The 288,358-nt window shown below is 36.4% G+C and overlaps 4 protein-coding genes across 12 annotated transcripts; 2 read left to right on the forward strand and 2 right to left on the reverse strand.

The window, feature by feature from the left end:
- Positions 1-940: 940 nt before the first annotated feature.
- Positions 941-48,562, forward strand: LOC128988428 (14-3-3 protein zeta). 5 transcript variants are annotated; one of them, XM_054409698.1, is made up of 5 exons: positions 941-1,079; positions 29,690-30,017; positions 42,387-42,510; positions 43,747-43,910; positions 46,644-48,562. In XM_054409698.1, the coding sequence occupies exons 2-5, from the start codon at positions 29,718-29,720 to the stop codon at positions 46,797-46,799; spliced, it is 744 nt and encodes a 247-aa protein (XP_054265673.1). In that variant the 5' UTR covers positions 941-1,079; positions 29,690-29,717; the 3' UTR covers positions 46,800-48,562. The 5 variants fall into 5 exon arrangements, with proteins under 5 accessions (XP_054265673.1, XP_054265671.1, XP_054265672.1 ...); XM_054409696.1 differs by lacking the exon at positions 941-1,079 and adding an exon at positions 1,086-1,243; XM_054409697.1 differs by lacking the exons at positions 941-1,079; positions 43,747-43,910 and adding exons at positions 1,086-1,243; positions 44,155-44,318.
- Positions 48,563-61,965: 13,403 nt separating this feature from the next.
- Positions 61,966-71,896, forward strand: LOC128990299 (facilitated trehalose transporter Tret1-2 homolog). 4 transcript variants are annotated; one of them, XM_054412627.1, is made up of 4 exons: positions 61,966-62,192; positions 67,316-67,440; positions 68,524-68,638; positions 70,121-71,896. In XM_054412627.1, the coding sequence occupies exons 2-4, from the start codon at positions 67,345-67,347 to the stop codon at positions 71,377-71,379; spliced, it is 1,470 nt and encodes a 489-aa protein (XP_054268602.1). In that variant the 5' UTR covers positions 61,966-62,192; positions 67,316-67,344; the 3' UTR covers positions 71,380-71,896. The 4 variants fall into 4 exon arrangements, with proteins under 4 accessions (XP_054268602.1, XP_054268599.1, XP_054268600.1 ...); XM_054412624.1 differs by lacking the exon at positions 68,524-68,638 and adding an exon at positions 68,676-68,790 and having other exon boundaries at positions 61,968-62,192; XM_054412625.1 differs by lacking the exons at positions 61,966-62,192; positions 68,524-68,638 and adding exons at positions 63,514-63,577; positions 68,676-68,790.
- A 5,960-nt stretch (positions 71,897-77,856) lies between these two features.
- Positions 77,857-207,692, reverse strand: LOC128988756 (zinc finger protein castor homolog 1-like). 2 transcript variants are annotated; one of them, XM_054410362.1, is made up of 24 exons: positions 207,338-207,692; positions 148,962-149,665; positions 121,427-121,665; positions 117,248-117,380; positions 100,394-100,535; positions 98,784-98,982; positions 98,115-98,331; positions 96,456-96,730; positions 94,762-95,084; positions 94,446-94,578; positions 93,144-93,284; positions 92,552-92,566; positions 91,741-91,917; positions 91,223-91,449; positions 89,233-89,381; positions 88,280-88,474; positions 86,293-86,364; positions 85,362-85,519; positions 84,495-84,618; positions 83,585-83,912; positions 82,592-82,702; positions 80,648-80,782; positions 80,451-80,539; positions 77,857-79,705 (listed from the first exon to the last, which is right to left on the reverse strand). In XM_054410362.1, the coding sequence occupies exons 2-24, from the start codon at positions 149,656-149,658 to the stop codon at positions 79,431-79,433; spliced, it is 4,554 nt and encodes a 1,517-aa protein (XP_054266337.1). In that variant the 5' UTR covers positions 149,659-149,665; positions 207,338-207,692; the 3' UTR covers positions 77,857-79,430. The 2 variants fall into 2 exon arrangements, with proteins under 2 accessions (XP_054266337.1, XP_054266338.1); XM_054410363.1 differs by lacking the exon at positions 86,293-86,364.
- Positions 189,594-193,075, reverse strand: LOC128989039 (golgin subfamily A member 6-like protein 1). The gene is made up of 4 exons (XM_054410896.1): positions 192,969-193,075; positions 191,731-192,274; positions 190,077-190,500; positions 189,594-189,838 (listed from the first exon to the last, which is right to left on the reverse strand). The coding sequence occupies exons 1-4, from the start codon at positions 193,073-193,075 to the stop codon at positions 189,594-189,596; spliced, it is 1,320 nt and encodes a 439-aa protein (XP_054266871.1).
- Positions 207,693-288,358: the final 80,666 nt, after the last annotated feature.

Here is a 288,358-nt window from a genome sequence, read left to right on the forward strand (position 1 = left end):
CGGCATTGAAATCAGTGTAAAAATGTAGTTTGTGTATGATGTGTCACAACACTATAATTACATTGAAAAAATTATCTATTTAAAATGAAAAATTTTTGAGTGTCCCCCCAAAAGGGGGATTCGGGGGACAACTAAAAATGTTTCAATAGAAACCCCTATCAAGTGACACCTCATTTTGAAGTGTTTAAAAAAACTTAAAGAATGGTGAAAACCAGAGCTCGCTATCTCTTCTCTATCCAAAATGGCAGCCATTGATTTCCACAACATTTGACGGGCTACCATTTTGGATAGAGAAGAGATAGCGGCCTCCAGTTTTCACCATTCTTTAAGTTTTTGTAAACACTTCAAAATGAGGTGTCACTTGAAGGGGGTTTACATTTAAAATATTTGAGTTGCCCCCAAAAACCCCCCTTTTGGGGGGACACTCAAAAATTTTAAAATGATAAAATGAAACTTTCTGCTAAGATTGCTCGACCACTAAAAGAATATCTCTGTATATTTACTTGGAAAAATATTAGAGGGGGGGGGGTCTTGACTTTTTATTCACCCTGTATTTTTTAAAAATCTATGACAACATCTAATTTGCAACCAAAAGGTGAGTGAGCGTAGCGAACATACTTCAACGGAGGCGAGTTAGCGTAGCGAACGAGCTAACCTGAATCTGAATGCAAGTGAGCGAACGAGCTCCGACTTAAAGGTAAATGAGCGTAGCGAACGAACTTCAACCAGGAGTTGAGACATGCGAATGAGCTCATCTTGACTTGAAAATGAACGAGCATTTGACATAAAACCACATTAGGACAGGACAACGTCTGTCGGGCCAGCTAGTTGATAATAAAATCCTGATTCATTCCATACTTTTAAATTTTAGTCATACAGTACCTATACCGTTTGAGATACATTCAGTACAAAATCTGATATATTTTTCTTTAGGTCTGTACAAACCTATAGTTCCACTCATGTGAGCCCCTTTCCGTGCTTAGTGTCTAACTCAGAAACTGAATTTGATAAAAATTATTTGAAGTGCGAGTGGATTCGCGTACATAAGTTCGCAGAACCTTGGGATACCCTTATAACGTGTAAGCATTACTAGTGTCATTAAAATAAATCTAATATTCTTTTAAGATTTTTAACCATCAGTTGGAATTTGCTTGTTTCCTAACGTGTGACGCATTAAGGAGTGTCCTTGTGGGTTCCATCGCCATTTTGGGTTTGCTAGTGTAGTGACCGGCTAGCTTTTGAGGTAGGATTTGTTTTAATTTGAATATTTCTTTTGAATATATCTAAGACACCAAACTCGACTTATGCCACAATGTTACGTATTTCAGGTTTACCCTACACAATAGTGTTATCAATTAATTGTAATCGGTGACCTGTGGTGAAAAGCAAAATGTTCCGATATCTTAGTCCGAGATTTTCACTGCCTAGAGCCATTCTGTCATTTTGTAATAGGCCTACCTTTATTTACTGTGTTAAGTTATCCGTAGTTCTTAGATTCGTCGATATAATTTCGCATAGCGTATGTTAGCCTTGGTTTATTTAAAAGAGCAATAAGTTTTAAAGAAAAGTTAGGCCCAATCGAAGTTAAGTTTTAAGTTAGGCCTAATTTCCAACAGGCCAAAAATCTTCTGGAATGGGCTTTTGGCTATCATGTGCCACAGGCCCTCAATACATTTCTATTGCTAAATAAAATAACTTATAGATGTTTACAATATTGTAATTGTATAACTAAGTTACGTACAGATTCTTTACTCAATCAGTTCACCTACAATTGCCTTCTGCACGTCAAAGGAAATTTGAACTCTCATGAAACGAGGGGTGACATGCACGACCATAATGTCAGAAGTGCCCATAAATTAAATAGCCTACAGATCGCTACAGACTAACTATATGACGAGAGACAGTTTCCCTGCCATAGCTGTCAGGATGTAACTTACAATGCTCTGCCTGGTAAAATAACAGAACTTGACACAAAAGTGTTCACAAACAAAATCAAACAATTTTTATTGGAGAACCCTTTCAACTCGACTACGGAGTTCTTCAAGTAAGTTATGCTGGCGCGATGAACTAACTTAGCTGTCCACCGCCACCACACAGTTTTAAATGTACGATATAGGCATCTAAATTAGTTTTTATCTTTTTCTTTTACGCTATCTATCCAGCCTAGGCTGGTCATCGATGAAGAGGAGGTACTGTAAGTTAATTCAGGTATAGGCCTACTTACCGGTATTAAGTTATGGCCTAGCATCGTTTTTAAACTGCATGATCACTTCTAGGCTAGGCCAAGCTTAAGTTATGGCTAGACCTATGTCGAGAGCTATTAAACTTGGCATGTAAAGCTTTTACCTAAGCCTGCGTGTAAACGACCATTTGTCCATTTAAGTTTAACCCTCCAACTGGCAGCGCAACTGTGATAACTTAGCCCCGTTTAGTAACTTAGGCCTAAACTTAGGGTGGTTTTAGTGGCAGTGACAATTAATATTCGCGTTAAATACAAGATTTTGGTTGAATCCAAATAACTTAAATGGTTAGGTAAGTTTAACAATAATTGTAAAATAAACAAATTTTTAATTTTGATATCTTACTTTAAAGTTTTTTACCTGCTGAATCCAAATGTACTTACCATTATTTTTCACCGCTGATGAATATTTCTCAAGATATTGCCGTAAAAATATACAACATTGCAATAAACAAGGTGAGATGGATAACATTTACAAGTGGAATGAATTGTGGGTTAACTAAGCCCACAGCTGTTTGTTTTCAACCTCAAGACAAGCAACTGGAAGTAACAACTTTTGAGCTTTATTAACTCACTCTGATTCTGTCATCGGCATTATGCCTGGTGACGTCATTTTACTTCACTACAACTAGAACTCAAAACAAAAATTGCTGCGTAGTGCTAGTCTGCTATGCCGTCACAAGTTCAAGTAAGCGAAGAGAGTAATATGGTTGATGAGAAGAATAACATCGTTGATTAAACATGATAACATCGTTGTAGAAGCATTTCAAGTGATTCAGTAGTCAATAATGATTTCTAGGAATTTCGTCACATTATGGAGATGGACTGCTGGACTAATTACATGTAAACTTAGTTCTTTTTTATGCATGTCAAGGTGGTAGGTTGTGCTTTATGCGAATTGGTGGCTATTTGGTGCTTGCATTTTTGAAATAGTAATTTAAAGTGTTTTTATCTGGATTTTAATTTTACAAAAACAGTGCAGGCGATATAAACTAACAACTCGATACATTATAAGTTAACCTAAACTTTAACTTACCTAATCTAACCTACCTTCAAAGGACTTAATGCAGTCACCGGTTCACATAAAGCATGACCCACAACCCTGACATTCCTTTTCTGACATCAAAAGGAGTTTGCTTAAACATTCTAGAGGTTTGGTTAGGTTAGGTTATGTTAGAATAGCACCATATAATTATGTAATTTCTAAACGGAGAAATATACATCAATAAGTCATTAATAAAAATAAAATACTGGTAGGCCTAACAATAATAGGCTACATTTTATTAAATGTGTTTAACTTATTGGCCTTAGAAAGTGAAAAGTGTAACTTAATCAGGTGATTTTCATATGCAGAATCAGAGTTAGAGCTAGGCCTTAATAAAGTTGTCACAATCAGCTGTTTGCTTTCTTAAACCGTAGTTCATTCCACTTGTAATGTCATACATCCTACCTTGTTTATTGTATTAGGCTATGGCGATATCTTGAGAAATATTCATCAGCTGTAAAAAATAATGGTAGGGTATATTTGGATTCAGGAGGTAAAAAACTATGAAGTGAGAAAATTAAAAATTTGTTTGGAGGCACCTATACAGAATGATTACCGTAGCTAAATTTGTATAAGTTACCTTTAAGATTCTAAACTTGCACTTTGTTACATAACTTGGACGAACTTTATCTCTCAGTTAGATCACTGTGTAATTAGGCAAAGTTAAGTGAACGAAAATTTCAGTTGCAACGTCAGATGCACCACATATTTAAACTTACGCATCAAAAAACTGCCAAACATGGTTAGCCTATTTTCAAAAAAGTTATAAGAAAGGATATTTTTTGCCTACAAAGAAACGAGTGGTGGCAACTTACCCCTTATAAGGAAAACCTTCCTATATTATTGGAGCTAAAATCATTTCGATACAATTATGGTCTCACAACAACAAAAACAAATCAAGCATTTTTAAGTTACGTGTTTGTGAAATGGCAGAGCGACTATAATAGTCGCAGTTGTAAAACATGTTTTATTTATACTAAAATATATTGCTATCCATATAATAAACTAGGTAGGCTGTGCGGCTTCATGTCTGCCAATTGAGCGGAGTGAGCTTTGATATACAGTAAACAAATAACCTTATTTAAAAATACATTTTTTTATAAAAAATATTAACTTAGCCTATAGATTACAACATAAAAACATGAGTAAATGTTATTGGTAAAAAACCTCATGATTTTAACCCATCGTTAAGTTATTAACTAAACAATTTTCATAGCCTAAGTCTAGCCATCTTTTTTTTTCTTTACAATTTGCTTCACTTATTTAATATAATATGCTTTTGACTCTCTCCATAGAAAATGGCTCAATAAGCAAGCTCTCGAATGTTCTAACTCTTGACAATGCTAAGTTACGTAAGAAAAAAATAAAATTTTGACTTTCCTAAGTCCACTACAGGATCTACAGTACACTCTTGACCTGCAATGTACGGTACCAACATCGATAGAAAAGATTTATTGGATACTCTGAGAACATTCTACACCATACTGGGGGATAGGCAACAAACAACCCGTTGTACAATGTGGGTCCAATTAAATTTTCAAGAAATTAAGGTGTGGGTCAGATTGTACTCAAATGCAAATTTGGAAATCTTCTAAGTACCTAATCATAATCTGTTTTGTTAAATTTGTATGAAGCTACCGTACTTATGCTACGATTAAGGCCCGATTTCACAAAATTCTCGCTAACGTTGGTTTAGTTAATCTTCGGTTAAAGCTAACCGATGATTTAAACCATACTTAAGGGAATCTGGTTTCACTAAGAAAACGCGTAAAAAATAACGCTGGTTTTATAAACGAGAGTTTGGAGCAAAATCCAGGTGGCGGTGACAGTGAACTGTCATAATACCAAGCTGTTATGGGAGCAATGTAAACATAGGCTAAACTAGAAAATAAATCAGTGTTTATGAAGTAGTGAAAACAAAACTGGAGGCAGCAAGCTTATATGAATACAATAGATTCTGAGCACAAAGATTAAAATAACAACAGAAAGCATGAATAAATACCAAAACAAGTGACAGTGGCATAACAGAAGGGCCCGCTATGCGGTGGGGGGAGGGGGGGCGGAAGACGAGGGGGCCCGCAAAGCGAACCGGTGAGCGGGAAACGGAGAGCGGAAACCGGCGAGCAGAGAGGCCCGCGAGACGAGTGGAGCCGAAACATTGGAGTTTATTCTTATTGAAATTGATTATGAATAATTTAATAATTGTAGCCTATTAAACAAGTAATAACATTAATCTTATTAATATGTTGTCATCGTTTAATTGTGTTAGGCCTATTCAGTGAAAATGAACTAAGGTAACAAATTTAACATTTAAAAAAGGTTAACAACATTTTAAAACAGTTTGTTGGACTAGCAGAGGACGGCCGCCTATCGCTATCGGATCCTAACCTTTATTTCAAAACAGTTGTGTATCGTAGAACTTTAGATACTGTAATAAATCAAATCACTTAAATAGTTGAGGGATGAACGATGTAAGTAGTATCGTAGACTAAGCAACTATGTTTTGTCTATGGTAGTATGTTCTCACTCTGTTTTCACCCCGGAGTTTTTATCGTTGTCTACATACAAACAGTTAGGCCTAAATGTTAAAACATCTGCTGAATATAACGAGGATTTCACTTTAGATTTTCCTCGCAGAATGCTCACTTTTAAAAAGAATTTGAAAGCAGAAATCTTAACAAAGATATCAGTAAAAGGAATTTGTGAACTTTTAAGTTGACTACTATCTTTTACTATTCTACTATTCTGTCCCTTGCAGCGTTCCAGATGGTAGGACTATGCACTGCACAGCATACACTTTGTTTTTTTTTTACACTGCCCGTAAATGTTGCATCAGCTGAAAGGTCGTTTTCGAGGTTAAAGTTGATTAAACACTATCTTCGAAGTACCGGTACCACGTCTCAAGAAAGGCTTAGTGGGCTAAGTATACTAAGTAGGGTATAGAGAGTGAAGCAGCAAGATCGATTGATTTTAAAGAGGTCATAAAAGCACTCGCTTCACAAAATTCAGTTAGAATGAGCAAATTCAAGTGAAGAAGAACATTTTGAATTTAGGCCTAGTCATTATTTGTAAATTGCACGAATACTAGAATAAAACCTTTTCAACTATTCATGGTAAATTGTAAGTTAAGCTAATTAGGAAATCTATAAGAAGTTATTTAATCGTTTATAAAAGTGTGTAAAAAATTAAGTTTCAAACCTCTATATAAAAAATTATGATAGGCTACGGATAAAAAAAAAGGTATTTTTATTTTATTTTAAAACTATTTATTTGGGCCTACAACCACTGATTGATGTAGTGTAACTTTTTCTCATCAAACCCTGACTGAAATACTTAACACATCCTTTTATGAACCATTCCCCATAATTTATTTACTACTCTCAATTTATGATAAAACAACTGTTTGTTTATTGTATTAAATAACTTCTTGATCAGCATTGTACGTGTTATTAAATTTACGGATAGTACCGTAAATAAAAGAGACGTCTTATAACATTAAAAACATATATTTACGCTTACACTGTTACTCACAAGACAGTAAATATAGAAAAGAGATGGTAAGTGGTGATCGGTTTCGATTGGACACTCCAATAATTTTTTGTAAATTTCACTCAATTTCATAAATTGTTTTTTGTACCATTGAACTGATGTACTGTATTGAAATAATAAAAAATTCATTTGTTCATTCACTCATTCATTCATTTATTCATTCAATCATCATCCGGGTCTGATGATGATTGGAGTGTCCAATCGAAATCGATTACCACTTACCATCTTTTTTGTATATTTACCGTCTTGTGAGTAACAATGTAAGCGTAAATATATGTTTTAAGTGTTATAAGACGTATCTTTTATTTACTTTCCGTTTATTGTATTATATCGGTGGTAAAAAAAAAAACTAATTGGTGAGGGGGGAGGGTGTTTGAGTATGTTGTATCGGTGGTCTAAAATAACTCATGAGAGGGGGCCCGAAAAATAAGTTTGCAGGGGGGCCCGGAAAAATCTGTTACGCCACTGACAATTAACATTTAAGTAAATAAAGGCAAAGCAATGTTGATCAAACATATTCAATTGAGGAACAAATTGATTGAGTTTTGCAGTAGAGTCAAGACTCAAAATCTAACTTTTTACAGGGATGTTCAATATTCTGTTTGTTAACTAACCAGTTTGGTACATTTGAAGTAGTGAAAAAACTGGAGTCAAAAGAATTACATGAACGAGACACAATAAAGATAACACCAAAATAATGATTTTCTATCAAATACTAGCAGAATAATAATGACAATTTAGGTTTAGATATTGTCCTTAATTACGTCTGACCGAACGCAAAACAATTGTTTGAACGATGGGTTAGGGTTACCCAAAGCCGGGAAAGGGAAAAGGAAGCCTATTTTTTTGAACAATGAAAAAATAAATTTGATAACGTTAGTAGAAAACACTCGTCTTAGCCGGGATAAAAGAGTACGGCTCTTGATCGCCAATCAGTTCAACGTGGTCGCTGATCACAGATATACCTACGCCTTAACTAAAAACCTTGTGGGATAACCTAAAGTAATGCACTATTGTGGGATAGCCTAAACACAAACCACTAAAGTGTAGTATTCATTGCCTAAAAAAAAAGACTAAACGTTTTGATAGTTGATATCTAATAATAAAATCAATTTCATCTTTGTTATTAAAATCATTAACCTTTCTCTTATCCACCCAGTTCGGCGAACAACATAGGCTACTCTTCATCACCATAATTACTTTCAAAAGCTAATTCGTATCGTATTCTATTCTACCATTTGGCCTTTCCATATAAACTTTAAACTGAAGTCAACTGATATTTACTTAACAAAGGATTAAAGAAGTTAACCGGTCAAAATTGGGCAGTTAATTATCTAACTTAAGAGTTAACTGCAGTTAGAACATGGTTTAACGGCGGTTTAATTGTTTGGTGAAATCGGACCTAAGTTACATATGCCTGTAGTAGTCTAAAGATTACCTACTTTGAAGTATCACACGACAACCTTTTGAAATGAAGATATGTGTTTGTTCAGGCCTTGGCATAAATTACAGCTTGAATAAATCAAATACGTTACTAATAAGCTACAACAAAATTATTAAAAACCAATATTAAATATGTTTCTGTATTAGGCTACGCCATTTAATTTGAGTTGTTGAGCCTGCACTGTGTTAGTGTAGATCTAAAACCTATTTATTAGATTGGATTGTAGTAAATTACTAACCTGACATAAAAATGTCAACATGCGGTTCTGTTGGCTGTAACAATTCTTCTAATAACGTGAAAGTAGAAGGAATGTCATATCAGAGAGGTAAGCTTAGTTAGCCTATGACTGGACTTCAGTATGTAAAGCACAAGCACTCAAGTCTATGTCCAATATACCTACGTATAGTTATCGTAACTTTACTTCTGTACAGGCCTAGGCAATCACTGTATTTATAAAGGATAGGCGACTGTTTTCAATACAGTATTTTAAATTACGGAATTGCTGCTTTAATGTAGGTTCTATTTTCAATAACAAAGATTTTCTTTTACTGTATTTAAACCAATTTTTGATACAAAACTAGAGCAATTAAGGAAAATTAAAAGAAACAACCTGCTTGGAATAATTCAGTCGACTTACAGTACTTAATAATTAGGTATGCGAATGCGATGCTACAACAGCCGCGGGTGGCTAGCACCCGCCAAACCATTCAAATGAGGATTTTCCGCTCTGTTCAACCCAAAATTTTGACAAAACTAAGCGCAATAGAAAAAAAGTTGAATACAAACAGTAAAATATAGGCTACCTATCTAATTATCTACAACTTTACCACAGATAAAACTTCTCTGACCATAAAAAGACAATGTTAGTAGTTGACTAACTTTTTCATATCTCGTTTCCAGTTTTTATTCAAAATGAACTTTATAAATATTATAAGCAATATAATATATGAATATGTAAGCATAACCAACCAAATATTAATTTTAAAACTCTTTGTATGAAGGGATTATTTTCAAGCACTCTACCTATTTTCAAAATTTCATCTTAATATTGTAAGGTTGTTTGTCAAAATAAAGATTAAATTTATAATGTCTACACAACTGATTTTTGCCAATTCCGAGGCGTTACAAACCTTTGCTTCTATGACAAACCAAAGGTTAGCACAACATTTTGTATCGCTTGTTTAATTTTTATGCCCGTTCTATAATATTGAATTAAGTTATTATTCTGTGTTCGCTGGTTAAAGTAGCTGATTAAAATTGTTTTTTTAATTCCTATTTGCATCCGGATCAATATTATTTGTTATGTTCATAAAAAACATTTAGTCGACATCAGCGCACTCTAACATTTTTAACATGAATCATTCTGAAAATCCAGACAGTAAATATTTTCCGCCAATGGTAAAACAACATTTAAACATTTACATTTGGCCTATATATAGGCCTACCATTATTCAGTGTATTACAACCTAAGAGTAGTAATTAATGATCAATTGTATTAATCTGACTGTTCTCTTTTGTACTGTATTTTGTAATTTGCTAGCTTAACTTAAGATGGTTTGTCATAACCAAATGTCATTAGTCTTTTTTTATTTACATTTACGTTGTTTTGTTAATTGGTAACCATCATAGCAACCCTAAAAGGCCAATGTTTAAAGGCATGTTTAGGTGACACACTATCGATCTTTTCCCCGAACAAGACCCCGAACCGAGCAGGGAGAAGGGAGGTGAAAATCTGCATATTTTCAATCCGAACATTTCCCCGAACAAGACCAATACCAGACAAGTTCTACCGAGCGCGACAAAGGGAGTTTAGAGAGAGATGGAGAGCGTGTGTGAGTGAGAGCGCAGAGGCAGTAATACTAAAATACCCCCGCCGCAGCAAACCTGCAGACTTAGCGAATTTCCATTTGCCTGATTGGATTTAAACTAAATTGTCTCCTTAAAAATATCACATTTATTCCCTATTTAAACAGAATTAGTTTAATGAGTACTTAGGTTTGCTGCAACAGGGAGGGTAAAAGTTTTTTTTATGTAAAATGTTAAAAGGTGCTGTGGTTTAGTAAGAAATTATTGTATTTTCCAAATTTGATCAAAATATGTTCATAAACAAGCAAACTTCAACAGTTGACTTACTCTCCATAAGAATAACATGGGAATTTTAAAATTACAATTTTTTTGAATTTTCTCCGTAACAATTAGGCGCATAATAACGCTTCAATATACTAAATTATTTGTTTTTTTAAGCTCTACAAAATGGTTTAACAAAAAAATTGAGAAATTTTGTGTTTTTAGGGTCAAAAATGGGAAAAACCTATTTTTACCCCATAAAACCCCCCATAAACCCCCGTTCCCATAGTCCGATCATGCTGGTTCGCGAACTCATTCAAGTTTATCCCGCCTTACACCTTCAAACCAAATTTTATCAAAATCCGACAAAAATTACTCAAGTTATCGTGCGGATGGACACATATATATATATATATATCTCTATATATAGATATATAAAAATTTAAACGAATGGTGTTTTTGGCCTCTGGGGACATCAAAATGAAAAAGTAAATCGGTCCCGGGCTTAGGTCTTACCATGAGACCTACGGTAATAGCTACTTCCCTATAGGGAAATTCGCTAACAGTAATAAAACATGAAATAACATGTTACAGAATAATAATTTTGATTGCCTTTAATATCATTTATGTTTATATTAATTTTGAACTAATTAAAGTATGACATCAATTACTAAATTCAAGTTAAACATCATTGGTATCATTGATTTAACGGTTTCAACTTGTAAAATACATTTTCAACCTTGACCAAACAAACATCAAAATTACAACATAAATGCCCATAATATATAACGGCAAAATATTACCCAACATTTATTTATTTTAGCAATTAAAGAGTTTAAATTCCATATTAAATTAGAACTATCAACGCTAGCGCAGGCGGCCGCTCGGTGCGGCGCTCGCGACGATGTACGGGGCAAAAATATACCGTGACACACTATCGTACATCACTCCGTACATCGGACCGATCTTTTCTTTGATCTTTCGCCAAAAAACCGCCTCCAGAGCGCTCGTCTCCCTGCTCGGCCTGATGTCTGGATCGGTGTATGGACCCGTGACACACTATCGAACATGCTCCCTTCGACCTCCCTTCTCCCTTCTCCCTGCTCGGTTCGGGGTCTTGTTCGGGGAAAAGATCGGTAGTGTGTCACCGTCTTAAAATTTATAGGCTACAGAAATTTTTAAATTGAAATTTGTTTTTGTGCTCACTGCTTGTCAATTTAACCCTGGAAAGTTTGGCTTTAATATGTTCAGCCGTTATTGAGTTATCTGATTACATAGTTTGCATAAACCGATCTCAAAGAGCTTCGCTCAATTATCTCATTTGAATGTCCATGAGATTCTGTGTATTGTGGTACCAATTTATTTGTTTTTACTTTCTCCCCCTATATGCCTACCATAGGATATGGAGAAAGTATTGTTTTCGTCAAAATTTTCGAGTTTGAGTTTTGAGTGGATATATTCGTTTTGGGCCCCCCTAGACCCAAAAAAGTGGTTTTCGAAGTGATGTCTGTGTGTGTGTCTGGATGTGTACTGAGCTAGAGACTACACATGTGGTCCGACTTCGATGAAATTTGGTATGTAGGTTTTAATCCATAGTATCTCCAGGCGTTTTTTTAATTTTTTTGAAGTTTTGATGTTTAATGGGGATTTTCCCATAAATAACCGGAATAATTGAATTTTCTCAAAAATGGCCCGAACGGTTTTGATAAAAATTTAGTATTTTCCCTTTAAATTCTGAACAAAATGGTACAAATCCCATTTCTCTAAAAATTACGGTTCAAAAGTTATGGTAAATTATGTTATTTTCCCATAAAACCCCATAAAATAACAAAAAATAGGATTTTAGAAAAAATTCGGTTTTTATTTAACATAGTAGGCTATGTTGTAGTCCTTACAATTTTGATAGTTTTTTCAATTTTTTAGAAATTTTGATTTTTAATGGGGATTTTCCCATAAAACCCCATAAATGAACGGAAAAATAGGATTTTCTTAAAAACGGCCCAAACGATTTTGATAAAAATGTAGTATGTTATAGTCCTTTATATTCTGAACAAAATGGTACAAATCCCATTTCTGTAAAAATTACGGTTCAAAAGTTATTGTAAATTATGTTATTTTCCCATAAAAACCCCATAAAATAACGGAAAAATCGGATTTTCACAAAAATGGCCCGAACGTTTTTGATAAAAATTTAGTATGTTATAGTCCTTTGCTTAAACAAAACAGTGCGGTATTCTAATACAAATGGCTATAAAATCTAACTAATAATTGCTTATAAACTCACTATCAATTTCTTTTCACGTACACAAAGTACATTTTTTGGGAGGTCGAGTTGGTTACGAAATTTTTAGTTTGTTTGACCTAGTTATAGCAATAAGGATAATGTTACCATTTAAAAGTCCTGAAGTGTTCTTTCAAGATTCAGAGCATAAGCATTCTCGTTTTTATGTGTATACACAGTGTTTGAAAATTACCTTGAATATCTGTCTTAGTATTTCGCACACGATGTTCATTTTTAAGTTCACAAAACCAATCTAGCAATATTCATTATAGGAGTAGTATTTTAACAAAAGTTAAAAAAGGAAAAAGATTTTCCATTGGAAGTGAAATAACCCGAATAAAATGTTTTACCACAGAGTATAAAAATCTACTCACTTATTTAACATTTACGTAAACCAAAAATAAAAATTCTAAACTTCAAATAATTCTTAACATTTTGCCTTAAAATCCCGAAATAAATAATAATTTGTTATTAATATTCAGTCAGCTACATTTTCAGTTGCCGCTAAAAGAAAATAATAACTCCGCATTGGAGGTATTATTCCGTTTGGATGATATCATAGCCGTCTCTAGTTGATATCCCGTGAAAGCATATAACCTCGTCATATTAGCTTTTAAAATTGCATAGTTTGTGCTGAATTCTGTTGTCAATCATCTGAACTTTTTCAAGTTATCAATGAAATTTTGTTTACATCCATACGAAAATTGGGCTATCTGTGATGTCGGTGATGTTTAAAGTTAAATCAAGAAATTGTTGTATTATTTTGTATGATAAAATGTAAAGAAGAAAATGGTTTACGTTATATTTTGTGTTTTCATAGTATGTGTCATTAGTATTATTAATCTTTCTAAGTTGCCTTGAAGAAATCGCGCAAGCAATGAAAATATTCTTATCCCAAAAATCCTTTCGGGCTCTGCCTCAATGGCTCCATAGTTTCCCATGTTAACCTTATAGGTATTCATATTTAAAATTAATTAAAAAATGTTGTCAGCTTTTTCAATTACACAAGTTGGTTCTACGATATTCAATAGCATTAAAGAGACCACCTCTGTATCTGGTAAGATTAGAAAACGTTGACAAACAGTTTACTTGAATAGACTAGCTCCTCCCCCACACACATCACTGCTGTAAGCTCCTCCCCCATTTTTCCCCTGCTCATTAGGACCTTTGGTCAATCTGTATGTTAGAAAAGACCCTCGATCCATTGGCCAATCTGTACGTGCGCGATTTTTAGTCGACCGTATGCGCGGACTGATAACAATCTGTACGTTACAGATTTTCAAACGACAATCGCCTCGCCTACGAATCTGTAGCAACACAGATTTTAAAATCGGCGCAATTCTCGATCGCCTGTGTGCATGATGCACAGATCGGCCGATGAAATAGTCGCCTCAAAATAATCGCTCGTGTGCGCCTAGCCTTAATTTCGTGCTGTGGTATGCTTTCATTTCCAAACGAATCATTCAACTAGTGATTCCCTACTCACTTCTCAACTTTTGGATTTAAAAAGTACCAAATCCTGTTGTTGGTTTAGTTGAGTGTTGACGATTGACTTAACTGTCGACCATTACAAAAATAGGGCCCTTGGTGTGATGTCGACGATCGGCAGGAGGCAGGAGGTCCAATATCGGCGACCTCTTGAATCAGCTGTTTGAGAGTCCAGTCCTCGTTGCAAGGCTAGTTCGTAGATTAACCAATAACGCGAGTGTTGCACCGGTGCGCCCGCGTTGTGAAAGCATTCTATTGTCTGAATTGACTCAGGTTCCACAACGGTAGCGCGTGAATCAGCCGTGTGGTGAATCATTGCGTTCCTAGCCGTAGCCTCGCGCCGGTCCCACAGTCGTACGTAGCCACTAGCCAGAGAAGCAGACAGTAGGCACTGAGGCACTTCTCGTGTCATGTCACCAGCGCAATCTTGACAGTGTGCGGTGCGAGTTTGTGAGTGATAAGTGCAATCGAAGTGCGCAGTGATAGACTTTCGACGCTCACATTGGTTGGGGTTGATTGAAATAGTTGGAATACATTATCCAGTCAGGTACGTGTTTTCGACATTCCACAAACGTAGCCTAAGTTAAAATGTCGTTAATTTTTTAGCTACCATCACGCTTATTGATAGTTAATTGGGGCCATGAAAACGTTTAAAACTCTAAATTTGATCGATTTATTGTAATGTTAACCTTTTCTTTAGTTGAAAAACTTTTTGCTGACATTAATTTAATTTGATTTACAATGTAACGTGCGAAATGAGCCATGAAACCCAGAATTGGACACTAGAAACAGTCTCAGAATGGTATTCAGTTCTGTTTGTATATATATGTGGTTCAAGATTGTTTGAATCTGTTTTACTGGAGTTAATAAAAACGTATAAGATCTTTGTAGTTAAAATATAGCCTACTATTTTACTATCTGTAAATGGGAAAGGTTAGTACAGAATACTGCCCACCGTTTTAATATAGCCAAGACTTCAACGATAGAGAAAGTACAGTATATGAATGGAAAACGCGAGAGGTGGGTAGGAAGGCCAGGTCAGTTCAAGGTATGCGAGCCTAGTATGTATGGGCGTGTGGTGTGTTAGTGACAGGGCCCTTATAAAGGAGAACGGCCTGCGTAAACTACAGAGTACTGCGTCTTGGTTTTACCATCCAGTGGAAACCAGCAATCGGCATGTAGGCCTAAAGATAAATCAATGATTTTATTAATGCCTTATCTAGCAATAAAACGAATAACCAAACCAGTGAGTTTAAATAACTGGTGTTTAATCAATTTTAATAGGCTAATTATTAAATATTGAACTTCAGTTTAGTTCCTAAAATCACTATTCTAATTCTGTACTATCAGTTTTGTCCACCGACCGGGTAAACCGGAAATTATGCTTGAATTTCGTATATTACCGGGAATTTTCAATTTGCCACGACCGCGCATGAAGATGACGTTTCCGTGACCGCGGGAGACGACGATGATGTCCAAACGGCCGTGGGATTTGTTAGTGATTTTGCCGCGATCGCGCATGACGACGATGACGTATCCGTGACCTCGGGAGACGATGATGACGTTTCCGTGACCGCGGGAGCAGACGATGACGTTTCCGTAACCCACGGGAGACGACGATGACGTTTCCGTGGCCGCGGGAGACGACGATGACGTTTCCGTGGCCGCGGGAGCAGACGATGACGTTCCGTGACCGCGGGTGACGACGATGACGTTTTCCTGACCGTGGGTAACGACGATGACGTTTCCGTGACCGCGGGAGACGACGATGGCGTTTCTGTGGCCGCGGGAGCAGACGATGACGTTTCCGTGACCGCGGGAGCAGACGATGACGTTTCCGTGACCGCGGGAGCAGACGATGACGTTTCCGTGGCCGCGGAAGAGGATTACTGTATAATGTTTCCGGAGTTACCTCTGAAACATAAGAATTTTGTCACGACCACGAAAGACAGTGATGATGTTTCTGTTACTGAGTGAGATATTCAGGATTTTTCAGTTATCGCAGAAAACGATGATGGTGTCTCTACGACAGTGTTAGATGATCACAATGTAACCTTGAGTTTGGCTTGACTAAAAATTTAAAAATGGCACAATTCTAGAAAGTTTTTTTTTAAATATTTTGTAATATCTTCACCTTTTACGTGGTATTAATTTAATGTGTTTAGAAGGGTTTAAAATTTAAATTGGCTACGTGAAATTTTTGTAATTTCTGCTTTAATTATTTCTGTAGGTCACTTGAGAAACAACCTATAACTCCAAAATTGCATACTATATGAAAGTACATAAAGACAGGGGTTGGTGTAGTACTGTAATCATTACAGAAAATTTTTTTTACTCATGAATTTTTTCGGGTTGGCCTGGTGGACACCCTATTTTAGTGGGAGGGTTACAGTTTGCAACTCAGTGTTAAAAGGAGCTTTAGTAAATGCGGTCATTGAAATAGGATTTCTTTTTGGTGCGTTATTAATTTCTCGGTAGTGAGCGAGAAATGCATCATAAAACGACTCTTAATGTGGTCTACAATTTTTTTCTGTTTTGATGGTCGATTCTTCGGAATGTATACTTCTCATCTATATTTTGCTACTTCGCCAGACTTGGTAAGGCCTGGGCCACACTTGTATTTTTTGACCAGCGAGATAGTTGTTTTTTCGTTTCCACGAAACGTGGAACAGTTTGACCGTGGCCTCACTCGTGAGATAGGGTTAGGGGCTAACCAACGAGACTGGTATAAGAGCATGCCACACTAGAAATAAAAATCTCCGTGTACGTCATCCGAACCCCCCCCCCCCCACAGGCCACTATCGGTACACAGTAAATCAGTCAGTTTAACAAAACTAGAACGTCCGTGGAATGTTATTAGAGAATACACGTGCAATTCCGTTTGTAAACGTGTTTACAGACGTTTTTACACTAGTGTGGCCTGCTCCTTATACCATAATGTATCGCTCAAACCCACGTGTAACGCCCGTGGAAAAAAATCAGCGAGGTAGGCCTAATAGGCCGGGGCCACTAGGTTTGTATTAAGAAATGAGGATGCAAGACCACTTAATAAATGAGCGAGGCTTTGTGTAGTATGTTGTAATGTGCTTGTGATTGGTGATAGTGACAAGTATCCGGCGCTTGCAGCCCAATAGACGATTGTTTGATACATACTGCTGAATGTCGATGAGACCCGGCGATATTGAGAAGGGTGCGACAGGGGTAGAGGTGGGCCTTAAGACTGATTTACCGAGGTTCTGCCTTTAAGATTAAACTATCTCACCTTCATCGACTCGGGTGCCATCATTACTCGGTTTATCTAACAAGCCCACACAGTGTGTGTTCTCTCATAAATTATGTTCTAGTTATACAATTATTATGTTCTCTTCCTGAGGGTGCGTGTTGTACAATGGTTATAAGTAGTCGGCAGTTGGAGTTTTTTAATGAACTAGTGGCCTCGGTGATCACGTTTTAAGCATTTTTTTAAATTTCCCTATAGGTTGTTATTTCCGAAGGTGGCACGGTAAGACATAGGCCCAGAACCTTTTTACTTCTTCATTTTAATGTATCCAGATGCCAAAAACACTACATTCGTTAAATTTGTTTATTAAGTTGTGTATAAATACAGTTTTTAATTTTGTTAGCAAGTAATTGAATGTTTAGTTGTCATTAGTTTTTTCCAATTCTTATAATTTTGTTACTTATATGATTTGTAAATATATATGTCCGTAAATGATATTGCATGAGCTCGCGAACCAGCATGATCGAACCATGGGAACAACGGGGTGTTTATGGGTTAAAAGTTGGTTAATAATCTATGTTTGACTCTCAAAACATAAAATTTTCTAATTTCTCTCTAAAATGTTTTAAAACGTTTAAAAGCCAGTAATTAAGTATATTGAAGTCTTTAGTTACACGGTTATTGGTTGCAAAGAAAATTCAAAAAAATATGGTACATTTAAAATTCCAATGCTATTCTTATTGAGTATAAGTAAACTGACGTAGTTTGCTTGTTTATGGATATATTTTAATCAAACTTGGCAAACTTATTTTATAGCCTACGAAGCTATTAATATTTTCCTAAAACACACTTAATTACCCTACCTGTAGCAGCAGACCTAGGCACTGTACTTGTTAAACCTAATGTTATTTAACTATAGATTTAATTGAAAATCCAATCAGGTAATTGGAAATTCGCTTAAGCTGTATGTTTGCTGTGGCTGGGGTATTTTTTACATACTGGAATACCTTAATTTTATTCAAATTATTAATTAATTTTATTAATTTCATTTTATTATGAGATAAATCACACTAATAAATATTGCACTATAGGGCCTACTGTAATTGTCGAATTTTACTAAGAAGTCTAGTGTAAAATATTTATATAATGTCACCTTGTCAAAATACGTTATGTATGTTGTTTCTTCCAAGTTTTTATTCATGAAGGGTTTGAAAGAAAAATCAGCAACTTCGGCTGCCCACGGAAGAGGCCGAGGTCAATTAATTTAATCGATCTAGCCTTTTGTGTGTGTTGCTCTTAACTAACCTTCCTAACTGAAAAGTTTGCTGTTAGCGATTTTTAGCGTGCCTTCTAAAATATCCCGTTAATACGTCAGTGGTTATTAATACTAACTTTAATGCTCGTCATTGTTTTAATATTAAATACATTTTAAATGTGTACGTACGACTTAAAACTTGAGCGAGCTTAAAATTCCAGCTTACTGGCTTAGTTACACTGTTAAGAGATTCTAGTTTCTTGTTCGTATTTCTAATATTTTTTATAAGAATGCTTTATTAAAATTTCTAAAATCTAAGTTTAGTTTTAGCAATATTGTGTCTTATTATCATTAGTGAAGACATTGGAGCACAAGTTATAAACCGTAACCTAGAATAAACATTTTTGATTTGCAATATTTATTTTATGCTCGCATTGGTTTTTTATACTCCTCCATCTTTGATCAGTCACTGGTCGCACGTTTCGAGTTTAACTAATGAATCATATCGGCTCCTTTTAGACGTTTAAATCACTTCAGACAAATAAATGTAGTATGCAATTACAACGAGAGTCAAGTGATAATCCGAGAATTAGAAGTGAAAAGTAAATCCCCGCCAACCCATTTGTGGCCAACTATTCGTCACTGACCGACAGCACTTCTTATATTTATAAAAAAATTAGGTATTCATGAAAAACTTACTTTATGAAGTGTCGTCGTTAATCTATCGAATCTACTGCTGACTATATCCTATAATCTGAAACAAGCGTGTACGGAGAAACTTTTATTTTCCTCCGAGGATTTTTATTTTTTTGTTCATTATGGGGTATTTGGCAACGAGAAATCGATTGGATTTGGTTACAAGGCTGGGAAAATCCAGTTTTCGCCCTACAGCCATTTTAAATTGACCATGTTATCGTCAATACCTTTTTGTAGCCGTAGTTAATAAAACAGCTACAGGTTATTTTTATAGCAATCTATGTATTTATAAAGGTGTATCAAAATGTTTTCTATGTATCATCTTCAATTTGTTCACATTGATTTCCGTACAGAATAAATATCTTTAATTTAGCTAAATATCTTATCTAATAAATTTAATGCTTAGTTCAAGCTCGGTCTCCTGGTACTTATACATATAAATATTTTCGGTCAACATACTTGTTATTAGTATCCTACCGAACTAAGTAGATTTAAAATCAGCAAAGTTTTAAAAGCCTCATTAATGAAACCTGGAATAATTGGTCTTGTTCACGGCGAAGGGCTTCTCGTATTACAAAACTAATTAAAACGGGAGATAAAGTAATGAGCACCTCTCTATACTCTGATCCCAGTCTCCAGTGAACGAACGGACATTGACTTTCAGTGACAAGTCTTTACTTTTCTTTGATTTGTAACTAATGGAATGGTTTTACCGTGCCTCTATCCTAAGATAGCTTCTGAGTTTAGCGGTTCTATAGGCCTATGTAAGTCTGTCGGTTGACTTACCGACTGTTCGGGTCGACTTTTAGACGTGTCTTCGTGGAGGTGGTGTATAAATGTCAGCTGAAGGTGGCGCTAACCCTCAGTCCTTTCCTGTTAAGTGGATGATCGAAAATAGTGGGGTTTCTTATTACTTGAGTAACCAGTTAAAACTTTCGTTGTAATAGGATGTTGGAAATGATTAAAATTCCCTGAATTCTGGAGAAATTTGACTTTGGGTTTCCTTTGATGCCACTTGTTTGAACTTATCTTATAGATAACAAAATTAAAACCAAGTTCCGGGTCTTGTCCTCCCGCGAATATCCTTTAGCCATGTCTGTATTTTACGATTTCTGCTTTCTTTTCAAAGTCTTAATTTGGTGTGACTTGTGTGTTATGTTGCAATGTTGAGGTAGACACAGTAGTCAGGCGGCCGCTGGCTGGCGCTGTTAATGATCGTGTGCCGGTGTGGTGGGTTGGCGGGTGTCAGTGTAGGGGTGGGCGGTTGCCAAGCGATGGTTCCACAGATCGATGTGTCCAATGCGTCGCGCGCACTCGCCCCACAGCCCCAGCCCAGTGTCCCAGCCAGCTCAGTCTGTCTAGTCGATGTAAAATGTCTTAGAACCGTTCGTTCTTCTTTTCTTGTGTAGTTTTCAGATTGTCCAGTAGTTTCTGTCACTTCCTCTCGGTACGTACAATACAGTTAGTGAACCGTATTGTTAGCTCTAGGTAGTGTAGAAGGATCTCCGTAGTTCCGCCCAAAACTATCGATTCTCCTAAGATCTTATCTCAATTCCTGTGTCGATTTGTTCATTATACTTGTCCAACAAGATAAATCATTTGTGAAAATTCCATTCGGGTGGTCGTTAAGTGTATGTTAAGTAGCAATCCTCACAGGTTGGTTCTTAATAAAGGCTCGTGCACAATGAGGTTAGCACAATCACATGTTTACATTTGGTGGAACCTGGTCTAACAATTCCCCAATAATTGCACACATCCAAATGATCCTTACAACGTGTAGTTGATGTGTGAATTAATAGTACCACAACTAACAGTAAAGGCCTACAGCAAGGCAAAGTTGGTGCCGCGATTAGTGTCACGATTCTACGACGAAACGAAAGTAAATCATTCAACGGATTAAACCTACGTATAACATTTTCAATTCCTTCTTCATTTGTCTTATTTACCTGTGAAAAAGTTTTGAACTGGTTTGTTTCTAAACCTTGCATTTTTTTTACAAGAACTGCATTTCCAAGAATTGTGTAACATTGTATGCAAATAATTGTTTTGTATGTATTACATGTATTTCTTTAATCAGTTATTGTCCCCCGTGGTCGTATATTGACCACGTGACGTATTGAGTGGTGTTGTAATGTTTCTAATGTTGGTGTTAACCCGTTAGCCGGTTAGTGGTCCTCTAGACCTCAAGTACTGCTCATCCCCACCCTCTACAACAGATCTGTCAACATCTCCCTCCACCTTCACCCCCTCAGCTCTCTGTGCCACTTGTCACCTCTCTGGTGTGATTAATTTAATACGCCACACTTTGTGACTAAATATCTCGTCGTTTTAATGGCCTCTTTTAAAACTTAGGCGTTCTTAATGTTTGCGTGTTACGTGTTTGCTTAAGGGGGTGCGCTGTAGTATTATTTTATTCAAAGTTGGTTTTATGAGGGGTTATGTCCAAATATAAAAGGCGATGTCTGGCCAGGGGGTAAAATTCCAGGGGTAAAAATCCGCGCCGTACACTCTAGATGTTTATAATTTGATGTGTTTTGATTAAATTAACAACCGTGAAAATAAACGTTTTCGTCATACTGCAGCAAAAACAGTCGTTTTTAATGCATGCGTTGTGGGTCTAAAGTAGCATTTTTACTCTCTGGGGAGTAAACATGAGCAGTTGTAAACAGTTGTAAATTGCGATTGTGGCAATCGTATCGATCGAAATTATTCATCGATTGATTTATTAGGTAAGGTTTTAGCCTATTGTTGTCGATTGCTCGACATATCGATGGTACTGTAACACAATCGTAGTAGACGAAACGAATGAATCCTTACCAAACCGCTGTTATTTGTATTAGCAGAATTGAAAACAAGCTGGAAGTCGTTTTGAGAGGTTATCTCTACATACAAATTATTTCGTTTTCTAGCTTCGTTTGTTAATTAATGATGCAATATGACGGAAAATATAGTTCACCACACGGGCAAAAAGTGACTTGTTAACCCTCGCACATTTTCCGACCTCGGTTCAAAAAGAATCACTTTAGGAGTGATGGGATATATTATTATTTCCACCTTTAATCCATTGAACTGATGTTGTGCAACTCAAAAGTGCGCGGCCGGAATTTTACCCCCTGGAATGTAACGTCAGTTTTGCCCAGGGGGTAAAATTCCGGGGGGATAAATATCCGCTACCCCATCCTGGAATGTATCTTCGAGCAAAATAAATAATTGACCGGTCATTAATAATGACCAGATAATTGACTTTAACTCCCTTTTAACGGCATCATCAACGAAACTCATAGAATAGGTATAAGATTTTACAATAGGGCGATGTTAACACACTATTCAAAGTCAAATGTTGCAGTCCGAGAGTTTTTGTACCTAAGAGTCATTATTTATATTCACATAGAATGTGTAAACCTAATTAGATTGGTTTGTAGAGATACGACGACTGATGGTGCTGATATTTCTTATCCTATACAGTACATACAACAACCACGTGTTTACTAGGCTGTTGACTCACTACCTTAATTGATGACGATGTCCACTTCCGTCGTGGAGTGTTGAACTTCCGTCCACCAGTAGTACCAACCTCATTAACAACCTGTTAGTGTTTCCCACCCATTTAACATGCATTTGTCGTATACACTTTGCTCATTCATATGAAGATAAAATTTAAAACTTCTTTCATTAAACCTTGTTTTTTTAGAAAACTTTACTACATCTAATTTAAAACCCCGCTTTACTATTTCTGTCTTTATGAACATTTGAGCTTTGCTATATCTAAACTCATACTTGAAGCTGTATTTTCTAAGTTATTTTCCCGAAGTACATTCCTTCAACACCTACGCAGTTTTTAGTAGCATCTTGTAGTAGATTTGGTCGAATGGAGTTACCGTAGGGATGATTGACGAGTGGGCGTGAATACAGCGGTTTAACTACACAGCGGGGTGCGTGAGGGAGGATCGATAGAGGGGAAAGAGAGAGAGCGAAGTGGTGCATGGAAGTAGTCGACTTGGAGGTGGGTTAACTTAGCCGATTTCTTGGGATCATAAAAGAAGCAACGATACATTCATTTGACCGTAGGATCAAAATTGTTTGATTTTTGGAGTCTAGTTCGGAGGGAATTTAAGCTACGGACTTAGGCTTGGATCATTGTGCAATATATTATGCAGATTAATATTGTGTCAGTTCCCCACAGTAAGACAGAAATGTGACAATGTATCGGAAGATACAGAATAAGACATGTCCGAAGAACAAAATGAAACTTTACGTTGTCCTATCCTGTTTGTAAGTCGATTTATAAAAACTTTGGTGTTATAAAAGTTCAAAACTCCAACGCGACTAAAGTGTGTATCTGACATGTGACGAGCCGTTCTATTATAAGGGAGGATAATAGCGCATTCGGAATTACCTTATTATAAGTTTGCGGGAGCAACGTGTGCACAAATTCTCGGTAAGGTGCAATACAAATATTTGAGTATTTCTCAGTTTAATTATCCTAACTTAAGACGTGCTATGAAGTTAGCAAGTGCACGGTAGGATGCAAGCATGTATATCATGTATCTACCATGTTACAGCTGTATCATTGAAAGTGCCGCTAGGTCGTATAGTCCAATTATCCTAACGTTGAGCTTGACTCGTGTTGTAGTTGGTTGGTAAGACAGCCAAGTGACAATAATTGCACGGTAGGATGCAATGGTGTATTATTAGCCGTGCCGTCACCTCATCTACATGCTACTGCTACTGTCTCAGTCACGCAGGCAGTCTATTTCCAGGAATAACAACCACTTGGACACTCCGGCCACCACGTTCACCGCTGTCACTGTCCGATACGTGTACACGTACAGCAACATAGGACGTCCCCTAGCTACTACTATATAGTTGTCTGTTCATTACGACAGCTATGGGAAAGTCTAAGACATCTTGTTAGCATACGATGAATTTAACCTAATTTTACTTTTGGCCTACACCCGATGGATCCGATTTCATGTTTTCTTCAGGATTCTCTTATGGTAGCCTCTTAAGGTACCTAAATAACAACAAACCTTGGTTTAACACACATATTGATTGGAACTCTCTACCAATATTTGAACTTGGCAAGAAACATATTTAAATACAATATTTAAATTGTCCGGAAATCCTTAGTAGTGAGTTTTAAAGGTATATTTTTTGTACGTTTTTGAACACCCTGTAAGTAGGGATGAAGATAATTTCAATGTTTTCCACTATAAAATACTCGGAACTCAAAGATCTTTAAAATGAGGTACAACACGACCCCCATTTACATATGAAAATTTCCCAAAAACCACCCTCACCCACAAAATCTGCCCTTTGGAGTGCTTTTTGGGGTTTAAAAATAATTTAGCTGTATTCTTTGGGGGTCAAAATAGGGGGTTCCAGTTGCAATTAGGTTTCTATTTTCTTTCATATTGAAGCTATAGAAGCCGGCTGGGTGGTCTGGGATACTGTGACACACTGTACAGTGTGAGTTCTAACTATGTTTGTATACATTTTATTACTTCGCCCTTGGTAAATAGAACGTAGTACTGTATACAGTGAGTACTGAGTAGTCAGTAGTTATTGATAGTGCCCGGAGTAAGAAGGATACAACGTAACATAACACACGTCATCAACTTGTTATCACGTTATCCTCGCCACTACATGCATCAACATGTACGGATATATTTTATCTAAACTTGTCATTGACCTCATGTTTTTTTTTGTTTATGAAACTTTGTTTTTCAACCATTGATGTTCTCCTTAGTTATATAGCCTATTTTAGGAGAATTTTGACAACTGTTCTTAGATGGCGACCTTCAATTAAATTCAGAGAAAGTTTTTGGAACAATGCAAACTTAAAATTCCACAGTTGTTTTTTTTCATACAATGTTAATAATTTGACTTCGATTGTAACGTAATATAAAAATCTAAAAGTACAAATACTGTGGGTTTAAAATTGATTATCAACCATGATAGATTTTCCGAGTTTTTGTTGTAGTAACGTTCAACCCGTTCAACAGTCGATATGTTCAAATAACAAAGACTGCACTTTTACTCGAAAAATTGCATGTTAAATATGAAAGTAGCTGTACAGTACGTATCGACCCGGCTGTATTATACGCTACGGCTGGTCTTGCCGTTTGGTTATGCCAAGTTATGATTATTGCTTGCGCTCCTGATGGCAGTGTTCATTTCCATTTCCTTCGTTTGTTTCAAGGATATCGATTTAGGTTTATTTTCTACAATGATATTTCATGTTGAGATTTTATTAGATTCAGAAAAGTAGGCTACTGCTCTTTGTCGTATCTTTGGGAAACACACATTATATTTTTATTATCTTGGATGATTTATTATTATTAAAAACCCGTTATAATGAGTACCTATCTAATGTTTATTTATAGACTCTCGTCGACAGTTGCTACTTACAAGCTTGGTACAATTTATACTATTACACTCGTTTTTTTATATCACAAGGAAATAACGTAAAGTTTTCCGTATTTTTTACAAAATCTGTAACCATAACAGTAAACCTACCTCAATTGTTAGTTGTGTGGATTGATTATGTAGGCTACTCCGAAAAAAACTAGGCTTGCCTTGAACACTAATTTTTAATTCACTTGGTAGGTAGTTACCGGTTATTCTTACAAGGCTACTTAGAGTCCTCATCGTTCAATATTCTGTACGCCAGCAACAATATTGTTAGTGCATTTCGTCAGTAGTTTTTGCTTAGTTAATAATGTGTGTAAGCTTTGATTGAGAGGTAAACATTGGATGAAGTGATTTATTTGATTACGCTTAGTTTTTTTTTACTGAAATAAGCCACTGTATTGATGCAGTGCTAAGTTTTAACTCTAAAACTTGCCTTGAATCACCGCTCGTGTAAATGTAATTGTCGAGGGAACCAAATGTGAGGTTTCGTCCTGTTGTATCACCGACCAATACTTGCATAAGTAGTGTGACACGTGCTGCATAAACACGTTTTGTAACAAAGCAATATTCAGGACTCGATAAGCTCATGTTTTGTTGCTCGGTGACCCCCGTCCTTCCTAACATGTACCCCGTCCTTGTATGCTCAGCGTGTACTTTTTAAATGTGCTTGCTGGATAATTGCGTTTCGCGAATATTTCTTGTATGCGAGTTCAAGTAGTTTCAGCGTTTAAAGATCAACCGTTTACAAAGCAAGAGTTTAGTTTGGATGTATCGACTCAATATGTTCTATTTTGTCGGGTGTAGTTAGATATATTTAAGTTTTTTTTTTTAGTTTGAGCTTAGCCTACTTCATTTATCGCACCTTTTTCTCTTACTTTTTTTGTCCTAAGACGCTAGGCACGAGCCTGGGATTTTTTCACATTACTAGCTAGACCTATTTGTTTATGGGGGTTGTGGCATTATCACTCGGGTAAAGTCCATCGGTGCTTTTGCGGGATTTGAACACGGGACCTCGGGAAGAAGTCCCGCGCTCTAACCACTAGACCAGCTCCCTCCCCCTTTTCGATTACATTAAAACATCGTATAGGTCTACTTGTTCACGCATATGGGCCCTATTCAATGCAGTTTATCAATGTAAATGTAGTAGTATTTAGGAAATATGTATAGGAGCTCATGACGAATGTTAGTTTTCTGTGCACTTTCTAAACTGACACTGTGGGTTTATTGCCAGGCAGGCCCAGGTGTACCAAGTTGGCCGTTACCCAGGCTGAAACTACATTAGCGATGACAAACCAGCTTGACCCTCGTCAAAGTTTGAATAGATACGCAGTAATCAGTCGGATAAATATTTTGCGATGCGAATTGTTTTTTTTTTTCAAGTATTTCAATAGAAGAATGGACTAAGTCCAAATAAATTTTGTAACCAATGGCTACAATAATTTCGTTCGTCACACATTGTATTCTGGATCAACATGGAAGGAACAATTTAGTTGCCTTTACTAGGCTGAAGCGTAGTGAATATATGACTGATTCAAATTCCATATTCAAATGAATTGTTAACGTATTAATCTAGAGAGGTCCTCTGTACTTAAACCCGAGTTTTCGTAAGGAAGCCTGAAGTTGTTGTAAGTCTGAACGATATGGTTCGGCTCTGGTGGAGGGTTTCCCTGTGAATCACAACAACTGCTTTACCTAGGCCTTTCTACTCCCTGTCACAAGATATGTAACCTGCCTACAGACTATACCTTACTGTATATAAATTTAATCAGTTATCATGGGATATTCACCATCTTCTTTACTTGCACGTGAAATGCACTAATTTTTTCATTGTTTTTTAATGATTTTGATAGTTGGGAGAATTCAACACTGTGTATTTTTATGTAGGAAAATCAAAGCGGTGTTCATTTTTGGCTAAATGATATTTTCACTGTTATGGAATTGAGTCAACGTACAATAAAACTTGTGTCATTTTAGTTTAAAATTGCCCTTACTGTCGATGCTATCTGCTGGACATTAGGCAAGAATAATTTCCCAATCACGTCTCTATATTCCCCTCCTCGACCAGCGCCGCGCCATAATCTATCCTCTGTCTGGTTTTGGTCGTGTTTAGTATTCCGCCAGCATCCATCAGTGATCAGTGGCATCTCGCCCGGGTCACATACCACAGCAACATCACTACTCTCAACAGTTGTCACTTATGTCTTTATTAGTCACTAATAGTGTATTTCCTTTAGTCAACTCTATGATTGTTTGTGAACTTACCTGTTACGCGTTTGGCAATATTTTTAACTGATGAATAGATATTTGATAGTTTATCGGTTTGTTCACTCATTTTTTTTTTTAATAGCCTGCCTTGATCATTCTACTATTTACCTGTACAGATAGGGCTTTGGGCCGCGAATACAGTCAAGTAAGGTACAAGTTACCGGTGCGCATGTGCAAAACAGGCGCCAAGTTAGGCGATGACGTACGATCAAAAAATACCATTGGCAGCGCACTATAGCTCCAACCCCTTCAAGACTATTGTATTAGAATTATAAATAGACATATGCTACATTATAAGCTACAAAGTGTATATTTTAACAGGCTACGGCAACTCGCTTGGTAATTATATAGAGATTGTCTAGCAAATTAAGATGGCATTAATAGTCTAATTACCGGCTGCCAACCCATTAGATCGACGATTTCTCACGATTTCACCGACTTTTCATCATTATAACCCGCACTTTGACGCCAGGATATTCGTTTTTTTAGATGTTTTATCGAATTAAGTAGGGGTGATCACTCTAAATTCCTTGAACTGCATTTTATTGCTAATCCTCGTCAGCGTTTGTGATGATGCTAATCGTGTGTGATTTTGTGTTAATTTCTCACTCTGCATAATATACTGTAACGCGAATTGCCAAGTCGAGGTCCCGTTACCTGATGCTAATACCATTTAGCGACGATACAATAATTCGTTTTACTGTTCAAGCCACCAGTATGAAGTAAAACATATTGATCTTAAATTGTCAATTGGTTTTATAGTATTTTAATATACCTCCAATATCTACTCAATATTGTATTGCCTTTTTTGGGTACGTAGGTTTACAAGGTAAACACAGTTTTTCTCTTCTATTAAGATTAGGCCTGCGCTGTAAACGTGAACACAACGCAGTATGCGTCAGCAGTCTGTATCACGTACAAACCGGTTGTTTTACAGTAGACGGCTCAGCTGCAGCTGGTGAGCTACAATTAGCCGTCCTCGTGTAAGTGGCTCTCCATTGCTCCATTCATGTTTGTACTGTTCATTTACACCGCCTAATGTAGGTCGTTCCCATCCGTTTAGCACGGTTTCGATCACATGCCTGGCTGTCAAGTTAGGGTACAAATAGCCTATTTTGTCTCATAGACTAAACTGAAAATCAAATCAGGTTAATGGAAATTCACTTAGTCTGCAGGTTTGCTGCGGAGGGGGATTATTATAGTTGTTTACAGAAAATTAGATTCTATTAGTTCAATTCATTCATTATCGGCTGTTGCACTACCTATATCTTTGCAGTTACAGCTCATGCTGGCACTTGGCCGATCGCTTTAGTATCTAGTTCAAAAACATTAGGTCCCGTCATGCGGGTTTCATCAAACTGCCCTCGCGACCCATATGAAGGCGCTCAAGTACAATGCAAGGGGAGTCAACCCCGTGAAGCAGCGGAAATGTTTGCAATCCGGTCTTTTCCCTGCCTCCACCTTCCTCCCACCTACACTGCCCGCGGAAGGCCAAGTGTCAGCTTAGTCACTAGCTGTATCGGTGTGGCACTGACGACATCGTAGCGGTTATCACAGCGGTAACAACTGTCAACAGTGGCTGACTCTGCGATCGATAGTAACGTTAACGGTCAACCAAGGAGACAATAACCAAACAACTTTAAAGTACAACTACGCAAACATTAAATATTTAATTTACATTAAGTGTAACACAAGTCTGATGTGGCGGGTGTTGTTTTGATTGCAGAGTTAATCCGATACCGTCACTCACACAAATGTCCGTGGACAAGGAAGAGCTGGTTCAGCGAGCCAAGCTGGCCGAGCAAGCTGAGCGATATGACGACATGGCAGCGGCAATGAAGAGCGTCACAGAGACAGGCGTGGAGCTTAGCAATGAAGAACGCAACTTGCTGAGTGTCGCCTACAAGAATGTGGTAGGAGCGCGACGTTCGTCATGGCGAGTCATATCCTCCATCGAGCAGAAGACTGAGGCCTCGGAGAGGAAACAGCAGATGGCGAGGGAGTACAGGGAAAAGGTCGAGAAGGAGCTGAGAGACATATGTTACGACGTTTTGGTAAGTGGTGTATTGGTTTGCGAAACAAGAGCCGGTGACAAAAAATGTGGTTACCAATATTATTCGCTATTTAAATGTCAGACTAGTTTTTTACATGGGGGGGGTCAACAAAGTGTTAATTTTAAAAAGTACAATTGCCATAAGGTTGGTGGCCCTTTTTTGGTCATCTGCTCTTGGATTATTTTGTTGTATGTATTTTGGAGTGAACTTAAGTAAACTACATCCACGTGTGTGTGTATGTTAACTTGATTAAGGACACCATAATTTACTAATCGATATGCAATAGCAAAAGCTCATATGGATAAAATAAGTTTTTCAATTGTTCCATTCCAATAAAGAAAAGATATTACTTAACAGATGGTCACAAGTGGTTTATGGGGGGGGGGGAGGTTGGTGATAATTGAGTCAGAGTGTAGGCGATAAGGTGTCACCAAGGTAGACGATGTGTCAGAAAGAAAAAGAAAACACGTGAATATGTAAACATTTGTCAAATGATTTCTTAACTGTAGTTGTCAACATAATTGATTCCATTTGGAGCGGACGACGGTGCAACATGACTGAGGTTGCAAGTAGACACACGTAAGGATGAGAATCGATAGTCTTTAAACTGCAGAAGAATAGAACTATAGAGAAAATTAGGTTTTCAGATAAGCACAGTTTGTGTTAGTTTTGTATTCGTCGAGCTACCCCTGTTTGGGAGAGGACTCGAAAAAATGGTGAATTGTCACCATCTCGGATGTTGAGATGGTCCTGAATTCGTATATTTGGCCGTACTGTACCTTCAAACCAACCAAACCATTTGTGAATCTTAAATGCTCGTGTATTGTACACCATTATTTTTCAAACTCACCCATTACCTCTCAAGATCATCTGTAGATTATTTGGTTTAGGCCTATATTAATTTCAATTTTATCCCAGAAATTTGGATGGATAGCATTTAGCCTAATCTATTCCCAAATCGTATCTGTGGAGCTAAATCACTATCGTCTGGAAATGCCAAAAGGATATTTTAAAATGTGCAAAGTCAACTTTGGCACTTATGTTCTTCATTGTCACGGTAGGCCTATAATTTCTCATTCAACATGGATGAATATTGCAGTGGTACATAATTTTAAGTGTGGTAGGCATACTTATTTGTTGGTGATATTGAAATAAACTGACTGAAATCAATCCCCATTGCGTAGTTCATGGTGTCCAGTGAATGGGAGTGGCTCGCGCCCACGGGAAGCGGCACAATACACCAGGAAGGGAGGCGCGCGACTCGCCGATCGATGGTCAAAACATCAATCGAACCATCTCTTGTCTCTCTGTGGGAACTGCTTATCACGCACTAACCTTCTCTTCCGGGTCAAAATAATAGTCCAGGTCCTATGCAAAACGCACATTCAAACTATGATATTTGTACACATTTATGGCAACGATTTAAATATATGTGGGCTTCTAACATTATATAGTACAGTATCCCTACATCTTCCCTTCAAATTTATTGTATGCATTAATAAAATTCATCAATGTGGTTTCGCTAAGTAGGTATCTATCGTTGAAAATCAAGCAACCAAACAGTAGAATACTTCGAAAACGCAATTTTACTTCCTACACTAGGACCTATAGGAGTGACACAAGCCCGCGTTTCACGGTAGGTGGTAAACAGACGAAATTAAAGTAGAGTAACTTGATAAATTTTGTTAGTCGAGATGATTTTCTGCGGAAATTTACTAGACAAACTTAAAATCTATAAAATGTACAGATGATGTCATCGACTGTAGTGGGGAGAAAAGGAGTTACTTACAGTGTTTATACAGTACGGGCCTATCATCTACCCGGGTCGGTCATTTCTCCCCTCTGCGCTCGCTTTTTATCAATCTCCTCAGTTTTTTAGTGGTTTACGAATATACTATATATATATGGGGGTGTTATGAAAAAAATGTCAATAATTGACAATTGTATTTGTATTATACAGCGTGTCCACAAAAGAACTGAAACATTTTCAAGGCAAATGATACCAAATAAAAGACTATGTTTTATGTTGTAGATATGTATTTAAAGCCAAAGTTTTACAGTATTAGAAACTCAGTATAGCACGATATGAGCACCATAAGTGGCCTTGCATAAATCTATGCGAAATTTGACCTCTTGGAGGTTTTGGTTAGAACTTCAGGGGATGGTGTCCTACACTCGTCGGAGATGATTCAGATCCCGAATCTGCTCCGAGTAGACGTCATTCTTTACTGTACCCCAAAGAAAAAAGTCCAGAGGAGTCATATCTGGGCTCCTATGAGACCCTCCCCTGGATGGGCGCTTCTCGCTCACTGTATTGTGATCGCGCTCCATCCTGTTGAAAATAGGCAGGGCCATTCTCCATCTCAATGTCATCCAACTGTGGTAAAACGTACTCCTCTAACATGTAAATAAATGTCACAGTTTGTATCCCCCGAAGTACTGACCAAAACCTGGGAAGAGGTAAAATTTCCCTTAGATTTATGCCGGGCCACCAATGGTGCTCATATTGAGTTCTACTAAGTTTCTAATAAAACTTGAGGATTTTAGCTTTAAATACATATGTAAAACATTCAACATAGTCTCTTATTTGGTATCAGTATTTGCCTTTAAAATGTTTCAGTTCTTTTGTGGACGCCCTGTATTTTACTATTAGCTGCGCATTGCATTTACACTAAAGAATACAAAACATCCGGGTTTGCTGCAGTGCTACACACAATTAGAATTTTCATGTATTATTATATAGGTACTTCTTATTCAAAACAAAGTGAAAAATAAAAACCCTTAACATTAAAGTTGTGTATAATCAAGTGCATTAAAAATAGCAGGTCACGGTGAATGTTTCTAAGAATCTCATTCCGTACGTTCATTTACAACTACTTGCCTTGGGTAAAATAACAGATTCACTAAATAATAGAAAGACTGGAATGTGGACAGAACAACTGCTCTAGTTGCTCGCAGCGCGGGTCCACTGTCGAGTAACGGGCTTCGATACATGCTCGCGGGACTTTGGCGGCTACGGAGCCTCATTAACCACTGTTATTATAGCTGCGTATTTTACGTTAAATTATTACAACAATATTATTTGTCAGAAAACGCTGACACAATGCATCGACTGAGTGATTAAATCGCAAGTGTGGTTGGGTCGTCGTTCTGGGTTTATATTCTACAGACGCCATTTAGAATAAACTAACGTTGTGTGACGTAACCTGTAGTATACCATTGTTGTGCTTGAGGAATTCAATACATGGGCACATATTTTAGTTTTGAATAAAGGATGTTCAATCTATTTCTAAAAATATTTCAATGCATTATCATAATATGCAAATATCATTCCTGTGATTAAAAGCGTGCATCTTGATATAGTTGCGCACACTTGTACCAGAGTCGAGCGAGACACTGGTTCTGTTCTGTTCTGGCTGCTGCAATCTGCAGTGGCTGGCAGCTGTCGTCGGTATATCCAAGGTCGTTGATACGGAGCTATTTGACGCCATTGTCCTGTCTCGGTCCTTTCCTCGCACCCCCCCCCCTCCTTATCGTGTGACGTACCGGCGGATACAAGACATGGACTACACTTACACTTCCAATCCAATAGACTCTAGTTACAGATTTATATCTACTTAGAGATTCCAGCAGAGCCGTGCTAAAGGCGGTGACACACTATCGATCTTTTCCCCGATCAAGACCCCGAACCGAGCAGGGAGAAGGGAGAAGGGAGATAAATATCAGCAAAATTCTACTCCGAACATTTCCCCGAACATGACCAAGACCAGACGAATTCTACCGAGCGCGGCAAAAGGAAGTTTGGAGAGAGATAGAGAGTGTGTGCGAGTGAGAGCGCGGAACTATCAATGCTAGCGCAGGCGGCCGCTCGGTGCGGCGCTCGCGACGATGTACGGGGCAAAAATGTACCGTGACACACTATCGTACATCGGACCGATCTTTTCTTTGATCTTTCGCCAAAAAACCGCCTCCAGAGCGCTCGTCTCCCTGCTCGGCCTGATGTCTTGTTCGGCGTCTTGATCGGTGTACGGACCCGTGACACACTATCGAACATCCTCCCTTCGACCTCCCTTCTCCCTTCTCCCTGCTCGGTTCGGGGTCTTGTTCGGGGAAAAGATCGATAGTGTGTCACCGTCTTAAGGGGGATACTGTACTACCCTTTATATCACTTGGTATCAGGCTTTTTACCATTCTCTTGCGTATTTTTTATCGTGTTATATATCTTTTACAATTCTACTATCATGCTTGATATATCACTTGGTTTTTGTCTTTTTCAACCATTATTTTGCGTAATTTTGATATGGTATATATTTTTACAATTTGTTCATATTTCGTCTTTATAATGTTTAATAGCCTACACTGTATCACTTATAAGTAAATATACCAAAATATTTTATTAAAACAATTCGAGTTTTATTATTCTTTAATTTTGTATAATAATAATTATTAATTATATCGTGTGAAATAGTTTCACTAATACCTAAATATTACATTTTGCAAATTGTATAACAGTAATAAAATTATAGTTTTAATATTTAAAAACTAATCTAAAAAGTTATAAACATAGGTAAATTTAAAAAACTTGTTAAAAGGCACATACTTATATAATTTTTAAATGTCTTTAAATGATCTACACATAAAAAGAATTATTTCTTTAATGCTGTAGACGTACATTGGCCAATGACCACTATTGCTTAATCTGCGCAGCCACATTGCAACAACACGTAACGGATTCATTGTGGCTACCGAGCAACTGATAATTTATCCGATTGTCGTAAAGTGGGCGAGGACCACACATACGATAAGAATATCGTACAACACAGTGTCGTACGACCATCCCGAAAACGTATAGTGGGCGAGGGGCCTTATGAGATAACTAGGACGAAGATAAGTCCTGCATTTTCTTGCATCACGTTTCAGTATCGAGTATCGTAATAAACGCGAGGTAGTGAATGACACGTGTGTGAGGAGTGTGCGTCTGTGTGATAGTGAATTGTGATAGCGCGTTGTGCTGGTGCTGGTGTAGTGTGGTGTTGGTGTTGGAAGGGGGGGGGGGGGGGCGAGTGACGCACATGCGTGTCGTGGTGACGTAGCAATGCGACGCGTGACTCACATGATGGCCGCTAGGGTGGGGCCGCGCCCCACACAGTCACTCACTCACTACTGTTTTAACTGTACAAAAATAATATTTTATTAGTATTTTCATCTAAAGAAAGTTACTTAAGCATATTTATTGCTATTTTAAAATACATACGAACATATACTTTTTTTAATACTTGTCTGTAACGGAAGTGACCTACTCCACTTTATAATTCACTAATTCAGTGGTTTCCAAACTTTTGGTCAGGAGACCCACCACCACCTTGGAATTTTTTTCGTGACACACCTATTCAATAATAATAATAGGCTATGAAATAAGTATTATTAAGAATTTATTAATATTATAATGTACACAGAGAAACATACAGCCAAATGAAAATTTTGAGGATTATGTTGAAAGTATCAGAAATTGATTTACAAGAGACTTAATCTTATGATGATTTTAATGCTGACTACTACTGTTTGTTGGCCATTTCCACACATATCCTCTTTCTATCTATAATTTTTAAAGAGGTTACCAATGGTTAAGTCTACCCGCTGACTTTACTACAATAACTCAAGTTTAAAAAACTAGAAGTATCGTGTGAAAGAAAAAAACTGAAGAGTATGTTTCATTTGTTTGCAAGTTTATTTTGTAAATTGTGCAATTATCACCAATTCAATATATTTCACCAACCCGATCGTCTCCAACAATCATGGTCACTTCGTAATCATTTCCCTTGTTCACGGTAACATCATGATCATCTCCATATTGTGTTTGCAGCAACATTGTTAATCATAGGTTACAAAAACTTTGAAGACATTTTCCTTGATTGTAATATTAGAGCGTTGTTAATGTTTGGTCTCTTCCCGGGACCCACCAAAACTGCTCTCTGATTGTAGGGTTGTAACAGCTGTTTTTTTTTGTTTTTTTTTGAGGCAGCTAATAGTATTTGTGTATTTTTTAAGAACATAAAAGCTTGGTTACTGGGCTATGAAAATATGGACTCCACTTTAAATGCACAAAAATAGATTTTCAATTTTAAAATCTTGTTTTGGTTTTAAATCCTGTAATATGTTTTACTAGCTGTACCCGCGGGCTTTGCCCCGTTTAACTTCATAAGTATTCGCATGGCTCAATCACGTCCTGGTTGAAGTTCGTTCGCTGCGCTCACTTGCCTTCAGGTTAGCTCGTTCGCTACGCTAACTCGCCTCCAGGTTGAAGTTCGTTCGCTACGCTCACTCACCTTTTGGTTGCAAATTAGCCGTTGTCATAAATTAAAAAAAAATAATAGTGCTGCACCCTGTTGGTAATCCTTGTAACTTTAATGCTATTGAACATCATAGAACAGGACCAGCTTGTTTAATTGAAACAGCTGTTAAGAATTACCTATTAATTCCTTTTAAATATGAAAAATCATAAGGTTAACATGGGAAACTGCAGAGCCACTGGGGCGGAGCCCGAGAGTCCGATCAGATAAAAAACTACTTAGTTTTCCTATTTAATGCCCAAAGAATCGGTGTACCGAATTTCAGCCTCCTAGGTAAATGGGAAGTGGGAGAATTAGTGATGAGTGAGTCAGTGAGTCAGTCAGTCAGTGAGTCAGTGAGGGCTTTGCCTTTTATATATTTAGATTTTCAATCTTTGAATACATTTATGTTCATAAATTTAAATGGATAATATGTGAATTAATGAGGTGGTGTCACCTGTTTGCCATGTTATCTTATGGTAGGCCTATGTCTGGCGCTAGACAACACCACTTCCAACGTTGCCAATTCTACCAAGCCGCAGCCTGGAGTTAAAGGTGACCGTGGCAAAAACACTTGGCTAAAAACATTACGAAGTGACTATTCGGACGTCAAAATGACGTCACAACCCGTTCCCGTTCCAGTATTGCAAAATAATGAAAAGGGAACAGTTACTTTAAAAGCCATTATGGATTTACTTACTCGCTCACATTAAATTTCTGTGCAGGTTGAGGTTGCTTTAAAATTTTTCTATTTTGAAGTGAAATACGAGCATAATCAGTTAAGGATTGAGGGTTCCAACAGACTATTGAGCGTGAAAGCCATTTTTGCTATCAAAAGGAATTTTTTAAATGTTACAGAATGTTGGTTAGGTTAGGTTAGTTACGAACATTTTAATTGCAAAATTCTACTATCAAACAGAATTTTGAAATGTTACGGCAATTATGGTTAGGCTATGTAATAGTTTAGAACAGTTAAATTTCATAGCCCTAATCAATATTATAGTTGCGGGCAGATAAAGTGAAGTTGATTCCATCCATTTCGGCTAATGAGGTTAAGAGGCACTGCCGTTCCTATTCTAGGTTTGCTTGAGTGCAACCTGTTATTAAACAGTTTTAAAAAAAGTAACTGGATTAGGAACGTATAATGTGGCGTCATTTGGAACAGACGTGTGCGGCAGCGGCGCACGTCTGATGTGCAAATAGCCTATGCCAAAACATTAATTTTGTGTGCTTCTAACCGATCGGAGTGGTTGCATGGAGTAATGGAGGAAGGGAGGTACATGGTGAATATCACCAATTGAATGGCTCCCCGGAAAAACGTTCCAAGCGCCAGAATTAGAGTTTGCAGGTTTTTGATAGAAAAACGTTCCTTGTGCTTTTGTCTATCAAGTGGTGACATCTTTTGGCCGATTTTATAACTAAAACATTGAATTATGGGTAGGGGAATTTGGCACTCCCTGGAAGAACGTTCCTTGTGCAGCGTATTGGGCAGACAAGACCATGTCTTCACCAGTGTCAAGCCTTATTAAACAATTAAATAGAGGCAAAAAACTAAAGTTAGACATAGATTTTTGGAAGAAGAAAGTTGAAAAGAGTCATAGAAATAGCAAAAAAGAGAAAAAAAAACTACAAAAATGAAGTAGTGCCTGAAAAAGTACCTATTTCTGAAGTAATTGGAAAACGTTACTTGTGCTACAATGTACACTACAGTTGAACACTATAATGTTTGTGATCCAGAATATTTACCAGGACACAGGAATTTAATTTCCATTTATAAATACTTATCTATATATATAATTCCGTAAGTCAAATTTTTGTAAAGAAATTGTGAGTGACTGGATGGCCGTAGAAGGATGGGAGGGGTCTTATTTTAAAGGTCTTGACGTGAATTTTGAGGGAAAACTATTAATTTTTCTTATTTTTTTACCATAAATTCGCAACAGAATTAAACTTTTCCCATTAAAACAACATGGGGTTTAATTTGTTTACATCTTTTGAAATTAAAACAGCTGTGCCACAGATTTGAAAACAGTCATCAATACACGCATTTGGTTTACTTTTAGCCAGTCAACTATGAAATGTATACTATAATAAAACTGAAATATTGAAGATTAGTCGAAAAAACGTCTGCATTCTTTGTTTATTTAAATCATATACTCAAGTTTCATTTTTTCATGCTTTTACGTTATTGTCGTGTTAAAGGAATAAACGACATAGAATAAATATTCTGTATAAATAATCAAAGAGTCGAAATTAAATCTAACTTCTGTTTTGTTTTTATTTTTAAATCATATGTTCAAGTTTATTTTAAATGATGTTGTTTTCTTTATATTTCTACACATTTTAAGGTTAAGGTTGTGTAAATATATACAACTAAAATAACCTATAAATGTTATTGGTTCTAAAATGGTGTATTTGCATTCCTTCGTAAGTAAATTTTTTTAGTGCAGTGAATATACAACGTAGAGTAATCATATTCGATCACACTTTTATAAAATCACCAGGGATTCAAGATGTTTTGGTATGTAGGCTGCTGGATATATATTATTTTCATTATAAGTACTGTAATTAATATGAACGCCAGGGGAATACCACAAAGGCGGGGAACTGTTCATAGGAATGACAGTGCGCGTAGGAGAGCAAGAGTAGATAATGACGAACTTAATCAAGATATGTTACAACCCCTTTTTAGGAGACCCATGGTAGACGAGAGAAATGTAAAGATCCATGATGCAGGATTATTGGACCAAGAGTGCATTCAATGTAGTGCTCTTCATTTTAGAGAAGAACTAACGAATAATCATTTTATGACATGTTGCCATAACGGACTTATTAACCTTCCTCAGTCAAAAACTAATGTAGAACTTAAAATTTTGTTTGAAGAGAGCCCACAACTGTATAAATTCATTCGACAATGCAACAGTGCGATGGCTTTTGCTTATTTTTCAGCCAGGAAGAAAGATATTCCAGGAAAAGGACCATACTGTTTCAAAATTCAAGGACAGATTTATCGTTCAATCTCAGATTTGCTGCCTCAACATGATGAAGACCCCGTGTATGGCCAATCGTACATTATTGACACATCAACAGCAACAGAAATTCGTCAAAGGCGTCGAGAAAATAGTGACTTAAAACCTGAAATATTGTCAAAACTAGCTGAAATTCTATTAGAAAATCCATTTGCACAAATTTACAAAAGAGCTTCGGAAGAAATGGTTGTACAAGGTGACAGTGAATTAGAACTTAGGTTTGTAGACAGGATAAATATGGATCGTCGTAGGTATAATAAGCCTACTGCAGATGAAATTGCAGGCGTATTCAATTCATCTGAAGGCGAACCTCCAATGAATTTTTAAAATTCCAAACAGGGAAGCTTTTATTTATCCTCATTAACCACAAGACCAAAGCTACCTTAGTAAACCAGTATTTATTCACAAACAATGATATGTTTGCTGCCTTTTTATGTTAAACCACTGGAGTGATTCAAATTATTTATTGAAAATGACATCAACAAAAGCAAACAAAGAAGAACAACAAACTGGTTTTTACACAAAAGATATGGTGTAGGGATGCCTATTCTGACACATAGATAATGTTATTCTGAGTTTGTTTAAATACCGGTATTGCAAAAAGTTGTTTTACATTTGAGCTTTTTAGGGACTTATGTCCCTACAAGCCACTAGTTATTAGTAAATTAGAACCTAGCTGTTGTCAATTTACTGTTTAATGTCTTATATGTTATTTTTGTTAAGTGAATGGGCTGATTTATTTAAGGATTTCTCATGTTCCTGCATACACAACGGCTGCAAGACTATACCATTTGTGACTGACTATACTGTTGACTATACTGTACCAAGATAATACGTTTTTTTACAAGATTTGGTGTGTTCTTTTAGTTAAATGAAGTGCAATATTGTAAGTCCCAAGCACACAAACAATATCACCTTAATACAAAGGCTAGGGGTTATGTACGTTTTATTAACAAGATATTGTGTATTCTTTTAGTAAAATAAGATTCAATATTGTAAAAAAAATCTTTCACTTGCAGTTTGAGAATTTCTGTACCTAAGCAATAAAAATAATGAATTATTGCAGCTATTAAAACTTTATTCTTTACAAAACGTTCCAAACGCCAGTATTGTAGAACGCTATGTTTTAGTAGAAAAACGTTGCTTGTGCATATCAACTACGCCCAAGCAACGTTTTTCCACTTAAAATGTCAAAAGCTTAATAATTTTAAAAAAAATCCTTATAACATTGTTTTGACTAGACCTATCAAGTAGAATCTAAAAAAATCCAAAAATAATCTTTAAAAAATTACTATCTTAAAGTTTTTTTTAGTTTTTGTAAAGTTTACAAAACGGCGCATGGAACGTTTTTCCAGGGAGCCATTCATTTGTTTACAGTTCTTAAGAAGCATTAATCGTGATTTATGCAATACCTGTCTACCTCGACCTTTGAATGCATTCTTTCAAAAAGAGAAGGTTCCAAAACGCTCTGGGTATGTTCCGTTTAGGGTAAATGAAAAATGAAATGAAAAATCATTTATTTACACAGGCAAACTACACAGGGTAGAATGGACATTGGCCATACAGAGCAGCCTACTGGCGAAAGTGGAACAAAAAAATGTCCACAAAATCGTTGCCCGCTCCGCTCCCAAACGCTAGAAAAACAAACAAGATTGTTCCAAAGCTAACCGCTACGCTCGCAACAGCGGTTTGTGAGCACGTTACTACTTGATTGTATGGTTTGATTTTGTCGCTCTAAATCGCGCCGCTCCCAGTCGCTCTAAATTGCGCCGCTCCCAGTCGCTGTATGTGTGTTTCTACCCTAAGAATTTGTTTAAATAAGAATTTTTCTTATACAAATAACTAATGATGGATGGTGATTTAATGCATTGTATAACAAAAACCTATTTACACTTTTGAAAAGAATCAAATAAAAATATGTTATTAACTGGTTTTTTGTGTTATTTAAAAAGAATTTGGCCTACATGTGTAAAAGATAAGGGTGCTTTTGAACCTTGATGTATGCAAGACTCTTACAAGTGAAGAAATATAATATTTTATTCATTACATTTCAATTTTAATTTTTTTCAATAATAGTGACCATTGTTGCATATGACAAATTATTTTCAGATTCTAAACTGTGCTCTTATTAGCGACTATGAATTGAGGCTCTAAACTCTAGGTTGGAAGAAGACTGATAATGTCAATAGTACGATGTTTACAATTACCTTCCCACTCTCACATGACTCTAGTTTACATTTCCATTATCAACTTGATTACACAATCTCATCCAACAAAAACATTGTTTTACATTTGTTAAAACCTAACCACACCTTACTTGTGACTCACAATTTTGTGGTTTTCAACTTTTACTGACCCTCATGGCAGCCCAGTACTGGGTTAGTGCCATCATTGTTTGAGAACATTGAACTCAATGAGTTTCACTCATATTGTGACCAATTTAGATGCCTAGAGATTTCTCAAACAAGTTTTTGCAATGTGTGTTAAATATTGATTAGGCTACAGGGACAATGTAGTTATATACGTACCTGAATATGAACAAAAGATAAGTTTAAAACAAAGTGAGATGCCCCTTTTTGATACAGACTTAGACCAATAATTTCTTTAAACCATTGAGTAAAATCTGATGATCAAAGATAGTTAATTTAATATTGTTCTTAACTGCTAATTATTAATTTTTAGGAGTTTTACTTAGGGAAAGTAAATTAAAATATGTCTCAAAGTATATTTCCACTTATACTGTTTACATGCAGTACGGTAAATATACAAGATGGTATTGTGATCTATTTTGATTGGACACTTCAGTCATTATTAAACTTGTTGCTAATGTTGTGTAAATATTTGTTTCAATGCCATATTGCAGCATATGTCATAGCTGGTTACTAATGGTGTGTTGTTAATTCTTTGGACTACGATTTTGAAAGGACATGTAAAGTTTTTCTATTGAAATATTGTCAATCCATAGATATTTGGCTTGGCTTAATTTGGTAATTGTTTTCGTTTTGTTTCAGGGTCTTTTGGACAGGTACCTAATTCCAAAGGCAAGCAATGCCGAAAGTAAAGTGTTCTACCTGAAAATGAAGGGAGACTACTACAGGTACCTGGCAGAGGTTGCAACAGGGGACACAAGGAATGGTGAGTAAAGAGTTGGGAGAGTAAACCAAAGATCCCATTAAGGGAAATTATCTCAAAAACATATGGGAAAGTAATCACTTGTAAAAACTGATTATTCCACATGTATTCACCGTGAAATTATGACTCAAATGACTAAGAAATTAAATTGACAACTAGGCTTTGGTTTTGGTTTTATTGGAGCACATTTGCATTTTACACATCTGAAACATTGGACAGTGTAATTTGACCACGGAAGTTTTATCATCCAAGATGTACTTCACTTAACAACTTAGCTAATTTCTAATATCTTAGCTAATATCTCTCTCCACAAGCCCAAATTTATTTCCAAATAAAATGTAGGGATACTTCAGTGTGACTGTTAAACTATCCCCATTTTGAAAACTACAAATTGCAGAAACCCAATGACAAATAATGTGTGTATATTGATGTTTTCAAAAAGTCCATACCTACTAACTTTTCTAAATTAACAGGGTCTACAGCCAGATCGGAAACTGGGAAAACGCAAAACAGGGAATCGTACATGCATTTTGATAGCTGAGAAAAGTATGCGAATATTTGCCGTTTGTCTCTTCTTTTTTTGCCATCGTGTATAGCAGAGTTGTAATGTTTGTGAAAGTCACTGCAATTAATTGTAACAGACTTTGCTGTGATTCTAATAAATCATGGATATTGCCGATTCGCACATGAAGTGGATGTTGCCGTGATTGCAGAAAATCATTACAGTTATTGCTATGGTCGCTGGAGATCATGACTGTTGGACATAGTCAGTTGTAAGTTTAGAACTGATTCAAAATTAAATTAACAGTCAGTCAATTTTTAAATATAAAAATTTGATTCTCACTGTTATTAATTTTATTTTGAAACAGTTCTATATTGAAATTTATAACATTTGGACTTGGATTGGAGATTTGAGACCTAAGGTTTAGAATTTGGATTCAAGATCTAAAATTCCTGGATTTTCCATTTCTAATATCTGTGGTTACTACAACCGAAATTAAAAACCCAAGATTGGATTAGTCAATGTATAAAGAATGCATTACTGAACCATAAAAATGTGTTCCATGTTATTTTCTTATTGCTGTATTATTGTAGGTTTAATTAATTTACAGTTTTAATCACACATGAAAGTGACCAAATTAATGACTAATGTCCATAAAAGAGGACATTCTTCTATTACATGGATTTTCACAGTGGGTTGTTCCCTAGGTTAAAAAATGATGTATTTTCTGTCAACAGCCGTGGTAGACGACTCACAGAAAGCCTACCAAGATGCGTTTGAAATCAGCAAAGCCAAAATGCAACCAACACATCCAATCAGGCTGGGCCTTGCGCTCAACTTCTCAGTTTTCTACTATGAAATCCTCAATTCACCTGACAAAGCGTGTCAGTTAGCAAAACAGGTCTGTTACTTTCCAGGTTGATGTTATACCAAGGCTGGTTGGTGCGTGGTTACTACAAAATAGATGTCACAGGATTAGCATGAAAGTAAATATTTACCCTAAATTTTGCATCTAGTAGAGTTTTTATTAATTCTTATTTTGTAGCCTTGTTAATTTACAGAGAATAATATTTACTTTCATGCTGACCAGTGTTTTAACTGTTCTTAAACTATATTTAAAAGCCTAAAACACATTTTGTATTCAGCTGTGGTGGACGATTCACAAAAAGCATACCAAGAGGCTTTTGACATTGCCAAGTCAAAAATGCAACCCACACATCCGATCCGGTTGGGCTTAGCTCTCAACTTCTCGGTCTTCTATTACGAGATTATAAATTCCCCAGCGAGAGCTTGCCATTTGGCAAAGCAGGTAAAACGGTTTTTAACTATAAAGCTCTAACCTACGTGTGTCGATTGTCTAAAAGGTTTGATTAGCATGTTTGCTTGGAGTTTTAATGCTAATAACTCATTAGAGAAATCCTTGGATTTTGTGTGAGCTCTCTACATGCTATGATTAATCTTTTTCTTATGGGTTGATGAGTTTGATCAAGTTAATTTATTGTGAGCTTAACAAAACTACACATACAACTATTATACTAAAGTGGATTCCCTCATATAAAGAACATTGACTCTAAAAACTGATGGTTAAACTATTATTTTTTGGTAGAAAACTTTATAACACACAATACCTATCAATTATAACGGAAGTGTACTATTGTCGAGACTAGGACCAGGTAAAAATGGGCTGGGTCGGCTGATAATATGGCGTCGGGCATATGTCCCCCCTCCAAGTTCCCTCATTATACAATCGGTTTACCTACTTGTGTAGGCTCTTGGTTTAAGATAAGTTTAACAGCAGTATTGATAAAATGCATTAAACAGTCCACTTCATTAAGGATCAATACCAATCCTCTAATTTTTAATTTTTTTTTTTACATTCATTGTATGTAAACACCACCAACCAGGCTTAAATAAATAAATGCATGTGTTTTGTGAAATTGGCTTGTAATTAATTGTTGTTTTGTATGCTTATCACAATTAATTATTCAGATGATCAGTTATTTTCTGAGAGTAATGTACTAACATTTATTGTTCAACTCTGGCCACATAAAGATGTAGAGGTAGAATCAATCTGTTTAGCCAGTCAAAAGGATTTTGAACCCAGTGGCATTTGCTCCCAGTAGGGTCAGTCCCGGAATTCCTGCTGTGGCTGTTCCGATGTGACTCAACCATTGTTGTACTTAGTTGCAACAGAACTGTTTATTGTGAACATTAATTTTACCATCTTCTTCTGCAAATAAAGACGCACATTTTCAGTTCTAACTTCACCTAACCGCAAGTTAAACAGTATAGGCCTATCTATGTTAAAGTAGTATATAAACTACTAGCTGGCCCGACAGACGTCGTCCTGTCCTAATGTGGTTTTATGTCAAATGCTCATTCATTTTCAAGATGAGCTCGTTCGAATGGCTCAATCACGTTCTGGTTGAAGTTCGTTCGCTACGCTCACTCACCTGTCACCTTTAGGTTGGAGCTCGTTTGCTGCGCTCACTTGCCTTCAGGTTAGCTCGTTCGCTACGCTAACTCACCTCCAGGTTGAAGTTTGTTCGCTACGCTCAATCACCTTTTGTTTGCACATTAGCTGTTGTCATAAATTAAAAAAATAATAATAGTGCTGCACCCTGTTGGTAAACCTATTAAATTTTTAATGCTATTGAACATCACAGAATCAAATTGTTTAGTTGAACCAGCTGTTAAGATTCTTTAATTCCATTTAAATATGAGTACTCATAAGGTTAACACAGCTGTTTCAATTAAACAAGTTGGTTCTGTTCTATGATGTGCAATAGCATTAAAGTTACAAGGATTACCAACAGGGTGCAGCACTATTATTTTTTTTTTATTTATGACAACAGCTAATTTGCAACCAAAAGGTGAGTGAGCGTAGCGAACGAACTTCAACCTGGAGGCGAGTTAGCGTAGCGAACGAGCTAACCTGAAGGCAAGTGAGCGCAGCGAACGAGCTCCAACCTAAAGGTGAGTGAGTGTAGCGAACAAACTTCAACCAGGACATGATTGAGCCATGCGAATGAGCTCACTTATGAAGTAAATCGGGGCAAAGCCCGTGGGTACAGCTAGTGTATAGATAAACAGACTACTAATTTTTTTAAGATTGAGGGCGTAAGATATGGTAGCTTATTTATATTGTCAATAATCAATCCTGGAGGCAATGATGAATAAATTGTGCTCTACAGTATATACAAACTAATATATTAAAAAGTTGTGATAAAGTGCATATTCAAATTTAAATTGTGTCAAAAGAAATAGTCAATGTGCAATATGAGTATTGATTATAACAATTTGTACTGTGTTTTATCAATCAAACTGCACTGATTCCTAACACAAAGGATATTTTTTTGAACAGTCGTTGTTTAATCATCCTTATTGAAATATGTTATATGGGAGATTTATGACCGTTTATGACTGCTGTCCTCCAGTAGACTGGAAGGGAGAACTTGTGTCTGCTGTTCTGCTGGAATATGGTGGACTCATGGGCAAGGTTATGTCAAAGGTGAATGACTGTTGTATCACACTCTCAAAGCCAATGCTTACTCTTCTTCTTCATTTGAAACTCCAACTGTCTACTGATGAGCAAGTTGTTCCCAAACTTTGAAGGCAATGTTTGTTGTTTCAGGCATTCGACGATGCGATTGCCGAACTGGACACACTAAACGAGGACAGCTACAAGGACTCTACCCTGATCATGCAGCTGCTGAGAGACAACCTAACGTTATGGACATCAGACACGCAAGGCGATGGGGACGAACCCCAAGAGGGCGGAGACAACTAATACCCTTCCCTCCACTCCCTCTCCCACACTTGCATACGCCGTTCTACACACTTGAATGTTAGCAAATATCCAAAGCTATGCCGATCATTTTGTTTATTTATTTCGATGTATGTTTTCGAAAGTTCTTCTTTATTGTATAAAATTTTGATACTCCGTTTGTTGTCAGACATGTTGTTGTTATTTCTGTACGATGTTACTTTTAATTTTACTCGTAAATTTTATTGTCGGGCTTTACATTAAAATTTAGAAATGCACGGCTTGTTTGTTCTACTGATGTAGGATGCAATAAATTTACAATAAAATAATTTTGAAAGTGTCGAGTGTTGTGATGTACGACGACGGACGGCGTGGCATAGCTTTGTTAATACTTGCTTTCAGGAACATGGAGCCTCCCCTCGCAGCTTACACTTCACGAACCGATCACTTTGCGCGCGACACTTCATCTCCATCTCTCGGTCTAAGTGGATGTGTTGTGAAAGAACTTTCGATCAGGGTGTTAATCGGCTCTTTGTAATTTTCTGTGAATCGTACTGTGTCCGTTTTTCTAGACCGTAAGAGTATCGGTTAGTGTACACGGTCGAATAATTGTCAAAACACAGTATCTCCGATACCCAGTTGTTTAAATGTTTCTTCTGAAAATATTAATTTGTAAACTTTTTAACACTCAAAAGAAAAATCAAATTTGTTCATCATGAAATATACTATGGGAGATTAGATGAAAACTTTTATTATTATACAATAAACTATGTTATTTGTATGGAATCTTTTGTAATTTGTTACATCACTCTTGGCTAAATTCACTTGGCTTGGCAGTGGTCCCTCTCCTCGACTGTCGACTGCATGATCTGAGACCAATTGTACCTGTATCCGTTTGTATTCGGTAAAAGAAGTGTTGAGCCCATCTGAACATCTCAAATGTTGTATAGACGTGACGCAAAATGTGAATGGTTTTTGCTGTTGTGCTCTACATATTCCTGAACTTTCCAAGACAAATTCCTTCCTTACGTCGAATCAAATTGACATGCTGCCATATGTTTTAGTGCTCAAAAAATCTCTAAATCCGAAAGGAAGGGTCAGATCTTTGAAAGTTCTCTCTACTCGTGTAATCACTCATTTCCTTCATATTAAACCTATTTTTATTTATAAATACCGTTATATCTTTTATTCTGTCCTTAGATTTTTCATGCCGTTAACGTTATACAAGAATTTGACGTAAATATACATAGCTATTTTCACACATAAGCGTTTTGTAATTTTAATGTGTCCGTTGTAAACACTCATTATAAGTTTGCGAGTAATATTTGATTTTATTGATCGGTAGCTAAATTAGCTTTTGTAAGTTTTTCAAAGGGTAATTGTAACATTGATCTTGTTCTCTAAATGCATGTGAATAAGCCATGCTTTCACTAATGTGTGAAATTTTGTTTACATAAATTAAACAAACCTGACAACCTGGCGTCATATTTTTAAGTTGTGAGTGATTCAAATTCTAATTGGACATCCAAATAGTCGCGACAGGAACTGTGTTGTTTCATGCCTTAGCATTTCATTTAGTTTGGACTGCATTTGAAGCCTAGAATGCATGCGGATGTCCAATAATCACCCAAAGATTCGTTTTATGACTCCAGTTGAAAAATGTACTAAAACATTTAAGTTGAAATCTAATTATAATTTTTGTTACTACTTATTTCAACATGTCTATAGTTGTCATATTTTATTTTTGTTCAACATTAGAATTTAATATATTAAAATTTTCAAGATTTTGTCTTGTTTACTCAATTAGGATGATGCCCCAATCTCTGAGGTAGTTAATCGAATTATTACAAAATTATGGCCATACAAGTGGAGTCTGAGGCAGCAATTGACAGGGATTAATTTATCTTAAAAATAATATAAAAATATGAAATATTAGACAGATAGAAAAAAGATTAATAGGTTGTCATTTAGTTTTAATTGAACGAAAGATAATGTTAGAAGAATGGGTTTATCATTATTTTTTATCACTGATTGATGCTCACAGGAAGTTCAATGACAAGAGCTTAAATGCCAGAAGTGCTTCCATCTAATTATTTATTTACCTTTTAAAACTACTATTAATCTTACCAGGAAATAAAAATAAAGAAATATAAATATAATCCCTGATCTCGCCAGAGATTTTTGAGAGGGCAATTGCTCTGTTTCATTTAAACCAGTTTTAACAAAAGTTAAAGGTTTTATGATATAGTTCAAAATAGGCAAATTCTGACAAAGATTTCTCAATGGAACTAGGAACTCATATTCTGCCTCGGTTCCTTAGTGATAAAAATCAAGATTCCTTTTTGTCAAGAAATGCAAACTACAGTGACAATTCTTAACACATTTTCTCATTACAACTAAATAGACTGAGTTAATAAACTGCAAAAATTGCAATAAAATTGTAGGTAGGCCTATTAGATGATATTGTCTTTGAAATGCTTAGATATTTTCACTAAAAAGGCTTTATGAACTGCATCTAATTTAAATGTAGTCTTTCAAAAACTATACAAACATTTAGGGTTTACCCTAAATCTATTGAAGTAACATTATGTTTAACGAGTACATAGGTTTGCTGCTGTAGTAAGGGTAATAAAGTGTGTTTTTAATAAAATATTTATTATAAGCTTAGTGTGGCCTAAATAAATTGTCAAGTTTGATTAAACTATATCCATAAACAAGCAAACTACAACCCTTTACTTAATGGGAATTTTAAATTTACAATTATATCCTGTAACCTAACCAATAACCGTTCAATGGATGCAACATTTACTTACGGTTATTGACACGATCGTGAGTGCCGATTGTGGTATCGCCGAGACCGCATAATATGCTCATGAATGTTTTCGCAATAACGAATGATGATCACGTTATCACAGACCGCAACATTTACTTACATGTTAATGACATTAACATTATTACCCAGACAGCAACAGTTACTTACGGGTGTTGCCGCGACCTGGAGTGACGACGTTATCGCCCAGTTGCCGGGATCGATAATGACGATCTAATTTTCATCGAGACCTCAAAATTTATCCAAGGGCATTGTAACCTTAGTATTTTTTTTGAGTCCCGACTGTGAGTGACGATCACAATTTTTACAGAGACAGAACCATTTACTTATGGGCGATGTGGCAATTTTGACAATCATCAATTCATACCAATTATATCAAAATAATTATTTTCCAGTTGGCCTTTGTGGAGTATTTAGGAGTAGATCTAAACATATTGGCATTTGCTGATGACAGTTGAAAACTTGGCAAGTTTGGCAGAAGTACTTTTCACCTTAGCAAACAAAATAGGATTGCAAGTAAATGTAGAAAAAATTAAAATCATTAACTTGGAAGACAAGCAAACAATAGAAACAAAAACATACAGATAAAGAACTTAACTATAAATTGTACAGAAAGTTTCAAATATTTTTAGGAGTAACTAAATAGTAGAAACTAAGAAGACGAAGATATACTACAGAACAGTTAACTAAGTTACCAAATGCCAATAAGTGTTGGGGAGCATGCAAGTTGAACTCATCTAAAAAAGAAAATTATTTGAACCCGTGCAGGAGGGAGAGATGTGGAGAATAAGGAAAAATAGGAGCTAAGATATGTGGTTATATTTTCATACACCGACCCAGATATTGTTGCAATAGTTAAAGGAAGAAGGTTAAGTTGGATAGGGCATGTGCTAAGAAGAGAGAAAGGAACAACAGGGTGTTCACATTCTGTAAAGTCATGGAAATCCCCAATTATGGATGGATTTGAGGGCAGTGGCGGATCCACTGGGGGGGGGGGGGGGGGCAAAGGAGGTGACCCTCGGGCATATATATATATATACAGGGTGAGTTTTAAATGAGTTCCCCCCTACTTTTTTCTACATTTATTAAGATATCAACTCCGGACCACGTCAGGTCATTGTAGATTTTTTTTAAAAGGATTGCAGCATCGTATTCAGCCTAAAAATCTTGTTTGAAACAATGGGTCACAACCCTACCGTTACATTTGAAAAAAAAATGTTGTATCCAAAATGGCGGACTTAAGATGGCGACCAAAAATGTATCCCCAGTCAAAATGAAGTACTTACTACTCTACAATGACCTGACGTGGTCCAGAGTTGATATATTAATAAATGTAGAAAAAAGTAGGGGGGGGGGAACTCATTTAAAACTCCCCTGTATATTTTTTACTGCATGTAATACAGTAGTGCATACGCATTGCGTATAATAATTTGTCACACTAACTTTGAACAAAGAAATGGTATAAAACTGCCATTTTGGAGACTTAGTTTACACCAACTTTTCCCGAACCCCCAGAACTTCCGGTTTGCCCCCTTTTGTTCTAGCTCCGCCACTGTTTGAGGGGACCTTACATTGCTCTAGGTAGGCCGTAACTCCGACTATTGTAGTAGCATTTTCCAGGATTTTTTCACAAAAAGTATGACAATTCAATTTATTACAGTCTTATTAGTTTATCAGTTTTGAGTTTTTATTTAGTTCATTGTCGTAGGTTCATTTTTGTAGAAAACAAATATTTCAGTATTTTCTGTGGCAGTGTTCAGTATTTTGTCCAGGCAGTATTTATTATCCGTGTGTGTTGTTATATTATAATTTTAGAGTAAAGTTTGTGAGTCATGGAATTTAATGGTAAATGGTCATGGAAATTAATGACAATTTTTCTGTGGTCACCCTGAACAAGACTGTATAAAGTTTGGAAAGCCACACCAGGGGCCCATTTCATAATAAACTACAAACTAATATTATTAGTAAATCAGCTGATCGCCCAATGCAAATCTAATGGAAACTACAAGTTACAAGCTGTAACTTGTAACTTGTAGTTTATTATGAAATGGGCCCCTGGAGGTAAACGTCCATTGGGAAGGACGACATCAGGACAATGGTTGCAAATATCAACTTTACAGAAGACAGAGAAGGGTGGAAGAGGCTGGTAACGAGGCGAAGAATCAACTGAGATTTGTGGAGCCACGCAGTAAGTAAGTAAGGCCTTTGTGGAACGGATAAAATCTGTTCACAGGCCATAGAGGCCTAAGCAGCTGTTCTGAACCTGAGGGGTGTGCCCCCCAGGGGAGCATGGAGCATGAGCGATAAACAAAAATAAAATACGCCAAACTACAGGATACTGTATATAAATAATCCTGTCTCATAACAGAAAGGTTGCTTGTATTTTTAATTTTCACAGTAAGTTCTGTAGGTACTGTATTATGATACATTTTGAAAGCATCAATAATTAATATTACCAAAGGTATTAAAATAGAATTTTTATTGATTCTTGCAAGCTACGACTTACTATTGATTTTTTTCTTAATTTATTCTACTGAAAGTATTTAACTGTACCGTGTTTTGGGTTTATTTGTGAATTGTCTATCCTTGACTGTCCAGGCATAACCTACTGGTTGCCCATTCTTGTTAGGTGTATGTCCACCATAAGTTAGTTATATCAGAAATTGAATTTTGTATTTATTCCCAATGTGTAAACAACACTAAATATCAGGATACTGTAGTGAAATAAATTCAAAATACCTTTTTGGGAGAGAGGATGATTAGAAGACAAGAGGCAAAGATGCAGCCTAAGCTATGGAGCATACATCTATACAATATCAATACATCAATCATCATAAGTACTTGAAGATTGTTGTTTGCTGGTTTATAGGCGAATTTTGATCAAACTTGTCATATTTTTTAGTTTATACTCGGCTCTTAGGCTAACTCTTATTAAAAACACCTAATTATAGATAGTGATGGTCGGATCTGGATATCGGACTACCGGATCTGAGCTAGAACCGATGCCCGATCGGATCCTTTGATGGATCCGTTTTTTTTTTTTACACAAAACGTTCTTTATAAAATACAATTCATTCATAAGAACATGTGTTTCATCATAGTAATGCATTTTAAAATATCATAAATAGTAAAAAAAATTAAAACCAACTTCAAATACAAGAATATTTGTGTTCATAATATACAAGACTATCTGTGTCCATATATTTAAAAGTATACAAGACTGTCTGTGCCCATACAGGGTGAATAAAAAGTCAAGACCCCCCCCCCCCCATCTAATATTTTTCTGAGTAAATATACAGATAACCTTTTGGTGTTTGTGCAAACTTAGCAAGAAGTTTCATTTTGAAATAAGAAGATTATGATAAGAAAAAAATCAATATAATGGTAACTTGTAAACACTCGAAATAGGCCTACATACAACCAGACCAAAACTTCTCTCATCAGCTGATCGGGTGTTTAGGTCAACGCCAACAACAACATGCAACAGGAGTATAAGCTGTAAATAATTTTGATAGTTATTTCCACGCTGGTTTTAACGTCTGTTGATCACGTTCTATATTATCTGCCATTTTTGAAAGAAACGTCTGTTGATCCATTTTTGAAAGAACCGTTGGGTCTATAAGTGCTAGCTGGGGCTCAAATTGGAGCTAATTAAATTATCTTTCATTTACTCCTGTATATATTTTCTCGTGGATGTGTATTTTTAACAATATGGTTCAAAATAATTGACCATGAAGAAACTTTTTAATTTTTTGAAAAATTTCTATAGTTTTTAAAGTATTGCATATTTACTAATAATAGACGTACTGGAGTCGTTATAGTCTCAAAATGTAGCGAGTTTTATCCAGTCTAAGAAAGAATAAGGCAACACTTTCTGTCAGAGGCTTACTTTAGGAGATATTTAGCAAAAAGTAAAAAAAGTGTACAATTTTTACGGTTTTTTGGCTACTAGGTAGCACAGGTCTTTTGAAGCTGCAAACTTGGTTTCTTACTTGTGGTATAGGTCCTAACAACAAAACCAGAACTACATGACCTTTTGCATGCAATGCCGCTTTTTAATGTTTAATTTCACTGGACTATACAGTCTTTTGAAATATTAAAGAAACTATATCTATAGGTACTATAAAAAATAATAACAAATAATTTAGCATGAAAGACAGCAGACAAAACTAAAATGATTATCAAAGCATCAAGGACTAAAAAATGTAATAGCAAATACAGTAAATGTTTCATTGCATCTCTAATTCTACTCTACAATAATATCAACAAACAACTTAATATACAAACCAGTTCTTTTAATCAGTTCCATCCCATTACCTTTAAATTTTCACACTTACCATTAAGTAAACATAGTAAACAGATATTTCATTGCTTTTAGAAACAAAAGAACACTGTGTACTGATTAGTTTTATGACATTTTCCTTGGTTTAATTCAATCAGTGGTGTGGCAGTGGCAAAACACAAATAAATAAATTAATCAAAGAAAGTAAATGTGAACTGAAAGCTATGTTAAGATAAAATAAGAGTATTTTGTATTACCATTTGATAATTAAATATAGTTACACATATATACAACAGATTTTAGAAAACAAACAAGTTAGTTATTGATGATATTCTTTAGTTTAATTCAAGCATAGGTTTAGGTTTAGCAAAACACAATAACTTAAATTTACCTAAATATAAATATAATAACTAATGTGATGTGCAAGTTATGTTAAGTAATCTAACACATGTTAAGCAGTTAGAATTTATTTAAAGTAGCCTCCAAATTCATACAAAACATCTATACATTGTAATTTTCATAATGTTTCCATGAAAACATATATCAATAACATTATTTTCATAACTTAGACGCTTTAAAAAATCCAAAGCAGAGCCGGAGTTGATACAGCTACGGTTATAGAATCTTTTTTTCTATAATCATTGACATAGTTTTATAATAAATAATCCATGATAAAAGGTTAGATTAAAATAAACCTACCTCATAGCACAGAAAACATATAGTAATATGTTTTCTGTGCTCATAGTTATGGAAAATATTATATTTAATTTCTTTGTATCAGCTGTCTGAAATTGTGAAATATGCAGTTTAGCAGTTCTTCTTGTTTACATTTAAATGTCAAAGCAAATGTAAACAAACATTGTTAGTGTTCTCATCGCAGCCATGGAGACCAATCAATATTTACTTTTAAAATGTTCACCTCAGAACTTTTAAAGCCAAAGGGGCAAAGCCTAAGGTCAGTATCGAGATGTTAATAGTCCTATAATGGTCCTTGGTATGGTAGCTATATTTTTGTAAAATTTAAGCCCAGTTGGTTCATTAGTTTTTGCACCTATTAGTAACACACATACAGACAGACACCATTAGATTTTTATATAATAGTATAGATATAGATTACATCAACCTTTAAACATAACCAATTTAATTTTAAACAGTATGATTTAAATTGGATTTATGTGAATATTAAGTATTTTTTTTTAACCCGTCCTTATGACAGTACATGTCCGGATTCAGTACCGACATTTTCTTGGATCCGCCCATCACTACTCAATATTACTCTCCTTTGTAGCAACAAACCTAAGTACTCATTAAACGTGATATTTAAATCTGACATGTTAAAGGAAAATAATATTTAAGCAAAAATCCAATGGGGCAAAGAGAAACTCTCTTGGTATATAAGTTAGCTGGGGCAGGGTATCTTGACATTATTATATCTGAGTTTTAATATCTAAAAATGCTTTATTGCATTACTCTCAATCAGGCTTACTACCACAGAGAAAACAGTATGTCCTGAATTGTATTTACAAACCAGGCTGGTAGTTGCGCTTTTCTTTGGGCGTCATGAGGTAAGTAGAAGTATTGCTGGTGAAAAGGAAAGAAGAGGCTTGTGAGGATCCTGAGATCTACACAAATTAAGACACCTGATATGAAAAATCATCAAGTTCCAGCTCACTTCAATGTTTATTTGTATTGTGTTCATCATATATATAATGGTTCACTTCCATACTCAGTCTCTAAATATAATAAGAGTAGCTTAGTAGTAACTTAATCTATGATAACTCCCTGTCCAGAGATTTTGATATTTCTGATTAGATATAGGCCTAAATCTAAATTATGCTCTAACACATTCAGTGTGATTTTCATCATCATTGTAATATGAAGCTCTCGAGTTTGGTCAAAATTCACATTGACCTAAAAAGTCAAAACAAATTTAATTCGACTGTTTTAAGATATAATTCACCTAAACAACAGTTCAGGCATATTTATATAATAAAATGCTAGAATTACTCCATTCAAAATAATAGTAATAGTCATGTTTTCACTACTACAAAGTAGGTAATATAAACTAGATCTAACCCAATTACTTTGGAATGGTACTCTTTGGCCGTATTTTATCCCGATATTGCGATTTCACCAATGCCCCATAAGATTAATGTAGCTAATCAAAGCCTGCCAAGTTATATTGGCAGATAAAAACTGTACTTCACATTACAGTATCAGTTTTAAACTAGCATTACTTTTGGGTTTCAGCGACAAACACAAACATCACTTTTCAGAAAGACCAAAAACAGATATTTCCACACAAAACTCAAATTCAAAAATGTTGACAAAACAATACTTGTATAGAGGGGAAAGTAAACAAATTGGTTAGTTTGCCAGAATACCTTCAAGTGTGATACATTATACATTGAGATCCATATCTGTGGAGTGTGGACACTGGTGTTATCTTCACGTAGCCATACGTAGCTAGGGAGTGGACGATTGAAACGGAGTCCAGTCAAGTGTTCTGTTGTTAATGTTTTCGTACTTGGAGAAAAAAAGGTAGATCTCGAAGCATCCTTGGATCTCAGTTTTCTCAGTAGACCTTAAATCATTTAATATAGAATACTAGTGCACCTGTTGCTCGAATTCGAGCAATTGCAAAGTATTCCAGGCGTTATTTCAAAACAAATAATTTCCGATTACTTATAAAACTTATAAGAGTCAACTCAAAAATAATGTAATCAATCACTCCACTGCAGTTATCAAAACTGAAAACGGAACGCTCACTTCACTCCAGTTATTGAGACTGAAAACTGAAAACAAACTCACTCTGAAAACGAACGCTTTTGTGTGCATCTTATGTGTTTGTGTTTACAATGAACAGCTGTAATTAATTATTCGTCTGTTAAATAGACAAAATATTTTCTTCATAAGAAATCACTGAGCTAAAATTATAACAAATTTTTTTTAATAATTATAGCTCAGTGTAAGAAATACATTGGGATTTTGATGGCCTGTGGGGCAAAGCCCGAGAACTTTACTACAGGAATTGGTGAAAGGGGGCGTCTACACAAAAAATACCTAATTTTGACACATCGTTTGTAAAAATCCGTCTACTATTAACGGAGGAGTAGTGTTTCGTAGAAATCGCCTTCACGTATTAAGGATGTGTCAGCTGTTTCATTTGTTGCTGTTTTAAACTTGCTATGCCCCATCGAGGAAAGCCAAGGCCCTGGTGGCACAATTTAAAGACCTAGCCTGAAATACAGAAAACATATACTACTATTTACTACTATGTTTTCTGTGCCTGAAGTAATGTTGATCAGTTCCAGGCTAGTACCATAGTAGAGAGGGGATGAACATGTCATGTAATAAGCCTTGTACACACCAGAAACGTATGCAGGATGTTTGCAGACTTTTTTAAAACAATCTGGAGAAACATATACTGGGTTTGGGTTATGATAAACCCTCTTGAGCTCCTGTATTAAAGCGGCCCTACTGTTAATATATAAAACTTCTAGTGTGTAAGATTTTAGGACATTAAATGATTACGTATTGTTAACCACACTTAATTAAAATTGATACCATTATCAGATTGTAATCTACTCACAGTTTTTTTTAAGTGGATTTATAAATTTCTGTTTTTAAAATCAATACCGTTCAAAGTTGAGAAGCTGCTATATCAACAAGTATTGTGTTACATTGGCCGTTAGAGTTACGTAAGTTTACGCAGCAGTACTGTTCAACAATCTTGGTAACTCCAACTGGACAGCCAGAGCTGAGCCTCGCCCTTAACAGGGATTTATCTTATTTATATTTATGGTATGGAAATTTTCATTACCATACCAGAAAGTGCAATTTGCAAAGATATTATAATATTGCATTCATTAAAAAAATCTATATCAAGTACACAGTATTTTAGATATATTTACAAATATAGGTATGCTAGTAACTGAAAATATCCTTATTGATACTAAAAATATAGATAAAATTTAATTTCTAACATTATAATAAAAAGTTAAAAGATATAATTTTAGTTAGTGACTTTAATGGTTGGGTTGGCTGAATTTGTCATTTGGAATTTTGGTGTACGCGATTGATTTGTTATAGATAAAAAATAAGACATACAATTAAAACTACTTGATACAGTGTGCCTTAAAGTTTATACAAATAATTTAGTACCTACTGGCACTAGTTTTTTTTTATTTAAAAACAATGTTAAATGGGGCTATTGAGTAAATTGGTTTTACATGATGATATTGAGAAGTTATAGAGATAAAATGTAATTTTATTGTTGATTCTATCTTTGACTATTGATACAAACTACAGTATTAAATTCCAACCCCACTTTAACATTTTTGCCAATTTTTTTTATCAAAATCGTCATAGTTGATATGAGCCCCTGACAGATTGTGCTGATGTAAATTACTGATTTTAGTAAAATTTATTATTTATACACTTTTTTACCAAGTAAAAATTGTGTTTTAATCTATCTCTAGTAATAGAATGATGGGTTTTTATATTACAAAGTTATACCAACAAGCAACTTCAAGTTGAATCATTGACTTTTTTATTGATACAGGTTCATAATATAAAAGAAGGTTTCCATTCAGATCCATACTTAATATAGACAGGTTTAATGTTCAATAAAACAAATATTTTTGCAAACGTTTGGAAAATTAAAGTCTTATCAATTTGCCTAATATTGTTTCCTTTACGAATAATTCTTTTCAAATTCATGCCAAACAATATGTGTTTGGTATGTAAAGAGAAAGAGAACATCAACACTTGCATTAACACAAGTGGATCTTGAAAGCAACTCTTTAAATATGCTTCACATTATACAGCATTCTTCAGCATGCAGGTTTACTTCATTGGTTTATTTCTTCTTGGACTTGTACTATATGTAAGTAAAAGTTATTCTAATCCATCATTGCTTACATTTATACTCTGTTTAAGGCAACCTATGTATTTCATATGTTTAATATTTAAGGATCATTGAATACCCTGCCAGCAAACTTGCAGACTAAGCACATTGCTATTTGCTCAATTAGATTTTCATTCAAATAATTCCTTAAAAGTGTCAGATTAATTCCCTATTTAAATGACATTAGGTTAAACGAGTAATTAGGTTTGCTGCTACTGGTGGGAAGGTAAAAAGGTGTGTTTTTTTAGTAAAATGTTAATAGCTTGGGTTTTGGGATTGAATAAATTTGCCAAACTTAATCAGAATGTATTCATAAACATTCAAACAAAAAGAGTACTTTACTCTCCACAAGAATAACATGGGTATTTTTAATATACTGGGAATTTTCTTTGTAACCAATAACAATGAAATTTGTACAACAATGCACTAAATTAATCACAGACAATTCAGATTGTATTTATCACAACCCAGAGATGTGTATTACCATTGTATTACACATCATTTACACATCATGCAATTTTTGTGCAAGTAAATTTTTTATAACCCACTTCTGTTAAACTCTAACCTCAGGCAAATCACATTGGGAAGTGAAACTTTATTTCAGGAGGTTAGGTTAACTGTAAAAAAGGGTTAAAGGTTTTTAATTTAATTTAATTTATTTTACTGCATTAACAGATTTGCACTTTTTCCCAAACTTAAAATTTTTGGGTATAGCCATGTCAATGTTGTAAATGTAAATTCAGATAAAAAATCATTGGGTCTCATTTTTCATGAGAGACTGAAAATTACAAAATATATGAGTGACTACCTACCAAGTAAAAAAATGAAACCATTATGTATTGGTTATAAAAGTATAAGAATGGATAAATAAATAAGTCTTAACTTGCATTATTTTAATAGTATTGTTTAAAAAAAAAATCTTGAAGCAATGAGAGGGGTGTTGGCCAAAATTTAGTGCACCTTTTTATAAATCTATTTGTAACCTCTCAAGCTTACAAAAGAATTATTATCAGAATCAGAAATTGTTATTTGTTTTGCAGTAATGTATACAGTGTTAGTTTTGGGTGTATTAACATTTTAATTTTAAAAATAAACATATTTTTTTCCTAACTTGATTTTGATGCTCTAATTTTGGGTGTTTTAGGGATTTGTATTTAAAACGTAGGCACTCAAACAAACCTCCCAATTTGAAGCACTTATCCAAAATGCTATTTTGCTCCAAGTACAATTTTACAAATCAAAGAAGGTCAATGCTATTAAGATTAGTATAAAGAACCAATAAATTACTTTACCAACTTAAATTATGCATGTATGCAATTTAACTTTACAAAATTTAGCATTGGTTATGTTCCAGGTACACTTCAAGGCATTCATTGTCTAGAGGAGAGCGATAAAGGAGGAAGAGGGATTTTCAGACCCAGAGTTCGACCTGCCTCTGCCCTCCTGGAAACCCAGGGTAAATGAAATGTTTCACAAGAAAAATAAAGCTACGGTATATAGAAAGATACACTTACGTTTATCATCCCTTTTACGGTTATGTCCTTTATTTCAATTAAACTCCCGATGTTATATTATGACAAACTGTTTTAATACGATTCCTAACTTCAAACTGTTGAGGCACAGTTTCAGTAAACAGTATTTAAATTCAGTCAATGATTGATCAAAAGGACAAATACAAATTGTGACAACTGACAAGTAGGTATATCGGTTCAGCCATGTTTTGGTCACTACTGTAGGCCTACCAGTAGACGCAACTCTTACACAGTTTATGATTGATATACACTACACTAGTGTTTATAGTCAGTGCTTCAGGTCAGGACTTATGAATGCTTGAAGTCTTCATCTTTGACTCACACTGACGGATAGATTGCGTCAAAAATTGTCTCAAATCTACAAACTTTTGATAGTGATCGAATATAATGAAAACTATATAATGTATAGAAAAATGTTAACAGAACAAAACTTGTTGTAAATTAACAAGCTTTTTTGTTTCTGATATTAAATTCTCTAGGACGTATCGATATTTCAGAAGAGAACAGAAAATACTGGTACAGTCAACCTTCCTCTCCCACTGAGGCTGCTCGAAGTCCACAGGCGGCGGCTTTTTGATATGCTCACCTCCTGTTTTCATTTAACATTTCCTAACATTTCCTTTTTATATACCTTTCCGTTGTCTGGACTAATACATTTGAAAAATACCCCCGCCGCAGCAAACCTGCAGACTAAGCGAATTTCCATTTCCCTGAATGGATTTACACTAAAATGTCTCCGTAAAATTATCACATTTATTCCCTATTTAAATAGAATCAGTTTAAAACATACTTAGGTTTGCTGCAACAGGGAGGGTAAAAGTGTTTTTTATGTAAAATGTTAATAGTTAGTAAGAAATAAAAACATTTTCCAAATTTGGGCAAAATATGTTTATAAACAAGCAAACTACAACAGTTTACTTATTCTCCATAAGAATAACATGGGAATTTTAAATTTACAATTTTTTGGAATTTTCTCCGTAACCATTAGGCGCATTATAACGCTTCACTATACTAAATTATTTGTTTTTTTAAGCTCTACAAAATAGTTTAAAAAGAAATTGCAAAATTTTATGTTTTTTGGGTCAAAAATGGGAAAACCCCATTTTTTCCCATAAAAGCCCCCATAAACCCCCGTTCCCATGGTCCGATCATGCTGGTTCGCGAACTCGTTCGAATAAACGTAGGTTTACAGTTACACGTTTGTACCAAATTTCATCAAAATCGGATCATTTTTGCTCGAGTTATCGCGCTAACGGACACATATATATATATATAAATATATATATATATAAATATATATATATATATAAATATATATATATGAATTTGAACGGATGGTGTTTTTGACCTCTAGGGACCTCAAAACGAAAAAAAAAAATCGGTCCCGGGTCCAGGTCTTACCGTGAGTACTACGGTAATAGCTTATTCCCTATATGGGAAATTCGCTAAAATCACGTTTACAATATGTATTATATCCTCTACATCGTAATGATAGCATTTTCAGCGTAGTAGTCAAGATGATTGTGAGATGCACAATAGTTGCGTATTGATATTGTTATATAAGAGTTGTTTTATGCCTGATGTTGTTTACTTACACTTGTTGACATTGGATTGCCGCCATGTATCCGCCGCGAGGTTTAGTCTTAATTGTGTGGTGATCGTGTAACATTGTTTGATCAACAATGGGATTGTTTAAGCTGTTTTATATGTTCTCTCCTGTCCGCCATTTCATTGCGATCGCCGTGATATCTGTGGGCGTGGCTTACGTCTTGAGGAAGTATTTTCGAGAACGCAAGACTGAATATGCTTACGAGGCTTAAGTTTCTACTGTAATCAACTACTGCGCACAGGATTTAGTCAAAATGTACGTAAGTATTGTTTTTTTTTACATGAAGTGAGTTGTAAATGTAGTTCTAGTTGTAACAGAGGTTGTCATAATGATATTCCACACAGTACTAACAGTGTAATTTTTATATATTAAAAACAACTTCCTGAACACTATAATACCGGTAATCAAATTTAAATTTGCTAATTTAACGGAATTGGTACATCATCCATGTAGGCTACTTGAGCTTTATATTGTTTTCAAAATGTATAACATAGTTGCCTATAGTATGCATAAAATCTCTATAAAGTAGGTAGCAACTGAAGTTTGTTCCAATAATGTTTGATTACTCTTACAATATTTTCACGTTTTGCGAAATATTTCGATAAATCCCTTAACATGTAAATAATGATAACGATAAAACTGTAAAATTGTGATCTGTGATGGCATATTAAAATGTGTGTGCGTTTTGTATCCGATTTAAAGGGACTTAAAAACGCAGATATGACATGGATCATTATAATTGTACATCCAGTACATGGGTTTGAAAAAGATATATTGCGCAATCAATTAAGACAAACTATAGACATATCAATTTTTAAAAATAATGTCCACTTAAATTCATGTGTAGGGATTGCAAAATTACGTAACACATTTCGAACATTGAAGGATTTTCAACAGTGGTTTACTATATCCTGTAAACTCAAGCACACAAAGGAATTATACATTCGTATTTCGTATACAATTAGGTTATTCTCCTCGTAATTATGCGTGTTTTGTATCTATCAAGTAAAAAATATGTAATAACCTTAAATGCTCAAAATACCGTCGTATAAACCATTAAACTAACGTTTGCCATTAAATCGTTCCTAAATGTAACCATATACTGTATAACCATAACCTATGTTAATTTATCTCATCCACACTCATAAAACAAAGGCCGCCTAAAAACAACGCACGATTGACTAAATATGACCTCATAACTTCCAAAATCCATTCAGGTAAACGCGTTGATATTAGCAACTACCGACCTATAACCATTCTGCCGACTTTTTCAAAACACCACGACGAGTGTGTCAAAAGTTTCCCGTAAACCCGTTGTTGTTTTTTTATTATTTGTAGCCAGACTTGGTATTCCTTCACTTAAATTTTTGGCCAATTGAACTTTATGTCAGATCAATGACCTTTGAACCGAAATAGAATCAGAAACCGCTAATACTATCAACTACCGACCTATAACAATTAATTTCTGCCATCGTTTTCAAAAACCACGATGAGTGTGTCATGTTACTCCAGTAAGCCCGTGGTTGATTATTGGATTATTTGTAGCCAGACTGGGGAGTTATACAACAGTGGAGGGGTTTTGGTTACATAACCACCTCTCAGTCGCAGTGGCTCCTCGTCGGTGGTCAAGGCACATACAGGTAACCTCAACCTTCTTTGGCGTTATACGCCGGCGTTTTACCGGATAATGCACTAATTCCCCTTCAAAAGCGTTATTGCGATTTACTCGTATACAAATTAACTCCCAATCAAATTCCAGTAGCCTATAAATGTAAGTTTTTGGTTAATAAGATGGGATAGTTTCGACTAGTTTGAACAAAGATTGAACTAATTGATATTTGGCAGGATAAATTTGATAAACTACGTGGTAAATTATTATTCTTTGATATGTGAACTATTATGTATAGTTTTTGTAATGGGAAAGCGTCGATTCAGTATTTTTCAAAGTGTGCTGGACAGTGGTTATATAAGCATCACCTTGGTCACGTGACCCGGCACCGTTATCCAGCGCAACCTTGACTCTGCATTTCGAGTCTATTTTTAGAACATTCTTATCAATCTAGTTCTTTATTGTCTTATTATTTGGATATGCTCACTGTTATCTGTGTTTTGTAGCAATCTGCGTCACATATGTGATTCATGGTTAGCTTGATTAACGTGTTTATAGATTGGTGGGGGAATCCGTGTTGTTTTTGTACCTAACACTTGATCATTACTTTATACATGTAAATGCTGTTGATTCTAAATACTAGTGTAAGAAATTTTACTTGGTGGTAAAATATTTCCCTTTAGAAAGGAATTCCGACCTTATAGGGCAATTTATGAAATAAATGGATAGTTAAGTTTCTCGTTATGACGAACATTTTAAGTATTTGGTTGATGGGGGTGTGACTTGTAGTTTTCCCAAAAGTTCATGGGTACTTTTGAATTTATATAAGGAAATGTTTGCAATTTAATAAAAAAAGAAATAGGTAAATCAATCATTCTTAACAATTTCTATATCCAGCCAGGGGGTAAAATTCCGGGGGGTAAAATTCCGGGGGGTAAAAATCCGGGGGTAAAATTCTGGGAGATAAAAATTCGGGTGTAAAATTCCGGGGGTAAAAATCCCGCCCGTACATCTTCAGTTGTCTAAACGTCTTTTTATTGCTAATCTAATTAATCACACTCTGTCTATTTTCATTAGACTTCCAAATCAGCGGGGGTAAAATTCCGCCCGTGAACAAACTTTTGAGCGGTCAGGTTACTACGCCTTAGTGACGTCAGCTTTGCCCAGGGGGTAAAATTCCAGGGGGATAAAATTCCGGCAACCCTCCAAAAGTCTTCATAAAGTGGTACACGCAACATTATATTACAGTACTAAGTTATAGTTTTGAGTTGTATTTGTGTTGCTTCTTAGCTGTGTATCTGCAATACAAAACTGTGTTGGCTGAACAATTTAGCTGTTCAGAATCATGTTGCAGTTTGTATAAAAGTAACATTATCCCGGAGTGTACAATTCCAGTACTAAAATTGCTAACTGCATGTACAGTGTATGAATATAAAACATTTTTTATCATTATCCTTTAAAATAAACACATTATTTTTATGTGCACTACTTCCTCAAAATTCCCATGAAAGAACTGTAAAGAAAATGTTAATGATAATACTAAAGTATTGCGTTATTAGTAAACTCTTGCAAACACATTCATGAAAATAAGGATTCTTTCAGTGTGTATCTTTATTTTTTATATTATATGACCATATACTGGTAATAACCTTAAGGAAGGTAAACTTCTTTAAGGTTTGTGTTAACTTAAGGAAAACCAAATTAAATCAAAGAGTGTCTATCAACTGTAAAATTTTGTTAAGGAGATATACGGGTGACAAAAAAGCCTGGAAACAGCTTATCTTTTTAACTAAATCCTTTAGAAAATCCAAACCTTTCACATCAACCTATATGTATGAAAACTACTTTTTCAAAGCATTACCATTTTTTGACCTCTACCAAGGGATGACCCGAGGAGTAAGTGCATAATCTTTAATGTAAGCATAGGTTGATATGCACATAAATTTAAAGGGTTGGGCAAGAGGAGTTCATTGCCGAGAACCGCGTCGCAAAAGGTTCATCTGTTATAAAATGGTGACGGCTGCCGAAAGTTCTTTCAGAAAAAGACCTGCACAAGCCTTAGTATTGGTAAATACTTGTAGTCAACATTAGCTAGAGAGCTGAAAGCCAGTTAATTCCTCTTACCCAGCCCTTCAAAATGATGTGCATATCAATCTATGCTTACGGTACATTAAAGATTATGTAGCCTTCCTACCTACTCTTCTTGGGTCGTCCCCTCTGGTGGAGGTCAAAAAATGGTATTGTTTGCAAAAGGTAGTTTTCATACTTATAAGTTGACGTGAAAGGTTTGAATTTTCTAACGGGTTTGGTTAAAAAGATATTAATCCGTTTCCACTTTTTTGTCACCCTGTATTATCTCCTACAAACATTTTCATAAAAAAAAATACCCACACTATTCTTTCACGAAAATATTAATTTATGAGGTACGGTAGTTTAAAAATAACTATATAAACATACACAAAACAAAACACAAGATATATTTTTAATATTTCCAAGGTAAAAACTTTAGCTATCTTTCTGTTAATTAAACACACAGGTAGAAACAATGTTATGTTTCTACCTGGGAGTTTATTAAGTGAGAAAGTTTAATTTAATCCTTCTGATTTAAACATGTTGTATAAAGTAAATTTATCATGGTTATCTGTAGGTATATAATGTGGTAGGAAGCAAATACACACAAAACAATTGAATATAATTAATTGTAGTTGATACCACATAAAGTAATTTTATTTGGAATTGTTTTCAGAAGCTTACTTCAAAATCAAGATAACAGTTAGTTAGATAAGAGTACAGTTAAAGTAACACTACTTTATTACACTTGTAATACTTGGAGTTTTTTATTAACATGGTTTCTGTTGTTTTCAAATCATGTGACTTCCCTTGAGCTAGTATTGCAATCTGATACTCTATCTTTACTAGAGCTTCCATTCTCAGGTTACCTCCATTCTATAACAACTGTGTGTTTTCCAAAGTTCCACTTTAACACTTTAAGTTCCACTTTAAGTTTATTATCGGTACTAAATAAACAAAAATATGTGTCTGTGTGTAATTATTGTGTTGGAGGATAGCTGATTGTTTAACATAATATAATAACAGCTAATTCAAATAAAAGACTATACACTCCAATCAAAATCAACCACGACTTGCCATCTTTCCTAATATTTAGTAGGCCTATTACTGTCTTGTGAGTAAAAAAATGAGTGTATATAATATATAATATGTTTTAGTGTTATTCAATTTTTTCCTTTACATTCCGTTAATTTAATAACATATGTACCACAATGCTGATTTTAGATGCTAAGCTGTAATAATACTGCATAAGCATTTTGACACACTATAACTTTTATCATGAGTAAAATCCATACTTTAATTGCAATAAAACGAACAAATAGTTTTTTTTTTAAATATTTTACATGTAGCAAATACTTTTACCCAACCAATTTTGAGGTTATGTGATTTAATTTTCACCTCTCTAGATTATTAGAAAAGCTTTAGTGGTTTCGAACTAGATCAAATATCTCCTCAATCATTATAATTCTTATGGTTCCAACTAAGTAACTCAGATTGGTCTCAGAACAAAGCCATCATGTAAAGGTTCACACATCCAGCACTCATCAACATCAACAAAAGAGTATCTATTGTAATTTTGTATAAGCTTTAGCATAGAAAACATACTACTATAGTATGTTTTCTGTGGTGTTAGTCTCTTTAAAACTTCACTATACTCTTGAAAAGACTCTTATAGATAAACCCTCACTCTATTTTGCAGGTTGATGTAATCAGGTCACTGTGAACAAGATGGCTTCCTCGAGTAAGGATGCTGATATTGAGGGGGCGAAAAAACCCCTCATCCCCTCAGAGAACAAACCCCAGGAAGACTCGATATACAGACAGGTAGTTTATTTTCAAATTTGTTGCCAAAAGCTATATAGTTAGTGTCTTTTCATTTATTCAACTTGAGATTTATACTTTAAGTGATTTAAATACCTGCATTTAAGTAATCCAGTTAGTTTCTTTATGTTGCAACCAGTTTCAACACCATGGAGTCATCTTCAGGGGTACAAGGATAATTAAGTTGTCACTTCATTTGAAGGTTGTCATAGTTTTTAAAACGGAAAAACAGTTAGTTAACACAGACATTGAATGGACACTATCGTTTAAACATTAAAAATCACGAAAAATTACTGAGACGGTGAGTGACGTGTACTGGCCGGATATGAAATCTAGACTGCAGTGGTAGTGTGTAGGTCTACTGGTCAATGACGCCACCCTTCTTATCATCGCTTGTCTTTGAGATTTATATTTAATCATTAATATTTTACCTATACAGTTATACCACACTCGGTAAGAGTGTTCATGCATGTTCATATAGGCATATAACTGGTTAGCAGGAATACAGTTATATGTACCACACTCGGTAAGAGTGTTCATGCATGTTCATATAGGCAGAGAACTAGTTAGCAGGACCTTTTTACCTAGATACCCAGGTCCAAGTCCTGAAAATCCCCATTCGCTAAGGTAAACTAGGTGGACCGATGCTTCTACATGTTGACACTGGATTCAACAAAACCTCAAACAAACCCAAAAAAAAAATTATAATACCGCAAGAATTAATAGCTTGGAGCCCACCTTAACCTGTTAATTCAGTTATTTAAAACCATGACAGGATAAATATTCTCTTTATTGGATGGAGAAGTCACTTCACAGAAAGCCATACAATAATGTAATCTGGATACCATAATGGCCAACCTTGGTGTATAGCTCTATGGATCTACCATTTGGATTCTCATCCTGCACCTAAGTTACACAGGTCCAAACCACTCAAACTGAAGTCTTGTCTAAACACATTTCAGATCCCAAAAAACAAAAAAACTAGAAAATTTTTTGGTGGTGGCAAATTTCACTATATTTACGCATGGTGAATGCAATGCTTTTGTTAATTATTGACATTGTTTCAAAAATGTCCATGTTGTATAGCTGTTCCTGGGGTCCGTGGTAGTCAGTCCCAACATTCTGTCAGGCATGGCTCTAGGCTACAGCGCTGTCACGCTCCCACAGCTCAACTACGCTCTTGATGATAGTTCTTGGTTCGGTAAGCATTGCCTTACATTCATCTAACCTGTTCACAGCTGTTCCTGGGCATGGTGGTAGTTCTTCCGAGCATCGCGCCAGGGATGGCTCTCGGCTTCTCTGCAACCGTCATCGATCAAATTCCCATCTCCATTGATAATGGTTCTTGGTTTGGTAAGATAATTCATTTTGCGTACCTATTAGAAGAAGTTTTTGTGCACATAACATTATATTTGTCAATAGTAACAAGAAAAAGTTGCATTATCTGTTTATAGAACTTGTTTTTGCTACACTTTGACAGAAAATATTGGACTGGATAATATTGGTTGTAAAGACAAATCTTAAAGTACTACAATTATGTCAAGTAACACTTGTAATAATATATTTACACTTTTACTGTTTATTCACAAAACAGAAAATACATATAAAATATGGTAAGTGGCGATCGATTTTGATTGGACAGTCCAATCGTCATTAGAGATCCATTATCGAAATCAATCACCCCTTTACCGTATTTTATATGTATTTACCGTCTTGTGAGTAAACAGTATAAGTGTAAATATATTATTACAAGTGTTATTTGACGTATTTCTGTACTTTCATGTAATTTAATAACACGTACAATGCTGATTAAGATGTTATTTAAAGACAAATTACATAGTATATTCTCCTCCGTCACACAGTTGAAAAGACTGAGACATATTCATTTATCTACTTCATTCTACATCTTATAATGCATTCATTTCTGTAAATATTGATTTAGGCCTAATTCCTTAGTTACCGGTACATAATATACCTTCATAGTTTGATGTGCTTTTAGTACCAGGATGCTTATATTAAGTCCTACTCTCATGACTTACTTACTCTTAACATATTTTAATCTGCTTCAAAGAAAAGTGGTTAAGTGTTATAGTGATGTATAAAAACGATTGTTTCACATTTCATCACAATCCAGTCAGTGGTTTCTGAGAAATTTTGTTTGTAAAAACCCTTGCCTTTCTTACAACATATCATTACCTCTGCCTTTTTTATGTGTTCGTATTAATTAGGGAAAGGGCAGGCAAGCTACTGTGTTTGTTTAGTATTTTTAATATCTTACAAATAATTAAGCACTAAATAAATTGAACTCATTATGATTAAAAAAAATTTAAAGCAGATTTAAAAACATGTTTTTTAGATATTTTGCAAATATTTAGTTTGCAGAATATTTTGAAAGTATAAAATATTAAAACGTAACAACCCTCTATCAACTCTAACAACCTTATCTATTCTATCTTAAAGCCGGGTTTTCCTAGGCGCGGAAGTGGAGAGTGGAGAGAGGAACGCGGAGAGCGGACTCCACTTGTCTTAGGTAATTAAATGTTACTGTTTTCATAGAAGCGGAGCGGAACACCATGTTAATCTCTTTTCCTCTCTCCGCTCTCTGCTTCCGCGCCTAGGAAAACCCAGCTTAACTATTTATTCTTTATATTTTGTAAACTATAAAAAAATATGTTTGTTGCAGCAAGTATTGTCTTCTTGGGAGTTGCCGTTGGCTGCTTTCTGGTGAACCCTGTAATGGACAAGTTTGGCAGAAAACCGACTCTCATTGTAAGCAGCGTGATTGGCCTCATTGGATGGCTGTTTCTATCAATCCGTGCTGGACCTCCCACCCTGGCTAAGCTCTACATTGGTCGATTCATCACTGGACTCTCCGCAGGGATGACAGCAGGACCTGCAGCTGCCTACGCATCAGAATGTCTCTCTGTTGAAAATGACAAACTACGAACGATTTTGATCACTTGGTCTACCGTCGCTTTGAGTGTTGGAATTCTATTTTCTTACGTCATGGGCTCCCTGTTGGCCTATTACAAGGTGGCTAGTCTTGCTTGTCTAATTTCAATCCTTGCTTTTATCATGGTTGCCATATTCATCCCAGAGAGCCCAGCTTGGCTTGAGTCCAAAGGTCGTTCCGGTGATGCAGAGTGGGCTCAGAAACAACTGAACATTAAGGTCCCTGCTAAACCCAGTGCAGAGTCATCTGCTCAGCCGAGCACTCCCACTGAAGCTGCTCAAAAACTCTCAATGGCTGACTCTATCAGGGAGTTTAAGAAACCTGAAGTATACAAACCTCTCTTGATAATGATTTTCTTCTTTTTCTTCCAACAGTTTTCTGGAGTTTATGTTCTAATTGCTTACATGGTAGACGTCACTAGGCTTGCTGGAGTAGTGATCCTGAACCCTTACTTCATCACTATTGTTGGAGGTACTCTCATGTTGATTGTATCTATCGGTGCCAGTTTTGTTTACCCCAAGACTAGCGTCAGAGCAATCGCCTGTCTCTCAGGAGCAGGGATGGCTGTTTCTATGTTCTTCATTGCGATATATCTAAATATCCGAGGATCGTGGTTGATTGGACCAACTTATTCCTTCACAAATTTCATTCCCTTGACAGCTTTTCTCTTCAACATTGTGTGCAGTACCATAGGCTTTTTGATTCTTCCATGGTCCATGATGAATGAAGTATTCCCTCTGCATGTGAAAGGTCTGGCTACCGGTCTTACAACATCTTTGGGCTTTGTCTTTAGTTTCTTTGCCATAAAAATGTTCCCGTATCTAAGCATTTCGCTCGGAAGATCTGAAACATTTTATTTCTTCGGTCTTATGTCTCTGCTGGGAACTCTTTTTGTGTATGCATTCCTGCCTGAGACCAGAGGGAAAACTCTTGAAGAGGTTTTGGAATCTTGGTCCAAGAAAAAGCCATCAGGACAAGAAAATGTGTAATCTTTTTTAACAAGGACATTCCCATAGGTTATAAAGTATAGGTTTACAGATGTTATATAAGTTATTGAGCACATACATAAATGATACTAAGCTAAATCTGTGTTGGTTACTAACGAAGTAAATTATTATTTGTAAGGTGGGAATTAAGGGACAAAACATATTGTTTTGTTATGACTGTAAAATAGAATCTTTTCGTAGAAATGTTTAGTTTTGTGTTTTGTTATGTTTTATGTAGGTCACTTCTAAATGGTGTTTAAATATTTTGAATCAATTTCTTGTTCTGTGTTATTGTATGGACTTTTTTTTTTACTTTTGTATTTTTATATCTCAGTGCACTATCTAGACTGACAGACAAATTATGTACCTATACTTATTTTAGCTCTTGTGATTTTTCCTAACTAGTCTAATGTTACTTTGTAGTTAAGTGTGCTACTTTTTGCTGGAGAACAAATAATTATTGTTGGTCTGTCAAAATAAATTCTGATTGTCTCTGAGAATAAAATGAATTTATTTCATATTTAGAATGCTTTTAACCACCATAAATTATTATTATGATGTACCGGTATGTCATATAAAGATAATTAATTATATAAATTACATCCTCAAATAAAAATTTTGGCTAAACCAAAGAAAAAAATTTACTAATAAAAGTGACACAATAATTTTTGATTGGATTTCTTAAGATTGATATTGAAGATGAAGTTCTCAATGTCACAATGGAAACTTTCTTTAGAATTTTTCTGTCCAATTTAAATCTTTTTCAAAATGTATATAATAAAACTTGTAAAGGTCCCCCTTGATCCAATAAATAAACCAGTTACTTCAATATCTTTTAAGTTATATTTTTCTTTAAAGTATGGAATTGTCGGCTCATATATCTTTTTTTTTTACATCCAATTCCAATGGTTGTTCTTGACTTAATTTGAACCTTATGGTTGGGTCAATAATAAATCCACTACTCCCTTCCTTATTGATAATTATTAAATTGTTGATTCTTCTTTGAGACCCGGGTCAAATTCAATAGATGACTTATTTCTTTTTTTATAATTTATGTTTTTTTTTTTAAAGGAGAGGAGGGAAAATGCTTTTACGCACACAGGTAGCCAGCCTGTAGTGTGAGACTCCTGAATTTATCACAGACTACTCACTAAAAAACCCCCTCTACCCTGTTGGACACAGACCTGGAATTGTTTGCCACATTACTTCAAGTCAGGCCAACATGTGACCTTAGCCCTCAGGGCTCTCACAGTTTCTGGCATTTAGATACTTTATGACCTACGCCGCATCCCGGTCAAGGTCAAGCTTCTTGGCACGGAGAATACCCTGGATGTAATGTGACACACAGGTCCAATTGTCTTCACCCTCCGTCATCATCGGTATGACCGTGTCCACCGGCAGCAGTCCTACTGACTGTTGAGCCTCCAGGCGGGGCCTTTCCCAAAGCTGGCAGAGGAAAAAGGTATGTTCCACGTCATCGGGAATGCCTGGGCAGTATGCAATCGGGTGACACGGCTTTGCCCACCCTGAACAGGTACGACCGGAAAAATCCGTGACCCGTCAGAAATTGGGTGAGGTAAAAGTCCACCTCTCCGCACCGCCGATTAACCCAAGGTTTGACTTGCTTTATCAGTCGCTTGGTCCAGCGTCCCCGAGTCTCCTGTTCCCAGCTCTCCTGCCACAGCTGGTAGGTGGGGTTGCGTTCCTCTGTTTGTGCCTGGTCCTCCCCACGGCGCTGAAAAATTGCCTTCCTCTCCGCCGCCAAAAGTTTGACGGGGATGACTCCAGCAACCACCAGGACGGCGTCGGACTCTGTTCGGTAGGCGGATGCTTCCTTAGTGCAGCCTGACGCTGCACTCGGGCGAGCCGCATCCTATATACCTCGATCCTTATTGAGAGCGTCTGCCCACACCTCCGCACCGTACAAGAGAACGGACTGGACAGAAGACATTAACAGCCTTCTACGGCTGGACCGAGGCTCTCCGACATTGGCCATCAACCGGCTAAGAGAGGAAACCACCCTAGCGGCCTTGTCCGCCGTACGGAAAATCTGATCCCGCCAGCTAAGTTTGCTGTCCACCATAACCCCAAGGTACTTGGCAGAGCGAACGGTCTGGACTTCCGACGGCCCCTACCCTCAATGGCACGATGGTGTCAATCCGTTTTTTTGTTAATATAACAATATCAGTTTTGCTCAAAGCGAGCGAGAGACCGTGGTCTGCCATCCATGCGTTTATGGTATGCATAACTCGGTTCAGCTTTAGCTGAGCCAGCTCAACGCTACGTGCAGCTATCAAAACTGCAATGTCGTCTGCATACCCAACCAAAACAGGTTCCTCAGGCATTCCAGACCTCAAAAGGCTGTCATACGCGACATTTCAGAGGTCTGGGCCGAGTATGGAACCTTGGGCAGCACCAGAAGTGACACTCATCGTCCGTGGGCCTTCTGTAGTGTCATACATGAGGAGGCGGAACCGGAGATAATCCTCTATGATACGTATGAGGTTTACCGGAACGTGGAAGGTGTTCTCCAGAGCATCCAGCATATCGCACCACCATAATTTCTATGTTAAAATCACCTGCAATAACATAAAATTTAAATGACTAACAGCTTTTTCACAGAAAGCTCAAAATGTTGTAGAAACAAACCAAATATCACCATCAGGGGATCTATAAACACTTAAAACTAGTCTAAAGAGTGTTTCAGAACTCCCTACCAATATTTTAAAGCATTGTTCCTGGGTAAGAATCATATCTAAATATCATATTTAAATTGTCAGGAAGTCCTAAGTTACTCACACAGCCGCCATATTGTTTTTTTCACTTATAAATTTGCATATAAATTATAAATGCATAAAACAAAATGGCGGTCATTTATAATCGGTTTCCTAAATAACTAAAAACACATTGATTTGAATAAAATTTTACAAGAAACATTTTTTTAGGCAATTTATTTAGAAATCGATAGACATCTTATTTATTAAGATTGGACTAATATTAACTGAGATATGGCAGCTTTAGTGATACATGACCACTGGAGGAAGTTGCAGTGCAAGCCGAGGCATGCGGCTAAAGTCTGTCCCAACATGCAACAGTCTCCATCCTCTTTGCAAGTTATTTTTAATAGATTTTAGATTATTTCAAACAATAATAAATTATTAGATTACCCTAAAAGCACATTTTTGATCAATTTATCTATCATTAGGATGGCTTAAAAATGTCACTCCTTTTTACTGTCTTTAAAATTCACACAAACCTTTTATATCAGCTGTGGTGAAAGTCAACTTATTTGTTTACAAACTAACCAGCTGATTTTATTGTTGCCTGAAATGTTGTTATTTATTCAATGTGGTCAGTTCCTGTAACTTTTTACACTCACTTTCATTAGCTGTTTAAATTTACTGTTTAATTAAGAAGCATCATAAGCATGTTATTAATGAATTAATTAAGAAAATATTTTTTTTGTCTGTTTGGTAAGTGGATATTGGTTAAAAAAGACAACTAAAAGAAGGCCCAATGGCTGACTACACTAATGAAGAGTACTGCGACATGCATTTTATGTATGCAGCTGCATTAGGAAATTCATCTCAGGCAAGAAGATTGTATGATGAACCATTTCCACGTCGACCATTACCATGTACAAAGACTTTTACTGCTACGGGATTACGGGAAAATGGAACGTTCAAAGAGGATAGACACTGTTGCATTGTTGGGGCAGACTTTAGCCGGATGCCTCGGAATGCACTGCAACTCCCTCCAGCAGTCATGTATCACTAAAGCTGCCATATCTCATTTAATATTCGTGCAATCTTAATAAATAAGGTGTCAATCAATTTATAATTAAAGTGCCAAAAAAAAGTTATTTTTTGTTATTATGGGGTGTAAAATCAACGGTTTTTAAGTTATATAAAAAAAGTTTTAAATGGCCACCATTTTGTTTTTTGGATTTTGAAAAATTGTTCTAACGGTGCCCTAAAATATTTGTGGGGAGTTCTGAAACAACCTGTATAAGATCATAATCAATTAGTTTAATGTAACTAAATTCACTTACTTTTCAACATATAGTCCCCTCTCCAGCAACACTTATACACTCTTCCCATCTTTCTGCTCATTTGCAAATGCCCTTGGCATAAAATTGTTTAGGTTGATCTCGAAGCCACGTTTGCCCTTGAGATGTTTTACCTCTTTATTGGATCGAAAATGTATCTTTTAGGGGTCCAAACAGATGGAGGTCTGATGCAGCAAAGTATGGGCTGTAAGGGGGATGTGGAAGGACATCCTATCCCAGTTTCTGGAGTTTTTCTTTTGTAAACTGTGCCGTATGTGGACAGGCATTGTTAAAGTATTAAAGTATGAATCAAAATCACGCCTTCAGTCAAGAGCCCACGGCGTTTCCTTCAAATTGCAGGTCTTATCTGTAGTACTGGCTGTTGATTGTTCTTTGGCCTTCAAGATTATCACAATAAATTTAGCCCCTGAAAATCCCAGAAAAGTGTAAGCTTGATTTTACCGGCAGATGGCTGGGTCTTGGAACTTTTTTGATTGGGAGTAGTCGTTTGCTTCCACTCAAGGCTCTGTCGTTTGGACTCTGGCTGACTGTGGTCGATCCATGTTTCATCACACGTTACAATTTTTATGAAAAAACCTTCTCCTTCAGTCGAATATCAATCAACTGTTGACTGATTTAAAACCGGTTTCTTTGTTAGTATCTGTGAGTTATCTGCGCACCCATCTCGCACAGGTTTTCTTGTACTGAAACTTGTTATGAATAACATAATGGACATGGACAGTTCCAACACTTCCGTTTACTTTTTCACTTATCCATCGGTTCAACGATGATACACTTACTGTCCCGAATTAACCCGTCAATCCGAAATTCGAGAGAGGAAGTACATCTTCGTTCGGTCCTCCACTGCCCTGCTCGTCAAAAACTTTTGTACGGCCACTTTAAAACTGTTCTACCCATTTGTAAACGTTCGAACGATTCAAACAATTGTCTCTATTTAGTTTTAGCGAATTTCCCATATAAGGAATAAGCTATTACTGTAGTACTCATGGTAAGGACTGGACCCAGGATCGATTTACTTTTTTGTTTTGAGGTCCCTAGAGGCCAAAAACACCATCCTTTCAAATTCATATATATATATACTTACTTACTTATTGCAAATGGACCCAGGCGGATCACAAAAAACACTTTTTTTTTGTAAGAGGTTGGCGGCCTCTTTTAACCTTGCATTTGCCCGGCCACATAGACTAAGCGCCCGTGTGTAGATCGTTTACAGCAAAGCAAGGAGTGAGCCGGTACAGTACAAGGTGAACTGTACTGATAAATTTTAGTGGCAGTGATCAGGATCCGAACCCACGACATCGCTGCCTTGGGCCCGAAGTCCGCGACGCTACCGACTGAGCCACTGACTCACAAACACACATCATTTCTGACATCATTTCATTTCATTCTTCTTTCATCCTTTCTCCATGTCTTCTTTTCCTCTCTTCTGCCCGTTTAATTCCTGGCTTCTTTGGTGCTTCTTTCTCTGACAAAACTACCCACTTTTTTATTTGATTTCTTTTAGCTCAATATTTTGTTTTTTGTAAATCAAATTTAACTTGTCCAATCCATGGGGTTGTTGATTTAACTTTCTTTTTCTACAACAACAACTGGTGGCGTTCAATCGGCGCAGTGGTTTCAGTAGTTTCAGTCATTGCATAGAAAATTATCGATCATAATTTTACTTTTAACATTGGAGTTTTTGCGGTTCATTCCTATAGTCCAGTCTTTGAGTAGTGGAAGCTCAACAAAATTGTTTCAAAAGGTTTCTCAACGGATTTCATTACTTTTATACCTCCACACAACACAAAAAAGTCTACCAAAATCTGACTTGGGGAAGTACCCTGATATTAGGGCATTTAAATTAAAATATAATGGAAGCTTAGAATATCAGTTTACGATCACACCGGATTCAATCTAGTTCATATGTACTGGAGTGGATCTAGTGCAACATAATATCATATGTACTGAAGTAGGCAAAATAACATCCTTTTTTCAGTCGAATGTGGCTGCTTCCTCAAAATAAAAGCTACTAAAGTGGAATATACTTGCAGGGTTAAGTAAGTTACCAGGGAATTACATAATTTTGTCAATTTCTAGCAGTTAAGTAATTATTTTGTGAGAGTGTAAGCCAGGCCCAACACTATTACATGTTAGGCCTACCCGATAGTTTTTTTATGTCCGATGGGGGGGGGGGGGGGGGGAGTGCCCTCTGCGCCCCCTGGCTGGATCCGCCACTGGGTAATCCAAAGTCTATAATACCACCATTACATTACCAGTATCAAATTTTAAAGATTTTCATAGTTTTTCAAAGTGTTTTTCATACTGTGTTAATAGAACCTTATTTGCCATATCTAAACTAATATTTGTATATCTATGACTCCAATTATTGAAATTAACAAATTATTAGGGTTTCATTGAAATGGCTCGAATATTTGTAATAAATCTTTTATTTTTCGGTAGATTTACACATAAACTTTTACTTAAAACATTATACAGAACTAATATCTGCTAGACTCATGATTAATAAATATATTCTTATTGAATGCTCATTATATTATACATACAAAGATCACATCACACGCAAAATCTAAATAAACCTGAAACTCTCATATGGCTTACTCCAGTCCTAGAGTGTTCAAAGTAAGGACAGTGATACCGGTATACATCGTCTAGACTAAATAACAAAATAATAAGGTCGTAATAAAATTATGGCCACGATTTTGATAAACCTCCGCAAGGCACTAGATTTTAGTTTGGAATCTTGTAAACTACGAGGAATCTAATCTAAAAATATAAATATGGGAAATATAACAAAATAACTATACGTCTACGCGAAAAAAATATAAATTCTCGAATCACTCGGAACAATATAGTGGCCATTATCTTTGAGCCTCAGGCAACTTTGAGTAACAATTCGTAAGACTAACTCTCAGTATGCTGACTTTAGCCTCACACTTTAGACAAGCAAAATAATCAATATATCACAAAGATACTAAAACTAAACAGCCTTTTCGTACAATTCAAAAATTACTTTAAAATGTCTTTTATAGCATAGATAGTGATCTAAGAGCAATAATATGTCAGATGAATGTACGATATAAATACATGTCGGCCGAGGGATGATTATGATCCACAAAGCAGCGGAAATTTCCCGTTCAACAGTTTCCTTTTTAAAGCTTTGTCCTGGTTTTTAAAGTGTGTCCATGAAACACTGGTGACTTAGCAGTCAGATTTTGAAACTATATAATACAAACCAATATACAAAACTTATAATAGGTATAAATACATAGTAAAAAATTATATACAGTGTAGTTATATACATAAAGAATATTTGGCTTTAATAATAGTCTACATATAAGTGATGAGCTACATGTACAGTCAATACTCGATGGTCAAGTTAAGTGAAATGCATTCACAATAATTCCAGAGTGTACTGTCAAAACTATTTGAACATTTTTGGTAGAATTCTTTGCTACTTACATCTCTACCATAAAATGAATTTTATTTTGTTTACACACTGTTATATTTCAAACGTTGATTTATATACAACAATAAACTTATGCCATGCAACATCTTATCCAACAATACCATACATCTCCTCTTAAATAATAATACTAAAAAAAACCACAATATATATACTTTTAATTTCATAAAACGCAACTTTATTGTTGAGCTACATAATTAAAAAATAAATAATTTTATGTTTCATTAACACCTATAACATTCAAAAACACTTTTAGAAAATAAAAATTTTAAACAACGTTGTGGTTTAGCCAAACACTTTTTAAAATAGGTTATACTACAACCGATTCCCGATCAAAAATCACAAAATTTTCACAATTTGGCCATTTAACTCACAGGCATTTACATAGAGGATATGCAACCAACTTTACACACCGTCCAACGTCACTCCTAACAGTCTATTCCCCGTCGCGCGCACTGTCGACCGCTACTACGCTGTGGGGAGTTGAGCGCAGTTGAGTCGATAGTGAGCGGTGGTTTGTCACTCGAGATGGCGATACTTGTGTGCAGTCATCTGACTGAGGCCGAGCACAGCGTACTGACAGCTCAGACAGTGGTAGTGAGTCTGCTTCTTGCTGTGTATGCACGTTTCTGGCGCACTGCACGGCTGCGTAGGGGTGAACTTCTCAAACCCGGCGGCCATGATGGAGTCCAGCTTCTGGTGATGTCTGCGGTGGGCGACCACCTTGTTGGTGTCCGTGCAGACAAAGTCACATTTGAGACAGTGGAAGTGCGACGCCTTGTTTTGTACAGTGCCTGAAATCATACAAAATGATTAGGTTCCAGAAGATAAGGGATACATTGGCGTATTTTAACCCAAACACTAAAGAAGGATGAGTGTAGAATGGAGTTGAGATACCTTAGTAGCTTTGTTGATAACTATGATCAGCTGTGATACCTGATGATCAAGAACAGCTGTGCCCAGTTTCAAACAATTTAGGTATTGACTTAATAATTTTGACATGATCATCCACATTACATTGTTAAAAGTATTGAGAATGTTGGTATTCTTAGATTTTTTCATTAACTGTAACTGTTTTATAACACCTATTAAAATTACAGAAACAATTATATTATTACAACAAACTTACAGTAAAGGATGAACAATTAATTATGTTCATGCTGCTGATTTGGGAGTGTAAAACTATTGGGGTTGCTAGTATATTTGGTTATCTGACAGAAACTTTGGATGAAGAAAGTCATTCTGTAAAGATCCATAGACAGTAAAAACTTAACAATCCTAACAAAGAGTAATAATGTTATTTCCATTTTAGATGTACTCCATGAAACCTAAAATTATCTGTTTGCATGAAAAGCTCTACCATTTGAACACTTGTGAAATGCTTGCCTCAAACAGCCCAAACTTTTTTGTTTTTGTAGTTGGGCTGAGAAATGTATATTTTCATAAATAAATCTTACGCAATTATTGACTAATAACCTAAAATAAATACCATTTCTGACAAAATGTCCTGTTACATATATGTGCTGAATAAGTACTCACCCAAAGTAGCTGTGTAAACACACTCTGGTCTACCACAGGATACATTTGCTCGGTACTGTTGGAAATCTCCTCCCATCAAGGTGTCAAGTCTGGAAAACAACATATTAGATTGTAAAAAGCTGTAAACGTAAACACATTATTGTACAAAACTGTTTAGCATGAGAGGGATTGAAGTATTAATCTATAAAGAATGTTACCTTTCATGCCTGGCTGTGTGCTGCACAAACCGGGTTTTGTCACAGAAGCTGTAGCCACAGTCTTTCCTCATGCAGTGGAAATGGGTCTGATGTTCCCTGTATCCACAATGGTTGTAACGGCAGTCCTCGTTGAATCTGCAATAAGTGGAACAGTAAGTTATACTCCTTTGTAAATGTCCGACAATCATAAACATAATTAATACAAAATACTGAACTGTAAATAAATAAATCCTGGTTAAATATTGTTATACAACTACTTTGTCATCAATTGTATTGTGAAAAAGGTATGAAATTTTAAAGCATGCTGTTTGTAGTTTCTTCTTTCTAGAAACCTTAAAACTAAAAGTTATGTTCAGCCCTTGCGTCTTTCCATGAGAGCATATGAAAAGCGTACTTCTCTACAAATGACAATTACAGATTCTTTATTTTACCTGCCCTCTTCCCCCAGGACAGAAACATCAAATACACAAACAATACGTTTACAGAGTTGTGCTATATACATCTAATATTTAATTTTAATAAGTGAAAACACTAACCATAACAATACAGACGTATAAAGATTTAATTAACACTTACAAATCAAAACATATTACATATATTGATAACTATAGAGATTTTTTATCACGCAAAACTACTTAGTCCAGTCAAGGAATGAGGTGTAGGGTGCGTGAGCAGGTAACTAAGCGATTCCTTCAGAAACTTGTTCAGGGGGCTTAGGGTGTTAACATACCAAAAGTCCTGACTCCTAGGTGGTGAGCCAGGGGGTGGAGGGGGGAAAAAGGGGGGGGGAGAAAGGTACGCATTTTGTTTTTTTTTATTATATCTCGAAAACTATCAACTTTTTGTATACTATAGTAAATTATAAAATTGAAGAAGTTTAAATTTTCTACAAGAAAAGTATATAATGTGTTTATTTTGGTTCACCAGATTACGAGTTATAACTTATTTAATTAATATCTTATTAAAATACTCCTTCCATAAGAAATACATGTAAATTAGTATGTGAAATGGGGCGAATCCTATCCGCCCAAAGGAAATATAACTGATATTCTGGAAATCTTGACAAAATTTCCAGTAATTTGACACTTAAATCATTAAAATTGATCCAAAATTAAGGCGAGGGCGAGGGAACAAAATGTCGAGTTTTGGTGTTTTTTATTGGAAATATTAAAAAAACCGTCAAATCATCCCGTTTTTAAACGCTCACCCTCGCTTTAATTTTTGACAAAATTTCATGATTAAAGTGTCAAATTACAGGGAATTTTGTCAAGATTTCCAGAATATCAGTTATATTTCCTTTGGGCAGATAGGATTCGCCCCATTTCGCATACTAATTTACATGTATTTCTTATGGAAGGAGTATTTTAATAAGGTATTAATTAAATAAGTTATAACTCGTAATCTGTTGAACTAAAATAAACACATTATATACTTTTCTTGTAGAAAATGTAATCTTCTTCAATTTTATAATTGACTATAGTATAAAAAAAGTTGATAGTTTTCGAGATATAATCAAAAAACCCAAAATGCGTACCTTTCTCCCCCCCTTTTTCCCCCCTCCACCCCCTGGCTCACAACCTAGGAGTCAGGACTTTTGGTATGTTAACACCCTAAGCCCCCTGAACAAGTTTCTGAAGGAATCGCTTAGTTACCTGCTCACGCACTCTACACCTACTTTTGGATCATTCATTGACTGGACTAACTATGAAATTGTAAAACAAAAATGAGGACATATAATTTTTTTAGTTGACTAAAAAGTAATAGCTAAAAAATAAAAACGAAGACTATCCTTACGCAATGATTTATACTCTTTATATATCTTTGTATTAAACAGCTTTTTAATTGCTTTAGAAAAACTTTTAGGACTATTTACTTAGCCCACTACAGAGATATTTGGTAAAATCACTAACAGTTGAAATCACATTATAAACAATTTACACGTACCTGAACCGAACATAGCCCTCAGGAACGGGTTCATCCTTGAGTATTCTCATGGATGTTTGTACTCGGACCTTCTTAGTTTCTGGACTCATGTCCCTGTGAGGAGATGGCAAACTGAAATAATTACAACATGTTAGAAAATTAGAAGACATCTTTTCAAACCAGAAATTAATTAAAATGGTTTCCGGTTTAGTCAAATTATTGATGCTATTCTTAAAGATATATTTCTGTAAAAGTGTTTGTACTTTTCTTTGCAGTTCTCTGCTTTCTTAGGGAAAAATCTCTAAGAATCTTTCTAGTTGAATCTATAAGATCTCAGAGTTCATATTCAATAACTAATTAACGTATTAAATCAACTCAATATTTTATTCCGATTTTGATGATGCAGGAATATAGCACAGAGAAATAAGATGCAGAGGAAACATTCATTGTACACTTAAGTGGTGTCTAGCACTAGTCGCTGGTGTCTAGGACAAAGTTCAATACCGCCTCCATCACTGTCATGTACTACAATAACGCTCATGGTGGATGAAGACCCCGTGCCCTGTGCGATAGGAATTTCCGCACAGTGCTCGCTGCTCGGGCCCTTCTATGCTTGTCACAAGTATATTTGCAGCACAACATAACAGAGCTGAAAGCTGAGGTCTTCCCATAAGCGTGTTTCCTCTGAACCTTATTTATCTGTGGCTATGCATAGTGATAAAATAAGAATATAAAATATTAACCACAACTTAAACTACTGTATGTATTGGAAAAAGTATAGGTAGTGGTATACGTAGCTAACATGGTATTGTAGCTCAGTGAGTGTCTTGAGCTTATAAGCCAGACACTGCTGGTTTGAACCTGTCTCCAGTCACCATTAGCTTGCCCATGTCACTTATACCGTATCATTTCATCACTGGACATCGCAGTAGTCTACAGTGACAGGTAAACAAACCTCCTTTGCATAATTAACCTAGTAAAAAACAGAAATATACTCGAAGATAAACTACTCACCTCCTAGCCAGTAGAGAGTCTGCTGCACTGTGGTCTCCAGCGCCTAGACCCATGGACGCTCTGGCAGACTCTAGCAATCCGTTGCCCATGAGGGCAGCGTGATGTGGTGAGAATCCAGGGTGTGCAGTAAACATGAGTCCAGAGGGCGAGGTGTAGAGGGCAGGCATGCCGTGGGGGAGGAAGGGGATGCCTTGTGAAGTCATCATCGCCAGCTGCTGGTTCGCCGCTACAGCCGCAGCCATTGCGGCTCCAAACCCAGGGTAGTGTGGGGGAGGAGGCGGGGGCAACAGCTCACCACTCTCTAGGTTCATCGGCATCATACCAAGAGCTGGAATAGATTCAGGTATGTTAACAAAAATAAGTATATAATATTTTGTTATACTGTAGCTATCTATTAAATCATCCAGTTCATAGTTTATTAACATTTCGTTCAAGCTTTAAAACTACTAAATGCATAACTTCTTCGAGTAGGATCTGTATTGGACTCATCAACTGGACACCGTGTGGTTTGAATCAGTAGATTTCCCAAAAACAGGTTGATGTTAAAGACACTATCCATTATCCATACTACAGTTTGAACTATTCAACTAACAAATGTTTTCAAATGTGTTTACCTTATAAAATTATGCATAAAGAAAATTTAAAAAATCTTGAAAGTTCATGAAACTTACAAACAAGAGACAAAACACTTCCATTCACCAATGTTAGAACCTCCATGTATAGATGCACAAATAACTTGTTCTACATAACGGTTGTTCCCCAAAGACCACAACCTACAAGACTGTGAAAGCCTATCCATGGAAGAATAAAACAAAAAAGTTTGATTTGATTTTGAACTTGGATTACAATTTGTCCAAGATAATGCATAAACATTTAATGAAACTGATAATCATGACGATAAGTAACTGACCTGGATGAGGGTGTTCTTCTCCCTCCTCATTGTTGTTATGTTCTTGCTTCACCATTATGGGAGGGATGGCGCTGGGACTATGCTTGGCTATGTGTGGCCTCAACCTCTCCAGCTCAGAGAATGCCTGTCAACATTCAATGAATTAGAAGCAAATTTTGTAACAATAAATAATTGACATAAATTCTACTTTGTGCTGTATGCTGGCACAAACCTCAGGCAATGCTCCTATTCTATCGTAAACCCATCAAAAAGGGTACAATGATAGTTTCCAGATTGGTCTAGAATAAAATAGCTGTTGTAAACCAGCGTTACCATTTTGAATGGACCAAATTTCTAATGTATACGCTGAAGAATTATAGTACGTAGGTTTCAGATTATTCTAAAAGTACTCAGTTTTTTTCTGCATTGGCAAGAGTTGGTGTGAATTTAAAAAGACTAAGCTTGGGGCATAGCTGATGTTTTAATAGACAAAATCATTATAAAAATTTTTAAACATAAAATATGTTTACCTAAAAAAATCAAATTAGCGTTTCATGGAATATGTTGCATACTTGTTAGAAGTTAGTTTTTGGTATCGGCATTGAGTATGTTTATACTCAATGGTAACGGTGAGCTCATGTTATTTGAGGGATTATTAAGGAAATTTTTTCAACAGTAACTGTGAAAACTCGTTTTCAACAAATTATGATACAAAAGGTTTACAATAAACCCTCATATAAAATCTCAAATAAATATCATTTCTTACAGCTACAGTAATAAATACTGTACTATGAATGTAGTTAAGACCATGCAACATATATACACTACACAGGTAACAGTTCATAGATGCAAATCCTGTTATACTATCATATTGTTTCCAAGCCCCACCTGATTGCAGGCGTTGCAGTGGTAATGCTCCTTGCGTTTGAGTTTGCAGAAGGGTCGACTGCAAGACAGCTCGGGGCCATAGCGCTCGTGACGCTCTACGCTCATCCACTCCGGGAGAGCGTGCGGCTCAGACTGCGGCTCTGACTTTACTGCGACCTCTGCGGCAAGGATTACCATGTTAGATGCAGGTTGTTAAAGGGGATGTGGTTGTTACGAAGAAAATACATTAGTAAATAATATAGAGTCAGTCAGTATGTAACACTAGAACATTTTTTGCAGGAGCACCTACAAACCGAATACATTTTCTGCTTGTAATTGCAAAAGAGTCATTCTATTGGGCACATGAAATAAACAAGTGTGCAATTACCTGCGTTCCAAACACTGGTTTCTTTTATATGTTGGATTTTTGTATTTTTCAGTGAGTATATTCTAGATACAGAAAAAATCCAACATTTTTACTGTTGCCAATAAACACTAGTTCTTGCACAGAAAAATATACATTTTATGATGATTTACTATGTTCTTACATTTGAAGTTTTGTTCAAGGAAAACTGAGTGAGTTATACCCAATCTTTAACCAGGAAACATACTGCTATCATATTTCTACGGTGGTTTTCATATTTACTTTACACATGCAGAAGTAGGCTAATATTACTTTTCAAATCATCCTAAAATGTCTTCTTCTAATTTTGAATTGCGTATTCTATTAAAAAATAGCTTTAAAATAAAACTTCTTTAAAATAGCATGCACTTATAAAATCATCAAATCAAAATATCATACAAATCATCAAAATATTCTTAATTTATTGTAACATATATTGCAATGTTCTACAGTTTATACCCAATGATAATGATGAATTGGAATGTTTAGCAGAGGAAAGAAAGAGAAAGAAATAGACAAAGGAAGTGAGAAAGAAAACAGGAGACCCACCTGCATTGGGGGAAGAACTCCTAGCATTGGTTAAGCCACAGAGGGGGTAGAAAGTCCCTGATGCCTTCACCACTACAACACAAGAAGTAGTCTTAGGTACATGCCTCCACAACCTTACCATAGCGAAGAAGACATTTCAATAAAAGTCAAAGATCTACTTTGTGCAAGCCATGATTCAAAAATTACATAGATTGACATGAAAGGAAATTCACTAGTGTCCTATGAACTGTTTTTACCAATGTTTACACAAACTTCTTACTAATACTTATTACTACCTTCACTAACTGTAGGCCTAATTCAATTGACAATAGTATTTCTCAGAAACTAAATCAAAATACAAGATCTTTGAATCATGATAAATAACTAGACAAGGCAATAGAGTGTAAGATGTATAATTCAGTAAACAGCCAAAATGCTTACAATATGCAAGTACCTACTCTAAATAAAATTTTACAAGAATTCTACTGACTCACTATAGCTTGGTGTATATAAAATAATTGTTCATTGAAACTATAGAGATATTGCCTGTATGTGAAATATGTTGGGTTTCTAGCATTCCGTAGATTATAAACAATTTATAAAGCTCATTACATTTTAATTTTTAGTATGCTGCCAATTACTTAGTTTCAAGTTAAAGTGCCTGCCACAAACCGCCTTAGAAATAGGGTATTTAGGTATCTTTATTCTCAAAAAAAGAAAAAAATCTCAAAATTTTGTTTGTTATCTTTATGTATCAACTGGACCTCGCCGACAAGTTTTTTAAACTTAGCGAGGCCAAGCTGTTGTAATTTCTTTAATAAATATTTGAATTTGAATTACTCAAAATGAATACCGGTATCGTACCTATTTTAAAAGCTATTACTGTACAGTCAAACCTATTATTCAATTTAAATAGATACCGGTATATGATTCCAATGATGCCAAGCACTACGGTAACTAATAATTTGCTCAAATGCATATAACAAAACTGTTAAAAAAAGAAATAAAATTGAAGATACTCTGTTGAACAAAATTGAGAACTTTTGTTTTAGTATGCAATATGTCACAAATATGCTCATGTATATAAACAATCCAAGAAAATTAAGTTCAGTCTTTAATGTACATGTCCAGCCAAAAGGAGTTAATTACTCCAAAATGTCAATTAAAGAAAAGAAACATTTTGTTTGAATGAAATGAACCAACAAATAATGAACAAAACTGTACCAACTTGGTACACCAAATAATTAACTATAATAAACATTTAAATTGTTAGTAAACATATTAGTTAAGTAATTTATGCTACTACACATCACTGTTAGTTTATTAAGGACCTATCACTGCCTACTATGGCTATTAGGAGTAAGATGGTTGGTAACTTCGAAGGAGCATTATTGCAAATGAATAGAGTTCAGCTATGAAAAACTAGAGTCCAAGGCCTTATAGGGAAAAAGGTAGGTCTTGCAACATAACACTGGTATTATTTTTGGTCTAGTACTTCCTCAGAGAGTAGACATAATACAAATAAACAAAAATATAAGAACTATTGTTATAGTTGATGCCTACCTTTTTACCAATGTACTAATCACTAATCTGCTCCCTGAAGGAGTCTTACACTAAAACATAAGTGTTGTGTTGTGTGATATTTTTTTAAATCTATAAGCCTTCACTTTTATTTTCAGGTAATCTAGCTGAATCCTACCCTTATCCAAACAAAAAAACTCTTCTAACGCCTACTAAAGCATTTTGATCTAAATTTACTGTTAGTATATTTAGCATGAGTTAGTTTATAAATTTGTTTCCCTACCTTTAGTTACTATTTGTAAGTTCATTGGAATCACTATTTCTCTACATGTTAATCTGTTAATTAATGGAAACTATTTTTGGATATTACAAGTGATGGAGTGCGCTAAGGTGGTGATGTTGGGCGAATGAGAAGTGCTCTAGTACTACGTGCTTTTTTATCTACAAGTAGTTACTGTGTAGCTGCATGCATCAAATCCAAACCTACCTGTTGTCCTAGCAGCTGATCCATTCTCTGGTGGTTGTAGGGCTGATGTTAGCATTCCAGGAGTGGATTGTCCTGTGGGAGTTTGAGATTGAGGATGTTCTTTTATCGGAGAACCAGCCAGTTGGTGTTGATTTTGTGCTTGATGTTGAAGATGTTGCGGTGGGTAAATGTGTTGTTCTCTATTGTCATTAGAACCTGTGGAAAAATTATAATTGTTATATTATTAGAGTCTAAAGTCTAAAAGATAAATACAAATACCTGTACCCTTGATATTTTACTTTAAACTGTTTCACGCTCTTCTACTATAGCAACAAAGTTTTTAATAAACATAATTATTTGATATATATTTATTTAGCTTCTCTAAAAAACCAATAAAGTAATTTTGAACTAATGTTTGTCAATGTCTCACAACTACAAAGCTAAATACTAAAGGAGTGTTCCAAATTTATAAAGGAACATTTTGCGGAACCATAAAAGCCACCTTAGTGTTGTTTTATTTTTTTAAATTTCAGAGTACCGGTAGTATAAATTACAACATCCATATCTGAGAAACTCAATGGAAAATCACAAAATGTTATTTCTTCACACCAAAAATAAATCGAATAACAGTATATGCTGGGAAACAATATTCATAAAGAATTCCATAGAAAACTACTATAGTTGGTATTTTTTTGCCATCCAGTAGTACCGTTATTTTTTATCTTTTGTTTTGACTTTGTAGGCTGGACTCCGTCAGCTGTTAGATACACTGTCCGTAATAATCGCTGTAGCGATTACATTTTTGGGATCCCATATTTGTATTTTATTTTCATTTACCTTGTCTGCGGGTGGTAGCTTACTGTTGGAGAACTGTTATTGGTAATAGACTAATAAAAAGGAATATTATTATTTAGAACAACAAGTTTAGAACCTAAACTGTGATATAGCTGAGTGTAACACATGTTTTAACATACTGAGGTCAAGCGTGGTGTCCCCTCCGCAGCTCATGCCCCCGCTGTTCTCCGCCAGATGCTTGGCTTGGTGCAGAGACATGGAGGAGTAACGTACAAAGGAGTAGCCGCAGCCCGGCCGCACACAGTGGAAGTGACGGTTCACTTTGTTGCTGCAGAAAACATTTGCGTCAGTTAACCATTCACAATAATAAGGAATTTTTCGAACAAATGTTTAGCAATGTTTTAGTTGAAAGTACAAAAAAATGTCAAATAACAAGTGCAATAATAATTATATTTACATAATTTATATGTAAACACTTACCATCTTTTATATGTATGTACAGTACCTACTGTATTGTGAGTTAACAGTATAATTAAGTGGATATACAGGGTGAGTTTTAATTGTCCCCCCCCCCCAACTTTTTCCTACATTTTTTCAAATATCAATCCCAGACCACTTCCAAACATTGTTGGGTAGTAAGTACTTCATTTTGACAAGGTGGTCATTTCCGGCCGCCATCTTGGATCCGCCATATTGGATGCAATTTTTTTTTTCAAATGTAAAGATGGGGTTGTGACCCATTATTTCGAACTAGATTTTTACCCTGATTACAATGCCGCAAACTGTTTTTAAAAATCTTGATTCATTCTAAAGTTATGAGGGCTTTTTAAAACTTTATTTTTAGCCCATTTTAACATTGCGCATTTACAAACTAAGACCATAATCTCAAAATAGTGCCAGATAAAGATAAGTATACACTACCAGTAATTGTCAACCTATTTTCACTTGGTTATGACTGATGTATTTTTTTCGGCAGCCATCTTGGATCCGCCATTTTGAAATGTGATAAATTATTTTAAATATGAAGGGGGTGTTGTGACCCATCATATCGAACTACTTTTTTAAGCTAAACTCAATGCCGCAATCCGTTTTTTGTTATCAAGTTTTATTTATAAAATATTGCAATTTTTTTGTAAAAAATGTCAAAATTTAAAAATAAAAAAATGAAAATAAAAAACGGATGATGGAATTAAGTTCAGCTTAAAAAAGTAGTTCGATATGATGGGTCATAACACCCCCTTCATATTTAAAATAATTTATCACATTTCAAAATGGCGGATCCAAGATGGCGGCCGAAAAAAATACATCAGTCATAACCAAGTGAAAATAGGTTGACAATTACTGGTAGTGTATACTTATCTTTATCTGGCACTATTTTGAGATTATGGTCTTAGTTTGTAAATGCGCAATGTTAAAATGGGCTAAAAATAAAGTTTTAAAAAGCCCTCATAACTTTAGAATGAATCAAGATTTTTAAAAACAGTTTGCGGCATTGTAATCAGGGTAAAAATCTAGTTCGAAATAATGGGTCACAACCCCACATTTACATTTGAACAAAAAAATTTGCATCCAATATGGCGGATCCAAGATGGCGGCCGGAAATGACCACCTTGTCAAAATGAAGTACTTACTACCCAACAATGTTTGGAAGTGGTCTGGGATTGATATTTGAAAAAATGTAGAAAAAAGTTGGGGGGGGGACAATTAAAACTCACCCTGTATATTATTATACAAGTGTTATTTGACATATTTTTTTTACTTTCAGGTAATTTAAAAACATATATATGCTGATCAAGAAGTTATTAATTATGTTTTAGTTGTATTATTGCTCATTTTAAAATCCATTTTAATTTTACAATAACTCAATAATATAGCCTACTTTACAGTTTTAGCAGTGTTGAACTAAGTATCTTTAATCATTTATCGTTACAGTAGTTATAACTGGTCATGTATCTGAGAAAATAGAGAAAGGAATTGGCAATGCTCCTGTTAGTCGAGCAAAAACCATCAACTGTCTACTTTAGTAAATTTATATGAGGGATGTTTACAAACATATTTGTCAATCAATCACAATCAATGTTTGTTAATCGTAACAATATTTGCTGTACAAGGTGAATCCAGAATTTCTTTCTCTATCTTAAACAAAAAATAGATTTTTCAAATACCAACCTAACACAACTCTCCAGTCTGCAGTCAACAGATCTGTCGAAGAACAGGAATCCATCGAGGATTTCAATGTTGTCGTGGAAATCCTTAGAGTGTGCTAACAGCTGTTCCTCACTGTCAGTCGCAAAGAAGCATCGCTGTCGACTGCAGTGGTAGTGTAACGGCTTGGCCGAGTAGAGGCACAGAGGGTCTGGGCATCCATCGTTGTACGCTTGGAAACCATGCATCTCCTGCAACAATATCCATTGTCATTATTGACTCTTTATAAAAACATTTTAAAAGCATGTTACCTTAACAGTTTAATATAGTGTACATGAGAGGTATAATGTTTACTTTTAGCCTTTGGCAGTGGATGGAACTATAGACATTACATTCCTATGTCAAAGTCACCAGTTTTAGCATAAATATGAATGTAGTTGTTGAGCCACTAAACAAAAGAGCGATTATTTAATTTAATATTTTGAGCTATAGAAACTTTTTAACCAATTCTAGAATTGCATACTGTAGCTTTGTTCACTAACCAGCATCTGTAATGAAGGCCTAGCAGGTGCCTCAGCGGGGGAGGGAGTGCGAGGGTCTAGAGTGTCGGGTCCAGACGGGGCCAGACCTAGCCCCACGGCGGGGGGAACTCCAGCAGGCTTAGGCAACTTGAAGCTAGTGAAGATGGCCTGTGGCGAGTCAGAACCCATACCTCCAGCCTGTGGCAATAGTTACAGTGAATTAGTAAAACTCATACTCTAGCTTAACTGTAGTCCTTCAATTGCAGTTTATTTTTTAAAAATAAAATAAATAACTCAGCAGTTGTACCAGGAGGATTTTTAGGTAAGTCTAATTTACGATACTTACTTGCCTCGATAGTTAATGGTAAGTATAGTCCATTAACAGTTTTATTTATTACAGTCCAGGGACTATAATGGGTTCTAAATTCTCATGTTTTTAGGTAGGAGGTGTTTGGGAAGTAGAATCCTTCTCTCTTTTATTATTTTTACAATAATTTTTTTGGTTCAGTATAATTTATGAATTCTTGATTTGATTAATTTGCAGTTATTGAATAGTTTATCTTTTGTGATTTTCCAGCTCTAGTTGGGTTTGTGTTTTAGTCTTATGTTTTAGACACTTTCTCATCTATGGATGAAATATGGAACTACTTACCAGTAATAATTGAATTATTTCAATATTTTAACAAACGTAAGCATTTGACTAAGGTTTTATAAACAAACAAAAATAATTATACAATCTCTGCTACCAACAGCGCTGTAAGAATTACTAACTTAACCAAACAAGTTTTTAAAAACTACAGGAATAATGGCAAAATCAAGATATAATACTTACATAATCATTCCAAACCTGAAACAAAAAAGAATACAATTAATTAAGATGTGTAATTAATAATGAATTTATGTAATCTACAGAAAATCAGATTCATTAGATAATTTTTGTACTGTATTGATTCTTATCAAATTACAACTACCAACTTCATACTCTAACTAAATTAGGCTACATCATGTATTACATTTTGCAGTTTTAGTTTTAAATTAGTTATATTTCCTTATATTAATTATTTAAGTATTGTATGTTAGCTGAATATAATTTCAGGGTATTTGTTCGTCACTAAATGATTATCAACTGGAAAGTAAATGTATGAAAATCAATTCTTTCTGTCATTTGCAAACTGGAAAATAATGGTTTATTGCACAAAGATAAAATCAGGGCCACTTTAATGAATGGGCTTCTTGGGCCCAGGCCCAGGGAGGCAACAGGCCTTAGGTTTATTGGGGATGCAAGAAAGAGAAAATTTCCCCTAAAAGGAAGGAAGCAGGGGTGCAACTATCTTTCAGGCCCATTGTGTATCACATGCAATCCGTGGTCCTGAATAAGCTGCTAAGGATACTTATAATTTATAAAAATATATTTTTTAGTGTACCTCGATGACCCTGTTCTTCGGAGGTCGGCCTCTTTTCCGTCGAAACAAGGCGTCCAAGGAGTTATTTTGACTAGCAGTGACTTCATGATTCCTAAAGTGATCGAAGCGCTCATTTGGTAAAACAGCGTCATTGCAACCCTCCTAGAAAATTAATTCATATAAATTAATTTAGTCATCAACATTAAGATATGTTAGACTGTATACGCTACACCATAAAAATCTGTAAAGTTCTCAATAAAAAGAATAAATTGAAGAAAGTTTTATCACATCAGTGTAAACCTTTTGCAAACCTGTATATAACGTATTTAATCTATTGAAATATGACTGGTAGGTTGTTGTATTAATAGTCAAAGCTGGTAGTATATTTTTTCAATTTTTCTAATAATTACTGCATCTCTTACCATTTTCATTCCATTCAACAGATTTCAGGAATGAGAAATGCTCAATTATATTCTACAAATAAAGATGTCAATTGAGAGCATGAAGCCTGACACCAGTGTTTGATCAAGGAAAACAAACATGTTTGATTGAACACCACATTTTCCCAAGCGAACATCAATCTTTCCAAACAATCATATGAAACATTGAAACCATAACGACAAACAATAACGACTGCTCAATTAACAGTGTCGATACAAGAACACTTGTTTTGGTGGAATAATGTCGGTAATGAATGAACAATCCACAGGTTTAATTGAAACTTTGATGATGCCACATTTGCTGAGTCGTGTTCGTTAGAATTATTTACAGTAGGCTCTTGTTGCCACACATATGGGACCGGGATTATTGTTATGGATCGTAGACAGTTATGGATTACTAGAGGTATCAAAATTCAAACACACATAACCCATTTATAGAAAAAAAGAAGATGAAACCTAAACACACGCACAGATAAAGAATAACGCTTTTTGATATTCATAAACTCTTCAAGCTAATACCATTATTTTGTGTGCTACAAAGACTTTTCTTTAAATTCCTGGCGTTTCTCCAAAATTAAGACTATAAATCATGGTCTACTTTTCAGCTAAGTTACTTTATATTTTGATCTAAATTTACGTTCATTCTGAACTTAATATACAAATAACACAATAAAATCACTGAGAAATACAAAAGTTAAGTAAACTACTAAATTTCCACCACAAAAAAAGTGAATCCACAACCAATACTTATGGAAAACATAGCCAAGCCAACTAACAGGAGATTGTTCATGTTTTTTTAGGTAAGGTCCATGATCCCTCTGACACTCGCTAGGTATATTGCCGCCATTGTAGAAAGTATAATGGATTATGATGTATCATTTACCCAGGTGCAATGGAAGTGAAGGTCGCGAGGACAGTTCTCCTGACAGGTCGCAGGACTACCTTGGTAGAAGTTGTCACTGACTCTGTCTTGGGCCTCATGAATCTTGGCGTGACCTTCCGCACTCTCACGACACCTGCACCATACATCAAGAATGAGATAACTAGAGAAGTGCCATTGTATTGCAATAAAAAAAAACATACCAGTGAATATCAGAAACTATTTGTTATTCATTATTGTACTATCTTTTTATTTTTCCTCTAAATCTGAAAAAAACAAATAGCATGCTATTAAGTTAATACACACAAACCAAACTCACCTAAAAGGCATATCACAGTTAGGCTCCTTGCAGTGATAATGGTCAGTTTGGAACAGTCCACACTTTGGGCCAGCGGGGCACAGCCCTGTGGGATGATGGGCCCATGAGTCACTGCCCTCCTCACTGCTAAGGTCCAGCGCGGAGGCGGGAGAGTGTAGGGATGCTCCGGGAGGCTGGGGTGTCCTAGGGACCCGGGTAGGGGAGGACCGTCCCTCGCTGGAGCTGTTACTGAAGTTGCTGTCGTGGAGTGCAGTCAGGGCTGCCAGGGAGGACGCTTGCTGAAGTAGCTGTAGGGAGCTGGTGGAGTCTCCGTGCTGAGCCAACTGAGGGAAGAAACAGAGGAGCTATTAGGCTGAGTAACATAAATGTGTGTTACCACCAATTTAACAAAATAGATCTTCAAATAAATCTGAAGAAAGTTTTAAGGTATGTTTTGTATTGTAACACCATGTATGTAATTTGTGGCCAATCATTTCTTGTATTTTGATTCAGAAATATTATGACGAATAGAAAAATTGATTTGTAAAACATTGCATTTTGTAATATAACCAAGTATAAAATTCATCTGTAAGAGAATATTCACTTTAGAATCAGAGGTATTTTATTTTTGATTCAATTTTCCTTCAATATCCTTAACTGGGTTTTTCTACTATATAAGATTGTTTAAACGTGTTATATGAGAGAATGATAAAAACACATTGTAGACATTACCAATCCCTGAACACACATTAAAACCTGGTTCAGATTTTATAAAATTTTAAACTACATTTACAATACCTGAAGTATGGCATTGCCATTAACAGGAATATGAAGTTGTTCTAATGACCTGCCAGCAAACTACTCCTAAGAATACTGAGATATGAAAGGATAAATAATGAAGAATACAAAATAATACATTACATGAAGAGAAAGAGAGGACTACGCAATATATAGATTGTACAAATGAATATGTGGAACTGAAGACTGAATGAAGCCTTACTACAGAAGAATAAAGACAGATCAGATTAAAATATATCTGAGTTATACTTCCATAAGTACTCTGCAGATAATAAAGAGATTCAATCTTACCTTTTTATCCGTCATAAAAAATAAATAAAACTGGCACTAACCACAAAAAAAAACAAAAAAAAAAAAAAACAAAGAAACTTCTGATTTTCCATAGAATAGATCACTTAAGGTTGATTTTTAACTTCCTTGTTTAAAATTTTTTAAGCCTTGAGTTAGAGAAAGATGCAGTTTTGTCTTTCCGCTGGTCAGCGTTCCGACTCTGCCACTGTCTCATACTCCGGCTATTGTCAATCTGAAATCTCAACACTCGACATCATTAGATCACAACTCGCTCCAGAAATCTACATTGATATACCTATTGACAAGAAATTGTGTAGTTAAATAATTATTTGAATTTCTCTTCTCTCTTTTTTGCAAAAGTGGGATTGTGTTTGGTATTTGAAGGTTTAGTAATATATTTTTTTATTTTTCCTTGATGAGACCAAAAATAATTATTGCTTATCAAAGATCTTATCTGTGGACTGGAACAGAAATAACATTTTTGCAGAAACTCTTCAGAAATTTGACTTTTGCATCGAGGGGGCATGTGACCCCCACCACACCCTATACCTCTGAAGCTTCTATATCAATAGTCTTTGGTATTACCTATTACCAATACAGTACTTTCCACATCCCACAATACTCACGTGTTCACTGTTTGCCAGGTTGACCACTGCTTGTTGCGCCAGTTTGAACTTGCGGTAGGCAATCTCACTGTCCTTGCGCTCGTGTTTGCGCTTGTGACTCAGCAGCTGACCACTCGAGTGCAGCACGTAAGAACAGCCGTCTCGCACACAGTGGATGTGGTTGCAGACTTGTGAGAACCGGCAGTTGGGGAACCCGCAAATGTCCGGCTTGAGGAACTTCTTGAAACCGTCTCGAGCCAACTGTTCGTCTTTGATGTGATATGTTTTGTGTTTTTCTGGAAAACAAAATAAGAATCAGTTGAGGGTTGATTTGTCAGTAGTAGGAAAGAAAGAGCATTTTGTTGGAGGATGGAGATCAATAATTTATTTAAAACCAATATACCTATTCAATATTATACTCAATTTTATGAACATTTAAAAAAATACCAGAGTAAAATCCACTACTTTATTTTATGATGATAGCCACTTAAAATTAGGTAATAAAAGGCCATTAATATGAGTATGAGATGATCAAGATTCCTACAAACTGACCAACAACTTGACAAGGAAAACATTCATTAGCTCCCATTCAAGACCATTACACATTTAGAGCCACAGTAATGCAACGTGCATTCCTAATCTGAGGCCGCAAACCTGTTCAAACCACAACCAGGCCTGGTTGAAACCAGAACAAAACGAATTCCAGCTACACCCAAAATATTATCATTCATGTATTCACTAAACTGAAAGAGACGAATGAGAAACCGAAGTTGAATTTGGTAAATCATGACAAATGATCGGAACAGATGTGTTGTTGGGGTAAAGTTAATCAAACTTCATTGAGGACGGATGCCATTTATACCTGTCCGTATAAGAACACAATTAATCACCCGATATCGGTCTGTTATCAACTGTTCCCATCAGTCAGAGGAGAAAGCAATCATATGTTGCCAATTCAATGCTGATTCAAATTAACCTTTGTTGTAGACTCATAATTCCTCCGGTCGAGTCCGCTTATCACCCGGCTCTACTTAGTCTGCAACTTATCTGCAAATCTCCGAGTTTATTCAGCTTACCGCATTACAACATTTGTCCGGGTGTCAAGATATACTTGATAATGGTCACCCTACTTACGGCAACGATACTTTATGCTGTACTTAGTGGTTAGGAAACCGCTAATACTTGCTGGAACTGCCCATTCTACTGTCTTGGAATCCTATCGTAATTTTCTGCATAGTTTTGATATTGTAAACCAGTTTTTGTTGTCGGATATATTCCAATTGGTTTGTAAATGTGTGATGTGATTCGGGATTTTAAATTGTTTAGAATATTTAAAGTTCGTGTCCATTACCATTACCAATGTCTAAATAATGTACAGTAAATTTAAAGCATTCTAGGGAAGCATTGTAGGGGATACCAAAACACTCGTAAAATTGCCCAAATTATTCCACGGGTTAGGAATCCTTGAAATTATAAATAACCTATAGGCCTAAGGTCAACTTTATAGCTAGAAATGACATGAAAACACATTTCAAAATACAGCTATTCACTCGCAATAGGTGCATAGTCGTTAAAAGAGAGACACGACCCAGTCAACGCTAACCCGTGATTAATTTGAATTCGAAGTCAACTTATAAATAAAATTGTTACTCAAGGATTTGGTTTTACAGATGAACTCACCCATGTCAGCCTTATTCTTGAACGTGAACTGACAGTGTTCTCGACGACAGTGGAAGTGCGTGGTCCGCTGGCCGAAGAAGGCGCAATATGGAGTGCGACACTCCTCGGTGGCCCTCAGTCGCTGGAACCCTTCCTGGATGATGGCGGAGTCCTTGCGGTGGTAGTTGGCGTGCATCTGGACATCCGAGGTGCTGATGTACACCTTATCACATGTACCCTGCGAGATCGATAAACATGAAGATGATTTCATAGTTTTCTATAGTTTAATTTATTTGTTGGGGATGCTTAGTTAATTTTCGATTCTTAGGGAATTCCAAACGGGAACACAGTTTTTAGTGAGAGAACTAAAAAAAATGTACAAATGTACCTAAGTTAATTTTTTTAGGTTCAAAATTTCGACACCATGCTAATTGACAATTTACAAAGCGAAATTTTAGTTATTGAAGAGAATTGAACGTCTTATTTAAAAACATTATACTGCATCTAAAAATAATCACTAATTGAATTTTGGCACAATAAAATCCAAACACGTGGAAACGGAATATGTCCTTAGCGCCTTCCGATGGAATACGCAACTTGCGACGCACTAAATACGAGAAGAGAACCTTACGCGTGCAGGCGCCTGACTCTACCCGACTGAAGATTATCACATCTACTGTATAGGCCTACCTGTATGCAGTGGTAGTGCGTCTGTTTCCTGTTGTGTGTACAGTTGTGGTAGCGATCACTGCAGTCGTCACTAGGAGAGTACCTCATGAATCCATGCTGTAAACTCTCGTCTCGCTTCTTGTGCCACTTGAAGTGACGAATCATCTCCTCCTTCTTGACGAACACGCGGGAGTTGCAGTCCAGACAGTGGAAATGCTCCCTGAACATTCACACAGAGATGCAGAACACTCGCAAATAGAACGTGGCTTCTAGTTGTATTTGTTGAAGGGGGTGAACTTGTGTGTTGGAAATCCTAAATATGTTCTTCAAAGATTTAAATAGCCCGGTATGTCAGGTGTCAGGTAGTAGAACCGGAACGTACACAGAAGAAAGGGTTGGTGAAAAAAAATGTAAAAAAATAAAAGTAGCTAATTTATGTAAATGATTAAATATAACGAATAAAGAAACCATTTAATGAATGACTTGCAATATGCCACTGAATGCCATTTAATGAATTCAAGTAGAGACAAAAAATTGTGACATTATTTTATAAAGGGTAAATTTGAATTCCTACATTTGAAGAACGTGAAGTAACCGAGAATCCAATCTCTTGGTTGATATCCACTATGCTCTATTTACCAAAGAGTTTGATGTGGAAAACAACGGCCAAATCTGCACATATTTCCCGTAAAACAAATAAGCTTTAAAAATCAATTATATTCACCCTGTGTTCGAATTTCCCTTCTATCACGGGACTTACTTAGAACATAAAACGATTATTTAATTAACAGTTTAGTTGAATATAAATCTGTGAAGTTGCCTTCCACTTGATGTTGATTGGTCGGGCGGATAGCTCACTGAAGTGGACTTCCTTTTGATGAGTTTGATTAATTGAACTTTCTGTTTCCTCCTCACAATGTTTAACAGATGTAATCTGTACGCGACAGATGGTCGTTTATAAAACTGGCGGGAGTTAGAACGCTGAAAGATTATGTTGGAAACAAATAAAACTTGGACAACTGTTACGTACACTGGGTGACTTCGTGGTGAATCCTTGTGATGGGTTTGGGTTTAGCTTGTATTGTGATTCTGTTACTTTATTGTTGGTATTTGTGGTACGAGTTTCTAATACTGTTCCCATTAAATATTACTAAAGTACGGTCTTTTAAGACAAAATTGGCAATATTGTCAAACCAAGAGGGAAAAGTCTAAACCTTTACCTTATAAGATAAAAACAGTAAGATCAGATTATTTTTTCCAAGAATGTTCCGGATTGAAAAAGTACATGTCATAAATAGCTTTATATGATTAAGACATAGGTCAATTGTTATTAGTTTCTATACTCAAGACATAAGCCATCGACAGGTTTGTAAGCTCCAAACATAAGCCAAAGATTGTTTTGTAAGTAATACTACAACTAAGGACATGGTTTAATTATAATCTCCCACACCTTACATATTTTTATCAGAGAACAGAGACCATGCTGGTCCTGCCGAACACAATCCCTAATACCAAATAAATTACATAACTATCCTTATATTCCTTAACGGAGGTCAGTCTCTAATCGCAACACCAAACTCCCTTGCGGGCAAGTGTTTATTATAGATGGGTTATTCACATGGTCGACCTACCTATAGTTGAGATCCTTGCAGTAAGTGTTGTTGCACTCCAGAGCGCTAGAGAACCGTCGGACGTACCTAGAGTAGTCCACGGGGGCGGAGACCTTGGATGGGTCGCGGACACTGCTGGGGCTCAGCGGCATCCTGGGGGTGCCTGAGGACAAGGAGGTCAACGTTAGACAGGAGTCAGCTAAGTGTAGGTCCAAAGTCTATATGCAAAGTTTAATGGACGTCTAAGTCTCGGTGGTTTGATGGATTTGTCTCCCGTGCTAAATCTGCAAAATCGACGAAGTTACAACGTGGTAACCGATGATAATGAAAACCAAAGGTGAGATATGTAGCACAGCTGCAAGTTGAAAAACAGCTGGATGAGAATGAAGAAAAGGTCAAATTTTAACATGGTACATGGAAGTCTAGTGTCAAGCCGCCTTTAGATATACAGTATCGTCAACGTAACAAAGTATTTATTATCGGTGATCTTTTATGGATTGTACACAGTTAGTCGTCTTACAACCAACTATTTGTGCAAAAAACATGCATTAAAGAGACCATGTTGTGAAACAATGTTTTTAGGCAAACAGGCTTACTTTATTTATTTATAAAAATATTGTGATTAAGTTACACCTCCTCTGTAACTGCTGTTTTATTTTTCAGTAAACCTGAGATTTGACTCATCACGTACCAAAAAAATAAATTTGGTTATAAATATTGTTTCAGCCCTGTTTTGATGGACATCTCATTATTGTAAATTGTAGTTAAAAGTTTTTATTGTTAAAAAACCCAAATAATATTGTTAATAGACCAAATATATACGTTTTTAAATCCACCCACACAACAAGTATTTATTGAGTTAACTTTTGCAACAGTATACTAGACGTAGGAAGAGATATGACTGGCGAATACTCCAATACTCGACCGCTGTAACGGGTCTGTTCGTGAGCTGAGCTGAGCTGAGCAAACTGATGTGAGAAACGAGCAAACATCATGAGCAAACACGATCGAGGAATTTGAGCTTTTTATCAGTATTGAAGAGCTGGCTTGTTATTCCAGGTGTCGGCGCGCCCTGGAGCGGTGAGTCGACGGTTTCGTCCATTCCCACAGCATCCCACATCACATATCACATATTGTCACATCTCACGACGTCGCATCACGTCACATCCGTGCGACTTTTCCGTAAAAAACTGTGTTATCTGCCAAAACCCGAACCCTTCCTGGATGTGCAAACAACATCCCTTTTTTCGCCGCGAGGGGAGCCAATTCCGGGCCTAAAGGGGCAACGGATATTTCCGACGCGTTTTTTATATAAAAGTTTATAAATCCTTAAGCCTTTCCTTTTTACGGGTCGTTCGGACGGGCCCTTTCATATTCCGCGCGCTCGGGTTTCAAAAGAGGGGAAGGGAAGGTTTTGTTGGGAAATACTCGAACGCAACCCTTTACGCGCCGAATAAAACCTTTATAATCTTCAATTTTAATCAGAAAAACTAGTTCGGGGGGACCGCTCGCACCTGGTCCCAATTATATAGCGGCCCCGCTGTCCGTCGCTGTGATTTGCGGAATATTAAGCGCATTATTTGCTCTCTTTGCGCTTCCTGCCGGCATTCACGAGATTGAACATTTGTTTGTGCAATCGCAGCGCCAAAGAGTGAACTTCCTCGAGTACATCAACACAGGAAACGCCTGCTCGGTACTTGACAGTGCTTGTTACTCGTAGCTACTGCTGCTGTCGAAGATACATTGTACTACAGTCCTGTTCTTATTTCACTCGTCCTAGGTGTCAAGTCGACCACCCGCATCAGTAACACCAACACCTGCCAATCGACCATCCGAACCCCAAAACAATAAAAGCTTAAAGCTCAGTGAGTAGTAGTTTTTGCTAATCGCAACACGTATCCTGGTGGGAAGGCCGCGGGCCGAGACCACCAGACCGAGGTGCGAGACTCAGACAAAGGAGTATCGCCTTACAGTGACGCAAACCTGGAAATACGAGAAACAGGGTGACTATAGACTACGTCATTAGGATCGGAAGGAAACTGAAAAATAGAGACAAATGTAGCGGAGTCGGGTGTCGTGCGTGTGAGAACTGGTTTTTTGTAGGTTTCATACAAATTCCGGACGGATTACGCAGGGTTTCACGGGAAGGGTTGAAATTCGAGCCTCCGTTCGTACTGCTTCCGTAGTAAACCCTTCCGCGATACCTGCCATGGGAACTGGGGTTGGCGCGGGGCTTGTGGGGTGCATTTGGGAAAAATAGTTAATCTGAGTAAAAACTCTTTTTGCTAGTCACTATTGACCTGTGCGTGAGAATGTACTATCCTACTGTAACTTCGCTGAAATCAGTGACTAAACTGCATACAGTAAATTAGTTGAATCTGCTTCCACTCTACAAATGTTAACAAATATCGTAATTGAAATTATTACTAATATGGTATAGCAAATCACAACATTATAACATGGCAATATACAATCATAACATCATAAAAATATGTTTAGACCTTTTAACTGGGATTAAAAGATGTAAAATTGCTCATTGGCCGTAAATTCCTGTGAGATACACTAACCACACTACTACAGTATACTGTAATGAATAGGCATATACATTATGTTTTATACATTTTGAAAATTTACGTGATAGGACTAGTTTAGTTCCAAACACAAGCATAATTTAATTACACACATTTTCAAAGAAATTGTTTTAAACTGATGTTAGAGACAAAAATAATATTACAGATCCAAGCCGACAACGTCAATGGTGCGTTTTTCCTGTGTTTAAAATATACAAAGCTGCTTGGCTGATATGCAACCACAATCTTAGATATTTACAAAGTATCGCCAGTGGAGGAAGTTCAATGATATACTTTAGCATTCGAATTTCGAAGTAGGTAACTTTTTATAGCAGAAACTTCGCATCATACCGACTGAAGGATAAAAAGGCATAGGATCATTTGATGTATAAACAGTCATAACTGTTCATTGATATCATAGACATATATTTTATGTAAAAATGTTGTTTTACAAATGAAAACTCAAACTGAAAAAAATCTCCTCAGATATTTCCCGTTCTAATAGAATGACAACAACACATGAACATCGCTTGTGGTGATTATGGGGCGAGAGCCAATCAAATTTCCATTTCATTAACACTCGTAAAATTATTTAATTAGTTCGCGAAGCTAAGTACTCGTGCAATTGCTGCAATTGCGTCGATCGGTTGAACCAAATGATTCCCTTCACACTTTACGCCAATGCCGTATAAAAACCTCCGTATTGGGTAATTAGGGACTTGAACAACACAATAAACGCGTGGAACGAGCTAAACAACTTTTATTTTGGTAATTCAGACTGTCTAGGTGAATGTTTTATAGGAGCATTCGATCACCTAACATAAATACAGGACGAATATGAAATCACTTAGTTCGAGGGTGTTTTTAGAAGTTCATGCGTGTATTTTCAAATGAAATAATGATAAACATCAGGGAATGAGAAGAAACTATACGTCTCATTGAGATGAAGAACTACTTGGTTCCTTGCTACTGGAGTTTTTATATTTAAAAATTAAACATGAAATAAGTTGAATTGAATTAGAAACTATGAACAACTTGTATTTTTTGTATACTAAACTGGCTGGTTTTAAAGGTTTTCTATTCAAATTAACCACCCTATTTTGGAATGGAGGATGTATGTGAATATTTAAAATTGTTTCTAATATTTAAGGAACCTTAGCATTAAATAACATTTTTAGTGAAGATTTACTTCATAAATTAGCATATACAAACGTGATCGAGTCAGACACATTAAAATAAAACTATAAAATACTAAGCAGTCTGCTTTTTGCATCCGATGTATATCTGAGCATCTAAAATCGCGTCTTCCCACCAACTCTCTTTATATTGAAAATGTGAGAAAATAATGTTAATATTATAATAGTGTTGATAATGTTAATTTTATTCAGAGTAACAATTTTTAAATCTACCTGTGTTATTTCCTCTCCTAAAATAGTACACGATATTTTTTAATATTGTTAGTTTACTTGAACACTTGAATTCCAAATTGTAAAGGTGTATGTTACTTAATGTACAGAAGTAGCTTATTGAGACGACTATACCATAGTATATGTAAAGTGACTTTACCAACAGAGATAAAGTGTGAGAGAGAGAGGGGGGATACGAGTTGGTAGCCGCCATCTTAGTGGTCTATTGTGCAGTTAATTCCTGGTTATATTAATTATGAATAATGATGGCTGGGTGAGCCCACGCACGACGAGCCGATCTGTCGATGTATTGGAAGTTGGAACAGGACCAGAGAGTGGATACTTTACTGAAAATAACGAGTATTCGTCCTGGAGCGAGGGATTTGTAGTGGAAATGATGAGTTGTACATTTGGAGAGTGGGTGGTCATCTAGATCTAGAGAATTGTGGTAAATAAAGTACGGGACTCGTGTTATTTCGTTCTACATTTTTGTATACTTAATTAAAGAGATGCATAAGTTTGAATATGTAGTGGACCCTAGTGGTGTTAACGATTGCATTGAGAAATAATACACAAAATGTATTTATCCAGTCCAGTGTACGATAATAAATTTATAGCTACCTCTTTGTAGGAAAATTCGCCAATAAGCACGAAATATGATGCAGATTAGGTAGAAAGAATTCCATTAAAATAAATGTTAAATATTTCAACGTGTGCAATCACATTATAACGTTTGTTTAAGTGTGAATTTACAATAATAAATGGATAATTTTTTGTAAGTCCGTCACAATGAACTTATGTTAGCAAATTATTTAAGTAAATTAAAATAGCAAACTATAAAAATAAATACTCAAAGTTAATAAATAAATATAATAAATCCTACAAAGTAAAACCTATCTACCCTCAAACCTCAATTAATTATTAAATCGTAAAGTTAAAACTCATAAACCAACGGAAAATACGAGTTTGGAATTGACTATAACTGTCTCAGTGCAGTCGAAGGTTTTTTGCCCGGGAAATTTATTGGGGCTTTGATAGAAGCTGTTGAAGCGGGTACTATCGGGTTACTCTGCCCCGGGACCATCTTTTGGCGCTAAACATCCAAACCCGTATTGTTCGTCTTTTGTGTTAGCTCAAAACCGTTTCCTATTATGAGGCATTTTTTACTTCCGCGCGGATCTCAATGCGAACCTTTGTCCCCCAGGCGCAGGTTGGGTTTTCCATTTTTTGGAAGATGAGCCCGGAAGGGAAGGGTAAGGGCTAAAGAGTTAGCCGTGAGAACCACGCACTTATCAATTCGGGAATCGCGGGAAGCCGTTTTGTATTTGAAGATCCAGAAGGGTCCGAATGTTGGTATTGTTTGGAATTTTTTTAGTTCTATACAAGGTTTTATAAGTATTAACCGTTTTAACAGAAAATAACTAGAAGGCTTTTGACGTGTTAAAATGTGAATTGCAAAAGCAAATATTCCGTATTTATATAGATAAAACATATTTTGACACCGTTTTAATTTTATGTCTTACAGGAACAACTGTAAAATAGAAGGAACTCGACAATTACACGCAATACTGAGTTAAAATGATTAAAGAATATTTCATGAGCACATTCTATAAGAAATCTACCACAGGAAAGCACAAAAACTATTGGTGATACCAAAATCCGTTATAATTTAATTTCATTTGTTTCAGTCCAATATAGTTTTTGTTTTAATCCAATTGACTGTGACTCATGATACGGTGATATGTGTGAACAAATAAACTAGTCAGTGAAGCGAGCAACCACAGAGGAAGTAGATTTGTAGATTTGTTATACGAACGAAATAAGAGGTTTGGAGTCCCCACCGACCACAATATGTGATACCACACTACGGCATCGGGTTGTAAAATACTGTGACGTAAAGTAAGAAATGTTATAAAATGTTAATAAACTAAACTTATAATTAATTTATGGACAAACACTATATTTGTATCCAAGGATATTCCAATTTGTGCTTAAATGTGTACTGTAAATCTACTATCATCCATAGTTCCAGTAGGTTACTGCAATCTAAGATCCTAGTTACCAATGAACCTAGTGAGATGGTAAACGAACCTTACCATCTGTGCCATTGACTTTTACTACCCAACACTTCATTTTCCCAAAATAGCTGATAAAGTTTGATAAAACATAGGGTAACATTTGTGAAGTAAAAAATATGAAGGAAAGAGCGATAAATTTAAGAGCAAGTATATTAAACCGACGAACGTTTATACGTTTAAACCCATTTTAACCTAACCGTGAATCACTTACAAATTGCCCTCGCTTTCCAAACATTGTCCACTTTACAGCCATAAGTTGCTAGTCGCAGCCATAAATCATAAAACAGTAGCTACTAGCTAGCCGCGAACGCGCTCTCAGACGCTGGTTGGAATTTCTGTTTAATTTATGTGAAGCTATGATTTACACTTTGAGCCATTGGAGTGCAGCAATTATTGGACCCGCATTAGATCCCATCTTACCTCCGGGGAAACTATTGAGTAATGGGATGGTAGCTGCTCTGACAATACGACTGTGGACTTAAAACGAGGAATTGTTTTAGTTGCATATGATCCAGGCTGTATTACAAAGTTAATAAATAAAAGGGAAAAGTGAAACAAAAGTTAATTTCAATCGCAAGTCTTTAGAACTGTATAGTTCACACACGCTAAGGAGTGAAATTTCAGAATGGAAAAATATCACGGAGTATAAATATTTAACTGAAATATGTCAGTCATAATATCAAAAGAATTTGCAAAAACAAAATAACTCTGAACAAAGCATGTTATTCATGTACAAAAATAGATTTTTTTTGGTAAACTTTCAACCCGTGAAACTGTTTGTCATGACCAATGTAGAAGTGTTAATATAGATAAAGGTGGTAAAGAATGTAAAAAATAGCAATTCCTCAAACTAAGAAAAGATGATATCCTAAGACCTCGGAGAATCCATGACAGTTCAATTGACTGTTACAGTATCAAAACGTCTGTTTTATAAGCAAGAGAAATGTTTAAGTTCTCCCTCCACTTCAGTACTTCAGAAGAACACCGGACGCGTCCATTAAGTTGGAAAATCGCGCCGGCGACTTTCATCCACAAAATCATCTGAATTGGAAGATTACCAATTGGGATTGGAAATCTGGTTGTCGGACGTTTTACGCACTCAATTGCTTTCATTGCATAAACTCCGCCTAATAAATTTAGATTACTACAAATGGTTGAGCTGGGGGAGTCGGGAGGCCATTTTTATTCTAGCTTCGACAATTTACTCTTCACACGTCAATCTACATCAACATTACTCGCTAGCATACTAGGTTGACTGGCTATCAAACGCTCAGTGGCTCAAGTATAGAAAGAAAACGTTTTGTTTATTTAAACTTAGTAAAGTTTCAATTTGCTTATCTAAGAGATTAGAGTCTTGTCAATTTGTTTTCATTTTTAGGTGTTGTTTTTATATTAATTTCCTCTTGGCTCTTGGACAGTTTAACCCAAAGAGGTTTCTTAATAAGCTTAGGTTTCAGAGGTTACTTTCGAACTATAAACAATACAATTGAAATTCAGAAAAATAAGTTGAAATTGAGAATTCTGGAGGATATTCTGTACGTCAAAATGACAATGAATTAGCAAAGTATACAATTTTAAAGAAGATACACAAATTTATTTTTTGAGTGTGTTTTTACGCCATTTACGTTATACTACGAAAATGCGTTGAACACTGATGATTCCTTTACTACCTACCAAACTTCTTTTTTTATGCATAACATCAATAATTTATAAATGACAAATGGTGTTATCTGGGCCCTTGATCCATTCCTTTTAGGAGCGAACCAGCAACTTTCAGATTGGAAGGCAAGCACTATAACCATAGAGGTTCGAATAGAGAGTTTCTAAGGCATTTTGATTTAATAAACAGTTGGTAATTTATATTAAATAATGTCTAAACTGATGAGATGGAGCTATCAGTTATCCTTCAAATATCTCCTTTGAGTGAAACTATGTGTATTAGCGCGTGCCAATCAACAAGTGTAGTGTCCTATGTGTGTGTGTGGCACGCAGTTGACCGATTGCCAACGCAACTTCGATGGCTTTCGAACGAATCGGCGAATATCTATGGGTAATGTCAGGTAAGGTTGTCGGCCTAGGCTAAACTCGGCGGTACAGAAGCAGGACATTGTCTGCACGCCGAGCATTCTGGGCAAGTCCTGCATATTGCATTTACACCTTACACCTTGCAGCTTGCATATTGCACTTGCACATTGCAGCTTGCAGGGGAAACTATTGGTAGTTTGGTGCAAGCCTATGTAAGTTTGTGTGATGATGATTTTACGGTAAGGGATGATGAGTCCATTGTGTATTATGTAATTGCGGTGTATATGCCAGATCTATGAGGAGCTAATTAATCAAGGCAAATTCTTTTAGCGCTTTTTACTCAAAAGTAACAAAACTATTTCTTTCGGATTCCTGTTATAATCTATTGGACCTATAGTCACTTTGAAGAACTGGTATTTCCAACGCTTGTGAAACTACAATATACAATGGCTTTATCGTACGTGTTTTACACACAATCACATTTCACATATCATAGGCCTATTGATAATAAACATAATTGAAAATAACTAAACACTATCTTACGATCATATTACATCTTATTATTAGATACATCCTACGATGGGTCTTGAAATCTTTTGGGAACATTGCTCTACACAGAACCGAAAAGGAAACACACAAATTCAATTTGAGCAGTCGAAACGCCTCTCGATCTGATATACATATAATTGGCGAGAATATTAATTGTCGGACGTGCAAATAAAAAGGCGAGACAATAAGCTGTTGAAACGGCTCGTCGCAACGGCGGGAACGGATATGTTTTTATGCGCCGTAATCTAAATTTTTAAACTGGAAGGCAATAATTACGGAGGCCGTGGGCTGTTGGGATTTACGAGCAGATATTTTAATGTGAAAATGTCCCGATGGTAATAAGAAGGTAATAAGTCATGAGCGGCATTGTGAGATCTGGGGTTGGCAAGATCGTGGAGTGTCATTTGCAAATCAAATTGGCGCAGTTTTGCCGGAATCACACCCAGCTGGGATGTGGTTTTGGCGGGAATTCTGGGAATCTGGGACTTGTCTGATTATGGAAGAACACATTGGGAATTCTTTGTTTCAAATTAATTAGTTTTGGATAACTCTGTCATTTGCTTTGCTTGCATTTGATTATTCATAGGTGATAAATGGTAAAATATTCATACTATAACCTATAATAAAATACAAGACCTTTTTCCTATATCATACTATATCACACGGAGTAAGGGTCAGGAAAGGAACGGCGAATCCATTATCCCAGCACGATATTTTGGGTGAAATTGTATAAGATAAAACCCAACATTAATCCGGCCGACACAGATTGCTCGGAATCCATAAGGGAAAATGGGGTGTAAAAAGACATCAAACACGGTCAATCATCTTCCTCGAGTGCAGTGATTACAAAAATTACGTAGTCCAGCACACGATCGGATGTCTGCCCATAAAATCAAACTCGCTGGAAGCCAGATTCGTATCGGGCGTCGAAAACTCTAATATAGTTTTAATGAGTACGAGTCCACTCGGAATCGACAATTAGGGACGAATTATAATAATGGCGGACGCGATAGCGGTATTAAAGGTTAGGTTTCCCCGGTCGCGGAAACAGGTGCGACAACTGAGCTAAAACACAGCCTACGTAATCACTGGCATTACCAAAACATCCACACTATTTTTTACCGGAGTTCTTACACTTTGGGCTATTATTCGTTCCATATCTCGATCGTTATTAGGCACTTTTGAGCACTGTAATTTGAGCCCATAATCCCGAGGATGTACTTTTTCTGAAAACTTTATTGTATTACTACCTGCACGCGATTTCGGATTCTGTCGGCTGTTCATGTTCGTGCACACAATCTGTACATTAGCTTGTGTAACGACTCCCCCACTTAATTGGTAACGATTAATCGAAATGGTATTACTTTTAAACACCCTTCTTGTTCGCGGTTAGGTAGATTGAATTTTGTCTCGTGGATTTTTTCCTCGGTTCTGGGCATTATTGATTACACGGTGGTCCGCATTTCCTCACGTTTCCAAGTTTTTGAAACGAGTGTAATGGGTCGATAATTATTCTGATCGGGTTCTGCAACATTTTCAGCTCTGGCCTGTAATTTGGGTTTCCAAGAAAATATAAGAGACCGGCTAATAGCGATGGCGATTTCGATTTATTTATCCCGGTTTCATTCTACACAAATGTGGGTTTATTCTACACGATTTTATATAAATCACCCAAGCAACATGAACTTTATACTCAACCATTTTTGTTTCGTAAATTCTGTGCTATTTTTCGCTTTAATGTACTCTCATAATAACTAATGTCACTCTTTGGCCCCTAAAGTATCAACTTCAATACGTTGTTTTAAAAAAAAACCTTGAATAATTAGGCTATTAATCGTTAGTTAAATTTAGACAGACTACACCACTGCAATAATTATTATAATTTAAATGGTTAATTACTCGCAATATATTAAGCAAAGCTAAATCAATGTTACCGTACTAAAAAGAGACATTCTCGATTTCATCAAGAGAACCTAAACTTTTATGGAGTTTCAAAATAAGACGATTAACCTCCAAACATTGGAAAGTTGGCCGACGTGTTAAACACAATAAAGTTGGCAGCCACTAAAACACGATCGCCTCCAACCAAACTGTAACCGCGGAAGATAACTTTGTTAAAATTCTTGTGAGACAATAACATTTAATTGTTATTGCCTCGCTGGTTTATTGCTCGGGTTTGGAACCTACTTCCCCGGGTTCAGGGCTCTAGTCGTAAGTCTACTTTTCTAACGCTTTAAATCCTCATTGGTACAAGGCATATGAAAATACAACCTACAAACCGTACGTAGAGAGAGGGTTCAGGAGTAAATTGGTTAGGACATCTTCTATTCAGGGAAAAATTGAAAACGATTCTGTTACAGTTTACATCGAGCAAACATTTAGATCAACTGTAGTTATCATTTTTACAGACTGTAGAATATCCTAAAAGATGCAAACATTACAAAGTAGAAAGTTGTGAATAACGCATCGTAGTCACGGTTCGCTCTTTTGTATAATCACATGTTAAATGAGCCGGGTGATTATGCCTAATGACATCTTTACCTGTACTTAATTTGAAGAAAATTGCCAAAGAACGTTAAGTTGAGCGATTAGTGAAATTATACCATCAGGTGACTGATTGACAACATTTGTCTATAGGGTCACATACGACTACGTATTGTAAACGAGCGCTGTCGTTTATGGCCTTTCTTTGATAATCGCCTTTGTTGAATCGTCATGATGCACATTCACGAATGTTATCATTTTAATTTCAGGTTATCAAACACATATGTGTATGGAAATGTGTAATTGTGGAGTTCATTATAGTGAGGCTTCGTGCTTATGGCTGATTATTATTGGATTACGGAAGTACTCTATGCATGAACTCGTTGTGAAGGGAGGGGTGAAACCGAGATGGGGTTGTGTTGAAATTATTACAGTTAATTCAGGTACTATGTTGCAGATTTGTAAAAACATCAGAACTTTTCAATTCTGTCGAGAATACTGTGAATATTTTTTAGATCACCTATATAAACTACCTTATACCTCGCATAACTATTCAGGGTTTATTGCTTGAGCTGTGGGAAAGAGGAACGATTTGGAAAGATTTTAAACGTATAAAAACCCTTGAAAATTGCATCTTTGATAACAGCTTTAGAGTATTGTGGTTAAAATTTGCTTATAATTATTTAATTTCATTATTAAATTCATATTAGAGATTTTTTCCTAGTAGGCAACACATTATATTATATAAAAATAAGCTAAAGATAAAACGTTGTTTAAAAAAAGTTTTTTATTCTACGGAAATTCCAAAATACGACTCCAAAATTATCATAAACAATGTATATAACAATTTGGGGCACTCGTGATTTTTAATGAATTTAAAAACTAAGAAACTGTTATTAATTCAGTTTCGAAAATAATAAAAAGTTATCTGAATGGCCATAGATGTTACATTTTAATTAGGCCTTATATAACCATATTATAATAAATAGGCTAATATATGAAAATTGAAAACATAAACATTTAATGTTTTGGAATCTTTCCAGATACTATAACATTCTTTCCATGAAAATCGATCTTGTTTGTTTAAGTGGCAATGTAGCCCGGTACTAACTTTATAGAAGCTAGTGCGTTATTTCTGTACAGCCGGGGCTTTACTGGGTTAATATGTAAATCTGTAATGGCAAATTGCTCCTTAGACAAGAATTACAGGAATTTTGTGCCAATACTCAGCAATAAAGAGACATAGGAATGCGATAGCCGTGGTGTGGGAGAAGCGCGTTATAGCGGTATAATACATGATCTCCACCCCCGCCCAGCGCATTTGGCTACCTGTCGAACGGTTTCATTGCAACAGGTATTTTAAGAATCGCTTTCCAACGGATTAATTTTCGAATTTAGAACTAGGTTTGGGCTCAAAGTAGGACAGGAGCTCAGTTCTTGACTATGAACGTCATTTCTGTATACTTCGCTTCGTTAGAAAAATTATGGTATTTTCCGAAATCGTTCATATTAAAATGTGTTTAAGGGGAGTCGCTACTGAAACTAGTGATTAAAAAAAAAATCCTTATAAAATTATCATATACTTTTTTAAGTTCATTTAGTCTTAAAAAAGATTTACTGCTGTTAAAGTAAGAAACATTTTTTTTACATACTTTTTGGAGTTTTTAAAGTTTTTGGCGGGGAAAAATGGGGGTTATTTAATCTCTTATAACTATTTAACTACTCAACCAATTTTATTGTTTGATATCTCATTTTTAAAGAGCAAAGAAAGCACAAACTTTCTGTGCATACTCATGTTATTTTCTCAATAAGTTTATAAGTTATGGCTTCAAAAATAAGTTTTAGAAAAATGTATAGGTAATAAGTTTTTATAATTTTTTCATGTACTTTTATTTACCCAATTACAATATCCATGCACAGAAAGTTGAGTTATAGCATAAACAATGTGTGGTAAAAATTTAATTCATATAGCTGTAATAGTTAAAAAGTTATAAGAACTTATATATATATATATATATATATATATATAAATTAAAGTCGCGGGTAACAGCGGTTGAAGTTTATACTAGGCCTAGTTGATGCCCCAAAAGAGGTGTGCACGCTTCACTTCAAATATTTTTTCACAGTGATAAAAATATATATTATACTATGTTATGTTTTTCTGAAACCTAACAATCCATAGAACAAGATAAAAAAATAATAAAAAATCATGTTTTTTTACAAAATTGGTAATTTTTTAGTAGCGACTCCCCTTAACGACCAAATTGTTTTGTAAAATATATTAGAATCAAAATTTGGGTGAAATCTTCCATACAATAAGGGTAGAATTTGTTTAGATAATTTTTCAAAATATTCGCACGATAAAATTACAATTAGTCTATTATTTAATATTATTGGTTTTGTAAAACAGTTTTCTATATCTTTAAAAATAGTTTATAGTTATTCTTCTGTGAAAATGAAAATTTTTCATAATTAATCACTTTGATTGAAATTATAATTATTTTGATTAGAATCGAGCCTTGTTTATCAGTGACTGTTGTATAAAATACTATCTTTGCTGAAAATGTCCAAACATATCTCAATGACAATCACCAAGAAAGTTTTACTAATAAGAAATTAAAATTCCCTGTCTTGTAGAAATAGACATAGAAATAAAAAGAACTTGTTAAAATGTTCATTTACTGTAGGACAATTCATGACTTTAAATCTCGTATTTGCAGTATATTTGCAGTGGTGTTTAAATGTGTTAGTGTGTATACAGCATGTGTATGTGTCTGATACACACGTTAGTTCTAAGAAGGAGAACTGAGTGGCGGGTGTTTATACAAATGAGACACAGTGAGATCATTGTTGGCATTGACAGCACGCGCTGCCTTCTTTGAGGAAACTAGAGGCCCACCCAAACTCATATCAATATCGGATTTAACATTATCTTTCTGGGTAAAATATTACCCAATAAAAACTATAGTTTCTCTATTTAATATTTTACTGGAAAATCTTATAGTAACTTTTCAAAACTACTATAGGAATATACAAATTATCATGTGAAAAATACTTGTAAATTGTAATCACACTACTTATGACCATTACAAAAAATATATATGGAAAACGTGATCGTAAAAACAATATAGAACAACAACAATGGAGTGAACAGCTGATTTGCGACATCTGTTTTAATAAACTGCGGCAAACCGAGGGAATCGCGTTCGGCGCTTCAAAGTGGCCAGTATAATTGTGATCATTAATGGACCATAAGTCGCCAGTCATGCGCGGTGAGTAACAAACTATAACTGAGACTTCTCTTGGGAATTGGCAGGAAATAAACATAAGCTGTGGAACTGATCATGAAAATATTAATACTTTTGATTATGTTTGCAACTGAAGGATTTTGTATAATGTTGAAGATTAAACCTGATTGAACTTAGACATTTACACAGCCTCAGTAGACATTTACTTACTATGTAGGTTAGCTACAATATGGGTATTTCACACGTTGTATTGCAGATTGCAAACTAAATGCAGACTTTTGATGACTTTACATGAACATTGGCCTTGTATAGATTTCAAGAAATCATTAGACATGTGTTTAACCCCCACCTCTCATAATGTACCAACCAACATCCAACATAATGTAAGGTACATTCTGAATCATACCATTAACTTTAAACAATTACTAACAAATTTTATATATTATAGATTAATTTCATTCAAGTTAATGATGAAACATGTCACAACTTAACTAACTCGTCTATAAAATAGACTACCTATTCTACAATTCACGTTTACTACAGATGTAACAGACCACACTATTAGACCGTTAGAGGTCCGTTACAACAACAATAAACATGAACTAGTTTTGGTAAAATGGCCCGAAAAATTACTAGAACTATTAAGAGAAACTAGTTGATGGTAAATACGGAGACTGGTTTAGCAGTTGTCCGACGAGCAGAAGGGTGCACTAGCTTATAGTACAGGGAAAATTTCAAGCTACAGTTGGCTTTTAAACATTTTCAATGAGTAACAATAAAGAAATTGTAATTAATGAATAATTAAAATCCACCTTTTTATAGTAAAAATATATCTTAAAGTAAAAATTCAAATCTATTTAAACATTTAGTTTAATAACTTGTAGAAATTATTGTGAGTTTACAAAGGAATTTAGTCACAATACCATTTAATGGTCATATCAGTTGAATTTGCCATACATGTTTCAGAAGGACTTTTAGCGTGGCAATTCCAAGTATAAAAACCACATATTTTTATGTTGCAAGTCATAAAGTACCCCACAGTTTTAACTTTGTACCGTTCTAGTCCCTGTTTTTGTTATATCAATTTCCATGTTATAATATTTTCTTTTCCTTCGTGAGCAGTATTTTAAATTTTTTGTCTAAACATTACAAACCCTGGCCTTGGTGCAAATTATCACCATACTGTATATGCAAGAGAAAACGAAATACATGATTCAGCCGTAAACAGTCCATAGCCTCATTGTGTCACATTGTTTTCACATCTCAACCTTTATCAGTTCATATTTGTGATAACAGATCACATGATTTACGTTGACCGCGCCCGCAGAAATATGAACAATATGAGAATTGAGAAACACGCCAGCTGTTGGACTAATGGATTATTGTTGCACCAATCTTTCGGTTAGCATAGTCGCTTTATTGTTTCTCGAAAGCGATTGAATAAATAAGAAAGTTCAATCGGATAGTCGTAAAATCTAGATTTGTTTGAAAGTTAGTCATAAACCCACTCAATATGCATGAGTAGTTGTTAAATCGTGTATGAGTTTGCGGTAGTTGTTGAAAAGGAGTTTCGCTAAATTAAATGCGTTGCACTTTATGAGTCTTGATGAATTAGTTTTGTTCATGTATTATCAAGCGGATCATTTTATGCTTCGCGCACCTGGTTGTCACAATTTCATAGAAAATGTAATTTAATATTGTATTCACACAACACTCACAACACCAGCTACCATCAAACCTAACCTAACCTACAAACCTATAAGAACATAGATGGTGAGGTTTGGGAATGTGTTTTTTAGGGAGGGTCTACATAATGGAAAAACATAGCGTCTTGGTGTAACTTGTATTTGAAAGCAACCACAGAGCAGCTGTTTAAGCAAAGAAGCTGTTCAATTAGGTTAGATCCAGATTGAATGCAGATAATCAAAGTAAACACGTTGGGCAGCTGTACACTGTATCAACATATGGTCTAGGCGATGTTTTCAGGTCAGAGTGTAACCAGGCAGTAATTGAAGGCGGGAAACTGCCTCTTGAAATGCAATAAACTATAACAATCTTCTTTGACTAAATTTAGAAGGCAGCTGCCGCCGCCCCGCGCCTTATCACTTCAATTTCCGCCAGCGTCAACAATTGGCCTCAAGAGCATAACGACGGCCCAATTGATAACTACCAATTGGTCACTGACTGTGGGGTGCTCCGAGGTGCTTGCTTGGACCACTCCTATTCCCAGGATTATCGCACAGGAGTGAGACAGAGGCCTCTTTTGATTCAACGCTAATGGTGGAATAGGTCGTAAGTATAACTAAACTAACGATATCCACGTATGTAAATCGAAAATACATTGAAATACTGCGAAACAGAGCATCCCTCCCAAGTTCAATCATAATTTACTGTATTCAAATGTATTTGGAACATCCAACTGGGTGTTAAAATACCTTTTGTCTAAAATATACGCTTGATTCCATTTGTGTTGGTTTTAGTAAATAATTGAAAACAAGTTGTGACTGGGACTGACCAGTGAGGGAGGCTGGCGACTCGTTGTTGGATGTTGAAGGAGTTGAAGTCCCACTGGCGGGAGTTTTGGGTCCTTGGCGGTCCTGCATCGCCGCCAGAGCAAGGATCGTAGCCATGTTCTGCGGCAAGCTCAGCTGTGACAAAAGAGAAGAATATTAGCGAGTAGACAGGTAATGGTAAAGAGCTTATGAATGTATGAACAGCAAATAATAAAATAATATTAACAATGGGACAATAACTATGGGTTGCTATAAAGTTGTCGTTGACATCGTTATTATTTTTATTTGGTTTTGATGTACGGTATTTTGGAGTTTAAAGCATGGCAGTAGGCATTAGGTTGCATTATGGGAGACACGGGACAAATACTCCATCCTTTTTTGTCATAGTCGTACTTATTTAATTTTAAGTGTAAAACATCAGTGTTATTTTTGTATTACATCTTGTCAGTAACTGTTTAACCACAAGTTTTCTTTCTGTCTCACACATTTTTGTTGTTAAAACCACTCTGAATTAATTTTATGACAACTTTATCTAATGGGGTTTTCTCAAAGTCGAATTTGTAACTTGAATATTTTATAGAGTTACCTCACTCTACCACATTTTATAGTCATCAACCCATTATTCAACTTTTTTCATTTTAAAAGGAATACAGTAAAGTTACAAAATAAATATACAATAGCTAAAAATACTATAACGTTAACAATAAGTACTTTTGTCGTGTAAAATATCTCAGACTATGTTCCAGGTTTCAATTGAACCGTATCGAAGGCCGATCAATAATTCGCAAACGACCGCTACTTATTTTAGCGACTTGGCACCGACGCGGAAGACCGCTTCTTTGGCATCGCCGATAATGACTCAGATACCGCGGGTGTCGAGGCGATCGCGGGCAAAATCGGATCGTTACAACACGGATGGCACCCGTTTGTCAACAAAATCACCGATCCTGGCGACCGATCAACAGAGGAAACATCTCGGCTATTTGGCAGTTGATGAAAAACTAGTTTCTTCATTGACAGAATCGCTGTATCGTCCAAGCCGGTGTCAGTCTTTTGGAGTGACGGGAAACGCGACTTTGGATTATAGAAGTTGATGCGAAACAGATGTTTGGTGTTAAAATACTGTGTTTAGGTTATGTTTGATCTGAGGTCATTGGTTTAAAGGTAACTGAAACGGTATATGCGTGTATAAATTACCAATCACATTTATGGAACAAGTAACACCGGTATTTCTTTCAAATACATGTGTAAGACCGCAGACGATACCAAAGATTCTTTTCATCAGTTCACATGTTGATTTTTATTATTTGTCGTACATATAATGATGTTACATTCTATAAACACTAACCAGTAAATTACTAACTTCAGTAAACGAGTTCATTTAAAATGTGCGCACTGTAACTCAAACCTTAAAAAAACGGCGGCGCCGTTTGAAACAAAAATAAAAATGATTGGAGCACGCATCATAACCCAGACTTTGAGCTTGGTGACAGAAACACGCGGACAAACATCGAAATACAAAGAAACAATGGAAAGAAAAACAAAAGTGGGCAAACAATGCGGGGTTCGGAACTAGAGCGGCTAGCGGCGATTAATATGCTAGCGCGGCCCGGCTAACACCTTACACCTTTTTCTGCCAGTTCGGGGCTCCACGCCCATTTTTCGAGCTATTCCAGCTTTCATCGCCATTTGCACACAATGCCATTATATGCGCCATCTTGAGCGGTTTTCGCATGTGTAATATCAGTTTTCTGCGGCCACACTTTCTCCACTATTGTCTTACCGCGGCCAAAGAGTACTGTAACACTGACATGATGTAACATTTTGTTAGTACCTTGTTACAAAATATATAGAAACTAAGCTGCGTAAACAAGAGCTTGCTTCGTAGACATACAACATTTGGTGAATAGAAAATTAACACAGATGTCGTTGATGATTGTGCTTCAAACTATTAATCTAACAAACTAGGATCTTAGCCATGAAGAATCTCTAAAATTCTATAATTATCTTTTCCTTAAACCATCTTCTTTCTAGTCGGCTGTCTAATATAAATAACATGTACAATGTACCCTGCTATTCAAATGAGCAGTTGGTCTAACAGGCCATATCGGAGTGTTTTGTTTCACCCAGAAGAAACGTAAACCATTTAACCCTTTTACAATGCCCAGTCAAAAAAATAGATCCATCATCCTCATCCTAGAGGTTCTCACACAATCCTTACCCTTGACCCATAGGATCTACGCTCGATACAGAACCAGATGCGAGCGACAAAAAATCTTCCTCAGATATCGGGCAAGGGACATCTGGTTAGTGGATAGGGTTATAATTACCGCAGCAATGAGAGTCCAGACAGAAGGCAGTGGCAGTATCCCCGTTTGATAAATGTAGTCCATCCAGGTGGCAGTGGTGCTGGTTTGCCTACGACTATACCGGACCGTTTCTCATACGTCGTCCCCTTGTTTATGTTGAACTGGTTCCGATTTTTATTTAGTTTATCGAAATATTTCATGCATTCGATTTATGCCGAACAGGTGGTGGAAATCGGGGGCGAAACGAGGGTATTGGTATAGTTAAAATGTGGTCTACAACGGCTGTAATGTATTGTTTAGCATAGTCACAATTTTGACTTTAATTTCAATGACAAACTTTTTCTCCATTTATGATCACGATGAAGATATTTGCAAAACAGCGACGTCGATTAGATCATACGAGTATGGCAGAGTGAAGCTAAAACATCTTGATCGTAAAAGGAAGTTTGTAAACAACAAAACCTCAACTGTATACAAGTGAAGCCTATAAAAACCCACTGAGGCATTCTGTGGTCTGCTCACTCCGACAACCACAGAAAACCTGCAGCTTTTTTGTTAACGACCACCTCTTGTGGTACTGTGGGAAAATGTGTTTATTGGGGGTTTGGGATTAACCATGAGAAATCAATACAATGGAATAATATCTCATCTTATGGTAGTTACTATGTTGTGGGGATCAAAAGGGTGCCTCAAGTCAAGTATAATGATCATTTTAATCTTTTTCCACATCAGGAAGTTTTGACATGCGTTTTTAAAAGAAATTGTGTTCCATTTACAGTATTTCCTAATACTATATCACTATTCAATGAAATATAATTCTCGACCCAACGAAAAAGGGAGGATTGACGGATAACAATAACCCAATACTAGACTACTTCTGGGACCAACATAAAGTTGAGGACTATTTGGTCACCTCCGAACAGTAATACACTTTACTGCACGCAGTAACTGTTGAGGCGCTGAAATCGCCGCATTTACGTTTGTTAGTGAGAGACGCGCAGTTTCGTTGATTTACCGCAAATAAATTCTGAGGTTGGGAAAACGCGAATGTCTAACGCATCCCACTCCTTGTCACTTCAGACAAAACTCGTCTGCCAAGTGTCCATTGTATGACTTGACACTGGGTGTAAACCTTCGGGTATTTCGGTTATTGCTAAAAACTCTTCGGATACAGTATTTTCAAACTATTTTACGTGGTCACGCAATTTTATGGTTCATGAAAATAGTGCGTTTAGGGAAAATAGTTAGGGTTTCAATAGTAGAAGCATATAATGGAGTTTTTTTATTCTATGCCAGAAGCTACGTGTGGTTTAAAATTTTGAATGGATTAATTCTAGGCGTCACATAGTCTGTGAAATAGGAATCATTTATGTCGGGCCAATCGTTTAAACATGTGTTCCAAACGTGAACTCCGCTGCAGACAAGAAACTCTCAATACGATAAATGCTTGTCACTTTGACACGCTAAGAATTATATGATAAATCAAATTCAGTTTGTACATTTCATTAATTGTCAAACTACTAAAGCCATACAATTTCTTAACATTGGATTTAACTAAGTTTTGTGTATCAAAGAAATAATGACTTGAGGTCAATGATGTATGGTACTGTAGCTTAGACTCTAGACAGCCCATTCTTGAAGTTGGCGCCAGTTTATTGTTCAATTGAGCCACAGACAGAGTGCGCTGATGTAAATTATCTTTCAAATCTCATCTTCAGCATCAGAATCTTTCAAATGGTTCATCAATTCAATTTTTAAATAAAAGGTTTGCTACAGCTGATTTATTTAGACAGGCTGTCTACTCCGTTACATACAAGATACAAGTTAATGTTTGTATCTTAATTTTTGGTGTAGTTTATAAAATCTAATTACCCTAGAGTTGTTGTTGGATGCCAGACCGGCAAACTTGGCTGCCATGGTCTCGACAGCGCTCGCCGTAGGTTTGGGGCCCGCAGTACCCTGGGGTCGGGGCCCTGGGCTAGACGCGGCCTTGTGGGGCGACAATGGTGTGCGAGGAGGTGTAGGGGGCTGTGATCCGGGGCTGGTAGGGCCCGCGGGGCCCCCCATCCTGAGGCCCATTGCCCTTGCTGATAGCGACTCCAGTATCTTCCCTGCAACAAAAAAATAAAAATTTATATATATGCTGATGTTGTATATCAAAAAATTTTCAAAATCACCCAGTTAAATTATCTTTGACTTAAAAACTCAATGTTAGTTGCTAAAATGTTTTCAATAAAATTGCCAAAACAAAAAAACATACTTCCAGTGTGCAAATGAGAAATAAGGAACATAACAAACCACGTATTTCAAAAACGGTCCTCAACTTTTTGTTGCAATATTTATGCATTTTTCCAACGAGGCTTGACATAATATTACATTTATTTCCATAATAACTTTTTCTTAACTACTTCAATCGGTCGAAAAATTATGACTCAAAATTTCTTTAATCAGCTGACAACATTAGCAGTAGTTACGGTGGAATGACTGGTAAAAAACGTTACCAATGACGAAGTGGAACGTGGGTGTGAATGTCCATTGACTGACAACACCTGGCGGGATGATAAAACAGCTGTTTGTGTAAAAATAATCCTTCAACTGACGTCAGTTCCGAAGTGAAATGCATAAAAATAGAACCAAGAACCATAAACCTATACGTATTATAGGAGAATGCCAGTTTATACGTTGTAATTCTTACAAACGCTGTAATTTTGCAAAATTTCAAAGTATACATGAGTAATCTAACACACCCTAGAGAATCAATTTCATTTTAAAAGTATTCAACAATTAAACTTTGCGTATACCTTGGGTATAACTTTGCGTAAATACTACTCAAATAAGAAGTATATTTACTCCAAACAATGTAATTTGAATATTTAATTGTTGAATGGTTTGTGTTGTTTAACAAATTTAAAAAAGTTTAATAGTCCGTTACGGTATTTGTATGAGGGGAATTTATTTTTAAGGTCAAGTCTGTTTACTAGTTTTTATATGTCTTATATTGTTCATAGTATAACAGCTTACGTTCAATATTCCAATAAAATTTAAATGATTTTAATATTTAAAGAAATGTTTAATATTTTCTAATACAATGGATACATACGGCAAGAAAGCAATACTAACAGATGGAATATGTCAGAAAAATGAAAATAACAATCATAATAGTGTTTCATAAATATTGTAAGTTTAATGTTTAATTGTGTATATTGAATTTCGCACTGTATTAACAAGTATACAATCAATGCGAAAGCAACCGAAACTAATAAGTTCAAGCACAAACCACTTTAAGCGAAGAATGCTTTTAAGACCGAGTAAATCCTCCTGACATTGTCTTTAACTGTGTAGCCATTCGCCGGATTCTCGTCTAGGCCTCATATTCAGTTTTGTATTATCAGCTCGTGGATTGCGGCCAAAACGTCGGATAACAAATACATGCCAGCCGTGCCAAGAGCAGAGCCTTATTGTGGTCTGTGTTTCCTAAAATACGAGAAGAACCGTATCAATGGCGGGCAGAACTAACTGGACAGATGATTATACGCGGTAGAGAACAGAGGACAGACAAACTGACTAACGTCTTCATCAGGTGACGCGTTGCGCTTGACAGTCAGTGACGAACACGGACAACATATCAAATACTGAACACATCATTCAGAGATCAGGGATGATTCATTAAAATATATTAGTAGCCGGTGATTTAGAAAAAACGTCATTGGCATAAACACATACAACAAGTTATCACAGACTGTGATGTTATGTGTGATGATTCGGAAAAAAATTTCAAAGTCGGTATCGGTAACAATTTTAAGAACCTGTGGTACCGGGAATCGTACTCAGGTACCGACACTCAATGAAAATATAAACATTCTATTGATTGGCCCAAATTTGTAGGGATGGGCATTGCAGAATTTTGTTAAGTCACTAAGGCAATATTTGTTCATAGTTGATTGTGAAACCACAAGAACTCTTAAGGGAATGTTTAAGATTTTTATTTATAACTAATTGGGTGTTTTTACTGGTTTTCTAGAAGCATACCTGGGAATATATAGAATTTTGTAAATCTACACTGTTTGTGTGTTCACACGCATGTCGTAAGTGATAGATCTACTCCATATCCCCCAGCAGGGCTACCACAGCACCCAGGTATCGTATCAGTTTTTGTAACCGAGTCCAGTGGTCCGGAAGCCTCGATCGCGGTGTTGTCACGATGTTATCTCACTCTCTCGCCTGTCCGACCCCGTCAACCGTCACCCCGTCACAACCCGCCAACGTCAAACTGCGTCAGCTGCTGAGATTCAACCCGTTCTATTGTACAATTGCGAAAAGAGCGTTGCGAATCGGCACCCGGAAATCGCAGGAGTGCTGTGCGTCGTTGTTTGTGAAGGGCTTAAATAGACTGGAGTTAGTTCATTTGGTGAATTAGAGTATGATTTCTTTTTTTTAAGAGGTTGGCGGCCTCTTTTAACCTTGCATTTGCCCGTCCACATAGACTAAGCGCCCGTGCGTTGATCGTTTACAGCAAAGCAAGGAGTGAGCCGGTACAGTACAAAACCAACCCTATTTTCACCAACCCTGAGTAATATGTTTTGAGAGTATTTAGATATTGGATAGCTTACAACTATAACTATTAATACATATATATGTAGATGTGAGGTCTTCGGACGAATCTACAGTTTTTGCCTAATTTATATAAATCCATAAATCTAACAAGGCAACAAAACACTCTTAAAGTTTATAGATTATTCCGTAAAACTAAACATGCCTAGAAATAAAAATAAAGATTTTTTACTTCAGAAAAAAAGATTGCATTCGATTTGCCGAATTTAAGATTATTAATTGTAGAGAGCTTTTGCGCAGGAAAAAAATAGATGAGCTAGTACTGTACATAAGTAGCATTGAAGGTGAAGTACGGTATAGTTGTAGACATTACAAAAACTTGATTATTATTACAGTCAATGAATTTTACTTTCAGGAAGGTTGGGCGTCAGTACTGATACATCACGACTATTTATAGATGGACAAAAATTTTACTTATTTTATCAATACAATATTTTTTGGTGCTCTATTTTCATTTCGATCCATCCCCTACAATACAAGAATCTAGCAAACTTGTCTAAACAACGGACTACTAAATAATTTTGAGAAAAATTACAAATAATGTATTTTAAATCAAATTTTACTATCCAATACCTTTAACAAAAATATGTAAGTTTGAAAAGCACGAAATAGTTTAGGAGATATTTAAGCGGCGCAAATCGCAGAAAACACCAAACGTTGGGATTGGACGATCACGGGGTAATTGTCGGAATGGCTGGCAGTTGATTGGGCGATGTTTGCTGACATTTTGATTGACAGATTTGGCAAAAGTTGGACTCTCGACGGCCAAACGTTGCAATCCTTCTACCATGACTTATTTGTTGCTAGGTCAACATTACACTGAGCTCAATTACTTGAAAATAAATCTTGAGTCAGAAAACAGTCTGATTAATTGGGTTACTAGTTCTTATTTAATCGGTTTAAAAGTAGTTAAAAGTAGTCGGGTTAAAAGTAATATTTAATCGGTTCCAGTTGTCTTGTCAGCAACCCTTGAGTGTAGTGTATTGTAGAATTATCTAAATCCATGTTCCCATGAACATGGTAAACAATATATTTATACTGTAGGCGTAGAAAATGTTTCATTAAAGAAGTATTTTCCGAGTGTTGCGTTCTCTAATTATTCATCAACCTAAAATTAAGTTTTGCCACACTTTTATTGAAACTATAAGAAGCTACCAATATGCTATACTATTAATATAGTAAATGTAGTTTCAAGTAATGTTCTATTCGAAACTTCCACTACAATTGTTTGCGAAACATTACAAGTCAAACTACACAAAGCTTAAAGACACAATTGCGTTTATCTTTATTATCAACTTCGTTCAAATGCCGCCCAGTAATTAACCCTCGGAACATCCCAACTGTCGCATACCTACATTAGGAAACTATTGTTTTAAAAATTAAATTATGAAAACGATTTTCCATGTGTAATTTCCAGCGGACAATTAAAAACGCATTTCACGCCTTGTATTCGCGTTTCCTCAATTGCGGCAACATTAATTGTACAAAAATAACGGCCTCTGCTGGCCCAGTTGTTCACTAATTAGGATAATTGCTGGTGTGCCATTGCCATCATTGCTCTACGCTCTAGGAGACATGATTTCTCAGGAATTCGGGAAAGCAACATTAAAGTTCAAGTAATTGATCATACGAGTACATTGTTGCAAGGTTGGTAGCAATGTGTAACCAATGCTACATTGGAACATTGTTGGTTGGCAACGCTGGGTGATTAATGGTTCGCGGACACGATCATATGTTAAGTTATTGTCAGAATAATCATAACCTCAATCAGTTTTAGCATAATTCATTTGTTCAAAGATAGTCTTGTGTCATGCATGGTGTTGTTCAAATTCGACAATTTAAACACACACATTCTCTTTAGTACAACCAATATAATTTTTCATTTGGTGTGATTTGTTTTCTGGTTTAGTTTGAGATATCACGCAAATCATGCAGAACTATTTATTCTTTATTATCTGGGAACACCAGAGTTGCGTTACTATTTACATTGTAAATAAGGATATAGAAAAAGACCATTCCAATTCGTCAGATTCAAACCCAACTTCCCAATTAATACAGGGGGATTTAATAAGGAAACGCTCTGCATAAACCTAACTCCAATCCAAAATGACAATTCTCAATGGATCTGATTAAAATTGACACTCATACGTCTAGTGTTTCCTTCTTTGTTTGAAGCGTAGAGCAAAGAGAACACTAAGAAGAGGGAGGGAGAAGAGAGACATTGATAGAATAAACGTTCACAGGAAGCCATGTCCGGCCGTCTTCGATTGGTAGCACTGTAATGGCAGCCTGTTTGTTGTAATGTTGGTAATAGTGGGTTCGGGGATCTACATTGTTGATTTATAGGACAGGATGCAGTTAATGAAGTGGCCACTGCAGTTCCAAGGGGTAGAGCTGTGGCTGGCTGCAGCTGGGCTGGGAAATGATCAACGGTCAATGAAGAGATTACACGTTTACACAAGGTGATGATGAATATCTTCTCATTTGTCTTTTAACCTGTCACACAAATACTGCATCGCATTATGAGGAATTTCGTTCCAAATAACCTTCTAAAAAATATCGGCTGAAGTCTAGGAAAGGGTTTTACAGCTTACAATACACCACCAGATCGTGGATCATGGCAAATTAAGATGAATACTTATATAGACCTGGATATAAATCTTTAGACAATGCTCTAAAGAACAATATTCATTTGACAGAAGGTTATAGTTTCCGATCCCCAGACTCCAGACATTCACACACACAGTAGCCTTGTCTCAGATCTCAGGGCGATGAAGACATTGCAGTCGTCGATGATTAACGAGAGACCTGCCTCAGTTCAGCTCGGGTTTCCAGGATTGCGCAAAAACTCGGCAAAAAACCCCAACAAAGACCATTTATATGGCTTTTAACCTGTCTTTTTTCGACTGGAAATGGGGATATCAAATAGAGCCGGTACGTGTTTCCAAAATATCGCAAAAAACGCGCTAGGGTCGCAGCCGTTCACACCGATCCACGATTGCCGCAAATAATGTCGCGGACAATGTGAGGAGCCGACCCCTGGCAGGCTGCACCGACTGCACTCGATACCTCAAGGGTTAGTATGGGAACGAGGGGTGCGGTTTTTACGTAAATAGACGATATCGAACGATTTTTGGGGTGAAACCGAGGTTAAACTGGTCCAAATGAGAGGATCCACATTGTCGCGTTTTCACGGTCGATTGCAGCCTCAATAGGGTAAAGATAAGCCGCGGTAAAGGATTACAACAAGTTCCCAGGGGTTAAAACTACAGGGTCAAACGGTTTTTAACTGTTTTCGACTGTCTAGTGTTTCGATTGTTCTGGATTGTCTGTGTTACTTTGACGATACGTGTTTTACTGGTGGTAATGGCTTTTAAATAGTGATATTTTCAATTTACGAAATCAAATAGATTAAACAATTAATAAAAAAAATAACTTAATAAAACAATTTATTTGATAAAAAGGTTGTATAATCCTCTTAGGATTTTCTGTGGATGGATAATTTGGACAGTGAAATAATGCTATAATTAAACTTTGACAGTGCAAAATTTTCAGTTGACTAACTAATTGGAATATCTGTAGATAGTGTAAACACGTATATTTTTCGGAGGTTGATTTAAACGCGAGTTTTGTTATATTAAGCATTTCACTGATGGAAGATTGTTGTCTATATATTTATATTTATTCCTTCATGTTTGTATACATATTCCCTTTGCTACTTAAAGAGAAAGCACGGAGCCTTGGTAGAAAGGTTACCCATACATTTCAACAACCGAAACGCGTGTATCACGCTGTAGACCAAACCCAAAATAAAATTACGACTTCAAAAGCAAACGATTTTAAAGTCTCGTCTAGAACACGAATACTAAAATAAAAAGTTGAGAGTGAAGGCAGATCGACGCTAACCATTTATTCTGACCAGCGTACAACTGAAACGACAGAAAACCTAATGGAGCACCAGCACCAGCAGCAGGCGTCAGGGCATTAATCTAGAGCTATTCCTGTACCCTTGTCTCCTTCTTCTTTGATATTGAACAATTGCAAAGAGGAAATATCGTGAAAAGAAACCAGACTTCCCTCAACCCTTGATGAACATACAGGTGGGAAGAAGAATTGACGGAACTGAAATAATTTTACCACGTGTATTTTGTGATCTGATCAATTTTGAACGCTTTGGTTTGGTTTTCGGGGTTTTATGATTTTTTTTTTAAATTCAAGCTACGAATGTAACTCATATTGGTGATTAAAACATGTATTTGTATTTTCACATGAAACTTGGTGCTGGTTCAATCACTTGCGGGTACGATTCTGTACATAGAAACCATCTTGTCATAAGGCTAACACTAATCAATAGTTTCCAACAAAAGATAGGTAGTCACTGGATGGTAACAATACTGGAGTTTAGCCAAGTTTACTTGTAAAAAAGTTTAAAAATACCAGTGGTGTCAAATAAATATAGGTACGTAAAATAAACAAGTTTAATCTTATGGAAGTTATATTATTCAGTACAGTGATCCTGATGACACACACTGGGCTAACATAGTGTATTGGACGATAGCTATTTTAATTGTTGGAGTCTAATATAAATCACACCAAACAAAAATAGCATATTTCTCGAAAAGAACTTTTTTCCTCTTCAAAATGGAATACAAAAAACATTATAAAGTCAAATGTTTTACGTATTCACCCCATATACAAATAGGTCCAATTCTCAGCCCCCTGTTGCGCGTTGCGCCCCAAATAAAGAATTCAAATTCAGGGAAACAAATTAGCCTGAATAGCAAATAGGGGCTGAAACGGCCACGTGGGCAAATTTGTGACAGTGACCCAAAAATGACCCCACTCGAGCTCGCGGCAGGGAGCTTTTGAGATATGCACCACTTGTTGCCCAAAAAGTGGGAAGAAGCGCCCCCTCCCCTGACACCCAACCCTCTATAATAAGCCCATTATTCAGTCCTCCACGCAAAGTACAAAGGGTGAGCTATCTAACGAATATTATTTTATTGCCCGTCTGTTCAGCTTTTTTGCGTCCTACAAAAATGTAGAGTGTAAATCGCGAGGACCGTTTTCACACATCTTTAGGACGCTTTTTATCCGTTATTTATGTAGCTTTCGTCACCCCATCTTTTTAAGACCTCTTTAGCGTTTTTCAGACTTTGTTCTATTGTAAGAGCCTGCGGGGAAGAACCAATCTAACGTATTACGCATGGGAACAGTGCGATGGTATCCGTTGCCTTAAAAAAGGTGGCGTCAAACAGTAAAAGAGGACCGCTATTTTGGATATTGGTTCAATATATGTTCAACTAAGCTCCCTTGGTTTGAAATTTTGTAGCATTTACAAATTGGGCATAGCTCTTTACCCTTAAAGTATATAAGTAAAGTAAAGTAACCATAAATCCATAAATCCATCAATTTGCCTAATTTCTCGCAGCAGCACGATAAAAATAACGAATTTTAACTAAACTCTTACCAAACTGAGAAACTGTTGTGAGTTAGTGAGTAGTTCGTAGTTGTTTACCACATTGGTATTTCATATACATTTTCCCTTTGTTTTCATGTGCTGGGAGGGTAAGATGGACCAACAGCTCAATAGTTGCATACGCTGTAGTTTTAAGTAAAGGCTGCGGAATGATCGATGTTCCAAACAATAATTTCAGTTGTAGATTGTAATTTGAACCGAAAATCCCTGCAATGCAAAATATCAAAAACCCCTAGCTTCCACCTTGTCTGCACCATGTTCCTGTACTCCCGCTTCCCATTCCCTCCTTATCCCCTGCAACACCTCGGCGTTGTTGTGGCGTCAACGTCCTCTATCCCAGGATTGATTCCTTTGTGCCTGGCGCCACACGTTCTATCTCACTCTATCTCACTGTGAAAGACAGTTTTGGTTTAATTACGGCCACCAATCAGAGGCGAATAGAGGCTGCGTTGACCAATCAGAGCTTACCAAACCCTCTTGCTAAACCCATTGTTGCCCTATTGTTGTGTTACGGACTATCTAGCCGGTGGCGCTAGCGGCTTCGATAGCTTTCTACGTGAAATTTTACGTTTTATTTACGTAATAATTCGTTAGGGGGTATAATGGAGGCCACAAAAAAGAACCTGATTAAAGTTTCTAGAATTACGCTTTCTAGATTAATAAGCGCAATTCAAGAAAGGGAAAGCAAGAAATATGTAAGTTGGGATTTTTATAGTTTTACGTTTTGAGCTAAAGTTCATGTGTTATACTTGTATAATGTTTAAAAATAAGTATACAATCTACGTTGCCTTCTAAAAATAATATGTTCAATTTAAAACATTAAAAATGTGTTAAATTAAAATACCCCCGCCGCAGCAAACCTGCAGACTAAGCGAATTTCCATTTGACTGATTTGATTTACACTGAAATGTCTACTTAAAAATATAACATTTATTCCCGATTAAAATATAATTAGTTTAACAAGTACTTAGGTTTGCTGCATCAGGGAGGTAAAACTGTTTTTTTTATGTTAATAGTTAGTAAGAAATAAAAACATTTTCCAAATTTGATCAAAATATGTTCATAAACAAGCAAACTACAACAGTTTGCTTATTCTCCATAAGAATAACATGGGAGTTTTAAATTTACAATTTTTTGGAATTTTCTCCGTAACCATTAGGCGCATAATAACGCTTCTATATACTAAATTATTTGTTTTTTTAAGCTCTACAAAATGGTTAGGAAAGAAATTGCTAAATTTTATGTTTTTTGGGTCAAAAATGCGAAAAACCTATTTTTACCCCATAAAACCCCCCGTAAACCCCCGTTCCCATGGTCCGATCATGCTGCATCGCGAACTCGTTCGAATAAACGTAGGTTTACACGTTTGTACCAAATTTCATCAAAATCGGATCATTTTTGCTCGAGTTATCGTGCTAACGGACACACATATATATATATATATATATAAATATATAAATATATAAATATATAAATATATATATATATATATATGAATTTGAACGGATGGTGTTTTTGGCCTCTAGGGACCTCGAAACGAAAAAAAAATCGGTCCCGCGTCCAGGTCTTACCATGAGTACTACGGTAATAGCTTATTCCCTATATGGGAAATTCGCTAATAAAACTTCCTTTTCAGACGAATAAAAATCATACCGCAAAAAAGTATTGTAAGAAAACAAAAAAATAGGGAAAAACTATGCACAGCGTTGATACAATTTTTGTATGATGAATGACAGAATAAACTAAGCATAATTTACCCTCAAACAATGTCTAAAGTGTGAGACTCAGCAAGTGTGTTAGTGTAGTCATAAAAATGTGACACTGTATAGCCGCACACACTAGTGTCTTTGTAGTCAAGTTCACACATTGTAGTTTCCATTGTACTCGCAAAGATATCTATAGCGCGAGACTCAGCAAGTGTGTTAGTGTAGTCATAAACTTGTGTCACTGTGTAGCCGCACACACTAGTGTATTTGTAGTCTAGTTCACACATTGTAGTTTCCATTGTACTCGCAAAGATATCTATAGCGCGAGACTCAGCAAGTGTGTTAGTGGAGTCATAAACTCGTGTCACTGTATAGCCGCACACACTAGTGTCTTTGTAGTCTAGTTCACACATTGTAGTTTCCATTGTACTCGCAAAGATATCTATAGCGCGAGACTCAGCAAGTGTGTTAGTGTAGTCATAAACTTGTGTCACTGTATAGCCGCACACACTAGTGTCTTTGTAGTCTAGTTCACACATTGTAGTTCCCATTGTACTCGCAAAGATATCTATAGCGCGAGACTCAGCAAGTGTGTTAGTGGAGTCATAAACTCGTGTCACTGTATAGCCGCACACACTAGTGTCTTTGTAGTCTAGTTCACACATTGTAGTTTCCATTGTACTCGCAAAGATATCTATAGCGCGAGACTCAGCAAGTGTGTTAGTGGAGTCATAAACTCGTGTCACTGTATAGCCGCACACACTAGTGTCTTTGTAGTCAAGTTCACACATTGTAGTTTCCATTGTACTCGCAAAGATATCTATAGCGCGAGACTCAGCAAGTGTGTTAGTGGAGTCATAAACTCGTGTCACTGTATAGCCGCACACACTAGTGTCTTTGTAGTCTAGTTCACACATTGCAGTTTCCATTGTACTCGCAAAGATATCTATAGCGCGAGACTCAGCAAGTGTGTTAGTGGAGTCATAAACTCGTGTCACTGTATAGCCGCACACACTAGTGTCTTTGTAGTCTAGTTCACACATTGTAGTTTCCATTGTACTCGCAAAGATATCTATAGCGCGAGACTCAGCAAGTGTGTTAGTGGAGTCATAAACTCGTGTCACTGTATAGCCGCACACACTAGTGTCTTTGTAGTCTAGTTCACACATTGTAGTTCCCATTGTACTCGCAAAGATATCAGCGCTAGACTCAGCAAGTGTGTTAGTGGAGTCATAAACTCGTGTCACTGTATAGCCGCACACACTAGTGTCTTTGTAGTCTAGTTCACACATTGTAGTTCCCATTGTACTCGCAAAGATATCTATAGCGCGAGACTCCGCAAGTGTGTTAGTGGAGTCATAAACTTGTGTCACCGTATAGCCGCACACACTAGTGTCTTTGTAGTCTAGTTCACACATTGTAGTTCCCATTGTACTCGCAAAGATATCAGCGCGAGACTCAGCAAGTGTGTTAGTGGAGTCATAAACTCGTGTCACTGTATAGCCGCACACACTAGTGTCTTTGTAGTCTAGTTCACACATTGTAGTTCCCATTGTACTCGCAAAGATATCTATAGCGCGAGACTCCGCAAGTGTGTTAGTGGAGTCATAAACTCGTGTCACTGTATAGCCGCACACACTAGTGTCTTTGTAGTCTAGTTCACACATTGTAGTTCCCATTGTACTCGCAAAGATATCAGCGCGAGACTCAGCAAGTGTGTTAGTGGAGTCATAAACTCGTGTCACTGTATAGCCGCACACACTAGTGTCTTGTAGTCTAGTTCACACATTGTAGTTCCCATTGTACTCGCAAAGATATCTACAGCGCGAGACTCCGCAAGTGTGGGGAAACGGACTTTCGGCCTGCGCTGCCCCTGACTCGGCCTGGGCTGCCCCTATTATGTGGTGTAAAGGGTAGGTTTCTCGGGAGTAGGTACCTGACCTGAGCTTGCGCTTTACCCACTAAATCCCAGGAATCTCCCGGAAATACCTGTGGGGTGGTGGACAGGGTCGTTGACACAGGAAACAGGGCAAATAACATTGGAGCCAACCTTCTAGGAAATACATTACTATTGTATTAGAATACTGCTGTAATCTTTAGCATTAACGACTCAGGAAGTGATGGTGTCTACGGGTGGTGGATATCCGCCCCAAATAAACCTATTTTTGTTTCAAAATTTTAGATTAAAAAATACGCAAATTCTTACTACACATAATAAATCTTGTATGCTTCTTTTAATACTGTATATGATAGTGGTTTTTAGTACTGTATTATGACAAATTTAAATGTAAAATACTTGCAGTTATTTGAACTTGAATTCATTATTTCTTAGGCCGCGAACGCTAAATATGTAACAGATGTTCGTGTACAGTAGTTAAACAATAAAAAATAGTGCATTTCATCACTAGAGGATACCTATTTAACAGTACTGTATTACGAAACATTTATATGTAAAATACTTTTGGTAATTTGAACTTGAATTCTTTATTTCGTTGGCCGCGAACAATAAAAATAAAAGTAACAGATGTTTGTGTAAGGTAGTAAAACAATACAAAATAGTGCATTTCATCACTAGAAGGTGTCTATTTAACTTTACTGTATTACGAAACCTTTAAATGCAAAATACTTGTAGTAATTTTAACTTGAATTCTTTATTTCGTTGGCTGCGTACGCTAAATTTTGGCCGTAAAAGTTTAATTTTGATACTTACTTGTTCTGTGTTATTTCACCTAATAACAACAGTACATTTAATTCCATCCAACATAATTTTTGTTGGAAATGCACAATGTTGAATTGTGTGTTCCAATTATTAAATTGCAAATTACATTAATTAATTGTTGAATGAAATGCATAGGGGCATTTAATTCCATCCAACTGAATTTTCTGATTTTGTATATAACAAACTGTAAATTTCTTTTATTGACTGTAAATATCTACATCACTAGAATCCTTTTTGTAGTAATTGATCATTTAAACACTGCAGTTACAAGTTTAATTTTAATATTTTGTTGTACCAATACACCAGACTGTTAATTAATATATAGGATTATATTTTAAACGCATTTTTATAACATACTTGTCTTTTGTTACATTGGTTTAGTTTTTAATTTCGTATTTTATACTTAGTGTTTATCTGGTTTTTACATACCAAATTGTTATTTACTTTCACTTTGTTTGTAAATAGGACACTACCAGAAGTTTTTTTAGGTAAACATTATTTTAAACACTGCAGTTTATTGTTTACTTTACACCAGACTGTAATTTAATTAAAGTAGGCCTATCATTATTTTTATACTACGTCTCTTGTTTAAATTATCTGAATGAATGTACTACGAATGTACATTCAGCTGTTAAACTACAATTCACACTTTAAAAACTGAAACAAGAGGTTCTACCCGTGAATTCACGGGTGAACAGAAACCACCATTAAATTAATTTAATCAACTTTGACTTTATATTTCATTTAAAGGGCCAAAGTTCGAGAAATTTTCATGTGAAAGGATGTTAAAGGCAGTGGAACCTTCATACCTTACGTCCTAAGGTTGGCCGAGGCTGTACCTGAACACGTAGCTCTCTTTCACGACATCTTTAATACTTTTCAATGAAATTGCGATCTGCTAAAGATCGGTGACAACCTCTTGGAACGAACAACATACATGGTTTGTTAATCTCATAGTCATCATGGTTCGAACACCTTTAGTTACTCACTTGTAACAAACAGCACAGAAAACGTACTCAAACAGCTATAAATAGCTTCACTGTCCATTCACCGCGACTCTTTTAAGAACGTAAAAGTAAATAATAAATAAGTAAACAAAAATGTAAACAAACAAACTATATTGTCGATTGCATTGGCCAGCTGTTGTTCACTAAATTAATCAAATAATAACTTCCAAAACATGCAAGGCGTAGCCTTTTGAAAATCAGCCTGTGGGGCAGAGCCCTTAGGGAGTTCGTCCATATCAATACTTTTCGGCAAAATCTACACACTCTAAGCTTCATTTTGATATGCCATATGCCTATATTTTTATTTGGTAAATGGCCTTAACCGTTTACATAAAATTTGATTGTATCACTGTAATAATATAATACTAGTGTACCTGTTGCTCGAATTCAAGCAATTTCGAAGCATTACAGGCGTTATTTTAAAACAAATAACGGTCATAATTTCCGAAGACTTTATAAAAGTCGACTTAAAGATTATGGAAATACTCACGATGTACACAACAGTTAGATACAATCAAAATTGTTTGTAAATATCTTATCTTTTTTCAAAAGCTGATCTTGTTTTGTAGAGTTTTCTACAAATGTTTTCCACTCATAGCCTTATTAGGTTCTCTATAATAACGATTATAAATGAAAAAAAAAAACATTATTTCTATTTCTTCTAATTTAGTTTTATTTTTAGTAGGCCTATATCAAATTGTCCAGGATTTCTCGCTTTTTCCCATTGTAATAATTACACTAACCTAACTATCGTCTACAGATGCAATACGCCAAAGAATATCATCTACTTGTAACACGCCTACGCACGATCTCCAAGAAGTGGTAAAAAAAGGCAGAAACCAACCCATACAATAGACATAAGTTAACTCCATAAGAAATAACTTTTAAGAGTTACTGTGATATTAGGATTTTCCACTGATTTGGATTGCACATTATAACATTACAACATTATATTGCAAAACATGACACGATGCAGAAGAAAATCGATTTTAAAATCAGAAAAAACCTTTGCAAATACTTCATTTTGACAAATTTAGTAAATCACAATTTAAATATTAACAGCTGTTTCATTAAAAAGTAGTGTAAAATTATACATACGAGAGGTCGTCCAGTGGTCGAAACTCGACCAAATAAAATATGTAATGTACTCACTTCTCTATTTTCACCCCACACTGTAAATAAAACATGTGATTGGAGTTTCTTCCATTTGTTTTGATTTTCTGTTTATATTTCGTTGTTATTTCGTCACCAGCATGGCAACGCATAAAATCCATGTTAATTTTTTCAAATTTTCAATCTCATTTTTTGTGCTTATCTTTGAGCCTATTTAAATTTATAAAGGGATTCTGCACACCTACAGGAAAATTGCTTTCTAACGGTATGCGCAGATTTACCCCACGATGCACACAAGCTGAGAAAAAAGGTTTTAAAGAAACATGCTTGCCTATTAATATATAGACGAGAGCACGCCCCGTGGTCGAAAAATCGACCAAAAGTATGTTTTGTGCAAACTTCTCTATTTTCACCCCACACTGTAAATAAAACATGTGATTGGAATGTCTTCCATTTGTTTTGATTTTCTGTTTATATTTTGTTGTTATTTCGTCATCACCATAGCAACCCATAAGACCCATGTTAATTTTGTAAAGTTTCAAATTAATTTTTTGTGCTTATTTTTTAGCCTATTTTAACTTATAAAGGGATTCTGCACACCTACAGGAAAATAGCTTTCTAACGGTATGCGTAGATTTTCCCTACGATACACACGCGCTGAGAAAAAAGGTTTTAAAGAAACATGCTTGCCTATTAATATATAGATAGATAGATGGTCATAATATAAACAAATCTGCTGAGGGGACTTTAAAAGCCTCTGGGGCAGAGCCTCAAAGGAATTTACCTCGTTTCTCTTTTGATGGCTCATCTACAGACCAAGACCTTTCTTTAGACAGCCCTACCAAGTTTCTACGCCCAGCCGTTCTCTGAAATTAGCTGTGACAAAACCCCATTTTTTCCCCATAAGAATAACATGGGATGGGAATTTAAAGGCCACTGGGGCAGAGCCCCAAGGGAATTTACCACATTTCTCTTTTGATGGCTCATCTACAGACCAAGCCCTTTCTTTAGTCACCTCTACCGAGTTTCTACGCCCAGCCGTTCTCTCAAATTAGCTGTCACAAAGAAAAACAGTTTCAAATTAATATATAGATACTGTTGTATGGATAATATTTTTGTACTATTGAGGGGATGGATTCTTATGTAAACAAGCCTTGAAATCATATTAAGTGAGACTAATTCGTCAACGTTTGTGATTTATGAAAGCTATAGTGACAATAGGCGGATGGTGGCCCCACCTTCTGCAGTAGCTATAAAAGCTATAATGTATATACAAAACTATAATATCTATAACTAATATTATGATGGTCAATTTATACATATCCACTGTTTTTGTATCTTGAACTGAGGTGACACATATGTCGTCTAATCGTCTTTAAAATTGGTTAAAAACTGTTTAAATATACAACTTTTAGCACGGTGTTTGTAACTAAACTAGCCCAAACTTAGATTTAAATCCATCTAATACCTGCTCTTGCTCTGGAGTGCTCTGGGGCTCAGGTCCTTCTTGGAAGTACCGTACCTAATCCTATTCATAGTTTTTGGCCAGCTTGCTGTGTCAAACACCCCATATCACCCCTTCCCTACTTCCCTCTTACCCACAAAATCTTTTCAATTTACCTATAGGGAATCTTTTGGGGACAGCAGACTCAGAGCTACCCACGTTCCCTATTGTTTGTTGCGGAGGGTAAGTTTCTCATAATCACCCCAGGCCGAAAGTCCTACACTCGCAAGTGTGTTAGTGGAGTCATAAACTTGTGTCACCGTATAGCCGCACACACTAGTGTCTTTGTAGTCTAGTTCACACATTGTAGTTCCCATTGTACTCACATAGATATCTATAGCGCGAGACTCCGCCAGTGTGTTAGTGTCATAAACTTGTGTCACTGTATAGCCGCACACACTAGTGTCTTTGTAGTCTAGTTCACACATTGTAGATTCCATTGTACTCGCAAAGATATCTACAGCGCGAGACTCCGCAAGTGTGTTAGTGGAGTCATAAACTTGTGTCACTGTATAGCCGCACACACTAGTGTCTTTGTAGTCTAGTTCACACATTGTAGATTCCATTATGTTCATATGCGCTACACTAACCGGCTGAATATGAGGTATCATATTTTCGGCGTCGTTATACATTTTGGCCTAAAATATATCTTGGATGTGGTTTCACCTAACTGCTATCAGAGCTGAAAATTGGAAGTTTAAGACCAGCAATACAAATAATTTGTAGTTACTTTAATTAATTATTTCCACAATTACATTCATAATCACCTTACTTGGTCAAATCACAGAGACATTCCCTTCTCTGTGGGTTAGGTTTCGGATGAAGCGTAAAAATACATGAAAATCCCTTGAAAACTGACTACCCTCATTTTATTGTCCCCGCCCCCATTGCGCCTCGGAACACCTTTCGTCCGAATTTACACATTCAGCGGGCCATGATTGGCCCCACCTCGTGATTGGTCAGTCTCGGCACGCGTGTGACGTCACACACGCACATGTCCGTCGGAAGTCACGCGCGCTCCTATCTGGACGCGTCCGCGGCTTTCTCGATATCTGTATTTGCGAGGTGCGGCACGTTTGCACGTAGCTTGACCGCCTGTCCAGCCCAAAACGGCGAACACGCTTATCTACGGGCTTCCGGCGCTTCACCTCAAATCGCAGCCATGTTTGGTGTCCGCGCGACCACCCGGGATTCACAACTCTTGTTTACCATACAAATAGTGATTGGTGTCATTATGTTTAATCATCTAAAAAAATTAAACCGTGAATAGTATTTATACATATAAAAAAATATATGTGTTTTAAAGTCAAGCACTTTTTGATGATTCGAACTGAACCAGGACCAGGAGGCCAGGTCTTTGATAATCATGCTTTTAATAAATTCTCTAGGTGCAAAAAAACTAGCTGTCTTTGTAACAATGCTGTCTTCTCGTTATAGCCTATAACACTATTCTCGAGTCATATTCGCCTTAAAACTTGTATCCTAGTGTGTCGCGGTGTTATAGCAATGCTAGCCTAATTGAATTACTTGCTCACCCTTCAACTAAACTAAGTATAATAACAATTTCTACAATTCCTCTCCCTCTCTGCAGTCGATTTTAAGTTTCCGGTTATTACAACGCGAGTTTGAGACTCGAAATGCAATTAAAAATTCAATCAAGGAGCCTCAAATAAAGTGTTGTTACTGATGTTGACATTGATTGAACTGAAATAACAGCAGAGTGAATTACATTTTAAATTCTAGGATGTGCGCAAAATTAATTTAAGTAAAATTTATATGACTTTTATTCGGTTTTAAATAAGTTATTTGTTTTTAAATAACTACTTTACTTCTAGGCAATTGCTCGATTTCGAGCAACATGTACACTATTTTATATTAAAATAATATTAATTTGTTTACTATTTGCACAATTACAATCTCAGTTTGTTCATTTAACACCCACTAACAGTTCCGATTATACAGTTTTGAAGGTTAAACGAATAATTGAGGTTAGGTTGCGTTCCATCACGAACCGGCTTAGAATGACGATAAAATCCGTACGTTCTGGGAATTATTTAATCACAAACGAATCAAGGAAATCCAGGACATTAAGCAAAGGATTTCCCTATTGTAATTGTATTCCCAATATTTTGGCGGATCTCCAACCATCGCCCTTGTACACTTTCTAAAGGCCTTTGAACATTTGATTGCGGTACTGTGTAGTACAGAACCTGAACATTGAGCAAGCAACTACGTCATCGACCTGCAGTAGTATGTATTATACTTAATCTTGTACAATCTGTACACTGATACCGGATATGAACCTAGTAACCTGGTCTCCAGCAACGCAAGATTGACTTTACAAAACTGGATATTCACTGAGTCGAGTACTTAGTAGCTGCATACACGCAGGGATCAGTGACTGTCATTGTATATGGCGATTGGGTGGCTGGGAAATATTCCGAGTTGCATCTTGCAGATATCCGATACATCATTCAGTTGTAGGCTCAGGTGCAATATTCTAGTATATTCAAATGACATTTCCAAGATATTGTACAACATTTTAATTGATTTATCAATTGGTTTGGACAATATTTAAACACATGTTATTTCTCTAGCACAAAATTTCTCTTTCTGGTTGGAGGTTGGGTCAGTTATATTTATTTAAATCCTCTAAATCCTACAATACAGATACATAATTGTCCAACATTACAGTAGTTCATTTTTGAAGTATTATTACACTCAAAAGGTCATTTTATTTCGATCCCGCTCACGTATTTTCTTGACTTATTTCCATCCTACCACACAGATTAGACCAATCTGCCCTCGAGCTCTGGGAAACTGTTGCCCGAAATATAACTAAAAAATGTCCAAGTCTAATTAATTCGTTTCTCGGCATTTCTCGTCGTAAATTGGTTATTGTGCAGACGCGTTGGCCTCAGGCCAAGTGTGCCGTGAATTGTTAAAATAGCTTCATATTGTCTGCTTTCCGTTCGCCCAACTCTTGTTTCTCGAATAATTGTTTCCCAGTCGTCTCAAATGGCGCGTGCACGTCGGCGTGCGTACGCGAGCTCGTCGTGTGTGTTCTTATTATTACCAGCTGGCTTCGACGCAAATAGGAATACACACAATTAATTTCATAGTGAGTAGTCATTGGAGCAGAGGCGCTAGCGTTCGCGTTTTCGTCCGGGGTTTTGGAGGTTCTCTGATTGCTCTTCACATATATTGCAACTTCAGTCACTTATATCGGTGGGGTGTTATCCACTGTGATGGATTGAAACAAACTGTAATTGTTTATGATATAAACTGCTAGTTTTAACTGACCTTCAAGGCCAGTATTGAATTTTATAGAATTTGCTTGTTCCCTCATGTTAGTAATTATTTTGTGAGACAGTTCTATGGAATGAAATTAAACAGCCAATATGTTTACGATAAAAATTAAATCTTCTATTTTATGATAGCTAAATGACGAGCGGTTTCATTACAAGGGATATACTATTGATGGAACATTGGCACACAAGACTATAGATTGAACAAACTATATATTCGTAATTGTTAACAATTTAAATTTGTGGAGTTAATGGAATAACTGCACTACACATTTTGACATTAAACAATGAAACTTGAGTATGACAATAGGAGTTGGGAGCTGAGTAGATCTTGACTGTCAACATTCTCGTGTGCACTGTAGAGTGTAGACTGTAGAATGCGTTGTCGCCGTGAGCGGGGGCATACATGTGCATATGAAACATTAATGGCCTCTGTAGGTCTAGATAATGACTTCAAATATGGCCAGGGCAATCCCGCTTTGAGGCTTGTTTGCTCCTCTCCACCCTTAGCTTTAGGCTTCCTCCATTACATCCCTGAACCTCAGTCCTCCCCTTGTCGAAGTGCTGGTGCTGGGATCAATGAGTACAAAGCTAAAGCTGTCTTAGATGTGGCTATTGGATTAATTTTACGAGTTAAAGAATTCCCATCAGATTTTACAATCGTCGAGGGATTAAAAAAGTCTTGAAAAATCTAGGTATCAAATATTGCACCGCTATAGTAATAATTGAATATTATGTAGAGAAAATCACAGCAACAAATTTTTACTTCAATCAATACACGAAACGCACATCATAAAGATTGTCGTCTAAACAATTCCTCATGAAGTTAACTCCACAACGGGCGTCGTCCACAACAATGCTAAACGAGAAAAAACTCAATTATCTACAGTTAAAATATCTAGATGTTTCTCAACAACATGAAGTACAATCCACGACGACTGTTGCCTACAACAATGTTACTTGAAGTAACTTCCACGACGACTGTTGTCTGCAACAATGCTACACCACGACGACTGTTGTCTGCAACAATGCTACACGAAGTAACTTCCACGATGACTGTTGTCTGCAACAATTCTACACGAAGTAACTTCCACGACGACTGTTGTCTGCAACAATGAATGCTACACGAAGTAAGTTCCACGACGAGTGTTGCCTACAACAATGTTACACGAAGTAACTTCCACGACGACTGTTGTCTGCAACAATGAATGCTACACGAAGTAAATTCCACGACGAGTGTTGCCTACAACAATGTTACACGAAGTAACTTCCACGACGACTGTTGTCTGCAACAATGAATGCTACACGAAGTAAATTCCACGACGAGTGTTGCCTACAACAATGTTACACGAAGTAACTTCCTCAACGACTGTTGTCTGCAACAATGAATGCTACACGAAGTAAATTCCACGACGAGTGTTGTCTGCAACAATGCTACACGAAGTAACTTCCTCAACGACTGTTGTCTGCAACAATGAATGCTACACGAAGTAAGTTCCACGACGAGTGTTGCCTACAACAATGTTACACGAAGTAACTTCCACGACGACTGTTGTCTGCAACAATGAATGCTACACGAAGTAAATTCCACGACGAGTGTTGCCTACAACAATGTTACACGAAGTAACTTCCTCAACGACTGTTGTCTGCAACAATGAATGCTACACGAAGTAAATTCCACGACGAGTGTTGCCTACAACAATGTTACACGAAGTAACTTCCTCAACGACTGTTGTCTGCAACAATGAATGCTACACGAAGTAAGTTCCACGACGAGTGTTGCCTACAACAATGTTACACGAAGTAACTTCCACGACGACTGTTGTCTGCAACAATGAATGCTACACGAAGTAAATTCCACGACGAGTGTTGCCTACAACAATGTTACACGAAGTAACTTCCTCAACGACTGTTGTCTGCAACAATGAATGCTACACGAAGTAAATTCCACGACGAGTGTTGTCTGCAACAATGCTACACGATGTTAACTCCACGAGTGGTGCTGTAAACGATGGCTCGACGCAATTTGGACCTCACCGATACATAAAAGGAGACAATGGCCGCCAGCTTTATTACTTTTTACCTAATTAATACCTAATGGAGTTTTGATTGTCTGTTTAGAAGCAACCATTACAGACCTCAGGTCGATGTCCTGGGACAAACGCTGTATTAAATACTAGTTGTGATTAATAGTCTGTTTTGTCTTCTGTGTTCGAGAGAGCTCGGAATGATTCGTGATGAGGGGTAATAAGTGAAACATAGGTTCGGAGTGAAATGTTAATTGTTGAGAGCAATGAGTATTTAATTTGTCCATATGGTTTTCCGCGTGGAATGTGTATAAGTTACTTAATAGAAATATTAGTATATGTTTAATTTCAATGTAATTTGCACTAATAAAACTTCTAAGCCAAAAACATCGATAAAAACAACCTTAATTAGTAAAATGTGAAAAGTTTATACATTTATTAAAAATTTCACATTTTTGGTTAGAATGAAAAAAAAACTGGTTCGTAGTTACTATCGTGCTGAATAGTGTGTTTGATTTTATTTCATATTAATTTTTGTATTGGATTTTTGATAATATTTTAAAACAAAAAGTATAGGTATTGAGTGGTTTTATTCCCTACACTTACTGTATTAGTTCTTGTGGGTGGCCTTACACTTTTCCAATTATAACTTTGATGAATGCACATTACCATTACTGTAAGTGTTAACCAACTTTCCTGAAAATTGTAACACAACTGAATTTGAACCTTAATTTTGACGTTGACCGCTCCCTCGCGGTTCCCCATGAGCCTCTATCCACTGATTAGGTATTAACCTTGATAGTGTTAAGAAATTGGGAGAATGTTTATATTTGCTTTATTTTGCGTGTCTTAAATATTAAAGTTTTGTTTTGAATTTTTTAATTGATTGGTTTCCAGAAACACAATGCCTTAGTACAGCATATTTGATAAATCAAATCGTCATTCATCACCTCAAAAACAAATACTGTTGTTACATTAACGGAGACTGTCAATTAATGCTAATAAATATTTTAGTCCCACCCATTGCTTAACCACTCTGGCGCCATCCGTTTGACATTTAACAATTGTTTTGCGCTGTTTTCTTGCGACAATCGGCTATCGGAAGGGAGGAAAGCATTATCCGATAAATAAGAGACGGATATCGGACGCGCTGTAAGCTGTAACAATATAAGAGCAGTAAGTGGTCTTAGTTCGCGGCGCCGACACCCCGTAGCGCTGCGGTCGATAGTCGCGCACAACCCGCCCTAGCTCACCATAAGTTAATGATCTGAACCCATTTAATCGCTGTTCTTTGATTAGAATCGAATCATTGTCTTGTATAAATTTTGAAAAGCTGGAACAAAACGTATATATTATAAAAATATTAGTGTATAAAACATATACTGTAGAATGTGTGGAAATTAAAAAAAAAATTGTTTGACTATTATTTTATTGGTATTTATCAAAATAGTAAAAACATAAATATGGCATACATGAATCTTTTTTGGTTATATAATAGATCAAAGGAGTAGACAAAGAAAAAGAACTAAATTAAAATAGAGGAATTAAAATATAATTAAATTAAAAGACTTGTTAAAAGAGTTTACTCCTTTAATCTATGGTTATATAAATATAAGATAATGAAGATTAATCGCACTGCAAAATGTATATTTTACTGCAAATTAAGATTAGGAATACCGAAGAATGTGATTTCCTTTTCTTCTTTCTATTTGGCCAAATAATGATTTGTTTGGGTTTGGACGAAACTACAGTCGACGCACATTCTCGCTGCATATGTCGGCTTATTCCATAAAACTATGTTAATCTTTTTTGTAAACGAAGATGTTAAGTAAAAGGTTAATTTAATCTATTATTCTTTTGATTTCACATTTACGTTTTTTGTTTTCTTCATTGAATAGTTTTGTACACAACCTTTTTGGAATAAAGATATTTTTCATTCATGTTTCATTTTAAAGTAGCCGACATTTAATCTTTAGTTTTTCAAAGTACAGTATAGTATGTTATAACTTTCTGGTTTAAACCCTTAAACCAATTTAATCATGTCACACGTTGCTGGAAAATGCTTAAGTATAAAATATCAAGAATTATCAAAGAAATAACCCTTGGCAAAACTTTTGCAATAAGTTTTAAGATTCTCCGATGGTATTTTACCTATAGTATTTTTAATATGAAACATACATTATTTATGACCATTTAATAAATTCACACTAAGGCTATATTGAGGTATACAAATATATATTCTTTTGCGAATGCCGCAGCTTAAAATTATGTACCTATTTCAATTTATTTGTGTACTTGGTGACACTTTTAAATATTTTATTAAGAAACAAATTACAAGCAACAATTTAGGGGTTAAAAACTTTTAAAACGGATATTTTATACGGACGGTAATTTTGATAAAAAGTCATGTTAAGGTAACAGATAAAAGAATATAAATATTAGGTAAAGTTTGATAAAAAATATGTAAATATATCGTAAAAACTTGCATAACTGAAACTATAGTAAATGTTTCCACTGTCTGTCAATCCTTAATTACTGAATGGTTTGAAGGTTTAACGTCGTTTAATAACCCTTATTACCCCCAGAACCCTCTAAACATTAAACCCCGTGTAGGCCTCTGCTCACAATTGTTTTCCAAATTCCGCAAAAACAGTGGCGCAGAACTCCAAACCGGTCGGCGACAATCGGCCATCTCATATCAGATGGACAGCCTATCGTATCAGTCTACAATGGACCATCAATACAACTTTCTCCGCGGAACAAGTGTTCGCCTCATGGAAATCCGAACTCATTAATGATGGAATCCAGATCAGATGGGTGGGGCTGTGCAGTGCTGGGCGCGGTATAATGATTTCATTGTACAAGAGCGAGCTTGGGTCAGACGTCGTGGGGTCTGGAGTGATGAAAGGGACGTCTCAAAGTGGCAAAGAATAGTGGCCCTAGCGTGCATCCCTGAGGGACGCCTTACCTCGTGCTTGTAGGAAATGAAACTTATAAAGTAAACTATATCAGAGTGGACAGGATGATTAGTAAAATATATTTTTTGATTACTTTTCTATAATGTCCAATTTAAATATCGATTAAAAAAATAAAGATGATTATAGGATGAAATAATATGTGTCTAGTTACTTTTGGTGTATACTTGTCTAACTTGTATTGATAATGTTTAAGATTTGCCATGACCATTATGACATGACGGCTGGTAAAAAAAGTATACGTTTTGTAGTATTCGAGAACTATGTTAAATTGCGTAAGATTAAAGAAAACATCGTGCTCGTAGGTAATAATTGAATTCGTAGATTTTAATTTAAACACTAACATCCAGTATACAGTGTAATTATTAATTGTCTATGTTAAGAAATAAATTCCGAACGATAAATTGATCGGAAAGGAGATTCACGTAGCCGTAAAACAAAACAAATGTAGCAAGAAATAATTACACATAAAGAAAGCTATTGGCAAAAATACATTACTTCTAAATCCGACCTCTAATAAATCCGAAGAAAGCCCATTTATTGGCGGCCATTAATAAAAGTTCTTGCAAACTCTTTGCGATTATTAGAGAATTCATCCCCGGATTTAGCGGTATTTACATCGTGTGTGGCGCTTTTGGAGAAGTTCGGGAAATAAAAAGTGGCAACATCTTACTCGTTCATTTCGCCTGTTATGACTCTTTTAACGGTCGCCATGTTTCTTTTTTACTGCCCGCTTTATTTCAATTTTATTGCCAAACCGGCATTACGGATTGCCATGGCAACGGTTTATTGGAACTCGCGAAAATGTCTGCAAAACAGGATCTCAAACTTCTTCCATCATTTTGGACATTAACAAAACGTCGTTATGACGGCAGCCTCGCGTTTTATTAGGCTTTGTTATTACAGCCGGAATATTACAAAATACGGTCGTTAAGTTATACTTTTCCTTAAAATTAACATCAGATATTGTTCCAGATTTAGTGTTACGATTTTTTTTATTTTGTTCATCGTAAAGGGTCCAAGGATCATTCTTTTGAGTCCGTTGCAACTACCTCTTAGAAAGAGTAAACTCACCACCAACCTTGTGTTCTTAGTAATATTAGCTTCATTTGAGGAATAGGCGAGGTGATTGATGACTAGCAGGTGTGAACGGAGTTAATGTCCAATCTAGCTGGGAACTTGGATCATTATTCATTAGTCTTCTGCTAAATCACTAAATAAAATCATCGTTTCTCTCAAATTACTACGATATCGCACCGGTATTCAACTTTGCTGACGCATCTATTACAATCATGAACTTTTGTGTTACGTAATGCAGTGTTGTGGAATGCGTTTTGATAACAATTTTAGCCTTTAGTTAGGTTTAGTCATCTTACTCTTCTAATCACAAATGCGTGTGTAGATATTTGGCTGGTAGAAGATATAAATCCATGGTGTAGTTACTCTTGGCAAATAGATGAAATAGGGGTTCAAAATGTTACTTGATATAATTCAGTGTTCGTTAATTTTCTTTAATCTTTGACTAGTACTAGTTAATCCTAGACACAATCGAAGACGTTCCGTCGACGCAATCAAGTATACAAAACCAGCGGCCTTCCTCCTCGGCGATGAGATCCTCTTTGTCCGTCCAGGCTCAATATTTCAACATCATTGTGCTGTCAGTCACCCCGGGGCCAGAACAAAACACGAGATCTTATCAAAACCGGAGCAAGTATGAAAAGGGCGCGAAGACAATTACCGTCTAATTACCCGAAGATGGACTCCGGAGCCAGACGTCTCGCCCAGCTTGTGTAATGATCGACCGTGATTAATGACGGCGACGGAATCGGAATCCGACCGCGCACGATTTCATAAATACCGAATACCTATATTAATATTACTTAGGTCAATCCGCTCGGCCGCTTTGTTCCCGGGTTTATTGCCCTCGGCCGACGGAGAATAATACGCGGCGATAAATGTGACAAAGGCGGTTTATGCGCTCATTACGATAGGCGATTAGTCGGCACTGAGACTTGTTAGTCGGTCGTAAACCTACGAACGGGAGCGGAGAAATCGGAATATGAATACAGTGGTACGCGTGACCGATCGGGCGACACGTGCGTGCTGTTTTGACTGCCGGTGTTCCGGCCGTGTCTGCAAAGTGGACTTTTCTCGGAAGTGTTTACTCCGAGTACATTTTCCTGTAAGACCGGACGGCGTTAAACAGACTAAATAATGACCCCCATCAGTCATAACAAAGTGACTGCAAAGTTTACCCGAGGAACAGTGAAACGATGTGGTCGACGTTTGAACACTGCACAGGGACATTACCATAAAACATTCACGATCAGGTGAGCTGTTTAACACACTGTTTGGCGTGAAAACAAACAGATTGTCGGACCGACTCTAATCACCGACTAACGCTAGTTCACACCAATGGATTACCAACTTCTGGTATTGGACTAAAATGCTGATTAGAAAGCGACAAGCTGGGTTTGCTGATTAGCGAGTCTTGGCTGTAAACACGTGCTCTAGACTTTGTACAGCGAGTTAGTAACAAGGAAATAATTCCTGTTTGTCTCAAACAGGTTATTTACAAGTACTGTGTTTTTTAAATATTTAGCAATGGTAATTTTTATGTCGACTTAGTTTTGTGTATGATCGTATGATGCACGTATAGTAATACGATTTTACAGATTAAAATATTCTTAATTGCAAAGATCAGATAATATACTTGCTCAATTTAAATATTCTTTAACTTCGCATTTAGCCTATAATTAAAAAGACATTAACCAGTTTTTGGCCTTCCAATAGTAAAAACAAGCTTCTGATGCACTCAAGTCAGAGAACTGACATAATGAAATCGTACTAAAAATTTCATATTTACCTAAGAATTCTTTGTGACAGTTTATAAACCAGTAAAATACTAGTTACGTAGGTTAGTATGGACTGCTTCATCAAGATAGTCAATTCACTGACCTGAGTTGAAATTGGAGATGGGGACGTTGTTAGTGATTGACTCAGCGACCTCCGCGCTGTTGAGGCCGTAGATCTCCAGCAACTCCTTGACAGTGTTCTGGGCGTACTCCTTGAGATCAGACGCATCCTGGGGCTGGTTGAGGAACGCGTGGTGCAGGAGGTATTGGTGAGGCGATGCTTGTTGGAACTCGCGTTTGCTGCTGGACTCGGTCCTCTCACTGTCCTCAGAGTTTGACTCGGTCTCACTGTGCACTGACTCGTCGGGATAATCACTATGTGACTTGCCACAACTAAGGTCCATGGGCACAGGCGCGTTCTCGTGGTCGTTGCGTTCTTCGAACCTCTTCGCGGGAGGAGCCAACAAAGTCTTTCGAAACCTCTTGTTTCCACTAGGAACTGCGTCAGCGTTGCTCAAGTCCAGAGCCTCGCCTTCGTCTCCAGAGTCACCACTGCTATCGCGGCTCCTCCTGAAGACCTCCGGATCCTCGTAGGAGATGTTTCTCGGCTGGAAGTTCTTCCTCTTGTTTCTCTTGAGTTCGCCACTGGTCGGGTGGAAGGAGCGCATCATGAGGAGCGATGGTGCCTCGTCCGGCTCTGAGTCCGCGTCTGAGGTCATGTCCACGTCCAGGCTCTGCAGACGATGATGTGAGGCTGTCAGGAACATCGCCGCGGGCTCTGCTTCTGCCATGTTCACCATGGGAAGTCTGCAACAAGATAACATAGTATAAGGAACAATGTTTTGGAATTGAACATTCTCTGGATAAGATAAGAGGTAAAGTCTAAGGAAATATATTCAACCTCATTCACTAACTTATGACCTTATTCTATGCACACAAGATCAACACCATAAGATTTACCACTAAACATAATTGCTCGTTCTTTACAAAGACCCGTTTGGGAGTCCGAGAAAGCGAAATCCCAAAGTGGAAGCGAGGCTGTGTACGGGTGAATTACCCTCACAAATTTCCGTTTCAGCACAACTTTCCATTTGGAGTGTTTCCGTAAACTGGGCGACAAGGCGAGCGTTGACCGGGACCGGTCGAGAGTCGCCGCTAGTCTGCAAATGAGACATATTCGTCACCCGGTCGCGGATACAGATCGTACAGCTGGACCCGTTCTTGCGTGCGATTTATCTGCTGCAGCTTTCTCGGTCAACTGGTCCAGGGTAAACAAGAGCTCTCCGATATGCTTGGAAGCAGACCCGTTACACTCTACATTGATTCCGTTGATAACCTTACATGTATTGCGAACTTGGCTTGTTTATAGACAAGGGGTATCTAAATGATTCAGTTTTAGGTGTTAAGTTGAAATGGAATTGATAGGGTTCTGCATTTACTAAATATTCGTTTTTCTCTACCGGAGTAAAATACTTCTCAGTCATCTTGGGATCAGTAAACAACTGAGTTTGTAATAGTGATACATAATTTCTCTATAATGTGGACTTTAAGTTTAATTACTCATTGCTAACCCCCTAAAAACCCCTGATAGATATTGTGTTATAATATTGGTAGATAGTTTTACTGATCAGCTGAAAAGTAAGTTATATTGCGCCATACGTCAGCAGCAAATTGATTTAGTTCACTTATATGGTGAGCTGAGTTGTGTTGCAATATACTAAAAGAAAACTGGCCATTAAATTAACCACAGATTAAGAAAACTAATTTAACCCTGGTAATTTTCTAATCGATTTAATAAGAAATCCATTAATCAAAGTTGAACTGATCGATAAGTGATATAAGCGCTCATTCTGTCACCCGCTACTTTATCCTCTGTTCGGCCCAAAAGTCTGTTAACAGCTTCCCATATCCCGGCTTAATTGTTTCCAAACCGATTATGCAAATGCGGTCAGGAAACCGATCGCTGGTGTCTTCGGAGATTTCCATAAACGGAGAAACGAGAGAAAGCGATGGTTGGAATCGGAATCGGACGATCGGTCAAGCCGGTTGCCATAAATCGGGCGATTCTATCTTCGCCGATCACTTGTTCTGTAAATTAAGTCATCCGACCCCGCCGGCGATCCGTATCGAGAGACTCGCACGAGAGCTGTGTTTCCATGTTACTGGGGAAACCGACTGATTCTGTGATACGCTATCGAGGAAACACGGAATGAGTGAATCGGCCTTTCGGCAACTCATCTGACCGCACAAGGGAGAACTGGTCGTAAATTAGAATGGTATAAAAACGGGAACATTTGTTTTACACACAAGAATGTTAATTCTCAAATTTACGTTGATTCGTATGTTTGGAAATTTTATTTCTCAAAGAAAACCAAAAATGTTTTGTAAACAAAGATTGTGGCGCTTCTTATGCTGTTCTTGGTTTGTTGTCCCCAGCACTGGTTTGTTCCTCAACTGTATACAGTTGTGTTACCTACTCTACCCGAGATGTGAACTATTGATCAGTGTTCTATCTTGCAGGTAAGCCCTACCCAGGGAGACCAGCATGGACTAACCGGATTACGGGATGGTGGGGCTGCATTAGTGTCTACACTGTTACTGTTACTGCTACTGATTGATATGCGCTACTGGAGGGACCTTAATCCGGCCAGTCCTGTCTTCAATTTGGCCTCAAGTTGCATCTGTGCATGTGACATACCCAGGCTCTCATCAGCAAGCACGGTGCACGTTTATGTTGCAACTTCGAGTTTGATTTCAATTAGATCAGAACCAATTATTGGATCTTACATGTGTAATCAATTATGATCAAGCTAAAAAGGTTACAGTACAAATACTACGATCGTTCACAAACAACGAACATACATGGAATATGTGTAATACAAGTTTTATCGTACGGAATATTTAATTCAACATAAAAGGACGTTACAGCCCTCAGTCAACTAATTTACTTTACTTTCCCAAAACATTCATTTTACACACTGTAACCTAAACGCAGCTTATGTTCAAATATGATAGGAAGGAATTAACACAAGTGAAAAATCCAGTTCTTATACCAAGCGAATACCAAGTGTCTCGCCTCTACTCGGTCCACCTTTAGAACTTAAAAACTCCCACGCAATGCAAACACAGCTTCACAGTTTCCCGCCAAACAATTACCCGGGGTGTTAGCTTATCAACAATCGTAACCGGAAGCGGAAGGTAAATAAAACGGAAAAAACGGAAATTGGGCTATAAATGTGACCCAGACCTAGACGCGATGGGAGTAGGAAGCGGCGCACTCCAATAGCTCAATTTGACCGTCCAGTTCTCCAATAACAGGTTTTGGATAAACACAGGTGGTCTGAATGAGGAGTTTCACGCGTAGAGCCGGGATGCTGGGAAATATACTAATTGAGCTAATTAACAGGTATAAATCACAGCTACAACACAGGATATCACCGTGGAGGCCTACAGTGCAACTCACTTGCCATAATTACTTACAACTATGCAACAAAGTTGCTCCGGAATTGATTGTTGAAGACAATTAAACGCGAAAATTAAAAAGTGGCATTAACACCACGAAGGTGAAGAGTTAATAGCTGGTCAGTTTTTACCAGTCGTTCATTAGTGTAGGTTATGATTAAGATTTTATCTCATTGCCGCTTAATTGCTTTAATCGCTCGGGAAAAGTGGGATTACTTGGAACAGAGTTTTATTGCAGTTTGCAGTTCCTTGGAAACCCCGTGTGTGTTTACCTATTGAAGTTGTTCGGGAAATCTGTCGCGATGGTTGAGAAATAATGACAATAGCTGGGAAAACACTGACCACTTTATAATTGACTTTTTAGTTTTTAGACGATAAAAACATATCCTCATATCTTTGTTTTGAAAAATATACCGATGGACATTATGTTTTCATTCTTAGAATAATGAAAAAAAAACTATTTACAAATAAATATAACTTAATTGACGTCTCGCAGGGGTAACGATATACAAAATAGAAATGATTATATAATATACTGTTTTGTACACGAATCAGTTACGTAAAATTCTCTATCCAAATTAAAAACCATTTGCAAAAATCTAATACCATCCTTGACAATTTAATTGAAGTTACTAGCTTTAAACACACAGTCTTTGCTACGGAAACAGCTGATTTTGACAGTAACAAAGTTGCACCTTCTCATATGGTGTTTAAAACAAATGTATATTGACATTATTGTATAAATGATAAATGAACACCAATAGCTTTTAATAAATACGAACTAAATTCAATTCTTCATAGTTTCCCGATATACTATTTTCCTAGTAGGTACATACGCAGTTATAAAATTAAAGCACGTAAAACCTTGTAAAATGGGAGAAAATACAAAGAAATAACAGGATCGTTAACTCAAAGCAAACGATTGTAAAGAAGACGGTGGGTGCGAAATGTATTCTCCTTCGTGGTTTCCCAAAATACTATTCCCTTTACTTGGAAAACAAAAAAACACATCGTCAAATTTTGAGCCAGTTCAACGAATAAAACTAGTGTCAGTGAATTTCAAACTAAAATGATTCCAGCGGCGCCGGTGGATGTCCCGATAGAAGATGTGACAAGCGTTGCCACCTAGCGCGGAGACCATCACTGCTTGTACTACACTCTTAAAGTGTCACCTTTGATTTAGCCGAGCCACTGATAGTGGCTCATTAGGCATTCTAAAGCCCGGACCCAATTTGTAAATCAGTCGAGTTTACAGCCCTGCTGGAATGTGATTCTCTTTATTGGAGCCCAATTCAGAACTAGTCCCAACCCGTCAGTCTGACTAATTCCCCTCTTCCTTGATTTATGTGATTCTTCTTCAACGTCTTATTTTCTTTTCCCCGACTCTTCATCCTTGACTGTTTGGATCTTGTGGTTGGTAGCTGCAACGCTCAAATCAATAGTTGTAATGGGAATAGTTGTGTGTTATTAGCCTAGTGCATCAGGACCATTGATACTTTTATAATACCGCGAAAAAGATCTTTTAATTAATGTGTGAAGGTTTTGGTATTGAACTATTTGGAGTTTGTGAACATGGTTCATTCATTCATTCAGTTAATTCATTTGTGGTAAATAGATTCATCAAAATTTATTTTGAACGGGTTTTTATTGGCTGGTAAATCAAAAAGTTACACTTTGTATTTATTATCTCTAAATTAATCCAGCCTAGATTTTCCATGTATTTTGTAACTTGTTTGTTGTTTACTATGTGGTTGGTTTCATTTTAAAACTCGTTTGGTCACCTTCAAACATTTCCCAGTTTTGGTCTTGAAGAAACCATTCGGTGAAAATATTCATACGAGCTGTCCTAAATGTGTTTGGCTACTTTCCGCACAGTACCAGAATATACTGTCTATATTACATTAACTGAAAAACCTGTTTTATATAATTTGATTTTATTAGTTTTATCGTAACTACTTTAAATGGTTATATTATTGATCCTAGAAAATATGAGATCTAAAGAGACTTTTAAAACCCTTGTTTTATAAACACCCCGAGGTTGGGTGTAAACAACAACCCTGATGATACTGAAAAACTGTGCACTAAAGAGGAAATCTGCGGGACCCAGACCATTATCAGCCCATGTCAGGCATCGCCAACTTTCTGGCGGAAAAAAACCGCGCGATAAGTTGACAAATGACGGCGCAAACTGGTTCCCCGATTGTTTCTGATTTCTCCGGTTCAATTATTCATCGGGTCCCAAGTGCGCGGTCACTCGACAAGGCAATAAAGTAATTACATCATGCCAAGTTTCAGCTCTCTACTCTTGTTGACCTCGCGGGCTATTTGTACAACAACACCTCCGGTTTCGGGGAACCGAGCGAGTTTCCATACAAGGAGAACATTCGACGTGACCGACGAATTAACGACAAACGATTTCGCGTTTCCCTGAAAAGGACGAAATTCGGAAATGACTGATATTTGAAATCCCACAGTTTCGCGTCACAGAACCGGTTCCACTTTTTGCACCTTGTATTACCATATTGAAAGAATTACTTTTCCGCTACGTTACTGCTTTCGATGATGAATAGGTTTTGCTGTTTTCCTTGTAACGCTGTAAGGCTGATTGGTGTAACTTTACACCATCTTCGTAATGGATTTTTAAATAGCTTTTTACATTCTCTATTAAAGTTTTATTGTAATGAAAATATTGGATACGAAACATTACAAATTAACCTATAAAAAAATAAAAGTAGACAGTTGATATAGTGTTATTATTCACATTGCAACATACGAATGATGGCTGATTTTTATAATCGGCGAAAAAACCACGTAATCTCCAATATTTTCTTTAATTAGATTCTGAAAAGTTCAATAAACTTAAAGGTCAGCAGTCTACCAATCTGTGGATTCTCGAGAAAAAGTGTTAAACTCAGATAAAGCTGTGAAAGAATTACATCAGTCGGGTAAACGAACTAATGAATTGTTTTTTTGCAAGAAGATAACAGTTAAAAACAATTGTTTTAAATCCAATATATGCAACAACAACAAAATTTACTTTTTTAATTTTACGAATACGCTGTTTTTATTCACGTTTTGAAACAAAACATATACGGGCTTACTCACAAGACTACTGCTACATGTTTCCAGCAGTTCATTGTTCAATACTCACAAGACTCGGCCGGACAACACAAAAACAATCGCAAACGCAAAACCTTGAACAACCCCACATGGGGCATCGTCACAGATGTTCAGCCAATTTAAATAATTCACAATAATTTATTTCTGCTGCCCAACGCCCACCGGCCGTTGGAAAGGGTGAACAAAAATGCGCGGTCATCGGCAATAAAACCACGCAACAAAAGTAAGGGAGGGTGCGACTGGCAGCTGTCCCCGGAAACAGCGATGCCAGTTTCCGTAAAAGAGTATTGTAGCAAAGAACAGATGACAAACGAAGTGTTTTACAATTGCGTATCCTTTCTTTCATTAGAGCCGAGTGTTGTTTATTAAAATAAAATAAAGACCGCCATATGTGTCGGAATGAGGACCAAATGTCGGATAGACAAAGAGCACATTTATATGGATCATTAGTGGGACATATCCGGGAAATGTGACAAAGACGTGATACAAAGTCTGGAGAGCTAATGTTTGTAGACTGAGAACAGATTAAGCATGTTTACTAATAAGTCAGAGGACCTTGATCAGAGCTCTGTATTCGTCACACTCACGTCGTATATATTTCCAAATATGTGCTCTCTGTCTTATCCTTGCTGCTTTTTGTGCAGCTTGTCTCTAACTGATTAATTACATTAAACACATGTTAGTGAAAACAAATGTTTAAGGTCCACGCAAATATTGTTAGAATGTAACACTATCCCAGATTTCTTATATCCATCAATGGCTTGGTTTTATTTTCAAAACTATTAAATTTTAAGTCCAATTAATTTCAAAACAAAACAGATCCTGTAACGCCCGTCTACTCTGTGGCCTTGACAAAGATCCGCAGAAAGGCAAAATTATCGAGAACATCTGTTTTCTTACGACCTTTTCGGTGGTCGCGCGATCTTTTCACAAATCTCTTGGCCTTCAACAAAGTACTGCTCTAACCAAGGCCGTGCGCTCTATTCATTAAGTCAAGCAGACCCAAGGCGCTCGATGAAATGTTTGTAGTAAATATGTAGATGGCTGTCACGTCGCGGAGATGGAGCACTTCTGTGATTGGGGCGGAGTTGGGGGAGAATATATCGTGGAACATTTGTCGACTACTCTTCTCCTCCAGTGGAAAATGAGTTTATGTCGGCCAGAATCTTGTATGAGAAGTTGTCTGAGGAAGTTCAGCAAGGAACTTTTAGGGGTCTTGAAATTTGTCCTTCCTGGATAGATATAGTTTGATATATCGTGCAATGTGAGTTTACGTAGTATAAAAAACACACTTCGTATACCAACGTGTAATTGCTAAGTAGCTCGAAACACGACTCCCTATAATACGACAGTATGTTTTTCACGCGATATAGGATTCCAACATACATCGTACTGAAATATCAATACGTTGATTCAGGTCATTTCATCTTCAGGCTCAAAAGTTATTTAAACTGAAAGTGGTTTATTCCTCCAGTGCACAATTCAGCTACACACTGATCACTCGGATGTCCAAGTTCTAAAAATGAAATGACACAATCATTCATCACTAAACCAAAGAAAACTTGATCCTGGAAACGGTTAAGAGATAATTTCAAAAGTAGAGGGATGGTTGATAGTTGGCGATTGATGTGTGATCGGAGACCAGTATCCGCTGAGAGTTGAGTACGTGCCAACGACACAGACTGACACCTCTCTTGTGTTCACATTCTCGGAAACCCGACATCCATCGACACCAACACTCTCCACTCTCTCACTCGACCACTTCCAACGAGATGTCTTCATTTGTCCGTTACGTTAGCAGCTAATTTGACTAACAAGTTTATTTTACTTTAGGATTGAGGTTTATTACAACTTTAGACGTGTTTTAAGAGCTTTTAACTATGTTATTTTTCCATGATTTTGTAGTATACAGTTAATTTAAAAATGTATTTACTGCGGTAGCTACAAGCTAGATAAACTAAATAATCGCAATCTCCAATGTGAAAAAGAGATTTTAATCACTAATATTAACACCCAATAATTGAGTATTTCCACTGACCAAATAGCGTTTCTAACACATCCAAATACAACTCTTTTGCAAAAATTACTCTTGACAATCACCAACCACAATGAACAACATGGCGTTCCTTACAGTTCCCACATACAAACAAACCTTCCGCCAAATAATTAACCCGTCGATAATCATCCTACCCACTACCATTCGTACCTCCCTCAACAGAAGCAACGAAATCCAAAATCACTTGAGCCATTCCTCACATCATTGTCAAAGCCCCATTACTCCGGAGTCTGGAGTACACGAAGTCCATTGTCGCTCCACATCTGATCCTCACGGCGCCCGGCGTGCAACGCTCCTGACAATGCTATGATCAGATACTCCGGACTGCTCGAGTCATCCAGTCTAACAAGCAGTTGATACACTTAATGGCTACCACAACACTCATAACGAGCTCTGTTCGCCCCCAAAATCTGAATAACTCATCGCCTAACGAGACAGTCCGCACTTCTGGAGATGACCGCCTCCGGGGCTGGCAGAGCCACGCTCGTGGAAATCACGGAATGATTGTAACATGTGGGCATGACTGGGCCGGGAGTTGGGGAACGGATGGAGTACGTGTAGAACAAGGTGCAGAAGTTCCCTATCGAGAGTTATATTTTGTCCGTTCATTACTAAAATTTATTTCAGAAATCACCATTTAGTTTTTAGCTGGGACAACGCACTTCGATGTGCCTACCCTATGATTGAAGGTATATCAATATATTTTTCAACAGAAATCGGTTCAAAGAAACTTTCGAGAATCTGCAAGTACTTCGATGCCAAAAGCAGGTTTGAAAGAAAATCATTTAGAACTGTAATCTGATTCAATGATCCTAGTTCTAATCCCCCCGCCATGAATGAACCAACCTAGATTCAAAAACAAAATTAGATCAAATCAAAACCCTAATCAAATGAAAACTAAAATTAAAATAATCTCATCCAATACAATATCTATGCTGGTTACCCAAGATTTAAACCGAGAAACAATAGATCGGACACCGAGATGATTATGAAGGCAAAAAGAGGAGAATCTCACCCAAGGACTGGCGTACACCGTACACGCCTATAAAGGAACCAATATAGCGTGCACAACAAGAAGGCTGCAAAGGTTACATGTCCTGCCCGGGGCAGGCCGACGGTTCTTGGAGAATCCCAGGAAACACGATCGGTATTAGCATCGGCGACAAGTCGTGCATCTGATGGTCGGGAGACACCTGTGCAGCGGAAACATCCGATATGCCTTCCATACTTTCATTTCATTATGCCGTGAGAGCTGCAAGTGTGCCGTGGGCTGGGGTAACCGATATGCCTACTGGGGGAGTCGAAAGTAATGATTGTAGCTTGTAGCAGTGCGTTACGTTGCTTCTTCTGCGTCTGTGTGTATTGCGTTTGGAATCTGTGTTATTAGAGATTATGTTTGTATGATAATTAACATTTTAGAAACAATTTAATTGCACTTCAAAGTCAAAAACACGTCCCTACCAATTTGTTGGAGCCATCTTCTGATGACATCCACATTTGACGTGGTAAAATGTTTTTCTTTCCTTATAGTCAGTTTGTAGTCGTTGAATCACGAGATTTCAATTAAAAATGTTCTTTAAATTTCATCGTTAAATGACTTTTGATTAGATTAGCATTGCCGTACAATAACAGGACTCTAAAGCCATACTTTCCAACCTCTGATCTGCAATAGACTTTTAGTGTTAATCTCACAGTATTTTTATTTCAGCTTGTTTACCATTACGGTAAATAGCGACACACGTCACCCCTATACATCTGCACATACACCATGTGTACAACCTGAGCAATACCAGTGTCGCATCGACAATCCGCTATCCGCTATCCGCTAATCAGACCCACGACAATCACGGGATGAGTCTTCCCAAGATTGACAGCTCATCCTGCATTAGCCCCAATTAACCTCCGGTACCAACCAACCACAGCGTCACCGGTGTCCTCTCCGCCACTCCACGTCTACTGACGACCATTATACTGATTATTCAAATCCAGCGTGTTTCGCCGATTATGAATATACCCGCCATGTCACCGCTGTATAAGGCCGAGGTTTGATTGCTCGCACAATGGTTCTTGTCTCAATGGCCATATTTATACTGGCTGGTGGCCATTATTCAAATCGGAATAATTGTTTCTATTGTGGCTCTCTTATAACTGTTGGAATAAACATGGACGTCTGGTGGTGTACTTTTTGTACGCTTAATGATGGGAACTGTAGCAATTCCTTTAATCTTTGTCTCGAACAATGAACAATGTGAGGGGAATTCGTTGTCCGGTCTTGTAAATTGGATATTCTCGGATTATTGGATAAAGGACTGAAAGGAATAGAGGGAATATAGTATAAGTCGGACTGCTGTTTTGTGGGTAAGAATTATTGAGCTTGACTATTTTATGTTACATTAAACAATCTGCCGCTGTTTATAATTAAGTTTCAAATATACGGTTTGCATGGATCAGAAGACAAAGCATTAAGAAATACAGTTCTACTTCTTATTTATACTTCAAATCTCAGCACTCTTCTGCTGGTTGACAGGACACGAAATATTTACTAAAATATTCATCGCTCTAATTTACTCGAAAGCCTTCAAATCCTACACACTTTAAAAATATTTCCATCGAAATATTCAAGGTTTCCAGCCATTAATCAAACTTTCCTCTAGTTGATGCAGTCAATGGCAGACGAGGAGGCGAGATGGCAAGATCAGCTGAGTCGTACGTTATGTAAATTGCCCAAACAGCTGATTTACAAGGTCCAGCTCCGCTGTTTTCTCAAATCCCGCCGCGCCGCTTCGTCCATTTACATCGCATAACAATTTCGACCTTGCTTCCTCACTGACCTAATTTCAAATTCCGGCTTTGAGCTAACGATTTGGAGATAAAAGTTATAAACAAGCCCCAACAAAATTCCATACTAGATTTGAACTATTTTTGTTCACGAAAAATATGACAAAGAATTTTGTTTTGTATTTTAATTTTTGCGGTAAAGGATTTTATTTCAAGCTATAAGTGTGTGTTTATATTTTCATACGAATTCTAACTACCAATTACAAACCACAGACTATCCGTGGTAACACAAACACAACAGAATGAATGCCAAAAGCAATCTTAATTGCCTCAATCAGTCAGCAAACCTGGCAAAGAAACGCCGAAAGGAATCGCATCACGTCTTATATAATTTATACGATCACGTCTCCAGAACACAAGCCCGCGATATTCAGCAAAAACGACGACTTCTGAATATCTGTCGACCTTTCCACATACTTTCGCAAACAATCAACCCAATTTTTAGCGGCAAAAAGCCGGCCATTGTTAAATAAACATAGAGGCGGCCAGAAGAGGCTTTTTGTCAGATTAGTCCGAAGCCGCGACAAGAATGTTCTCGTAATGGGGAAAGTATTTCTTACTTTTTGTCGGTATGTACCGCGGTTCTTATCATTTTTCAAAACAATGCGCCAAGACTGGTTCTGCGTTCGGCGTATTTCTGACGGCGTATTTGCATGACCAGGCTGCGAGTCTTGAGTTTTCGAATTAAATTCTTGTCTGTCATGCTTTTATTACAGTGTTCAGCTTATTCTACTGAAGACTTCGTAATAGATTAATATACGTTCTCGTGATAAATGGGTAAATAATAATGGAAAAGTTGTAAACATCTCACTGAAGGTAACAAAAACAAAACTACGATCTATGGTAAAGCTACACACGATCAATGGGTGATAACTACGGAGGTAAAACCATTAGAATTTCAAAGTGAGGAAATTTCCCCTAAATATTTATAACCATCACCTCAATATTGCGAGAAAACTATCAATCAATTCGTTCTGTTTAAGCACACGATTGTCATAAATCAGAAAGTCATTTATGTAGATTGGCGCTGATAGCGTCAAATTACGTGGTCATTACGTTTGACAAAAGTGAATTTCCATTTAAAAACTACAAATGGAATGTCACCGAGGTTAACGCATAATGAAAACATAAATAGGAACGAGGTTTCGGCAACTCGAATGTCAAATGCGAATGGTTAGGTCATATGATGTAACATTCACGAAGCGTGTATGAGAGTCAGATATTGAATAAACTAGATATTCTAACGATTACAAGAAATCTTGTCTGGACCAAATAAATCACAACCAATGTTCAAAGGCTGTACTTTCATAGCCATTATCATATCTTGGCGTCAATGCCAAATGCGTGCTCGACTGGGCCGACTATGTATTCCAGTGCAATTGTTGGAACTGAACAACTTTATGACAACAACCCTCGCCTGCCTTCGCGCTGCAAGGACTACTCTGAATCACCTGTTATTGCACAAGTGATTTGCATTGACACCGTTTATGAATTCGAGTTTGTGAATGGGTTTCCGTTTATCAAAAGTGAATTTTGATGAGGGTTTCAGTAAGGCGTTTTCGGTATACGTAAAAAAAATTTCATGACCCAATACACCATAAGTTGTAGCTAATATTACCCATTCAAAATTAATCGAATTTCTTCTGGAAAACATAATTAATTTTAGTAGCCTAAATGTGTACAACCGTACTGTCGCCGCCCAATAAATCAATTTACAGATTTGCTCACAGATTCTATTATTGAGTCATAAATCATAATTGCAACACACAATATCCGTTTCGGAATTTCGTAGCCAGTTGGACAACTCCTCGTTGATTAAGCTGTCAAAATTGATAATAGCACCTTCCGTTTGGGCCACATTAAAACAAATGACTAAAGAATTCCCAAGAGTTGCTGACCTTATCACAGACGGGTCGTAATTGACTGGTAATGAACCAAGTGTCGTTCAGCAGACTTTCTCTCTTACTTTAACTGGTGTCTGGAGTGTAAAACGATACAACGAGTATACATTGTCTGTGGAGTAACCTTGACTTGCGCAGTCTCCAGCAAGTGTTGTACATATTATTGTAGACTTATCATTTAATACTGCCTTATAGAAACAACTAAGATCACACATAGTCACCATTCAATCTTAGACTATGGTAACATTACCTCGAGAAAATAATTCTTATCTTAAAATTTTATTCAGCTGCAGGAGAATGATTACTGCGCCCATTAAACCGTATCGATGCAAATCCGTAAAACAAGTTTTAATCGGAAGGTCACACTTTTATTCCTAAAAAGTGAAACCTGTAGATGGTTCGAATTTATTATTTATTACATTAAAATAATATATGAAAACAGAATAAAGTTAATCCATAGGGTGTCATTCTACAATAAACTAGTTACAATTGACAAATCTATTCTGGAGAGGCCGTTAGGTTTATTATTGACTCTTATATTTTTTTAATGTACATTTCAGAATAAATACAAATTACCGACAGTTTTGTAGTTGGAATTACCACTATTTAAAGGCAGTATTGAACCAGGGAGGAGATGTTAGCCAGGCTCTGCGAACCCTTCTCCAGATCGGGAGACGACACCCGCTGCAGCTGAAGCCGTCGGTGTCGTAGATCAGCCTTATCATCCATCGCCTACAAATGGCACCTCGCCGCTGCTGCCGAGGCTGATACACTGACAAATCACAAGATCTTATCACCAACTGGCGCTCAGTCGCTCAGATGGTTGGAAACGTCATAATGGGGTGTTTTGTTTCAAATATCCATAAATTACTCGGATTATGGAAATTTGTCCGAGTCTGATCTAAGAGATGGCTGAAGGACTTCCACTGCTACCAGGTCCGGAATCAACCTCCGAATGTCATTCTTATTCCTCCTTCCAGGTGGGTGTTTATGTTACAAATAATCGAGAGAGCTTGAAATTCGGAGGAAAGATTGGAGTGGAAGTCTGAACCCCAGTTAAAGCCTTGGTATTCTCTAACAGCACAGTTCGTCTAACATCTTCCATTTCGCAGTGTAATAGCAAAGATGTGGTGATTTTTTTTGTAAAATACAAGGGGATATCTTGAACTAAAGGCTCACTCCACCACACTAACACGAATAAAATACCCTTAGCCAAATACGCAGATGTGATACTTTCTTATCACTACCTCTACTCCAAATGTAAACGTTCGCTACAATTATTTCTTCCCTTTGCTCAATATTTTGCATCAGTTCTAGTTATCATGGCATCTTGATATTGACTAATTGACAGCTATTTGGATTGCTCTTTTTCCGATATTGGTTTGCAAACGATTAACAGTTGAACACTCAACGACAAGAATTTGCAGAACAACAGAAGAGAACTCCCCAAAGTACCTAACATTGAGTACGAATTTGAAATGCCTCCACTAATATCCATCTACTGAGATGAAATTACGCTACACTTTGTAGAATGCAAACACAGTACGGTACAACGTTGTACTCATCAGCTGTACAATGCTAGACCACTTGGGCCTAATGAGGTTACAGATACATCTATGCTAATAGAGAACCTTGCAACTGGGAGATACGGACAACGGTAAAATCAAGTACCATTAATTGCTTGTGATAATTATGCATAAAGAAAAGTGTGTTTATGCACACGAGCTGGCATTAATTAACTGAATAGGTAAATTAACTAATTAATAAACAACTTTTGCAAGGTTGTAAATAAAGAGGTGAAGTATTTTTTTATCTCTTCGGCAGTAAAAGCAAAGTTTGGTGTTGATATTTTTAATTTTGAGTGTTGACGATGTTGAGAGACACCCTTAGTTCAGCTTGAGTGTGCATTAAGGAGGGACAATGCATTAACATTTTTTACCTACGACTCAACTGCCGAATGACCATCAGCTAATTCATCCCAAAACGTACAAAGCACATTTAAAACTCATTCATGAGTAAATTATAAATATACTTCATGTGATAATTATGCTTAGGTCTAACCAATTAAAAGATCTATCATTGATTGAAACTTGAGCGGTCCGACATGAGTTTTTACGCGTTGCATTATAGTATGTGGTTGTGGCTGAAACCCGACACCTTTATGTAATCGTAGCAATGTTAAACTGTCTTTCCTGGTTGTTCTCTCGAAGCTTGATCGACATTGTTGTAGTATTCGGTTGGAAAGATTTCTTTCAAAAAGTGTTTTTTTCTCGTGTTTAACTGAATTATTCATATTAACGTCTTGCAAAATAATTGGATTTTCTTGAACAGGTGAAATCCTATCTAGTGTGCTGTCCAAAGCGATACAACAATTTAAAACTTGGGTGAGAAGGAAAAAAAATTAAATTATAAATTTTACCAAAACTATCAGAAATATTGTCATTATAGTAATTCCTACTTGCCATCCAGTGTAGATATAGACTTCCACGTATGGGTCATAAGATGTTGAGAAATTATCAAGTCCTCTATGATACTTTAGTATCGTCCTTCTCTATTATGCTTACACCAAATGTAACCACACCTCTATGCTGGATGTGACCACAACATGATGACTAGCACGTCTGTGTGAGCTCATGAGCTCATCACATCCCAAATGAAGCTCGGCTAACGACGGAGGTTGGGTGGTCAGTAATTAACACTCGATTAACCTCAGTCTCGGACATTGTTAATGTAACTCCGCCCAATCTGATAAAACTGGCTGAATCGAGGAAAAAAGAAGCTATTAAGTAAACCAACAATTTGTCCAATCTCGCGCCTGGATCGGACGATATCGATGGACTACTTGGACTGCATTGTCCGCTGATTGGGTGAAGCAATCCAGGGAAAGTTTTAAACTGGAAGTTTTTCAAACCTTATTCATCTTGTAAGATTGAATATTATGAAACTCTAAGATCGATAGAATCATTACATTTAAAACCGCACACTACACAACAGATAAGAATATCATGGACGTTTTTCTAAGTAATGGTGAAAGAACGCCCCTTCGATGAAAATATAACCTAAATGTAATTACGTTATGTAAATGTTTATGTTTACTATCATTTTCAACCATTAAAAATCGTTCGCACATTCAATATAACAAAATACATGAGAATAAAGCTTACAGAATAATTTGAAGACATTTCTTGTGTTCTACATCCAAGAAATTGCATAAATTGCCTGTGTTTAATCAAAGAAATGAGTCAGAAAACACAAGCAATTGTGTTATAATAATATATATATATATATATATATATATACTATATAAATCATTTGTGTATTGTTTTCATGCAATGTTTTTTGTTAAACATGCAATAGAAACCTCCACACCCTTTAACTCAACTTCAATTTAATGCAAGAATCATCTCAAAAGAAATCAAAGACGGGAAAGCCAACGGGGAGATTTATTACAGGAAAACATGAAAATCGCAAATTCGCATTAAACCCTCTCGTGTCGAGAGAAGGGTTGGAATCCGGGAAGCTTTTGAAAGAGGCTTACCACGGAATAAGAAAGGAACGAAGGGCACTCGGGGAAATCAAAGCGTTTGAAGTCTCGCCGAAGACGACGAAGAGTGAAGAGCGAAGATAAGGCGAGAGTTGAGAGGCGTTGAGAGTCAAGAGCTGCCGGGAGAAGAATTAAAAACCAATCGCAGTGAATGACTGGGTACATTCAATCAATCGAAACCTGTGTATCTTCCTTGCTGAGGAAATTAGCGTGGGAAAATATATTCCAATGGATAATATCATTCAGTTACAGTACTGTAAGTACTTGATGCAAAAATATTTACAAAAATATACGCAAATAAAAACGATATTCACCTAGTATATCTTTATCGGCCATTCCTACTGTTATTGCATTTACAACATGAATACTAGAAAAATACTGTTATGGATCATAAACATAAACAAATGACGTTTTTGGTCCGAAATTAAACAAAACCGCTAATAGCATTAATTAACATATGATTTTATTTACTTTCGGGCCAAAAACGTCATTTGTTTATGTTTATGATCCATACCGGCATTTTTCTAGTATTCGTGATTTACAGTAACAACAACAGTAGGAATGGCCGACAACGATATAACAGGTGAATATCGTTTTTTTTTACTCAGCAATTTGTTTATTAATTATTAGTAGAATAACTAAGTCATTGGTGTATCTCGTATGGTATAAAAGTGTAATTTAATTTTGTATAGATTATGTGATTCGATCAAAATAACCACATGGTATGTTAATTGTAACACTTACTTGTCATAAGTATTTAAGTTACAGATGGTTTAGATATCTGTCCTTTTCATGTTGTGCAACGTATGACTACCATTTTTGAAAATCTAATGCCAGTAATTTAAAACTTGCAATAATGTTAAAAAATGTATTCTCATACAATTTCAGAAAAAAAAACTTCAAATTAAATATAGTTTATCGGATTCAGGTCTTTCTATTAAATCTATTATAACCCCCTAAAAGTTTAATCAAATCAGAGGATGACAGCCATCGCTACAGCTGCGAAACCAAGGTATATACATGATTGATGCACCGAACGACAAAGGGTTGGCAGTATGGAAATGGATCGAACCCGCTGGCCTGGAAGAAACCAGGAATAATTACACCGATTTAATCCAATGCGATGGTTTTATTCTAATTCGAGTGTAGCTTCAAGAGGGTCCGAAGAGTTATAAATGACGCAGCTAATGTGAACAATCCATTAGTGTAAAATTATAAATGGATTTCCGATCATAGGGTTTTGTTCGGCGTTTCTTTGTGATTACCGAGGGAATAGTCTTACAATGAGGGGTTGAGTTTTCACTGTAGTTTGTTTTAAACGTACACACATTTAGTTTTATATTGTACACAGTACAAGTACTATATCTACTTTTTGTAATATGTTTAAAACTTAACATTTACATTATTATTCTAATATTCGTTGGATAACATAAAACAAAACCATACACAGTTCAAACAATTGGTATTAGGTATTCAAATAATTATTAGGCACAGTTTTAAATACTCAATTTTGGAATTTTACGTTATGTTTTAACTCCTGAGATAATATTATCGTACACTTAAAACACAAGGTCTATACAAATACAGTTCAACAACAATAATTCAACAAATGCAATCTACTGTTTCAGCAATAATTTAATTCTCAACGAACTACTGTCTTGTCACGCCTCCCTTTCCAAATTCGAACGGAAAGCTTGATCACCAAAAAATCCTTTTTGGACGTGATATTTATTTTCGTCGGCAAAGCTCTTTATTTGGCCTCTAGTGACATATCAAGCTTAATATTTGAATAGTCAAATTCAAACAAATATGTACTGATTTAACTATATTCTTTGTAACCCCAGTACGATTTATGATCCCTTTTCAATTCTTTTCGTAAACTCTTTTCCATGAGAAATGCGTTGTGTTTTATCGTTCGAACGTTCCCTCCAATCCGGTGATAAACTTCACATCTGTCCCGGGGATAAAAAGCTACACTAATCACCAAAGTGACGTAGGAGATTAGGCCTGGCGCGCATGCCCAGTAAAACACGGACAATATTAATTACAAACCCGTATGTGGACAAAGCTAGGGCCCGAACTGGCGTCGATTCATATGCAAACTACCCCTAGCAGATTTTTGAAACCCTTTCGTCTCGACCCTTCCAGAGCGGATCCCGGTTTAATATTATTTGCATATGAGCGCTCGATAAATAATGGTTATATTTTATTTCGCCGCGTGAACGGAGGGTTTAATCCTCCGGGGCTCGTTTTCGGTTTAAGATTTCGGTTTACGTCCCCAGCGGCTGTGGCCCCTAGAGCGCTTTGTGGGCCAATAACTCCAGAATAGACGTCTTTGACGAGGCTGAGAATGCGGGTCTAGAGGAACTTGCACTTGTAAAGGAAGAGAACACAATGATGATCCAAGAATGTGCTGTAATATTTGAGATCTGTTCCAATAGTTTATATACTAGATGATTAAAATTGAGGGTTCACTCAATGGGGGAAAATGCAACAGTGTTGCGTCCATAAAAAGATGAACACTTGAATGATTTCGTATTTCGTTTAGCACTATTCCTGATTTTCAATTCTGGCCGTGTTATATCATGATATGTAGCTTTCTATTGAAAAGAATATCTTCTTTTGACATTTTAAATTTTAAAGCTTGATATGAACGTTTACTATACACTATAAGTGAGTAGTGCCTTTCTCAGGGTACTATAAAGAAATGAACTAAGTACTAAAAGCTATAAAACTTACGATAGAAATGCGTATCTTAAAACTAAGGTCATCTATGCCTAATAGAGTTGTAAAAATGCAACTAGTTCACATGAATAATGGAACACGAACAGTTAATGTTGATAGAAAAAGAAAAACTGTAAGGAAGTAGTGATTTGCCTATCGTACCTCACCGCGTTTCATGGAGCAGGCTTACTATTGTTTAGGCTGCGTTATCAACGTATTAGCATATCTTGTACTTTACATTATTTATGGAAGCGAATAATAACTTTTAACAAAGGAACCAGGATTTCTAAAATGGCGTTTTAATGTTTTGCTCGGTTGTAAACAGTTTATGTGGCTGCCCTCTAGCCAATTGTAAATTCAGCTTTCATATCTTTCTGAATTTATACGCCACTATATTCGGATGAATTTATTCGTCGCTCGTTATAAAGAAGAAGTGCCAACTTAGGAAAACGTAATGACCAAGGTTACACCGTGCTTATTGCCTGTAAAACCAACTAGAGCGCTCTCAAACAACACTGCTGAGGTTACAACACTGTAACGATATTAGGTGTTGTTAAGTCGAGAAATGTGAGGACGATCAGATGTGTGAATGTAACTCTATATTTGTATAAAATTACAGATTGGTGCGGTAATTGAAAGATGCTTATTGAAAGGAGATCGAAATCCATGAATGAAATTCCTTTATCAACAAAATAGTCTTACGACAAAGTACATGTACATTTCATCTGTGCATAGACATGAAGAACCTTGATAACAAGACTCTCTCTCATAGGAATTACAAAATAAGACTTGTAATTGGGGATAAAATTATTTCAAAGGGATTTAAAAATGACCCTTGTTATCGAGGTTTTACTGTATAAGTTGTCTCATTAACAAGAATCAGCATAGTAAGTATAAAAAGTCTTCTTTGACGAAACATACAAAGATTTTTACTTTTTGGTCCAAAACAAATTTGAGAAATATAATGAATAAAATGAAAAATTCTCTGCTACATCTGGATACAGTATATGTCAAGAATGGTCACTTTTAATTCACAACTCAAAATGCACCGATGCAATTCATTAAATTACATAAATCTATTGGAACATTTCTGCGAGAGGATAGTTAGATAGTTTATAGTTTGAACGGACAGTCATTAAACTACGCATTGAGTATTCACACGCCAACTAACCTGTTAAATGAATCTTTTATTCAAATCCCTCCCGGAAGCTGAGCCAATCTGGCCAATCAGGAGCTAGAGTCACCCGCATACAGTCTGGCACTGTGGCCCAGTTACAAAAATTACCATACGGAGCTCATTTCGGCGAGGGTTGATTAATGTGCCCGCGTGAATGTCTAATTCAAAATGGTAGCTTCAAGTAAATCAGGGTTATGGACAATTGGAATAATGGCGGCGCAGCTGCCTTGTTAGCCGTGTCAGTTTGTTTCCTAATCTGCTGAGACTGGGGGTACGGGGGTTTATGGGGGTCTATGGGGTTTATGGTGGCCAGCTGGTAAGCACGTGGTCGAATCGCAGATCGTTTGTTGCAATCAGGATCGAACGGTGAAGGTGGTGATTGGTTTTCGAATCGTGTCTTGTGTTCGACGATTAACCTTGTGGACTACTGTGTGAGGTGGCCTGATTAAATATTCCTAGTTTGAATTTGGCTTCTACATTGATAACTATGCGATTGACTGACTGATTTGCTGCGACGCCGACATACTAGCGTGATGGTGCGTAGTTGAAGGTGAACATGAGGGAAGCACGAGACGATTTAATATCTTCCGGTTCTTTCACTAGAATAATTGATTTGAACGGTTAAAGATAGTAGTCTAGGTTGGAAACGTAAAGATTGCCCAAATAATTTACTGTATTAGGATTAGCCTAGAGCTTTAGCCTGGTAAAAAGAACATTATTTCTTTAAATGTTAAGGATTAGTCTTTGCCAAACCTACTTCATTTCAAAACTAGGGTAAAATATTTTTCCCCAAGCCTGTAAAACATCTAAAAGTTAAGCTACTTCTCCCATTAAACCATCTCCAGAACCAGGAGCGCTCCCACCGCTGCATGTAAATACCGGACTATAAACGTGAGGTATATTAGCCTAAGCACATAAAGGCGCATTAATATCAATTTAGGCCCAGTCGGGGGCTTATCTCCTATCTAATTTCTGGAGTTATTAGCCCAAACTGGTTGCCGTCTCGGATCATCCAATTATTTATTGAATCCGGGATACGAAGTCGAATAAAAATAAATTCCTCCACATCAATAGCCCCGACGGATCCGATGATTTGTGGAACGATTTCTTATTAATTCGAAAAACTGAAATCTGGTTGCGAGTTCCAGTTTGATTTGTTCGTGTTATTGCTATGCAGATTGGTCGTAATTTAAATACATTTTTGGACGAAGCGCTACTCCCCTTGATTGCTGGGTGTTGCAGAAAACTGTGAATCAAATTTTATCCCTGCCAATTACCCTGGTAGAAATTATTGCTGACAAATATAATAATGGTAATGGACCTTGATGATTTTATGGGGTTCCTCCTCCCGGGTCTCGCTGCGGACGCATCGCTTCTCGCTTCTTTCTACTTGTTGATCGTCTTCCCCTACTATCCTCTCCTGTATTGGCAAACAGTTGACGTATTTTTTCGTTTTGTCAATTTGTTTTATAGTCCAGTGCAATTAGACAAAAAATGACCTTGACCTGGACAAAATTGATAACAGGCTGAAAATTGGTGGAAACGTTCATAACAATGTCCTGAGTGGCCCACACAAAGTCCCAAGAAATCCCAGTTGGGGAACGGCAGCCATCTTGAAAAAACTTCCGCCATCTTGGAAATTTAGATTTTTTGCAGTATCTTTTGAAGTAATTGTCCCAAAGACATTATTTATGTCCCAAATTAAGCGTTTTGAACTCATGTATGAGGGTAATATATAATTAAAGAGTTTAATACGTTCTAAGCATAAATATTATTTATATTATTAACCTAAAAATATATCTATAATAATTATATAAATTTACAAATTAAAGCTTTTTCTCTTTTGTTCTTAATAGACTTCTTAAAGCCATTAACCCTTTCGAAATTTCTTGCAACCTACTACTGTATGCTTAGTCTTTGGAATTGGTTAAATACGGGGAGAATAACAAGTCAAGACCACCCCCCTCTAATATTTTTCTTATTTAATATACAGAAATATCCTTTTGGTGGTCTTGCAATCTTAGTAGAAAGTTTCTTTTAATAATTTTGAAATTTTTGAGTGTCCCTCAAAAGGGGGAATTTCGGAGGTAACTCAAAAATATTAAAGTAAATCCTATTCAAGTGACACCTCATCTTGAAGTGTTTACAAAAACTTAAAGAATGGTGAACACCAGAATTTCCTATCTCTTCTCTATCTAAAATGGTAGCCCGTAAAAAGTTTAATGACTATGACATTACTATTACATTAATTTTCTTGTGCAATAAAAATTCCTAAGTAAATATTACAGAGTAATCCTTTTGGTGGTCATGCAACCTTAGCAGGAAGTTTCATTTTATGATTTTAAAATCTTTGAGTATTCTCCTCTGTCCAAAATGGTAGCCAATATTACAATTACGAACCAATATTACTACTGATTTTCCATAACGTTTGACGGGCTTCCATTTTGGTTAAAGATGAAATAGCAAACTCTCCATGCATCAATACATCCATGCATCGTGGTGCAATTAAGACCATAAGGGTTGTTGTACTGTTTCCATGAATCCATTCCAACCTGGACTTGGTTTGTTACTCAGTTGGTAGTTAATGAGCCATAGGGTGTCAGCAAGACAAGCATCTACAACTATTTTTGGTTTGGAAAGGGATATATTGACAACTCCCAACACTACGAAAGATGTCCCAGGCTTAGGCAGACGTTGGTAAGGTGTCAATGGCTGAAAGCCATGAGATAGAAGGACACTTTTTGCTTTTGGGATTGTAGATCGTGGTACAGGAGCATTTGCATTGACACATTTCGACTGGTGATATCCACTCAATGCCACCAATGGCGTGAAGAGTTCCATGTCCATCAAGTGTTTTAAAGTTGTAATCCGCGTTGTTGAAAACATACTGAACGTAAGTTCCGTAATTTATTGAAGGTAAGACATTATCAGCTATCGAAGTCTCATAATTGACGACCTTCTTGTATGTCGAGCAAACTCCAAGCTACGATAGAATGTCTAAAGGCAACTTCGAGCCATACCGTCTGTGAAGCTCGAGCAGCAGTGGCGATATGAAAATCGTGGTCTATAGCTGCAGCAATATTACCTATTGCATGAGCTATATTAGTTGTCTCCTCTTTAAAGCTTTATCATCGTTAATTGGATATTATATTTATATCTAACCAATTCCAAAGACTAAGCATTGTGGGGTGCAAGAAATTTCAATAGGGTTAATGGCTTAAACAAGTCCATTACGAAAATAATAGAAAAAGCTTATTTTGTATATTTATATTAATTATTTAAGACGGAAACGCCCCTATGAGCGTATTTTACCCAAACATGAGTGAAGGATGAGTGGCGCGATCTTGTGGTCTTGTTAGTGACTAAAGCCGACATGTTCCTTAGACACAGATGTTAATTAATATCCCATACAGCAAATGGCAATTAACACTATTTGTGCTGTCGACATGTTTGAACATAAAAGTTGCATTTATTTCAATGTTAAGCAATTGCGGGAATTCCCGTCATCAGCACCCAACCTGTTAAGGGACCTACAGTTTATAGTGGAATCCGAACCACATTTTTTCCTTGTAATTAACGAATTGGTCTAATTATTAGGATAGTACTGCGGATAGTCGTAGTACTCACTAGTGCGGACGTTAATCCACAACAGGGAGCATCGCATCCACCGTGCATGACTATAAATATCCACAATTTGTATAAAAGGGGGGACATAACCGTATCTATATCATTATTATAGATATTTTTTAGGTTAATATAAATAAAATGAATGCTTAGAACATAATAAACTCTTTAATTATATGTTATCCTCATACATAAGTCCAAAACGTTTAATTTGAGACATAAATAAGGCCTTTCGGACATTTACTTCAAAAGATATAGCAAGAAATCTAAATTTCCAAGATGGCGTCAGTTTTTTCAAGATGGCGGCCGTTCCCCAACTGGGATTTCTTGGGACTTTGTGTGGGCCACTCAGGACATTGTTTTGAACATTTCCACCAATTTTCAGCCTGTTATCAATTTTGTCTGGGTCATAAACTAATTGCACTGGACTATTATGGTTGATTTGTAAAAATGCAAAAGGATTGGAGACTTCTGATAGAAACTCGTTGTGAGTGATTAAATTAAGTCGAAGCTTAGTATCACACTTCTCCGACTACAAAAGTATGAGTCAGAATTTATAAGTTTAGTTGTTTGGACTCAATCGGTATTAAGATAGCAATTAAGAAATTAACTTAATGTTTACCAAACTGATGTATACGAATAAAAACGTTGATGTATTTTATTCTCATGTATTTCTATTTCATATTAAACCAACAAATCTTTGCAACTACAGTGGCACAATCAGCAGAAGTTTTAAATTACTAACTTAAAATTAAGTATAGACAACGTATACATTCCTGTTATAATTGAAAGTTTGTCAAATAAAACATTACCTGTTTTATTTTATTTTATTTTTGGACACATAAGTATTATTAATATTACCGCGAATTCAAATGCCAGAAGAGATAACGGAATACAGCCGATTCATTCCCCACACTGATGTTAAGTTAAAAACACTCCATTGAACGAATAATAATACAAGTTTTGCCCAAGTTTTTACAAGTTTTTAAAAAAGTTGAAACGGATGTAACTTTTTCGGCTGCAAAGACAGATGTGTGCCAGTTGCGTCCGCCAAGGAAAAACATATGTTAATATTACAAGGGAAAATCGCGGGGCAGTGTGACCGTGGAATTTACATATTCAAAGAAAGATCGCGCATAGCAAATGCGATTTGGTTATGTGCCGCGCAACAATCTTGAACGAGTCCAGTTGCTGCCACGAATACACCATTCTTTTACTTTTTATCTAAAACCTCTTCAAATTTAAGGAAATTCCAGGTCAGATAATTATGAAAAATGTGAAAATATACAGGGTGATTGATATAAGTGTGCCAGCCGTTTTATTCGAAAACTATAAGAGATATCAAAAAAAGTTAAATGGTAAGTGCCTTGGATTTTTTATTAAAAAAATGATAGTCGAGTAAAAAAAATTATTTTAGCCGCCTTTTTTCCAATATGGCCGCCAACTTTGATTTTTCTTATGGAACACCCTGTATTTTATGATGTATTCTGGTAGATAAAGTAATTTTAAGACGATTTTATTCTTGTGATTTTGTTCATAAACATAACCGTTTCAAAGATAATAATGGTTTAAGTTGTGAAATTTTGAATGGTTTTCGAGCAAAACAGCTGGCATGCTTGCTTCGGCCTTTATCGAAACTCTTTCTCATGCAGAAATTTCAAAACTTTAACCATTATTATCTTTAAAACGGTAAGGTTTATGAAAAAAATCACAAGAATAAAATCGTCTTAAAATTACTTTTTCTACCAGAATACATCATAAAATGCAGGGTGTTTCGTAAGAAAAACCAAAGTTGGCGGCCATATTGGAAAAATGGCGGCTAAAATAATTTTTTTTGTTTTTAAAATAAAAAATCTAAGGTACTTACCTTTTAACTTTTTTTGATATCTCTTATAGTTTTCGAATAAAACGGCTGGCACACTTATATCAATCACCCTGTATACTTTCTTCTATCCGAATATAAATACCTTTTTGCTATCCCATAGTAGAATAATTCCTTTATCAGAAGCAGTACCTGCAAACAAAAAGACAATGTTAAATTTCAAAATCATCCGTTTCACATAATAAATAAGCAAAATGTAATATACATGTATAATAACATGTCTTAATTATTTGACTAAATAATTTTGACTTCTAAGACAAATCATAAATACTCATGGTAAACGTACATTATCAAAATATATAAACATCATAGAACAACTACATTATAGCTACACCAGCTCTTTCAGTGCAACTTGATTATAAATAGAATAATTATAAAGACATCGCGTTACTAAGGAATGAGACTACGATCCAAATCACAGCACGGATAACACAAATCCCTTACAGTTGTAGAGAAAACTGGAAAACCTCAACAAATTAAATACTAATAAACGCTGATTGGAGGTTCAATTCGGAATCACAGAGAAATGTAATGTAATCACCTAATTACAAAGAGAAATCAAAATCGAATAAGTCTACGCTCTGACAGGATGTTACTCAGCAAATACTGGGTTTGATTACTCGGTGCTTTAGTAATATAAATTATTATAGTAAACAAAATTAGGTTAATTCCAAATATTCGGTCCTTAAAAGTGTTGAATAGTCAATTAGTTGAGTATTATTTTTATCGTTTTTGTTATGTGTTTATTCCCTAAGTTTATTACGACAATTTTTACGAAATGTAACTATTAAATTGTTAATATTTTATAAAATCCTAAATATTAGAAAATTGGACGGTTAACAAGTTGACTAATTAAGACATTTCCTTCACCTGTTAAATAGATAATGGCATATCTTGTTCGCCAATTTAAAAAGGCGTTTTATAGCATCGCTAACTAAAATTCCTCTTTATAGGCTGTAGTGAATAATTAGAATGTAAAAATCAAGTTATGGCCTTTCAGAAGAGATAATTAAGTGTAAAGACGAGACTAGTTTAATGTCTAGCATCCAGAGGACGTAAAATCGCATAATTAACGCTACTAATAAATCCAAAATGCAACGAGAAACAGTAAAGTGGCGAATAACCATATAAAGATTGTGATTAGGAAATGGGCAATTAAACATACGTTTACGAGAAGTGGGATGGATTTATACTACACTTGGGTGATTAACATGAGGTGAATATCAGCATTGACCCAGAGTATGACCATCAACTGTGTTTTCTTGTTTGTGAAATCAAATTGAGTCGCCCAGTTGTAAATATATCCGTAATTGTTAAAAAAGAAGGCGGTACATAAATTAATTATTCCATTCTAAACAGTTATGTGAAATTTTGAATAATTAAAAAAATATGTTTGAGTAATTAAACATATTGTCAGTGATGAATGCAGAAGTTTAAAATATTTTTCGGTTTATGTGTGACTTGGAAACAAAAATGTGTTTTCAAGACTAGTGGATTTCTTAAAACTATGCTTTATATTGTAATTATTGTCAACATACCAATGTATGTTATTGTTGATAATTTATATATTTATTTATCCTTCTTGTTTGTTTTTCATGTTTATTGATTGTTATTATTGATTTGTTTTGGATATTTCTATTTAATATGCTTTATACCTGATATGTAGTGAGCTAATTTTTGTAAATATTTTAGTTAAGCCCGTTGTACACCTAATTGTTACTGTTCGATTGTATTTATTTGTATTGCATGCCATTTTGAAGATTAATTTAAATTTGTGTTTACCATTTATGAATAAGTCATTTGTTGTAAATTTGTTCTTGGCCGTTCGAAGGTAAAATAAAATAAGATAAACATCGAACGGAATAGCTTTCCATTTCATAGAGATAAATTGATTTTGGGAAATACGAGGCAGCCCCTATTCCCTTCCAAAGGTCTTTTTTATTCAATAATCTATACATATATTTACGTTATAATGACATACAACTATATTCTTTACATAAACAGATAAACACCTTTCTCACAACTACATTTTCAACTTTATGTAGGATAACTTTATGTATTTCCCCCGACTATGTGTATATAGATTGCTATGAATGGACATTCACATGAAGCAGATATTGCAATCTACTGTCAGCTCATGAGAACAAACATTTGCATCTGGTAGCCATATGAGGCGCATTCCAAGGGTCAACTTGCCATCGGCTCCGGGCTTAAATCCGTCACGTCATCAATTACTGGTTGTTCACCAGATTGTGTTTCCTTACAGAGAATATGCGAGTTGAACGCGCTTGCGAGTGTGCGAGTGTGAAAACGGTGCATAAGGATACATAAAAATTTTTATAGTTGGAGGGATTTAGTTTAAAACCCTTACATCACTTATATTACCTACATGTTTTGGCATAAATGCCCCTGTTGCAGCAAACCTGAATGCCGTCTGAATTTTAACTTCAAATGAATGTGTATTTACAATACAACAATCTAATCCATAAGTAAAGGAATAGGAGATAGGTTTGAAGACGAAACTTTTAGGTGGGAATATTTTTAGCCTTATAACACATACGTTATTGATACGGGTAAACAATGAAAACCTTTATGTACCTAACCAGCATACGATGTGAACTCCTTAATTGAATCTTTAGAAGTAAAAAACATAAGTAATTACACTAAATCGAACATGAATCAAGGGCTAATAAAGGAAGTGGAATTAATTACGAGTGTTTTGTGATGCAATAAAATATTACTACGTCACTACGTCAATTCTATGAAGAGTTATAATAACATTAATATAGTATAATCTTTGACATGGTCACCCAGTAGAGGGAAGAGAGACTATTTACGCGATCCTAGCAACATTCCAGTTCCTCTTACGGCATTCATGATGTATTTACCTCTTTGTGTGTCCACCATGTATTTATACGCGTCATAAAAGCTTCAACTGCGGCATTCTGCAGGATTACAACACGTAATACGCTATTAAACATATAAGGTTTCTATGTTTGATGCACTGTTAATACAGCAGTAATGTTGAGTAGAACTACAAGAGCGATTTAGATAAACGAGTTAATTGTAATTGATTTGTTCACGAAGGTGGTTTGAGTAAAATCTTATGTTGTTACATTCTTATTAATCCCACTTTACACGAAATGTAATGTTAATTATTTTATAAATGCCAACAGGGTTTTTGCAAATGTTTAATTTTTACTTAGTTTCAATAATTAACACCTCTGGTAATATACTGAGAGATAGGAATATATAATTATTACCTTAAAATGAGTCAACTTTGGTATTTTGAATTTGTTTTCTGGCCTAGGGTCTAAACTGAACCCTACACGGTTAAAATTCCTCTATCAGGAAAAAATATGAATTAAGCTTTAATTGAGATACGTATGTTTCCTATTTGTTGTAGTTATAATTTTCACTAACGATAAGTAATTTGAAGTTTTACCTAAATTTGGTGAAATCACTTAACACATTTGGCATCTCAATATCATTAGGGCCTCAAATATAGACATAGCCATATTTTATTGACACAAAACGTTCTTTATAAAGTACATTTCATACTTAAGAACAGGTGTTTCGTCATAGTGATGTATTTTATAGTAAAATTAATAGTTAAAATAATTTAAAAAAACTCATGTAGGATATCAGAGAATTTTTTCTACACTATAGGGTTCTCCAAAAATTCGTCAAGCAAAAAGTAGGCTTTATCAATTATTTTATCTTTTGTTTTATCTTTGAATTGAGTAGCATTTAAATTTTTTTGATAAAAGGGTAATTCATTGTACAGTATAAGTCCCATATATTGAGGGCTGTTCCTAAATTTCGTCAACTTGTGATGTGGTAATATATCACGTGACAAATTTTAAAATTGAAAAGGTGTTTCTTCTGAAATCCTTGCTGACTAATCTACCTATCTTGACCTCCACGCACTCAATCATAATGCAACAATTCCTCACCATTCATACACATTACCTGCGCCACACTGTACAGAGCGTGTGACCGTACACACCGTAGACCGTACTAACGAGGACCTGCTACTTTATACAACCGTGCATCACAACAACGATTATAGTCGCACTAACCACAAGTCGTCGCGACACCGGTCGATTATCACAGCGATTTCCATCTCCACTTTAAATTCTCAATTAAAATGCGTCTGGAAATAAATATAAAGTTCATTTCACAGTATTAATGCGACCACAATAATCGGGCAGTCGTACGTTGGTCACGCCCATTCTAGACGGCGATAGTGAGAAAACTGTTTCGCACTTTTTGTGATGCAAATCAAAACGACTCGCAGACGATTGAAAAGTTGAGTTAATTTGTAATTGCGATTCTCGAATGGGAAATATATTTGAATTGAGTGAAGTGTAAGTTACGATAATGAGTTAAAAGGAATTAATTTATTTTAACACATGTTATAGCTAAAATTTAAAAGCACAAGTTCGTGGATTAGTACACACCCCCTTAACTTTCCTGAAACCAATATTAAAACCCTGAGAACAATCCCGGTGAATCTAATCCCAAATGAAGAGGGGGACTTCAAACAAGTAACCCAAATAAAACGGGATCGAAAATAATTGAGGGAACTACATTAAAGTATTAAACAAGGGTGCGGGAGATAAGATAAATTGATAAAAAGAGTAGGACGCGTAGAGGGATGGGGGTGGAACGTGAAAGTAGGGAATCAGTTCACCCTACTACTACGTTGAGGTAGGTCCTCCCCTCCCACTCGCTTTTTATCCATTCACCACCGCTTTCCCACAACCCTTATTTATTCATTCGACTTATTCAAATATTTTCCAGCTTTGCAGCGTCTGTCGGGGAGTTTATCTATTGTCAGTTTGCCAGAAACGAAGGGGGATCTTTGTGAAGGGTATGCAAAACTGATGCTTAATGATTTACTGGGATGAAAAAATTGAATCGATGACTCAATATGGATTCTAGATTCGAAAGAGTTCAGATATAATCCATTGTAATCCAATTTTATCCATTTTAACGATTTAAGTATTTTTAATCAAAATCATCGCGAATCCACCGAAGGAAAAATATGATCCATTCAAGATGCATATATATTACCTCTTCAATTCTTAGTTTATGTTTACGAAATTGAAAAATATGGTTTTGGGATCAAAATTACACCAAAGGTGACCTTACATGGTGTATCAATCCAGTGATTTAGTTGGATAAAGACTTACATAATTTAAGATATGTAAAACAATTAACAATATTTAAACGCCATTGTATACATTTACTGTAGAGGTTAACTTCAGATCACTGGAATCACATTTGAACGCTTTACCACGAATGTTTGAATTGGGAATATTAAAACACTCCTTAAAACATCCCTGAACTTTAAATACGGGCGGTTGCCATTTCAGGACAGCAACGCCCAACAGAAATGCCCATAATTCGCCAACTTGCATCAGAATGGGCAGCGGTTTGGGACTGGTTTTAGGTTCGGTAATTATAAACAAATCTGACACCGGGTATTATTAATCACCGACTGGTTTGACATTCGCCGAGTGGTTTACTCGAAAACCAAAACCGAAACCAGTTGTGGGACAGCGGGAGTCTCGTACAACATATGATCAGGAGTGGGTGGCGTGTTGTGAGGCCACGTCTTAATCTACTTTCGAGCAAATTTATATTACTTATTTGCAAAACTTGTGCAGACCTAGCTATTATAATTTAGGAGTTGCAGAGAAAACTGCAACGTGGGAAAGTTAAAAATTAATGTGCCTTAGTAGATAAAACTGGGGTAACCAGAGGAAGAAAGGGGATTTTACAAACATAATTAAATCATCCACCCACCACTTTAAACTTTATATGGAACTGTGGTTGCTATTTGAGGAGGAAAATTACTATACAATTTACTGGTCTTTTTTTCATGCGTTGTTCTTACAATGTAGTTTTATACAAGGTTGTAAAAGTAATTCTCCAGCTTCAATGCTCTCAGACTGCTTTACGTACTAAATAATTGATACTTTTGATTATTTAAAAAATCAACTACTGAATTGTACAAGAGAAAATAGATTTTTACGATAACTCAAGAATTAATTGGGCTTTAATAGACAAAACAGACTAACCACAGGTTTAAGGAGCAGGGAATATTTTTCGTACCAAACACAACTGTATGTGCTCCAGATTGAGGACGTCACCAAATTAACTATGAATACTTCCATAATGAATAATTGTAAGAACGTACGAAGTGTTAATCCAAAATGTACATCTATTCATACAACAGGAAATACGAAGATCAGAAACCCAAACAGTGTCACCGATGATGTTACACGCTTTTTATGCTGTGTACAAAAGAGGGCAAACAGGGTAGGTTTGAAAGTGGGACAGATCCAGTGACTTTACATTCGATTAAGGGATTTCCTTTTTGGAACATTTGTCCCGCAATTGACGGGGACATTTGGGATCGCTTGTATGCGCCCCCACGTAGCACGAAGGTCAATACTCTTCTTTTGATTCCCCTCTCCATCCAAAGACGGTTCCCTCCCAAGAGGCTTTGAGTCTTCTAATCCTTCTTATGTTTTTTGTTAAATCCATGTCATCTGAGTCATACTAGGAGCAAAACCTGGTCCCAATGAAAAGACTGCTTCCTTGGTTGGCTTAAAGATGTTAGGGCATTTATCAAGATTTTCATATTTTAGATTTGCCCTTCTCGACTCGAATCTTTTGAGATTTTCAAAATTCTAAATACACTAAGCCTATGGGCACAAGTAAAAATACAAGTATCTAAAAACCATGAGGTAAAGAGGAAAATCATTAAAATTGACAGTTCGTTGTTTTTCATATGAAAACTGGGACAGTAAAGGATATACTGTAATGGAAAAATAAAATGTAATTTTCAAGTAGGTCTAACTGGAATAATGCAATCAAACCCAAACTACTTTGTAAGATTTAATAACAGAGGGTAGTGTCAGAATGACTGTGAATGGAATCTTTAATGAATAGCCGAGCTGGAGTAATAGCACGAAAATTATTGGACAGAAGAAGAGCGGATTACAAAAACCGATTCCCAAACAGGATTCCGACCGAAGATCGCTTACTTCCTGCCGAACCCGGAGAAAAACTACAATCAGAAGACTCGCTTCTCCGCGGAATATCCGATGGAAATTCTACCGGTCTGATGCTCTGTAGAAAACAAAACTGATAGGAGCCAACAGTAGCCGAAGCCGATACAGCAGTCACACTGTTAATTGTCACAATTACCACAAATTGTGGTGGGAAAAAGCGGATTCTCGACTATGGGCAATTGAGTGGCGGGAAGAAGGGTTACATTTCGGCGGGAAGCGGGGGAAACTAGAGGAACGTGAGAAACAGTTTTTGTGGAATGGCCCTGTGGGATTACCGGTCGAGTCACTCGATCTGACAAAAACACATGTTGTAATTAGTTCTTTATTGACAGCTGCTCGCGTCTGTTTCGTGTCAGAGTTAAGTTGTGGCGCCGATATGGAAGACGATGTGAACTGAAGGACAAATCTGGGGAATTCTGGCAATAGTGTTCATGTGTCTAGTGTCGCCAATACATTTCGCAGTAAATGAGAACCTACTTCAAATTATTTATTTTTTATTTATATTTTATTTTAAATCTTAAATCTTAAAAAGAGGAGATTTTTTGTATTTGTAAGAGATGTGTAATAGTTTAAGAAATTAGCTAGGATTATCTTAACTTTTTTTATTGTAAAATCTTTCGATACCCATTCTATTGGTTCCGCCAAAAACTAAAAAAAATACTTCCACATTTAGTTATTATTCTATTTGCTTTTCCACAGCCTAGGGCGCGGTCAGGCTCAGGGTAGGGCTGAGCTAAGATGGCTGCCTCGACATGTTGCTAATTGCACCTAGACAAAGCACACAATATTGCATGTATTGATCTGAGTATTGCACACGCACATCCCCTCCACCACCCACTATTACTTAACTGTACAGTCGGAGACAAAACCCTTACATCTCGGGTAATAGGGTGGCGATCGACCCCCTCAATTCTCTCTATCTCTCTCTCCCTCTCTCGCAGTGTGTCAGTGTGCTGCCCTCTCTCTCCCACTAAGGTTTAGTAGGGTGAGGAGTCATCGATTGTTTGGAAATAGTTTAGTTTACTTTTTGAGGGATACTTAATGATTTACTGATATAAAATTAAAATAGATTACAAGTCTCGAATCTTGAATCCCTCTTTTTTTATTATTTAAACAAAGAATCAAATGTATCTGTGTAAAAGTAAATTTGAGATAGATTTTTGAAACTCTTTAAAGGTTGAAGTGGTAGTATTTGAGGGATGACTCATCACATAAAGTGTAGTTATATGTTCCAGAAACGAGATTTATTAGAACATAATGTTCTGCGATTATGAATACTACATACGTAGTTATTGTGGAAGTCACGTATCCTTGAGTCACAACTATAAACTAGATTGATTAAACTGTTCAGTCAACCAGCCCGCTAGTTCTTCCAATTGTTAATCCAAGTCGAAGTTCTTGGGAACTTGAAAATCAACATTGAAAGCAATCGTTGTAAGTGTTTTGACGGGATCCTATATAACGAAAATGTACATTTCTCGGTTTATTGGCCTCAATGAAATCAGTGACCGTGAACTTACGAGATTTGGAGGCATCGAAATGTAAACCACGCGAGGAAAGACCACAGAAGTTGATCGGAAACAAATGAGATTTCCGGTTATGTAAAGTAACGGACCAACACCAACACATTCTACGGTTAATCTATAATGAAACTGTTAGAGAAATAAATAGGGTAAGATAGCAGTGGGTTTCACGGTTTAAAATATGGGAGAAAAAACGTAGAAATATAAAATCGGAGTTTAAAACAGATGCATAAGTTATTGTTTGTAATTATTATGTTTAAAACATGCAATCTACAGCAGAGAGTCCTGTGTGCGTTTGCGACAAAGCGAGGGCATCGATTGAAAACAAATGGGCTTTTACAGAGCCACGCAACGAGAACGGAAGAGGTTTGTTAATTTAAGGTATTTTATTTCACCGTAACACAAATTGAAGCCGTTCCGTGGGTGGGACATGAATACACAAGTTATGCTCGCTTCAGAAATGAAACTCCGCACGCGAGCTCTGTCCTGGTTTTGGAAAATATCTTTTGAATCTCGTCCGATTAGTAGGTCCTTGCTTACATAAGTACGTGATTCAGCACACACGAATACTAAGATGGTTTCACTCGCAATCTGGAAGGCATTGCGAGTCACCTTCCAATACGGCTTATTGTGAATGATTAGCGTTTTAGTTGACCCAAATATTTTATTCCGATATCCCTGTGGTAAACAATCAGGTGTTTTAACAAGTCAGCTTCCAAAGAGCTTATTGTGAGCAACGTGTTTTAATCGACCTGAATACTTGTGAAGATTGTTTTTCATAGACATTATCTGGTATGCAATGAGGTTATAAGGTAAAATATCTTGGTATATTATCCGTTGGTAGGGTGAAATTGATAAAATCATTTTAACGCAATAAGACTTTATAAAACTGAGATTCTAGCCCTACATTCTCTCAATAACTAAAAATTTGTTGCATATTTCTTCCTTAAGTTAAATTAGGATGTTAAAATACAATCACACTGCAGTCCTTATAAGTTATAATTATATTGTACATTTTAAACTGGTTTTTATAACCAAACAAACCAAGCACGATCCCAACATAACCAGATGAGAGTCAAAACCCCATGATGTATTCTGTTTACTCAAAACGCAGCAGATTCCTGTAATTCCTCGCGCCCAGGGCTGAGTGATTATGCTAACAGCTTCTTACCGTAATGACAACCTTTTATGCTAAAGCCTCGTGGTTTTGTAATTGTAATCCAAACAGTGATTTGAATAGTATTACAAATGGAGAACTAAACGTCTTTGTTTGAATGAGGTTGATGGTCTCTGTACCGTATGTTGGGAATTATTTGGAATATATACAAGTGAAAATTGAGTAATTAAGTTATACACACACCTATAATGAGAATTGAGGTATTTATTTCAAGGAACAGAGTAAACAAATAATATTCTCGATTGTAAAAAAGTTAAAGGAACTTTCGGAGGAGGAAAAAAAGGTCTTGACCCAACTTGACTAGCTTTGATTACTTACAAAATGGAGTTCCAAACTTGTGTTTTGGCTCTACGCAGGTTGCTGCACAGAGGGAGGGGAGGGGAGGAAGGGTACAACAGTTGAGGATATTTATGTGGTAATAAACCGCTAGTTGCACAACTCTGTTCTATTCTAATGCTGCAATAAGGGGACACAGCCCGCGCTATCTCCATCTAGGCGTGTACTGATCGAACTATCCATCATTTATAGGCAATTCCAATATGGCCAGCAGACAAAGTTAATGCCAAGATATCGACTACTGCATGGCCGTTATCGACCGCATTGTATACCGCATTTGCATCGTACGTGCAAGCGCATTAATTTTTACGCTTAACGAATTGTTGGCAAGGATAAGATCCAACCGGTAGCCTATAACGGGAGTCGGGGAACGAACAAGAGGGGGTGTTGTATGGGGTATTGTATGCTGTGTGATAGGATAGTTAAAATGTTAGTTTGGTAGCTAAAAGGCAGAAATCTTCCTAACCTATAAGAAAAACACGCACGAATGTATCTGTTTTAGAACTGTTTTGAAGTACAAGGCTCGATTAGTATAGTATGTAGTAGGGTAGGACGTTTAAAATCATATGTTACGATCTAAACTTATAAACTTTGAGCAAACTTATAAAGTTTGAAACAAGTAAGTGGAGAGTAGTTCTATCCAACAACATTATTTTTTTACCATAATATTTTGAACATAAAGAAAAGGCGTTTTAATGTATGTTGTTGGTGCATTAAAAAGGTCAAAGTATAACACTACCGAGGGACCGGAACGTCTACAGTTCCAATCAAATAAAACATTAGGCTAAGTACAGCCATAACTGCGGGAGAGTTCTGATTCGCCATTAACGCCCCAGCCCACTCTCATGTAACGATACGCGCAACATCAAGAGACAAAACTAGCCTGCTTGCCATGCAGGGATCCACATAAACCCCTTTCTGTACAGAGAAGGCAACACAGTAAACACAAGAAATTATCGCCCCATTACCCTATTCGATAAAAACCCACACTGCAACAAAGTATGCAGCCCGTAATAACAATAATATGCAGTGTTGCCATTTACGTGGGTATGTACCTACCTAGATAGCGAGCCGTCATTAGAGACGGTGTGTGCCCGTAATAACGGTGAAACATCTGTTTGGGGAGCAACAATGTCTGGAAACTGGTTCTAAGGACCAACACTTGGCGTAGGTTTACCCGGGAAAATGGTTACTATCGGCGGGAACTGACGATATCGTTGCGCCGGAGTAGTTAAATGTCAATGCCAATGGCTCTGTCTATCGGCGGCGTGCACTTAGGATAGAACTGTTGGTAGAGGGGACGTAAGGTTAAGTGAAAAAGTAGTTATTGGGACGAAATTGATCGTGGAGGAAGATCCAACTACTAAATTGGTTGACATTCAGACAATTCATAAGTGTATATCATATATAGTAGGCTAAACATGTGAATAAATTTCATGAAGACGATGTTTAAACGGCATATAATCAATTCAAACAAACAAAATGTCACTATACTAAAAGTATTTTTTTTTTAAACAAAAGCATATAAAATGTCAAAGTTTATAAATAATCATGAGTTGATGATCAATTAATTTATTCACAACATTAAACAATAGTATTTATAAAAGTGTACTACGATATATTCTGCATGTGAAACTCTACATTTTTAACATGGCAAAGGTGAAACATAGCAAAAGTATAGTAACGTATTTGAAAACTTAATACAACTTACATATTTAACCTTGGTATTTTGTTTCAATTTTGTTCGCCGTTAGCTCTAAGTTTAAAATATATGTAAAAAAATTACATTATTATTATTAAGTGATTAGGAAATATACAAACTCCTTGTTGATTAAAATTCAGTGAACATGTGATTCAGGGGTGAGCCCTAAAGGGGTTGACTCCAAACTCCGATTTCACAAGCAATCGACCTTTCGTAGATATTAAACATTTATTACATTAATTTGGTTATTGGACAAATTCGGTCCCATTTATTTTGACAGAGACTTGAAATCGAAATTAGAGAGGGTGACGTTACCCTTCGGCAAGCCAGGAAATGAAAAATCTTTTATATCCGAAGCATAAATGGTTTCCATTAGAATAGACACATTTTAAATATTTGAGCGCCGCCCTCTAAAACTCGAGTTATATTGCAATTCCATCAAGGGGTTAGATAACGCCCCTTTCTTTATTACTGGGGAGTATATTGGCGACGCAATGCATTTATTTTTATGAGATGTAGTAATTTCGATATTTATTGGATAAACTCCTAAGCAAAAAGTCGATTTGTATTAATTAAATTAAACCTTTAAAACGGATGCTTAAAATTTACGATAGGCTGGAAAATTACAGACACGTAATGGATATAAAATATATTTACATACAGTACATCCTGGAAGATTGTGGCAAAAGGATTGGTTACAGGGATTTCCAATAAGTGGAATTCCCTATGAAATCAGCGTTGCCAATTTAAACCTTTTACAACACTTATTGCACGATGTTAAGAGTGGTAAACTCTTTTCTAAGTTTAAAATACTACAAATTAGATTGTAAAAATAACTAATAAAGGACTTCTAAATCATTTTTTACAAACAACAGTTGTGATGAAACAACAATAGATTCCGTCGAAGAGGAAAAACAGTTTGCAACTCAATAGAAGTGTTAAAACTGTTATAGTGTCTTGGTGTACGATGATTTTTGCACACTTTTTGCTCTATTAGCATTGATCACTTTTTTAACGGAAACTAGTTGCGTTTATAAGATTTATTAGTTAGCTCATTAAATATGGGACGAAAATGTCAACTACTAACCACTTAGCTTTGCTTCACTAAAATAAATAACTCATACATGATAAGTAATAGATTAGAACAGAAGTGATTAAACACCTAGCAAGCAGTGAAAGTTAGGAGTATATCAAATTTAATGGCATATTTTTTTTTATCCTGAAGTTGTTTCTGACTGAGGAAATATATATACTCTGAAAAGGTTAACCCTCACTTTGTCCTATGTCAGTATAACATATGCTCATAACCTATGTTTAAGAATTAAATATAGCCTATTACTTCAATATGATGCAATGCGTTTGTGTTACTTTGAGAATGTTGTCGTAGCAATTGCGGCAATAGGTGCCAATAAGGGACATAATTACGATAATTTACAACACTTCTCTAATTTGAAACGGCATGCAAATAATTATAAGTAAACAAAACGTTTTAACTGTGTTCTTTCATCAAGTTTTGCTCTGACGGTCAAGTGGTGTTTATCATTTAAACCTACTTAGGCCTCTACACAAAACCTTGACTAAAATAATACATACGTAAAATTACTTGAAACTTCAATCAAAATATTTATAATATATAAAGGTGTATTAGGTGAAGTGGTAGACCTACTAAGTATTAAAATCCACAGAATTAGACGAAGAAATAAATGAAGCAGAGATTCACAAGTCCACGTAATATAGATTGGAAGAACTTGCCAAAGAAGCAAACTTGTTTTATGAAACGCCAGTAGTCAGTACGACCCCCCACTACCATTGGGAGTGAATGAATGAAATTTCCAACTCGTGTGGACAAAATATAGCGGATTGCTTAAACAACAAGAGTGCCTGGCCGGAAATGATGAATGAATAGAAAATGTAAACGCAATCATTGAGAATGTGGGTTAGGGAGGAAAACGCAAGCAAGCAAGAATCGTCCGGTTGCGTAATTGTGCTAAAACAATTATGACACTTTTGGGTCCAAGGTTGTGAATGAACTCGGTGGAAAAATATGGTAAATGTTAACAAATATCTGTACAAATGTTACTTATAAGTTACTTCTTTGGTTGGTGCAAAACTGAAAAATAATGTCTGTTACGGAACCATATTCCTTAGCAAGGGATTTGCACTCGGAAATTTGTGATCACAGTTTTCCACTAATGATTTCCGTTATACAAATAATTCAGACAAAATGTGCCCGGGTGATTCTACAAAAAGTGAATCTTTTTACTTTCCATATTTAAAATGAAAAAAATTATTAAAATAATTTTTTTTTCTTAATTTTATAATTGAATAGGTTATAAATGAGATAATAATCAGTCTAATCATACAGTTTCAAGCATTTTACCAATTTTAACACAATTTTTAAAAATCGTTCCTCCAGGGGACTGACGCATATACCAAGGGACTGACGCGTTTTAAGGCAAACAAAATTTTCTTTAAAGTTTAACATAACATTTCATTTAATATTAAAGTTTACATTATATATTGTATGTTAGTCAATACATAAGAAGTATAATATAGTACAAAGGGAAAAACTGTTCACTGTTTAAATCAAGTCCTTAAAAATAAACTGATCAGCCCTGCTTCCACTGGGCACTGGAGGATCAATTCTTCTCACAAGATCTTGCTTTGGGTAGGTGTGAACATCTGGTTTTGGTGGCCATTTCCAACCACCTGGCCCACTTGGGTGCATGGCATTTATGGTCATGTCTTCTTCTTGCACACTAACTATTTCGCCAGGATAATTTGTCGAGTCATATGTGACGACTACCCAATCGCCAACATCTAAGGCTAGAAAAGAAAAAAAGTTAATTGACAATATGTTAATCGAGTCTTGATTTTAATTGTTGTCATTGAAGAAAGCAAATGTTGTGAAACCAAAATTGTTTTAAATGTAGGCCTATGGTCCTTATTTTCAAAATTTAGTAAAAAAAAACATGAAAAACGTTTTAATTTTAAGTTTATTTATAATATTTAAGACGTTATTAGACAGAGAGGTAATGATAGTATTTAAATTTAAATAATTTACCTTTTTCTATCGGTTTATTCTGTTGTTCACATTGTTGTTCATTTTTCTTTATGTCCAGACTGTAATGCTCACATCGTACTCCAGGCTCGCACTTCCAACAGGTCATAGTGCGATAGTCAACCTTTTCTTTGCTGCATGATACCTGGTGTATCAAAAATGTACCAGGAACAGTAGAAAGAACTCCTGCTTCTTCAATCATTTGCTCTATAGAAGTGATCTCTTCCTGGTTTATCCTCCAAACAACAATTTTACGACACTTTTCTTTGAGCATAGCCAGTAGGGCAGTTATGTTCATAATATCTGACCCCTGTGCTATGCACTTGTCGGCAGTTCGTTTTATGAACCCTCCAACACCGTCCGGAGCACCCTTGCCGTGCCCGGCCTCAGAAAAATTCCATGAAGAGCTTTGTAATCCCACAAATATCTTTGGCAAAAAGGTTTTTGTTAAATAAAACATGGTTTTGTTTCGGTATTGCCCTGATGGGCTGTCGCTCAAAAAATGTATTTTGTTTACATCAGGATACTGGGCTTGAACATAATGGAGCACAGGTTTTAAATGAGCCCATATGGCTGCCGAACCATGTTCCTTGCTTTCTGAAACTGTGCAAAAAGATATTGGTTTATGTTCTTTAACATAAAGCACGCCTGTATGTAACGTTATTTGGCTTCTAGACCCTCCAAAGTGAATACTTTGGATCTCCTCTGCAAATTTGCCACTGAAGTTTTCGCTAAAGTCAATGTGAATGATTATTTCATCATTATTTAGATTTTCTTTTTTGTCCGACATTGCCTTGTACTGTCCTTTGATGCGCCCACAGTGTGACATATACGCTTTTATGTTTTTCTCTATCTCTTCAACTAACTCTTCAATTGTGCAATTGAATGTTTTTTTGGTCGCCTTTTTTACCTCTTTCTTGTTTCCTCTAATGACAACTTCCACCTTTTCATCGATCCACTTATTAAAACTTGTTGTATCATTGGCAGAGAAATTATTGTATAGTATAATTTTGTGTTGACACTCCTCACATTCTCGAAACAAACATTCTACCGTCTTTTCAGGACAGCATAAGCTGTTAACAAGCTTTTCAGGGCATTCTTCATCTATCACTTTGATAGCACTAAGCTTTGAAACCAGCATTGACATGTTGCTGCACCTTTTGCAAAGGCAAGTATCTCTATTCTCAACTTTAGGGTCCAAAATCCAAAATGGTCTCAATCGACAAAAAAGAGAGTATGATAATTTGACGTTTGATTGTTTCAAAAATTCTTCATGAATTTCCTTTAAAGATTTGTTTAGAAATCGCTTCTGTCTCTTGTCTTTTTTCCATGTAATAGTATCCTTTTTTCCTGGACATAAACGACTAAACTCATCTCTTTCAAGAAAACTTTTGACATCAGTTGCAATTTGTTGTTGTAGTGTTTTATAGGTTTTGTTGTATTTTGCTTTATTAATACCAACTAATCTTTCAACAGATTTTTTCACTTTATATTTACATAAAGTTTCAGGATTAAATATGTTTCTGATCACATTTTTGTCTCTTATATTAGCGGTGTTCCTATAAGTTTTGGACACTTCTTGTTCAAGTAGTTCCCCAAAGACTAATTTTTTCCTAATAACTTCAGAAACAGTTTGCCCTCTAAGCAATCGTTTAACTTTTGTTCTTGGTGTTGAAACAGTATTTTTTTCCTTGTCTTTAGATTTCAAAAGTCGCAGATAACGCTTTTTGTATCTTTCTGCCTTTTTTGTAGACTTTTTATACTTTAGTTTTAACTCTTGCAGTTCCCTATAGCATTTTGTCTTGTTTCTTTTGATCCTTTTTCTTCCTGAGTTTATTCTTCCGTCAGGTCTAGGTGGTTCAGCAGGCCCAGGTGAACCATGTTCACTTGGTGGTGGAGAATTTTCATTCAAAATCCGCTCTTCTTCTTCAATCTGCTTTTTCTTTTGTCTACTTTTGTTTGTAGCATCCCTCCATTTTTTCTTAGTTTGTCGTTTTTCACGATCACTTTGATCAGCAATTAATTTTCTTTGACCCTTTTGCAACTTTTTAAGGTATTTTTCATGTTCTTTAATTTGTTGTTGTCTTAATCTTTCTGGGTCCTGTTTGATTTTTTCTTGTCTTTTTTTCTCTGCCTCTCTCTTTTTTTTCAACCGTTCACTATCTGACTGTTTTTTTCTTGGCGCCATGTTTTTGATGGGCCTAAAATTAACAATATCTTATTAGTAGCATACAAACAATACACAAGTAGGCCTACTGGTAATCCTGGGTAGAAAACCTCACACTCACAAGCAAATTTAGACTTACACTAGTGTAAGTAGAACAAACAATTTTTGAATTGTGTAACTAGACCTATTTTTGAAAACTATGTGAAATTTAGAGTAGACCTTCCAGAAGCACAAGTAGTAAAAAATTAGTGATGGTAAATGGTAAATATCTCAAAATATTAACATAATGTAGGTAATTCATAATCCTAGAAATTTTACCTTCACACATCTCTATCTGTATGGCGATAACTATGTAGGTCAATCACTCCAAACCAGTTAAACTATGACAGTATCATAGGCTAAATCATAAATTGTTACAATACATAAACATCCTACATTAATACACTTTGCATCACCAGAACCTGGCCTAAAACCAGCTTAAACTATTTTAATTTCCCATTTTTGTCAGTCCCCTGGCAAAGTTGGGCCAGGGGACTGACAACCAGGGGACTGACAATTCTGGCTGAATCCCAGTCTAGCATGGATTGTGTAAATTATTTTGAGGTTAGGTCGGACCATGTGACTAACAGGCACTTACTGCTACTTAATGGTATTTACATTTTATTTTTACTGACTACCATACCTAAGTTAAGTTAGCCAGGGGATTGACAATCAAAAAGGGTACTTACCTGTTTTCTAATGTTCTTGTGGTTTTCTCAACACTTGAGAGGAGTTTTGAGACACTACAACACTGAATACAATCCCAGAGTGAAGTAAGGAAGCTGGATACCACCATAGCAACTGAAAAATCCCACAACTTTTCCCTCTAAGGGAAGAATTCCCTCCTACCAGGGGACTGACACAAAACCCCAGGGACACACAATTAAATAATAGTAAATCCATAAAAGCAAATTTATATTATAATATACATGTATTATATCTCAATATGTGTATTTTTGGCTAATGTTAAAAATTAAAATAGCTTCTTAGATGCACTTGTAAAGCATAGGTCACTTAAATAGTTATCAAAACTCAGCCAGGGACAACCCAGGGGACTGACATTTTACCTATTTATATAATTTTTTAAAAACCTTTGGCATATAAAAAATTAGTTTTTTACTTGGAAAACGTCAACTAAACACTTTACACACTAAATACAATTTTCATAAATACATATATTTATAGGGATGTATACACAAAGCTCGAAAGACAAGAAAGCGTCACTTTCTGTAGAATCACCCGCCCATACCTTGTATATTCTAATGAGAATTACTACTTCAATCTACTTATATTATTTCCAAAATTATCGCAATTTTATCTGCCACAACATCTATAATCAATTCTTAAACGTACCTGAAATAACTCCACATTTACTGAACCGTCACAGGTGTAATAAAACAAGTTTACGGGTGGAGAAATGTGATGCTGTTTATCTAAAGGAAGGGTTTTTGATGGAATATTGTTACTAACATTAAAATATTATACGCTGCAAACATTTCACTGTATAAAAAAAAATCTATTGAATTGAACTAAAGTGTTCAAATTACTTACTCGCACAGTCAAGAGATAGGTGATAAACGTAAAACGAGTCAACTACGAGTGACTGAGATGAAACACTGTACATATTATGTAAAAAGCGATCGTCAACCTTATAGGTTCATGATACGAATTCAGTCCAATTACCTCCTTAGTTTACATACCTGAGTCGAGGCCAAGCTGGACATAGACTAGAACCCGTCGGAGGAAGGCTACTCGCCTAGTCCGATGACATTTACAATCAAAACGACAAAGCGAAGCAATAATATAAACATTTGTACATTCAAACGTGCTCGACCACATGTTTATGCATGGGAACGATGACCCCTCTTCAGCCTACTTTGCTGGAATTATATAAACTGAGTAAATTCGAAATAAGATAAATTCGTCGGGAATTTTCCGGGTTAACACACCAAAGCTGTTTGACTTTAACATATGTAACTGTGTGCGTTGTATAAAACATACCGGGTTAGGTAATCTTTGACTGTTTACTAGAACTATCGAAGATTTTAAAATGTGACCAAGTGGTAAGAAAATTCAACTGTGTATATGTATTCGTAGGGCTGTGTATTATACAAAAATGAGTACCTGGAAATGCATTAAAGAATAATACTTTTTTAACGAGATTAGTATATACCTGAACCAAGAATTGTGGTTAGAAACTTTTAGATTTTTCAACTCTATTTTAACTAATTATAAGAAGCGTGTCAAATATGGAATGTGCAAAATTAAATAAATCTATAATCTTTAAACATATAGAAATTTTATATATTTTATAATCAAACTAACAAAAATCCATCGAAGAAATTTCTCTAAATCTCAATGCAAGTTTCAACCATTAACTCATCTAACATCAAACACCAAACAGTGTCAAGTCAATTGACGAGACAAAACTAACCGATTCGTGACGTCACTCTGAGACAAATCACAGAAATAACCGTTAACACTCGACCCTCGTTTCTTATCAAGCAATTTATTCAAACTCATGTCAAAACCGTTCCCACAGATGCGGACGGGTTTATATAGTAGATCGCACAAAAGACGATAAACATGGACTCAATTTACGAGAGTTGTGTACGTCAGAGCCACAATGGGTTGGGGCATTAGTTTACCTGATTTGTGAGGAATTGATCCCGTGTCTCCATCCCTCATGTGGACAATCCGCAAGACAATCGGGTGTGCAATCATGGGATTTGCGGATTGTGGAGGGGTTGATACAAGGGTTGAACTGCAGCGTTGCATCACTTCATGTTGTGAGGGTTTATGCAATAATGTGTTTGAATATTTTGTACTGGCGTCAATTATGTGAAAACAATATAACAGAGAATTTTATTTTCAATAGATTATATCGTAAAACAACAATTCCATGTGCTCGAGGAATATTGAAAGTAAGATATATTTTTGTTAATTTAAATGCAACATTACTATTGTAACTAATTTTTTATTTATTTTAATAATGGTATGTTTCATCGTGCCGTTTATATTTCGTGGGTGTAATAACGTATTCGTAAATCTATTTGTTAAAGTTGAATAAAATAAAATAATTTAAATGGCCATATATTTTTTAATCTTTGATTTTCGTGATATATTAAAGATATATGAACGAACAATGCGTCGATACAGTTATACATACGTTTCTTTGGGAATTTTGGAAAATACAGTTTTAACAAAACTTTCCTTGGCACAAACTATAACTTGTGACAGTATTTTTTTCGCCCATCCTACTCAGGCTACTGAGGCTTTCAATGCACATCAAAGTTCAATATTCACTATGATCTACGTACACACCTGCCTCATCTGCGGTTAATATTTCAGAATGTACAAGATTTAACCCAAAGTCCATTAAAGGAGCTTACGGCAGCGCACCTAATGAGCACTTGATCCGGCATCTGATAAATACAAACTTTATCGACCATCATTTATACCTCTGCCACGCCTCACATGGGATTACATTACAAACTCATTTCTGGAACTCGTATTTTTGGCGGACACTTTTCATTAATCGATTTCACTCTTATTTGCAAATTAGATTGTGGTTGTTGTCGAGTTTTAAGCTAATAAATATTTAAATTGGTCCCCGTATTGAGGGTGTACATAATCAAGTATTTGAAGTTAATTTCATTGATTTATTGTGTCTTTCCGGTACCTTAATTGGCGTTTGGGGAAAAAGGTTACCAGGGTCTTCTTTATTACTTATAAGTATTTCTATTAGGTTGACTATGTAAAAAATCTTTAACTGCTCTAAACCTTAGAGACAAACTTACAAAGAAACACTTCCATTCAAGGATTGTTCTAAATCCTGGCAAGACCTAATGGTTACCTCAAAGCGATTCTTTTCTCATTCAAAACCTCATTTTCTCGGCATCCCCACGCAGGTTTGTTTTACCTCACATATGCTAATGCCCGGGTGATGTGAGCAGTTCAGTTTCTATACGTCGAGTGCCCATTTTCTCCGTGAGAAAACACTGTTTCCTCCGGGTTTTTGTGCTCTCCTCGACACTGACAAACAGTCCTACACTAATCCACAGTCTAAGTTATGCTAATTCTCGGCATTAATCTAGTTTTTGGTGCGAGACGTGCTCTGCCTCCGCCGGGACAATTATAACCCTCTCGTCCCCAGTGGGGGGGGGGGGGTTATATGTAGGGGGGTGCGGAGGGCGTCATTTGTAACACGGTTTGACAGTCGAGCTCACTGCAGATTCCGGATAAGAACGGCTTTGTTCATTATGAATATGGAGGGCAACAGAACTCGAGGTCGATAATCACAGCTTTACAAAACTCGGATCGACAATATTACTCCTTTTTCAGCTTTTGTGTCTTCACAATGAGTACTTCTGTGGACAAATGGAGGCGATGATAAACGACGCGATGAAATATGTCTGGTCGGGGCTGTGATATCACCACTGCGTATAGGCTGTCAATGACGTGTTGTATTTATGTATCACTAATAGGTGTTGCGATGACATTGTGGGTAAACATTGTAAAATTGTAGTCAATGGTAATGTTATAGTGTGTGGTTTCGAACAAAACTATTTACCCTTCAATAACTATTATGTAGGAAACCAACACGCAGCAACAAACGTTTATGCGAGGTGTGTTGCACAAGTGATCATTTAACATCCGAGTGACCTAAAGAGTAGAACACCGGAGCAACAGTGTAGTTCGCAATAGACTGCTCTCCAACATTTGCTGGCAAACGCCCAACTAAGCGACGGGCTTCGTTGACCACCAGGAAACTTGTCACATCGTCGAATTAATCTAAATCTTTTACCGTAGAATATCACACTTTTGAACAAAGAAACATTAAAACGTTATAATGTGCAATTTAGCAAAACAAACTGCAAATAAATTATAATAACGCGTCTACGGTGTTTCCATAAACCAGGACACAATAAGTACATTCATCAAGTTTTCCTTGAAAACAGTGCAAACGAGCGAAATTTGGCAAAATAAGCGAATTAGAAATAGCAAACGGATATCCAAACAGCTATTACTCAGTTGAAATAGCGTAGACCATCTGAGACTACAATGCAGCTGGCACGAAGACAGATACAGCAGTGCAGCCGTGTCCGCTGTGACGTCGCCGGCGCGACAATATAAATAAAATATGTAAGCATTAAAGTAGTGATTAGAAAACTATAGGTCCATGGGTTGGAAGTGAAGTAGAAATTGAACAAACTGTCTTAATGGTTGTGGGTAACTTTGAGGGTTTCATATTTCATCGGCAAAGTTTAGCGGATATGCGCTACATAGTTAAGCGGATATAATTTGAGTTATAAAAAAACACTTAAAAATACAAATTTCATTTTCTGCTTCATGTAAAATACTATCTTAGTAGTTCTTAGTATTTACAGTCAAGAACTAATGAGAGTAAATAGAGTAACAAAAACAATAAAATCGTATCATTATTCCTGGGCTGATAATACTGAAGTAAGGCAGGCCACATTTAAAGATCAGTAATAAGTAATTGCACATTGGTTAGTATTGATATAATTTATATTACTGTATAACCTTTCAAAGCATAGTTCTTTAAAAAAATATAAGTATTGCAATATCAAATTGTAATCAAAGTTTTGAGTTATCAAGGAATGATGTCGGTACAATGCATAGTGTACAATAGTATATGAGTATAAGGATTGCAACTAAGACGGACGGTAAAGAGAGGGAGAGAGAGAGAGAGGAACTTGGAGGGAAGAGAGGGGGGGAGAGAACCGCCCACTTAGGGGGAGGGGGGCAATTAGCGAATTGTAGGCATCACCAACCAGCACAAATACTGGCTCGATATGTTAAAACATAAGCGACAGAATCAAACAGCCTTTGGCCTTTGAGCAGCTCTAGTCTTATACTGAATATAGTGTATGTCACTAAAGAACGAGATAAAAACAAAATATAAGAATGGGGAAAAGGTAATGAAAAGGGAAATTATTTTTAAGTTAAATCTTTTATAATAAGTATAGTTACAAAATTTAGGAACGTTCTCAAATGAATAATTGGGAAACAATTCAAGAAAAAAATTAAGCTCTAGCAAACATTGGATTTTTCGTTGTACTTAAAAATAGATTTATATACCGTACATTAACTAATGAAAATACTTTATGCAGGTTAAGATATATAAAATATACTAATAATATTATCTGCGAGAAGAGGATCATTCTGTGCAAAAGGGAGGAAGGCGCTAGCTGCAATATAGCTATTGTTTTGGTTTTGCCTAAGAGCCCCTTAAATACACATCTCAGTTCAATTGTAAATAGTTTGAAGATGAGCGACAGACTATATACTCTTATTTTTTATTTATTATTTTTTTATTGTGACTTGTATTTTAACCTCATAATAATACAAAAATTTTAAAGTTTTAAATATGTTCTGTCGCTCATCTCATTTTACTTGGATTATAATTTAATTTATAATATATAAAAAAAATAAAAAAATTTAAGAGATCCTTTAGCTCCAGTTATAAGTTTTTAGATTACCTTAACATCCATACAAAATCAGTATTTACGATAAGTAAAAAACGTCTATAAGCTTTCAATGGAAAGGACATGCCTTAATATTTTCTTTTAGGATATTAATTAAGACGGACCAAGAAAAATAATTATTTTTACATTGTATGCTTTAAACCGAATTTCTAACCACTGTTACAATGATTCTAAAATGTGTATTAGTGTTTTAAATATAATATTCATGTGGATTAGTATAAATTCAAGCTATTGCAAATTCTGTCTACGAGTAGTACCATGTTAACAAAAGGTCCCATATATTTGCACTACCGGTTCTCCATGCTGTATTGAGCCTTGGAGGAATTATGAGATCATGGAGTCGGGCAGGCCTACATTACCATGTGTAAAGGTGTAGGACTAGGTACAATGGGTGTTATTGTTAACTACATGTTAGGTGGGCACAACCTTGAATAGAATACAAAGTTTTCTGGAATATAAAAAGCATTGTAGTAATAATGCCACATTATCCAATATGTTATATTTTGTTGAATTTTGCTTTAAGAATTTTTCCTGTATTAAAATTATTTTGATTAATCCCTGATATTTTAACTACCCATATTAAATCATTTGAATAATTAACATTATGAGTTGTCATAAATTAAAAAGTTAATTCAATAGCTACTTGCAAGCTACTCAATAATACATAAAATTGACACTCTTATTCAAAAGATTTTGAAATAACGTCCATAATATACTACTATGATATACTCATTACGTTAATCTGATATGAATATTTTAGCAAATACTGTACTTACTTATATTACTGAAGTCAAGAATATACAATACAGTGTAGCTACTATTGTGGGGGAATATATATAAAGTAGTACAGCTTTTCTGTATTAGTAACTCCAGTTTTTTCAGTTGCAACAGTTAATAAATTTCTATCGGTGCGACTGTATAGGCTGTTAACGTTACAAGGAAAAATCATGATATTTCAATTTTTCTGGTAACAAAGAAAAGTTGTAGTTCGCTATTAAAATACTGCTATTTTAAAATATATTTTTATACTGTTAAAATACTGCAATTATTTTACATCCTGCCCATGTTTGTACAATATTTCCACAAATTAAAATTCAAAGCTTTAAACAGCACAGTGTGTAACACTTTATACATTTAATTCCATTTTTTCAAATCATTACACGTTATTTGTGTTGTTTTCACTTTGTTATTGCGTTATTCTGAGTGTTTTTGTTCAAAAACGAGCGAGTCAGACGTTTTAATGGACGGAATGAAGAGGAAATCACTCATAATGATAGAGAGAGATTTTAATCTAATCTGATGATCGAATTACACCCAATTCAGGGCACCCACACACAATTGTGGGCTTTCACATCACAGCGTTCCAGGAACTTGGCAAGTCCGTAGTCTAATGGTCACATCCTGGACTTGTCATCGCCAACATTTGTCAATGAAATTAGTGAATCACTGATGCATTACGTGAAAATAGTTACAATAGTGCAAACATGTTAAAAGTAGGTACCTGTTATCCAATATGGTGTGGAAAAGAGGATTTATTTCGTCGAAATGTTTCTAGTTCGCCACTTAAAAATACGCACATTGATACAAATAGATACGAGTTCTATCGTAGCTTAGTGTTTTTGTTCACAAAGTTTTGATTTCAATTGCAATATAAAGAAAATTGAAATAGAATGCAACTTTCAAATTAAATATTCTGCTGTTAAAGTATAGTCTTAGCTACGATTAGAATTAACAGAACATTAAATTGTAAGACTAAATCTTAGTCTAGTGCGGTACGAACAATTCTTATTCTGAAATTAAGTTGTCATACATTTATAAACGCCTTTTCTTCTTCTTCTCTCTGTAAGATACTACACTAAAGAATAATTTCGGCGGAACAGAAGCATTAAAAAATATCAAGAGATATAATGGATCTGGGATTTTAATGAGTGCAATTGTGTTAAATTTAAATATTTTTTAAGGCCAGCTTTAACTAAAAATTCGTTAAATATATATCTTCACATGTTAATAATAACTGTATAATTACCAATACAATCAACACTGTCTAAAAATAATGTTTAGTCAAAACACACATTAAAAATTTGGACATTTAAAAATGTAATCGAAAAGTGGAGATGTTACAGAATGTGGGTATCAATGAAATGATAAGAGGAGTTGAGTCTTATCACGCCTGGTAACCTCTCCCAACACAGCCGGCGTTATACTGTGATAAGACGTATGTCTGTCTGTCTGTGACTTATCACTTATCGGTTCTCACATTAGTCAGAAGACATCAACAAAAAACTCCCACGACTTTAGCCTGGGACATTTAGTTGTTATTGGTTGATATCAAGTAGCATAGTAAATACTGTGTTAAAAATGTACTATGGGTCTCTTTCACGATGTTCGTTACTATATTTCTCCATTGACTTTTATACGTTCCTACCATAAGGTACAAATCAAGAACTCCGAATGTAAAACAAATTAGATAAACTAATTTTGACTTTATGATCGAAGTAATTTATTTATCTTCACCAATTGATAATTTATTTAAAAATCATTAATCCTATACAAAAACCCCGTATTTTATTAAATCGTATAATGGAAAAATAGCTATAGGGTGTTTAAAAAAATAAATATTCAAAAATGAATAAAATATACTGATTTAAGATTATATAGTGGCTCGAATTATTATTAACGGAACTTTTTTATGGAATATTAAATAATTATTCATATTACTAATCTAGTATGGATCAAATCTATTCACTAAGGAACTCTTCTGTAAACTTATTCTTACTATGATACAGACCACAAGAAATTCAAACGTTCTAGAATGATCATTACTAACAGCAGAGACAAAATAGGTTCACTCGTCTTGAAATTTACATTAACATTATGAGTGAATTATAGGTATACCTAAATCAATTCAAGTATAACCTATCAACTGGAAGTAATAGATAAAATAAACACTTTGATAATTAACTCTATAAAAGTAAAACTTTGTTTTACTTGGTAAAGGAACAACACAAAAAGGACGATGGTTTCGGCGTTAAACAGTTTGCATGATTGAGACTACTTATTATTTATGAGTTGCTTCGCTTGTGTCACCCAATGTCTATAATGCCTCATTTTCAACAGTTTCCTTTGTTTAGGGAATGCCCTTTATTTATGCAGTCTTGGGTCTGACTCAACGTGGTTCTGCTTATGTTTACTTACCTAACATGTCACTCTTTTCCTCGTTTTCTGTTTAGGCAAATTAGGTGTTCAAAGTTGCGAATGTTTCTCCCCATACCATGACAAAATCGTGATGGAAGTATCCTACTCATGGTTACACGAATGAATGAATGATTGAATAAATGTGTTTGATTAATTCTAGTTTTGCAATTTTGTCAATGAAATTCAGGGGATATCACACTCTGTGTTATATTAATTCTTTCATAAAGCTAAACAACATTTTAGTGACAATTTTAATTTAATATTTTTTGGCAACAAATTGTATATTTACATGTTAATGAGTGATTATTTAATAGCCAAGATTGTTGTATTGAATAAAACAAAATGTCTTCAAATGCCAGGTTTTACATATTAATACAGTACTCTATAATGTAAAACAAATAAATAAAATACCGTACATTTCCAACTAACGAATATAAACATTATACACAAATAACTATTTTACATCGTTAAATGGTGACGTATATACTGGGATAGTGTGGAATCCACAAAATTAACTCATTCTACAACATTTTCATCATGGGGATTTGATATATTTTAGCCTTATCTCGTTGGCTTTAGCACGTGGGAATTGCATGTTCCGGACATAGATTAAATTAGAGCTGATGTGAACTAAATAAGTTATTGGCTTGATATTGAGATTAACATCAGACGATGAAACGTATCATCCATCTTCCTATGATAATGATTCATATTATATTGTACTTTTTACAGAGTTTTACTTACTTAAATTGTCTAAATGTTCTTATAAAAAAAATTAAACAGGTTTCTTTTTATGTCAGATCATAGAGATAAACTTTATTTTTATCTCATGAATGAAACAAACTTTAATCATGCGAGTGACAGTAATATAATTGATCAAAATAAATCAAACAGAAAAATGTTGAGAAATGAACATCTTCAAAGATTTTAATTCAAAATTCAAATAGTTACTTTTGAATTAAAACATTTGAGTTGAGTGTGAAAATATAATTGAGGAAATCACGTAAACACCACAATCTATAGCGAAAGAAACACGATTTCGGATAAACTTTCGACCGAATCAATGAGGTCGTTTACCAGTTTTTACATATGTGCGCAATTTGGCGAAACACAAACGAACTCAAATCATACAGCGGGGCACTGTTTGACAGAAACTACTGTGACTTCTGACAGAACGGCGTTTTCTTATCACAACCGATAGCATCGCTGACACTGATAATACATAAACTGTTTTTGTATTATTAAACATTAACACTACAATGTAGAACTTAAGAAAAATATTTCAAAATTTGTTCTTTGGGTCAAAATATAGAAAGTTATTTAGTCTCGTTTTAATTTAATTTATAGATTATTTTACCATACTATTGCATAGGTTGTATTTGTAAGTTGTCCGTAAGTTGTTGTTAGCCTACACGATTATTATGGATAAGGTATTATCATTTTGTAATAGTTTAGTTGTTAGCTTGTTTATTAGAGGATCTTTCAGATTTTTAAACTACAGTACCGGAACATGTAATTCGTAAATAGTTTGCTTGAGAATTATTTGAAAATAATTCATTAGGTAGTACACAACAATTGACGTAATTATATTTGAAATTTAACTAACACATTTTTATAATAGGTAAAAACAGAATATGTCTATAAACTACCGTTTTATATTAATACCTTTATAAAAATTATCCACTGAATTTCAAGTTTGGCTGAAACTACATTATTTTCACTTATTGAACGGTAAACGACACTATTAAGTTTGACTCAACCAATCTAAACCCAGCGGATGAATTATATCTTATCTTAAGTGGCCCATAATTAAAACTGTATGACAAATATCCATAAAAACCGCTGATCTAACTAATAATGCAAACTGGGCTTAGTGTTGCGAAATATCTGACAGAAAAGCCTTTTTATCTTAAATGTGATAAAACACCACACAAAATAATCGAGGCCAATGTATTTCTAGTCCAGTTTAGCTGAAAATCGTGGTATGCAAATCTGAACCTAATGTACCGGTCTCGACGTGTACCGACTGACCATTATCGCGTGTAACCCCTAGGCTCAACTTTTCACACCTTATTTCTCTATTAGCTGATCGTTCTTGAGTTTCTACCGAGATTGCTGTTTTTCTAAGCCATTGACCTGTTTGTAAACTGTTATGGTAAGTTGAAAAATTGGCGCCGTACTTTCTCCTCAAGTAGTTCCTTAAGAAGCGAAATGACTAGTGGCAGCTTTATCGCAAACAGATTTATCCTACACTATATTTCTAAACATTTTTTAGCTAATTAAAACTACAAAAATGCTTAGTAATATCTCTTCATCAGTCCAAAAATACCGCGAGTTAAACTATTGTACAAACCCCGATTCATTTCAACCTATTTAAATCTACGAAACATCAATACGGAAAATACACACGTCACTTAAAATGATTTGTAGTATCAAGCCAATGTTTACAGTTCGCACATCTAAAAGAGCTATTGATAGTTGCAACCCTACGGCTTAAGCATTGGATTAGTTTACATATTATATTGGTTTAACGCATGTAGGGATGTGAATTCTTATATTTTATGAAGAACAAAATATTTATACGTATTTAGGAAATGGACTAGTGCTGGCTTATTGAAATTATATTTGTCCCCCGTTTTAGCGAATTTCCCTATAGGGAATAAGGTATTACCGTAGGTCTCATGGTAAGACTTAGTCCCGGGACCGATTTACTTTTTCATTTTGATGTTCCTAGAAGCCAAAAACACCATCCGTTCAAATTCATATATATATATATATATATATATATATATATTTATATATATATGTGTCCGTCAGCACGATGACTCGAGCAAAAATGATCCGATTTTGATTAAATTTGGTACAAACGTGTAAACCTACGTTTATTCGAACGAGTTCGCGAGGTAGCATGATCGGACAATGGGAACGGGGTTTTATGGGGGGATTTATGGGGTAAAAATTGGTTTTTCTCATTTTTGACCCTCAAAACATAAAATTGCCCAAATTTCTTCTAGACCATTTTGAAGAGCTTAAAAAAAACAAATAATTCAGTATATTGAAGTGTTTTTGTATGGTTATTGGTTACGGAGAAAATTATAAATTAAAAATTCCCATGTTATTCTTATGGAGAATAAGTAAACTTTTGTAGTTTGCTTGTTTATGCATATATTTGGATCAAACTTGGCCAATCGATTTATTTTATACTAAGCTGTTAATATTTTACTGAAAAACACACTTTATTACCCTGTAGGCAGCAAACCTAGGTACTCGTTAAACCTAATGTTATTTGAATAGATTTAATTGAAAATCAAATCAGGCAAATGGAAATTCGCTTAGTCTGCAGGTTTGCTGCGGCGGGGGTATTTAATTTTTATAATCGGACTATCTATTATTTACCAAATTAAATCACTTATCTATATTAGAGTTTCAACACCATAGTCCTAGTTAATGTGTACTTATAATAGTTGATTACTTACAACACATAAAATAATTGTAGCCTAAAGTTTTTTGTTCTTTTTTTGTGTGGAGGAAATATACACTAAATGTATTTTATAATATGGCAAAGTGACATAGTTAACTCAAGGTCAATGTATATTTAGCCATTAAAATTTAAAAATCTAGTTGAGCGACAGATTTCCATCACCTACAGTTACAAATTATTTCTTGGTTGTATTAAACCCTACAATCTTTCACTTTATTTGCGAGAAACTGTGACAGTGTAGCGAGTTCCGGTTCGGCGACAGACAGATTTGTTCTGCCGGTCGTGTCGTTCGTGGGCGAGATGCTCCCGATGCTCTTGTATATAATTAGGAGCTCATAGTTTATGTCGATGTGAATTATTCCCGTATTAGACGGTGGCACGAACCGGTCGTGTAATGCAAATGGTGACGACAGCAGCATCACGATCGAAACGTCCGTATTGTGTAAACCGGAGCGTTACGTTAGCGTTACAGCTTGGGTGACGCGTGACGGTGACGTCTTGTGCGTTAATTTACATTTGTGGGAAACGTAAAAACCATCAGTGTTATATTAAAGATTACATTATTTGTTGGATTGTTGGTAAAAAAGTTTGAACCATTCCGTAAATCATGGTAAAACATTTGGTTTACAACGCAAATTGTAAAGCAAAGTAAATTTGTGTTAGAATTTAAAACGCGATATTATATTTTATATTTTTGACCAGCGAAATTAATTTATAGATTATGATACGAAAGTATATGTGAAAGACGATATAGTAATATTTTATGTAGGAATAACGTAATACTATTTAATATTTCCAATAGATCTGTCTAAATCGTGAAATTATAAACCCTAAGAACATTAACAGACTCCATACAACAGAAACCTGAGAATTGAATTTATAATTGGTGCTCACCACTCGAGAATTGAGTGATTTCTTTTAACAACCTTTCATTACAAAGAAAAGCCGTACAACTTACTTGCTTGCGGTCGAACCTTGTAATTTGAAGGGAATCTCGGCAATTAATTAACTCAAATTAGTTGTAATTAATTATACTATTGTGGAATTCTTTGCAAACGACTTTGGTTGGTCTATAATTACTTCATAGAGAAATGAAATTTACAAAAGAATTGTCCTAAGGTAAAGTGATCGGATGTGTTTTATATTATAAAGCATTAGCCTATGCTAAATAACCATACTTTTAAAAATATTACACTTATAGTATAGGTACATTATTAAAAGCATATTATTAATACTATCAAAACGAATATTTTGTAGATACCCTAGACTCATTTATTAAATACATCTTTGCCAAATTAAATCAATAATTTAAGTGTGTTCGGAATTTTTAACAGCGAGTAAATCAAGGACAAGCCCAAATTGATTGATTAAATTATATTTAATTTTAGAGTGATTAAAAATATTCTTTATCAAATTTAAACTCTGTTTATATACTTGTGGTACGCCCACAGTTAAATGCATAGTTTTGTAATCTTTGTATTGACACATGACTGCAATCTTGCAACATCTTGCGTCTTTGACAAGTGCGGTGCACGACTTATCACACAGAAGGGCGGTGAGGTTCCAGGGCAAAGGGGTCAAACAAAATGCGGCGAGCGGGCGGCAAAGAAAAGAGGGGGTGGTATCGGAAAACCCCACGAGTTGCTCGCTTTTTCATTTGGCGCGCGGGAAAAACTTTCAAACTTCTCTAAACTGCAACACTATTTTACACGTTGTTTTGATACTAATAGTAATTGAATAAATTATATTTGCTAGGGTACTCCCTAATTTGATAAGAGTTAATAAATGAAATTAATAATAGAGTATAAGAGTATTTATCGAATGTCAAGTGCCTTATGTGTAATTAGGATAAGATTAGCAGAGACAATACCTGTGGAGACGACGGTCAGGAACACTGCATCTGAGATGTAGACGATCGATCAGACAGCCTTGCCTATCTCCTCCCCCTAGTAGCTGGGTAGGGTTCACGTACACGTACACCGTACACCCTGTACATACACCCTGTACTTGTACACACACAGTCCACTTGCACCGCTCACCGCTCACTACGTACCACGGACCGGAATTAAACCAAAATCCGAAAAATCCCAGTCCGGAAAATTCCCCTCGACTCTCCTTCTTCCCCCTCCACGCCGGTCCCGACAACTCATAAACTTAAAGCGTAACAAAAAATAACCTCCGGTACGGATCTGCCTTCAACCCATTTCAAACGGGTACTGAAAGCTAAAAAACTCTTTGAATCCATTTAGTGCCGCGGCATGGATCGGGTCCGCGCGCACTCCTTGTGCGCATCCCCTCCCCGCTCTCCCCACCAGCGCTCCTGAAAACTTTTAAAAAATCGTCCACTCTCCCCACCCCTGAGCGCGTATTTTATTAATGGCAATAACGCGTTTTGCCCGGCGCGCTCGGCGCTGCTGTTGCGTTTCCGTAGCGGACGCACGTCGCTATAGTTGTGGACTAAGTGGGGTTTTGTGGGTGGCCAGTGGACAGGGGTTGAGATAGACGTCGTAAAGACCCTCTGTGTAACTAATAGACTTCAGGCTAAATACTGGAGGAAAATAATACCTTTGTAATTAAATAGTATATTTCACTACCTACTCGCATGTAAAACACTAGGGGCGTTCGTGACGAGTATTGCACGATACTTTTTATCACAATGAAAAAAACTACTTAATCAAACTTAAAAAAATTTCTGACATTTCGTAATCAATTCATATTTCTAATATAAACACAATACGGCTGTACAATTAATTTTAGTGTAAAATTCAGCTAATTGTAACTTTGTTGATGTCAGGCAAAGTATTGGTTGTGTAGTGAAGGTAGGGCAATGTTTATGCAAGGAAAATCTAGCTGATCACTAGTTGTTTTTGGTGTATAGAAATTGAAGATTTTCGAAGAGATCAGGTGTATGGACATGGGCTCTTTTTCAAATAAGGAGTGATGAAAATGTCTTTTACATAAACACTGCCACTGTAAACTATGGGATTTAAGACAAATAGGTTCATCTCACAAATTATTTAGTGTGTCTAATACTGCAACCTAAAATATCAAAACACATAATTAAGTAATAAAGAAATAATTATATAGTAAATATATTTTACATATAATTAACCCGCTAAAATTAGATGATTACAAAATGTTATCATTTAATTTACGGTATTCAAAATATACCAATAATTGTTTAATAGATTCCACACAGGTATTAAAAATAATCAAAGTCAATAAAATTCCTAAAAAATATAGTCAATTAATTAAAGATAAACTAAAGCGTATAGAAAATAAAATACTGCAACTTACCTATATTAACAACAGCAAAAAGTCAGGAGTTAGGAATGTTTCGTGAAGTAGTAAATTATCGTAGTGCATTTTGTAATTTGTTATAAATGAATTGGATCTACATTTTGGCATTTTAATAAAAATACAACAACATTTTATCTTACCTCACATCAGTATTTTATTGCAAACTCATGCTTTTTATTATATGTTTCGTAATGTTGGCAATTCGTACAAGCTTTACTTTGATACCAAACAATCATGAATTTCCTATCTTATTAAAAATACGCAACGATAGATTTGTTTTATTTCTTATTAATACACAAAACATAAAAAACTGACTTACTTTCTTGTTCCTTCTTACTGTATTTCTGGTAACTTGTATTTCTTAATCGTAAATATCAGTGGCAAGGCCTTTATTTTTACCATTGAATTGTCATTTTCATATCCTAGACAAATTAAGTATAAAAAAATTGAAGTACTCGTACCACCGATTATCATTTAACTGTATAAATAAATACTCGCCTTTGGCTCGCTGGGGGCTCCGCCCCCAGGCCCCCTTTTTTGGTTGGGGGTAAATAGAAATGAGCCATGGCACAAGACCTGCAATTGAGCCAAATTTCAGATCTTTAGCTAATCTAGAAGTGGGTAAAATTTATTTAGACCGATGCACCTGTAGGAATAACATTGGGGGGATTATAATTTTCGTGGGGGGTAGGAGTTATATTTGTAAAATGTCAATTTTCGAAAAGGGCGGAAGATCAACAATCATGTCAAATTTCAGAAATCCAGTTTATCTAGAAATGGGTAAACATGATTTTGACTTATGCACCTGTAAGAATAACATTAGGGGGGGGGAGGATTTAAAATGGGGGGGTGAAAATACGACGCCCCCAGGCCCCCTTTTTTGGTTGGGGGTAAATACAAATGGGCCATGGCGCAAGACCTACAATTGAACAAAATTTCAGATCTCTAGCTAATCTAGAAGTAGGTAAAATTGATTTAGACCGATGCACCTGTAGGAATAATATTGGGGGGGCCCAAATTTTGACATTAAACCTATGTTTTGGGGGTAAAGGAGTAGAGTTACGAAAAAACACGTAGTGTTTAAAATTTAAAGTTAAGTAAGGAGAATACAAAGCAATATTAATTTTTGCAAAAACAAATTATTTAAGTATGAAAAATGGCGAAAACCGGTAAAAATTTAAAGAAATTTACCAAATTTTGAAAGTAGGGCGTTTTTTGAAGGTTAAGGAGTGCGATTTGCGGGAAACACCTAATAAAGGTTTGTAGAAAATTTGATTCCCGTTCATGAAAATCCTTTCAAATCTTTTCTATCTCTTACTGTTTTCGAGCTATAGGCGATTGAAAAAAAAGTGTTTTGTCGTTTTTAGAGGTCCGCCAGTTTGGATTTTTAAGGTGGGTAAAATTTAAAAATGGGACTTTTGCAAAATTTGCCATAAACTTATGATCCCTTACTACAATAGTACCAAATTCCAAGTCTTTAGCACGTTTCTAAACGATTCATATGACCATACCAAAGTCATTATATTTTAATCTTACTCTCCATAAGAATAACATGGGGCTCGTAAAAGTGGTAAAAAACCTTCAAATTTTGAAATTAAACCTAAGTTTTGGGGGTTAAGGAGTAAAGATACGAAAAATTATTAAAGGAGTAGAATTTAAAGTAAGGAGAATACAAGAACCAAGGAGAATACAAAGCAATAATAATATTCGCGAAAAGTAATTATTTAAGTATGAAAAAATAGCGAAAACCGGTAAAAATTTGAAAGAAATTTATCAAATTTTAAAAGTATGGCGTTTTTTGAAGCTGAAGGAGTGCGATTTTTGGAAAACGCAGTATAGGGCTTTGTAGAAAATTTAATTTCCTTTCGCTAAGATTCTTTCAAATCCTTTCTATCTCTTACTGTTTTCGAGCTACATCCGATTAAAAAAACTTGTTTTTTCGTTTTCAGAGGTCCGCCATTTTGGATGTTTGGGGGGGTTAAAATTAGAAAATGGGACTTTTGGGAATTTCACCGGTAATGTAAGATCCCATACTACAATACTACCAAGTTTCAAGTCTCTAGCACGTTTCTAATTGGTTCAGATGAGCATACTAAAGTCGGCATTTTTCAATGTTATTCTCCATAAGAATAACATGGGGCTCTTAAAAGTGGTAAAAAACCTTCAAATGTTGACATTAAACCTAAGTTTTGGGGGTTAAGGAGTAAAGTTACGAAAAAAGACGTATTGTGTAAAATTTAAACTAAAGTAAGGAGAATACAAAGCAATAATAATATTTGCAAAAAGGAATGATTTAAGTATGAAAAAATAGCGAAAACCGGTAAAAAGTTGAAATAAATTTACCAAATTTTGAAAGTAGGGAGTTTTTTGAACCCGAAAGAGTGCGATTTTCGGAAAACATCCAAAAGGGTTTTGTAGAAAATTTAATTCCTGTTCCTGGATATACTTTCAAATCTTTTCTAGCTCTTACTGTTTTCGAGCTAAATTCGTTTGAAAAAAACGTGTTTTATCGTTTTCAGAGGTCCGCCATTTTGGATTTTTGGGGGGGTTAAAATTTGAAAATAGGACTTTTGAAAATTTCAACATTAGCTTATGATCCCTTACTACAATACTACCAAATTACAAGTCTCTAGCACATTTCTAAACGATTCATATGACCATACCAAAGTCATTATATTTCAATCTTATTCTCCATAAGAATAACACGGGCCTCGTAAAAGTGGCAAAAACCTTCAAATTTTGAGATTAAAATTAAGTTTTGGGGGTCAAGGAGTAAAGTTACGAAAAAACATGTGATAAGTAAAATTTAAAGTAAAGTAAGGAGAATACAAAGCAATACTAGTTTTTGAAAAAAAAATTATTTTAAGTATGAAAACATGGCGAAAACCTGTAAAAATGTAATAAAAATTTACCAAATTTTGAAAGTAGGGCGTTTTTTAAAGGTGAAGGAGTGCGATTTTCGGAAAACGCTCAAAAGGGTTTTGTATAAAATTTAATTCCTGTTCCTGGATATACTTTCAAATCTTTTCTATCTTTTACCGTTTTCGAGCTACATCCGGTTGAAAAAAAAAGTGTTTTTGTCGTTTTCAGAGGTCCGCCATTTTGGATTTTTGGGGGGGTTAAAATTTGAAAATGGGACTTTTGCATATTCCACCGGTATTGTAAGACCTCTTACTACAATACTACGCAAATTTGAAGTCTCTAGCACGTTTCTAAGTTGTTCAGATGAGCGTACCAAATTCGGTATTTTTCAATGTTATTTCCCATAAGAATAACATGGGGGGGGGAATTCGAAATTTCGGGGGGGTTAAATTTAGAAAATGCGACTTTTCGGATTTTACCCGGGGGTTTGGGCACTAGACTTACAAAACGCCGAAAATTTCAAGTCTCTAGCTCATCTAGAAGTGGTCTAGAATTTGTATCCCTTAGTTACACATGCGGCTGTATAGTATTTAGAAACGGTATCAGTAATCTGACATATACTTTCTCCACTTAGCTTGTCAACAACCTTTTTCATGGGTAAGCTTGGAGTAACTATGATATTTTATGGGGAAAATCACAAAGGTTTCAATAACTTTTGAACCGTAATTTGTACAGCAATGGGGGTTGTATTGCATCGTCTAGAACCATTAGGACCATAACATTTTAAATTTAAATAAAAATTGTTCGGCAAAGTTCTTTACATTCAATTTTCTTTTATTTTATGGAAAAATTACCATTAAAAATGTTAATTTATAATAATTGAAAAAGCACCTATCTACCATAGATACCATGGCTTGGTACCCACATATCAAATTTCATCAAAATTCGTCCACAGGTGTGGTCTGTGGCTCGTACACATACACACACTGACACACATAAGCATCACTTCGAAAACCACTAGTTCAGGGAGAGCAAAAACCAAAACCTCAAAATTTTGACAAAAACAATAATTTCTCGCTTTACCAAGGGGGAGAAAATAAAAACCGCAAAGGCTTATTTCCGATTTATTATTTCTCTGTAATTTATCCAAGTCGGGCACTTGTCGAAAAAATCCGAAAGCACTAACACTAAAGTTTACCATTTAAATGAAAGCGTTAAATTTTTAAATGCAAAAAAAATATTACTAACCTAAAGTAGAAATTAAATCTTTTAATTTGCGTTTTACACGTAAATTTAATCATTAGTTTTCCTCCCTTCCAAAAAACACTACAAGCAACAGAGTCATTGATTGCCAAAACGTGAGAAACGATCGACGCAACGATTAAAATAACGTTTTTGCAAAAAGTGAATGCAGGAAAGATGATAAATCACGTTGTAGGTAAAGGGTGCGGTGTTGGGTTCCTGCGGGGAGGTTTTTGCCCCAGACCTGTCGACCCTAACGCACACACACACACACACACACACGTGAGTTACAGACAGGTACCCCTCTTGTGTTTGATCCCAAATTCTCACCAGTCTGAGGAATTCCGAGCTCCAGTCAACATCTGTTGTCACTTCCTCAAACAAACTCCAAGATCAATAAAAATATTTCTGGACACTACAGTACTGTTTTTGGGCTGTCCTTTGGTCCATGACCATGCACAATGCATTAAACTGACCAATCCCTAAACAAGTTAATCATTCGTTGCTAAAAACTCTCTTAAGACTTCAACTCCCTGTCTCTTTTTCTGAGTGATTGTTTGAGATAGAATACATAAATGTTAAACATTTATGTAAATTGTTTCAATGTACAAAATATTTTGTCAATGGTTGAGACGTTATTTTTTTTTTGTAAAAATATTAATGATTTATATTGTATAACTACAACATAATATAATTATTATGGTATAGTTATTATAGTACTCTGTTTTGAATTAGAATATTTGGTGTTTAGTGACATGGAAAAGGGTTTTGTTGATGTGTCAGAATAACCTATTCGATTTTATAACTTTAGAACGTAATTTTTTAAATATGTTCAAAATATAGGTAGGTACTTGTAGTAAAACTACTTGGTGGGTTATGTTTTTTAACTTGTTTTGAGTATTATATTATTATAAATGAGTATAAATTATCAAGCTTTATTTTAGTAATTAATTTATATTATAACTAGAGAAAGCCAAAATGCTATTCATGACTGATTGAGGGAGGACAGTAACGTGGTTTATATTTAAGTCTAGAGAATACCAATTATCATATTTACTGTAGATAACATATTGTACAATAATCGTAAACTTCGATATATATAATTTTCTTTGCTTATGTGCAAGGGTGGCTATTTTTGATGAATTCAATGAATAAACTCCCCTTATTGAAAAATACTAAAATCATCCCTATTAAAATCTCATGACTATAAAAGAGAGAACCGTCCAAAAAGGAGTATACAACTCTAAATGGAACACAATAAACAAAAGCACAAATGGAACTTTGTAAGTGGAACTATAAACAAAGTAGGAAAGAGCGAGATGGCAAGTGTAATAAATAATTTATAGGTAGAAAGTGAAGTTTCGGAAGCGTCCATTACCCTGAGATACGAGAGCCGACGGCAAAACAAAATCACCATTGACGACAGCCCAAAGCCCAACGTAAAGGGCATTAGCATGGGGACTGGTTCGGAAATAATAAACAAAGTCGGGCCCAAGGTACCGCTTGCGCAACGCTGTGAGTGCGGTGTCACTGTTTAGATTAGCTGTGACTTTTACATTACATGTCTACGACGGATGTGTATGCTTAAAAGATTACTGTGTTAAAATGTAGTACAATTTTAGAATGTCCATACTGTGTATAAGATGTTAAAAAGGGGGAAAACTGTATGTTTTTTATCGTGAGAAAAAACCCCTCAGTTTCCTGAAAAATCTTTGTCTAGCAATGTCTTTCCAATTTAAAGGCTGGCTTAGTGTAAAGTTGTTGTAACAAAGACAAAACTGTAGTCACTTTTTTCGTGCCCATGGTTACTCTGTGTTTCAAACTTGGTTAAGCCGTTTAATTTTGGATCTTGAAAAATAGTTTATCTAAGAGAAGTAACTTAAAGGATAGAAATATAATACATACTCCTCAAATATTTAAATTTTTGGATGTGTCAAACATTTGATTTTTGTATTTCTCTCAGTGTTTGTCACTATGATGGTTTATATGACGTAAACATACTATAATTTCCAATGAAATGTCTTTTCAATTTATCTTTTTGACGGGTTTTCACGTCCAGCAGAAATCAATAATTGACCTAAACGCACTCTACCATTGGCTCGATTTAACTACGTCTATATGTTTTGTCAACTGGTGCCACTTTATGGAAATGGGATGCTTACTCCAATCAATGGTCAAAAGTATTAAATCTTGGTTTCTTGCTCACAAAAACGTTGTCATAAGCGATGGTTAAGTTATTTGGAATCCTTACTGTCAAAATTTGGAGTCCCTAAACCCTGGTATTTAATTGTGAACACCTTACGCTGCCAATCTAAAGTTCTAAGACCAATGTTTGTGTATAGACAGGTAGACACCATCGTCTAGTCGTCTAGGCGGTGTCTGGTCTAGTCCAGGTAGGCGGTGGCGGGTATGAATGGACGAGGACGGACGACGGACGACCACGGTGGAGTGTGGGGGTCAGGTGAACGTCTGGCGGTCAAGGTCGTGACCCACAGAGGGGCTCTGCCCCCCGGGCCCCGGAGTGCAAAAAGTGCGGTCCACTATCCAGTCGTGGAAGTGATATGGTGGTTTTGTTTATCTAGGGATAAAATATTGTTAATACCACAAAAAAATAATTTTTAAGATGTTGCAGCCCTTCGGACAGGTGCAATTTCTTCATTGTTGTATTAAATTTGAAAATACTAACATTTCAAATTCAATGTATAACATAGACTTCTTACCATCACATTAAAAAAAAAAATAAATGTAATAGTTGGTAATATTTTGAGTAGAATTTTGATATGCTTCATAAATGTATCGAACGATTATGTCACTATGAATACATACAGCATTTTATAACCTCAATTGAACCAAATCGTATGAAAAATAATCGTTTGGATGGAAGATGTTCCACAATGGGGAATTATTTGTATTTAAGCTTTATCAAGAAATTTCTACAACACTTAAAATTTACTAAAGATTTAATTTATATTTGATTATTGTTTGGATTTTGAAAGATGAAGAATGAAGCTGATTAAGAAAACTGAGTTTGTTAATATACAAGTATGTATTTATTAAATCTATCTTTTATGATTTTTATGGCATGCTAATGTTTGACTTCATTATTGAAAGTACTGTGTGAAATTTTCTGTTGAATACAAATACCGGGTTTTAATATTCTGAACATTAATTCAACTTTACTTATGGAGATTTAACATGGGGCCAAACGTTTAAGCTTACGACAGCCATACTACTGGACCGAATTACACGCGGGTTCTACCAAAAGAAAGATTATCGGTCCTATATGTGAAGGTTTTATTTGTATTTTGAAAATAGTTATGTTAATTGGGTCAAAAATGGAAACGCAACTTTTCTTATGGAGATTTAACATGGGGCTAATTATTCTATATATTAATAGACAAGCGTGCTTATTGAAAACATTTTTTCTCAGCTCATGTGCATCGCAGGAAAAATCTATGCATACTGTTAGAAAGATTTTTGCCTGTAAATGTGAAAAATCCCTTTATAAATTTAAATAGGCTAAAAAAGCACAAAAGTGAATTTAAAATAAAATAAAAAAATTACATAATTATGCCTTGGTTGCCATTTTGGTGACGAAATTACAACAAAATATAATTAGAAAATCTAAAAAATTTGAAGAAATTCCAATCACATGTTTTATTTACAGCGTGGGGTGAAAAAAGAGAAGTTTGCACAATACAACTTTTGGTCAAGTTTTCTACCACGGGACGCGCTCTAGTTTAATTCGCCCTTGTAAACAACTATAAACATACATTCTACAAAAAAAAAATACAAAACTGTTAACTTGTATAAAATATATATAACATGCATAATGTAAAGATAGCCTATATAAAACAACGGCTCAACTCCAACTAGGATGTAAAAGTAAAGTTACAAAAAACGCACGCCCAAGGCAGGGAGTGCCGCTAGAATTCCTGGAAAAGTTGGTCCAGGCCCAGCGTATTAGCATACAATAATATCATTCGTCAGAACAGGTGCTGCTAGGAATTTCCAAAACCGCGTGTGTGTCGCCGACACAAACGAAACAATGCTGTGTCTATACTGTGTGTCCGCTGGGCGGAAATGGGAAATGAATCGGCAACATTTAAATGTTGCTTCGACTCAGGCAATTCTTAGAAACTAGTTGTGTGTAAAATTCTTTGTTGATAATATATATTTGAGGATGTTAAATTTAGAGATAAATTTGTAGTGTAATAAGTAGTTTGTAATTCAAACTATACATAGTCATAGACTATAAATAAATATAGTGCTTTTGATTAATTAATCTATTGACTAGGAACGTAAAAGCGGTATTTTCTTTCTACGAATTCAAACACAATTGTTTTATATCACACATTTAAGTTTACGAATACTACTCCTCGTTTCCTTATCTAGTGCTCATTCTCAAATAAATGTCTTCCAACACTGCATCTGTCTGGGTTATTGTTCTTCTTCTGAAAAGTAAATGACGAACAAAAACAATTGCAAGAAAATTACTACTGCTTTGAAAATTGTATTCCAGTTTCTGTGTACTGCTAATGTATCGGACGAGTTATTTTTTTGTAGAAAATGTAAAAATACATATAAATCCAATTGAAAATAATCCATGACTCTGTTATTTTGGTACTTTTGATAATTTCTTTCCTAGAAGTACCAGTAGAACATAGGAAAGATAGGTTGTGATGTGATATTGGCATTCGTACGTGTGGTGTAAACATGTGAGGATTGGAGTGTTAATCGAAATTGCTAACATATTGCCAACATAGGTGTAAACATGAAATGTATGAAGTGTTATGTTTTAATGTTCATTGCTTAATCCTCTTCATTTCTACACAATGTTGACGACGTATCAGCACTCAGATGGAGGATATAATGGATTAGTAATAATTAAATAATATACCAAGGCTCAGGGCAGGATATTCTTTTTTTATCCAGGAAACATCTTTGCCTAAAACCTCGATGACTAATTTGTAGTTAGTTACTAAATAACAATGCTGTAGCAATATGGCCACGTTACTTGGCGGGAATGGGAAATGAATTGGCAATAATAATGCTTGCAAATCATCACCATTGATGGAAAAAATCTGTGAACTCAGGCGCTTGTCATTGAATGGTTTCAATCGTTCTGATTATTCCAAAGTTCTCATGTTATGTTTTAATGTGAATAGAAATGTTTGTCCTTAGAAAATGAAAAAAGTCCTATTCATGTTAGATTTATATATTAATTAATTTTGATAGTCAGTAACATATAATATGGTTCGATTAAATCGTTACGGTATTGCATGCACTAACTATCTGCTATTTTTACCGGACCATTGTGCATTTTTTTATACACATTTTATTACTAAAGTCCTATTAAATTGAATCATACCGAGAGAAGTTTATTTGTCATTGAATTACATATTCTTTAACGAGTTTGCAGGTCCAAAAAAATACAGAAAAATACTTTTATCAATAGTAATCGTGTTGATATTGTAAATTTGTGTATATTCGTAGTTAATTCTATGAGTAAGATTTGTATTAATTACTATTCCATAATTTGTTTGAAACATATTTCTTGTGATTAAATAGATCATACATATCACGTAAAGGTCAAATTATACAAATTATGAACTACCTATCATTATAACTGTTTTTCTAAACTGATGAAATAACAAAAGCCTAAATATTACACTGTTAAAATAATAGTTGCACTCTGTTTCCTTCAACCAAGACTAATCACTATACCTCACATTATCACCAACCTTAACATCAGCAAACCTTCACTTTTGACTATAGTAATACAAATCATTAAAACTACTCAGTTTCACCGTCTGCTCCTTCACGATTGTTTTGAACCCTTTCGCCCGATTGTGTGTTTCCCGGTTCAATCCCAGTTTCCCGGTTTTGTAATTATTCACCAGCTGCGCGCAGGTAATCTCCAGCGCCTGGGAATCTGGAGATCTCGGGATAAAAAGCGCTTCTTGTGTATTTTGTGACCCTTCTTCAAATAAAGCGTACAAAGACGCGCTTCCCCCTCCACGACCTTTTGTACATAACCCTTCAGTCCTTCTCAGATCACCCTGCGTCGGTAAAACACGGAATATAAATCTAGACATGGGTTACCCGATCTGGCGAGATCAAAACATAAAGAATACAAAAGCTAATATTGGCCAGATTAAAATTCGTTCTTTCAATCAAGTCGGTTAAAATTGTAATTGGGTTGTTGGTATAAACGGTATATTTTATGGTATAAGAGTTTAGCATGAAAAAGCTCGTTGATGTTTACCCAAACATCACATGACTTTTACACGGCATAAATGGTTTATAAATGCCTCCAGTAACTATGGAATAAAGAATAGGAACTTTTTGACTACCTAAAACTGCATACAGTTTGAAACAATTATAACTAAATACTGTAACTAATTCATAGAATCATTATGAACTGGCTTTTGTCAATCGTTATCAGTAAAAATTTCTTTGTAATTACATTAGAGAAAAAACGACTAAATTTTTTTCCTAGCCTAATCAATGGTTTATATTAAATGTTTTACGCATTCAACATATCATCTATTGAGGAAAATGCGTTTATTATTTTTTTTACTTTTAAATTGAGAAATAAAACTTTAAAAATTATTAAAGTATAATCTCACAAAACTATCTAATTTTGTTTAAATGTTTACCGAGAACTTACTACTGTAAGTTCAAACCTATGTTAAACAGCTTAACAAATACTATTGAACAACGTCGCTATCTAGGAACCCAACAGTGAACTTCGACAACAATTGAGAAACGTAGTCCCTTGATGGTCTGTCAGCAATGAAATGTGTATACTGTTTGGCAAACAAACACATCTGTACAATAAAGTATTCTACAATTACTGTAATTGTAAAATGATCGTAATGTATGTAAACATAATTGTATCATGGTAATCTGTTTTTAAGTAAACAAATGTAAACTTGAAAAAGTTCAGATTATTGACAACAGATTTCAACACAAACTAGGAAATTTTAAATGCCTATAGGACGAAGGGCTTTCAAGATATATCATCCAAACCCGCAAAAGACACATCTAGAGGATAAAAGATTTAAATTTACCCAATATGTCTAAAAATAAATATTTAGGGGTCGATTTTCAGAACGCAAAAATCCAACAAATTATTTTAATAATATAGATAGATTACTAATATAGATAATAGGTTTTTAAACACTCCTAATTCTATATAGTTATGTTATACGATTGCTTTTGTTAACTGATACAAGATTTTATAGTTTACAATAGGTTGGCCTTTAATTTCAGCATGATTAAAACGTGTGTTTTAAGTAATATAACTGTATTTTACAGGGCTTCACTCTTTCAATTAAACCAAGATATTCTGTAAGATGTTGAAATTCACTTTGATTTACACGTATCTAGAAAGTCTGGTTCTTGTTAGAGTATTTCAACCAAAGGTTGAACTCATATACAGGACGATGTATAAAAAATAACACACCGTTGATGGTCTGCATTACCTCGAACACATCTCATTTAACAACAATTGAGATTCAAAGTTTGACACTGATTTCTGTTTTTTACGAAGGCACATAAACGTATTTGTATTTATTGGCATCAGCCCCAGTAACATTTCCGAACAATACACTGGGTCTGTAGAGAACGCCACAATTACTCCTACAGCAAGGAGCAAGTGGTGAATGTATGGTGGGAAAGAGGCACGCCTTATCATTGTAACTGTATGATTAACATTCCTCAAAGTGTAAGGTCCATACACATGTCATACTGTGGCCTTATTGCGGTCGAACTGTGGCAAGTGGAGAAATCAAATAACTGAAACACATAGTATTTCAAAACCATTTGCAAACTGTACGTACACAGTACAACACCTGATTACAAAATACAGTAGCCTACATAAATTAAATAATAATACAGGGACTTAAATTTAATAATTATACCACTGTACTTAACACGAAAAGGTCACGAGAAGAGGACACAGATAATAATGATTTGGTTCTCTACAATAGAAAAGAGTTACAAACCCACAATTTAATTTTACCTCTTAGTTTTATCGGAGCTAAACATACTTCTTTATACTTTTATAGTCATGTAGATCAGCTAGGGAAAGTTTTAATATTTTTTTCTATACAGTAGAGGGTGCTTTGTTTTTTTAAATATTTATTTCTTCATATTCAAGCAAATAGACCTATATAAAAACCTGTTTTTACAACATCGTTTTCTTTACAGAACCAATATGCAGCCATTTGGAAAATGTATATACATTCCAATACTAAAAGCAAATATCATATGACTTAATAAGAAAAACGTATTCACTTTTCATGGTGTAATATAGAAAATCTATGATAATAATTTAAAGGTTAACTCAAAAACAAATAATAGGGATGACTTATATTTAATATTGTATATGTGATTAAATAACCCTTTTAACCAAGGAAAACCCCTTAGGAGAGGGTTAATCGAAGAAGTTTCACATCAAGAACCTTCATTCAAGTATTCTAAAAAGTAAGTAAGGAAAAAACTAATAAAATTATTTTGTTTTTACTTTCAACGGTAAAATTATGTTCCTCTAGTACTGTAATTTAAAAAGCGCATACCTTATCCTTTTGGTAGGGAGATCGATTTTTGCCCTAAAGCCCCGCGTTTGAATCCCAACAATCAGAAACCGCTTTTAGCTACGTGATTAAGATGCGACCCAAGAGTTTACAAAAACTGTAGATAAACCTAGACTTAAATTTATTAAATAAACCATAACAAGGAAACTAATTAAATTAATTTCTCGTTAATCCTTGTCAATTATCTAGAATAACAGATTATATAGCGAATAGTTCATGTTTATGCTCAGTAACATTCTGCATAACTTTACATCGGGCTATTTGTGAAAACGATATAACATTATATATTGTTCATTAGATTTATTTAATATTTTCCCTTAATTTCTAAGCCTTAACTACCCGTCACCACTCACCATAGTACAGTATAACGATCTGCTCAGTGTTCCAAATACACCAATGTAACTTGCAGCTTATTGTGCATAGATAGGTGATCAGCAAGATAGGGGTGACTGCGGTGATAAAACAGTGTAAGCCGGTCTAAAACTATAGTTTGTAAAAAGATGGTGATCCAGAATGGCTAGAGCCTACCTACGGTCAAAGAATAAGGTTCGTATTTGCTGGCCGCAGGTAGGCCCTATACAGGGTGTCCCGGAACTCTCTACCAATATTTTAGGGCATTGATCCTGGGTAAGAAACGTACCTAAATATCATATTTAAATTGTCCGGAAGTCCTTAGTTAATTGCACAGCCGCCATTTTGTTTTTTTCAGTTATTAATTTTTTTCTAAAGAATGGTTAAACATACGAAATGGAAAATTTGCACAAACATTTATGACAACTAGACAAAGCTACAAAAAAATTATGATGATTTTTCAAATCCATAAAACGAAATGGCGGCCATTTAAAATTTTCTTTCTTAAATAATTCAAAAACCATTGATTTTACAAAAACTTTAAATGGCCGCCATTTTGTTTTATGAATTTGAATAATCGTGATAATTTTTTGGTAGCTTTGTCTAGTTGTCATAAATGTTTGTGCAAAGTTTCCATTTCGTATGTTTAACCATTCTTTATAAAAAAATTAATAACTGAAAAAAACAAAATGGCGGCTGTGTGAGTAACTAAGGACTTCCGGACAATTTAAATATGATATTTAGGTACGTTTCTTACCCAGGATCAATGCCCTAAAATATTGGTAGAGAGTTTCGGGACACCCTGTATATTCGACCACCTTAGTTATCTGAACAAACTAGAGTAGTAGTGCCTGGCTTATGAGCTATCTTGTTCGGTACATGGTAACTGCCAATGCTAGATGATAACAAATGCTAAGTTGATCAAAATAAGATGGAAAATCTTTAGGGGGGTTTCCGTGTTGGCTTTGATCTTAAAGGTAACTTTCATGGAGTTGTTTTAACCGATCAATAGTTTGAATAATACTTGATCTGCTCATGTACAAAACAATGATGAAATATGTATTCCAAGGTACATAAAGCTGTCTATATTCTGGAGACCGCCATACTACAAAGACACAATGGATTTGATAATCTACATAATTTGATAGCACAAAGCCGTGTTTTCCTCGAGCACAGAAGCACAAGCTCGGCCGTGACTGCTGGTAAAGTTTACTCTCAAAATCGTGGATTCCACGACCGACAGCGCCGCGCTCTCACGGATTATGTCCATAAATATCGTCACTTTATTAAAGTTCAGTTGCAGTTTAAATAACATTTAAAATGTAAATGGAAATGGCATCCAATTTACATGGCCGTGGAATAACAACAAGTGACCCGAGCGAAGTAGCGACGCTTATAAAGTTCTTGTACTGTTATATGCGACAACCTGGCTACGAACCGGTTAATAGGAACTATGCATGTAGACCGGCACGAGCGCGACTGGGACTGGGTACACTGTGAACTGTACTGTGAATTAGCTTCTGCAGGGAGTACTGTGAACTGTGCTGTACCACCAGGTGCTCTGATGATGTATAAATCATAATACCACAGACTATGGAGTAAACCTTTTACTCTCTATAGGATGTGGTAATAGCACCACCAGCCTCGAAATGATACATGAAGAAAAATTGAAATGTAAAAGTGAATAGGCTTACATTATGTACTAGAATTTAAATAGACAGTTATCCATTGATATGCGAGGAAAATGTATCACCAGAAGTATTGTGAAATAAACAATCCCAGAAAAATATACATCAAGAACTTTGTACGCTTACAATATTAGTTCACTAAACACTGCTGAGAAAAATAAACATTTATTGCTGTAAGTTAACTAACCATGACAAGAAAGCATTTAATCGTCTGTTGGTAACCTACTCAATAGTAAAATACAATTTGAAATCAAATAGAGTATACACTCATTGTATGTAATTAGTGATTCAAAGTTTACAGTGAATCTAACTTAAAGAATAACATCGTGTAATTTTATTTCTGAGGAATTTTGTGCCTGGCAGAGATAATTGATTAATCGCAAATGAATTAATAGTTTCAGGAATTATATGACTATTATTCGATTTTTTTGCTACAAAGCCTGACAGATAAAACACGACCACCCTTATAAATGCACCACTTAAATAATGCAAAAGTTACCTTTAATGAGCATTAAAAATCACAAAGAGAATTTCTGTTGGAATCCGCTTACACATTATGGATTCCGATAAAAATAATTTATCTGCAAGACAGTTTAAGCGACTTATGAGTAAAGCGGTTTCCGACATTGGCACTATTTGAAACTGGATGTATTAGTGATATCGGTCGATAATATTTCAAACCACTCTTCGCTCCTCGCGCTACTTACCTGCAGCTGCATATTTACTTAGGGATAACTGTCCTAGTACGCATTACTTGTGGAAAGTTTAATATAAATTGATTGCAATATTAAATAGCTATATCTTCATGCAATCGTTATATTTTTGTAATGCAAATAAAGCTTGATTGCAATCATACTTTGATCAATACGATGCGGGCACTTGTTAATACTTGTCTGTGTTTTCTGTTCTATATGTTTTATCTGTTATAGCTATGCTCTATTGTTATTATGCGAGAATATTTTAAGACAATATAAAATGTTAGACATATTACCTCTGTATGTGGTGAATTAAGTGAATAACTATTTTAAATATAAAAAAATAAACATATAAAGCATAAACAATCTTAACATAAACACTGTTCAAAAATTGAACAGCTTAAGAAACAGCATTTATTCAGCAATTGTTCTGCTATTCATTTGCATGAGTATAACCACAGAAAACGTACTACCGTTTTCTGTGGTATAACCTACGTTATAAACAAAAATCTATTTCAATGATTTCTTAGTATTTGGATTTATTCAGAATTAAGTCATAAAACCAACGCTTGTTAAAATGTTTCGTACATTTAATTTATTTTTTAGACATGTTCCTAAATTTGTTGATAACTGAGGGATAAGAAATACAGTTGAATGAAACTAAGATAACTCAAAGACTAGTTCATTCGATAAACAATTTGGAATAAAAGAGTTCCATTGATTATTACGTGTTTACCCCATCATGATTTGTTCAATGCACTTATGCCAATTTAAAAGCAAATAACTGTAAAGTTTTGTCAAGTACAGATATTCTGTGCGCGTTACAATTAGTAGAAATGGAAAGGGTAAAAATATATAAAATAATCCCACTAAGTGTGGAAATATAATGCACAAGCAATATTACCGAAGCAGTCGCAGTCTTCCCCACACGGCTGAGCTCCGTTTCTCCCAGAGGTTTCCAAGAACGCTCGGGAGATTGCGTCTGGGTTCGATGATTGATTTTTATGCGACTTTGCGATTCGCTGAAACAGTCTTTATGATCATTGGTGTTATATGCCACAATCTCTAATGTAGCTTTCACGATTATTTATTTAAATAGGTTTCAAGAAGTAATCGCATTTTCAGCTGCAAAGTGACTCTGCGTGACTTGTAGCGGAATGGTCAGTTATGATTTGCAAATTGACAGATAGGTTTTAGGGTAGGCAATAGTGTGAAGAAAAGGGGTTGTATTGGAATTTGCACTGCAATAAAAACATCGTTACGTTATTGAAATTAAATGAAATTATTGGCATCAAGAGAACTTTCCTTTGGTTTTTTATAGCACAAAATAAAACGAAGAATTATTTCATTTATGTAGACAGGCAAAGTGCAAAGTAATGGCCACATAGCTCTTTTGTAAAAAACTTCATCAAGATGTAAGTCCTGTACTTTTAAGTTAGAAGCCCTTTAAACTCCTTTAGAAACAAGGTTTTTTAAGTATACAAACATTCTTAAAATAATGCACAGGCACAAATCCGTGTGTTTGGATAACTTTATTAGCCCACAAAATTTGCCAAAACATACGGATTTGTTCCAAATTGAAGCATAAAACAATCGAGCTTATTTATCATCTTTATCTATTGCGCTTTTCAAACATTCACACATATATCATATTTTCAATAGTACAGTATATTGAGAGGAATTTCCTCGCAATGCTCTGTTCCACTATTTTTGTATTTTCCCAGGTGTCAAGTAACATTATCAGAGTCATATACGGATTCCAAGCTCAAGGCTGCAGTCTTCGTAGTTTGTGGAATTTCAACATGACATTAGTCCATTCTTTGATTGATGGTGTTGGCTCAAGGTCTGAGCGTTCATCGTTAAATATAATGAAACACAGAAACTCCCCGACACAATCTCTGACTGGGCCATGAAGGGATTCAAAATCGAGGTACTTGCTTCTGAGTTTATACTTTTGTAATTAGAAGTTAAATAAACGCAAAAAGAAACTAAAAATGTTTGATCTAATAAATGTACAAAAGGCTTTCCAAGGATCCAACCACTTTTTTATCCTCTGTTCTATTTCTTATTGGTATTAAAGGGTTGTTAGTAAAAACGTGAACTATTAAAACAGCAGTGAAACATTCCATTTCACTGTTAAATGTTTTTTAATATTGATTTCTGCAAAATACATCTTTTAAACAATTCAAAACTAACAGTAAAATATTCGGTAAATTGACAAACCACATAAACTTTTACAAGACAAAATTCTAACAGAGCTTCGGTTGTAGACCTAAACTAATATTTTAAAGGATCATCCAACAATGTTCTCTTTAGATTTTTATCAAATACTTTTCGTTCACATACGCTGAATTTGTCAATTTTGTTATTGTTTAGATAAATGGTTATACATAGCAGCTTAAGTGAATGTTAAAACCCAGAATGTGAGCATGTATTTCCATCTAATCTCAAATCTTCAACATCATCCACTGAACCTCCCAGTGAACATATGGCTCGGTAGTTGCTCCTAGTATGGCAAGCGCAGAAACTTTAATACCAGACCGTCCGTCCATAATTCTGAAAGCAGCCAAGTGATGTTCTCCGGCCAACATATTACTTACAGCGCGACACACTGTGTAATTTCCCCAGTGTAACGACAATTTTAAACACTTCGGACCGCGGAGTAGCAACGATATCGGTCGATAGTTTGCCATTCGACAAACATAACCTCGCATATCTGCCGTCCCTGCATTATGCAGTCTCCGCGCCATAACGGCAAAGTGCCAGTTTGTCTTGCGATAAGCGGACTGGTTGCGAGGCAGCAACATGATCCGTGCCTGTGTTTATAGAGACACCAACACATTAGCTCAGTGTTTGTGAAAAATTGTGTACATAAAGTGTTGCTGTGTGCGTCACTAGACACAGAATAATTTGAAGTCTAGACCAGGAGTTCAATAATCTGACTAGCATTAGCTCAATTTTTGAGAATGATGTTGCTATTTTCTTCACTAGTGTTGTGAAGTCAAACCCAGTTATAGAGTCAATAATCTCTTTAGGTGGATGATTAATGTTGGTGTACTTGTAATGACGCTTTCATTGTTTACTTATGGGTAACAGAGTGCAAACAATTAACATACAGTGAATACAACTAGATTCGTCTTTTACGACGCTACCACACCATACACCGAGTACGTATTTTGATGTAAAGATGAGTGAAAGATAAAATGTTAAATGGAGCTTTGTTGATGACCAATAACAGCTGATTCTATAGCCGAGACTTTAGCCAATCATCCAGCACTTTGTAGATAAGGTAAATAGTAGAAGACTAGCATAGGCAAAAACGTGCTGAGATAGACAAATATAAATTGATAAAAATAGCTAAATGTATCCCGAAGGAAGGCGACCTCATTCGAGGCTACAGCAGAGATGGTAGGGCCAGGAGAGGGTTGGTGCCACAGAGGGTGATTGACAGGATAGTTTGGAAACATTCTGTTGGTGCAGCAAAAATCACCTTTGTTATAGATGGCCTGAAGAGTACGGTAAGTAAGCATGAATATACAATTTTGAGGAGTGAATGATTGTGTTATATTTAGTGTGTAAAGATGGATTTCAAACAGTTGCGAAAATAACATATTTAGGAGACATTTTCTTTTAGAGTTCATAATTAATTGCGAAGATTAATTATTATAATTTAAAACCAACAAAAGGTAGGCTATACTTTTACATCTAATTCTAATTGAAGGAAAATGATATTTAAATTTTATCTACTTTTTCTGTTTTAAATTGAAATTCATATAACAAATATATAATAAATAATATAATAATAAATAATCAACAATAAATAATAAATTTATATTTTTTAAATAAATATGTAAAGAGATAAATATATATTGTATTTATTAAATTATTTTCAGTAAATTTATTTACTCCCTATGATAATGTAAAGTATACTGTTTTGCTAATTGAAAACCGTTAGTAAATACGAATTATTATTTCCGTTACACCCCAAATCAAAGAGCTAATTACTCTTCATTACAGTACCCAGATTTTTACAAAATCCATAATCAAAAGAAACTGTTGGGTTTTTGTATTCAGCTAATTGAGCCATAAATGTTTATAGGTATATTGGGTATCAATTTAAAACTCTTATCCTCTAGATGTGACTTTTTCGGGTTTGGATGATATTCCGTGAAACCCCTTCGTCGTATAGGCTTTTAAAATTCCAGAGTTCGTGCTGGATTCTGTTGCCAATCATCTGAACTTTTTTAAGATAAAATTTATACTTACATCAAAACAGATGGTCATGATACAATTTTGTTTACATCCTTACGAAAATAGGGTTATCGTTTGAGTTGGTATACTTTAGTGAATTCAATTAACAAAATATTGTAAACGTACTTATCTTCAGATTATTTTTTTTAAATTCGTTTCACTTCCTATACATGATTTCGTATTGTATTGGAAAAACTAATTACAAAGTTATGTTGAGGGTTTGCTTAAAAAAATTACAAATCAGTTATAAGTTAATGTCTATCACGTAAAAAATATATAATTTTCAACATAATTTAGAGCAAATAGAAAATTGTAAATTAATTCAAATAAATCGCTTCATTAATGAAACTTTTATGATCCCTTTGACAATAATTACTTTAAAAATACCTCATAGTCACATTCATAAGGTAGATCAATGTTCTGTCAAACAAAGGACGATCAAACGATCCTTCAGTAATTCTTCATTCTCTGCTGTATCTTCCACAATCATTACGCAACAGGTTACAGACGCTGTGCGGTTTCCACTGGAATCCGTTGTCAGAAAAAGCTGTGAGCGGGGGGTAGATGTGATCAATTTTGGAACTGGTTTAAATATCACCTCTGCAGGTCGTTTTGACGTCCGATTTTATCTTGGATTTCGTTTAATCAATATTTCCTGTAATCACTGGCCATCGTGGGACTGCTTGGACGCCTCAGAGTCGATCAGCTGATAGTATCTTGCTGCAACATGCGATATGACTTTGATGTCATCAGCAAACTGACTTGTTTGTTTATCAGTGTTTGATCAATATACGTCGAGTGTGGTGTGAATATTTGAAACGCTTAACACGTACTGTCAAAAGTGGACGTTGAAGTAGTAACAGTAAAGACGTTCTTTGAAAGGACACAAAATAATAGTTTTAACGATATTCTTTCCTTTTTCGTTTATTTTCAATTTCATTACACTTCAATATACGGTACTGATTCAAGTATTATAATGCTTTATCACCTAACATAACCTAACGCAGCTACTCACTAAATTGTGGGAAGCGAACAGACAATTCACTACAATACCAGACAGCATCTAGGGACTCGATGACTTTGTGTGCTGAAAGATTGTTTTCTTGGTTCCTGTTGGGTGTTGAATTGATGTTCTAACAGAATTAACTTGATATTCTTGTTTGCCTTAATACAAAGTGTCCTTAAAATTACCAAATAAAGAATAAATAACATTGAACGCACAAAACTTATTTATTTGAGAGAACTAAAATCTGTATGGTGTTATTTTTAGGAAAATTCAACAAATGTACACGTAAACATTTTCCCTAAATTTTAATAACATTATACTAATACATGTCACAAACAAATCGGATTCATTAAGCAATTACAGCATTACATTTATTGTATACATAACTCATATACTTCTAAAAGATTGCTTAGCTTCAGCTTGTGTACAGGAACCAATCTACAACATTAAATTCAAATTATAAAAAAATTATAAATAATTTCACTGTTAGATGATTTGTAATTAAAAAGCGTAATAAATATACAATGGATAAATGAAATATTTCTAATTTAGGCACTTCTGTCCAAGTAGGGAAGTCCGACCTGTATATTTGTATACCTGTATAATTGTCCATGAAGAAAAATGGAAACCATAGAAGAAAAACATCACTTCTCTCATATACCGATACGAAGATTTTAAGCCTAACGATTATAGACGTTTAGTCCGCTCGGGAAAACTGTTCATACGGGGATTGCCCAACTCCGCGCAGTGGTCAAATTTAATCCGAGGAAAAGTTTTATGGCCCCCGAAGGGTTCAGCCCAACTCCGCGCGGTGGTCACTTTTAATGTCAAGTCTAACTCCGCGCGGTGGCCACTCCTAATATCTACGGTAGTTGTTTTGGTAAAACTTTTACCAAAACAAAGGCTACAGCACATTTGCATGGACGTGAGTTGAAGTTTCCAAAAAGTTTGCTGCTGTTATTACAATAATACCCCCGCCGCAGCAAAACTGCGGACTAACCGAACTTCCATTTGCCTGATTGCATTACCAGTAAAATATATCTTTCAAAATATACTATTTATTCTCTATTTAAATAGCATTAGTTTAATGAGTGCACATAGGTTTGCTGCAAGAGGCAGGGTAATAAGTGTTTTTGTGAAATGTCAATAGTTAAGTGTAAAATAAATGCATTTCCAAATTTAATCAAAATACGCTCCTTTCACAGGTAATTACAACAATTTACTTATTCTCCATAAGAATAACACGGGAATTATAAAATTAAAATTTGTTGGCATTTTCTCTGTAACCATTATGGCGCATAATAACACTTCGATATACTAAATTATTTGACTTTAAGCTCTACAAATTGCTTTCAAAAGAAATTATTGCAAACATGTATGCGTTTAGGGTCAAAATTGGGAAAACTCGTTTTTTTCCCATAAACCCCAGTTTCCATGGTCCGACCGTGCTGGTTCGTGAACTCGTTCGAATAAATGTAGGTTTAACGTTCATATACAATTTAATCAAAATTGGATAATTTTTCCTCGAATTATCGTGCTAACGGACATCTATAATTATATGAATTCGAACGGATGGTGTTTTCGGCCTTTGGGACATAAAAACGAAAAATTAAATCAGTGGGTCCAAGTCTTACCATAATACTGTACCTACGGTAATAACTTATTCCCTATATGGGAAATTCGCTAAAACGTTGGTCTGGGTCTGGCTTCAATGAAAATCCTCTTCATAGACGTCAAATTCGGCATTTAGTAAGACGTAAAAGAAATATTTTAGCTTATTATACATGCAAAATTATAGATTCACAATTAATTGGAGGTGAAACTTAAAAACCACTATGTAAGAAGTTCAAAAAGTCCGTGCGAAGAGTGATACGTATGAAAGTTTCTGAAATTCTCAGCACACAATTATTTAATATGCTAATACATTTTATTAACGATTTAAATTTTTACACTTGTGTGCTGCGATCACGGATTTTACCTTTTTATACAGCAATATACTGCAAATTTGCTGTAATCTCTTTTTTTTGTAAAAAAAACTTAGCTCTGCATCTAAAAGTTGCTACAATGGACTTTTTGAATAACAAAACTTAATTATCTCATCCAATAACATTTAACAAAGGAAACATTTTAAAATTCTTTTTGTAATCAAATTTAAAGTATAAGCACAGACAATATAACACTTTAATTTTTAAAGTATTATATTGTCTGTGGTATAAGTTTGTTTTTGAGGTTTGCCAATAATATGATTTTTTTAGTTTGTTTAAATATTAGAATAATTTGTTTTATATTATTGAGCTTTTTAGGGACTTATGTCCCTACAAGCCACTAGTTTGTAAATATTTTACTTATACAATTTTAGTAGGCTAATAATTTGTATTTTATTTTTAGTCCAGATATTTAAATGAGTTGTAATTTTTTTGTTTTGTAAATAATATACACGATGTTTATGTTAACGATGATTAATTTGACCAATTTTGGCTCACTTGCCATGGAATTTTGAACATTTTGTACGTAGAGTAATTAAATATAAAGTCAATTTAGAAGTCTGAAGTCTTATTAAAACTACTATACTGCTTTAAGTATTGATATAATTTTGTATTGCAAGTCATAAGTTTGTCGGCCATTTTTTTCCAATTTGAGGTGTGTAGCTAACTGTTGTATGAAACAGAGATTACAGCTAATTTGTTATAGCAATCTGTGGTTGTATAAAAAACTAACATTTTTGAACTTGGTACTAAAGTTCAGAGAGCTCATAAGCCCACTTATATGAATGAGTGAGTATTGTAGAATTTGGAACGTATAAATTGACAGTCACTCTTTCTCGCAGACTTTTTCAAACTTCTTATATTAGTGGTTTTTAAGCTTCATCTCCTGTTTTAGGTATATCTTATCTCTTTACTTTCCTATAAATGATAATCATAACATAAAGTATAACACAATTTCAAAGTTCAAACACAAACTCTCAGCCGTCAGGGCTGTGAGAGCCAAAATTAACCACTGCGCGGAGTTGGACATGTGCCACGAGGGATCCGAAGTGACCACTGCGCGGAGTTGGGCAGTCGGTTTTGACAGATTTCTGACCACTGCGCGGAGTTGGGATAAGCCCGTTCATACATCATGGATATTTAAAGGATCATTTGAAAATAAATCAAAAGTTTTATATTTCCCAACAGTATATCATCACACAGTACCGGTAGAATACAACCTACAACCAGCACTGAAAGGACAGTTAAAAGGGCGTTACACCACATTCAGCTCCACACAAAGTGACTGTACGGTCATAACTTATGCACTTTTCAATTTCCAACCTAAAATACGGCAAATGACATCGTAGAACCTGTTCGAATTTCTTTTACACATCGGAGTGTTAGTGATACCGGTCTATAACTTGCCATTCACCGTGTAGCCATGCTGTAGGTCGTGCTAGGTGCTGCATTACGCGTCGTTGGGACTATAACTGAGAAATACTAGTCTGCCTCCTACTTACCTTCTACTTGCTGCTTATTAATGCTGTCCTTTGCTACTCTAAATTGTTGCTAGAAATATTTTATGGCGGTGTTTTATTTCGTTTCGAATTTCCATGACCAAGACCAGATTGGTGGACTGTACAGAGCTGCGTGAAAAAAGTTCATAAGTACATGTGTTCTTTAGTGGTTGTTGACTTTGCCGATTTTTAACACAAGATCACTAAAATGTTCATGAAGTGTTTAGCATTCGAAAAAATAAATTATAAACAAAATCAACACTTTAGATTGTGTTTCTAAAGGGTGTCCCAATAAGACCGCCGGATTTGAAATGTTAACAAACCATATATTTTCTCACTAAATTTACAATATGAAACATGAATCTTAAAACATAGTATCTCCGATTAGTAATTGAGTATTATGTCTTGTAAGTGCCAACCTGCTGAATACTTACAAGCTCGACATCTCTTGACAAAGTTTTCCATCACTTTTTCACACACTTCCTGTCGAATTCCATTAATGGCACGAATCATTTCCTCCTTCAAGTCTTGGATTGTTTGAGGATTATTGGCGAAAACAAGCGACTTTAAATATCCCCAAAATAGAACTGAGCCAATTTTTTCGAACTTATAAATCAATCTTCGGACAGATGGCTCATTTGGTGCATTGTCCCGGCCGTAAATAGCGCGCAGCTTCCGTACTTGTAGTGCACTTTAACTATGACCACGCGTTGTTCTGTCGTGTAGCGATTCATGACTACAAATGGGACCTAATACTGACACTGATAATTTGGGAATTCCTATTGAAATACAGATAAGGATAAGACGCTCCTCAAATCCGGCGGTTCTTACTGGGACACCCTTTACTTATATTTAAGCTACAATACAAGAGCAAAAGTAGGGAATCACAGTATATAAGGTGTCCCTTACCTGCCACAACAAAAGCAATAGTAAATTAATAATAACGAGGGTATAGTTATCGGGAAAACAGTTTGACCCCCTACTTAATCATCTAAAATGATGTCTTTAACCATGTAACGATTTTTGTTTGTCATACGATTATAAACTACAAACCAAAAGTAAAAGTGTAGGATTGTAGGATGCGTTTTTTTATCACTCCATACTTTACTTTTCCTACTTTGTCTGCGTATACATTGTAATATATTTTTTAAACAATCTAATCAAAACCAATGTTTTGTAAAAAGCCCAATTTGACCAAAGATATTAAATTGTTTATTTTCCAAAACCTTGCCTCAGTCTTGATCAATTCCAAAGCAACATATGTGCCACTCACAGGGGGTCTGGGAAGAAGGATATGGGGCATTTAATGATGAAGAGCTTTACTGATTGAAGGGTAGATAGAGACAAGCCTGTCAGAGACTGCGGAAGTACAGAGTCCAGGGAGTTAACTAACTCATATAGTGTTCGTGGTGTCATTTTTACCATTACCACCACATGGTCCTTCGAGCCGGATCCGTGAATATCGTGTGAGTGAACTAAAGATATGTGGATGTGACAAACCCTTTATCAATTCGTTTTTTGAATGACATAATTTATGTTACATATACTAAAGGAATTAAAAGCTTTTTTGTACAACATTTCGAGTAATAGGTTACTTTCCTCACATAATACCATGTGTATAATTAACACTTGTATTATGTACGTGTTCAGGGTGTAATATTGGTACACGGGATAATTCCTATGTAAACCAAAGTGTTAAACGGGTCACCAGAGTTATACAAAGGCTTGCAATGCACAATAAAATTAAATCTCCGTAGTCAACAATGTGGTGTTGATAGGTTTTTGGGAATCTATAACTCCTTTGATGCAAATTGAAACGTGGGATGCGTATCGACTTAAAGACTTTGTATATATTTAGTTGAACCGTAACAAAGTGTTTATAAACAAGGTAATATGGGCATAATTTGTGACTAACCCAACTATGAAGAATATAAAAAGAAATTCTGTCTAATATTTACATTAAAATATACCATATTCTAAAACTTATAACGATAAAGGATGATACTTTCCAACCTAAGCTCCGAATACAACAGATCCAATAACAATTACCTAGGTCTGCATTATGTATGGACTCACATTTCCAGCTAGCTCATCTCATTGTTTTTCCAGTTTGCGAGAGTCGGGATGATGGATGCGCGTCATGTTGCTGGAGTCAAGTGTGACAAAGTGACATATATACTTTCCCACATCCACACTGTACACTGTACACCTACAGATGATGGATTCCAAGGTAAGATGAGTCCGTGCTGACTAATGAACTCAAGGTCGATCAACCTAAAACACAACACCTCGCAGTGGAATAAGAACTGGACAGATGGAGGACAGGGAGAATAGAGACGTCTGGATGAATTTGCTGAATGAGTTGGAATATTGATCACTTTGGTTAATTCAAATACAATATTTAAAAGATTCATTTTCTTGGAGGAACGCCAATAGTGTTAATATTTTCGGCCCAACTCGTTAGCAATGTAAATGGTGTAGTCTACTAATTACTAAAGAAAGGATCACTGTATGTCAATTCACTAAACTGGTTAGACTCCGGTCTTATGCCAATAACAAGCATTAATAATTAGCATTTTTTGGATTATTTAACAATTCGATGTAGACTCACTTCTGTAAGACTTTTTAGGTGTATCAAAGGGAATATTTGATCACTCTGGTACATAAAATATATTTTAAGAATGACACATTTAGTTGGAAAGACGCCTGTTGGGGTAATCTTGTAAATCCAACATGTCAGAAAAGTAATTATTGTATTATTTTAAGTAGGAGAAAAGAACAACATGTGAAGAATTGCTGATTGTTTTAAACCTGATCTTATGCCAATAACAAACAGTTATAAATATTGGTATCGATATTTTACATACATTTTCATATTGTAAATAGTCAATAAATTATGTTGCTTTGGCAAGATTGTAAAACACACTTATTTTGACACTTTATTTTCAGATTTATAAAACATTTTAGCTATCCCCACAGTAAAATAATCCGAACTGACATTCGCTATATAATTACAGCGAAGTTTACGACCAAAACCAGTTTCCGCATTTAAATCAAGCGCTGGAAATTAATTTTTATTCAAAAGCTGTCTTTTGATAATATATTGGCGGCCGAACGACCTGTTTATGGGCGGTACGATTTTAATGGATGAATGCGTAATGTTTACGTCGTTTTTAAAGGATCTGCCGATTACACGGGTCAATTTAGTACATAAATTACATTTTAATTCAGCACTTTCAGCGGGCAGTAAAAGCGTAATGTCTGCGCGATACAGATCTCTCAGTGCACAGTGCGCATGCGTTGTGTTGTCCCATCTGTCGTCCACCTGGCTGTCATTCACTCACCAGTCACCTGCATCCAAAAAGGGGTTTATGGTTAAAAAATGCGCTACAATAGCTACTTTCACTTTCTGTAAAAACGATCTTTTGTAAATATGCATCACATAATAGAATTAGAATACGTATTGTTTTATTTAAAAGAAATGATACAGGAAATTAATGTCTCAGTTTTCCCTGGTGTTTCCTGACTATTTTTAATATAAATCACAGAACTCGTTGTTCAAACGGATAATTTGTCAACAAAGAAAGCTTTAAAAAACTTATACAATTTTGTAATGTGAACTACTGTGATGTATTATCAAGGAATCCATTTCCCTTAGAATTTGTAAATAAAAAAATATAGTCCTACTTTTTTGGGAAAAATGCTTCATAATTTATGAGCCATTCTACTCTCTAAGTGAAGAAAATAAAGATTCTGGCAATAAATATAAGAGCTGAACGCCTCAACAAATCCAAGTTCACATTACTTCAACATCTTTAAAATTAGAAATAAGAAAACTATTATTAGTTTAATTATACGATCATCGGTGTTGTTAACAGGTCTAAATTATTGTATTTTTATATTAAACCGGAATAAAGTCCTGTAAATGTATAACATCACCAAATTGAGATGTATTACAAATCGGAAGTTATTTTACTCTTTCTGCACAACTCTGCATTGAGACGTCCGTTGCGAAGAAGATTCTAGACATGTAGACTCTAGATAAGTAAAGGTTGCCTCTGAACCTATGTGCTGAGTTGGACCAGCTCGGTATCAATGGGTGTTTTACAAAGAAATCAACAATCATTCAGTTGTTAATGCTGATGGCAATGATCGAATGATGATAGAATGTTGTTCAATGCTATGATCGGGGCTATAAACTGGTCAAAACGCTATTGATATCTTGACACGAAATGAATTTAACTTTACTGATATAAAACTGCATCAGCAAATTAAGGTGTGATTCAAAGTCAAAGTAATTTATTTATTCTTCTTCGGTTGAGTATTGTTGAAGCGAAACCACCCACATCTGCATTGAGACGTCCACATCGGCGAAGATGAGTTTATGGGGGTTGTAAAGGTGCACCATAAACACAAACCCTCATAGGGGCCGCTCCTTGAAAGGGTGCTGAAAAGGGTTATGTAAATTGTAGGGTTCGAATACCTTGATGAAAGAGAGCGCCTTTGGCAAAAAGGAAGTAGGGTATCGGGCATCCTGGCATCCTGTCGCCCTCATTTTAATGTACAAATGTTTTTGCTGCCTCAATAGATGGGAGATCGGAATATTTAGCACTGTAGTAAAAAATAATGCACAAGGAATTTTAAAAGGTGGCTAGTTTGACTTTTAGAAATTTTAGATTTTAGGTACAAGGCAGATTTGTTGAAACTTTGTCAACTTTAGGACAAATTATTTACTTTCACTATCAGCCGTAGGAAAGTGAGGTCTTTGAAAGTAAATTAATAATTATTATAAAGTAAAAAATAAAATAATAAATTCATTCATGGCTTATCAAACAGTAATAGAGAACATGTTATTACTTACACTCACACGGACCATTTTATCTTAATAGCGGTGCACATTTGGGCGGTAGAGGCGTACCTGAATTTGTGTAGTTTTTTTTTCAATTTAAACATAATTTTCTGTATTTCTATCGACAATTCCTGGATTTACGATGGATTCTTGAAATCAAGAGTTGTGTCAAGTAGAATATTGAAAAATACGCTAATTATTCTCTAACTGAAGTTTTTGTATTTCGATTCTGCAACAGTTTCAAATCATGCTATTTCAGCTTACTAATATTTTAACTAGCTGCTGTACCCGTGCTTTGCAACGGAGAGGACACTGAAGAGAAAATATTGATGTTTAAATCTGTTGTATAAAATACTAGTTACACATCCACCTTTAATTTTCGGAACAAAATTTCATTTGACCTCTTAGTTTGTAAAAATATCAATAAACTTAAGAATCTTGGGAGCAGAACCTGTACCTCTTAACCTCTGATCTTTGAACTGTCAAATTAAGTATTTACAGCTGACTTCAATTCATATTTGTTCATTTATATTCTTCAAATAGCTCCATAAGCTTAACATACACACTTTACAGGACAGGGGGCTAAGCCCTAAGGTTAAATAAATGTGAAACTGAATTGCCTATATGTTCATCGAGACAAAGATGAATCCAACGAATGAAAAATTATTAAAATCAGTCCAGCCGTTCTTGAGTTATAAGTGGTGTAACTAACACGACTTTGTTTTATATACTCGTATATAAGTGAAAGTTTGTGTCTTAGTTTGATTAAAGTTCGATCACGAATTAACTACTGGTTGGATTGAGCTGAAATTTGTTATGGTGATAGCTCACATTCCCGATTAAAATATAGACATATTGTTATCTAAAAATCCTTTTGAGCTCCACCCCAGTGGCTCTGGAGTTTCCCATGTTAACCTTGTGAATATTCAAATTTAAAAGGAATTAAAGAGTGTTTTCAGCTGTTTGAACTACACAAGTTGGTTCTACGATATTAATAAAAGTTAAAAAAAAGCATTCAAAAGTTATAAGGTATACGAAAAGGGTGCAGGACTATTAATTCTTTTTGCATTATGACAACCGCTAATTTGAACCAACTAGCAACAAAAAAGCTGTGATATACAATGAGAACTTTACTTTTTCCTATTGTTTAGGTGCAGTCGTAGAACATTAGGGCTATGGTAGATATATTATAATATACCATACCGTAAATTAAAAGAACCAAATTTTCTTAAACTGTGTCTTCCCCCATTGCAAACGCAAAGCTTGAGTATAACTGCAATAAGCATTTTTTTACTTATACGCCAACCCCGTACGAAGGACGGGTACTCTGTTAGTTCAGCCATAACACTACATAAGCTGATGCAGAAAGTCATACCGACAATAAAATCAAATTGATTACACAAAGCAATAACCTCAAGTATACTAGACAACAACATTAACGAACCGAGAAGCCTTAAATACTTCAATCATCCCAAATCGGCCAACCAATCAACTTTACAATCCGTTTAGGATAAGGGAAAATGACGCGTCAATTATGAAGTATGCGCAAAATGGCGTCTGATCAAAGATTCAGCAGGGTGTCTGTGATTGTGTTTCCTTACTCAGAGGCTATTGTCCGCCTTATAGAGGTAGCCAAGCTGTCATATCCTGACAGGGACGTGCGCGCATGCGCCACCAGCTTTGCGAAACACGAGTAGTATGCAGATTGGACGGTAGTTGATACGTGTTTAGTTGCCGTAATTCTACAAGTGATATGAATACTGTGCGAATGGGCATCTTAGAGCCGTTTAAATCATCGAGCATAAGACAATTGCTCGATGGAAGCATTTGAATATTTTCTGACAAGATTACTTAAAAACAGAAGTCGTTGTTAATCTAACTATCTTAGAAAATTGAACCTATTTTGTTGTTCACACTATATCAAATAATATCATTATTTTGTATGATTAAAATATTATGTAGCTCTACGTAAAAAATAGCTGTAACCACTACTAAATCAGGATCCCAAATTTCCTTACTTACATTTGAACAATGAAACATTTACGAGTTTATTATACAAACACAGTCGTAGAGGGATTACCTCATTTCACATGACATCACAAAATCCAGTTTGTCAAAGAGTGTATCTACTAAACCCTCAATTTTCCAACCCCACGAGATGAATACGAGATAGTTGCATATATTCCGGAATGACTGAGTATCCCATTTTACAAACGATCCTACATTCCAGATCGTCGAAGAGAACAAATGCAAGACGAAAGATCAGCAATCCATCAGCTGTTCCCGGACAGTGGTTGATGCTGACCGGATCGCCGGATGGCTGCTGGTTGGCGTGTTGTGACCGGATCACCTGATGTCAACAGCTGATAAGCCGGATTGATACGTCACTGTCGGACTCCCGCGGTCGTCATTAGTGGGCTGATCACATCCGACGACTGATCGTCCATCGCCCGCACCCGGCCATTGGTCATTCTCCGGACACAAGCGAACTATTGTCTTGTAGGTTTGGCTATAATCGACAATGAGATTATATTGGCTGTATAAGAGGTTTACGGAAAGAACATTGCAGAAGTCGACCTTGGCTATTTTCTGAACTAGATTTGGTTACATGGAATAAAGCACTGGAAATTTGTGAACAGATCTTAGTAAAAGGGTTTCTTTTTAGTATCCCATCCAAAAGAGGACAACTTTGAGACGACTCATTCAATTGTTATTTTGTGAAAGGGCAGCTAAGGTTAGTAAACCTACTATCATTTGGGAACAAATACAGATACTGACATTTCAGTCAAAGTAAATCATATTCATATAGAAAGGCAATTTTGAGCTGAAACTGTTCTCATACTAAACTATACTATACTATTCTCATAACAATCTTCCGCCTACATATTTTAAAATGCCTAAATTGTCCCATTTCAGTGATCTCAAAATAATGTTTTTTACCATCCAAGCTCTTGATTACACTTAACAAATAAAAAAAAACAATGACGTATAAAAAAATTTTGGAATATTCTTTTGGCCGAGAACAATAGGGCTTCCCTATGGAAAAATTTAGATCTTTAAAACGTTACAATAGCTTATTATAATAGTTGTACAATTAAAATAAATTTAGTCCATGGTCTTTCCAATAATCATCAGAAAAGTAGTAATACTGTTATCATTAAGTTATCTATTAAATATTAAGGATTATTAGATACTGATTTTCAGATGAGACAGCAAATCTATACCTGTTGAGTAGTCCACACCTTTCACCCACTCCGACCAATCAGAGGCAAGTATTCGCGTTCTCCGCCAATCACAAGCCAACGTCTGCTGCAGCAAACGCGATGCAAATCGCAATTTCTTGCCATTATGATCCCGCCGTAACATTTTGACTGCGCATTCATGGTTGGTTTTAACGTTTCAAATGGTTAACTCGCGGCATAAGGTGGAAATGCGTGTAACGCATATCGTTACCAGAGACTCGCAACTATTACACGCTGCTGTATAACATCTGCCAGCTGCCAGACCTCAACTATCGGTGTAAAATTACGTTTGAATGCCAAGAGGATATGTTTCGCATTGAGATCTGTGACGTTCTGACAGTGGGAGATGTGTGCCGGTTGCAGCTCCGTGGGTGGCGTTGGAATTCGCCAGTGGAATTGTTTTAAATATACAGTATTTTTTGTAATACATGTGAATATAGTGAGCAGAATGTATGTAATGTAATTAATGTATGTAATGTAAGTAATGTAATTAACTCTTTATGGATTGATTTGGCGAGGATTTCTTCAAGGTTGACTTACTCTGAAAGTATGCGTCGAGGAGTTGTAAACAGAAAAAAATCTGTCGATGTGTGACTGATGAGACTGAAGAGAGACTGAAGAGCTGAGACGAGCTGAGATCTTTAATGTTGATTAAAGATATTCTAGGGTCAGATTGGGCCAGACCCATTTAAGAGTTTATAGGTAATTCTCACCCGAAGATAACCTGATTTGTATTTAGGACATGACGTTGAAAAGATTGTGCAGCATTTATAAGCACACATCATTCAATTGGTGTTTGATCAACTCACTTTGAGTAGCTTGTTTTTGGAAATCGTGTTGTTTTTAACCATCGAAATCTTAAATTTCGTTGACTTCAAATACTAACTCATACGCGGCTGCAGAAGCTACCTCATGTTCCACGACACAATTTCTCGGTCGCAAGACCTCGTAAGCTTTACTCGTAGTTTATTGGTTTGTTGTCTTTTAGCCGATCAAGTGGGAATGTTGGCCGCAGTTTATAGGTTCTGCAGTAAACGTCGGTCAGATATACACCGCCAGCTCTAGTTGTATATCTTCACGACAGCCACCACCTAGACTGCATACTCAGCAATGCTAAGGCAACAAATGCTGACCAACACATTGTTCCACGCTTCATTCATCATTCCGTGTCATGAATGAAGTGCTGATCTCCTTTCCTGTGTGAAAACCATTGTTAATCGCTTAGCACTTGTTTAGTCAATACCTAATTGGCATAAATGATTCGACAGTGTGACTAATACCATCGACTGTGTTACAACTCAATTACAATGCTATGTTTTGAAGACGTTCAGCGTTATCCTACATAGTCGTTAAATTATTACGACAAACTGTATTGATTCATAAAATTCTAAAAAAAATCTTTTCTTCTATCGCATTACGTAAAAGTAAATTATTATTTGGCTATCAAAGATAATAAGTTAACTAATTTTTAACAAATTTTATATCATAATTTTTGCTAATCAGACTAATATTTTCTATAGGGAAAACAATCGATATCGAGTGACTTTGCACCTAGCAAAAGCACCACAGAATGCACAGGGTCACAAATGCCTCCAAACATTGGATTAGAAGATGCAAGTAAACACACATCTAACAGGGAATATGCAGAGGTTCTCTTTTGCCAAAGCTTGATTTTGCTAGGATGAATACCCAAATTTGTTTTTCATAATTGTTTGATTCCCTGAGCTCTGTATAGTGTATCATTCCAAAAGCCCAATTTAAGCCTCGGTTAAAAAGATTTGTGTTATTTTCTGTCGTATTGCAAATTTTCCCCCGTTTCGAGAATGAATTTTATTCTTGGTTGGTAAAATTAATCTCTCACTTTCGATAGCAATTAATTATTACCATTATATCAGCATTACCATTATATCAGTTCTCTTCTATGCATAGGAATCTATAAGGCCTAAATATTGGTATAAAAGGTTATCTTAATTAGAGTACAGTACAACAAAACAAATAGATAGAGGTTTTCATAGAGTTGAGCAAATGTATGGGATTTTAAATGTCCACAAAATATTTTTATAACTGTGTAAACTAGCAATATTGAAAAAGTATTTTGGAGACAAAAGCAACCCTCAACTTAACGTTGCATACTTGGTCACTGTCTGTAAAGCGGGAGTTACAAATGAGCCAGGAAGCTCGCGGGCGACTCCAGAATGTCTGTTAATTACGATTTGGATTAAAACCAGATTAACTAGAGTGTCCAGTCACGAGTGTATTGCCCGCGACCTCCATAGTGGACCTCGGGACAGTGTGGAATTGTAGATATATCCATAGTGGACCTCGGAACAGTGTGGAATTGTAGAGATCTCCATAGTGGACCTAGGGACAATGTGGTATTGTAGAGACCTCCATAGTTGACCATGGGACAGTGTGGAATTGTAGAGATCTCCATAGTGGACCTCGGGCCAGTGTGGACTTGTAGAGATCTCCATAGTGGACCTAGGGACACTGTGGACTTGTAGAGATCTCCATAGTGGACCTCGGGACAGTGTGGACTTGTAGAGATCTCCATAGTGGACCTCGGGACAGTGTGGACTTGTAGAGATCTCCATAGTGGACCTCGGGACACTGTGGAATTGTAGAGATCTCCATAGTGGACCTCGGAACAGTGTGGACTTGTAGAGATCTCCACAGTGGACCTCGGGACACTGTGGACTTGTAGAGATCTCCATAGTGGACCTCGGAACAGTGTGGACTTGTAGAGATCTCCATAGTGGACCTCGGAACAGTGTGGACTTGTAGAGATCTCCACAGTGGACCTCGGGACACTGTGGACTTGTAGAGATCTCCATAGTGGACCTCGGAACAGTGTGGACTTGTAGAGATCTCCATAGTGGACCTCGGGACAGTGTGGACTTGTAGATATCTCCATAGTGGACCTCGGAACAGTGTGGACTTGTAGATATCTCCATAGTGGACCTCGGGACAGTGTGGACTTGTAGAGATCTCCATAGTGGGCCTCGGGCCAGTGTGGACTTGTAGAGATCTCCATAGTGGACCTCGGGACAGTGTGGACTTGTAGATATCTCCATAGTGGACCTCGGGACAGTGTGGACTTGTAGAGATCTCCATAGTGGACCTCGGGACAGTGTGGAATTGTAGATATCTCCATAGTGGACCTCGGAACAATGTGGAATTGTAGATATCTCCATAGTGGACCTCGGAACAGTGTGGAACTGTAGAGATCTCCATAGCGGACCTCGGAACAATGTGGAATTGTAGAGATCTCCATAGTGGACCTCGGAACAGTGTGGAATTGTAGAGATCTCCATAGCGGACCTCGGAACAATGTGGAATTGTAGAGATCTCCATAGTGGACCAAGGAACAGTGTGGATTGTAGAGATCTCCATAGTGGACCTCGGAACAGTGTGGATTGTAGAGATCTCCATAGTGGACCTCGGAACAGTGTGGATTGTAGAGATCTCCATAGTGGACCAAGGAACAGTGTGGATTGTAGAGATCTCCATAGTGGACCTCGGAACAGTGTGGATTGTAGAGATCTCCATAGTGGACCAAGGAACAGTGTGGATTGTAGAGATCTCCATAGTGGACCTCGGAACAGTGTGGATTGTAGAGATCTCCATAGTGGACCTCGGAACAGTGTGGATTGTAGAGATCTCCATAGTGGACCTCGGAACAGTGTGGATTGTAGAGATCTCCATAGTGGACCTCGGAACAGTGTGGATTGTAGAGATCTCCATAGTGGACCAAGGAACAGTGTGGATTGTAGAGATCTCCATAGTGGACCAAGGAACAGTGTGGATTGTAGAGATCTCCATAGTGGACCTCGGAACAGTGTGGATTGTAGAGATCTCCATAGTGGACCTCGGAACAGTGTGGATTGTAGAGATCTCCATAGTGGACCAAGGAACAGTGTGGATTGTAGAGATATCCATAGTGGACCAAGGAACAGTGTGGATTGTAGAGATCTCCATAATGGACCTCGGAACAGTGTGGATTGTAGAGATCTCCATAGTGGACCAAGGAACAGTGTGGATTGTAGAGATCTCCATAGTGGACCTCGGAACACTGTGGACTTGTAGAGATCTCCATATTGAAAAAAAGGTTTTCGTCTGAACTAGCAATAAGAATCAAGATAGTAAATATGTTAGACTAATGTTGATATATATATGTTCACCTTATAAGAACCATCACAAAAATGTCGAATGTGACTTTAAATATCTGAATATGAATTAGTTCGGAAAGGCTCAAATCTCTTGGTGCACAGCAAAAACAATGTTAATACTGTAGATTTAAAATATTGATTGACGACATAATAATTGTTAATAATGTTAATAAAAATGTCAAATTCAAATATTTTGTTCTGATTTTGTCTCTATTCTTATTTAAATTGAATTGAAGTGAATTAATAACTCGTGTTTATTAGCTTATATGTAGGTGTAGTTATGTTTTTATTTTACAAATAAATTGCACCGATTAGATTGAGACACAATGAGGTACGGAACAACTTTAGAGCTTACTTCACCTTAGGCCTTTAATGCAAAAACTAAGTAATACTCCTTCCAATGAGTACTGTCTTAACGTTAGAGTTGTTTCTTCAATGAAAATGGTATACACTTTAAACGATTGAACTAGATATCTTTGACATGAATATTTTATTTTTTTACCAAAGCAGGAGTGCATTCATGCCATGCTAGTATCAGTTAAGATCCTTTATCAGTTTAGCTTACTGTCATGACAGCATTAGGGTTCAGTCATATCATTGATCTATATCAAACTGCAGTAAGCTAGGATCAAATCTTTGATTACTGCTTAGTACATCAATCTCCGGATCAAAACACATCATCGAAGTCTGCTTACAGGCTAATAGTATTACATTTGATGTAGGTGGATTGAATATTATATTCAACGATGAATCATTGAAATACTATCCATGTATATTTAAAATATTTTCCTTAGTTGTTTTTAAACAAGTAACACAACTAAATCCTCCACACTTTAAAACACAAGTGTTTTTTGAGTATTTGGACCAAGCTCATCCCTTTTATTAGGTACCTCGTCCAACGCATCCCTTATTAACAGCTCATCTTAGGTAAGAAACGTTACTTTACTTAGGCCATTTTTATCTGTTGGCATTTACCGTTCATCTTCACTCTTAGTTGATACATACCATCGCCTCTTCTCTTACCAAAGGCCTCTTCTCTACATAGATACTTTACAAAAAAAACCTTCCTATCAACAGATAATTCAACAATATTGACATTCCTTTCGGGCATGTAAAAACCTTGTCTTATTTCCGCTTGGCCCATTGCTTAACCATTACTGTCGTAGGCTTTCTGAATATTAGTCCTGCCTGTATATTTGTTCCTTTATCTCAATAGTTATTTGTGTTACTAGTGGGCGAAGTGGCATTTTGCTGCACACGAGACAAATGTTTACGCACGAGTGTGGAACTACATAGAAGTCGAGTGTGGCAAGTTTCTCGAGTGCAGCAAAGGCTATTTGCAATCGTGTTACACGTTATATTTTTCCTTCAGTTATTATAAAGCATAGAAATAATTAATCTTTCAAACACTAAACACGTTTTAGGTTAGGTTAAATCCAAGCGTTGAACGAAATGGGAAACACTGCAACAGCTGATCGTAGTCGTAGTATCTTTGTTGCCAACCTATTTCCAAGCGTGCACTGATTACATGCATAATAAAAGAAGGCTGTTTTGTGTTGTTTGGTTGGAATACTGGTGTGCGGCCAAAAAAAGAGAAGCCCGTTTTATCAGGTAACTGTTGGAAATACTTATTTGTATCGCATCTTTACGCTAAGTCACTTAACCAAGAAGCCATTCAATTAATTTATTGTTGCTGCCTTCCACTTCTTATGTCCCCCTCATTTGGCAACTAATGTTTTCAGCTATGAATCTCTGAATTCCATCTTCAATACAAGTGTAGTCCAGACCCTATAGACATATTACCCCAGCCAGCGTCTTGCCTCAATCATTAAGTGTTTTACTCTAAATATCCTTTCTCAAGGCAGACTTATGGTAAGCAGACATTTTATCAGTGACTTGTCTATCGTATACGTATTTCCCAGCTTCTTGCATACTGCAGCAGCCACTTTACTCAACTAGGCGGGGCGGGACAGTGATTGTACTGCCTTTGTTGCGTTTATTGAGCACATTTAACTTGTGTGGATTTATAAACCAGCCGAGACGACAGCCTCTAATGAAACTGACTAACAGACCTTCAGCACAGTATTGTAATTCCTTCAGTCGTGAAGTACACATTGGGCCAACAATTTATCTAAGTAACGTATATTTTGGTGGTTGGATCAACTAGTTCTGGTTTAATTTTTTCTCGTACTATTCTTGAAAAGTTTTATCAATCTTTTCTGGCTAATAGTCAAGTAGATTTTCTTGTTACTATTTCATTTCTCTTGATGTAAAAAGGTCCGACTACTTCTAGATACATTGTTTTAAATAATATAATTTTAAAGGAATTAAATAAAGCACAAAAGTTCTCATATTTATTAGTTTAAAAAGCTGTCTTCTTTCTCTTTTTTTTTTGTCTTGACATCCATCAAGCTCATACATTTTACGGGAGTTTGGGGAAACTTTTAGATTAACCTTCCAGTATTTACATTTAGGATTGCTGAGATAAACTAGCCAGCAGTTGAACTCATCGTAGGCTATAGCACTCCTATTTCCAAATAGATGTCTGCAATACTTTGACAGTCCTCCAGCGAACTGTCTTGTTTTATGGAATCTTAATTAATAAAAGAAATCATGACATGTTTCGAGGTCGCGACTGACCAAGTGCCAATGGCTCAGATCTCATGGAAACTAGAGTTCAACTCCTTCCGATAACTAAAAGCATTTCCTATCTGAAAATACAGTATTATGATCCATGCTTTTTCTAGGCCACCAGCATTGTTATCTTCCACAGAGCGGACGCAGTTTGCAAAATACACCCACGGCATAACTTCTGTAAAAGAGCGCCACGCAAAAACGTCGTCGGTTTGCCTCAAAAATCCTGCCCGGCTCTCATCATTGAGGGAACAGATTTTGAGGAATGCACAAAGGGCAGTAAAACGCGGTTACTATCCATGTTTTATGGTCTTATTTTGAAATATATTGGCGGGCCGAGGACATTTGGGCTTGTAGACGGTCTGCAAAAAGCTTCGGACTCGCGAACGCATTCGACGACCGGATTTTTTGGGGGAAATCGCCAAACAAAGCGTGCTAGAATGAGAGTGCGTGCTTTTTATCCACGATTTGGTAAAATGCGGCTCGCTTATTTATGACTTCATTAACATTGGCTTTAGGCTAGCCGTTGTCTGTGGCGGTGAGAATCGATAGAAATTTAAGGCAAATTGTAATATTACGAAATAAGAATCAAATCAAATCAAATCATCTTTATTTTGCACAGAAAAAACTGTATAATAGCGTCACAAGAATGTAAAATAAAACTAAATTATAAATGCTGTTTGAACTAAAACGTAACTGAACAGTATCTTAATTCGATCGGCAACTTAACAAATCTTTCACAGTGTAGGGAGCTTGTTCTAAGAGTATGCGTTTGACCGCTCATAAATAATATATATAGAATATATCATAAAGCAAATTTGTTGCACATTGTGGACAATTTGTTTTATTACTTTACTACCAGCGTTATTTATTGGGCTCTCAATGAAATTCATTGTACATTAAATTTATTGGTAATTAATCAGAAATTTTTGGATTAATCATGAATCTCAGATACTGTAAATGATCAAAAGTGTAGACTTATGGATTCTTTGTAACGAAGATGGTTTCCGTCTTTAATAGTTTCGGAAACTAACACAAAATGGCGGAAATAATTAATGTATAAGCCACATTTTGTACAGTTATATGGGAAGGGTCCAGAAACAACATACTAAAAGTGCTGCCCGGTGGGTGTGAAAGCTTAGGATGGTGGATCTAAATTTTCCTTTTTTTAAGTGTTTCGTAAATAACTATGGCCTCCAGCTAAATGTTAATCATAAGTAAAATTTACGTTAAAGTATCTATACAAATTACCTATGCACATTTTTGCATGGACTGTTACTTATAAAGGCATGCAGAGGAGAGAAGTAGAGGAAAAATCTTACTGCCGCTTGAGTAACTCACTCACTGCGGGATACAAATTCTAGACCACTTCTAGATGTACTAGAACTAGAGACTTGAAATTTGGCACGTTTTTTGATCTAGCCCCCCAGGGACATTCTAAAAACTACAATTTTTGAGTTTTAATCCCTACCCAAAAAAAATAAATGCCTCCATGTTATTATAATGGGGAATAACATTGAAAATTACTGACTTTTGTATTTACTGACACGAGTGTATCTTTCGAGTTGGGTCGAGTAGATTCACCTTCATTCGTCTCAACGTGGAATAATGAAACTGGGAGAAATAGTGCAATCCTGGAATGAAATGAAGGCAGTAATACGGTATCTAAGTCAGGCATGAAAATGGTAGTGCTAGCCTTAATAGTTTTCCTAGCTGTCGAATATACGTAACTCAATATACAAGGTCTATATATACTTTTTTTTCTAGCTGCCGAATTTAGTAGGTGCTATTCCATGAAAATCAAGGTCGCACTACAATCTCAATACCGCAGCCGTATTTATCATCCGAATTCGGCAGCAAAGAAAAATCGCCTTTCTTAAACTGTCATAGACTGGTGTTTTACACTGTCAGACTGCTTTACTCTAGTAGACTGTCAGACTGCTTTACTCTAGTAGACTGTCAGACTGCTTTACTCTAGTAGACTGCTAGACTGCTTTACTCTGGTAGACTGCTAGACTGCTTTACTCTGGTAGTAGACTGCCAGACTGCTTTACTCTAGTAGCCTGCTAGACTGCTTTACTCTGGTAGTAGACTGCTAGACTGCTTTACTCTGGTAGTAGACTGCCAGACTGCTTTACTCTGGTAGTAGACTGATAGACTGCTTTACTCTGGTAGACTGCTAGACTGCTTTACTCTGGTAGTAGACTGCCAGACTGCTTTACTCTAGTAGCCTGCTAGACTGCTTTACTCTGGTAGTAGACTGCTAGACTGCTTTACTCTGGTAGTAGACTGCCAGACTGCTTTACTCTAGTAGACTGCCAGACTGCTTTACTCTAGTAGACTGCCAGACTGCTTTACTCTAGTAGACTGCTAGACTGCTTTACTCTAGTAGACTGCTAGACTGTTGGACTGCTTTACTCTAGTAGACTGCTAGACTGCTTTACTCTAGTAGACTGCCAGACTGCTTTACTCTAGTAGACTGCCAGACTGCTTTACTCTAGTAGACTGCTAGACTGCTTTACTCTAGTAGTCTGCTAGACTGTTGGACTGCTGAGTGCTACTCGCCTCGCAACATTCCCCGGCTGATGCATTGAACCTGTTAAAATGATATAGAAATACCAATAGAGTATAAAATCCGGCTGCGGGATCATTATTTCTGATATTCCCTCAGAACCCGCGGGCAGTCGGGAATGATTTATAATAACGATGGACAAAAAGACAGCGCTACAAAGCGCGAGCTAGAACAGTGCAAATGAAGTCTGGTATGCTTTGTTAGATGTGATATATGACGCGGTACTCCGGACGGGTTTATTTGGAAGTATCTTTGAAAGGGAAGTGGCTTAGGTGAGATGAGAGGACATTCACGTGTATTATCACGATGGTTATGTTGAACGCTTTGGACCATTTTTGATCACTTAGGTAATTTGTGTATGATTTTTTTTTGAACTTTTCAACTACTGAAAAGTTATTTTAGATCCACGAATTGTCGTAAATTTTGTGAAGCTATAATTTTGGCAGTTTCTACTGAGTTTGCTTTATTGGAGTCTATGAAAACATAGTTTTTCACCCGGATAAAATGGTATATTGGTCGGGGGAGAAGGGGGATTAATGTACTAGCTTATACTTTGTATTAGACCATTCAAAAACGCACGCAGATAAGTTTCTTCTAGGTTCTTGAGATACATCTCATTTGAAGCAATCCAAAACTTAGGCATTTGCATTACCCAATATTATTTATCACATGAAAATGCCATGCCGCAGAGAATATGTTAAACTCCCTTTGTAGCCTACATTTCAACGATTTGAAAAATTTTTCACATATTAAAACATAATAAAGTCATTTTTATCTTCCTGGATAGGCATCCACCGTCAGTAAATCAAGTAAAAAAATTAAATCACTTGATATGCCATCTGTGCGGAGACACTTGAGTCTAGTAGCCCTGAAGATGGCACTCTGTATAGAAACCGAATCGTCAGTGAGTGTTAGTGTTTAGTCGATTTGACACGGTCGTCTTCAAAAGACCATGATTCTACAAGGTATTTTTAATTAGTATGATACATAACGATGAAAATAAATATAATCATATTACTGTGTATGTATTAAAGGTACAGTTGTTATAGGGATGGAGGAAAGATGGGATTATTAGAAAGATCTATTAACTATCGACTTATAACTTGATTATATGTTTAAAAAGATAGATCTGTACAATGCACAATTACAATAGTTAGTCACCACTTTGTTAAACAATTTAATATTTAAAACGCATAAAACTCTGATGCACTTTGCACCGTATAAGGTACAGGCATGGGAGGTCTATAGTGTGCGGCTCCAGACCATTGGTGTTTGTTTGTAAACACATTTTGTCGTTTTCCGGTTCGTTTTGACCATTTGTCGCGTTTCTGGGTTTCTCCTGTGACGTCATTTCCTGTGTAAGGAAAGGACTTTTTTCTTGTTTTTTTTTTTACGTCTGTGGATTTCTTAAAGTTTATGTAATGGAACAGGACCAGGAACCAAACGTTGGTTTTATTACTATGTAACGTCGAAATTTTGTTACATAGCATCGTTTATTGGTACCCAATTGACAATTAATGGCATTATTAAGATACAGAAACGATCTAGCTCAGAATCTAACCGGCAACTTCCTTGTTCTTGAAAGATAAACACCATAACACAGCACCCAGATAATTATATTCAAACCCAAATGCACGAATTACTTCGACAGAAGATTTTTGGTTTTGAGTTCAAGTGTAGCTCTGTAACATTTTACACAAGTATTTCTCACTAATCCTACAATTTTATGTTAATTCATCCTCCAATTCCACAAAAAAAGAGGCATTCCTTAATTTATCCAAATTCATCTCTACGTTTAATATCTTAGTCATCTCGAATTTTGAGTGGATAAAAATAACGGAGGGAGAATATGCTTCCCGTAGATAAGAATGAGATGTCCAAATTAACAACATGCGTCCAATTATAATGCAACTGAGAGCTCGTGTCTAGGGTCTAGTACACACGTGGTACTTACACTAGTCAAAATAGTTCACTTGAGATAGGCCTGGTTAATTCTGACACTAGGGTGCGCTATGACAACCAAATTAATTTAGGGTGTATTTATGGATCAAAACGCGGAGAGTAAACATATTTAAAGAAAAGTAATAACAAAAATGGAGTTTACACAACATTCCACTATGTATATTAAGTCCTCAAGTATATTCAAAGAAGACTCAACAACGGTAATTTGTAAAAATTGTTGTGTGGAAGAAGTAAACTAAACTTTAAGGAAATACTTTTATTAACTAATTTATTTTTTGGTCCTTTTTCACAGAAACAATTTTTACGCTTTTTATGTAGATTATAAAATGCCTTGGCGAGTCGGTACCAGCAAGAGGGCAGTAAAGGAGGTTTATTGCACGATTTTCGTCGCAACACCTGGCTTACAAACGAAGGACAGCTGGGCCTCTGACCTGTAGCCCAAATAAAACTGAGGCCGACATTAGCCCGTTGTACCAAAAGATGGAGTAATTGTTTTGTAATTCAGAGTATGTTTTAGTATTTAGATCCATTGACAGTCCTAAAGGAAAATGAATTCATATACACTACTATTGCATCATTTTACAATGTGTCTTCATAACATAGATGTTAAACTAAAGACTTGGTACACTGAAATAACGTTGCATAGTTGGTGGATTGATTCTTTAGTACAGTTTCTGTAACTAGTCAAATGTCACAGGATTGTCAATTAGAATTAACGAGAGCTCGCCCCGTGGTCAAAAACTTGACCAAAAGTATGTATTGTGCAAACTTCTCAATTTTAACCCCACGCTGTAAATAAAACATGCGATTAGAATTTCTTCCATAACCTTCTTTTAGTACCAACCGCGTGTAATTCGGTCCAGTAGTATGGTCAGGCTAGCTGTCGTAAGCTTTAAACTTTTGTCCCATGTTAAATCTCCATAAGAAAAGTCTCCATAAGTGTTTTTGTATAAGTATAATATGTACATATTATACTTTTTATATGTTCCTAGAGGTCGGCCCGTGGTTGAAAACCCAACCAAAAATATGTAAATTACAGACTTCTCTATTTTACCCATACACACTGTTTTCCCCCACATACTGTATATAAAACATGTAATTGGAATGTCTTCCATTTGTTTGGATTTTCTGTTTATATTTTGTTGTTATTTCGTCATCACCATGGAAACCCATAAGACCCATGTTATTTTTTTAAAGATTTCAAAAACATTTTTCGTGCTTATTTGTGAGTCTAATTCAATTTATAAAGGGATTCTGCACATCCACAGGTAAATATCTTTCATTTGGTACCAACCACGTGTATTTCGGTCCAGTGGTATGGTCAAGCTAGCTGTCATAAGTTTTGCAAAATTTGTTTAGTATATGATATAATAGAGTTGAAGCAACAAATGGGTGTTGATTTGAATCATTTAATCTTTTTTGGAAAATAATGAGTAGGTACTATATAAGTATATTACTTGTAAAATAAATTAGATTTTATTACTTAGCCATCCAAACAATACGAAACCGTAGCCCTGGCCTACTTCCCTGCAGAATTGTTAAGAATCATCTTAGTAAATAAAATGTGTATCGGACATAACAGTACTTCCACCACAGCCTCTCTAAAACAACTGACGAACTAAGTGCTTTTCATAGCCTCATACCTACAAAGATGTTGGAAAAAATCACAAGCCTTCACAATAGAGCCCCTTCATCCAATTAACGTCACATCAGAGTTAACACGAATCCAAAGAGCCCCAAAGAGACAGAGAACGATTAAAACATAACCAAACAACAGGTGGCCGAGAGAGCCAACACTAACCACAACGTCCGACATTCATCAGCGAAGCACGCTAAAGCTGCAAATTAGGGACGCTAATTTAAATAGCCAAAACGTTTAAATAAGAGATCTCAGAAGGCGAGATTAAAGGAAGGTTCGGCGGCGTATTATTAAATGTGACAACAGTTCTGTTTTTAGTCTCTGGCATCGTCGCTTCCGAATTTATGTGTCCGACCGGGGCTTGAGGTGACACACAAGAGTTGGAGGATCCAGGGTGAAAGTTTGTTTTAATCTAAAGCCACGCTCCATTACCCGTCTCGACGATATTTTTGGATTCCGAAATGCGGCGGGCAGGTCTTCGACAATTAAACGGTGTGTTATGGCCGAACGGCGGCCGTTTGTTCGATTTATCTGTCAAACCTCATTTGAGGTGAGAAACGCATTAATGAGTCCGATTGTAATGTTGCAAAACGGCACTTTTTGCTTTGTGCGGCTAGCAGGAATCTTTGATTATGGTTGTTGTGTTATTTGTAGAGTCACAATGTGGGAGGACTCTTTGTTTTGGGACGAGATCAAAAGTTCCACCTTGTATCACTCGGGTTTGTACATTCCAAACTATTAGTGGGGCTTGCCTGCTCACTTTCTTCACAATTTATCGGTTTTAACATTTGGATCTGTAGTTTTACTTGTTTTAAAGTAGTAGTACAACATGAAATTTATGTAGCTTTTTCGATTAAGTTTAAAATAAGGATGATTGGATAGTAGGGGCCATACTTAACACGTAAAACAATCATTATAACGTCGTTTATCATGTTTTTTATATGAACTCAATAGAATTCTGTGGTAGGTTTGATGTATCAAGATAAGTAGATTTCCAGTAATTTTCATCGTTACACTATGGTTACTTAAGTTAACAAGACTAAAATATCTAGCAGAGGTTTCATTCACACAAATGGAAAGGTATTATTCGGAATAGATAAAAGCTCAAGCTTACCATAATTAGTTGTGTAAAACCAGACAGTTACATAGTTGGTTAAGGAAAGTATCCCAGGCTTATGTTTACAGGTGGATAAACGTTTTAGAACTTATTTTGTAAATTTACAAATAATACAAGCTGGAAATGGCTTTCACGATTTTCTGGTATGCTACAAGACATGTTTACTGTCAGATTTATAAAAGACAACATGGGTACCATTTTAGTATCCAAGAAGGTGTATCTTCCTTCAAAAATTACACCCTTTCCCGCCCCTGTTTAAAATGGACGGCATCATTTGAGGGCGTATTTTTTTCTAAAATGCAGTCGACAAAACCTCATACAACCCCTAAATCTAAACCTCATTACATTGCTCTTTGCAGTATTCGTTTAGACAAATGAACAAAAAAATATCGATAAAATTCGTTATGCCTAAAGGTTCTAAAGAATTACAAAACATTTATTTTATATTAGCTGCTGTGCCCGTGCTTTGCAACGGGAAGAAATATTCAAAATCGTTGAAATAGATTTAGAATACATAAACTATGATAAAGTTTTAGATTATATAATCCTACCACATTGTGTAAAATATATTTAATTTCTTTGGATCAGCTGTCTGAAATTGTGAAATGAGCATTTGGCAGTTCTGATTGTTTACATTTTAACGTCAAATCAAAATCAAAGGTAAACATTGAGAAGTTCCTCATGCTTCCATGGGGACCAATTAATATTTACTTTTGAAAACCTCACCTCAAAATATTGGACATCCAAGGAGCGTAGTCCGAGAGGAACTCAGGGAAGTGAATTTCATAGATTTGTGGACCATATTGTACTTAATTTTGGCTGTATCGGTTTAGCATTTGTCGTGTTAGCTGCCCAGACAGACAGACAGACACCACGTCAATTTTATAATAGTAACAGTATAGATGCTTTACTGATAGGCGTTTTACAAAGCTTAGAAATATTTAGTACTTTAGAACTTCACTCATTCTCTTATCAATCAATTCGACAGTCAATTTCAGACACATTCCCCTATTCCACATAGGTAAATATAAAAACATGACAGTGAAGCGATCACACTTGTAATAAACCCATATCCCACTGATTGGCGATGGTCGGCAGAAAGCCATTGTCGCGACGATTGGGTCGTATATCAAGTTTGCGGATTTCTCCGTGCCATAAACATGTAGCCTAGTAGTTGTGGAACAGTCGCAGTCGCACGCGACAGAACTATGCAGCCTGTCTGCAGCATGCTGCAACGCACGCGACGAACACCGCCTCTAATTGCTACGTTTAATTACGTTATACCCGTCTGCTGCGTGTGAAAAGACGTGCCCGTGGCTGCAGCGGTTGGCGTTACTTGACATGTGGTCAAATATCATCGCATAGCTTTTTGGAGAGATATCTCCAAAATAGAGACTATTCTAGTCACCTTTTAAACCAATTTTTATACTTGATAAGTAAAAAAGTTGAGTTGAGCTCCAAAAACCGAGTGACGTCATTACTTGTAAAATTTAATTGGTACTGTTGAGATTCAATCTCGGTTCTTAAAAACTTAAATCCGTTAGACCCTGATAATGTGGTGTGAGACTGTCTCAAAAGGATTCGTATGGGATTCTCTATTTCATAACCTCAATTGTAAAATAGCTCAAATTAACGTATTACAATTAAGCTATTAATAAAGGACTGTATTATAAAAGTATCAAAAACGTTAAATATTGGTTTATTTTATATTCTTGGAAAAATGTTTTGCTCATACACGGAATGTTATCTGAAAAAATTCACACTGTAAAACTACGAACACTCTCTAAGCAAAGGAATATGAGCAATTAAAGATGTATGAACAGAGAAGGGCATAGGAGCGATTCAGGATCTTAACATAGTGCATATTTGAAGAACAATATAAACTCTAACGAAAACACAGGATGGCACACAACGCAGAACCAATAAAGGAAAGAAACTGTTTCGATGAAAACACAGGATTCATGAACACAGACGAGTTGCAAGTTGCAGAATCCCAGAATCCAAGAACAATACAGCATCTAATTAAGATAAATTATCTAAAAAAAAAAAAAACAAGTACATATCCAAAGTTGATGCTCTGCCGAAGAAAAATATATGACACAAACAACAATGACAGAATACAAAAATGGAGGATACAAGAAAACACAAGATCTGACAACAACACAGTATTCGAGACAAATTTAAGATCTAAAACCTGACATTGATAAAAGCTATAAAATAAAGATGGAACCAAAGTAACCAAAGAGAATTAAAGTTTCATGAGGGGCTAACTCGTGATCTTAGAGCAACGACTGGTCTAAGAACAACACAGGATCTAGTTAGGCACCCTGTGGGACCCTGAAGGCGGCGGCCCAACCCAGTCGCAACCATTTATTACTACTTTTCTGCATTAATTACGAGAGCCAGGACAATGGAAATATTTGCATTGAAAAGAATTCGCCCGTTTACACATATTTTGTAAAGCAAAATCTGGGTTAATGAGCACCATATATGTTTAATGGGAGCGGCGCACGGTGTGGGATGACCATTTGTCAAAACACTGTCACGTCATCATGTAGAGTTTCCGAAACAGAAATCTTTGCAGACTCTCGTCATCTAGACTCATAGAATGAATGGATGTAAGAAAACTGGGCTTTTGAAAATTGAGTGAATAACAGTTAGGTTGAAACTTAGCGAGGTTAAACTTCAGTAGTTCTGCTTGTTTTAAAAGTGTTTAAAATGCCAGTAAAACTATAAACAGCTGTTCAAAATTTAACAGTATTTTAAATTTGTAGCTTATAACACACTAACAATACAGCCAACAAAAAATAACTATAGCCAGTGAATAAAAGTGTAATTGAAAGAGACTGTTTCATAATAATTGATTTAAAATGATACGGCCTATTATTATTAAATGATCATAATTAAGTGATATTCTTAAATGACTGATCGTCATTTTAATGTAATGTATTTGTAAGGATACTATTATCTAACTACTATACGATATAAGTATATTTAGTATGGTAGTATATTAGAATATTTCATTCTTAAGCTTTAGTAATTGGCTGATTTACTCCTTTCAAAACCGATACATTTTCGAACAAAAACAAAATTAGCACAGAAACCGAGAGAGTTTGCTTGATTTAAATTGAGAATTAAATTTTTCCTAACAATATAAAAAAGAATTAAGCGCGTGTTTATTGTAGGGACATAAATTATTGAAATACCATAACGAGTAGATATTTTTATGAATACGTTTCTTGACATCCCTGGTACGTGTTCATGTGACCAGTATACAAGCAAATACGTACTTAAGTGTAATAATTTATTCTCCAACAGAATAAACTCGTCATAAGTCGTTTCGTACAAAAAACGCATTGAACATTTCAACTTAACGAACCGCGTAAACATCACAAAGTTATTGCTACTACAGGGGCATCAATGCGGTTTCGAAAATGCAACAGCCAAAAATGCACTGCAACTGCAAGTACCCGCAAATATTGCATCGTAAAAAGCTATCGATTTGTCTCGATCTCCCCGCCAAATACTTGGAGTGAAACCTCTTCAGTTGTCGATCTCTGTTTGTGTCTTCAGCCGTATAAGGAATGGAATCGGGCGACGAAAAACGTGGCCAATTTGTAACTTTTTATTTCAGAATAAATTCGGGCAGATTTCGCCGCTTCCGCCACACGTCGATGGCAGCTTTTAATGGCTCCTATTAACTTAATGACTTCAATTAGGGGTATTCACATTTTCGAACGTTATTTTCTTAGATGTTTCTGCGATTTCAGGATTTGGCTTCTTTTTAGGTAAAGGTTTCGACGATTGCTTCCAAGCTGAATGTGAAGAAGTTAGGGAAAGAAAGTGTGTGTGAAAGAGCCTGTGTCTTATGTATGTGTAAATAAATTCTCTATGATTGTATCACATCACTGGTAGTCTTTTGATGGTTCTTCATGTAATACCAACGGCGCCGAGCCTGCTTAGTGCTGGACTTCAATGACCCGATGACTAGGACACAGCACTGTGAAAGGACTAACTTCTTTTTCTCTTATTTTGCATTGATTTGATGCATAGAAAAACAAGTACCCTGTTGAAGGTTAAACCGTGTGTAATATATGGTGACTTTCTTTGAAAGCAATACAAATTAGTGAGAATGAACCCATGTTTTGTGTTTTGCATCAAAATAATAATTGTTTATTACTAGACGAAGACATTGACATTGTGTTAAAGACATTATGTGGTGTAATGAAATGTTTACCGAAAGACAAACATTTCATATTTGAAAACAAGCAAATCCTTGAGAACAAATCATGATGGTCATTATGAGTTATCACACAGCTGATTACGTTTATAACTCATGAATATGGGGTTCTACTTGGTCCTACTCTGGTATCGAAACTGGTTTTGTTTATGTTAAGCTGAATCAACATTTTATTATTACTTATTAAATACTTATTGAAATGGAACACAACTTGAGAGACATTCAAGTGACAAATTAGAGCATAATACATATACTATATATAAATCTGTATAGTCTTATTAATTTAACTTAAAGGTAGGTGCATTTAAGAACTGTTTAAATGACTTAAATTAACATAAAGTATTTAAGTGAATGTAGTCAATATGAATATGCAATAAAAACTTGATTTATAGATTTTGTTGTTCGCCTGGTTTCCAGAAGGAAAAAGTAAATATTGTCAGCCCATTTAAAATGTTTATTATTTGACAACGACAAGAATGGTCCGACAATTCTAATCAAGGTTAACTCACATTGACAGAGATTAGTGTGTTCATGTCTTGGAAAGTGTCCAATAATCAGCTGTTTCGATAAAACTGGTAAAGCAGGTCTCGTTTCCTTACATTTGGAAAACGAATCCAGAAACGTTCTGAATTTCAAAACAACTCCAAACTGGTCCACCTCGTGTTTTGATACTAGATAGATTCGGTAGAAATTTGCGAAACCGAACACGTTATTTACATAGACTCCACATATAGCCTTATTTTCGTATCACAAATCAACAGACTGTCCTTTAAACTGTGTATTACCATATATTATTCCTTTTTCCCAGGTATGCGTTGTAGCATTTTGTTTACACAAACTATAACATCATTAGAAGAGAATTGTGACCTCCCCATATTAGATTCCATGGCGAAATGCTGTCAATAAAAATTACAAATAGTTCTCGACGAATTAAATTGTGGTAATACAGGTAAGCGTTTATAATACAGTGGGGCTAGTTATTTTAAGACGTTAATAAAACATAGCTAAATAATCTTTGTAAAATTTATGAACACCCATTTTAAATCAAATGGTTTTACACAGTACTATTTGATAACATTTATAATTTATAATACAGTAAATGCTATTTAATGTGTTTTATCCAACATAAAACAATCAAAATAAGCTGTTTGTGCATGTTTCAGTCGATTAGTTACAAATGAAACATATGTTACTCACCACTAAACAAGTTAAATTGTATACTTTCCACACAGCTTAAAACAGCGATAAATCCAGCAATACAAGTTATGGTGCCTGAATAGCTTTATTTGAAGATATTTATCCATCTTTGCACCGTGTTCTGTATATTTTTTACTGTAAAAAACCTATTAATAGGATAATATTTTTGAATGGATGTAGACAAAGCATATTGAGCTATGCATGGACCCATCGTACCTAGGAGGGTTGGTTTTGAAATCTGCTCCTCTCGGCCATAACATACATCAACCAAGTTTATGGCAGACCCGTCTGCTAATGTCACTTGCCTCCGATAGGTATCTCATACATACCTTCATTTAATGATACGTTATGAGTTCAACTTTAAAGGTTAATTATTAATATACTGTACTGCCTTGGACTGATAATTGAAATATTATTAGTTTTATGGAAAGAAGTGTTTCTTTTCAAACACCTAAACTTGGATTACAATAATCCTGTTACTTGATGTTGTGTTCTATTTCATAAATTTATTACTGCCGTGAAAGACAGGAAAATAATCAATCGCAACCTCTTTTAAGAAGATAAATCTTTTATACACTTGTAGTTTAGTTGAATAATAATATAAAACAGTTTTTAGTGAATTTCCCTATAGGTAAGTAGCTAATATACAGAGTGACAAAAAGTCTGGAAACGGCTTTATTTTTTTGACTAAATCCGTTAGAAAATTCAAACCTTTCACATCAACTTATATGTATGAAATAGTTATTTTCCTACAGTCACCCGACAAAGTAGGCTACCTTGTACTGTTTATAGTACAGAAAGCTGCTAATTGCTGCATATTTATACTTTGCCGTACGGTTTATACTTTGCCGTACGGTTTGCCGCACATCAGGATTCCAACGAAACAACACAAAACAGCGTGGTTCTATTATGCACGTAATCCGTGTACGCTTGGAAATAGGTTGGCAACACTTAAAGATAATAATACTATGAGCAGCTGATTGACTATTATAACTACGATTTAACCTGTCATTTCGTGTTTATAGTTTCGCTATTTCTGAACTTTCTGGACTTTTCTTTTAACCATTTTTAAAACATTCCTACGATCTTAATAAACAAGAAAATACCTTTAAAGCATTTTTTTAGGCGCGGAAACCACTTCAAATTACAAAAACATACGGAACTATATTCTCAAAACGCGGAGCACATTTCTTGCCGAGGAAAAATAGCGGAGTGATACGGACCGCGGGTACTACTTTCTCTAAGGCACCATTTGTGTTGCCAGCTGAACCTAAAAACGTGTCGTATAGTGTTTGAAAGACTAATTATTTATATGCTTTATAGTGACTTTAGGAAAAATATAATGTGTAACACGAGTGAAAAAGGCCTTTGCTGCACTCGAGATCATTCCGCACTCGCCTGCGGCTCGTGCGTAAACATTGCTCTCGTGTGCAGCAAAGTGCCACTTTCACCACTAGTTACACAAATAACTATTGTGTAACTAGTGGTGAAAGTGGCACTTTGCTGCACACGAGAGCAATGTTTACGCACGAGCCGCAGGCGAGTGCGGAATGATCTCGAGTGCAGCAAAGGCCTTTTTCACTCGTGTTACACATTATATTTTTCCTACAGTCACTATAAAGCATATAAATAATTAGTCTTTCAAACACTATACAACACGTTTTTAGGTTCAGCTGGCAACACAAATGGTGCCCTAGAGAAAGTAGTACCCGCGGTCCGTATCACTCCGCTATTTATCCTCGGCAAGAAATTTGCTCCGCGTTTTGAGAATATAGTTCTGTATGTTTTTGTAATTTGAAGTGGTTTCCGCGCCTAAAAAAATGCTTTAAAGGTATTTTCTTGTTTATTAAGATCGTAGGAATGTTTTTAAAACGTTTAAAAGAAAAGTCCAGAAAGTTCAGAAATACCGAAACTATAAACACGAAATGAAAGGTTAAATCGTAGTTATAATAGTCAATCAGCTGCTCATAGTATTATTATCTTTAAGTGTTGCCAACCATTTCCAAGCGTACAGGGATTACATGCATAATTGAACCACGCTGTTTTGTGTTGTTTCGTTGGAATCCTGATGTGCGGCAAAGTATAAACCGTACGGCAAAGAATAAACCGTACGGCAAAGTATAAATATGCAGCAATTAGCAGCTTTCTGTACTATAAACAGTACAAGGAAGCCAACTTTGTCGGGTGACTGTAGGAAAACAACTTTTTCCAAGCATTACCATTTTTTGACCTTCACCAGGGGACGACCCATGAGGAATAGGTACATAATCTTAAATGTAAGCATAGGTTGATATGCACATCATTTTAAAGGGTTAGTCAAGTAGAGTTCATTGCTGGAAACCGCGTCTCAAAAGGTTCATCCGTTACAAAATGGCGGCAGTCCAAATTTCTGGTGGAAAATACCTGCACAGGCCTTGGTATTGGTAAATACTCATAGTCAACATTAGCTTGAGAGCTGAAATTGTATTTTAAAGTCAATTAGCTCGAGACGCGGTTTTAAGAAATGAACTGAAAAATCTAGTCGTATATAAAAGTAATTAAACCATTTTATAATTAATTTATCCATAAATATAATTCAGTAAAATTGTGACATTTTTTGTTAGATTTTATAAACTTTTTAACAAATCTACACTGTTCTCACACGGAGCCCTTTTACTGAATAAACACCATCAAATAACTGGAACTGTTTTGTAAAGAGATATTTTACTTTTGTATAAACTTTTACAATCATAATGAAAAAAATAATTAATGTTAAATTGCCTTAATATACAAGAGAAATCTAAAAAATAAGCGTTTATAATATCTATTGACTCTGTAATTGTATTTGGTGGTTACAACGTCTGTATGCAGCTTGAAGAATGTAAGATTAAACTAAAATCGACAAGGAGATAACTAAACAAGTAATTTACAAAGCCTAACTTATCAAGCCACTCAATATCCAATATTACAACCCTTGCAGCCGTTGGAAACGAAACCTAATTTTTCTTGGTTAGAGTACAACATCGCGAGCACGCCACGCCGCAGTCGATGAAATAATTCTGTCCATGTTAACGCCAAAACGCTAATTCCGCAAGACTAATCTGAACGAAATATAAAAAGATATTAAATGCGGGGTTCGCGTGTAGCAATGGCCAACATTAATCAAACCAGCCTCGTTCAACCGCTTCGGAATATTTCTTTGACATAATTACAAGAGTCGCCCGGTTCTCGTCATTACTTCTACATTAAGATATTTCTGCAAAGTCCTAATGCTGATGTTCACCGTTGTATCAATTATGGCTGAGGTCGACTGATCACCGTTTGTATCGCTATTGCGTGTCTGGTGTTTTTGACAATAATTAGTGGTTCCTCGGCTGTTCGAGTTATTGTTGTTGGTTGTTTTAATTGATCTTTCGGTCTCTTTATGGCCATGTAATGCGGTGATTTGGTTGACCCGGCTGCGTCGCGTCCCACGTTAATAAAATATTGTAACGAGTATTCGTTTGGATTGGTAAAGTTCCGAAGTGGGTTTTTGAAAAATTAACTCGCTGAAGTAACATGAAACTTGTAGTATAGAGAATTTAAGTTTCGTTGTTTGGTTTTGGTATTTTTATGGATTTTTTACATATTCGAGGTTATCCTATCTTAAATATAGTCTATATCTTACAACCTCTTACGCTGGAGTGATCAAGGGCTACGACACTCGCCTAGAAGTAAAAATACAGTTTTAATCCCGAGAAATGTCTTTAGATTTTGGGTGACTCGAAACTGGGCGAGCTGTCCTTATTATTGGGATTGAAATAAATGGTCTTGGTTGAAAAAACAGCTCATGTTACAGTCTGTTACAATACTACACTAATTATCCTCCTCATATACACAGTTACATTGCATTCATTCATATCCAGTTTATAATACTCTCCTAGATGGATTTACTTTCTCAGAGAGGTAATAGTAATGATATTTAAGCACATTCATGTTTAGTATGGTTATAGAAATAACCCTAATCAGATTATCGAGGCTACACAGTAATTACTAAGCAGTGAACTGTTACAAAAAGTCTTCACGAGTGACTGAGGTGTAACGCTCATAATTCCTAATTCAATTACATCTGCTTGTAGCCATTATAATTATACACCCAGTACCAGTATAAGGCTGCATGTTCGTGTGTGTGTGTGTGTGGCTGGGTAGTAGAAGCTCATGCGGGCTTGGGTTTCAACTATGCAACAATATAACAAAACTATAATGCTGTAAATAGGCCAAACTATTTAAATGTTGAATACAGATTGATCAAGAACGTTATGGTTCACAGCTGTTTGGTAAATGCAATGGTTTAACGTTTTAGCATGTTTAGTCACTCTTTTAAATGGATTAGCAGCTGTTAGTTTTTCCCTACACTTACCTGACAAAGCGGACTTTCTTAGCTACTTTGCGTGCGGACTTACTTAGCACGAAAATTAGCCAATTGATGCATTTACTTACTTTTAGCGCACTCATTTCACTTTTGCCGCACTAATGTTTTTTGCCACACTCCCAGTATTCCAACCAACGAACTATACTACGTAGTATGGTTCGTTGATTCCAACCAAACAACACAAAACAGTGCGCTTTTGTTAGGCACGTAATATGCGGACACTTGAAAATAAGCTGGCAACACTTAAAGATACCACGACTACGATCAGCTGTTGCAGTGTTTCCCATTTCGTTCAACGCTTGGATTTAACCTAACCTAAAACTTGTTTAGTGTTTGAGAGACTAATTATTTATAGTAACTGTAGGAAAAATATAATGTGTAACGCCAGTGCAAAGTGCAAAGTTTTTTTTTTTTTTGCAAAGTGCAAGGTGCCGAGAAAATTTCCACACCCGCCTGCGGCTAGTGCGCAAACATTCCTCTCATGTGCAGCAAAGTGCCACTTCGCCCACTAGTTACACAAATAACTATTGTATTCGACACTTCCGAAACAACCATATTATAAAATAATATGTGCGTTAAACATTTTTAGAGATAAATTATGATGAATACGCACCACCAACTAGACAGAACAAACTTTCTACGTCCTTTTAGGTGTGAAAACCAATAGAATCAGAAGTCTCAATTACGTTGGTTCAACAGTTGCAACAGAGTACAGAATGTAGTGTAATGCAACAGTAAAATGCATTCAATGTTAAACAGATTGCATTTGCCGTTCTACATGCACTAGCGTAGGCGACGTGCCCTGTCGTTGTGTACGATACATACACCGCCTTGCGCCAACTGATGCATATTGCCTCCAAGATTGTATCTGGGGTGTTGTGCAAGTTTGTTGATAAGAGAACGTAATGTAATATCAGATAGATAAAAATCTGTTTTCACCGCAGTGCAATGATATCAGCTGTTTAGGGACGACAATGACAGCAGCATCATTTTGGATACTGCAAATAGATTCATCATCTTATAAAATCATATTATTAAAGTGATACAATCAAATTTTATGTATTTACCAAATAAAAATATAGGCATATGGCATATCAAAATGAAGCTTAGAGTGTGTAGATTTGCCGAAAAGTATTATGGACGAATTCCCTAAGGGCTCTGCCCCACAGGTTGATTTCCAAAGGGCTACGACTTGCATGTTTTGGAAGTTAACATTATTCGATTAATTTAGTGAACAAGAGCTGGTCAATGCAATTGACAATATAGTTTGTTTGTTTACATTTTTGTTTACTTATTTTTTATTTACTTTTATGTTCTTAGAAGAGGTTTGGTGAATGGACAGTGAAGCTATTTCTAGCTGTTTGTTACAAGTGAAATGGCGACCTGTTAAAGATCGGTGACAACCTCTTGGAACGAACAACATACATGAAACGAACACCTTCAATCACTCACTTGTAAAAAAAAATACTTACTTAATAAGTAAGTTAAGTAAGTAAGTTATTAAAGTATTAAAGACGTCGTGAAAGAGAGCGGCGAGTTCAGACACAACCGTACCCACCTCGGCCACCTTAGACGTAAGGTATGAAGGTTCCACTGCCTTTAACATCCTTTCAGATGACAATTTCTCGAACTTGGGCCCTTTAAATGAAATAGGGAAAGTCAAAGTTGATTAAATTAATTTAGGCTTCTGTTTACCCATGAATTCGTGGGTAGAACCTTTTGTCCTACTATAAAATCCGAAGCTTGTTTTGATTTGAGTTTCATAACCAGTTATGTTTGTGTGCGCTGATGTCGACTAATGAATATCTTACGTTTAACTAAAATAGTCTATATTCTACTTCGTGCTTTGCTCTTTGGTTACAATAAAGAGAACGAGAGGTAATTTGTATATTAAGTGTTTTTTTTTTATCTGGCCGCAATAACTTTAAAGTTAGTGTAACAAATAGAAAATTAATTTACCAGACTTCAGCGTTACCAAACAAATAAAATGATATAACTTGAATAATACAATTGTAAAAAAAGATATGCGGAAATGGAACCCTGAAGAACCCCTCATCATTATTCTTATGGTTTTTACAAACGCCTTACTGTCAGAGATAATGTTTCCTCCTGTTTCTCTCTGTGCTAGATGTTTTCCACCGTAAACTGTTAAATACTGCGTAGAGTTTGATTTATTTAAACACCGTCTCTGACAGCGGCAGACATGTTCAACTCCGTAACTGTGTTAACCACCTCAACTATACACAGCGGCTCATTATACCAGGAGATGCAGCACTACAGACACTTTGTAATTACCTTTTTGGTTTACAACCTAGTAAGTCTCCTCAGATACGGTTCGTGCTTTTCGCAGCCTTTAGATGAGTAGGGCCGATTGAATTTAATTGGAAGTGACACATTATTTGTTATAAATACAAATATATCAGGCCAGATGTGAGCAATTTATTACAGAAAGTGGCATTTAAAAGCTTAAACACAGTTTTAATTTGAATTGGACATAAATCACTCAGATAGCGAGTTTTCCACTTCCTGTGTTATCTAGATGAAACTCCAGTCGGTTTGTGTCGTTCCGCAATTCCCTCTTGTAAGTTCTAGTCACACCTCTACATTAATTTACTCTATCGAACTTTGCCCTATGCAAATAGCCCGGGTTATGTAAATGTGTGTCAACGTTCCGCTTTTGTTCAGCCTGTCTTTAGCGAGTCGCGAACGCTCGTTCATCAGTTGATATATTCACTCGCGATTTCACACACGCACTCTACACTCACTACTGTCTGTCTGTCTGTCTAGTTGTGATACTTTCACAGGCTGTTGAGTAAACGCTTTGTTCCCACTGAATAGTTTGTCTTTTAAGGAACAATGATAACGTTCTTTCTGGTTGAACGTGGTTGTACCTCAAGGTAAGCGTTAAACATAAAGAACATCACGCGCACCCAGCGTTCGACGTATTTAGCCTCTCCTCAGTCAGTTGCAAGAATTCAAAATGTATATACTGGAAGAAACATCTATTGCTAACTTTAATTGATCGTGACAGACTCAGAAAATTAGTTTTGCGTCTGTATGTTTTTGAATCATACAATGTCAAGAGACAGGAAAAAAATATGAAAGAAATATGTATAAGCAAGGATCTTGAAGACGGATTAATTCAAGAAACGCTCACAGGACATCTTGAAACAATCGATATAAAACACAATATTGTGTTATATATCGATACTTCAAACACGATAGGAAGCCGTTGGAGCATCGGTCAGAAACAATCAAGGGATATGTGTCGTACTATGGTGTATTATGTACGTTTTCAATTTAACTTCAACTTTGATCCATACCATATTAGCAATACAGTTAGTATGTTTTTTATGCCAGTAAATATTTTGCTCTTTTATAAAATCTTTTAGTTTATTTCCTAACACCAAGGACCACACAGATTCTGATCTCGACAAACCCGTCTTGTTTTTGCCTCTCGATATCCTAAAAGTATAAGCGAACAATGAAGCGCAAATAAAAAGCGCATACTGTCTCGTCGTGTCGCCGTGTTCAACGTGCCTGGCGTGTCGGACAGCAACACGTCATTAGTCCGCGTGTTCAGTCCAAGATCGCCTACATATTAGGAATAGCGGTGGACGCAATAATTCCAAAACAATGTCGCCACAGATAAGCGGAGCGCGCGGCTGTACATTCTGGAGGGAAACGCACTATTTAATTATCACCAGATCAGCTGATTTATTCCCTCAGCTGTGACCCGACGAGATCCACCGAATCAGCCTTCCGCAAAGTGGCCTTGCAGAAAATGTGTGGCGTGGTTCAACAATACGCAAAACTGATGCAGTAAGAATGGTCAAACCTTTACCTGATTCATTATCAAGAATGCTTTATCATTGAGGTTATTGGCAAAACAGATGATTTCTAAATTAACTCATTTCCTTACTCTAGGAATAGTATGACTTGTTGACAAAAGTATGTAAAACGAATATATAATAACATAAAAATTGTTGTACAGTTGATTTCCATGTGCATTTATTGCTGGTGCACAAGTAGAATTGAAATAACAGACAATCCGGTATAGTTGTTACACTTTAGCTATTTTATACCCTATATAACAACTCTAGAACTATCCACAAGAAAATTCCCATAAAAAAATAAATATATTTATTTTTTATAACTCAAAACTGTTAAAGTTTAATGACATTTTACGCGTGTGTATTTCACCAAACGTTTGTTTTACAACAACTAATATTAAAGCATTCAATGTGCCTGCAGCTAAAATGTCATTTTTAAACATTCGGAAATAAATAGTTTACATAGCCTCGTTGTATGTACGTTAACCATGTCCCCAGTTTTCCATTGACCAAACAACATTATACGTACTAACTTTTCCTATCATGTGGAAACAAAGCGATTCCACTATTGAAACGCCTCATTTTGCACTCAAGGACCTCCTCGTTCCTGCCAATGGTCTCGACGGCGCTGCCTCCAGCTACATTGTGTAATTAAAGATCGAACTGGGGAATCGTTATTAGCTTTTAAAAAATAAAGTATTTCAGTTTCCTCCACTAATTCTCGCCAGACCTCGGGCGATTCCAAATTAGCTGGGCGGAGCGCACCATAACTTACTGTCCGAACTGGGAAGTAGCGAGCGGAGAACTCCGTTTTGAAATCTATTTCATCAGACATTTCCAGGGTAAATGATTAAAATTTTATTCAGCCGGAGTTATCATTAAATTATTCCTCTGATACAGGGATTAATTTAGGTTGTGGTAATTTATTGGGGGAGATATTTCACGGGACAATTTATTCGGAGTATTTGTAGAATTACAGGATTATGTGCCTGCACAGGTGTCCGGCTGAATCCATAAATTTTGACGAGGCGGTAGCAGTAGCGTAGTTTGTTTGTACAAGATAGTGAAAATTAAAGTTTTTGATGTATTACTCCATAATTAACATCAAATTTATCTTTTGCCTAAAATTGGGTATTGCCCTAGCTCGGATATTGAATGGTCTTGGAGCCTTTTTACTCTGGATATACCTCTTGCGAACATTCAGCTAACATCAAAAAACTTCAGTCACATGGTTACTGATTATATTTATTCGATACGTATAGCTTTGTTCTTATCATGTCGTCAAGCTAGTTCAATGAAAGTTCGAGGAAAACATCAGTAAGTTGAATTCTTTTCAACACCACAAAAACCACCAACATCGGTTGTAATCTATAGTTAAGTTAATTTTTACATTACCTTTTTTTAAGATCGTATGATTGTTTACCCACTTTTTGCCTATACTAACTAAACAAATGACTAGCCTAATAAATTGTAGTATTTTATATTTATTAAAAAATATAACCATTATTACAAATCACAATTCTAACATTGTACATGGAAATCCTCAACGAAACTCTGACACACGGTCAGAAATTCAGTCTATTTCTGATTTCTGATTTCTCCAAACCAGATGATATCTAGATAACATTCCGTCTCGATGATCCGACACTTGTCAATTTATCTTGCCTCAGAAGGAGCGGCCGCGGATCAAAAAACACTATCTTTAACGAAATAGGAGCAGAGGAAACAGGCTGCGAGGTGGCTAAGGCTAATAGAGGTGTGATGGAATGAGGTGTATGTGTGGATGTGTGAACGTGATGCCAGGAATACAGCACGTAGCACATCCAACAGCCAACATCCAATATATCCTACTGGAAACTGACAGAGCTGGCTACCGACAACCAATAAGCTACATTGTTATAGGAGTTTAGGATACATGATTATGAGAGTTATTTAATAAATACATGTTTCTTGTTACTGGAATAAGTGTACATAAGATTCTTACATGGTTATGTAGATGACTTTAGGACTTAATCGTAATGTCCTATGTAACCAATGTATGGAGCAACGACTAAAAGTAATTTAGATCGTATTCTGATTTTACAAAAAAGGGCTTTAAGAATAATGCGTAATCTAAAATGGCGAGACACTGTCAAAGAGCATTTCAAAAATGTTGGCATCATGACTGTTTATAGTTTGTATATTTATGAAGTGATCATGTATTGTAAGCTTCACTTTGATGAATACTAGAAATTGGCTAAACATATCAATGCCTATTCACAAACTAGAATTTTACAAAAAGAAAACTACATATGCTGCAGGAAAATTTTATAATAATTTACCAGATAACATTAAAAAAGAAGTTGGTATTATTAAGTTTAAAAAATTGCTAAAGAATTATTTAATTTCAAGACCACTGTATTCATTGGAAGAATTTTAGTATGTTTAGTTTTTAATTTAGTCTTATGATTATGACAACATTTTTGACGCAATTCAATGTACTAATTTCATGTACAATAATGAAATAAAGAATGTTTGAATTGAATTGAATTGAATTGAATGTACGGTAGTGCAAAGTCACTCAAATTAAAACAAACGTTGAGCGAAATGAAATGTCATTGTTGGGTATTAAAATCACCAAAATACCGGTCATAGGATTTGATATCCCTACTAACACAAACCCCCTCAATCACCACTGCTAGAGTTTAAGTGTTGATGTTGAGTTTGAAACTGTTCTTGCTTGCCTCACTGGAACATCTTGTACAGTCAACAATATGAGACAATTATTATAATAGGACAATTTGTGATGAGAGGTGAAATGTTCTTTTTGTATGTACTTTTGTATTAGAAAAGAATGAGGGGTATGAATTATTTTTTCCGATATATCAAAACCAGGATTGTCTGTGGGCTTGGGAGATTATTTTATTCGTTCCTATGTTTTATTTTAACAGCCCTGTTCATACAAAACGGACGAAGGCCGTCACAATTGTTCAAATTCCCCATTTAAAAGTTATATTGGCCACTTTTCCAAGTATTGTTGGGTGACTTTGTCCGCACGGAAACAAAAGTAAGAGACTTTCGGCATCAGTTTTCGTCTGACCGCAGTGACAGCATGGGATACCGAAGCCTGGACCATGCCTGACCACAGATCAAACAATACAATGGTACACAACCTGAACCTCGCCTCACCACAACATAAATACTCGTATAGTTTCTGAGACAAACACTCGCTATAGTGATCAGTCGAGCAAATGGCTTGGGTTGATATTGTTGCTTCGTTTCGTTAGCATCTGACTATCAAAATAATAAGGGGTCTTGCCTGTTTTCATAGCAAGTAAAAACACAGTTCTAAACTAGTTAAAATTTTGTACAAAGATAATCTTCATACCCAATATTAGGCCTACTAAAGGTAATTTCACCTTATTGATCTAGTGCCTACCCTTGGGGTGTCAAAGGTCGGAGGAGGAGATTTAGAAGTAAATATTGATTGATCTTTGGAATGGAAATCAACAGTTATTATATTTTCTTTGTTATAAGTTCTTATATACAAAATATTAGAGAATTTCCCATGTAGGGAATAAGCTATCACCCTTAAAAAGAGCGAGTTCATTCTAATCAAAAAAGGGGAAATTTTATAATTAAAAGTACGTTAACTTGTATCCTGTTAATAAACTTCATAATGGAAACAGAATTTTGTTTTTAGCGAGTGGTGGTAGTGTATTTTTCTTTAGCAGTTATATAGAACTAACTTTTTTATTCTGTAGTCAAACCCCGTTGCGATGTGGAGGAATCACTGTTAGTGCTTAACCGGTCATGTTTAAAATTTAAAAAAAGTAAATTAAAATAATAACTAAAATAACAGTGAGTTAAAAGGAGAACTATGATTTGTATCTGCTCCAACAAAATATATCTTTCGTTGAGCCTGACCTCAAAATGGTTCTCTTTTTGACTTGCTAGTTGGAACTTATGCTAAGTTGCTAAGTTGCTAGGTCGAACTTTAATAGGTTTATTTTCCCTTAAAGTTGACATGGTTTTATCACTTTGCCTTTGGTAATAGGTGAAATTTTAAATAGTCTAAGGTCTAATCTAAGGTTTTCTCAAAAAAAGGTTTCATAAACAAACCTAAGTAAGATAACTTTATCAATTAAGTAATTTATATCAACATAACCTATTGAAACAAAATATATGACTTGAAAATATAAATCCCAAAAGGGCGATTACCATATTACTTGGTGCGACGACAGCGCCTATGAGCATACACGGGGCAGCCCTAGTGATTATATTGGACTAATGGCCAGACCTTGTAATCAAACCTTCCACACGCAGTCTGGACCTGCCTAGGCGATTATTAAACACCTATTTTCTCCTGAGGTTTCAAAAAATACGTTCCCAAATAAAATTTCCCATTACTTTCTTCAAGTTTGATTCCATTTCTTTACTCAGGCGTGTTTTAGGATTAGATTTTGTTCTGAAATGATAATTTTGAAGAAGCTTACGTTTATTTATTCCGTGATTAAAAGTCTCGACATATATCTACTAGAACTAATGCAGTATTGACATTTTTATACCATGGAGTCCAAGTAATAACAACCATTATCAAATCTATATGAGAATATTCGTGAAATTTTCTCTATTGTGTTATTTTAAATACCAACACAATTTCTAGTTTAGGTTGTTACAATTATGGTCATTACAGCCGCTTTCCAATTGGTAAATGAGTGTTTGAAATTACTACCCATTCTAGAAATTACAAGTCTGTCTACATTACCATTACGTACAACCATGAGCCAAAGTGTATCAGAAATGTAGATACAGTGGGTTTTACCAATGACTATTAGTTTCACTTGATCACTTGATGGAAATACTGTATAGACATACTCATAATTTCTATATTAGTTTGAATAGTAATCATAAACACTTATATAATCATGCGCGGAGGTTTTCAAAATTCTGCAACTTTGGGATGTAAATAAAGATTAAAGTCCATTTAATCACATCTTTAAGCTGATAGAAGAAAAATTAAATGTTGTTGGGTCATATCAATATTATTTTATACAATATATAATATAATAATATAAAACATTAAGAATCTTCCTTTATTCTCTTAAAGGACCATTGCGTAATTCGTTGTGATATAATCTTACTCTAAAGCAGCTTCAAATAACTATTGTTTGTGTATTTGATATTGTCAAAACATCGCATCAACTCAAGCACTGACACCACCTAATACGAGGAAAATATATTTTAAATTTAAAAATCAACTCAAATCTATTTTATGGTATGAAGAAAATACATTAATTCTCAATACGGTACTTGAAATGTTCCCGGTAAGTTCCAACTCTCCGCCAACTGCTTTGTAGTCTTTCGCTCAATTATCGTAGATACTCACTGTAAGAACTGCATGAAAATAACCAATCGTTGCTTCATTTCCGTTCGCATCACCTTTGATATGCTCTCAGCCGTTATCAGCTCTTTGTTGAGCTCGCAGTTCTGTATCTCCAGAGCTCATCCCCGTGTTATGTAAATCATCGGTACACAACGACGGCGTATCTCTGGTGTCTGTCAGCCGATGGTTTACACAATAAATTCCTCCCAAACTGGACAGCTCAAGTGCCTCAACGGCTTTATGTGCTCGATTATGACGTTTTGGCCTCTTGATTCCCTCCCTCCGAAGTACTTCAGTTCGCTCTTCTTTTGATCGGCGAGTTGTTCAAAACGGTTATGAATTCATATCGAAATGTTCCCATGCGTTTCAATCTTCGAGAGCTCAGTAGAAACTTCGATTGTCTGAATGCCAGTTTCCGACTGAACCCTTTTAAATCTTTTTTCATTTGCTACTTTCAGCAAGTGCTGCTTGGGCGATTTGAATGACGTGATCGTTTCGTAATGAAGTGTTCTTCAGAGGTATGCAGATATCGTGTGAATATTATTTAGAGTGTTTGACAGCTAGAATTTTGCAATTGTGAGAACTTTTTTTAATTATAATTTTGTTGTAGACACATTCTTTCCTACATTAAACTCTACAGACTTTTTAAAAGTGTTTTGCTAGTTATAGCCTATTTATAAGAGATTCCATATTGTTTTTTTTTTTATTTAATAGATTCTACGTTTATAAATCTCTTTACAAATTAACATTATTTCTTATCATCACTTCCCTTTCGTCATCAATTTTTTGTGGTTGTAATATTATGTATCCTTATGCAACTGTAATTAGTCATACAATGTTATTAACAACATATAAACCTGCCTGTCTATGTGTTTGTACTATATGAATACCACTCAACTAAACTAAATCAAGAAACCCAGTTAATTATTAATTAATAATCCGACCTATTGGTAATTTCCTTTAATTCCCGTTGAGCTACTTACGCCTACTACAGTATGGCAACATTGACTATTGGAAGTCAAAGGTACTACACTTGGTCTTCCAAATTGATTTTATTTTGCGACACTTCTGCTTCTGATTCCAGTACAACTAAAACAATATTATATGACACTAAATTATACAATTCAATTCTGATTCCATTATTAACAGTGGAAGTGAACTTTGTTAATACAGGAGAGTTAAATACGTACATCTTTATCTTCTGCGACCACACTACATTGCAAATGGCGGATACAACAAATAGTAGATCTACATATCTCAAATTGCACGCTCATCTAAGACTATTGCTGATTACTTGTTTAGCTGATTCCTGCACATTCATCTTAGACTAATGCTGATTACTTGTTTAGCTGTATCCTGCACGTTAATCTTAGACTATTGCTGATTACTTGTTTAGCTGTTTACTGCAAGTTCATCTTAGACTATTGCTGATTACTTGTTTAGCTGTTTACTGCACGTTCATCTTAGACTATTGCTGATTACTTGTTTAGCTGTTTCCTGCACGCTCATCTTAGACTATTGCTGATTACTTGTTTAGCTGTTTACTGCACGCTCATCTTAGACTATTGCTGATTACTTGTTTAGCTGTTTACTGCACGTTCATCTTAGACTATTGCTGATTACTTGTTTAGCTGTTTACTGCACGTTCATCTTAGACTATTGCTGATTACTTGTTTAGCTGTTTCCTGCACGCTCATCTTAGACTATTGCTGATTACTTGTTTAGCTGTTTACTGCACGCTCATCTTAGACTATTGCTGATTACTTGTTTAGCTGTTTACTGCACGTTCATCTTAGACTATTGCTGATTACTTGTTTAGCTGTTTACTGCACGTTCATCTTAGACTATTGCTGATTACTTGTTTAGCTGATTCCTGCACATTCATCTTAGACTAATGCTGATTACTTGTTTAGCTGTATCCTGCACGTTAATCTTAGACTATTGCTGATTACTTGTTTAGCTGTTTACTGCAAGTTCATCTTAGACTATTGCTGATTACTTGTTTAGCTGTTTACTGCACGTTCATCTTAGACTATTGCTGATTACTTGTTTAGCTGTTTCCTGCACGCTCATCTTAGACTATTGCTGATTACTTGTTTAGCTGTTTACTGCACGCTCATCTTAGACTATTGCTGATTACTTGTTTAGCTGTTTACTGCACGTTCATCTTAGACTATTGCTGATTACTTGTTTAGCTGTTTACTGCACGTTCATCTTAGACTATTGCTGATTACTTGTTTAGCTGTTTCCTGCACGCTCATCTTAGACTATTGCTGATTACTTGTTTAGCTGTTTACTGCACGCTCATCTTAGACTATTGCTGATTACTTGTTTAGCTGTTTACTGCACGTTCATCTTAGACTATTGCTGATTACTTGTTTAGCTGTTTACTGCACGTTCATCTTAGACTATTGCTGATTACTTGTTTAGCTGTTTCCTGCACGTTCATCTTAGACTATTGCTGATTACTTGTTTAGCTGTTTTCTGCGCGTTAATCTTAGACTATTGCTGATTACTTGTTTAGCTGTTTTCTGCACGTTCATCTTAGACTATTGTCCAGAAGTAGACGATCCAAGACACTGGGCGGGTTAATACATCTGACAGATCAATCACACAACACAAGTATGTGGTGGTCGGTGGTTCGCATGTTGCACGCACCCGGCAAAGCCACTTACATTAGTAATGGTCGGGTTTAATATCTCTTTGATTTCAAGGGGCGCGGTACAACTGGCTAAAACGGCAATAGTTTATATCACTTTTATGACGCTGAAATAAATCTTTCCTTCATGTGAAATATCAAAACTTTAATCTGCTAGGATGATTATATTCGTGGTCGAGTGCAGGAATATCCTAGTATCCTCGTGAAGATATGTCATTATTAAGTCAGTAATGAGAATTTACGTTAATTAAAATGCAGGGTGCCAATAGTACCGGGAACAGCATTTAAACTTTTTGAATCATCGCAGATTAAGCAACGAAGCTTAACACCATCATTCTCATATCTAAAAATTTACTTTTGCATCAAATATTAATTGTATTAGTGATAACGATGAAGTCCAAAGGGAGTTAGAAGAAAACGTAAATGAGAGTATAGGTCAAGTATATTCAATTAAAGTACTCCTGTTGTGACGTTCTCTCACTCAAGTGAGGTCCGGGATAGCTCAGTGCTTGCTGGGTATCTGTTCCAGGGGTCGAAACAACGGGAAGCAAAGGAATGGCTCAGATTCGCGGCACACCAATTTTCAAACAGCCAATGTCATCACAGCCACAAGGGAAAGGTTGTGGATAAGGAACTGGTAGGATGTCTGAATTAATGCTAAACTTCCAACTAACAGGATCTATGATTATGCTAAGATTACTCTAGCAGGAGCGGGTTAAGTGCTAAGATTTCTCTAGCAGGAGCGGGTTAAGTGCTAAGATTTCTCTAGCAGGAACGGGTCGTGTGCTAAGATTGCTCTAGCAGGAAAGGGTCGTGTGCTAAGATTGCTCTAGCGGGAACGGGTCGTGTGCTAACATTGCTCTAGCAAGATCGGGTCGTGTGCTAAGATTGCTCTAGCAGGAAGGGGTGGTGTGCTAAGATTGCTCTAGCAGGAAAGGGTCGTGTGCTAAGATTGCTCTAGCAGGAACGGGTCGTGTGCTAAGATTGCTCTAGCAGGAACGGGTCGTGTGCTAAGATTGCTCTAGCAGGAACAGGTCGTGTGCTAAGATTGCTCTAGCAGGAGCGGGTCGTGTGCTAAGATTGCTCTAGCAGGAACGGGTCGTGTGCTAAGATTGCTCTAGCAGGATCGGGTCGTGTGCTAAGATTGCTCTAGCAGGAACGGGTCGTGTGCTAAGATTGCTCTAGCAGGAACGGGTCGTGTGCTAAGATTGCTCTAGCAGGAACGGGTCGTGTGCTAAGATTGCTCTAGCAGGAACGGGTCGTGTGCTAAGATTGCTCTAGCAGGAACGGGTCGTGTGCTAAGATTGCTCTAGCAGGAACGGGTTGTGTGCTAAGATTGCTCTAGCAGGAACAGGTCGTGTGCTAAGATTGCTCTAGCAGGAACAGGTCGTGTGCTAAGATTGCTCTAGCAGGAACGGGTCGTGTGCTAAGATTGCTCTAGCAGGAACGGGTCGTGTGCTAAGATTGCTCTAGCAGGAACGGGTCGTGTGCTAAGATTGCTCTAGCAGGAACGGGTTGTGTGCTAAGATTGCTCTAGCAGGAACAGGTCGTGTGCTAAGATTGCTCTAGCAGGAACGGGTCGTGTGCTAAGATTGCTCTAGCAGGAACGGGTCGTGTGCTAAGATTGCTCTAGCAGGAACGGGTCGTGTGCTAAGATTGCTCTAGCAGGAACGGGTCGTGTGCTAAGATTGCTCTAGCAGGAACGGGTTGTGTGCTAAGATTGCTCTAGCAGGAACAGGTCGTGTGCTAAGATTGCTCTAGCAGGAACAGGTCGTGTGCTAAGATTGCTCTAGCAGGAACGGGTCGTGTGCTAAGATTGCTCTAGTAGGAACGGGTCGTGTGCTAAGATTGCTCTAGCAGGAACGGGTCGTGTGCTAAGATTGCTCTAGCAGGATCGGGTCGTGTGCTAAGATTGCTCTAGCAGGATCGGGTCGTGTGCTAAGATTGCTCTAGCAGGAACGGGGTCGTGTGCTTACCTTACTTTCGAAGTGTACTGGTCAGCTGCCCGGGAGCGAATGAGAATGATGTCCCGAGCAGCCCTCCTTTTATGCGAAAACTTGGTCAGCCTGGTGGGGGTAGTCCGCGCATGCGCAGTAGTCCTGAAATGGTTAGTCACGTCTTTTCATTTGCATTGGAAATTGATTTTTGGGAACATTTTGAGGTTATGTTTGGCTGAACAGGTTTGGACAGGAATGGAAACTGCTGAATAGTATCGGTGGTATCAGGGGGCGACGCAGGGCGATAGAAGGTGACGTAGGATTGGAGAAGGAGACGTGTGGGTCGGGGGAGGTCGAGGGATGTAGCGGAAGGAGACGCTGGGTCGGGGAAGGCGACGTGAGGCTGCGGAAGGAGACGTGGCGTGTTGGAAGGAGACGTGTGGTAAGGGGAAGGTCGGAGTATGTAGCGGAAGGAGACGTTGGGTCGGGGAAGGCGACGTGAGGCTGCGGAAGGAGACGTGGCGTGTTGGAAGGAGACGTGGGGTAAGGGGAAGGTCGGAGGATGTAGCGGAAGGAGACGCTGGGTCGGGGAAGGCGACGTGAGGCTGCGGAAGGAGACGTGGCGTGTTGGAAGGAGACGTGTGGTAAGGGGAAGGTCGGAGGATGTAGCGGAAGGAGACGCTGGGTCGGGGAAGGCGACGTGAGGCTGCGGAAGGAGACGTGGCGTGTTGGAAGGAGACGTGTGGTAAGGGGAAGGTCGGAGGATGTAGCGGAAGGAGACGCTGGGTCGGGGAAGGCGACGTGAGGCTGCGGAAGGAGACGTGGCGTGTTGGAAGGAGACGTGGGGTAAGGGGAAGGTCGGAGGATGTAGCGGAAGGAGACGCTGGGTCGGGGAAGGCGACGTGAGGCTGCGGAAGGAGACGTGGCGTGTTGGAAGGAGACGTGTGGTAAGGGGAAGGTCGGAGGATGTAGCGGAAGGAGACGCTGGGTCGGGGAAGGCGACGTGAGGCTGCGGAAGGAGACGTGGCGTGTTGGAAGGAGACGTGTGGTAAGGGGAAGGTCGGAGGATGTAGCGGAAGGAGACGCTGGGTCGGGGAAGGCGACGTGAGGCTGCGGAAGGAGACGTGGCGTGTTGGAAGGAGACGTGGGGTAAGGGGAAGGTCGGAGGATGTAGCGGAAGGAGACGCTGGGTCGGGGAAGGCGACGTGAGGCTGCGGAAGGAGACGTGGCGTGTTGGAAGGAGACGTGTGGTAAGGGGAAGGTCGGAGGATGTAGCGGAAGGAGACGCTGGGTCGGGGAAGGCGACGTGAGGCTGCGGAAGGAGACGTAGCGTGTTGGAAGGAGACGTATGGTAAGGGGAAGGTCGGAGGATGTAGCGGAAGGAGACGCTGGGTCGGGGAAGGCGACGTGAGGCTGCGGAAGGAGACGTGGCGTGTTGGAAGGAGACGTGTGGTCAGGGGAAGGTCGGAGGATGTAGCGGAAGGAGACGCTGGGTCGGGGAAGGCGACGTGAGGCTGCGGAAGGAGACGTGGCGTGTTGGAAGGAGACGTGTGGTAAGGGGAAGGTCGGAGGATGTAGCGGAAGGAGACGCTGGGTCTGGGAAGGTGACGTGAGGCTGCGGAAGGAGACGTAAGGTTAGGGGAAGGCCGGGTAAGGGTCTGGAAGACGACGTGGGATAGTGGAAGGCGACGCAAGGTAAGGGGAAGGTCGGGTAAGGGTCTGGAAGACGACGGGGAATAGCGGAAGGTGACGTAAGGAAGCGGAAGGCGACAAGGGGACTGAGGGAGTCAAGGGGACTGAGGGACAATTTAATATAACAAAATGGGGAAAACAGACATGTGTAATTCGGGCACGTTACAGTCCCCCTCTTTCTTCGGGAGAAAAAAAAGAAAAGGGAAAAAGAAAAAAAAGCGGGTTTTTGTCAACGAACACAAGGTTTACTTTATTTAACAATATGAAAACAACATAAAATTTATTTTCCAACAAAACAAAATAATACTGTTTCAAAATTAAACTAAAAACTCCTTTTGTATTTAACTATTCTAAATTTCTAGGGAGACATCCTAGTTAATATGGGATTGGGGAAGACAGCAGGGCTAGACCAGGTAGGGTTTTAGATCCTTTACGTGTGCTCGGCGAATTAATCCACCGTCAGTCGATAAAATGAAGATGTTGGCCCCTTCTGGGCGTAAAACAGTAAATGGTCCTTCAAACTTTGGAGCTAGTTTAGCCGCAAAACCTTTTGAAGCATCGGACAGTTCATGTTTGCGACACAACACTTGTTGTCCTACCTTAAATGAGTTAGGTCTATGCCTCAGATTATAATAGTGAGATTGTTTGTCGTAAGCTTTCTTTAAATTGCTCCTTACACGTAAATGAATAGATTTAATTACCTCAAATCGGTCGCTACCTGCAGGCGTGGGGTCCTCGTCTGACACTACTTCTGGATTGAATGAACCAGGCAGCCTTAACTCGCGGCCAAAGTTTAGGACGGCCGGGGAATACCCAGTAGACTCGTGAACTGCTGTGTTCATTGCCAACCTAAACTCGTTTAAATACTTGTCCCAGTGCCGATGATTATCTCTGATATACTGTCTTATCATCGTTTTCAATACTCGGTTACTCCTCTCGGTAGGATTTGACTGTGGAGAGTAAGGAGCAGTTAAAATATGCGAAATATTCCATTCTTTGGCCAGTTCGGAAAATAGTTTGGAAGTAAATTGCGTTCCATTATCAGTTAGTATGGAAGATGGTGAGCCATATCTCATAATAACGAGTTCCCGAATTTTATCTTTAACGTCTTTAGCTGTTGCCGCCCGCATTGGAGCGAGTTCGATCCATTTTGTAAACATGTCCTGTAACACTATTACGTATCGAAAACCTTTTGTGGACTTTGGAAAAGGTCCCATAATGTCAGCTACGACCGTGTACCATGGTCCCTTCGGTACTCTGAATTTCATTTGGCCCATCTGGCATTTTTGTTCGGGTTTTTGTATTTGGCAGTTAGAGCAGGATCGTACATATTTTATTACTTCATTTTTCCAACCTGGCCAGTAATATCGGATTCCTACTCTGTGTATGGTCTTTCGGATCCCCAGATGTCCTGCAGTTGGCTCATCGTGGTTCTCGTGGAGTACCTTCTTCCTATCCTCTTCTGGCACGCAAAGTGTCCATGTAGAGACTGGCAGTTCTTTGGTTCGGTTATTTAGTGGTCTTCTGTACAAATGTTCTTGGTATATGGCGTAATTTGGATATTTGTTGGGAGTCTTCTTAACGGCTTTGAACATCCGTTCATACCAAGTATCGGATGGGGGCGGCGTCTTAGAAGTTTCTTTCGTTAGAGAACTGTCGACCAATATGCAATCAAGCCTGTCGGCCGATTGACTAGGGATGCGTGAGAGTGCATCTGCCAAGCTGTTATCAATTCCTTTTCTATAACATACATCGAAGTCATATTGCTGGATTTCAAGGACCCATCTTCCCAGTCGTCCTGATGGTTCTTTTATCTTAAGAAGCCATTGGAGAGCTTGGTGGTCAGTGACAGCTTTAAAATGATACCCTTCGAGGTATGGTCGAAAGGTTTTGATTCCCCATACTAAAGCTAGACATTCTTTTTCTGTCGTGCTATACTTTTGTTCTTGTTTACTCAACAGCCGGCTAGCAAATGCGATAGCGACTTCTTTCCCATCTTGTCTTTGAGTAAGGGCTGCTCCAACCCCACACTGTGATGCGTCAACCTGTAAGATAAACTCCTGGGTAAAGTCAGGGCACGCCAGGACGGGTGCGGAACTTAGTTTGGATTTCAGTGTCTCGAACGCAGCTTGATGTTGTTCGGTCCATTCCCATCTTGCTTGTTTCTTTAATAGAGCAGTAAGAGGCACACAGATTTTAGCAAAGTTGGCAATAAATCTTCTGTACCAGGAGGCGAGGCCAAGAAAGCTCCTAAGATGTCTGACATTTTGGGGAACAGGGAAGTTTTCCATTGTTTTCACCTTTTCTGGATCGGTGTGGATTCCTTCTTTATTGACGATGTGTCCTAAATATCGCAATTCTCTTCTTACGAATTGACACTTGTCGGGATTGAGCCTAAGACCAGCGGATCTCAAACGCTTAAAAACTTCCCTCAACAGTTCCAAATGCTCATCTAATGTTTTTCCCAGTACAATAATATCATCAAGATATGCGAAAGCTTTGGGTTCTAAGTCGGGTCCTATAATTGTGTCTAGAAGGCGCTGGAAAGTGGCAGGTGCCGAGTGTAGCCCGAAGGGCATGACTTTGAACTGGTAGAGCCCAAGGCCGGGGACGGTAAAAGCGGTTATCGGTCGACTGTCTGGGTCCAAAGGGATTTGCCAATAGCCATTCTTCAAGTCTAAAGTTGTAATGAAATGGGCTTCTCTTAGTTTGTCAAGAACTCCATTTATGTAGGGAAGTGGATAGGCGTCCTTGATGCTGACATCGTTCACACGGCGAAAGTCAATGCAGAAACGGTATTTTCCTGACGGCTTCTTAATTAAGACGACAGGAGAACTCCATGGGCTCGATGAGGGCTCGATAACGTCATCTTGGATCATGGCTGCTACTTCTGATCTCATGATATCTTGCATTGCAGGATTACGGGGATAGTATCGTTGTTTCAGGGGCTCAGTAGACTTAAGCCGAATTTTATGGCTTACCATGGTGGTTCTGGCAGCTACGTTGTCAAACAAAGGAAGCTCCTCAGCCAGGAACTGTTCTAATTTACTGTTCTGATATGAGTCTAGATCCTCAATGGCTGTCAATGTGGTTATCTCCTTTAGGTCCACTGCTCCTGCTTGAAGAACTATGGGATTAACGTGTAGGAGTCCTAGCTTTTTGATCAAATCAATTCCAAGAATGATTTGAGACGATAATCCTGGTAAGTGTATGGCCTCAATTTCAGCGAGCCGGTTTGCTATCTCACATTCAAATACAAATTTGCCGTTTGCCTTAATTCTTCTATTGTCAGCCAAATGTACGAATACTTGTGAAGCATATGGTTGGATTCCAATTTCTTTCAGATATGTAGCGACAGTATCGGAAATAAAGGTTAGCATGGCGCCGGTGTCAAGTAGCGCAGAAAACTGTTGGCCATAGATATTTACATCAACAAAAATTCTTTGATCAGGGGTTTTCTTGGTCTGTACGAAGTTCAAGTGGAAGTTGGCGATAATGTCCAACCATTCTAACCAACCTTGAGAAGATTCTTTCTTCACTGGCTCTGACGACTTCTCTCCCCCAGAGCCATGGTGGCGTTTCCCGAACGGCAAGGGCAGGTGGTGGTTAACTGTCCCTCTCGTTTGCAATGGAAGCATCTGATTTTACGAGGCTTAGGGCATTCTCGAAACATGTGTCCACTACTGTCACAGTTCCAACACACGAATGCATTTTGTGGTCTATTAATAGCTCCAATCTGGTGTTGGTTCGGTGGTCTAACGTAGCTGCGTTCATTGGGAGCAAGCTGATTATCTTGGGGGACAGGTGTAGCTCTGTTGGTGAAGTTTCTTACTGGGTCTCTTGGATTCGGACGGATTTCTTTTCGATGAAAAGATGGCAGGTTCTCAGGCTTAGACCACTTAGGAGACAATTCTTCAAGATATACACGATCATTCCAATCAACTTTACGTCTTTCTCTGGATTGGTAAGCTGTTTCTGGATTCAGAGCCTGGGCTGGGGACGGGGGTGGGCGATAGGTCGTTGTGTCTCTTAGAACTGACTCATATTCTTCAGCTTTTCTCAATAGGTCTGAGAGACCAGCAATTTCGTGTCTTCGAATGTATAGTTTGTAGTTGGGCTTCAGGTTGTTATAAATTCGGTCCAGTCGAGTTGCGTTGTTGAATCCTCCTCTTCGTCGGATTAGCGTAGAGATAGCAACTACAAATTCTCGACAGGTCTCTCGTTCGCCTTGGGTTCTTTCTTGGATTTCCTTGTCAAGGTTGCGGTAGTACCCAAGTGGTAGAAACTGCTGTTCAAAATCCTGGCAAAAATCTTCAAAAGTTCTCCACAAATCCCTATTGTTCCTCCACCATAACAAAGCTTGGCCTTTAAAAATTTCGGGCAATGAGCGTAGAATACGATTGGGGGGAATATCATAGGACTCGATGAGTTCATTCAATCTTTCCAAGAATGACACAGAATCATTTCTTCCATCGAACTTTAAATTCCATTTGCGGACTAGATTGCAGATTCCTGGTGTACTTAAATCAACTTCGTTGCTTTGACCCTGTTGACGTAGGTGATAATCGGGTGGAGAATTCCGTTCAGCGGGGACTTCTCTTCGTTGGTACAGGTCATGGTGACGTTCGAGATGTCGGCCTCCTGTAGGTTCGTGGTCTCGAAGTTTTGGTTGGGAGGAAATAATAGATTGGTGACTTTGGCCATAATCTTGCATCGGATGCTTGTCAATTCCCTTCGAGGGAGGAGGGATCAATTCCGTTTTACTCATATCGGCTCTCATGAGTTCAATTAGTTTGTGTCTGAGGGTATTATTACTACCCTGGGGAGATAATCCAACAATCTCTTTCAGGTTGTCTACTAGTATCCTATAGTCATCATCTCTGTTTGAGGATATGCGAGATTGGGATGGAACTTTGGGAATAGTTCCAAGGAGGTTCGTGCTATGGGAAGGCCCTGAAGCGGTTTCTTCGATGTCTTTATAGTTTTCCCAGTCTTCCTCAGGAGTATCAACGGGGTTTCTTAAGTTGTCAACAAGCCTTTTTCTCAGTTCTTTTACGTTTCCGGAGTTGTCTATACCTCTAAGCAGGCACTCATCTTGTAGTTGTATTTTGTTAAGTGTGTAGATCCAACCAACACGTTCATCCTGATGTGGTGCCTTCTGCTGGAAGGTCGTGGTGCTAGATGACATGATGGGTAGATTAAGAAGTGCCGAAGTGGTTGTGGTGGTTGTAGTGGTAGTCGTAACTGTCGTAACATGTGGTGCAGGCAATGGCGGAAAATCCTTTTGAGGCAGAAATTCACCTGTGGTCGCTTGGTTTTCTTCGATCATCTTCGTTCGATGTTACGATGGAGTCGATGCTGATGCTGTATCAGTCCCTGTTCGGGCGCCAAAATTTGTGACGTTCTCTCACTCAAGTGAGGTCCGGGATAGCTCAGTGCTTGCTGGGTATCTGTTCCAGGGGTCGAAACAACGGGAAGCAAAGGAATGGCTCAGATTCGCGGCACACCAATTTTCAAACAGCCAATGTCATCACAGCCACAAGGGAAAGGTTGTGGATAAGGAACTGGTAGGATGTCTGAATTAATGCTAAACTTCCAACTAACAGGATCTATGATTATGCTAAGATTACTCTAGCAGGAGCGGGTTAAGTGCTAAGATTTCTCTAGCAGGAGCGGGTTAAGTGCTAAGATTTCTCTAGCAGGAACGGGTCGTGTGCTAAGATTGCTCTAGCAGGAAAGGGTCGTGTGCTAAGATTGCTCTAGCGGGAACGGGTCGTGTGCTAACATTGCTCTAGCAAGATTGGGTCGTGTGCTAAGATTGCTCTAGCAGGAAGGGGTGGTGTGCTAAGATTGCTCTAGCAGGAAAGGGTCGTGTGCTAAGATTGCTCTAGCAGGAACGGGTCGTGTGCTAAGATTGCTCTAGCAGGAACGGGTCGTGTGCTAAGATTGCTCTAGCAGGAACAGGTCGTGTGCTAAGATTGCTCTAGCAGGAGCGGGTCGTGTGCTAAGATTGCTCTAGCAGGAACGGGTTGTGTGCTAAGATTGCTCTAGCAGGATCGGGTCGTGTGCTAAGATTGCTCTAGCAGGAACGGGTCGTGTGCTAAGATTGCTCTAGCAGGAACGGGTCATGTGCTAAGATTGCTCTAGCAGGAACGGGTCGTGTGCTAAGATTGCTCTAGCAGGAACGGGTCGTGTGCTAAGATTGCTCTAGCAGGAACGGGTCGTGTGCTAAGATTGCTCTAGCAGGAACGGGTTGTGTGCTAAGATTGCTCTAGCAGGAACAGGTCGTGTGCTAAGATTGCTCTAGCAGGAACAGGTAGTGTGCTAAGATTGCTCTAGCAGGAACGGGTCGTGTGCTAAGATTGCTCTAGCAGGAACGGGTCGTGTGCTAAGATTGCTCTAGCAGGAACGGGTCGTGTGCTAAGATTGCTCTAGCAGGAACGGGTCGTGTGCTAAGATTGCTCTAGCAGGAACGGGTTGTGTGCTAAGATTGCTCTAGCAGGAACAGGTCGTGTGCTAAGATTGCTCTAGCAGGAACAGGTCGTGTGCTAAGATTGCTCTAGCAGGAACGGGTCGTGTGCTAAGATTGCTCTAGCAGGAACGGGTCGTGTGCTAAGATTGCTCTAGCAGGAACGGGTCGTGTGCTAAGATTGCTCTAGCAGGATCGGGTCGTGTGCTAAGATTGCTCTAGCAGGATCGGGTCGTGTGCTAAGATTGCTCTAGCAGGAACGGGGTCGTGTGCTTACCTTACTATCGAAGTGTACTGGTCAGCTGCCCGGGAGCGAATGAGAATGATGTCCCGAGCAGCCCTCCTTTTATGCGAAAACTTGGTCAGCCTGGTGGGGGTAGTCCGCGCATGCGCAGTAGTCCTGAAATGGTTAGTCACGTCTTGGGCTTTTAGGGGTGAGGATCGGACAATCTATTTGCATTGGAAATTGATTTTTGGGAACACTTTGAGGTTATGTTTGGCTGAACAGGTTTGGACAGGAATGGAAACTGCTGAATAGAATCGGTGGTATCAGGGGGCGACGCAGGGCGATAGAAGGTGACGTAGGATTGGAGAAGGAGACGTGTGGGTCGGGGGAGGTCGAGGGATGTAGCGGAAGGAGACGCTGGGTCGGGGAAGGCGACGTGAGGCTGCGGAAGGAGACGTGGCGTGTTGGAAGGAGACGTGTGGTAAGGGGAAGGTCGGAGTATGTAGCGGAAGGAGACGTTGGGTCGGGGAAGGCGACGTGAGGCTGCGGAAGGAGACGTGGCGTGTTGGAAGGAGACGTGGGGTAAGGGGAAGGTCGGAGGATGTAGCGGAAGGAGACGCTGGGTCGGGGAAGGCGACGTGAGGCTGCGGAAGGAGACGTGGCGTGTTGGAAGGAGACGTGTGGTAAGGGGAAGGTCGGAGGATGTAGCGGAAGGAGACGCTGGGTCGGGGAAGGCGACGTGAGGCTGCGGAAGGAGACGTGGCGTGTTGGAAGGAGACGTGTGGTAAGGGGAAGGTCGGAGGATGTAGCGGAAGGAGACGCTGGGTCGGGGAAGGCGACGTGAGGCTGCGGAAGGAGACGTGGCGTGTTGGAAGGAGACGTGGGGTAAGGGGAAGGTCGGAGGATGTAGCGGAAGGAGACGCTGGGTCGGGGAAGGCGACGTGAGGCTGCGGAAGGAGACGTGGCGTGTTGGAAGGAGACGTGTGGTAAGGGGAAGGTCGGAGGATGTAGCGGAAGGAGACGCTGGGTCGGGGAAGGCGACGTGAGGCTGCGGAAGGAGACGTAGCGTGTTGGAAGGAGACGTATGGTAAGGGGAAGGTCGGAGGATGTAGCGGAAGGAGACGCTGGGTCGGGGAAGGCGACGTGAGGCTGCGGAAGGAGACGTGGCGTGTTGGAAGGAGACGTGTGGTCAGGGGAAGGTCGGAGGATGTAGCGGA

The sequence above is a fragment of the Macrosteles quadrilineatus genome, unplaced genomic scaffold (assembly GCF_028750875.1).
Source record: "Macrosteles quadrilineatus isolate MER2022 unplaced genomic scaffold, UCM_ALF_1.0 Scaffold_3__2_contigs__length_128488019, whole genome shotgun sequence".
Lineage (NCBI taxonomy): Eukaryota > Metazoa > Arthropoda > Insecta > Hemiptera > Cicadellidae > Macrosteles > Macrosteles quadrilineatus.

Coding starts and splice junctions, on each gene's coding strand:
- LOC128988756 (XM_054410362.1), bottom strand. CDS start 149,658: ATGGTGAACATGGCAGAAGCAGAGCCCGCGGCGATGTTCCTGACAGCC. Junction 84,619..85,361: donor ACTGCAACGCCTGCAATCAG/GTGGGGCTTGGA, acceptor GAATGTTGACAG/GCATTCTCTGAGCTGGAGAG. Junction 80,783..82,591: donor GAGGGCTATGTTCGGTTCAG/GTACGTGTAAAT, acceptor CACTTATTGCAG/ATTCAACGAGGACTGCCGTT.
- LOC128988428 (XM_054409698.1), top strand. CDS start 29,718: ATGTCCGTGGACAAGGAAGAGCTGGTTCAGCGAGCCAAGCTGGCCGAG. Junction 30,018..42,386: donor ACATATGTTACGACGTTTTG/GTAAGTGGTGTA, acceptor GTTTTGTTTCAG/GGTCTTTTGGACAGGTACCT. Junction 42,511..43,746: donor AACAGGGGACACAAGGAATG/GTGAGTAAAGAG, acceptor TTCTGTCAACAG/CCGTGGTAGACGACTCACAG.
- LOC128989039 (XM_054410896.1), bottom strand. CDS start 193,075: ATGGTGGTATCCAGCTTCCTTACTTCACTCTGGGATTGTATTCAGTGT. Junction 192,275..192,968: donor ACAAGAACATTAGAAAACAG/GTAAGTACCCTT, acceptor TGTTAATTTTAG/GCCCATCAAAAACATGGCGC. Junction 189,839..190,076: donor GAATAAACCGATAGAAAAAG/GTAAATTATTTA, acceptor TTTCTTTTCTAG/CCTTAGATGTTGGCGATTGG.
- LOC128990299 (XM_054412627.1), top strand. CDS start 67,345: ATGGCTTCCTCGAGTAAGGATGCTGATATTGAGGGGGCGAAAAAACCC. Junction 67,441..68,523: donor AAGACTCGATATACAGACAG/GTAGTTTATTTT, acceptor CATGTTGTATAG/CTGTTCCTGGGGTCCGTGGT. Junction 68,639..70,120: donor TGATGATAGTTCTTGGTTCG/GTAAGCATTGCC, acceptor TGTTTGTTGCAG/CAAGTATTGTCTTCTTGGGA.